At 37.3% G+C, this 288358-nt stretch overlaps 1 protein-coding gene across 1 annotated transcript; it reads left to right on the top strand.

Moving 5' to 3' along the window:
* Positions 1-81457: 81457 nt before the first annotated feature.
* Positions 81458-285807, top strand: PIK3C2G (phosphatidylinositol-4-phosphate 3-kinase catalytic subunit type 2 gamma; the record flags this gene model as incomplete). The annotated part of the gene is made up of 33 exons (XM_079544626.1): positions 81458-82114; positions 88835-88917; positions 92443-92600; positions 95293-95404; positions 103219-103321; positions 108756-108826; positions 114048-114111; positions 115794-115919; positions 121523-121550; positions 128672-128867; positions 132184-132306; positions 139513-139644; positions 145757-145871; positions 154117-154247; positions 160469-160657; positions 169186-169279; positions 170412-170506; positions 202759-202939; positions 204269-204376; positions 206645-206737; positions 210020-210149; positions 212272-212408; positions 215087-215256; positions 229727-229883; positions 233626-233735; positions 241183-241375; positions 241921-242042; positions 242269-242316; positions 247022-247130; positions 255079-255154; positions 262246-262340; positions 280257-280382; positions 285655-285807. 33 exons carry the CDS (start codon positions 81458-81460, stop codon positions 285805-285807), a joined length of 4485 nt encoding a protein of 1494 aa, XP_079400752.1.
* Positions 285808-288358: the final 2551 nt, after the last annotated feature.

Genomic DNA, 288358 nt, shown 5'->3' with positions numbered 1-288358 from the left:
GGACAACACAAAGCCTGGTGAGTATAACTCGTGGTCAGCATGGGAATGAAATCAGAGGCATCTGGACTTACAAGTTTGTAGGACCAATTGTCCATTATCCATATAAATAAACATCTTCTTAATAGCATGAAAAGTATGTTCAGAATCCTTAAAAAGCGAGTTGAGTGATTCTTGGGTAAATAGTGTACTTTGGCTTGAGGAAGTCCCAAGATGACATTATTGCATGGTAAACTGTTGAGTTGATTTTCGTTTCTTACTCTAAGTAATTAACCACATAAAACATCTATTCCTTTAACATCTGTTTTATGCAAAGTTGGGATGGAGCTTATCTTTTGAATGTATAACTTTTAAGGGACTAGTACATGATAAAGACCTCTATGTTTCACTACTGCAAATATTAAAGCACAAAAATAGTCTCTTCATATGGCTTGGACTGTCCTGTGGGAGCTTTAAAAATTTTATCTTTAATTATTGAGTAATTATGCTGTTAATGACAAGAGGCGAGGGATTTTGAATGGCATATATCATCTTTATATATGTCTTTTAACTTCCAATTTTGTCTGAATTCTGCTGTGCTTATATAAGACTTCTTCTAGAAAATAGAAATGTTTTCTGTGTATTTAAATGTTTAACTTTATTTTCATGTTAGAATCTGAGTTGCAAGAATGCTGGAATGAGGGTATTTATACCCTAAATCCCAATATAAAGATTATATATATATTTTTTATTATTTTTTAGTTCCTAAGGGAATATTATCTCAAGTTTTGCAGGTAATTGTTAAGAAAAAAAAAAATCACAAAATACATATTTAACTGTGGTATTTGCTAGACTTTAATTTCTTTAATTCACATTTAAAAATTGAAGATTATATACAGAGGAAATTACAATCTTTGAAGTAAAAATAAAATATTTTTCCAATGAAGGTAATGGAATTGGCCAGACAACTGTACTTGGTCAAGTAACTCAGAGTTTAAGCTTTTCTCCCACTTTGGGTACTGGAAGAAAAGTCTGTACTTCCAAATATCCTTTGCAAGAGTTCTAAAAATAAGACAGAATATAATCCAAGATTAACTAAATAACCTTTTAATTGAGGAGTATTTGTTTAACATTTCATAAAAATATGCTCAAATTCATATCCAGAATCAGACAGAAGGATTTTAAAATCTGTCTCTTACATTCCAGGTGATTACAGTTCTCTTTGGGGGTGTAAGCAGTTTTTATTCACTGCCATTATTGTACTTATATAAGTATACAAGATGGACTATTAAAAAAACACAACAAAAAAAACCACTTATTCTATGGAACTCTTACACCCCCACTCATGTATCTTTGCCACAAGACTGAGTGCATTATTTTTTTTTCTCACCTCGATTTTCACCTCTGATTTGAGAAGTGTTTTGATCAAAAAATGTCTGCACTTTTAAAACCATTTCTAGCTCTTAATGATTGGAATGAGAACCTAAAACAGTTGCCATTGGTTGTGCTTGCAGACTAAAGCAAAAAAGGAAGCATTTAAGGTTTGTTATTTGCATGTGGATACATATTCAACCTTGCAAATATTTCATTCAAATTCTCATTCACTGTCTAATTTACAGAAAGTCTGTCTTGCCCCTCCTAATGAGTTTGTCAAAAAGGTTATTAAAAAACACTTAGGGTGATCACTGTTAATTTTCAAAGGGCAATTCTAACAGTAAAAATCTAACCAGTGCCCTGCCTAGAATAGCATACCAGATGAGCAGCGTGTACCTTCACGATTTCTGTTTTTCTGCCAGTTCATATGCTCCCTTTAAAACAACAGCAACAGAAACAACAAATGTAGCAACACCACCATTTTGTTGTTGTTGTTCTACAAATATTTGGGATTTAGAACACATATATAACAATTTTCTGCCATTCAAGAAAAGGATGTCATATACTCACGTCCTTGCGGCAATCAAAGCTTGATCACAATCAGAAAACAAACAAAGGTAGAGAAAAAGCCAGTACTTAATTCCCATTTTTCTTTTTAATTTTATTTTTTAATTTCTTGGGGGAAAAAAAAAATGTTGTCTTGTGATGTGGCAAAGAGGATGTAACAAATTAGAGAAAGCAATTGAACTTGTGTTTTCTATTAGTTTTCCCACTGTCTAGGAGCAAAAATCTTATATCCAAAAAATGGCAGAAACTGTAACTGATATATTTTTCCCTGAAATGTGTGAAAGGAACAGAACCCTGGAAACAGACAATACCAGCATATCAGATGCAAAGTTTCCACTGACGCTAAAGTAGAAAAAACAGGCTTAAAATGAACTTGATTGGTGAGCCAGTCACATTTAAAGCTTGGGAGAAGGCACATCTTAAATCATTTCTGTTAGTGGTTTCTGGTGTTCATTCTGCCCACTTGGTGAGAATTATCCTACTGGGATTTCCCAAATGAGACACGCTGAGATAAACTAGTGTTCAAGTTTACAGTCATTTTAGTTGCTCTGCAGTAAAGCACGAATTCATATGTTCTTATCTCAAGTGACCGTGTGAGAGACGTTGATACTAAATGATAGTAAGGTCTTTCTGGATGCTACATAAGATGTTGGTGTAGAGCTATAAAGTCGTACCCTCACTCCAGGGCCCTTTAAGCTTAATGTCAAGTTTAATGCTGGCTCTATAAAAAAAAAAGAGGCTTGATGTTTCTTCCATCATTTTAGAGATGAAGGAAGACTCCAGCTGAGCATATTCTTTGTCATCTGCAATTATTTTACCTCTCAAAATCACATCTCCTTCGTTTATCATTTGTAGGTGTGTTCTACAATGTTTTTATGCCCAAACAGAAAATATGGAGCAGAAGATAGTTTTTTTTTCCCCCAATGAGTCTTATATCTCTGTAAATCCACAATTTGAGACGTCATGGAAGGTGAGAAGGAGGTTTTTAAGGTTTTGTGTGTTCAATGTCTGCTTGTGTTTTATCTGTTGTAATGTTCAGCTGCTAGTTATATGACACCTCACTAGTATCTTTTATATGGGGGATTTCTTAGGTTTACACATAAATGAGCAATTCTTAATCTCCTAGTTTCTTCCAGGCTAATGCTATGATTATTATTCTCAGGTTGAAGTTGTGCTGCATCCAACAGGTATTAGTAAAATAAATTAGAAAATAAAAAGTCAAAATTTGTTCATAAATTTTTGTGCCGTGGGAAATATTCAGTTCCCAGATACAGTGTTCTAAAGATGTCAGAATCTAACCTTTTCAGGAAATTATGCAGCTGTTTGCAGCTGTGTAGGTTGCTGTGGTTTGGATTCAGAAAAACACTCAAGAGGAGATTCCACATCCATCTTAAGCTAAAAGATGATTTTCCACCAAAAGAATAAGCTCTGCTCTTCCTGTGTTCCTTCCTGGAGATTCTTGCCACTTCCCTAGCATTAAATCTTGTGAACCTGTGGCTGAACAGATCAGCTTGCTGATTTTTTTTTTCATAAAAATAAATTTTTAAAAATTGTATTGCATTTCTTTTTATCTCAGATCAATTTACTCAATCGACTCAACACTGCACTCTTCTCAGTGTGATGCACATACTGAAATAGATAAAATTCAATTTAAATGTAAGAAAAAGTCCTTTTAATTTGAGGCTTACTAAATGCAGGCACAGATTGCCTAGAGATGCTGTAGAGGCTCCACCCTTAGAGAAACTAAAAACCCAGATGGACACATTCCCGAGCAAACTACAGTAGCTGTTGCTGCTTTGAGAGGAGATTCAGACTGGACACTTCAGAGACTCCATCCAACTTCAACTACTCTATAATTCTAAAGGATTTATTTTAAAAATAACTGTTTTAACAGACAAGAGTGACAAATGCAAAGTTCTCTGTTGATTACAGTACACTAGTTCACTTGAAATGATTAAATTTAAATGTGTTTTCAGAAATCTACTTTAGCAATGTAATGCTATCTCTGCAATGTGTAATAAAACATCTCCCTGATTTTGAAATCTAAACGGTAGAGAAATTTATAATGAACTGGCAAACAGGATGGCTAATTTAACTAATTTCATGTCATAAGATGGTACCACAGATTCTAAAGCTGCAAGGCTGTCCAGGGAGAAACTAATATTTGCATTAGTAAATATCCAGTTTTGATAAAATATTTTTTTATTTGATGTAAACTTACTTGAAGATCATTCAACTTTTCAAGTTCATTCTCATTGCAGTTATGATGGAGCCATGAAAGCCATTTTTAATATGCCTTGAAAGTTCTTCAAGGTTCTGTAATTGCAAGATTAATTTATATGAAAATGTGGTGAGCACTAGAATCTATCAGCCAGAATAGGCAAGTCATAATATAGCTATTTGATTTTGCTTGCATATTCTAATAGACTTGTGAACCTTTAAAATAGTCCCAGAGAATCTGCAAGTAAAGAATAATGATTTCTTAGTGTTTTGTAGTATGTTATTCTGGATTGAACACTCTGGTGTCTCTCAGTAGAACTGTCACTGGAAAATCTGCAATTAAAACCTTTAAGGATTTTTTTTTTTTAGTAAACCTTGTGAGTCTAAAGCCTAAAATTATGTTTAATTTGTTATGGTCTATTTTTCTGATTAAATGCAGTGTACTTACTAAATGCATAATTTTACTAAGTGTGATTTTGTTAGAGTAAGGTGCTTATAGTCTGTGATAAGGATTCAGACATAGTTCTGCTATGACTACATGTAATTATTCTTGTAATATGCTGAACATAGATAAAATCATTCTGAAGTTTTTTATGATCCAAATTACTATTACTACCCATAATGTACCTTTTGAATTTTTCTCAGTTTGGGCCATGGAAATTGTTACAGTTTAGCATGGCCAGCGTTAATTTTGAGTTCTCAATATGGGTTTGTTTTGATTAGTGCTGTAGAATGCAAGTATTTCAAGGCTAGAGTTACTAACTTAGAAGCGATCGCTTCCATTGGAATTAAAACAAAAGCCATGGAGTATTTTTCTTGGTCTGAAATTTAGAAGGAGGTTGTCTGACTCAAAATTGACTTGGTTGTGTAACACTAAAAGTTTATCTTGTTGCTAAGAACTGAAAAGGAGCCATTTTCATTAAAATTACTCACTGAGCTGTAATGTGATCAAAAATACTGCTTTTTTGGTGGGTTGTTTTTTTCTGTTTGCTCGTTTGTTTGTTTTTGTACAGAAAAGAAGGTCTTGCATCTTTTTGTCTTAGAAGTGAAAAGTGGAAAACGCAGCATGTTCCCAGAAAAATGTTTTTTTTTTCTTTTCTTCCTTGAAGGCAATGTGTAATTTATTACCAAACCACTCACTGGACCTTATTTTTCCATGAGGAGTTCTTTTACATAGACTCCCATGAGAAACTTATAAATGAGTTTATTCTTATGCATATAGTAAGAATGATAGTAGTAGAAAAGAAATAATCAAAAGTAGCAGTAGGATTGTACAACGCAGGAATAGAAAGCAGCCCCAGGTATATACCACCACAGAGCATATTGCAGAGACATTAATGGAGCTTACGTCTGTGAAGAAAAAATACATCAGGATTTAACATCTGAATCTTGAATTGCTGTCGATGCTCCAAGTGCCCACAGCTGTTGGCTTTGTAGCTGAAAGAAGCAGGAGGGAAAAAGAGTAACAGAAACACATTCATCAGCAGGTATCTGCATCATGTAAACACACAGTTACAGCCAGTTTGTTTCATACTTCATTTGTTGTCTTTTTAATTAGCTCAGTCCGGATGGTGGAGGTTTAATTAGGGTACATAAAACTGTGACTGCTCAAAACTATTGATACAGTGGTGACAGCTCAGTATATGTCGTGAGAAGCCTCTCTTTGCTCCTCATAGAGCAAAACAGTTTGAAAAAGTTGTGCTACAAGGCAGGAACCAAACAAGCCAGAGACTGTTACTGGCTAGATTTTCTAGAGCAGATAATCCAAACTGGTGAAAGGCATCCATTTTAGCATGCTGTGCTGGGAACAAATGTTTTACGGTAAAATGCTGCAGCGAAAGCCAATCTCCGACTTTTTTAGAAACTCTAACTACTGGAAGGTCTCACGAGGTCTTCTCCAGGCTGAACAAGCCCAGCTCCCTCAGCCTATCTTTACAGGAGATGTGCTCCAGCCCACTGAGCATATTCATGGCGCTCCTCTGGACCCACTATAACAGATCCATATATTTTTTTTGCTGGGGGACCCAGGTCTGAACATAGTATTACAGATGGGGCCTCACAAGCGCAGAGTAGAAGGGGACAATCACCTCCTTCAATAGCCTTAAACAAGGGGGAATGGCTTTAAACTAAAAGAAGAAATATTTAAGTTAGGAAGAAATTATTTACTAACAGGGTGTTGATACAGCCCAGAGTAGCTGTGGATGCCCCATCCCTGGAAGGCTAGGTTGGATGGGGACCTGGGCAGACTGAGCTGCTGAGTGACACCCCTGCCCATGGCAGGGGATAGTACTGGGTGGGCGTTAAAAGTCCCTCCCATTGTGTGATTCTACGAATTTTGAATTTAGAAATTGCATAAGAATCGATTACCTTTTTGTATTGTTTCCATGTTTAAGGCTTCTGGTATCAGAATTTCCATTTTCCAGTGGGCAATGCAATAGTTTTAGCAACGTTGCCTCATGATGAATTACATTATGAAATTGCTACTCCATTTAGAGGGGTCAAGAAGACATTCTCAGAGTAACTGGGGAGCAGAGTAGAGTAATCTGAGTTTGATACGAAGAGAGTTCTGTGACTCTGTCATCTGACTTGGAGTCTGATCATGAGTAGCTCCAGAGCATAGATAGTACACATCTAACGTGTTTGCAATTGATTATTTATTTTTCTTTAAGATTCCAGACAAGCCAACAGAGATGTTGCTAGAAATGATAAGTCAGAAAGAAAAACAAGATTCAGTCCCCAAACTCTTGTAATTTCTTGCTTGCTATGCATCACAACTAGAAAAAAAAAAAAAAAAAAAAAAAAAGATTTAAAATGGAAAGGGTCACAGAACATCTAGGAAACTGCTTAAATTTAGAAATAGGTAATGTACCATTACCTGCTAGACAGGAGTAGCCACTGAGTGTTCCATACACTTAACTTCTTTAAATTTCTTAGTTCTCACAAAGTATCCCAATTAAGTCCCCAGTTTTACACATCTCAATATTTTCTTAAAGGAAATAATGATAAATCACATTTTTGTTTCATATGGAAACAGCCAGCTCCCTACAGCCCTTGCATTATGGTGTTAATGATCCAGAATTCACAAGATTTCTAGTTCTCCTTTTGGAGGGCAGGTTTTGTGAGTATTGTGGAGGAAGGATATGAAAGGGGAACTCATCTCTCTGTCTTGGAACAGGCTTGGGCACAGCAGTGCTGGGAATGTACTTCTGATCCAGACTGGCCTCAGCAGTGTTTTCCACCTCCCTCTTCCCACCAAGGATTTTGATTGCCCCAAAACTGCAGGTCAGAGATATTTTATGTCTGTCTAATTCGTGTGAAGTTTTTTGTGATTATTTTTGTTTGTCGTAAGACCATAACTTACAAGACAAGTGCTATCCAGAGCCTTATCCTCTTTCTGTTAAAGTCAACATGTTATTTTGCTATTACTTTTCAACAGTAGTAGGATTGATGACTGAAACTGAGCAGCTGCTGAAAGGTTAGCTTTAAAGTAGAATTGTGGTCAAAAAATCAGTGACCTGTCAGCTTGACATGCTGGGAGCATTGCATTTATTTTTTTCTCAGTGACTTCCAGACTGAATCTGATCAGTTTACAAGTCCAAAGTTTTTTATTGATTTCCAGAATTGCAAAGTCAGCCTCAGTCTTAAAATTTCAAACTGTTACTTCTGCTTCAATCTGTAGAAGATTCTTCTGCATTTAAAACTCAGCTGACATGTCACTGTGACATGGCTGAGTCCATCCCGCCTTTCTATGTCTGTCCTAGCTCTTGAGGGAGAAAGCTGACAGATTTAAAATTTATTTCTTAGGGTAGTAAGCAGATGTGACTTGCAGAGGTAAGGAGAAAGATACACTGGGGTGGCAGGAGCCATCTTTATGTCTTTCTGTAGTTTTACCTAGACTTTAATCCTTCATTTCTGCCATGATAGAAACTTAATGTTTCCAGTTTGGTTTAATTTGGCACTACAGGCTCTAAAATGTCTTTATTGTGAACTATATTTTCCAAAATTGTTTAAATATTCTGATAAAAGTCATGAATTTCAGATCAGTTTACAGCTTCAGAAACCACACCTGAAGAAGTGGTTCCTCCTATATCATAAAAAACCTTGCTTACTCTCAAAGATTAACTGAGTCATGCAGAAGTTTGAATGGAAGAACTAACTGACTTTAATATTATTATTGAAAAATTGTTAATGTTATAAAAATCTCAGAAGGGGACACTGCAGCTGCAGGTTTATCTTATCTGTACCATTCTCTGACCACAGTGTCCTGATATGGCTTCTCAGGCAACACGTACATCATCTGATCTTAAACTGCTCTCTTGATTAATATACACTGTTCTTAAAATGCTTGCTCACAGCTAATGTTAAGCTCTTTCCTTCCATTACAAACGCAAGAAGCTTCGCTTAAAGTTTCATACTGCTTAAATTCCACAGCAGAACATCATATTTTTAACACAGGGATAAGTTTTATAATTCAAAAAGTGAAATAATTTTCACTCGTGTGTCTTGCAATGTGTGGAGGTTGTTCTTCTGGGTCTTTATTTTTTTGGAAGTTGCAAAGAAAAATAGTCATTCTAGTGGCTGAAATGTGTGTGTGTTTGCTTGTTTATAATGGAGGCTATATGGCAACTGCACATTTTTAAGGCATGTGCCAATTTCTACCATTCTTTACAGCACACATACTGGGCTGATTAAAACTCTGTGGTTTGCTGTCTGTAACAATATGTATTTTTAAGGGTGGGCAAGTGTTAAAGATTCTTCTGAAATGTGAGCACACATTAATTGAATTCCTCAGATGCTACAAAAACTTGTCAGAATTTTACTGTGACTTTGTCTAAGTAAGTTTTTTTATTCCTCAAATTACCTCCCAATGGAAGAGTTATTCCTCCCCGCCCCTCCAAAAAAGTGATTCTTTTCATCTATGGATTTCAGAACTGTTTACTTTCTCTGGCAAGAGTTCCCCAAATCTTTCACAAGAACTAATTTTCCAAAGGCAGTTGTATTCTGTTCCATAACAGAATGTTTTTGTGCTTAAGCATGTTGATTTGTGTTCTTTCACTTTGTCAAAGAAAATCAATGTATGGTTGTATATAAGTAACAACTTTAATCTTGAGGTGTGTTGTGCAAAAGTTATATATGTTTTGCATGCTGTTCTAGGAGTGGACAAGTTGTTTTACATGATCACAAAAAGTTGTTTTACGTGATTAGAAAACATGCCTTGAGTTGTCCTGAAAAAAATTCCTTCCTTTAGCAGTTTGGAATGTCTTTTCTTATAAACTGCTGTTAAACCAATTACATTTGGCAAGATGTGTTTCTACATGGGTACAGTGAGAACATTACAGGCTCGTGAATTTCCTGCCAAAATTATGTGTGTATAACCAGAGGCATTTCGCCAATTAAAATGAAGCATCATAGTTAGGAGCACGGATCATTACTCTTAAGATTTTGGTTTGGTTTGTTTTTTTTCGGTGAGAGAAGTCTAAGAAGCTGGTATTGTTTTGCTTTTCTATTGATGTCATTTCTTTCTTCCTCATAATACTTATTTACTTGATTTGTGATTGTTGGGCAGGAATGCTGATAAATGGTATTCATTTATTTGTAATGCATACTTCGTAACAGCACTTTAAGTTGAAGGAGGGAAGATTTAGGTTGGACGTTAGGGGGAAGTTCTTTACAAGGAGAGTGGTTAGGCCCTGGAACAGGCTGCCCAGGGAGGTTGTGGATGCCCCATCCTTGGACGTGTTCAAGGCCAGGTTGGACGGGGTCCTGGGCAACCTGATCTAAATGTGTATGTTTGGTGGCCCTGCTAGGCAGGGGGGTTGGAACTACATGATCCTTGAGGTCCCTTCCAACCCGGGGTGATTCTGTGATTCTGTGATTTCTTCCTACTGTACACTAAAGAGAGTTCACTCAGTTTTTAGTTCACTGCTATTTTGAATCTTGATTATCGTCCAAATTCACATACTGATCATATAATAGAATTTGAAAAAAACAGGTATGTGTGTGAATATACGAAGTCATGTCTGGTAGAGATACTTTATGATGCAACATTTTTATTTCTTTTGCTTTTATTTAATGAAATGCATTATTTAAGCTTTCAAATGTATAGTGATAGAAAATGTCCAAGAGGTGTTAGTTTGCTTAACTTTTAGCTATAATATTACAGAAGCAAAAAAATTTAAAAAAATGCCAACGGCTCATATAGTATGATGCTTTTTGTATCTAATACTTCATAACTCAGTAGGAAATATTTTCTTACTACAATGCTCTATGAAGCACAACTTGGCCAAAGTTCATGGTAGTTTTCATCTTTGCTCTTATTCTCTTATGAGTGGTTTCTGCAGCTATCAAAATCAATTGGATTTGTAGCTGTTTAGTACCGATTATATGAGAGCTTTAACAACTTCATGTCATTTAAAACTAGAAAGGGTCCTATGGTTTGTATACTTCGATCTACGTGTAATTTCTAAGTCATGCTGCAGTCCCTTCATTTTGACATTACTGTTTGTGCTGTTATGTTCCACGACTTCTGCTAACTTTTGATTTGGTCAATCAAAGCTATTTATTTCTTCCATAAAGCCTTTCAGCATTGGTTTTGACACAGACAGAAATGGACATGATCTTATATAAGTAGCTCTTTCAATTAAGTAAATCTCCTTAACAGTTTACTAATAGTTAGGCCTTCAGTTTGAAACTGAGTTCAGCTTCCAGTGAATGATTCTTCTGAGGGCTTTCAATGCATCTTTGTTAGCATGTCAATGAACATCAGGAGTGCATTTTGAAGCAAGTTTGTTTTGTTTGTTTGATCCCCCTCCCCTTCCTGTTTCTCCAGTGCTTTGTGCTGTGACTAGCATCAGAGCAGGTCCTGCAGCCTATGAGCGGATTCCTTTCCAATGAGACAGGACCAGAAGATGCATTCCAGAAGTGTGGCTAATATGCTCCAGCTGCGGAGAGGTGCTTGGGCCATGAAAGCAGGCTGTGGCTGCTCTGAGACAGTCCTTCTTCTACAAACCTGTGAAGGGTGGAATGGGGTCCCCTACACCCTCCAGAGCCTTTCCTAGTGGCCACACTGCCTGCACATGTAAACAAAGCCTTTGAGAAAAATTGCTTTAATGCACAGTAACTTCCACCTGTGAACTGTCTATATAGTATGTTGTAGCAGGATGATGCTCTTCTAGATTATCTGAAGATATTTAACTTTAACTAAAAGGTACTGCCTGTAGTTCATGGTTCTTCTGAGTAATTTAAATTATTGAAATTATTCTAATACAATAGCCTTTAAATGTCTTGTAGAAAACAGATTTTGAATATAGTTTTTTATATTTATGCTTTTTTTAGAAAGAATGTTTTTTTTTTTAAAAGTAATGGTTGCTCAACTGGAGTATCATGGGGCACTGAATCAAATGTGATATGAAAGTAAATAACATTCGATTTAAATCTGGTTGTATAAACCACAATTAAATCAGATTTGGGTTATTTTTAGGTCAGTGTGTTCTTGTTTGACAAGAACATAGCTGTTACCTATTATTTGTTTGTCGACTTCCTCCCATCATTTTTTTCAGGACTAAAATTCAGGAAAGCATGACAGGCTTTATTTAGTGTTGGATCAAGGCTATTCTTCTGGAACATATGTAGACTTTTAGCTTTGTATTCTAATTGGATGCATTACTTGTATTAGGATTGGATGTTGGTAGTCTACAGAGAAATCCATCTGCTAAGTATATTTCAAATATTGTCTGTGAGTTATACGAGTATACTAATTTTAAGAATGTTTATTTCTTGTAGATGTTTAGCATCCTCCTTAGTTACTAATGGACTGGAAAGTGCTTAATCATTCTGTTGTGATACTAACATGTCATCCTGCTTCTTTCCAAGCATAGAAGAAAAAATGTACTGAACCTTTAGCCTTTTCTACTTCATTAAAAATATTCCCATCTTCACATAGGAATTCGTGTATTGTTAGGAATTCTATTTTTTTCTCATGGAGTTTACATTTGTCAGATAAATTATAACTGCAGGAGCATAGATGTGAAGAGGCCTAATTTACAATTCACGACTCTTCAGAAGCTCCTAGCTGGCCTGAGACACTCTTGAAGGATTTTAAGTTGCTACAGACGGGAGTTTACGTACTTGTACTGAATTTTCTTCTTTTTTTTTTTTTTTTTTTCAGTCTCATTTGAAAAAAATAAATATTCTGCCATTTTCAATAAATAAAACCAGCAGTATATTGTTAAGGGGGAGTGAGAACAATGAAAGACTGTCATGACAACTTTAGTGATAAGTGATTGTGTTTAATAGAGAATACTTAACAAAATTTGAGTTTGTTGGCATTACAAGTAGGGGGATCAGCAGCCCAAGTTACTAATGGGATAACAGTAAGCTGAACACAAACTGAGTAGGCTACCTTGTTTATTTGCCTATATGTATTTGTTGTGCGCATTCTGTGTTTATGCTAATATTTATCCTAGATATCTACCTCAGTCTTAGTAGATGCTTCTGGATAATGGTACTCCAAATAATTATTCAACCAAGTTCCACTTCAGAGTAACAATGCCTTGTTATTCATTTTTTTAAATGTTGGCAAACACCCTACTCTCTCCTAAAAGCTTTAGAGGACTTCATTTTTGTCTTTTAATCTGTGCAGGTCATGTTTTTGAGGAAATGCTGCAAACTGTGAGCCTATCCTATTTACATCTGGCATTTTTTTTCTGCAATTAATAAAATTACCCATACCCCCTTTTTAAATGCAACTTGGCCACTTCCTCTGTATTGTTCTTCCACGGAGAATGTTCTTGACTCCATTGACATTCAATAATGTTGAGGTATGTTGCTAATTATTCCCAGCATGAATGCTTAAGATTTGATAGTGATTTTCTTTTGCTTTTTTTTTTTTTTTTTGGGGGGGGGGGGTTATGGGGGGGAGGTCTCATGTCTTGAGGTTTTTATTGTTTCTAAAGCTGCTGAATAACCTGCTGGTTTGAAAATAGTAGTTAACGCATACCACCTACTGGTAATAATTACATCAAAGCTTATTGCTTCTTTTAGTGTGTTAACACTGAAGAGAGTTCTATGGATTCTTTCCAAGCAAAAAGCTTAATTCTTTACTGTGTTGAACTTAAGAGGAGATTCCTACTTTCTTATATACTAAACGTGGATATATGGGTGGCATCTGATCCCAAGAAGTTCCTTGTAAAGGCATTCTCTAGCAGTGTATTACCTGTATAACTCACCTTTTACTCCTGCATAGGCAATAAAAAAACCAGGAATGTTTTTATGAAGCCAGACCACCACAAAGGAGAGGGAAAACTGACTTGCCTACCCTAAGAAATAATAATCTATGTGTATATGCATGACTATAGGCATACTATAGGAAAGAACAGAGCTTTCTTGTAGCTTAGATCAGAGTTGTGTTAGATACAGTTCAGCTTGTACCTAGATCAGTTAATTAAAACTTGCTTCTCTAAATCTCTACGCTTGCAGAGATTACTGTGAGTGCTCTCCCAGTTTTCTGATTTGGGTTGTTGTACATCTCCTCTGTTTTATATAATTCTGCTACACTAACTTTGAAAGCCCTGGGTTCTCAAATACCTCATGTTCTAATGGGGAGAGGATATGTTCTGTGCCCTGTGCAGTGAAAGTTGTGACACTGTTCTCATTACTTCAAGAAAATGCCAGTGGAAAATCCAGGTCAAGTTCTGTGTGGCGTTGGCAGGACCAGCCCAAATAAGAGGTGTTGATGCTGAGATATGTGGACATTCATGCTTGTTCCCAGCTGGCTGCCTTTGGCAAGGTCTGCAGTGCTAATGTCTGCTGTCACAGCTAGGTATAGTTTGAGTGCTATGTAATAAGGTAGATTGTACCAGGTTGAGATAATAGATATCCATGGTATGTCCTTCAACATCAAATTAAATGCTAATTTATATGAAATAAGATGGATTTCAAAACGAAATTATCAAAATCACTTCAAAAGGAGGAAAAAGTGAAAGAGAAGGCATTTGAGAAAGGCTTTATTTGTTGGTAAACTCTTAAGTAATCCTATGGTATGTTTTGAGTTTATTGTTAGCTACCAGATTCTTAATACTGTTAATTGAATTTGGGAAATAGGCTTTCAAAGGGCTTTAATTCCCATTATATTGTCTGCATTTGGCATTGCACATGAAGATTCACTGAAATGTGCAAAGCAGCAAGGCACATTAAAACAAGAAATGATGACATGAACTCAGGGTGACCAGAGAGATTCAGGAAACAATTATGAGAAGGAAAGTTATATTATTGGTATTTGTGTTCTACAACTTTGTATCTGGATAATGACTTTGAAAACAGCACCGCTAGTGCTTGTATATGAAGAACAGCTTCTCTCTCTGTTTCCAATTCTCTATTCACTGACACACACACACACACACACACACACACACAAAAAAAAAAAAAAAAAAAAGGTTTTGCAAAGAAATCTAGACATGGGACTGGGATATGAAGACCTTTGTGTTAACTTTAGATGATGTATCACTTTTGTGGAGAGAACACGTTCCTTTTTGAGAAACAGATCCGTGTGAGTGCTGGGGATACTTGGTATTTGAATCTGTAAAATGCTGAAGAAGTTCCTGCATAAAAGTCAAATGCTACTATTGGGGTGAGGACCTGTAGCAGAAATGATAAATCATGGCCTGAACCAGTGATTGAGCACCTAGTACGAAGGCAGGGCCAACCCAAGGGAGCTCAGGTGCATGCAATGTACCTGTGTGACTAGAAGGGGTGGAGCCAGGATCCATCCATTCCCAGACCTCATTTAAGGTTGTCAGTGGTGGTAAGGGTATCTTACTGGAGGCCCCTACGTACTAGAATTCTTCCAAAGGTAAGCAGTTTTTCTTCCTTTGTTTCTGCATTCCTGAATGCTGCATTTGATCTCATTCTCGTTTGCTGCAGCCTAGGATTGTGCCACCCCACTACTATTGCTGTACCTCCTATCACATTATAGCATTACAGTATCAGGAAACAGTAGATCATCTACTAGCTGCCCAATTGCTGTGTGAAGTTCCTGTTTGTGAGTTGTATCTTATATGGAGTGTAAATATACTTAAACTTTTTGAGCCTTTCTCCCCTAAGATGCAAAGTTGAAAGGCCTGGAGGAAGTGCTTAGACCTTGAATAAGGAGTATTTGAAAGGTCAGCTATGTGATATGTAGTGAGATACAGGGCTCAGCCAGGAGCTGATTCTCAAATCTCTGAGTCAAGGTATTGCCAGTGACTTTTGAAAAGATTTTTAGAGAATCATCTATTTGAGCTTGTCTGTGTTTAGAGAAAAAGTGATTTTCTTACCTATTTAAGCTATACAGTAGCATGAGATACCTTAACTTCACTTATGTTGTGAAAGCTATGAAGTGTGGGGTTCTATTCGGTGTGAACATTACAAATTATGTTAATTGTGAGTCAGCTGGAATAAGATGAGGATTTTTAACTGCAGTAAGGAGTGAGAGCTGGGGAACAACGTGCTCCTCCTGCAAGTCACTGTGCAATGCAAAGATACTGTATCCTGAGAAAATGCAGAGGTAATCCTGTACAGTGTGGTAATCCTGTGTTACAGGCCCAGTGTTCTCTTGACTACTCCTTAAGTAGAAGTCCTGACAAAGCTACTTTTCTTCTTACTTCCTTTGCATCCCAGTTGCAACTTGATTGATGGGGGGGGAAGTGAAACATAACATTAAGTGATTTATTTGGGGTCACGGGTAGCCAAAATACTTAAACAGATTTATTGTCATCTTAAAACTTCACTGCAAACAAAACTATTTTTAGACAAGTCTGTTTGCTATTTTTATGTCATTCCAGTTTGTCTAAGAAAAGAGAGCCTGTGTTTTTCCAGAAACATGAACTTAATCTTGATGTGCTGTTGGTACCTGTAGAGGCCAAATATGGACAAATGAAGCACTGTTTATGTAAAATCTCTGATCATTTTAGTACAGAATAATTCATACAGGTTGGTGAAAATGTAGTTAAAATTTTGAAATACTGTACTCAATTTTGAGGGTCCGAGGGCCAAATTCCCATTTTGTAGTTGCAGAAAAACGGTCTGTAGAATACCAACTTGCTGAAGTCCATCTGGTCCAGGAAAGATAACACCCAGATTTTTTGTTTTCATTTGAAAAGTACATTTCCATTGCCTTTTAAAGTTGTGTTGTGGATAAAATGGTAAGCATACTGTCTGTAGTTCACCATAAAGATTTCAAGACCGAATCATAGAATCACCAAGGTTGGAAAAAAACCTGTAAAATCATCCAATCTAATCATCCATATTCCTCAGTTCAACATCTGAATATTTCCTGAACACCTTTAGGGACAGTGATTGCACTACCTCCCTGAGCAGCCCGTTCCATCACCTGACCACTCCAGAAGTATTTCCCAACATCCAACTTGAATCTCCTCTGGTACAACTTGAGGCTATTCCCTCTAGTCCTGTTGCTAGTTGCATTGAAGAAGATGCCGATTCCCATCTCACCACAGCCTCCCTTCAGACAGTTTTGAAAGGCAATAAGATCACTTCTGAGCCTCCTCTTCTCCAGACTGAAGAATCCCAGCTCCTTTAGCTGTTTCTTGTAAGGCTTGTGCTCCATGCTCCTCACAGCTTTGTTCCCTTCTCTGGACATGCTCCAGGGCCTCAGTGTTGCTCTTGTAGTGAGAGGCCCAAAAGGGAACACAGCACTCAAGGCTTGGCCTTACCAGAGCTGAGTGCAGGGGGATGATCACTTCCTTTCTCCTGCTGGCAACACTATTTCTGATACAAGTCAGGATGCTATTGGCCTTCTTGGTCACCTGGGCACACTGCTGGCTTGTGTTCAGTTGACCAATATCCCCAGGTCCATTTTCTCTGCACAGTCTTCCAGACATTCTGCCGCAAGCCTGCAGCATTGCCTGGGGTTGTTGTGGCCAAAGTGCAGGACCCAGCACTTGATCTTATTGAATTTCATCCCATTGGTCCAGCTCAGCTATCTAGACTGTTCAGATCCCTCTGTAGGGTCTTCATTTCCTCAAGCAGATTGACAGTTCCTCCCAGCTTGGTTTCATATGCAAACAAGTAAAAAGAAATATGATATAAAGAAGTGGAAAGAGAAGCGAAGAGAGGGGAGCTCAATGCCCTGGACAAGGACGTCCAGGTAATCAGTAAAGATATTGAACAGGACAGGCCCCCAGTACCAACCCCTGGGGAACACCACTCATGACTGGTCACCACCTGGATGTGACTGTTTACCACAACTTTCTGGCCAGTTCTTTCATCCAGCCAGTTCTTTACCCAGCAAAGAGTGTATCTGTCCAAGCCATGGGCTGCCAGCTTCTTCAAGAGAATACTGTGGGAGAGAGTATCAAAGACTCTGTAGTCTAGGTAGTCTACATCAAGAAGTTCTTGGGGCTGTGGTTTGTTGTAATGGTATGGAATGAAATGGTAAGAGGAGGCTTTAGGTCCACTTACCAAGATGGCCATTGTTCATCATTCAGCTAGCAGCTCCAGTGCATGGAAAAGATGATGGTCCTCAGCATGAACATCCTCAGGTCAGGATAGGAAGATTATTTTAGTCAGATGTGCAAACAAGCCTAACCTTTGTCAGTTCAGGCCTACCTCCAAAAAGAGTCTCTGATGTAGGTATGTAACTGATTACCTTGGTTACAGGGAACACAAGAGAAAGAAGATGCTTGGATCAGAATGTGTGCCCCAGGAATTCCCGTAAGTTTTGCCTCTGTCTACAACTTAAGGAAGTAAAAGTCTGATTAGATCCTATCCCTACGGAGACTGCTGATCCTGGCACAGCTCTGCAGACAAGGCTGTAGGGATGATGGATATTGTTTCTTGAATTACTCGTACAGATATTGCATACAGAAACTTTTCACTTCTGTTTGGAAACATCCAATGTACATGATTTAATTTCCTTCAAACCTCATGATTTATTTTTTTTTAAAAAAAAGCAGTATCCATTCTTTCACCAAAAAATGTTCTTGAAAAAAAAAAAACAAACAAACAAAAAAAAACCATAAAAGCAACAAAACTTTTGCTGCTTCTGATGTCCTGCTGTTACTCCCTAGTGTTCATTTCTAACTTAAAGATTAATTAAAATAAATATCAAGTGCTACTGAAATAATTAATAAATTATACAATTTACATTCGATTGTAAGTGGAAAAATGTCTTATACTTCCCTTTAAAAAATCAGCATGGTTCCAGAAAGGAAGGAAGCATGCTAATTACAATGCCTACATGAGACTTTACAATTCATGGCTGAGAGTTGATCCTGATGCAAAGAAGGCAAAGCAAGCATTTTAATATTTAATACTTCAGTTGTTCTAATCCCAAAGCTAGATATTAAAATACATAATAAAACTTATTGTTTATTTCTAGCAAGTTGATATTTCCTCATCCTTTCCATTTAGAAAAGTTGGAGGTGTCAGGGTCAGCTGCTGGTTTCATGCTACATTTGCACTGATGTAACAAGTCTGGAATTGCTTTTAATTTAGATTGGTTAATCTGAGATCAGAATTGGGTGTTTAACAAAAAGACCTACTTCATCATAACACCTTAATGTACAAAGATTCAGTCTTCAACTAGTGTCTGTGTAAGTATCATAGAAACGACCTATTCCATCAGAATAATTTTTTAGGACGTATTTCTTGCCTGCACTCACTACAACTATGTTCTCCATCTTTTTTTATGTGGGTTTAAAAAAGAAAAAAAGTTTATCTTATTCTTTTAGCCATCCCACTCTTCATGGCTGTTTCTGTATCTAGCTTGGAGGCCAGGAAATAGTAGCCAAGAGACCCATGGAGGACCAGTACAAGCATAGTTGTACTTTCATATAGTTTCTTGGCCTCCAGCTTCATAATTCCTGGACTAGGGAATGTACACTTAATCTTTGCCCTGCAATTTTCTTGCTTCCATTATTTAGTGTTGTAACATGCCTGCAACTACTTAAAGTCCACCTCCTTCCATGATACCACTGCATCAGTAGCAGGAGTACTCATTGTTCATTGTTCTTCCCCCACTAAATGATGGAGAGCCAACTGCAGTAGAAACTCAGTTTTGTTTTTGGCTGAGGTATGTTTATTACTTCATGGGTTCAGCCTGTGCTTCAAATGAGAATAGATATAAGGGCTTAGGGAAATGTTTAGTTTTGTCAGATCTGTAAGGAGTATCATGGGAACTATAGAAATCCCACATATCTGATGTTAAGTCTTTTGCTGTTTCAGCCTTCAAATTCCTGTTTCATTGTGTGGACGTTTACAGCCCTACCAATAAAATCAATGAATAGCATTTATTTTGTTCATTGTTGCTCATCTTATTTGAAACAGGGGGGCTGGCAACTACTTGGAAATATGAACCAAAATGTAATGTCTTGGTAAGTTTTGCAAGTACTTACGTCAGGGTTATTCAAGTGGAAATTTGGGACCTATGCTGTTGAAGTAGTGCTTCCTCTTCAGACTTCTAGAGAAGCCTAGGTGAAAAGTTTCAAAGCTTTCAGGCTTTCTGTTATATTCTATGTCATACTTCAGTGGCAGTGTTTCATCACTACTGTGATTAGTTCTAATGCTTAGCAGGGGTTCAGGGGTTCGTTTACATTCCTTCAGGGGAGGAAGGGTACTTGGCATGGTCTGTACAGTTTGTAATACATTCTGTTATAAAATCATAGTGTTCTAGTAGAAGCAGCCGTATTTTATGGGGTATGGATTAAGCTTATCATCCTTGAAGTTTTATAGAAAGCTCTTCCTGGAAAAAATGTGTTTCCTTGTCACTGTGGTCTAAGTAAGAACTGGGATCAGTATTGTTACTTAGGACTTCCTGATCTCTTCAACAAATCTTGTCCTTCCCATTTTCCCTAGGATGTTATTTCTCACACTGGAATGGTATGATGCAACTCAAAATAGTTATGTTGGCAATGCAGGCATCTAGCAAATGATCTCAGAGAATATCAGCAATTACAGAAGGATGTCTGCTAACTTTGATAGTAATTAGTATCTTTATTGCCCTAAATCATGAGCTTCTATATTTTACTAAATTTCAGGCATATGGACATAAGTATTCAAATCACATTCAGTGCATTTTTGTGTCACCCACCTCTCTTCCAGTTGCTAGTGTTACATTATACAGAGGACTGTGGCCTTTGTGTATAATATTGATAACATTGATGCTAGGGGGGAAAAAAAAAGTCTTTAAAATATTTGATTTTTTTTTTTTTTAAAAAAAAAAAAAAAACACTAGGGGAAAATGAGAACACAACAAAAAGAATAACTATTTAATTGGATGATGCTGACTTCTTTTGACTTTTGACCAAAAGTGTAATTAACCTTTGTTCTGAAAATCTAACCAAAATAATTCAAGATTTATATTGGGAGTGGGAGAGGAAAGGATGTGAATTTTTGAACTCTGGTGGAATATTACTGGCTCTGCATTTAGAACAGACTTGACCTTTCTCAGGCTTAGGTCCTGGGCTCAGTGTTCACAGGACTTTCTCAATGTTGTTTTTTTTTTCTTTTTCTTCTTCATTCTTCTCAAAAACGAGGGAAGTCAATATGCATCTGAGCTGAGAATGGTTTTTAACGCAATGCTAATTCCTTCAGAAAACAAGCTGTTTTTGAGGTGAATGTCATGGAAAGAAAACGTTCTGCTCCTTAGATGATGTCTTGCTTGTATTATGTGGAAAAGATGGATGGTACTGATGCATGTGAGACTTCTTTGAAATGATATAAATATATTACTGCACTATTGCACTGTGAAGACAGATGGAATAACAAGATTAGATTAGATAAGGGGAAATATTTATCTTCTGTCAATTTATACTAACGTAGGTCATTTTTGAAGCCGATAGTGACACAGCTTAACGCTTATTCAGTTACATTAAGAACAAAAATGAACATTATACCCATATAATACGCCATACAATTAAGTAAATTTGCTACAAGACATAGTATTTTGTCTTAGCATTTTATATTCTGTAGGTACTGTTTTAAATATGGTACGAAAAGTTAGTTAGTGCCTATTTCTGTAATGAGAACTAGCAAGGAATTTTTTAAAAATGAGGGCAGCATAGGTTTTCTAACAAAGTTTGAATCAAAAATCAATTCTCCTGTAATCCCTAAGGGACAAAAGTTATGAAAAGTTATGTTCTCTTTAGAGGACAGTCAGTTACAAAAAGGAGGGATGCGTTTCTGGTGTTTGAATACTGTTCTTTGCACTGTTGAGGAGAAGTTTAGGGATTATGGAATTATCAGAAGTATACATTCTTGCTTATTTTTTTTTTTTTCCCTACAATTTTGTATAATTATTTGCAAGTTTTTTTGTTGTTGTTTTTTGTTTTTTGTTTTTTTGTTTTGTTTTGTTTTTTAATGGAAAAGAAAGCACCAGACACTGTTTATCTGAGTAATAATTTTTTTATCAATTGTCTTGCCACTTGCCATCATTTAAAAAAAAAGAAGTTCTGGACCATTCTTCCTACAAGTGAACATCTGACTAGATACAGCAGAGTTGAAAATGAATGAGCCCATACATCTTTCCACTGAAATTTGAAGAAACGTGGTGGAATGTGACTCTTCGTCTGAACCTCTTTGGATGTTTCAACCCTATTGAAAACCTACTGGGTATTTACCCAGTGATTGTTTTTTCTCTCTAGGATGGGATATGAGAATTCTTTCAAACTGTAAATAATTGAAGTGTGTTGTTTCCATTAACTAAAGAAATAGTGTGTGATTGCAGGTCTGAAAGCACACAGCTGGGATATTGCAAAGACCGTGTATCTTTTACTCTTTATGCTATGTATCTTTGTTAATGCTGTTTTGAAATCTACAGGTTAAAAAGACTTATGGCAGTGGAAATGAATTATTATTTGGTTTGTCCTAATGCAGCTGAGACTTCAGCAATGATGGGACCATTCAAATGTTTCACTGAAATGCATATCAAAGGAGTAGTTCTGTTCTTCTTCCCTACAGTGTACCTTTCTGGCTTTTTCTAACTGCATTGATGTGAGTTTCTGCCAAGCACTCAGATGCTTACTTAGTCCTACGATTTCTCTTATTGTTCAGAGCATGAGTAAAATTCATCAGCAGCATAATTTTCTAGTTTAATTCCAATAGAAATGTTTCACCCATAAAGAATTAAACTCCATAAATCCATGAAAAAAATAATTGAAATTCATTATAAATTCAACAAGAGAAGAGCTTCCCACTGAAAACAATAATTATTTTTTTTATTAGAGCAATTTTGAACTACAGAGTTGATGTTGTTCTCCAGTGGAGCAGACTGACAACAGTGTAACTTCACAAGCTTCAGTCTTGCTGCTTTATTGCAAGAGATTCAGTTTTGCTGTAGATAAGCTACAGTTTTAATGTGCTAGTTACTTTTTTTTTTTTTTTTTCCCCAAAGGAAATTTAAATTTAGTTGTTCTTCATTGAAAATACAGATCTGTATCCATACTAACAACAACAACAAAGGATGTATTGATACAATCAGAAAACAGAGACCAGGCTTAGTTTCCTCTTTGAAGCTTGGATAAATGATGCAATTGCACTGTGTGGTGAATGTGAGCACGCCAAGCATCATCCAGAATCCAACTGAGATAATGTATGCTATTACATGTTTTCTCTAGGCTCTATTGGAAAGTTTCTATTTTTCTTCTAGGAATTTGGCACTAAAGGACAGTGTTTACTTGTCAGTTGACTACCGTTGTAATATCTGTAAGCAGATTCTAGGTGATCAGTCTTACTCTTCATCAAAGAAGTCACATTCCAAGTCTTTGAACTCACTTGCTCATTAGTATAAGATCTTCATGAGCCGTGAATACCAGTGTTTACCTTTTTACATTTTTTTACATTTACAATATCCAGCTTTCCTTTGTCGTCAGAGAAAGCAAGGCATGAGCTTGCTATGGTAAGTGCTTTCCTTATATTTCTAGCTGTGTACTAAGCTGGACATGATTCAGTATACATAGTCACCATCAAATTCCTGAAGGAAAGCATAAAATTCTCCTTTTGGCTTAGGAACTGCTCTATTTCAGAATGTATTGAATATGTGTCGGGAAACAATTGCCATGTGGATTAGTAAGACTGCTCTTCTCAAGAGACAAATTATTAATTCCTAGCTCAGATGCATTAAAGTACAAGGAGAATACTGTCTCCATACGTATGTGGGTGAAATGCCTTTGTTTTCCCAGAGTAATGGATAAAGTGCACTTCTTAAACTTTCTTGAAAAACTTTCATTAGTTCAACTGATTTGATAGATATTTTTTGTGAATGAAGTTTTTTTCATGAAGAATCTATTTCCAATGCAGTAAATCACAGAAGGCACTGATGAAGAGTGAGGGGAAATTCTTTAATATGTACATCTGTACTGTATTCACCAGCTGAAGAAATGGTGGCCTTGAAACCAGGGGATATTACATCAGAAGCAACAAACTGGTGACACTAAACTGTGCATTTTTACAGAAAAGAACTTCAGAAAGCAAAGCTTTGTCCATTCTAGTACAAAGTACCCAGATCCTATTGGCATACAGAATAAATGCAATCTATATTAATTAGATTATTACAGACTTATTTCAAAGACCTACTGGAAGGAGTGTATTAATTTTTTGGAAAATAAGCATTTTATAACTGTATGTTTTAGTTTTTAGTATAGCCTTATACAGTTTCAGCCCAGATCTAGAGAGATCTTTGATGTAATTGCTTTGGAAAACATGGATCCTTGGTATATTGCTATTGCACAACCTCTGCATATTAAATTCACCATTCAGAATGGTTTATCTTATTAATAGTTTCTCCTATTCTAATGTGTTTCTAATTGTTCCTCCTCATGGATTTCTATTTCTGACAACAGCTGGTTTGTTTGTTTCTTGAAAATAATGTGCTTATTGGCAACTTTATGATGATGTTCTTGGCTAATATAAGACATTACATAAATCTCTCAGAAACTAATACTTTCTATTTATTCACGGGGAAGTCAGAACAAAAAGTACAATAGCACTACTTGATAGAGCAAATTCTCAGCTACAAAATGCTCTTTTTCATCATTGGTACCACCATTAGCTATGCATTTTTGCCAGTGATGAACAAGAGCCTTCACGTCACTCTCATAAAAATCTGCACTGATGAGGATGACTCACTACTGCCACTGCTAAAACACACCACCTACTGCCTCACTGTGCTCACATCCACTGTTTGGTCTCCATAAACATTCAGCAAGTGTCAATGAATGCCAATGGGTACCATTTTTTCTGTGTGAAGGAATTCAATGACAAACCTTCACTTCATATATATGCTCATGTTAGATGTCATGCTGTCAGACTGACTTTCTGCTGCCATTAGTCACACAGCAAAAAAACGTGATGAAATACTGGCGCAAAGGTTCAAACCCTACTGCCATACCACCAGCATCTGCCTCTGATATTGCGGGCCAACAAAATATAGTAGGAAACATAACTTCCAGAGCAGCCCTCACACATTTTATCAAGGTCTTGGCACATTTTCTCAGTTGCTATTTCGGTAAACAGAAAACACATCTCTGGAGTACATCAGACTTCTGAAACAGTCATAGCTCTGTACAAGAGTACAAATGCCAAACTAAATTTTCTTGTAAGTATTTTTCTGCATGTGCAGAGTGGGGAAAGGCAAAGTATCTTGTCTCAACTGCGTTTACCTGCTCCTCAGCTCTGGTGTAGAATCCCAAAGAGGTAATTTTGTGTGGTTTTGTTTGTTTTTGTTTTTTGTTTTTTTTTTTCCTTAAGACATGATTGTTTGTTTGTTTTCTGGTGCAATTTTGCCTTCATTTTCTTGTTCTGTTTTTTTTGTTTGGTTGGTTGGTTGGTTTTTGGTTTTTTTTGAGACATGATCTTTTAGTCTGTATCTCCCATTAGAATAAACTGCCCCTATATAAGTTTTTCATTTAAAATTAATAAGTAAAAGCCATTATGGCCTTTATCTCACTGCTAAATTTTTTTAAATATTTGTCCCAAGATTTTAAATAAAACTTAAACACTTCATAAGCACATCTTTATTAAAATGGTTTAATAATTTTGTACCCAGAGTAGGCAACAACTTAAAGTGAGGTGGGGTTTTTAACGAGTCTCTTACTGAATGTGCATAAGCAGTACCATATTTCTCTGAAAAAAACAATGTTCTGGAATTTGTAGATACACATGTAACCTGAAAAGCAAGTGATGTATCATACAAATTCTAGCAGAAGCGTTGTGTATGTGCTCTCCATCAAGGTGTACAAACTAAGCATGAAGTAGAAAATAAGAAGGCTAGTTAATTTTGAGAAGGACGCAACAGTGTTCATTTATATAAATAGCTGCTACAAAGGGAGAGAAGATTTTCTGTACCTTGGCATTTCTATGAGGTTAATTAACTGTAGCTTCAAAGAATAGACTAGATTATTTTCCCTTTAAGGTCTTTTTAAGACTCTTTTTTTTGTTGTTGGTTGTTTTTGTTTTTATTTTATTCTTGTTTTTTTTATAAAACATAGATTTAAATAGTGACATAAGAGTTCGGAACAGAAGAGCTAACGTTGAGGGAAAAAAAATCAAATATCACCTATGTGGTACAAGGAATTTGTTTTGTTGTATGTTTTCAACATTTGACTTCCATGAACGTGTGAAAGAGTGACTTTTAATTGGATAAAGTATTCACAGGAAATAAAATTTATTTTAGTGCAGAGGTCTTCAGAAACAAAATTTTCAGTTTGAATGCACACAAACTGTACATTCTGTACACAAATAGAATAGATACTAAGGTCTTAAAAGGCCAATATTTTTAATAATCAGGAAGAAGCCAGATTAATCAGATAAAATGGTTCATTCTGCTATATAGTATCAATCTAGTATTTAAGAGAAGTTATTTTTGTTTGGGAAGTTAATTTCCACTAAATATTGAAGACTAGCAAAAAATGTGGTTACAAATAGGATATAAAAAACAGCGGAAAGCAAAGCTGGTCAAAAACATTGATGGAAGAAGTTATAGTGTTCTCAAGCCTGGTATACCCTGTTTCTTTCTGCAAGAATTCAGGCTAATATATGAGAGGTGACTATTTGACTAATAATTAATTTGCAGCATCCAGATTTTTCTCCTGTTTTCCCTAGCAGTCCATCTAAAGACAGATGTGCGGAGCTGGTTCCATAAAGATGGCAGCTGGTAAAGACTGAAATTGCCATGTAAACGGCTCTTAAGTTATAGATGTCAAGTTAGTACTTTGCTTACTTGCACATCTCTGCAATATGTGAACTTCTCATGCCTTCTTACAAATAATTTATGCTGTTTAATATATTAAGCTCCTTTCTGCATAGGCTGGCTTGTACGTCATTATAAATAGTAAGTAGCAAATGGCTGGAGGGTTTTTAATTATTCCAATGATGTAACAGATTTCCTTATTTTCAGGTTATCTCTGCACTTTTTTCTACTTTTCTAATTTTTTTTTTTTTTTTTTTAACTTGCTGTCAAAACAGTAAATTTCTTTGTACTGGAAATAATTAATCAACATCTGAAGAAGCCCAGTGTTTTGGATGAAGTCCATGCATTATTGCACTACAGCAAAGCTTGACTAAGGAATGTATAAAACTTACCTCTTCAACAATACTTTCATAAGTAGCAGGTCTCATTCCACTGTCCAAGTCTTGTCTAACATATCAGCATGGTCTGCAGTTTTACTTTTGAAAAAAATTCTTACTAATGAGGCTGCATAAAGCTTCTTTCTCCAGCCAAAGAGAACAACTGACAGATATCAGTATGTGTTCAATTTAGTTATTCTTTTTAAAATGGCTATGCAAGGATAAAAGATGCTCAGGTCATCTTTAGTTAACTCATGTTGTGGACTTGCACGTCTTCCCAAGAACTGTAAGAAAGCAGTATAGTTATTTCTTAGCACAGTATCGTGGTTCTGGCCCAGTTTTATAACTGATGGGGCAGAGGTTCCCATGGACCCATGCCCTGGGAAAGAGGGAAGATTGGGAGATGGGCCCAGAGGAGACAAACAGCAGCAATGAGCTTAGGGAGAAAACTAATTCATTTAATATGATAGTAGAATGCAAGGTAGCACAATGTAATACAATATAATTGAAATCAAAGCTAATCAATCAAATAAATGACAGAGAGAGTATCCAAAACCAAAAGCCTTACTCTAATGCAAGACAGCTAGGGAGCACACGCAGCCGAGATGAGCGGAAAGAGAGACATCCTATGATTCCTAGGTACTTTTATCTTTCACTCTGAATGGAAAAGGGAAAAATGGAAAACAGAAACAAAATAATGAAGTCTTCTGGGAGCTGTAGTTCATTCTTCTCTTCTGGGCCTAGGTACCCAGAACTATCAGCAATCCATGGAACTGCAGCATTAACTTTTTAAATCCCAATGCACTACATGATGTTATGATGTGGAATACTGATAACAAAAATCATAAAACCACAACACATGGTTAACATCCATGAACACAGCAGTTATATCTGCGATGATGGGTCTGGAACCTTCTTAAAACAAATATGGCTCATTGTTGCTTAGAAGGAATTGGACAGAGTATTATGTACTGCTTCTGAGAATTCTGTCCTTGGCAACGACTTCACTGCTACCATTTGCATATTGCTGTAACTTAAAATCATTGCTTTCTTTCGAAGTTGGTACAGCATCACTTTAATGAAATGATGGCAGCTCTGTGACTCTAAATCAAGCTGAGATTCTTACATCTGTATTCTGAGGTATTTGCAAACTTTGTAATTTGGATTTAGATTTGAGAAAATAGTAATTTTTTTTTCTGCTATGTTAAGATACCAGCAGCTGATATCTTCTATGCCGTTAAATTACACAATGGTATCAACTATATAAGTAAAAAATCTGATTCATCAGCCTTGTGGATGAGTAATTTGTGTTGGTTTGTTTCTCCATGAGGAAAACAAGTGGTTCTGTCTCTCAAGCCATGCTTTGATGCAGAAAGCTTGATGTAATGCTTGCTGAACTGCAGCTGCTGTCATGATTATTATATTAGATATACTGTATTAGCAAGACTGTATTTGATATATGTGGTTACCTGTGTTTAGCTAGCATATATTATAATGAGATAGTATACGGTGGAAATGTAGGGTTATATAGTTTCTTGGGAATACTGTTGTTTTGCTGTTGTATAAATCAAGTTTTTACTACTTCGCCCCAGCAGGTAATGCTTTTTTCTCCCATGACAGCCTTTTTTACTAGACTCCATCCATTGGTCTTGTGGCTTTTACTAGTTTGGATTTAAGTTCTACGCTCCCAATGCTTAGCCAGATCTTCCCTCCGGGCATTTCCAAAGGAGTCTCTGTTGCTGGCTACTCTTAGGATAGCTTCACCATAACTTTGTCTTCTCCCTACTGCATGCCATCAAAGAGATCAGACTTATGTATATGTGGTTCTTTAAATACAACAGTTCCCTTCTGGTTTTTTCCTGGCTTGTATACAACACTCCTACCACTATAACAGAAGTCAAGTGTAAGAGAGAGATCTACTGCCTTTCAGCATACATAGTAATCTTCCTGTAGCAACAGCACATAGCAATGGATTATAGCTATCTAAACAGCATAAAAAAAGAGTGGGAAGCTTTATACCAGACAGTACCAAGAATAAAAGATCATCACTGCATGAGAAAGCAGCACTGTGCTTTTCTGAGTCTATAGTTCCATGATTAATGTTGAGCAGTAATATATTTTAGCTGCTTTTTAATATTTGGAGATTGTAGCTAGTTAGCTGAAGTCTGCCACCAGCATCCTTACACTACTGTTCTTTGATATTTCTTGAGCTTATCTTTGAAATATGTTTGAGGCAATTAAAGGAGCCAGAACATAGGCCATCAATGATAGATCTCCAGTTTTTTTCAAATGTGGAATCTGAATTTAAAAAAAAAACAAAAAAAAAACAAAAAAAAACAAAAAAAAAAAACAACAACAAAAAAAACAACTTGAGAAGCAGCATACATGTGTCTGCCCTACATCAGTCTCTGGAAGTTATCCATGTGTGATGCTTTGTGGCCTAGCACTGCAGTGCTTAAAAGGTCTGCCAAGGTCACTGTCTCACAGAAGTCTGTGAAGCAGTATCTCCACTAGTTCCTCTGGACTTGTTATAACATCCCAGACAGCACTGTGTTTTAGAATCAGGGTTACTACTGCATGCAACATTAGGACCTTACCACCAGAAGAGAACTGGAAAGACCAGATGTATCAATAATTGATATGTTCTGGGATTCTAGTGCCTGTCTCCTGTATCCTCTTCCTGCTCCTCTATAGCTATAGGCACAACTAAGCATCAAGGTGATTAACATATGTCTCAAAACTTGGTTCTTCACTATTGCCCATTTTCCTTCATGTTTTCCAGAGATTTACTGTATCTTTTTTGACACTTGTTTAGCTGTTTAGTCCTGTTTAGCTTTCTAATTTTAGCAGAGGCTTGTGATTGTTTCTAAGCGATGATCGGTATCTGATCAAAAAGTTTTGAAAACATGCTGCTCTCCAGATGCTGCCTGCCCTTACTTAACTAACCAATGGAAACACATTATCTAACAATCTATTTAGATAATCACTTCTTCCTGAACTGCTGGCTTGGAGTGATGTGTCTGAGTCAAAATTCACAAAAAAGTATCTATTCTTCAGCTCTACTCTGTTGCGTATTCAAGCAAACTGTATTGCTCTACCAAGAGAAAATTTGCTGCTAAGACTGTACTTCACTTGTACCAAGACCAGCTCCATTGGTATCACTGAAAACTAGAAGAGAGGACATGGTCATCAACAGATAAAGGATTCAGATTCTATATGCATTTCTCCACTCTTTTCACTTCTCCTCATACCTTGCCATTTTGTTTACTGAAGCCATTTGAACTCTACTGGAAGTCACTCAGTTTAGAAAAGTAAAAATAAGTAACTTTTTTTTGGCGGCGTCTTGGGAGGACTTTTACAGAAAGAGGCAATATAAGCACTAGTTCTTAAGGTAGAAGGAAATCAAGAAGGTAGTTGGTAACAATGTTATATGTCCTTGTCTGTACTGAATGAAAAATTAAAGCCACTATGAATTCATTGCTTTTCTAAATCAAGAGTTGGGACTGTTGATTCCATGGATTTTCATGCTAAAAAGTATCCATATAAGCAGCTGCATAGAACAAGCTCATTAAAAATATAGAAGCAAGGAGGGAGAGGGAAAGGGAAAAAACACTCAGAAGCCAAGCAAGCTGCTCTAAATTGTTTTGTGATTTCCTGTGACTGAGTCACATCACCTCTAGGTTATCAGGCAGCTGCTGCTTCTGCTGTTGTTGGCTTTTTGACCTATGTACGTCAGACTTCTCATAAAACTGCTCAATGATTCCGTGTGCTGCCAATCTCACTCCTTTAGCTAAAATAAGCAGGAAACACAAAATGCCCTCCTACTTGGTGGAAAGTATTGGACCTGGTATCTGTAAGGATGCTTGCCTGCTCCAAAGGCAATGTGCGCTCTCCTAGGTGGTAACAATAGATCTTGAAGCTTCTCTCATTCTCTGTCTTCCATCTGCTGTTAAACAGTACTCAGCATTTTTATCATTATTTGATAGCCTGCTGTATTTTTCTGACAGCTAAGGAATCACTGTGCACAGAAGCTTAAGTTTTTCACTCAAGATATAGAAGAGGTTACTCTGTAATGGGGAAAGTGATCTAAGAGATTCCTTGGAGAGTTGACATGGCTGGTATACCTGCCCTAGCATGGATAAGCAGAGTCATAGGCTAGTATATTTAATTAAAACTCATCAAGTTATATTTTGGTAAGACCTACTAAAACAATTATTCCGTCATGTGACTAGTCAGACCTGCAGTATTTCACTTAGTTGTTAACTAGAGAATTTACTCTGAGTGTGGAAGGGATGAAGACAGATAAGTAGTATAAATAAAGGGAAGGGATAAAGACAGATAAGTACTATGAATAATATTAGTATTAATTACAATTTGGTTGTGGATTGTGAGCTTGTAGCACAAATGTGCATTTTAAGCTTTTAATAACTGACTTGTGTCAAAATATCAGTGTTCTAAAGAGTTATGTGGAGAAGTGGTGATTTGTTCCTGTATTTTCTTGGAGTCTCTTCTGGGCCTTTAAAATGTGTTTATCTTAAATAACAAGAAATTCTAAAACAGAAACGTACACATTTGTCTTCCCATAGCAAGAAGCTGAAGAAAAACATGAGGTAGCAGTGGTCTTAAGATATGATACAAGTGTCTAGGGATCTATATCTACTTTTCAGTATTTTAAAAGCAAGACAGATGCTGTATATGTCTTCAGCAAAAATATGTTCACCTTTGTTTCTGTGCAGTCTCTGTAAAAGCAGTAGTTAGATATTACTGCTAGTAGAGTATTGTTGTTCTCATGAACTCTGTCTTCCTTAAAGTATGCAAGAAAATGAAATTTAGGGGCAAGGAGAAAATAGGAAACAAGCTTGAAATCTTACAGGTCTGATAAGTAGGCTGATTCTGGATAGAATTAATGCTAAAAAGGGAGTGTGTTTGTATTAATATACACCATAAACTTTCTTGCTTCAGTACCAGAGACACTAAACATTTGAATATGAGATGTATGAGACGTTCTGGAAGAAAACTAGACTTTTTATTCCAAGTTCTAGTTAGTATGTGTTTCTTGTTTTTTAAATCATAAACTGAAGAATGCTTCTGGTTGCTTGTGAGTAACATGCTGAAATGGCGTAATGAATAACCATGCAGGAATTATGCTGGATGTGAGTGTCCAACAGAATGTAGATGAAAAGACATTGAGAAGAAGGGCATGAAATACTTATGTAGATGTTTTCCAAGTCTAGATCAAGTTGTGCTTCTGATTATTCAGACTAATCATAGAATCATAGAATGTCATGGGTTGAAAACGATCATAACAATCATCTAGTTTCAACCCCCCTGCCACGGGGTTGAAATCACCAAAACAGGCTGCCCAGAGCCACATTCAACATTGCCTTGAATGCCTCCAAAGATGGGGCATCCACAACCTTCTTGAGCAGCCTGTTCCAGTGCATCACCACCCTCTGTGTGAAAAACTTCCTCTTCATATCCAACCTAAACCTCTTTGTTGCTCCTTATCCTTTTCCTTTCCACCCTCTTTACTTTCTCTGTGCACGTAAGTATTCTGGGTCATCCTGTGCCTGCACTGGCTGTTGATTCAGTACGCAGATATTCCTTATTTCTCTTCAGTACCTGTAGTTAAAAAGAAATTTAGGCACTGAAGTGAAATTTTAGGTGTGTTCCAGTAAACCCAACAAAATAATGCTAACTCTGGAAGAGGATGGTTTGAACTGTGGAGTCCTGAAGTGACTTCCAACTTTCTAAACATTAAAGCTTTATTGGTTGATACTGCCAGGACAACTATAAGTAACAGTAATAACAATCATTTTATTTATTGGCCACCCTTCCATCGTTAATGTCCCGTTAGATGCCTCACAAAAGATATAATCTGCTGCTAATGTCCTACTAGGAGCCTCATAAAAGAAATAAAATATAAAGGCAGTTATATGCTTAATGGTTTATGCTCTTTCTTTCATGTTGATGTAGAAGATTACAGTAAAAGCCCAATCTTGCATCTTCATTGAAATTAATGGAGTTTCAACCACTTATCCAAGATCTGAAACAGGTCTAAAATATGTTAGTGCTTATTTTTCAGGCTTTGCCAGCTGATGTTGGAACATTCCCGACTGTTTTGCAAGGTACCCCAACTGGATTAATTAGAAGAGAAAAATACTGTTTTCCCCTCTCTAAATTCTGCTTACTGCAAAATCCAGTTGCTATAAAATATCATGTTAGGGAGGCCCCTTTTCCCTATTTTCTGTCTAAATTGCCTTTTCTTGTGCTCATTCTTTTCATCTTTTATGTTGTTCATTAAAAATGTTACATTTTATGCCCAGTATTGTTCACACTCTACAAGGTTTTTATCACTTAGATAAAAGCAATCTACTTGATGCGCACCTGGTCTCCAGCGTGATCTGATTGCTTTTGTGATAGGCCTTAGACACCTAATGCTGTGCAGAACATTTCTGAGCTTTTTCAAATAACTGAATTAAATTACTTGCAGATGATCTTGTTTTATAACATATTTGAAAAAAGATTTCAAGATTTATGGACAGTATCTGCTACACTTTTTAACATTTACTAGCATCATGATCTTTGAATGATCCCATTGATTTCTTGAGGAATTAGGTGTGACTCTATGTAATCAGTTCCTTGATTCTCCTCTCCTAGAGGAGGGAAGAAATAAGGAAGGCCTTTTACTTCTGGAGGAGAATCACAGCTGTAAATCCTAAGCAGAATTATGCCTTCCTGTTAGTAGTAGAAGTAGACTTAGACACCTATTTACTTACAAAATCTCAAAGTTGATGTTTAGCCTCCACGTTTGCTGTTAGAAAGCCCTCTCCACATCTTTGAATCTTCTCAAGTTCCTGATGTACTGCTTGTCTTTGAGGGACTGTCTGCATCAGACCAGTTAGGATTTTAGTGGATAATGAAACACCTCACCATTAGGTATTGGAGTACCATTTTTCTTCACTGGCTTAGCTTTAAAAAATGAGACTTGGGGCATTACACTTCTCTTTAGTGTGATTCTGATTTCATTGTACATCATTTCCTTGCTTCCAAAACAAAGTTCTTAGTGTAAAATATTACTGTTTTTGTCTTATATCCTAAGAAAATTTTATATAGTCCATGTTTATAATAAGGCAAGCTGGAGATTTTTAAACCTCTCATGTTGTTTAGCACAGATACTGAGTAGAAATATTTATCAATATTTCTACTTCTTATTGAAGGTTTTGTTTGTTTGTTTGTTTTTAAGGCTGCCAACCTGCTTTCAGCTGACAGCATACTTGGGTGGTAACAGTCAACTGGTACCATATATACTTTCATTCACACTTTCCTAGAAATATATTGCATGGCAAGCTGGTCCCAAACTGATCAAATAGTTTAAAATTCTAGGCTATTAGCAATCATCAAATTATGGTTTAAGTTGGCCTTGGTCACCCTGTGGCCAAAATAAAATCATTAGGCTTTTTTTGTGGTGGGGTATGTAATTCCTATTAAAATTTAATTATATTTTTCTAAACTCTTTCAAAACCTATTTATTAAAGTGTCATTCTCTAGGTGAAACTATGGGTTTGGAAAGGTTTGCAATTTTTTCTGTTGTTCCTTAAGTACTGTCTGGCTTTGTGCTTCATCAAAGACGTGGCTCAAAAGGATTAGGATAACTCAAACCCGGTACTTCACTCCCAGTGGAAATTAAGCTCTTGAAAAGAAAGCTGTGCAGGTTTATTTCTTAAACTGCCTGTAGCTCTGTCATTACTTTATGGAATGTTTCAGGACCCCAGGCAAGGCATATTAAAATACTTGATTATGTTTCTCCTGGATGCAGTAATTACATTAGCCCAATTATTGTATCTTTGGGCTTCCTGAAGCTTTTCTGTAGTAGAAATGTCTTTTGCTCTAGATATTGTTCCAGCTTTATCAAATCTGAAGATTCTAACATTTTTCATCACTGTGCATGGAACAGAAAAAACTTCCTTTCCAAGTACCTGTATTTGGCCACTTTAAGAACTATTTCTTCTGAGTGATGAAGGTTCATCTAGCCCAGAGACTGGTGTGGTTTCCTCTTCAGTTACTTTCTCTCTCTCTCTCTTTCAGAAAGAAATATTTAAAAAAAAAATATTTATAGTTCTTTAATAACATACAATTTTCAAAGTAGAAATGCTTCACCCAGTGAATTTTCACAATCTATCATGGTTTTCTGTATCTTAATGTGGCCACAGATATAGATTTAAAGAGATGAGAGAGAAGTATCATGTGCTCAGCAGCAGATAGTCCTCAAATCAGTGACTTAGCAGCAGAGTGTTCCTGTTGTATAAATGCATGGCCAGCAATGGTCCTAGTACCATTATAGTTCAAACTGGAGTGGCCTGTGCTCTTTGTGTCAAAGAACAGTTGACTGAGCAGCAGCAGGCAACATGCTGACACTTGGTAACTCATCTGTTTTTATGCCCTGTAGAATTCTACATTTCTGATTTTGAAATAAGATTCTGTGCTAGTCAGAAGAAAAAAAAAAACACTTGACAATTCCCTCTGTAATCATACTCTAAACAACCAAGGGTCTTCCTTTAGAGGAGAAGCCTGAAATAATATGTTATGCAGCACTATACAAAGAAGTAATCAAAGTAATTGAAATATATTCCAGTTTTGCAATTTATGTCTTATTTGGAAAACAAATCTATTTCAGAATGTCCTGGTTGTGCAATCACCTATTTCTGAGAATTCCCAGAACTGAAAGTTACTAGTAGAGATACGGGATAGGGATGCTGAGTATTTGGAAACAGGGACCTTTATTTTTGGTCTTGGTAATGATGCCATTTTACAAACATATGCAATACAGAAAGTAAAAAGGTGAGCTCAATAAATATTGAAATTAGACCTGAAATTCTGCTACAAGGCAGTAAAACTGTGGGAGTTTTTCTTGTAAGACCTCACTGAGAACCATGAAATGTGAGTGTGGAAGTGAAAATCTGCTCATGATTTTCATGCCAAACAAGACTTATATGTGGAAGCAGATAAGGTTGTTTTTATTCCCTAGCTGGAAATTATTAGGGTCATTTATGACTCATGAAATAAGGCCTATAGTAATGTGCTAGCATTTGCAGAGTGTTTACTGTTTTTCATGCAAGCCCTCTATTTTTTGGTAAAACTACTTGCGCTTTTCAGATAGTATTTATATCTTATCATGCATATTTGTGTACACACATACGAACCTTTTTCCTTATCTTAGAGGACCTGTCCAAAACTTTTCAAATGAATTTATGGTAACTGAATTCTGCACTGCTTCAGACACCACCATTTAGGAGATGTCATTATTTGTTCAGTTTATATGTAGATTTTCTTGTGATTTTTTTCTCATGGTATTTTTTTGTTTTCTTGTTTTTAATCCACCAAGAGAAATTTTAGGGCATGTGATTAGGAAGGGTGGTGTGCAGCACCCTTCTCTCTCCTGTCCCCCCATTTAGAAAATACATGCTGTTAAAAAATAAAAACGTTTGCAGTCAACAGTATTTTCATTAAGGATTGTTAACAGCCCTATAACTGTTCAGCTGTTGCCAATAGCATTTTCATATTGCACCTTCTGGGGGTTACTATCTTGCTATTTAAAAATAAATAGACTGATAAATAGGCAGACGCACCAAAAAGAGGTACTATTACTGACAAATCCACTATAACTTTCAGCCTGTTAACATAAAACTCCACCACTAAATCTCTCAGGGTAAACTATGCAGAGATAGAAAAGCCCCAAGGTATTAAGAGTGATTTTGATATAAATTCCAATTTTATTTTATGACCATTTTACAGCTGCTTCTAGATATCGTAAACTACAAGGTACAAGGCAAATGTTACCTCTTTTTTTTTTTTTTTTTTCCTCTGCAGGGTTTCAGGCAGTTGGTTTATTGTGACATGTTAGCAGCATTTTCTCTGCACTTCACATTCATAAAAATGAATTTTAATGAGACTAAGCTAGCAGAAGACCCATAAAGAAGATGCGATTATGTTTTAAGTATTCATAAAAAAGTTATATTAAATTTACACATTTTGACTTTGTCTGTGACAGTCAAAAGAAATAGACTGAGAGCATATAAGGCCATATAAGTGCATAGAATTGAAATTATTTCATTGTATGGGCTACGTATTCAGAAAATGCTTCTTGTATTTTGCCCTGGGGGGTCAAAATGGAGAAAAATGCTGGAAGTCAGAGTACTAACTCATATTAGTATCACTGAATGACATTCATGCATACAAGGTTGTTGGATAAAAACTATTTGGTCACTGAACAGGGATAACAGATAGTAAACAGGAAGGTATTACTTAAAAAAATCCCTCACAACGAAAGTTTAACTCAGTAAAAGAGTGGCTGCTTTAGCAGTGTTTGGGATGCTACTCTGAAATTTGGGGTGGTTCCCATCACAGCTGGGGTATTCATCTGGAAGTGAGGTGATGCTTTCATACATTGTCAACAAGCTGTGTGTTTGAATATGAAAAACGAAATAAAGTTCATAAGAAGGATGAATCATAGTGAAGGAAATGTTACATTCTATATGAATTAAATAGAATGAATTGTACTTTCTTTAAACTATGTTTTATTCCTACAAGCGGCAGTTTAAATTACCTCCTTCTTTCTTTCTTTCCTGTTGGAAATTGAAAATTGATTAAAATTGAAAGCTTGATCAGACTCTGATTATTGTGTTGGAACTTAGCTGAAGAGTTTAAACTCTTTTAATCTGTGTTAGCAATGGTGCCATTCTTTGCCTAGGTTTTTTCCAGAATGTATTCTTATGGCAAAATTATATCTGTCAAAGTAGGGGAAAAAATTGTTGCATAAAACAAATATGAAATAATTCTTTAAAGTTAAGAGACTCTTCAAAAAATGCTCTCTTTGAGATGAGGTTGTGAATGATGGAATATTTTTTATCACCGTGATGTAGTTCCAGTAAGTATCAGCAGATGACTTTTTTTCTTCAGTTGAAGGCATAATTAATTCACCTCTTCAGAACTCTATGAAAGCAGGATAGTAAATATTAAAAATAAGTTACTTGATGTTGTGTACAAACTCCATAAGGAGAGCAGTGTACACAGTTATTCTTAGATTCCAGGCTTACGTCCAGGGCCCTTGATGTTCAGACAGAGTGTACTTACAATTGTACTAATGTAAGTCAGTCATGCCTATCCAATCGCTATTATCTCCTGTTCTAACCAATACCTTTCCCTAGTAGGATGTTTAAAACATCTGTGAGTTAAATTTTTCCCCTGCTCAACAACTCTGAAAATTGTTTGATTTTAATTCAACTTCTTGAGCATTTTGAAATGCAGAGTTATCTCAAATGTAAGCATCAGTTTTAGAAAATTGGATATTCCATTTTGAAAACACTTAGTTCATGTTTAAATGAAGGGCATTCTTGATGATGCTGACATCCTTTGACTTAGTAGTTCCATAACAACTAGACTTAATTTTGTTTTAATATAACAATTCACAATTTTTGACTGAAAATCACACTCTGAAAACAGGTTTTGTAGAGGCAGTGATAGAAATTGTTTTCCACAGCAAGCAAGTGAATTATATAGTGATTGTATCTCAGGTGTCCAAATTGTTTGGAGAAACTATTATAAAGTGTTGCATTCCCAGCTTTCACAGTTTCTGTGAAATACCTAACATCATAGTAAATGATTAGTGATGTGTAGATCATTAATTTTTACAAGAAAAGCAATTGAGCAGTATTCATTATCATTACAATAAACCAGACAGAACAAGGTATTTCCTTATGTGCTTTATCCTAAGTAACAGAAGCATATAGAAAGGTAAAAATATTCAGTGAAGAGGGGAGTGCTTAGTGCTTTGGCCCCAGGCTTGCACACCACTGATAGTATTTAAATAAATTGATGTTGTTACACAGAACAAAGTGCTGGGGGGACTCTGACTTTGGTTTATAGAGTGATTTATTTTGGTTATAGCTTTTTCTTTTTATAGTCAACTTAAGAGAAGGTGAAATCTACAATTTGTGAACTGGAGAATGTTGGCTATACTAGAAGTTCTTTCCATTGGTTTCACCAAAAGGATTTATAATCTCAGCTGAATATTCAGCTGGTGCATGTAGTTGACAAGAAAAACAAATACTATGCCTAAGGTTCAGTTTGATATGGCTGATTTCCATTCTTTCTTGTTTATCTTTCTGAGATACTCAGGAAATAAGTAGGTCTTTTCTTGCTGTAATTTTCTTGGATTCTTTCTAGTGCTGTTCTTTAGAGAGATGCTGTAACTCACAACAGAATTTAAGGAAGGCTCACCACTGTGTAGCCAGAAATACCTCCTGAGCAAGAGGCAGCAAACTGTTTTGGTGATGGTGGCTTTTTTTTGTTTGTTTGGTTGGTTGGTTTGGTTTTTGTTTGGTTGGTTGGTTGGTTTTTATTTTACTTTTCATTTCATTTTCATTTTTAACAGATAAGAAGGCATTCCAAGTACAGTGCTGAGTCTCATCTTCCTCTGTGTGTGTTGTTAGAGCTTACACCTGTAGTTCACTTAAATGCTTATGCTTTCCTGTTCAATATTAGGCTGGTTTTAGTGAGGCTTATTATCAACAACTGAACAGAGCCCTGTTAATTCTGATTTGCAATCTTTTTATATAGAGGACTGAGACTGGCCTTTCTCTGAAAGCTGTTGGTTTATCAGCAATTTGCTATGTGGAACAGGACATGGTTAAGCTTTCTTATTTTGAGTTTTTTACTTAAATTGAAGCTTTACAAGGCATTGCTTTAATTTGGGCCTTCAGTGAGCCTTAAGTGCTATTTAGTCAACAGCTGGTGTCTTGAGACCATTAAATGTGTTTTTTTTTCTCCTTCCCTTGGCTTTTGATATTTTCAATATCTAAGTTTATATCAGCTGTGGCTTAAGAGAAAGAAAAAAAAAAAGGAAACAAAAGTCCCCATAGATGAATGAAACACCATGAAACATTAATGCAGCATTTCCATATTTTACCCTGTGCATTGTGCTGACTTCAGCTAATGCATGCTGGGGAGGACAAAGCTGCAATGAAGGAGCAATCTCTTTCTTGGGTCTGTAGAAAGCGGGACAGTAGTACAAACTTGTCATCTGTGCAGTAACATTATGTGCCTCCCGTTCTGGGAGCCTGAGCATCACATGCAACTTGCTGGTTCAGCAGCAACATGAGTCTCTTGCAGTCATAGAATCATAACTTATCCCAATGGTTATTGAGTCCAGCTCCTGACGCCGCACAGGACCACCTAAAAATCAGATCCTGTGTGTGAGGGTGTAGTCCAGATGCAGTCCTTCTCTTTGGAGCCAGGCTGTCCATGTGGAGTGATCTCCTTCCTCACCTTCAGACAGCAACAGATACTGCCCTCCTGTCACTTCACTCCATTACTCTGTGAGAAACTTTATGTGCAAGCTACATTTAGCATGATGTACTTGCAAGAGAGCTTTCCTTACCTGGACAATCTATCATTATGGTACCTGAATGACCATTGTCCCTTCCCATGTTAACTTCATTTTGATCAAGAAAAGCATTCTGTGTTACATTACCTGAATAACTTCCTGTGGGAAGACTGCTATTTATCTTGTTGCAGTTGTGTGGTGAATGAATGAAGGTTTTGTTTCAACCACGGTAAATTGCATGCATATCCAAAGCATTTAGTTATATATCTGTTCTTCTGCAAAATAAAATCTTAAGTATTGAACAGGAAATTTTTACATTAGCAGTTATGATACAGTTTAATTTTTCAGTTTTCTGGCAGTTTTGTTCAGTTTTCATGAAGAAAATATTTACAGCAACTAAACAAAGTTTTGATGTAGATGCAAGATTTTTTGCAGTAGATTATGTTTAGTTTTTTGTGCTTTTTCATAAGAATTTGGAATTAAAAAAGAAGGATTAAGAAGAATTCTATGGTAAATGCATATGAAGGTTATATAATGTCTGCAATAAATAGTTTTATAAACACAGTACTATGTTTCTCTTACCACTATTATTTATGAAAAGTGGTTATAAGAAATATTTTTTCCTTCTTTTTTCTTTTTTCTTTTATCTAATGAGGTCATTTTTATTTAGTCAGCCCCACTGCAACCTCAATCAACTGACGTCTGTTTCTGAATAACTGGAAATGCAGATGGTTTGTGTGGTATCTAACAATAGAACAATCTAGTAGTTAATAGTTAAAAAGTAGTTTTTAACTGATAATTTGAGGGTGAGGGAGGGAGCAGAAAGGTTTTCTGACTAAATCAGAAGTAGAGAGGCTGATAATAAAGGTTTATCCAAAATATTCAGAAAATTGTCAAAAATATCTTATACTGTATTGGCCAAAGTGTCAATACAAATCTTGTCCCTGCAACTGAGTACACCTTCTTAATTTATTTTCTGAAGGCTTCCATGTTAATGCATACAATATTTTCACCTTTGGCATTATGCAGTACTATTTTTTTCATATTATGATACAGAATTATTGGGATGCCTGTCTATGTGTGGGCATGTTTTTATGTAAGGATCTGTATGCTGAGTAGAGGAAAGAAATTTTAATCAACACCACAGTTTTAAAATTATGGCAACTAACATTTGCCTTTAATTACACAGAAAAAAGGTATTTTGATGCAAATTTTTAATATTATTATTATTTGTATTTATTTTTAAAGCTCCATCCTAGTTACTTAAAGATCAGCCTTGATCCCTGACTTGAGAGTGAATGGGGTATGAGTAGCAGTGACATGTAAACTTGACTGTCAAATTAATGTTTACTGAAGGTCACGTGGAGAATATTTTTAATAATGCTCAGTCCAAACATGCAATATGAATTCTGCGGAGCTCTGTCAATGGTGGCTGTTAGAATAGTATCCTGGTTTTGATCCTAGATGCAAATTTAGAATCTGTTTCTCTATTTGTGTTTTCAATAGTTTCTCATTCAATATTCTGTAGAAATGTAATCAAGCTTTTTTAGGAAATAGTGGAAAAAGCAATATTCAGTAGTCTGTGATTTTGTTCTGGCAGTCAAGTCAATGAGAGAAAATTTATGTCTTTAGTTAATCTTCTGTTTTTAAATTTTGCATAGCAATAAGTTTTACTTTACAGAACAACTGCACTTAACATGCAGTTCTTCAGTCACTCATGTTACAAATAATTTAAAAATTATTAATGTTATAATTGAAAAAAAGTCCTTCCTTATGAATTTCTAACACTGTACTGTATAAAAACTAGTTAATGACTGCTTCACGTTAGTGGATGATAGTATATGTAAAGAAACATTACTATTGTTAACCTTCCACACATGAAATATAAGTTCATATGGGGTTTTGGGCTTAATGTTTAAATACATCACAGGAAGAATTCATGTCAAAGACTAGTAGCTATCATCTGCAAAAGTGAAATACATATATTGTACTTAATTTGACAGCAGAACTATTCCAGATTTCTAGTGTGGGTAATAAACGTTGTAGTTAAGATTAGTGAAAATTTTGAGAAGATAATTTACCTGATGAAATGAAGATATTCATTGAAGGATGGATGAAGAATCTTTTTCCTAATTATATTCATTTATAACCAAACCATTTCACATAAAATTGAAGCATTGCTTTCAGTGTCCTTATACACACCTCTGATTAGTTGATGCTGATTAAATCAAGGAGAGAAAAACTGAAGTCGTAAAGTGAATGTCACATGACAGTAGGTACTGCTTGTACAATGAAGTGGTATCTATGAATGTAATTATGCTTCTTCCATGATGACAGTGCAAAGCAGAGAACTTTGGAAAGATGCTTATGGCACCATCACTTCCTGTCCTGTGTTTTTTATAAAATATTTATTCCAATGAATTTGTGAATTCTCGAGTTCAGTGCTAACAAAAAAACCAAGCAACTACTCCTTCTCCTTCCTACTTCTATACAGAAAAATGTGGGTATAATGGTATCTGATCTTTCTTACTGTAACTAAAATGTTTACTTTTATCTTTGAGCTTTGAAGCCTGAAGGATGGTAGCAAATAATGAAATAAATTGGAGTTTTCTCTGAGCTTGGTATTAAATTAGGTAATTTACAAAGCTTTTTTTTCTTTTTTTTTTTTTTTCTTTTTTTTTTTCTGTTGAGTGAAGAGGGAAAGTACAGGAACAAGAGAAGTAGGGAGGAAAAAAAGATGAGATTATGCTCCATTGGTCTAGCATCTTGTCAAGAAAGAAATCCTTATGTTTTCACCTATTCAGGCTCAAAAATTATGGTCCTTATTTTTAAGCCCCAGTTCACGGCAGCAGAGCACCATGTACCTATTTCTAGCATCTGTTTGACATAAAAAAGGTATACCCTAAAGAGACACTTTTCATAAACACTGAACACCAGAAAAACTCTTCATATTAAATTGGACCACATGAATAATACAGAAGTCATGAATTTGAATTATTACTGGCATTTGGAGAAAATGGCAGTATTTCAGGCATTAAATAACAACTTTGCTTTATTTCTGGAAACAAAGTTATTAAGCTGTAAATAATATTGATAGTAGGGCTGAAATATATTTCTGCTTCTGCAGCCATCCAGACATATCTCAGAAGTGCTACACCACATTTATTTCCTCAGAGGTCTTTGGCCCACTTGCATGAGATGCTTGAGGTACAACCATGCTAGAATGGTAGTATTTTATGTAATCAAGTCTAGGTACTACATTTTGAAGAGCTGGAATATTTTTGAGACAGATCTAATCTGTTCGGTGTTTGATACTTCTGCAGTCTCATAAGTAGTGGTAATGAAACTAGCTATTTTAAGGTTAGTTAGGACACTAAGTACTATTGTCACAGGAAATTTTTCTCTCTGACTTTGCAATTTTGACTGTTGACATATCTTAACCAGGTAAGATTGAAGCTTTACCAGATGACAAGCAGTATGTGTAAATACCTCTGCATTCTGCAGTGCTCATGATTTCTCCTTCCTGTATTTCTCAGCTTGCTTCCTAATTAGTGGAATTAAGTAGAAGTGAGCTGAAAAAATAAGTGCTGAAACAAGTGACTGCTTGTAGATGGAGTCTCTAAGGGGTTTTTGACAGAATGCAGAGGGGAGGATAGGTTTCATTCAGTAGACTGGCACAGGAATCCAAGAGTTTCCCTTTTTTTAAGAAAGATGTTGCAAGTGACACTGGAGGAAGTGCATTTTCTTTTTCCAGAACATTATATTGTAAAATATGGCTACTGTATTTGCATAAGTGCCAAGAAATAAACGCAAGTATTAAGAAATACTTTCAGTTTGGTGAGGAGTCTCTCCAGTTCATAGTTTGTTGAAAAATAAATTGTCTATAGTGACCATAATGTTAGAAGAAAGACATCTCTGGACTTTTCATCACTTCTCTTTCTATTGCTCTGTTTCTTCAAAAGGGAAAGCTCAGCCAAATATGAAAACTGTGTTTAGTGAGGTCACCTGAAAAACTCCAAGATTTAGTTCATAGTTGTTTCACATTTCTAGCCATCAGAGACACATAAGGCATCATAAACTGGATTAATAATCATTGGAAAATGCTGATATAGAAGTGCTGTAAATTCAGTGTGACAAAAATAAGCAGCAAGAGGAAAATACCTTTGCAAATTGAAAGAGGCGCTGAGCAGGAGGCTATGTACTGGAGCTTAGGCTATGTACAGATGTAAGACTTGATAAAAGTCAGGCTGACTTAGAAAGTGTGAAAGAAGTGAAAACAAATAGGAAAAGAAGCTTCAGCTATATGCATAAAAAGACACTACAGAAAGAAGAAAAGCTTTCAGGATTGTATGATGGGACAAGGCAAAGAAAAAAAATTGAAAACTGAGCGATGTTCTTTAGCATCTGTAAGGATTATTAGAGTGAGCATTGGCTCAAAGACAGGAAGAAAAAAAAGAACAGAGGGAATGAAAGCTGAGATGTAGAATATTTTACAATATGAATTTAATGTATTTTAAGTAATAAACTGTCAATCTTTTTAATTTTTGGGGGGATGGAGGGACAGAAGGTTCAAAAGTATCCATTTCTGCTAGAAAGTTCAGATTTCTCCCATTGAGGACAGATGAAAATCACATGTGGAGTGAGCCATCATAGAACACTTCCGAGCCACAACTGTGTTGTGCTTGTGCGAGACGAAAACAGGCTCACATGAACACAACGATTTCTAGAGTCAAAATAGTTGTTACCATTATGCAAGCTGTGTTGCAGAGGACACTTGTCTCTTACACTGCGAATGTTCCTGGTCACCTCTGTGTGGTACAAAGATAATAAAGGGAGATTGCTTTGGAGAACCTGCACCAGAAGGGAAAAATAGAAGAGCTCTGTCATTTCAGTCTAGCAAATCGAAATTGGAGGGTGATTGTTTTGATAACAGGGTATTAAAATAACTTCTGGGGCAAAAATTATCTTTAATATGAAGGGTGAAACTATGGCACTGTATAGATAATGTTTGGTTTAGAAGGGAAAAAAGTGTGGAGAGGGTTAATCATAATCTCTCATTAGAAAATAAACTTACTTCCTCATGTAAAGTCATAGGAATTTTCCCCATGCAGATACTGACATCTCTAGGGCTAAGACTACCAGAGCATCACTGATCAAGCAAGTCTTTTATGCTGTGAAGCCTGTTTTTATTAAAAAAAAAAAATACAAGTATTCATTTGTAAAATCATTTGCCCATTACCCCTTTCCTTCTTTACACATACTCGAAATTCTTCTGGCTTTTGAAACATAAAGGATGAAATTAACTACTTACAACTTTACAACATCAGATTTGAGATGCATCACAGCAAAATGAAAGATAATATAGAAATATGTAATATTCTTCCTACTAATTAATCAAAGCAATAGCAAGGCAGATACTTCTCACAAAATCAAATTAAAAACAGGGTAAGGCCTCTTTCTGGTATCACATGATGTAAAATATTGCCTTAGTATTTAGCAATATCCTAGTCTATCTCCTTAGCTTTCTTGTGCCATTTTTCAATTAATTTCTCTCCTGCAGAAATAAGTGTTTTAATAATCATATACAATAACACCAATCACTGATGGTAATTACTCCATGAAATTACTATTTTTATTGTAGCAAATATAAAATGCCAATTTTAATTACGTAAAATCGCTAATGCCTTAATGATTTTAGCCCATTTTCTATGTTTGTACATGAAAGCTGGCTCCGCTCCGTATTTTTACTATTACTAAAATTATAAGGAGATATTGGGATTTAAATGTTTATTGTCATCTTAGCAAAGTGGCTTTTAGTTTTTGTTTGTTCTAAAAAGCTTGGCATAGTAGTGACAATCCACACACTAATGGCTAATCTGGGCATGAGCCAAAAGAACAGTAATAGCTACAAGCATAGAACCATCTGAAGAGTAAATGCCAAATTAATCCCTCATGTAACTATTTTGCCTTAGCAGAGTTGCATTAGAGAATAAATTCTTAAGTGTACATCCACATGTTGTGAGTGTTTCACCATTATTTTGGTATGAGTTCAGAGTAGATGTAGACATACAGTTCAGAGTGAGAGGAAATAGATGCCCATTGTAATCCTGGTTGTGAAAGGCTTGCCAAAAGAAGTTGAAGATCACTAGAAGACTTTCATTGTGATCCCTTTCTGTATGTGCTCTGGTGTGAAGTGTTTTTTGAATCTGGGCAATGATGAAGATTTTAGTTTGAGGTAGATGTAGGGACTGGAGAGAAAAAGCAAAGATTCCCCTTGTTGGTGTGGTTGTGAAAGGCTTGCTGAAGGAAATTAAAGTCCACTTAAAGTTTTCCTTTTCATATGATTCCCTTATGGGGTGACTGCTTGTCCAGGGTTTTTGTTCATGCTTGTCATAGGGATAGGGTTTGTAGAGACAACACAGACTTTCCTTGTGATTTTGATTGTGAAAGGCCTGCCAAAGTAATCTGAATGCCACTTAATGACTTTCATTGTAAGCAGTTTTTCCTATGGAGCTTAGGGTTGGTGATTGTTCTTGGTAAGAGTGGATAAGATCACTTACTTGTTATGATCTGTCTTGTAATATAGAGGACAATGTTCTGGCTTCTCCTGTAGGGTTTAAAATTTATTATCCTATAGGGTTTTAAATTTATTATGCTCCATCACAAAGAGAAAAAGGTTCAACTTCAATACAATGAGTTTGTATTTTGAAAATTATCAATAGTTACTGTCTTTTAATGATTATCCACTGAAAAAGAAAGTGGCAAGAAGCTGAGGCACCACCTCAGTAGTCTGTCATCATTAATCTTAATTTTGATTTAACTTGAACAGTGAGGCGCAGTGCCTCACTGATTGAAAGTGCACAACAGTACAAGGTTCCTTGACTTTTCTCTTGTACTTTTTCTGTGTTGAAAGTCTTAATGACTTCTCTCAACTTTCTCAGATATATTGTCAGAGTGTACTATGGGAAACTCATGGTTCTCCTGTATTCATATGTTTTTTCCCTATAGAAAACTGTTAATAATCAAATAGTTATGTCCCATTTTCTTATTATTGTTTGTGGTTATAGTGCTTCCTTGATCTTGTGTGAAGTCTGTTAGATCTCTAGCAATCTTTTTTTCCTTCTAGTCTGCTTCTGATATGCATTATCAGTAGCATTACCGGTTCTAAACAGTGGCACCAGAAGACTGTATTAACTGGCTAAATGTAAGAATATTGTCATTCTCCTCTTTTGTTTTCTTTCTGTCTCTGTTACTGATTTTCTATAAACATTATCTATCAAAAGTTTTATCCAGACATAGCCTCATCTTTAGTCCATTAAAATCCTGGTGACATTTGTGTCTGGGTTTACAGTCATACCAGTTTGATTTGGTTTTATAGGGTTATTGCTTCTGTTGCTTGAAGAATTTTTGTGATCTCTCCATCATTCATTACCAGATCATATCATGTATGTCTTCAGCGGTATATTCTGTCTGGGTTGATGAGCACTTCAGCCGATCAATGCTGTTATTTTCCCTGTGTAAGTGAATGACATTTGTTCTGAATTTAGAGCCTTCACAGTAAGTAAGATTTTCCTTGGAGATATTTGCCAATACCATTTGGTTCAAATGCCATTATAAACTCAGATTACCACAGTTGCTCTAATAATTCATCATATTTATACTTGTACCTCTTGGGGGATGAGATCACATTTATTCTCTGGAAATCTATACGTAACCCAGTGACCTTCCTGATTTGGAACTTTTAACCACAGTTATCTCTGTTGGCTATATGGCACCACTGTTTCTTGTTTAAATATGCTTCTATATTAATTTAGCTGTTTCAAAATAACAATTTACTTGCAAGACATTTACTAAAATATAGTTGAAATGGTAGTTGAATGCAACTCATTTCTCACTTCTGTAGTTCCCATGAAAATGTCCTGGATAACTTTCAATTATATTCTCTAGCTGTGCACTGCTCCCTTGATAGCAGTGATGTTTTTGTTTTCTAATCTTTCAAGATTTCTTACGTGTTTCACTGTTTAATTATGTTTGTACGTTAAATGCAGATGTTCTACAACTCTACAGCTGTACCTCCTTCACTGATGATTGTAGTCTATATAGTCTACTAAACCTGGCAGGCTTATTGTGCCTGATAGTTTCCATCTGCCTCCTTGATGCAAGCAGGAAGATGGCAGAAATTTATAATAACTCTGCATGCTCCATACTCCAAGTGTCTTACTGAGTTGTTACATTAACTCATCTGAGATGGTTCATCTACAAATCAGTTCAGTGTTGACCCAGTAAGTGACCCACAGTCCCTAGAACTTTCCAAAATTTGAGTGCTTTGTGCTGCTGTTTCTTAATGTCTTTGTCCTTGATGAAATGTTTGCCTTATCTCTCAGTTCTCCCTCTAAATGCTTAATTCAATGAATTCTTTCTACCCTCTTCCTCCATCGTCTTCCCCTGTTAACTAATAATCAATCCATAGTCCTTGCTTGTCTCTTTCCTCTCTTGGGATGGAAGAAGCCATATGTGAAAGTTCTTTCAGAACAGTCTCCATTTATGATTTCTAATTCTATCTCATTGATTTAGAAAAAGATGTTTAATTAAAAAAAAAACACGCAGACAAACAAACCTTTTTTTCTTACATGTCATTATGTACAGAGAACTAGAAAATGGTTTGAACATAATTGCTATTGGATGGGTCTCTTATTTTAAACTGCATTTTCTGTAAAGCCATAAAAATAAAGATGTCCCTAAGACTGCCTTTCTAAAAATCTGAATGTGAGAGTAGCATTCCTTCATAATCCAGGTGATATTTGAATGGGAGAATAAATGAGCGTATTACAATGGCAGATGAAGTGCAACTGGAAAATCTGAAAAATTTGAAAAAACATTGAAAAAACAATGAAACTAAGTATTTTCTTCATAATTTGAAAAAATCATCCCGGAAAAATTGTTTTGGAGTGGAAATAAGAGCTAATGCTAAGTGGCATGATTTCAAAACAAAAGAACAAGAATATTCTTTCTTTATTTTCTTATTTATTTACTTAGATACCTAGGTTGCTACAAAAGTAATGTCTCATATTTACTTTAAAACTACAAAAGATACAAAGAGCAAACACACTTCAGTGTCAGGCACCATTTTGTCAGACTGCCCCTCTGCAGCCATCGGTCACATGGCAACAATATGTAGCAAAATATTGATGGGAAGGTTCAACCTCTACTCTCATACCACCAGCATCAGCTTTTGAGATTGTGGGTCAATATAATAAAATAGGAGGCATTACTTTTGAAGCAGGCCTGACACTGCTCCAAAGCTGTTAAGTCCTCTCTTGGGTAAATTTATTCTTGCTGAGTAAAGAACCAGGTAGGTTGATGGGCCCAGAGATTAGTGATAAATGGAGTTTAATCCAGCTGGCTGGCAAATCAGTTCCCCAGGGGTTGGTACTAGGTTTTGTCTTGTTCAGTATCTTTATTGATGACCTGAAAGAAGGTATTGAGTGCACCCTCAGTAAGCTTGCAGATGACACCAAGTTGGCAGGAAGTGTGGATCTGCCTAGGGGTAGCAAGGCTCTACAGAGGGACCTGGACAGGCTGGATAGCTGGGCTGAGGCCAATGGGATGAAGTTCAACAAGACCAAATGCCGGGTCCTGTACTTTGGCCACGACAACCTAAGCAATGCTACAGGCTTGGGGGACAGTGGCTGGAAGACTGTGTAGAGGAAATGGACCTGGTGGTGTTGGTCGATGCTTGGATGAACGTAGGCCAGCAGTGTGCCCAGATGGCCAAGACAACCAACAGCGTCCTGGCTTGTATCAAAAATAGTATTGCCAGCAGGGGCAAAGAAGTGATTATACGTCTGTACTCAGTACTGATGAGGCCACACCTCAAGTACTGGGTTCAGTTTTGGGCTCCCCACTGCAAGAAAGGCATTGAGGCATTGGATTGTGTTCAGAGAAGGGTGATGAAGCTGGTGAGGGGTTTGGAAAGTACGTCTTATGAGATGCAGTTGAGGGAACTGGAATTGTTCAGTCTGAGAAGAAGAGGTTCAGGGGAGATCTTATTGCTCTTTACAACTGCCTGAGGGGAGGTTGTAGCAAGGTGGACATTGGCTTTTTCTCCTGCGTAATGAGCGATAGGACTAGAGGAAATGTTCTCAAGTTGTGCCAGGGGAGATTCAGGTTCGATGTTAGAAAAAACAGCTCTGTGAAAGAGTGGTCACATCCTGGAATGAGCTGCCCAAGGGAATGGTGGTGTCACTGTCCCTGGAGATGTTCAGTAAGTGTTTAGATGTTGAACTGAGGGACATAGTTTAGTGGGGTATAAGTGGATGATTGGACTAGATGATCTTGGAGGTCTTTTCCAACCTTGGTGATTCTATGATTCTGTGATTCCATAAACAGTTTATGTAATACTTTCCATTCAAAGTAATGCTAAGACTTCAAGTTTAACATATAGCTGAACACCAAACCCACTAATGTTCATATAATTTATCTGATTTCAGGAAGTTGTGGACCTAGTAAAAGTGTAGGATGCTGCTCTATATTACGGCCAAATCAAATCATAGTTCTTCCCTCATCTGTACAATAATGCAGGTGTATGTTTACAGGTTTATTAAACTGGTGAAACTGGAATAACTCTGGAAAGAAGAAATCTTTTTAAGACTGCAGTATCTATCACCCCAAATTCTTCATTGTCCATACAGCATATGGCTGTCCATCAACTGTCAACAATGTCAATGACTGTCAACACCTTTCCAACTTATACATACCTAGCGCTATTTGCTTTGTAAGGCTTCATAATTCAAAAGACATAAAGTCAGACTTTTTTAGTACAGTTGATCCTTATATTATTTGTTATTATGTACTTTTTTTCTAAAATTATTTTTTTTAATCATTTTATAACTCCAATCATTGGCACTGCAAAACTGTCAAGTAACTTCCATAATTCTCTACAATGTTTTCAAAAACTAGCTGTATTTGGTCCAGACCTGACAACATTTCCTATCCTTCTGTCTTTCAGTTTAAGTTGTATTTGAAAAATTGTAGATTTTTATCACTGTGTATCTTTTTTATTTTTATTTTTTATATTCTGTTAGTTATTTTTAGGCTATAGGAGTATATTAGTGCACTTGCTATTCACGGATAGTTGTTATCTCCTCTAATAGTGCTGAGGCTGAAATATAACAGCCAGCTTCCTCAATTCACTGCCTCTTCTGAGCAGTTTTGGTTTTATTCACGACTGGTGAAGTGGGGCTCACAAAGGAACTCCTTCTCTACTAGATCTTGTCAACTACTTTCAGTTTACTGATTACATATTTCTGAGCAAAAGCAACTAATCATCTTTGATCTGGTGGGCTTCCCACCTTCTTCTTTTCTTCCAGTATTGTAATAATGGATAAATCTGCATAGGTTTACTGAACTCAATCTTTGTTGGAATGATGAACACGAGAACTAGTCAATAAACATTTCTCTTTTTTACTGACATTTTTATTATTGTTGTTATCTGATAAAATGAACCATCTCTTTAATTATTATGTAATGTTGTTCTTTTCCTTGAACCATTGTTTAGTGATAAAATTCTGGTTCATGTTTTTTCAACTGGCAAAAAAAGGCTAGAAGTAAATGTATCCCTGCTCTTTTGAATTGCTTAAAACATGAATGAAATTGAAAAAAAAATTTATATATTGCTATTATCTTGGGTCATGGTAAGCATCACAGTCATTCAAAGCTCTAGCTTGGTGTTTTAGCAAATTATTGTGACCAATTCTTACTTAAATCTCATGAAGATATTCAAAACAATAATTGTGCTGTCTGTTTCTCATTGCTTCTACTTCTAGAACTCTCAGCCACAGCACTGGGATTTTTCTATTTTTTTATTTTTATTTCTCCAGTGTAAAGTGGGAGAATTCTCTTTATCTGTTTAGAAAAATACTTAGGAGAAATAAGAACGGTCTGCTGCAAAAAGGTTGGTTTCCACTCAGAATTCAATTGAAGACACCTATTTCTCCAAATATCAAAAGCCATACACACTTGGCGTTGCTCTAGATCTGGACTGGAAATAGAGTTGTAGAAGTGACCTGAGGTAGCTCACTGCATGAACAAGTTCTGAACAATTGAAGGATACTCCAAGCATGTTCGACTGCCAGATTTCTAATAAAATATGTCCTGACCTCTCTAGTGTGACTTTGAAGTCTGTAGACCTAACTAATATGAGGAAGAATTGCTACTGATCTGTAAAAATAAAATAGGCAGAGTTTAACAGGTTAGGAAAAAAAAAAAAAGAATTGAAAATTATGTTTGTTTTTCCTTTTTTATTGTTTTAATAAGCTTCTCTAGGATACATCAGTAATCCACTCCACAACTTCTCGCACCTCTTCATCCCTTCAAACTCATATATTCCACACTGACTGTTATAACATATGAAAAATGATGCTACAAAGAGACACAGAAATATGTAAAGTTCCCTGAATATGTTAAAACAGTCAATGAAAACATGGTAATCTCAACTCCCGTTCATTTGATCTAGTATTAAATTAGCTGCTCTTGGGATATCATCTTTTGAATCAGTCAAAACGCGTTTGTATGCTCATGTTTATTTATTTATTTATTTATTACTTTATGAGATTCATTAAGACTAAAGGGATTCTATTGAAATTTTAGCAGAGGTGAGAGACTTTGGATGCCTACCTGTGCGACCTGGTGTAGGGAACCTGCTTTGGCAGGGGGGTTGGACTCGATGATCTCTGGAGGTCCCTTCCAACCCCTACAATTTTGCGATTCTGTGATTCTGTGACTTCCCCTCCTTCTCCCTCCCAGGTCATCTTGACCTTCTGATATTTTGGGCATCAGAAGGATGAAACCTACTTTGCTGTTTAGAATAGGGTCACAATTGATGGTCATCTCTATAATATAAGGAAGAAAACTCCATCACTTCCTAAAAATTCAAAAAAATGCATAAATTAGATTAATTCTATTCTGAGGACAATTCTATTAGAGAAAAAGGGGAGGAGTGAGGTGGTGGGAGGAGAAAAGTAGCAGTGATGCATATGTAGCTGGCAGTGTTTCTTTTGACTTGACTACATTTTATACCTTTATAAAATATACGGTAAATCTTATTGAACTTGTGTGAAACCCTGATAGAAGAAAAAAGACTAAAAAAGGACAAAGATCTGTACATATGGGTCACTTTGCAAATGCAGAAACATTACAATTGTTGGAGATTGTTAGTCAAGATGCTGGAGTTCTGTAATTTTATTTGTTGTGTCTTATAAAATACAAAATATATTGTGGACCTTTTTATTAACGAAAAAGAAAACCGCTAAATTTATTTTTTTTTATCTTTAAAAAAAAAAAAAGGAAAAAGCCTCTTGAGTCCATTAACTTCATTGCATGCAATTCTAAAAGAAATAGCTTTGGATTAGCTAGCAATTGAAAATCCCAGAGGAATGGGTTAGTTCATGTACATGCTACTCAAGAGAAAACAAAATTGTCACATATTTTGCTTAAGGTGTGGGAGGAAGAATCAAATCAAATAGCATTTTACAAGTGCACGTAATAACTTGAATTTAAAACAAGATATGTATTATTCAAGTAATTCTAAGCACGAGATGGTAAATTTTTCATGAAGGTTAAGAAAAAAACTGACAGAAATATCATTTAAACTGAGTGTTTTTGATGCTGAACTTGAAAGTGGGGGATTTAATAGAACTTTTTTTAATATGACAAGACTCAGATAACATCATATTTGGCAAAGTGCTTTATTGGTTTTTGGATTAGAGTTTTTTCATAAATTTTTCTCTTCAAACTAATAAAATTCATGTAGCTGTCAGTTTGGATTTGATCCCTATTTTGTTTTGCCTCAACAGTGTAATCTCAATCAGTCTAACTTATTTTTATGCTGCGTTTACAGGGTATAAAGATGACAAATCACTCATGTCTCAATGCTGGTATTTTATCAAAAGTTGGAATGAATATCGAGGCTGAGGACAACAGAGAAAGATGAGGCTCAGAACAACAGCAGTTGTGTGACAGCACAGGCCGGACGGATTCTTCTGCCTTTACACCACTGCTTATCACTCTATTATGTTCAGTCCCATACAAATCAGCTTTGAATTGGATAGTACAGCTTTGTTCATTCTGAGCAAAAGTGGCAGAATCCACAAGGAGGTTTGATGATGGAGTATTGTTTATGGGACTGTGAGATCTCTGTTTTAACCCGAGTCTTCTTTGCTCCTTATCGACTATCATTTCTGATGCAATCTCTGCACTTTCTTTAGTGTTGGTTTGCCTCGTTGCAAACTGGCAAAAGAGACAGAATGGAAAAAAAGGCTTGACATGCATTAGAAATGACCTCCACTATATTGCCTAAATTAATAGCAGGAAAACTCTATATAAATACATTATTGTACAGTTTTATATAGACTTTGAAGGCTTAAGGGGCTGTTTTTTCACCATGTTTTCATGCAGCATATGGCATAGTGATGTCCATATATCAGATGAGACATCTACACTCCACTGTAGAATGCTATAGTAAGAATTAGACTCTGGTAGCTTGAGACGTGAGCTTACTTAGGAATTTCTAAGCTTTTTTCTTTGTTTCCTAGTTGTTTAGTTGTTTGGGGTTTTTTTGTTGGTTTATGTTGTTGTTTTGTTGTTGTTTTTTTGCTTTTTGTATTTAAGTAGGCTTTACCTCAACTTTCTTATTCAGTAGTCCTTTATTTTGGATGTGTAAGATGATATTGAGAAGATAAATCCCCTGAGTATCATTTGTTGGCCAGGAAAAAATTTCAGAGGAAGAAGTTGCAGAGAAGCATTTTTCAATTACAGTTTCTTAGTCCCTAACTTGTGATGACTCACAAGCAGGCAGGAATGTTAGCAGTGAATTTATCCTCTGAGGGTCTGCCTCAGATGGCATTTGAGATGATTAGAGAATTAGGAGGAAGGATTAGCGTGAAATATCAGGCACAGGAACATCTTGTGCCAAAGTTGGAGGATCAAATATCAACCTTTGGAAAGGAATTGCGAGCTCAGAATGAGAATTATAATAGTCTAAATGAGAAGGCAGGGAGGGCTGGGCATTTATCTGTAGCTTTGGTAATGGAGACCCTGGGTCTTCACAAGAAAATGGAAGTGACAGTGAATCAAATTAAAATGTAGAACGCGAGGTTGTTTGGCATGAAAATGAAAGGCAGGGTATAATTGAAACTAGGGCTGTGGTGTAAGAGTTACTTGAACTTTGTGTTTCATCTGCTGTTAATGAGGCATAAGGCTTTACTGTTTTCCTCAAAATTTCTTATACTACTAACAGGCATATATTTGACAATGATTTTGGTTTGATTTCAATTTTTTGCAACTCCTGTGTTATTTCTTTAGAAGAATTACTAATACAAGTAAAAAGTAATATCAGCATCTCAAGAGTAGAAGAATTTTTCACTAGTCCAGAGTTCTTGGTGTTTTAGTTGTTAGATCCTCTTCCCAAACCAGACCCTTTGTCAGTGTAGTCTTATGTATTATATCTTGCCAGAGACAGTGCAGATCTGTTTTGCTGTTTATTTGTTTTCCCCAAATGTGTGTATCTAATATTCATTAAAGTATCGGTCTAATGATTCCTTATAAGCACTACTCACTATAGGTACACTTTACCAAACAGTCTTTTTATTGTTTAGGATAAATAGAAGCTTATTGTAATTTTGTTAATTAACACAATATATTTTTCTGTTAATTATACACATGGCTATGCCTGAAACCTAAGCAGAAACATAATTGTAATTTTTGGATGTGTGTAATTCTGGAGTTCCACTAATACATATTCTATGCAAACATGTTCTGATACATCTTTTTTTTCATCTAGCAATCAGAGTATAGGAGATTATGGATGCTAATGCACCATTTATGCAATGTTTTCTTTAAGACCATGAATGTTTTAACCTAAACTTCATCATCATTTTTTTATACCACCTGTTTCACTTGTCTGGGTGTGCAGATTTGTCCAGTAAGTGAGGAGAGAAAAGGAAAAACCTAAAAGCACCACTGCCAAATTTATCTGAAGAAGGTGAATAGGAACCAAAATAATTGTAAATGATAAATAACAAAGAACACAAGTGATAGGAGATCTACCTCCAGATGTTCTTCTGGGGTATGTCTAATGGAAAATTGGCAAGTACATATAAGATAATAGTATTTAAATAAGTACAAAACAATGTCTGCATTTCAGTTCTTTGATATTATAAATAAACAACGACCAATATTGAATACATGATCCAGTATTTGGGCTCATCTCTTAAAAATCTGCACTCCTGTCTAGTGAAATATCTTCAGTGTTTCTTCACCAGGAGAAAGTGGTGTTGCATCAAAACAATTTCATTTTTCCTCTGTCACATATTACTAAGGAGCTTGGCCTGAATGTTCTACACCCTGAAGTGTCCCTCCCTCTCTGGTTTTTCTCCCTTTGCTTTCACCCTCTGCCCTGTGTATGTGTATTGTTCTAATTTTAAATGTTTACAATATCAGCAGTCTCCAGGGATAAGCAAATGGATGAATTGAAGCACAGAGATTTGCACTCAGAGCATTTCCAATAGTCGAGCTTCCATCTCTTGAAGCTTTGTCCAGTCTCTATATGTCCGACTTAGATGACAATTCTTAGATGAAGTTTAGGTTTTCACACTTTGATTCTTATATACTGGAAATAATATAGTACTTCAATGGCAGGAGGTATTTCTTTGGGCTGAGTGTTATAGTTCAGTAGTCAGTAGTCTTGGATCTTTTCATACTGTCTGATGACAAAGTATGGTATGGTATTTCAAGTAAAGAGATGGCAAAGACTGTAAGGATAGTAAAGACAACTACCAACTACTGTCTTTCCAAAAAGAGAGTCTCTCTAGCACTGGGATGAATTGTATTGTCAATACTGATGTTACACTGATATGTAGTCAGTAGTATGGATATATTATCTGTACTTAGCTTCTTTTATGAGTTGAAAACACTTCAGCTCTTGTCTTGTCAGCCTGGCTCCTTTTTATAATCTCTGAAATTCAGATAAATAAAAAGCATTATGAACAACTTTATAGTAGCTTTTTATTATTTAGCATGAAAAAGAATTCGCTTGAAATAATCTACTCTCTTCCTAAAATGTTATGGTTTTTTTTTTTGAGACCAAGGCCAATTTTTCTCTTGCTACCTGTGAAAACCTAAAATCTCTTTCTAGCTATACTGAAGACGTTATTGTGCTGCTGACAGTACAGTTAATATTTGTTAGTTTTTAGTAAGTTGCTTTCTCTATATTAGAGAACTAATTAGTGAGGCATCATAACAAAGAACATTTCTGTTGACTGAACTTCAAAGTTTTCATGCTGACTATTTGCAGGAGAGTGTGCACGCTACAATCATCACTGTGCTTGTCTATTGATTTTAATAGTGTCAGCAGTAACATAAGATATGCGCTGATCTCCTTAATAGAAGCTGGAGGTGTTGAGATCCTGATGTTAGTAATAGGTATTCAAAACCTGCCTGAAGCATATACAGAACTTAACTGTAACACAGGTATGGTCAAATTTAATTTTATTTTTAAAATATCGTCATGAAAACTAGTTCTAAAGGTGTATTACAAAGGAGAATCACAGCAAAGACTTTTTAGTTTATCGAGGCTGTGGCTTCCTAATAAGGATTCAACAAGGTAATGTTCTAAGAAGAATCTCTGTGTTTTAGTGTAAAATTAGTTGCTGCTTTTAATTATCTCTCATCGTGTTTTTCTCTCATGAATCTGATTTTCTAGATCATTCTTGTATGTGCAAAGGACTTTAACTCCCACACTATACACATAGAAGTCCTTGCTTTCATTCATATGGTAGCATCCATTTTCCTAGTGTGTGTCCATATGTAACGTTCCAGATGGAAGACAGATTAGACTTGTGAGTCAGTGAGTAACAAATAGGAGGGTAAGAGGTAACTGAGAAGTAGATGTCAAAGTCCCTATGCTGTCTTACATCCAGCTGTGATTTCAGTCACATTAGGTGAAGGACTGAGAATCTCTAAGAGCCTCTCAGAAAGTTTGTTTTCCTCCAGAAGTAAAAACTAAGGCTGAATTCCTTGCCATTATTTTTCCCCTATTAAGTGCATGATTTCATGCTTTTAAATTGAAGATACAGCCTTATTTACAAGTTGAAAACTTATTCTTTGCCCATTTGATCAATTTCTTTAGGTTCTTCTGAGTACTGCAAATTTTCCTTGGAGATATTTGCAACGTTTTCCAATACAGTGTTGGTTGCAACTTAAATTAATTTGACATTTATTTTCCTTTCTGCTATTTGATTTGAATTTTAATATATTTAGCATTAATAAGAGTTTCTGCCTTAAGGAGTTTACAATAAAAATGGGGATACATACAATATGTGACTAAGAATATTTTGTTTACTTGCCTCTTGCAGTTATTGTGAAAGCACTTTGTTGTAGAACGGGACTTGAGTGGAAGGCAGTTAATAGCTTGGCTTTATCACAGTTTCTTCCTTATCATGCTAGTCAACGTCTTCAGAAAAATATTGTTGACAATGGCAACGACTACTCAAATTTTACAAAAACTGTGAAACAAATAATACTTAAGTAAGTCTTTTCTTCCCCATATTTTTTCCATATACCATTTATTTTTCCTCTGCTTAAATTGGTTCTCTGATGAATGAATAGATGTACACAGAGCACTGATCCTTATCTTATTAGCCCCCTGGATCTGATTTTATCTCACTTAGAGACAGAATTTGGCTGCAGCTCAACACTTGCTCCTGTCATGCATGTTACTGGGCATACTAAGAGCTATTTTGTCTCTGTAATGGATTGCTGGACTGGGGACCAGCTCATCTCTATTCAGCAAAGTGCTGAGAAATGTGCATCCTTTTAGGAAAGTGTCCAAACTGTTGACCTTAGTATTCATTTCAGGGATGAGTGTGTTCTGATTTGCCTTCTTTAACTTTGTGCCCTGTTTGTTTATTAAACATTGATGAATATTTCTACCTTTGCAAGTCTATTTCTGGGAGTGGTTTCCTTCTATGGAAATGATCTGTAACCATTTCTTCTTACAACCCAGCAGAATTCTTTTCCAAGGGCTTAAAATGCTGCTAGGAAGAATCTTCACTTTCCAGATGCTTTTTTTTTTTTTTTTTTTTTTTTTTAACCAGGACTTAGACAATCTATTCTAAATCTAATCTATAAGTAGTTTAAATGTGTAAGCACACTTATTATTGCAGATCAGAAAGACTTATGTACAAAACATAATTGCACTAGCACTTTCACTTTTTTCTGCTGATAATGACAAAAATACATTTAATACATTTAAAATAGGTTATATCTATGTAATCTATACTGAGAAGTTACTCCTATTCATTTTATGTAGAAGTCAGACTATATAGACATAATAGATAAAGGCTACAAACCGTCTTGTTCACTTATACTTACAGTTTGCTAGTCCTAGTGTTTGAGACTCTTCTCAGCTTAAAGTTAGATGATTTCTTTTTTTCTTTTCTTTCTTTTTTTTTTTTAAGCAGTGATTGGTTTTCATGCTTGGCAGTTTCCTTTGTCCATTCCTTTGATGGTTCACTGGTATGTGATAAGTAGAAAACTGTAATATTTTTGAAGCTTACATTTTAAGAAGCATTAGCTCAGAGGCTATGTGTGGGTCAGCTAGACAGCTTCAGCAGCATAAGCAGAAATCAGTACAAGTGGTGCTGCACACCCATTTTCTTTGTGGGAAAAACTGGTCACTGAATCATCCTTATCAGACAATTTGAGCAGCTCTTTTCTTGGACTTTCAGTTGTGAGACTTACTTTGTGTCCAGCTGTCAGAATATTTTACGGATCATGCTTGTAATTTTTCACTTGTCTGAGTTTTCTCCTGTTTAACCCTCAGCTCAGAGATGAGGGCTGCAATCCTTTTCTGGTTAGTAGTGAACCCAAGCAGAAAATGCTTGCTTCATGTGAAAATGTTCGAAAAAATTTTTAAGTTGAAATATGTTTGTAGGGCTTTGGTTTTGGCTGCCTTTTTGTTAGTTTGTTTTGTTTCCATTTTGTGTTGTGTTACTATTTTGGTTTCTTTTATCACTCTTTGTTTTTCATGTTTGCTTTCTGAAGTCCTCTAGAATGAAACTACAGTGTTGGTTCCCACTCTGGCTCAGTGATCACCATCTGGAGTTCTTTCTCTAGTTTTGATCAGAAAACTTGCCATAGAGTTTAGAAACTTTCCTAGTGGAAAAGTATTAAAGCATATTTTATATTCTCACAAAAGGTTTTGATTTTGAAAGATTAAGCACCTGAAATTAACAAATATTGATTTTAAAAATCTGTGATTATCTCCAGTGAGGGGCATTCACCATGAGAACCGTGCAAGTTCATGTACATTCCGAATCTTTCCTAGCCTTTCTGCACTTACAGAGCTTGGCCTGGGGAGTGATGCAGCATTTATCTTATTTATAAGCTGTTTTCATATTGATTTTATTTGCATGAATGTGTAACAGATGTCACTGAAACAGGGAGGTTCACCAAAATTGTGTGGTGTCCCAGCATGAGCCACCACAATCAGTGTTTTATACAAGGAGGAAAATAAGTCTTAATTAGTTACTCTCCAGCCCTTTATATTTACCTTATTGTATATTAAATAGAGGGTGATAGATAAAACTACATTATTACAGCACACCAATTGGTATAGCACTGCTTATAGTTCAAAGTCCCAAACTGCAAGTGTCATGGTCTTGTTGCTCTTTTCAGCAAGAAGGCTGCTAATCAGGAGATCTAATGAATAACATCTGACAGCATCACATTCGCATGCATACCATTAATTCCTGAAGTGTTTCATTAGTGCTCCAAGTCTGCTTTGCTTTCCTCTCTTCACAGCAAAGAATGGAGTGGGAAGGGCTCACTAACAAGCTTCCTTTGTAAGAACTTACTGCTGAAAATTTGGAAGAATAAATTGAAGTATCACAAAAAGCTGCAGTTCAAATTTTGTGATGTGTTGGAACAGTAGAATCAAATCCACTTTCAAAAGCACTGGTGTTATGGCTGTGAGGCTTTTATTTTCTGGCCAAGTATTTCAACACTGAAATGAAACTCAGTTTGGCAGAACTGGTGATGAAGAAAGATAATGGACTTTGGAGGGGCTAAAAGAGCATATATGAGCCAGAGCAGAACTATTGAAAAATAGTTGTTTAAAAACAGAAAAAATAAAATAATCCATCAAAATCAACTTCGGTTGAGGTTACGAGGGCTATTCATTTACATACTTTACCGTGTAAGATTTTTAACATTATTTTCCTCTTAGCAACTTATAGTACTTTAACATGTAGACAAGGATGTTTAAAGTTGCCTTTGAAGTATCCATATTTGGCAGTGTGAAAGACAAAACAGTGAACAGCACCGCCTTCTTGTTTCTTCTTGACAGATCTTCCTTCTTTACAATTGTTCTATTGTTTTTGTGGATACACTGTCATCTTTCAGTCTTTTTCTTGTGGCTGAAAAGAGCAGTAGTTACAGTTGCCCTTTTAAGTCAAGGTGAAGAATAGAAAGGGAAAAAGCATAAAGGGAGAAAGATGCAGGAGACAGCTGGAGAGATAAAGTAAGGTTGGCAGAAACGTTGAAACAGACAGACAAGAGAAACTGAGCTAGTCCAGTGAAAGCCTAAACACACTGAAAGTCAGCTTGTAATTGTGTTGCCCAGAATCTGTGCTAGTCTACAGATTTTGTTTAATTCCCCAGGAATTTGGTCCACTAAATGTAGGTCCCAAGCCACCTACTGATTGGAGTTGAATGTATTCCTAGAGGTGAACTGGTCCCTTTTATTATTCTGTTTCTCTGCTTCAACAACTTCGCTTTCCCTTTTCTTCAGCTCCTCTGTATCTCATTTCCATAATTTATCAGTTTTCTCTCTACAACTTTGTTTTCTTCCTGTGACATCTCTGCTCTGTTTAGATATTTTCTGCCTCCACTGCACTTCTGATTTAGATTTCCCTTCCTTTCTTGGCTTATTTCTTTTTCCATCCTCTAATACCCTCTCTGATGACTGTCTCTTTTGTTCCCCTCTGTATTTGCTGTTCTTTCCTCTGCTCCTGATTTTTTGATCCATTGCCATGCTGCCTTTCCTGTCATCTTTGTCATTTTTCTTTCTCAATTTCCTTTCTTCCTTACATCTGATGGTATTAAGATGGTCTATATCCTAATGTGTTTTCAGACCACTAAGATCAAGGTAAAATATTCAGACCACTGAAATTATATGCAAGTTGGAATTAAAGGCAGATTTTTTTTCTATGTTTCTCTTCATTTTACTCTCTGAGGGTAAGACTGAGGATCAAAAAACCTCTTTAATATCAGAAGTGGTTTTCTCTCTATCGAAATGAGTTGTAGCAGTTGATAATTCCTTACTAAGTGGCCAAATGTGCTTCCACTAAATTTTTAATTGACCTCAAGCTACATACATTTTAGATAGTTTCTTTTCATGTGTTACGTTAATGCTTTAAAATCAGCAGTGAAGTTGGAGACCACCAGTGTATGTGAATTTTTTAAAACAAATCCCTAAAAAAGAGGCAAGAAAGGCAAGAAACAGAGTAAGCAGTATCTCTGAAGACAAGATTTCAGAGATTTTTAGAGACAAATGTTTAGTGAAAATCCTCTCCAGATAGGAAAAAGGGAGGCAAGCCAACAAGAATACAAGATAGATATAGACTTTATTCCAAATCTCACAGGAACTCCATCCGTGGAAAAGAAAACAAGCATGCCGAGAGCGTTAGTCTCCAGCACCAGTGGCTTTTTGTTCATTCGACTGTAGGAGGTCTTAGTGACATGACTTCCCAATTATGTTATGAAACTTTCTCTTCTTCTATGGTGCTATGCCTCTGCTGAGGAAAACAGCGTGCTTAGAATGTAAAAAACAAGCTGTCAGCTTGCATTTCTCAGTTGTCTTCCCCCTTAAAAGGAACATAAAAGTTGTAGTTTATTAGAAATCTTATTTTTTCTTCTCCATAATAGGTTTAACTCCTTCAAAGTCTTGATATCCTCAGAGTAGCAATTTTTAGAAAGTCTTCATTTCTTTCAATCTAGTAGTGGAATAATTCTAACACCACACTCCCATGCAATGCTTTTCTTCCATACCTTTCAAAGAGTTTTGAAGGCAGAGTCAGTATCATTACACACATTTTACTGCCAAACTCAGGCTTACAATGATAAAGGTTTAAATATTGTATAACACTTTTCGGCTTTGCTCCCTAAAGCAGAGTTGAAATCTTAGCCTACCTGAAGTCAGTGGCAAAAAGCCCCATTAACCTGCACAGGGGCTACAATTCCATCCTCAGTGCCTGTCATCTATTTTACTTTCTCAGTTCTTAATACCTTGGAAAATTGAATTCGCTGAAGCAACATCCACTTCAGGCCAAGCTCCAGAGAATTCTAGCTGAAATTCAGCCTTCAGAGATCTGGATGGATCATAAGCTTTTGCTTTCTGGCAAGGGGCCCTTAAGCACCCTCATCCCCTCTCCCCAGCCCTTTTTCTTTTTTTTTTTTTTTCCTGAAAACTTTATTAAAAATATCCCTGGAAGAAAAAAAAAAAAAGAAAGAAAGAAAGAAAAGAAAGGTGGATTACAACCCACAAGATATTTCTGCAAGAATCCTTGCTTTGGGTCTTGCAGTTCTTTTGGCATGCTCTATTTAGCTGCAAGAGGCTCTCTCTCACCTTCACCAAATGTTTTATCTATACAACAGAAGTGTTGAACCATTGGCTTGAGAAAGACAGTAATTGAATTTTAGCAGTTCAATATTGACTAATGTCCCCACTTTACTGGGGATAAATGTACTGAACGTGAGCCTGGGTGGCCAAGAAGACCAATGGTATTCTGGCTTGTATCAGAAATAGTGTAGTCAGCAGGGCAAGGAAGGTGATTTTTTCTCTGTATGGTGAGGCCTCATCTTGAGGACTGTGTTCAGTTTTGGACCCCTCACCAAAAGAAAGACATTGAGGCCCCGGAGCCTGTTTAGAGGAGGGCATTGAAGATGGCGAGAGTCTGGAACAAGACTTATGAGAAGCAGTGGAGAAAACTGGAATTGTTCGGTCTGGAGAAGAGATTCAGTGGAGATCTTACTGCCCTCTAGAACTCCTGAAAAGAGGTTGTGGCAAGGTACAGGTTGGCTTTTTCTTCCGGGTAGCAGTAATAGGGCAAGAGGTAGTGGCTTTAAGTTGTGCCAGGGGATGCTCAGGCTGCATATTAGGAAAAAACGTCTTCTCTGAAACAGTGGTGAGGCATTGGAACAGGCTGCCCAGGGTCATTTTTCCTGGAGGTGCTCAAGAAACATGGAGATGTGGCACTGAGGGACATGTTTAGTGGGCATGGTGGTAATGGATTGATGATTGTACTAGATGATCTTAGTGGTCTTTTCTAGCATTAATGAGTAGATCATTCTGTGACTGGAGCTTATAGTTTGGCATGAGGTAAGGAGTAGTAGTAGTAATAATAATAATTAATTAATTAATAATAATAAAAACTTAAATTAAAAAAATGCAATGTAAGTCAGTTTTTTCCAGTGTCTGGTACCTTCACAAACTTATCAACATCAGGGTGGCTTAAGTATCATTCTTGTTAATTAAAACAGGCACCATCTGGGATTACGTTTCTTCATTTGGTATATACATTTTAACAAAGTAAAGTAAAAAAAAGTAAAGACATGGAGATTTTGGAAAGGGTCCAGAGGAGGGCGACTAAGATGATCAGGGGGCTAGAGCACCTCCCCTATGAGGACAGGCTGAGGGAGTTGGGCTTGTTCAGCCTGGAGAAGAGAAGGCTGCGGGGCGACCTCATTGCAGCCTATCAATACCTGAAGGGAACCTACACCCAGGAGGGGAGTAAACTCTTCATAAGGGCTGACAATAGCAGGACTAGGGGAAATGGATCCAAGTTGAAGGAGGGAAGATTTAGGTTGGATGTTAGGGGGAAGTTCTTTACGAGGAGAGTGGTTAGGCCCTGGAACGGGCTGCCCAGGGAGGTTGTGGATGCCCCGTCCCTGGACGTGTTCAAGGCCAGGTTGGACGGGGTCCTGGGCAACCTGATCTAAATGTGTATGTTTGGTGGCCCTGCTAGGCAGGGGGGTTGGAACTACATGATCCTTGAGGTCCCTTCCAACCCGGGTGATTCTGTGATTCTGTGATTCTGTGAAAGTATGCTCAACTGTAGTCCATTCACAGTCTTTTGGCTGGAAAAGGCAAAGTAGTGTTTTGTGCAAGGAAAATGAAGGCTTGATGGTTAACCCTGAACATCTTAATATTTTAATTACTTGAACTTCTACATATCACTGAGGATGGAGCAGATAAATGATCAAAAACACAGAATTTCTTAATCCTTTCTTGTCATAACTTGATATCATAGCCCTTCCATGATTTTCCCAGCTTAAAGCTTTTTGGGATTCAAAAGGAGTGGCTATAATGGCCCTTACAACTAATCAGAACTTAGGAGACATGGATTTCTCTGACTTTCCCAATTGTTTCCACTGTGTTACCGATCCTTTGTGTAATTTTTGTATATGCAGAAATCTGGGATGGCAAACATCAGCACGTGGCTCCAGAGTGCACCCAATTTTCTTGTAGCCAGCCTAAACCCTTCTGAATGTAATGCAGTAAATGTTACATTTTTACTGTCTTCTTAGCCTTCTGAATCTAATTCATTGAATCTATCTTAATCAAATACTTCTAAATAGTTATTTTATGTCTAATAGCTGCTAAGAGAATACTACTGAATAACTTTTTTTTCTTAAAAATTGCACATTGAATTAAAGTGAAGCCCCAGCTGACCCCAAGAAATCTGATTTAATCTTTGAATTTTGGGAGCACAGAGATTTGCTGGCTATGTAAAAGTACAGCACAGGCTTTGATTTTCTTTAATTTTCACAAATTTCTAGTAGTGAGCTTGAACCAAAGTCACGTAGATATATTCTTCAATTGCCCAGACAATTTGGATGGATAACTGTTCAAACCACCAAACTAATATCAGGCATAGTACATGCTTTTCAACTTCAAGGAATAAAGAGTTCAGTCTTTGATTATAGCCTGTAGACTTGTGTTCATGTAGCCTATGAACATTTGTTCATATTGCCCAGCTGCTTGATGAAGATTCACTAGAAAGACAGTTTTATCACAATTAAATTTATTGGGCCTCATTGTGCAAGGCTTTCTATCCTTATCCAATCACATCCAAAGCAGAAATACAAGAATTAATCCAGAAAGGGAATCTGGTCAGAATATTATTCCCTTCTAAAGCACACATTTGGGACAGTCAGAACAGCAAGATTTTCTCATACTCAGTGATTGAGTTAGAAAAATAACAGGAGTTTTACTTGTGAGGGAAAGTACATAAGCAAAATAAACTGGTATGGAGAACTGACAAAAGAAGAGGGGTGGGAAGAGGAGCCCTTCTGCGGCTTCTGTCTCTCAATTTAAACTTGTGAGGATATCACTTCTCATCATAAGGGTTCAAAGGGTTAATGGAAAGAGGGATTTTCATTGCATTGTGCACAGTACCTATGATAGCCTCAGTTTAAACTTTAAAGGACAGGTGAAAAGAGAGAGAAAGCTGAATGGCTGCCTTATATATTGGAGAAATTGTTCATTCGTGTGAAATGCTGACCTCTGTCATCCTGCCAAGCTGACTGAGCCCTAGGGTGAGCGGCTGCTCGAGTGCTGGTTGCAAAAGTTAACACTGCCTGGGGAGTATTTTAAAAGGACAATGTCAAGGTTGATGTACCCAAAATCTGACCTATCTTTTTTTTTTCCCCTCCCTCTTACATCTATTTGAAAAGTTCATGTCTTTTTTTGTTGTTGGTTTTTCTTTCTTTCTCTTTTTTTTTTTAAAAAAAAACCTCTCCTCCTGAAACAAAATGTTTCGATTGCTATTGAAACCCAGTGTTCAGGAAGAGAAGCTGTGAAAATTCAGCGTGGCAGTGAAGGAGGAAGAAAAAATGTTGACATAAAGCACATGTGGGGACTGTCATTGAATGAGGTGATAATGAAGAACGGGGAATATAGTTTGAAATATGTAAGAGGTCAGTGAAAACGAGCAAGGCTTATTTTTACTAATGAAATTATTAGTGCAGATCTAAACATAGTTTTATAGGAAATTAATTTAAAACCTCTATTTGTTTTTGTTCTAACAGATTTTTTGTTTTGTACGTATGTGCTAATTCTTACTTGGTAATATTAATTAAATACTATTCCTGTCATAACTGAAATATAACCTTCCCTCTAATTTACGTATTTTGTTTTTTTGATGGCCTAATTAAAAACACATTATGTCAACACTGCTGTCTTCAACATAGTACCCCAAGGTCCTCACCACTGTTATAATCTCAGTGTGTTGCTTGCTGTAAAATCTCTCACGGAAATACTGTACCTAATCAGGTAACTTCTAGTTTAACTGGGAAATAAATAAAACAACTAAATATGCAGTTGATAAAAGGAAAATACAAGAGGAAGTAATAGAATTAAAATAAAATATGCACTTAGATCTTTCCCGGGGGCAAAAAGTTTAAAATATGAACTCAGCATTGCAGGTCACCACTTCTTTATCCTAAAAATTTCAGAGAGCCCCGAAATAAGATGATCATCGTGCAGTTCCTCGCATGATCACAAGAGGGCGATTCTATGAGATGTATGCGTTTAATTTCAACTTCAGCTTTCCGACCTTGTGAGAGTCTATTCTGTTGTTTTAATTTAAAAGTTTTCCAACGAATTGCAAAGTTCATTTCTGATTTCCCACTCAGTTTTGAAAAACATGCAGCTACTAAGAAACACAGCTTGCCCATCTTACCATCTCTTTATGTTAGATTGGCTTTTTTTTTAAATCCTGGGAAGTAAATCACTTTGCCCTGCAGTGTGAGATAGGGCAGCTTTAGTGCATGCCTAGAGAGACCTTGCAGTTGCTGGTCCAGTGTTACAGTAGTGGTCACAGAGAACATGGAGCCTGAGAGGTATAGGTTCCTTTGACCCTTCCCAATGCCAAAGTCTTACAGTTCAGCCTGTACCTAGTGAATATCCCATTTGCAATCTTTGAAGAATATACCAAATACCTGTACTTGATAACAAAGGCATTGTTTTATCAACCCCTGCACCCTCCAGTCTGTACTTTTTCCCAAACTTCTATAATAATTTCTAAACTTTATTTGTCTATGTAGCTAAGATTTCGCATGTTCTCTAAAGCAAAGTCCCAGGCAGCAGTAAAGAAGCTGTCTTGGTTAAAAGACACTCTACCTCCTGCCAACAAGGCTACTTAGTGTTTATCTCTATTACATCCATCGGTAGCTAATTGTATAGTTATGGTAATAGTGCCCTCCAGAGGAATTTTGAAGGAATTATAATACTCTGAGCTAATACAAAAGACGTTTTAAAATTGAATGCCACAGGAAAATGGAATAATATTAAAATGATAAAATACTTGAACCTCGGGGGAAAAAAATCTCAATATCAAAGCTCTTTCTATTTTGCATGTGCATTTACATCTAAGAAAACCATATCCTACTTACAATAGGCTTCTTCATAGCCTGATAGCAAACACGAAGTTTGCATAACTGCATTTAAATCAAGGATATAAAAGTAGATCAACCAAGCGAAGAATGAGATAGTTTTTTTCTAGTTTGCAGCAGTAAAGGATATGTACGATGTATTAGGAGTGGGCTCCAGCCCTGGTATAAGCTATCTGGATTTTTTTTCTAGATTTGCTGCTGTGAAATAGGCATGGCACAGTTAATTGAAACAGTCAAAAGCATAGATGTTCAAGGGGTTTTATGGATGAGGTTTATTTTAATACCAAGATAAACCTTGCATATGTTCTCAAATTCCAGTATCAAGTTCTTTTCCTGGCTGATTGTAACACACTGTGATGCCAGGTCTCAAAGGAAGGGCATGTTATATGGTACAAGATAGTACCTTATATTAGGATGTGTTTTCAAGACCTGTGGTACAGTCTTCTGAGATGATACCACAGCACCTGACCATCAGATTTATTCAAATTTCCTTGTTTTTCTTCTTACCCTCCCAAGCTATGGAGCTGACTTGCTCTAGTTTACATTCTGAGACTCTCACTCTCTTCCTGCAAAAAACCCCAGGCCTTAATGAAAAGCCCAGTGACAATGAGTTCTGTTTTCATTTGCTTTTAGGCACACCCCAGGCTCATGTTTGGTCTGAACACTACAGATTTCCAGTCAGGTGTCCCAGCTCAGATCTTTGCATCAGAACAGCTCCCACATTGACTCCACCAGAACAGGAATGACTGGTCTGGTGTTCCCATGCCTGGGACAAGATTGATCTGGTAAATTCAGTGACACATCACTTTGGAAGAGGGCCACCACCCTCAGCTATTAAAGGCTGATGTATCCTCTGGGTATTTTGTGCTCTGATCTGGAAGTCTGGGACTCTGCTCAGAATATACCCCCAGCAATTCCGGTGGAGACAGTCAGAGAGCTCCTCTTCCATCTGGACTGTCACAAGTCCATGGGACCAGATGGGCTACACCCTCTGAGGGTGTAGCTGAGGGAGCTGGCAGGGCTGATTGCTGAGCCCCTCTCGGCCATCTATCAGCGCTCCTGGTTAACTGGAGAGGTCCCAGAGGATTGCTGATGTGACTCGCATCTCAAAGAAGGGCCATAAAGAGGATCCAGGGAACTATAGGCCTGTTAGCCTGACCTCAGTACCAGGGGAAGTTATGGAGCAAATCATCTTGGGCGAGATCATATGACATGTGCGTGGTGTCCAGGGGATCAGGCCCAGCTAGCATGGGTTCATGAAAGGCAGGTCGTGCTTGACCAACCTCATCTCCTTCTACCACTGGGTGACCAGTCTGGTAGATGAGGGAAGGGCTGTTGATGTAGTCTACCTAGACTCCAGCAAAGCCCTTGACACGGTTCCTCACAGGCTTCTTCTGAGGAAACTGGCTGCCCGTGGTCTGAACAGATATACACTTCTTTGGGTAAGGAACTGGCTAGAGGGCCATGCCCAGAGGGTAATGGTGAATGGAGTGAAGTCCAGCTGGCGACCCATTTCAAGTGGTGTCCCCCAGGGGTCGGTACTGGAGCCCATCTTGTTTGATATCTTTACTGATGACCTAGATGAGGGGATTGAGTAAGTTTGCAGATAACACCGCGTTGAGAAGGGGTGTCAATCTGCCTGAGGGTAGGGAGGCCCTTCAGAGGGATCTAGATAAGCTGGACCACTGGGCTGAGGTGAATGGGATGAGGTTCAACAAGGCCAAGTGTCGGGTCCCGCACTTTGGGCACAACAACCCCATGCAGTGTTATAGGCTTGGGGATGAGTGGCTGGATGAGTGTGAAGAAGAGAAGGACCTGGGAGTGTTGGTTGATGCTTGGCTGAACATGAGCAGACAGTGTGCCCAGGTGGCCAAGAGGGCCAATGGCATCCTGGCCTGCATTAGAAATAGTGTGGCCAGCAGGAGCAGGGAGGTGATCATCCCCCTCTACTCAGCACTGGTGAGGCCGCACCTCGAGTACTGTGTTCAGTTTTGGGCTCCTCACTACAGGAAAGATGTTGAGGTCCTAGAGCGTGTCCAGAGAAGGGCAACAAAACTGGTGAGGGGTCTGGAGCACAAGTCTTATGAGGAGTGGCTGAGGGAGCTGGGATTGTTCAGTCTAGAGAAGAGGAGGCTCAGGGGAGACCTCATTGCACTCTACAACCTCCTGAAGGGAGGTGGTGCTGAAGAGGGATTTGGCTTCTTCTCCCAGGCAACGAGCAGGACACGGGGCAATGGCCACAAGTTGTATCAGAGGAGGTTTAGATTAGACATAAGGAAGAACTATTTCTCTCAGAGAGTGGTCAGGCACTGGAATGGCTGCCCAGAGAGGTGGTGGAGTTGCCGTCCCTGGCAGTGTTCAGGAGACGTCTGGATGACGTGCTGCATGATACGGTTTAGTGCTTGTGGTGGCAATGGTGATGAGGAGACGGTTGGACTAGATGATCTTATAGGTTGTTTCCAACCTTGTGATTGTATGATTCTATGATAACTGGTCTGGCTATTAAAGGCAGATGTAAAGAAGGCATTGAGGACCTCAGCCTTCTCCTTATCCTCAGTGGCCACATTCCCTGCTGCATCAAGTATAGGATGAAAAGTATCCTTGGTTCTTCTTTTGCCGCTGATATATTTATAACAGGATTTTTTATTGTCTTTTACTGCAGTGGCCAATCTGAGTTCAAGCTGGGCTTTTGCCTTCCTAGCGTCCCTGCATACCTTAGCTACTTCCTTGTAATCTCCCCAAATAGACTGTTTCTTCTTCCAGAGGATGTAGACTCTCTTTTTCTCCCTGAGTCTCAACAGTAGTTCCCGGCTCATCCACACTGGTCGTCTACCCCTACGGCTCGCCTTATGGTACTCAGGGACAGCCTGTTCTTGCGCCTTTAAGATTTCCATCTTGAGGAGCATCCAGGCTTCCTGGACCTCTTTATCCTTAAGGAGTGACTCCCAAGGGGTGAGTACCTTTGGTGTCATCAAGTAAGGTGCAAGTTTATAGCTGCAGAGTTTCTGCAGTGTAAATTTGGCACCGAGCCCCAGTGGACACACCTGACCTGCTCAATTATACAGGTCCCCTGCTTCATAAATACAGTAGCAGCATTAGCAAAAGTATGAACAGGCTATGAACCTGACATAGCAGGCAGCAGCTGCTTTGTAAAATAATCTGCCCGGGTAACGTTGATGAGGAAGGTACTTTGCTGTGATAGGTGAAAGAAGCTGGATTATCTGCACTGAGAATATATCTGTGCCAGCCACTAATTTAAGGGCCTCCCCACTTGTGGTGGAGGGCTGCTGTGAGCTTAATTTCACATAGCACTTTGCCAAAATATGTATTATTGCAGGTAAGCAGAACTTTTGCATTATTTATGCAGAAACTCAAGTAAATTATTGTTGGTTTCCATGCTGCAGGTAAAGTTTTAATGAAAACAATAATGAATGCTTTGTTGGCATGCATAGGCAACCTAAGTATGCAGCCAAATTAGCTATCTAAGCAGATGCTTTATATCTCGAATTGCATATAAGGAATGCTGTTCAATTGGTTTAAAAACTATGTATATAGCCTCTGACAATTTTTTTGTGAAAACCATATGTTTTGTTTGTGGGTTTTTTTTTTTCAAAGCAAGCGTTTCAGTCATACTGTGAGCAATTATGAAAGTAAAATTAAAATAGAAAGAAAAATGCAAGAAGCTACCCCTGTGTAAGAAGTCTAATGAAAATTCAGAAATACTACATTATTTAAGATACACATAGGACTGCAATGTGTGCACTGTTGCTAACAGAGATATGTGGACCCTCTACAGAAGGAAACTGGAGACCTGGTCACAAAGGTCACAGAGAAAACTGAAGTACTCGGTGACTCCTTGTCATAGTCTTCATTGGAAAGGGCTCTAGCTGCACCGCCCAAGCTGCAGAAAGCAAAGGTAAGAACTGGGAGAAGGAAGATCTGTCCACTGTAAGTGAAGATCAAGTTCAAGACCATCTAAAGAACCTGAAGTGCAAAAGTCTGTAGGTTCTGATGAGATCCACCCATGGGTTCTGAGGGAACTGGTGGATGATAGGTCATATGATATGACCTATCATATTTGAAAGGTCATGGCAGGCTGGTGAAGTCTCCACTGATCAGAAAAGGGGAAACATAATCCTCATTTTCAAGAAAGGAAAATAACTACAGGCCAGTCAGTCTCATCTCTGTGTCTGGCAAGATCATGGAGCAGATCCTCCTGAAGGCCCTACTAAGGCACATGGAAAATAAAGATGAGGTGATTGGTGGTAACCAACATGCCTTCACCAAGGCAAATTGTGCCTGACAAATTTGGTGCCCTTTATGGTGGAGTTACAGAATCAGTGGATAAAGGAAGAGCAACTGGTGGCATCTGCCTGGACTTGTGCAATGTTTTTGACACAGATGGCAGTCTGGTCACCAAATTAGAGATAAATGAATTTGATGAATAGATCACTCCCTGTATAAGGAATTGGCTGGGCGGTTGTATTCAGAGAGTTGTGGTTAATGGCTCAATGTCCAAGTGGAGACTGGTGATGAATGGCATTCCTCAGGATCAGTGCTGGGACCGCTATTATTTAACATCTTTGTAGGTGACATGGACAGTGGGATTGAGTGCACCCTCAGGAAGTTTGCAGATGATGCCAACCTGTGTGGTGTAGTTGACATACTAGAGGCAAGGGATGACATCCAGAGACCTGGACATACTTGAGAAGTGGGCCCATGCCAACCTTATGAAGTTCAACAAGGCCAAGTGCAAAGTCCTGTGCTTGGGTCGGGGCAATTCCAAGCACAGATTAGAGGCTGGGCAGAGAATGGCTTGAAAGCAGCTCTGAGGAGAAGGATTTGGGGTGTCATTTGATGAAAGACTCAACAAGAGCTGGCAGTGTGCACCTGCAGCCTAGAAGGCCGGCCATGTCCTGTGTTGCATCAAGAGAAACGTGACCAGCAAGTTGAGGGAGGTGATTCTGCCCTTCTACTCTGCTCTCATGCGACCCCACCTGGAATACTGCATCCAGTTCTGGGAGTCCCAACAAAAGAAGTACATCGAGATGTTGGAGTGGGTCCAGAGGAGGGCCTCAAAGATGATCAGAGGGCAGGACTACCTCCCTTACGAGGACAGGCTGAGAGAGTTGAGGCTCTTCAGACTGGAGAAGAAAAGGCTCCAGGGGGACCTTATAGCAGCCTTCCAGTACCCAAGGAGGACATACAGAAAAGCTGGGGAGGGATGTTTTATGAGAACATGTAGCAACAGGACAAGGGGAAATTGTTTTAAACTGGAAGAGAGCAGATTTAGACTAAATATTAAGAAGAAATTCTGTGCTGTGAGGGTGGTGAGACATTGGAATAGGTTGCCTAGTGAGGTCGTGGGTGACCTCTCCTTGGAGGAGCCAGGCTGGTTGGGGCTTCGAAGAACCTGGTCTAGTGGGAGGTGTCCCTGTCTATAGCAGAGGTATTGGAACTAGATGATCTCAAAGGTCTCTTCCAACCCAAACCATTCTAGGATTCTAAAAGCATCCTCTCAGAAATGCAAATTGAAACAAGGTTAATACTGTGTAGGTAAGATATTGTTTTGATCTTAGATATGTGTAGTTTTATATTTAAACAATTACTTGTTTTCTTTGACAAAGACTATAGAGCATGTAACCTTTAGCTGTTATACTAGCTTTTTCTGTGTATACTAGCTTATAACATACTGGTTTATAGTACTATGTTTTATAATTTCACTGGTTGACCTGAAGATACTTTTGACATCATGAATAGAAGGGGTACAAATGGGTCTTTATTACCAGTTCCTCATCCCTATTTTCATAGAATCATAGAATCACTGAATGGCTTCAATTGGAAGGGACCTCAAATATCATCTAGTTCCAACCCCCATGCCACAGGCAAGGTTGCCAACCACTAAATCAGGCACTAGATTAGGCTGCCCAGGGCCCAATCCAACCTGGCCTTGAACACTTCCAGGGACAGGGCACCCACAGCTTCCCTGGGCAGCCTATATCAGCACCTCAGCACCTTCTCAGTGAAAAACTTCCCCCTCACATCTCACGAGATGAATTTAAAGTCATGCTTGATTTACATTCTCTTCAAGGCAGTCATAATACTTTTCCCTGAGGCCATGTAGGATCATTCTGCCAGGCTACAATAGCAAAGTCACCCTGGCTCTGTCACCCTGGCTCTGTCACCCTGGCTCACATTCACCAGAGTGGCTGAGCTCTGTGCTTTGGAGCTGATCTCTGTTCTCTCTGGGGTTCTTCTGCTCCAGAAATCCCCCAGATGCCCATGCACTGTGGATTGCAATGAGAGAGGGAATCTTAGAAAAGGTTTTGAACCAACTTGCTAAATTTTCCATAGGAGAAAGCCTTCTGTAGAATGTAGGGAGCTTGCTTTAACAGCATGCTAGTATCACAAGACTCTGTTTTTATATTTGTACAGTGTATGATATGAACAATTTCTGGAAGGTCAACCAACTTTGTTGAGTAAATTGGAATGACAAAGCTGAGTTTAACAGAAAGCCATTGAGCAGGCACGCTGGACTGGGAAGGCAAAAAGAAGAGCAGTGGAAAAATCAAAGAAGGTAAGGGAAATGGAAGCAAAATTTTAAAAGTAGTATGAAAGAAGGCTTTGGCTTTAGGAATTCAACTTCGGGAAGTTTGGCTCTCTCACCTGAAACTCTTGGCTTTCCTTGTCCTTTGAAACATTTTAGCTGGGTTATTTAGTGTTTATTACACTCTTTTATGTACGTATGCACTATATACAAACGCCTAATATATATCTATATCTGTGTAAGCACATATATAATATATATATGCTTACACATATTTTTATATATGCATGCATGCATACATAAATGTATATGTATACAGTGTGTATGCGTGTATGCATAGATGTAGGATATATAAAAATCTGCCTACGTGTCTTATTTTAGCTGTATTCTAAGATAGCTGAGATGAGATTGATCTCCATTTCAGCACTCAATTTTTTCAGCAATTTGATTTTTGAAGCTGGAGTCACTGTTGCTCCCAGAAATAACTCTGGTAAAATGTGCTGTTCCTTTTACAGGATCAAAGCACAGAAGATGTTCACATGAAAGGAGAGATTAAAATCCATAGTCTACATTTAGTTATGGTTAGCTTTGCATTCCATATATTCAGACTGGGGAGGTAGGTCTTTCACAATAGGGTATTTCAAGTGGTGGCAGGGTGTTGGTAACCTAGTAACTTTGTATATTACATGTAAGAGTCAGCAGAGCTTTAAAAATGTATTCTGTATAAAAAATATATGTATAACATAATCTATCTCTTTCTCACGGAAAAGTGAAACTTTGCTTCCTTATCTCTCTTACTCTGTCAGCTGCCTTGATTCATTCTGTGTGAATAAATAGAGGATGAGGAGTGTTTTCCAAATTGGCAAGTCCTTTTTGCCCTTTATAACATAAGTTCTCTTAATAGATGAGTCATATCAAAATGATTCAAACACTGTCATGTTTGTTCAGACATTTATTCTTCTTGCCCAGCAGCATCTACTCTGCTGGGTTTTACTAGCTGTGTGATGTACAGTACTCACTGTGCAAATCTTGAAAGTAAGAAAAAAAATAAGGGCAGGTAGTGCAGCAAACCAGATCTTAACCACATCTTTTTGTTACTAGAATTCTTTCTCCTCTGCTGCTTAAACAAAATAAAATCTCAGCATTGTTTACTTTGTTGTTCTTGTTATTGTTGTCACTAACGTGTGGAAAAACTCTATGCAGTTTTGTTGATCTGTTGTCATCACTTTGATTGCAGCAGGAAAACTGATCTAAGAGAAGTAGCATCGCATCATCTGCAGGCAGGGTCTCAAGAACCATGAATCTTCCTCATATAGGGCAGCTTTCTGACAGGGGTAATATTTATCAGAGACAATGATAGACATGATGACATCCCCTGCAGCCAGACATAAAGCTTAATTGTCACTTGCTTGACACGATGATTTCTGTTCCTTGCTCCACAGTTCTGGGAAGATGACAGTAGGTGGCACTGGAGAATAGTAACAGGGGCGGTTGGATCTGTGAGGAAATGGAACAGTGTCCTCACTGGTTGGATGTTTAGCCAGGCTTCTGGTCCCAGATTGCTGAAACACTTTGCTGCATTTTCTTTACAAGCCTGCTAAATGCAAAGCCTCAAGGTTTCAAATGCAAGGGTGTGGTTTTGGAAAGCTCCAAACTCAGGATGAAGCAAGACTTAAAGCAACGACCTGCTGACGATGCTGTACATCTTGGGGTGTGTAAGAGCAACTACTTCACCAGCTCTTTACTTGCAGCTTTTTATCAGACAAAAATCATACATGTAAGCTCATATATGGCTAAATAAAACATGTTTTGTCTTTAATTTTAGTGAGGTGTGGGTTCCTGCCAGTTGGTGGAGCAGCAAGAGTGTCTAACAGAACAGAAGGCAGCATCCCAGTGAGTTTCCACTTTTCTTTGTCTATACAGATTTTCCCACATGCCAGCAAAAGGGGAGGAGATGATTCTCCATAGTTCTAGGAGTAGAAAGTGACTCAGCAGTTTCCCACCTATTAGTTTGTTGGGAAACAGAAAGTAAATAATTGTGAAAAAGTTCAGGGTTTCCCAAGAAAAATCTTCATAACTCTCTCATGGAAATCACTGTAGGGAGAGGACATGTCCCAGCTCAGTTCATGTTGCACGTACAGCTTTCTGTGTTTGCTTGGGAACACAGGCTCTTCCCATGCATGTTTCTTCTGTTTTCTGTATCCTCCTCCTTTTAGAACATTCAGTCTCTGCGAGATGAAGCAATATCACACAGTCATGATGCCATATATTAAGAAATAGCATCCCCTAAAATTGGCGTGATCCTCTCTCAGGATCACTTCACAGAAATCATCGTAATGTCTACAGTGCAGTATAAATGCCACCAAACGGCCCGTGGGCAAGTTAGCATTTTTAAAGGGTTGGAGTATATATGAGAAGGAAAACATCACCTTTCACCAACTGAAATAACTTAATAACTTTTGTCCTTGACGAACTGCTTTTAAATCACAGTGACGCCACTGACAGCTTTCACGGTGCTTTGAAGTGCAGTTTTCCCAGTAATACTTTATCACATTATTATTCATTCAATTTATCAGATATAAGATATCCCTAATTAATTATTAACTTTAAATGCTTTATTCTGTTCTGTTCAGTCTTACTGTACAGCCTTTTATAACTGAAAAAGTTTTGTTTTTACTGACTATCTTGCCTTCTTTAAGGATATTTCTCTGCTTTTAATAACCTTGGAGTAGACTAGGATTGGGATTTGGGGTGAATTCTGAGTAGCCACCTTGGTTGGTTAACTTATTCCTTTTTAAGTGATGGTACGAAGTTTGGAAGCAGATGGGCCCAGAGGGATTTCCTTCCATGTTGTGTCTGGAGCTGCCTCTGCTGCTCCCTTTTATGGGAGAGACCTGGCAAACTTGAGGTCTAGGAATAAGTTAGCAACTGGTGTTGTATTTCAGTTCTTCAGTTCTTCAGTTGTATTCCAGTTCTTCAGGCCCTTTTCAAAGGTGCAGAGGCTTTATTGATCCTTGAAAAATACCTCAGTGTAAGAAAGGTTCTTCCCGCTTAAGACTGCCCCAACTCTGCAGACTGAGGAGCCAAAGGCAGAGGAACTCTCTGCCAAGCAATATTTCTACCTTCCATTTCTCCTGTGAGCAAAGAGTTCCTTTCAGAGTTCCCACCACCAGTGGCAGAAAGAAGCTGCATGAAGATGGTGTGGAGTAAAAGTTCTAAATCCTGGTGTAATTGCAGTCTTTCCCATGGAGAAGTTGTCTTTTTATTTCAAGCATGTTTGATACATGCTCTGCAAGTGTGAGATCATCTACCACAGTGTTTAAAGAAGGAAAAAAAAAAAAAGAAAACAAAAAAGTATGGTTCTTAAGTAATGAAAGAAACAACAGATAAGGTGTTTGCTACCTTTTATTATTGCTACTCTTCGAAATTTCCCTGAAGGAAACCATGGGAAAGAATCATTACCTCAGTAAACCGGTTAAACGGGAAGGGAAGCGTCTGACAAATAAGTTACACCCCCTTGGTGCTGAAAGCACATAGGTCATCTGAAAGTGTCTGTGAACAGGAAGAAATAGGAGGCTGTATATTCTTCTACAAACTGTGTTTCAGGTAAGAGGTTGCAACATATATTCTTACTGCTTAGCAACTGAACCAGCATTGCACTTCTGGGTTCCGGAAAAAAAAAAAAAAAAAAAAAGAGAGAAAATAGAGCCTACAGTGCACAAACCTTTTATAGTAGAATGCATGTGCATGCAGAAATAAGGGAAGTATTCCGATATGGTAAGATGGCTGACAGTGTTGAAAGCATTGTGTCATGCTGTTGGCTCCCTTGGTTTGTAGTGAATATTTTACATAATTTGTTGGGATTTGTCTTTAAAGCCCCAAATCCCAGAAGTATGCAATTATGTGAAAATATGAATTGTCATTTCAAAGAAAAGGAAGTCTTCATACTGCACAGAAAAATTGTGAAACTCTCCAAAATGCAATTTCAGAAACCATAGAGGAAAGAAAATGAGCCCTGAAACATAACATTTTTTAAAAAACAAACAAACAAACAAAAAGCTTGCATTATGCATTTTCATTTTGTTAGTGATTTCTGAAAATTCAGCGTTGTCAGTGCACTTCACATAATTCAGATGCAGTAATAGTGGCTGGCAAAAAGCCAAACCCTTCCCTGAACGTGGGTGTTGCTTTGAAAAGGATCAGGAGTTGGTCTAAGTACAGAGCCCAGCCATAAAAACTGAGCAGGTGCGACTTAAAACATGAGATTTACAGCATGACATGATGAGTTTCCAGTCTAAATTTTTCACTTTAATCATGTGCCAGTGTAAAAGAGATGTGGTGCTATACACAGTGCTGCATGCGACTGCTCCCTTTGCCGTGCACTGTGCAGAGTCTCATTTCTCATGTGGACTCCTCAGCCCAGTGAGAACAACGTGGGAACAAATCATACAAAACATTCTCCTTCCAGCCTTTGACATTGTATCTATCCAGCCTGCTTTTAAAGTCAGGTAGCAATACTGTCAGGAGTAAAGTCAGGAGAAGCAATACTTCTGCACTATGGAGAATGCAGGAGATAAGCAGTTGCATACAGATGGGTGGTGGTGAGATATGTGTCTTTTTATCTGCCTGAGAAACATAGGACACTAATTAAGGAAAGTAGAGCAGGAGAGAGGGATTCTCCAGTCTTTTATTTTTCCTAAAATATTCCAATTTTTATAATAATAATAATAAAAATAGAATAAAAGAAGTTATCTCAGTTGATTTAATGGATGCACTTTTTTCTTTCTTATGTTTCTTTTATTCATCTACAAGTGTCCTTCAGGATATACTATGGGAGAAATTTGCAGGGACTGAGCTGGTAATTGAAGTTCATGATGGTATTCAAAGTGATATGCATTATTTTAGTTCCCTGCCAACATCATAAATATCTTTTTTTCTTTTTTTTCTTCAACACAGTTAAGGCCTACCAATATACACAGCACATGGAATTACTAAGTTGAATGCTTAAAAGAGTCATTCGGCCTCTAATGTGGAGATGTCATTTCAGCCTATTTAACTTCACATTTCTCTTCTCATTCCTGACTCTGGGTGATAGAAGTCTGTGTCGTCTAGAGTTTGACTTCAAATAAAACAAAAATAAATAAAACAGTGATGAATACCTTCTGTTGTAGTATAAGTTTTCATTGCAAGGCAGTATTATCAAAGCTAATATACTATACATGTTGGGGACATATTGGAAAAACAATTTGTGGTGTTAAGCTTTAACAATATTGAGTGAGTGTACTTTTCATCTCAATAGTGTCGTTTTTTTTCTGCTAGGTAATATATATTTTCATTGAATTATTAAATCAGATTTTTCCATTTATTCTGTGTGATAAAAGTACCCAGCAAAACTACGTACTTGGTGGTATTACTATTTCATGCCATTTGTGTTTCTTCGTCTATACTAAGAAGTGCAACAGGCCAAGTTGTTAAGAGCAAGTGGAATACATCAGATTTGAGTTGCTAGATATTTTTGAATTTCGTTACAAAATAGGATTAGGAAATTTGCTGATAAGTTTGAATGACGGTGAACTACTGCAGAAGCTTATGTCCTGTCCTACTAATTTCATAACAGAGATATTATCTCAGGCTTTTCAGATGTTGTTTTTTTTAAAAAACAAACTAACAAAAGGCTGAAATTTATTTATAATTATTTATATATGTCACGTACAAGTTTTTTTTGCTGTAGTGCTTATAATAGAAATTGGAGATCCAAGTCTTCTATATTTTGTCCTTGTTCTTTCACTTGCTTAACCTGTGTAGGATAAAAAAATGATATCATATCAAGTAATTTAAGAGATGCAAAATAAAGAGTATATGAATGGAACTGTCATTAATATAAAACTTTCCTACTCTCTTCTTTTGCATTTCTGCCTTATGTGTGCTATACAAATGTAAAATACTGGAAATTATGTGGACATTTTCTTTAGTTTTTATCAGAATTAGTATTTTAGATCAGTTGTTTTAGACGTTGTTTTGATATTATTCATGAAACCAGGAAATAAATAAGAATAATTTTAAGGGCACCTGGAAATAAGGATCAGGCAAAGGACATTCAAGCTCCAGATGAAGAAAATCTTTACATCTCATGGAGAAAGCTCTTACCCAAGTAGACCAAAATATGGCTTTCACTACACCAGATTTTTGTTTGTTTAACTCTTATTCTGTGCTTTCTTGCAGTGGGGTTGTATAGCTCCAGTTCTGAACATCACTTTTTTGACCTTGAAACTATTGTAAGACTTCCTTGAAGATTAACAAGACTGAAGAGAAAATAAGAAATGGCATATTTTGGAAGGGTGCCTTTGTCAGGCGATGAATTTCTTGAAGGACATACTGGAGATCAAGCATCTTACCTGGCATATCATTCTGGTTCTTATGGAAAGGTCTATCTAGGCTTTGATCAAATAGTTGATGAAATCAACAATGAATTTTTCTTTTATGGTTCATCACACTTACATCATCATGAAGAACATTTTTTCACATCAGATATCTTTAGTCTGAATGTGCCAGAACAACAACTCTGTAGTCATCCTTCAATTGCTTGTGGTGAAGTTCACTCTGAAAATTTTGTACCTCACTGGCAACAAGGCACAGCATCACCAGAGATAGGTTTCAGGTCATCCTTACTGTCTGATGATGGAAACTTCTCTCTAGTGGATTCTTACCCATACAATCAAGAGAGAGAAATCTACAGAAGGAATAGTACAACTGCAGTCACAAATGTGTTTAATTCAAATGTGGAGAGAGGCTATACATACTGGAATTTTCAGATAGCTTTTGATAATGTAGATACTCAATATTCTGTTTTTGTGGACAACTATCCATTTGGACAAAGGAGAGATGAAAGTGGAAATGGGGAAGCCTGTTTAACCAATACTTCCAGACGATTCAGCATAGGACCTACCTGGCCAAACAGCTCTGGACATGACAGAGAGGTATTTACATTTTCTGATATTAAGCGTTTTGTAGCAGAAATGCTAAGTCATGGCTTGAACCAGTGATTGAGCCCCTGGTGAAAAGGCAGGGCCAACCCAGAGGAGCTCAGGTGCAAGCAATGCACCTGAGTGACCAGAAGGGAGGGAGCCAGGATCTACCCCTTCCTAGTCCTCATTTAAGGGTTGGAAGTGGAGGCAAGGATATCTTACTGGAGGTCCCTATTATGCCTGAGGCCTTCTGAAGGTAAGCAGCTTCTTTCCATTTCTATGCACACTGTCGTATTTGAGCAAACCCTCACTTGCTGTAGTCTAGGACCTTGTTGCTTTGCTGTCATTGATGTGCTTTCCATCACATTACACGTTTAAAGTTCTTGATGCTTATTGCCCGTGTCCTTACACTTTGTGTATGCAGTCGTACCTATGTGATGTGGATTAGAAGCACTTTATTTTAAGACCTGATGAAAAAGAAAATGTTTATGTTTTGGGGGGAGGGAAAGCTTTTAGTTCTGTAGAGTTTTGTCAGTTGGCCAAAGGCAAATATGAGACTTCTTATTTGCTCTTTACAACTTCCTAAAACAGAGATGTATGGAAGCAGCAGGTGTATTTTTCAATAATTATGTAACTTCTGATTTCTTGGCAGTCAGAATTTCCCACAGTGTTTTCATATATTTACAGAAGGCATGCCCTCAAACAATCAGTACATGATTAGTTAAGAGCGTGAAAACATTCAAGCATCCTCTTCCTTTGATTCTAATATCAGAAGAGAACCCAGCAGACCATAAAAAATAACTTCTGAAGGGAAGATGCCTACTCTGTCTAGCTAATCAGAATTTTACAAAGACATAATCTGTGTCCCATCTGCTTCATGTTTTACCTGATTTGTAATTAGTGTCAACATATTTCTTTAATCTACTAATTGAAAAAATATATATATATATAATATATATATATATATAATTTTAAAATAATAATGCAAGTTTTACACCTAGTATAAAATGAAATATTTCCATTGGCTCTAATGGAAATTTGCATTTTTAAATCAAAGAGACCCTAGATTATGGTCTAGAAGTCATCAGTGGCTCAGAATATGGTTTGTGCCATTATAATTATTTGGCTTATAAAACTGCAACAGAGGGATGAGTAAGAAAAGTGGAATAAGGTGTGTTTGAAATAGATAACAAATTGATTGGATTGGATATGTAACCTGAGATTCAAAACAACACTGCATTATGATGAATGTGTTTTTCTGTTAAGCCAGATATTTTGTGTCTAACTTGACTGATATATCCTTATTCTGAGAAATGAAATATACAATGTCCTGAATTCACGATGTGCTGCATATGCTTATGTGTGTGTGTATATAATTCTATTCTAAATAAATACACCTACTGTGGCTTTGAAAGATCATGCCTGTGACATTCAGCCTTTAGCTGTCTTGCTGAAGCAAATATGTGGGTTTTTTTCCTTCTTCTATCAGGTGTTCATAACTTTGTTTGTGGCTTTGCTGTTTTTAGTAATGATGTCTTCTAGAATTCCCATGGCTCTCTCTGATGTTGTATCCATTCATTTTTGTTTTTTTCAAAATTCTGTCATAGAGAAGGAAAAAGAAAACGATAAATCTTCCCTTTCCCCTAGTCCTTGTTAGCATTCTGAATCATTACAGGAAATCTGAAATAGCCTACAGGATACCCCAGCACCAGCAATATTAAAAGACAGTTTAGGTACATCTTCTGCTTTTATCTCTGAGTGATCACAGTATCATAAAGCAAAGGGAAAGAGACATTTGATTGACTTGTTTCTCTGTCTGTGAATAGAGAGAACTACAGAAGTAAAGATATGCAGATCCAGAGGGGGAGTGTGTTTGGAGGGAAATTAATCTGAGGATGGGAAATCTTAAAATTAATCCAAGACAACAGATTTAGGAAGTTCAGTGATTAATACAAGAAGAGGAGATTAACAAGTGGAGAGACAAAAGGCTGTTGTTCATTCTTTTTGAAATTTTTTGTTTGTTTTTAACTTACAAGAGGAAAACTAAAGCATACTGATATCTTGATGAAAAGAACAAGACTTCTCAGGAGTAAAGTAGAAAACAATGGGATTCAAACAAGCAGGAGATTAAATTGTTGTATGGGATGAAGACGTGCTAGAGGAAGCAGGAATATAATAAAAGGTACAAATGCTTCTGATGGAGGAAGAGAGAATTATAGAGGAGGGAAGAGGAGAAGAGTGAGTCAAGGGCAACTACAACTGAAAGTGTGGGAGGATTTGATTAAGTCAGGGAAGTGTTTGAGCAGTTTAGCTAGAAGAAAAAGAAATGGGAAAAAGGAAAGAATTTGTAGCAGAAAAAATCAGTGAGGTAAAATTCCTTCAGGGAGAAGCAACTATATCAGGATAGAAAGCGAAACAAGTCAAGGGATTGGCAACTGAGCCTTGAGATGGCAAGAGAAGGAAAATAAGTGAAAGAAAATTTGGGACAAAAAAAAAAATCTGGGAAGAGGTAAATCATTGTTGTGGGGCTGGAGTCTTTTGAGAAGATTACAAGGGCAGAAAAATAGCACTGATGCTGAATAAGACTGTCAGAATGGCTAGCAAAGTGAAACACCACAGCAGAAGAAAGAATGAGCACAGTTGGGATTTGTGAAGTCCAAGACATATGAATGATGCATTTTGAGCAGGAGGAGTTGAGAACTAGGGCTACAGATAGAATGAAATGGGAAAGGATGCTGAAACATGCAGCTTAGCACTGAGATAGGTCATAAATGCACAAGCTGAAATATTCACATTACTGAAATTACACTGTCATTTCGATCCTGAGCTCTTGGATGCAATTGTACGGCCCTAGGCTTTGTTTAATGCATGCTATTTGAAATAAGTCCTTTGTAATAAAACAAACATTAATTTTCTGTGGCCTTGTCACCACCAAGTCAGATATTCAAAAAACACTGTAGAAACAATCTTTGTAACATCTGTGACAAGTAATTTTATTTTATCCGCATGAGAAAGAATGCTACAATGCAACCTATAAAGTATCCAGTAGACTTTTCCACTTAATTTAGGATGTTTAGGATCAAATTTTTTCAGAATAACTAGCAATGCTCACTTCCCATAAATCCAGGCATTATTTCAGCTTACAGACTTCAGAAATGAGGAATACGCAAATATTATTTGTATTTTAGGACAGTTCACGTGAGCCAACCAACATGAAAAGTCTGTGGATGGGTAGAAGATTCCTGGGATGCACTGTTATTTATCCCTGTTGTTGTCAGTTCTTTTTATATCCAGTTCTGTCTTGTTCACTGCACTCTTGCAGATCTTTGCAATGGTGATAATCAGAGACCCATTAAAAAAAAAGTATGATCATGTAACTAATATTTTATCATTATATGCAATGGCAAGAAGTTTAAGTTTCTGGACACCTGAAAACAGAAACAACAGAGTTGAGAGAAGAACAGGGAGACCACTTACCATCACTCAATTACCATCATAGGCAAAAACATTCCATGTTGAGAGTAATGCAATTTTTACTGCATACTAGTAACAGACTAAAGCAAGGAGAACTACAAGCAAACCAAAGCCACTTTCCTCCCCCCAAGCAGTGCAGGGGAACAGGGAATGGAGGCTACAGTCAGTCCACAATACTTCATCTCTGCCACTTCTTTGTGGCTGGTTTGCCCCACTTCCATGTGGGGGCCCTCCCACGGGATGCCATCCTTCCCCATCTGATCCTATGAGGGCTTCCCACAAGCTGCAGTGCTCAGATCATGGGCTCACCCTTTGAGATCTGCTCCAGAACGGATTCCCACAGGCAGCACCTCCTGCCTGGGGCTGTTCCTGCTGGGGTACCCATGGGCTGTGGCTCCTTCAGGCCCCATCCTCTGCTGCACCGCAGTTTCCTCAGCGTCTGCACGAGGAGATCTGCTCCATGTGGTACCCATGGGCTGCAGGGAACTGCTGCTCAGCACCTTGAGCACCTCTTGCCCTCCTTGGTCCTTGAAAGGCTGCTTCTCTGTTTCTCACTCCTCTCTCCCCGCTGCTGTTGCACAGTTGTTCCCTTCCTTAACTCTTCTCTCCTAGAGCCCGCCCCGTGTGGCTTATGGCTCTGTTCTGTGACAGTGCCAAGTTTTTTTTGGAGCAGATGGAGCTGGATGTGGTCTGACACAGGGCAGTGATGGGATCTGCTCACAGAGGCCATTCCTGCAGCCTCCTGCTACCAAAACCTTGTCTCATTAGCCCAATACAAAACTGTATCTACTGTATAGCTGTCTGCTTCCAGAACAGGCTTGAGTCAGTTTGCAATGTTACAGTAATTCCCTCTCTGCAGACTACTGCTAGTCTACACAGAATTTCAGTCAGAAAAACTGCCAGCAAAAGCTCAGAGATCCTGTTCTCATTTCAATCTCCTGCAGGAGAGGGTCAGGATCCCTTCTTTGTCAAGCTCCTTTTTTGCTACTTTTTAGTAGTTAATCACATCCTCCAAGCCATGAACTTGGGGATCCACATCCTCATGGCTGATCAGCCTTTCCTGGATATGATGCTTTCCTTGGTTAATTCCAAGATCATAGAATCATAGAATGGTTTGGATAGGAAGGGACCCTTAAGATCATCTAGTTCCAACCCCCTGCTATAGGCAGAAGCACCTCCCTCTAGACCAGGTTGCTCAAGGCCCCATCCAGCCTGGACTTAAACGCTTCCAGGGAGGGGGCATTCACAGCCTCACTGGGCAACATGTTCCAAATGTTCCTCCTTTCTCAATTCCCAGCTGCTGTTTTGCTTTTTATACATTTAGCCCCATTCAATATCCTGTCCATGTCATCTTTTTTCACCTGTGGCCCAGTTTTCTTAACTTTCCATTTATTAGCTCTCTTCTTTCATGCATTTTTTTCCCTGGGCTCTATAATGGCAGAATTTCAAGAAAAGAAGGAAGTTTTGTGCTTCTGGAAGTGCATTTCCAGACTTCTCTCCCATGGGATTCTCCATTCAGTGCTTCTGTCATGGTAGTCTCAGCTTGTCCTTTCTTTTCAACTTAAGGCTGGCGTGGTCCTTACCTCTTCAGAGCTTTCATCCATTGGCTGCTCACCTGCAAGAGTTTGGTTTGCTTGAGTTTTGATAACTATCTAATGTTGGGAGCCCATTCCAGTTGCCAAGTCATCTGAATATTGAGCCTCTACCAAAAATTTTTAATAATGCCCATTGAGGTAGAAAACTAATCACAGAAGGGAAAAAGTGAAGCAACAGAGTTGTGGTTAGCAGTGAATTGATGGAACTCCTGCAGCCATTCAGCACCTTTCTTAATACCAGAGCATGATGGCCTTCTGCTTTGTATTGCTAAATTTAATTTCATTCTGTAATTTCAACCTGTGTCTCATCCATTGTTTTTTCCTACAGATACTCCTTTTTATTTTTTCCCTTGCTATTAATGATGCCCCTTTATTATCTTTAAATTTCATTAACGTTCTTCTAATGCTTGTGCTATTGTGGTTAATGAAAATATTAGATACAATGACTCTCAAGACTGGTAGGATTTATTATGGGTTTGTATAACTTCCAAACCACTGCCACTGTGGTTTCCTCACTGGTCAGCTTCTATCAGATCTCTCATATTTCATTTTATACTAATCCTATCTTTTGAACTGCATTTAAAATTTCCCAGTCAGCAAGTCTTCAGGAACATTGCACTTCTTTTGTCCAGAAGAAGGAGGAAAAAAAAAAATTGTATAACTTTACATAATTTTATTTCATTTTATGTCATTTACTTATAAGTAAATTCTTAAAATGAGCACTGGAATAAGCTCCCCATGGAGGTGGTTGAGTCACCATCCCTGGATATATTTAAAAACCGTTTGGATGTGATGCTCACGGACATAATTTAGCAAAGGGTTGCTAGAGTTAGGGTAGTTTGATTAGGTTGTGGTTGGACTTGATGATTTTCAAGGTCTTTTCCAACCTGAGAAATTCTATGATTCTATAAGAAAATAATTTTTTAACAAGTATTTCCACTTTGGCTGCTTTTTCTTGTGAAAGGGTTTAAAATTTGGTGTCTTTGCTCAGCGTTGAGACCATATGTCTGTATGTACAATTGTAAAATTGGCTTGCGGGTGTAATATAATAGTACACTATTCCTGGAGGTAGCATTTTAACTGATGGGGGCTACACCAAATAGAGGTCTAAATGCTTTGATCCAAAACAGCAGCTTAGACAAATTTCAGAATGTATCTGATGATTTTTCATGTTCAGACTGGATACACTGGATTCCTGTTATCTTTCTTGAGGAGCTACCTGAAAGGCTTATGGATTTTGAAGCAATCTTTAAAGGGCAGAAAAAAGAGAAAATAAGAATTAAAATTTCCTTCAGCATAATTTTTTTTTTTTTTTTTTTTTTTTTTTTTTTTTTGCACGTATTCATCTGTACTCTGACAGTAGGTGATTTTTTGAAGCTTTGGAAGTATTTATTTTCTGCAAGAAAGAAAAAAAAATTAAACTCTAGGCAGTGGATGACTTGTGACTTTCCATTTTATCTCTGAGAGCATTAAGAGTGCATTCAAAATGGTGTTGTTTGTTCCTTCTTGGAGCTCTGCTGAGTCAGAGTAGGATGATAAGATACCAACCTTTGTTCTCATGGAACAAAATGCAACTTTAGTCTCATGTTCCCTCTGTTTATGTCTAAATATTGTCTAAATAACTGAGATCTATTTCATTTTTTTTTAATTTATGTGTTTTTAGGTTACAAGTTGGTCTATCCAGTTGGTTAAGGCAAATCAAGGAAGTAACGAAAATGCAGTTTGTTTTTGCAATACAGTGGAGAAGTAAGTAATAAAAAAACATTACTCAGCAGTGACATTTCACTTATTTATATTGATTGTGTGGGTTATCCCTGAACTCCTGAAGAGTGCCATAATTTCAATATCTGGTTAAATGCAGAAATACGCCTAATTTTGGTTTGAAGATTAAAATAATAAATAATAACAATAATAAAAAATTTAAAAATGTTAATTCCAAACATGTTTTCTTACTTATCTGTCATGTTTTTCACTGATAAATACATTTAACTTTTCGGTGAATATAGTTTGTGAAATAAGTCTTATTTTCTTCCATTTACTCGAACAATATTAATGCCTGTGCAGGTCAAAGCAGAAGGAAGTACTGGAGGAACCAACTGACTGACAGCAGAATATCTTGATGAAATGCTGAATTTAGCAAGCCAGAAAAATACTTTTAATTATTGTTTACAGTTACAAGTTAATAGTGTGTCTTAATGGGATAGAGCACTTTTTTTTTTTTTTTATTCAATCTTTATTAGAATAAGAAACTCTTTAAAAACAGCAGCAGTAAGAAATGTATGTTTTTCAGACCATCTGTGCAGTTTCATTCTCCATTGTAGATATTCACTGATAATACAATCAAGTTGTTAGCACAAATGCATGTTTGGGGTTCCTTTTCCCCAGAAAATTAGCTGGAAAATATAATGCCTTTTCAAAAATCAGTTTTTAATTAATTGATTGTATTTAAGGGCAACCAGCCCGTTTCTCTTAAAAGAAAGAAAAATTGTACCTTATGATGCTCTCAAGTTAATAGTGAATGTATTTTAGGTTCATAGAGTGGGTGGTTGGCCTCAAAACGTATTCAATCACATAGAATTATTGAATGGTTTGGGTTGGAAGGGTCCTTGAAGATCATCTAGTTCCAACTCCCCTGCTATAGGGGAGCTGACACGTATCTCAGGTTATGTTTCTTTTCCACAGTTCCTCAGTCTGAACCCTGTTCTTGACTGTGTCCACCCGACAGCCTTTCCTCTCAAGCATTAGATTTTATGTCCAAACATTATACATTTAACTTTGCAATCTGATTATTAAAAAAGTTTCCTTTTTTTTTTTTTCTCAATAAATGAGTTTATTTCTAAGGTTAAAAAGATGAATAGAATTAAGCCATTCCCGTTCTGCAATATCTTGTTTAACATGTACCACTAGCAAGTACTCTTTTAATAGCAAAATAGGAATAGTCTTTGCTTTCTTGTGTCACACAAGAAGGTATTCTCAGGAGAAAATGTCACAACAAAAAAAAAAGACCAAAAGTATTCATCAGTTCACAAATAACTAATATTTTCTGTCTTAGCAGATGAGCATACTTCCATTCCCCAAAGAATCTCAATAGCTGTCAGTTCTATAAATCAGAAGTGATTCAAACTCTGTTGTGTGAACTTTCAGCTCCAGCACGTAGCTCAAATAGAAACTCATCATGTTTTCCTCTAGGTAATATTTGTACAGACAGTAGTCTATAATTGAAACATTTCATTGTACATATACGAACTTTAAAAGAGTTTTCTAAATCTATTTATCAGGTTTCTTTTACAATTATGGACATAACCATAGTGAACGTTCATCCACAAATGCTTTCAGAATGCATCTTTAAGTGTTTGATTCCAGAAGATGCCAGGCTGAGAAGCCAAGTGCTCAGTGGTGCAAATAGAGTTTTTTCAGCTCCTTTTGTCTTCAAAGATATGCTCTGCACTACAGAGAAATACTTGTGTTTTGCAATAGCAAATCCCTATAAATATCACTTGTTTCTGTAAATGTTGATTTCCTACAGCGCAGAAAGTGGCGTGGGATTTCACACAATACTTCTACAGCACTTCAGTTATGCTTTGGAAGGTCAAGTATTTCGGAATTCTGGGATGAACATGTTTTGCCCTCCAGTCCAGACCCAAAGGAAGCTCTTAATCAATTAAAGACAATACATAGCCATAAAAGCTTTCTGGAACTGAATGTGTTTTTATCTAAAAGGCATAAAATGCAAATTTCTGATGCCATATTATCTTAAAAAATAGACCAACTGCAGGTAGGGAAAGAGGTGAGGTTCGCTTTGCTTTGAAATGCCTGCTAGCAAGTTGAGAGGGTGATGCATGCTTTGCAGGTCTACATAACCCATTAGTTTGATGCTGGAGAATAAGTAGTGAAGTTTTCTCTCTTATTCAGTCCTTGGCCTTCTTGGAGAAACAGGTAAAAAGAGGGAATTCAGTGCTAGGGGAAAGCTTTATGTGTACGTTTCTCAGAAAAGAAATAGACTGACATCACATACAGAGGTCAGCAAAGCAGCTTCTGTAATATAATGACTTTTTACTATGAGTATAAATCTATCTTACATACTAAAAGTATTGTCAAGCCTCATTTCCTCTTACTCCACTGAAACATCATGGCCTCTGACTTCTCATTATAAGAAATAGGCTGCTACACTGGATTATTAATTATGGAAGCCTAGGCTTTGTCTTCTTCCTCTTTATTTTTTTATTTTTTTTGTTTTCCTTATTCTATAGAAATACATGGCATAAAAGAACAGTTCATACTGTTGAGAATTGCGCAGCAGCTCCAAGGCAAGGGGGCATAATAATGAAGAACTTTCTGTGAGAGAATCATAGCTCAAAATACGCTGTAATGAGAAAGTGTATTAAGTGCTGCCAGCTCAGTCACTACAAAATGCTGCTGAAGCTAACAAACAAAGAACATGAGATGCTTAGTACAGGATGTTTGAGTTTAGCTACTAAAATATTCAGGCCAATTAGTGAAATGTAAAGCTTCAGCTGGTACAATGTGTACCCTTACCTGCAGCTGCAAAGTGTATTTGCTTAAAAAGCAAGTTTAATCTCAGCTGACAACCATAATACCTGTGACTAGTGTTCATTAGGAAGTGGCACCTCTGGAGAAATTAATTTCTGCAAGTCTTTGGTAATTGAAAGGAGGAGGGGCAATTTATTTTATAGGTAATGGTATATAAGATCAGAAGGACTTAGAGACTCTACTAGATACTGCGCTTTAAATACATTTACATAAATACCCAGGGTTTTAGTAATGAAGATTTCAGATTGGATCCTGGAGCAGAAGGAAAAGAGAGACTTCTTAAGATTTTGCATAGAAAGCATGTTCCTGTATTCATTTTGACCAGCTGTCCTATTCACAGCTGTCTGTGCACGTGTTCTTGGTTAGCTTTATATTAAAACTCTGATATTAAAGCACATATTTCAGTACCCTCATTTCTACTGTTCTAAAATTCACATCACCATACACTGAAGTTTGTGCTTAAACTCCTTATGGATTCACTGAGGTTAGGCTCAGCAGTGGTCTTGTGAAGTTCTGTGAAGATTTGTACGGAAGGTTTTCATATTAAGTAAAGGGATATACAGTTATTTCACTAATGTACAAAAACATTTTCCTCTCTGCACATAATTTAATTCCTGTCACTTTTCTAAATACTGTTATTGTTGGAATCTTGTAGAATTTTTGTTTTTCTTTTTTTGTTTTTATTCCTTTTAAAGCACAATGTCATCATGTCCTTTTCAGAATAAGAAACACCTATCCTGCTTGTGATTTGAAGACAAACACTGGAAAGATCTGGAGTGTTGCAACAAAGTTCCCAGACCACGTTCTTGATAAAATAAGATTCAGAATCAGTATCTGGACAGATTCTTCACCATCTCCTCTGCTTCTTACACAGCATGGTAAATGATTGAAGTATCCATATGTTTCTGTTCCATTGAGATGATAACAAAATAAATTTGTTAACTGGAAAGATATTTAGAGAGTAAGCCTTACGTGAGTTCTGAGCACATTCATTCAATGAATTTGCCATAAAAGTAAAATCTCATAGTAAGTAAAATCTCAGCTTTGCTAATATGTAGATTCCTACTTTCTTTAATCATAATCAGGACCAATTCTGGTGGTATAAAATGGGGCCAACATTCAAGCTTTGGTTCATAAGAAAGTTAAGCTAATTTAAAATGTAAAGGTAGTCCCCATTCAGTCATGGAACTTTTCACATCATTAACTCTACTGCTAAACTGAAGACTTTAGAGTCTTTGATTGTTACGACACCTCTGCACCCATGTTCATAAAATGACACTGGAGAAATCCTAGCTGGATGTAAGAAAAAGGACCATAATTGCAAATTGGAACAGTTTGCCCGTAGAGGTCATGGAGTTTGCGTCCTTGGAGTTTTTTTAAGATCTGGCAGGAGAAAACACAGAGCAAGATGGTCCGAATTCAGTATTCACCCTCCTTCAGGCAGGAGACTAAATTAGATGGACTTCCTGAGGTTCCTCTCAACATGATTACTAGTGTTTACAGGAAGCTGCCACTGCCTCAGTGCATTCTGTACCCATAGTGAATGGGAGAAGCTTTGATTCCGTCTCTAGTAATTTTTACATCTTTATCCACATATGGATAAAAGAAAGAAATGAAGAATAAATCCCCTCTATGCTGCTCATTAAGTGATAATGTTTTGTGTATGCAAAGATTTTTTGACCATATTAATGGTCAAAATATTAATTAATACTTTAGCAAAGGATTCCACATTTATTTATACAAGCTTGGTTACTTGTATTTGTATTTGTACTTGTATTTGGAGCATCTCCACAGTTAATGGAAAGCCTGGCAAAATTTTGAATCATCTTCAATCTAAATTTTGTGAATACCATGATATTTAAGGCTAAAGGTCTTGGGCCATTTGGAACAGAATGGTTGAAGTACAGTGTTTTCTCCCATCTAACATAAAGAATGGAAAGAATTGTTCTAGAAGAACTGGCAAAGAAAGGAAAAAAAAAATAGATCTCAGAGTACAAATAAATGACGGTTGCAAGTTTCAGTTCTTTTTTCCAGAGTGATTTGATCAGTATGCATCTTATGATTTTAATTCAAGATTCTGTACCTTTCTCCTTTCTCTGGTGTGGGTAAATTTAACAAAAAAGCTTTGCAGTTCACATATCAAAGTACCTATGAGGACTTGATGAAGACAGCAAGTTTTCAAAGAGCTGGTTACTAAATACCAGTAAACCTGATAGAAATTGTGTAATCTAGGGAAGAAAACTGTCCCTGTAGATAAAATGAAAACTTCCAAAAGGGAACTTCTGAATCTGGGACACTTTTCTTTAAAAATTACCTCTGGTAATTAACTCTCTTATTTCAGTTTTTTTTTTTTTCTTTTTTTCTTCTTTTTTTTTTTTTTTTTCTTAACTTTTTAAATTGCAACTACCTTCTCTAAAAATGTTTGCAATTCTCTGATGATTTTTCAGTATCGCTTTCCCTTAAACTTCCCTGCAGAAACAATTCTGCATTTCTTGGTTTGTTTTAAAATAATCCTGTCAAAATTCTTGGCCAGGTTTGCCAGTGTGACTTTGTTGATTCAGAAAACCATTAAACTCAATGGAAAGTGATTGATTAGACAGTTTGCAACTGATGACTGAATCTGGAGCAGTGTAAAAAAGTCAACACAGAAATGTGAATTCCACATTCAATTTTTGTGGAATTTATTTAACTGTGACTACTTTCCATTTCTTACATGGAAGAGTTCACTTGAAGCTTATATTGAAAGCTCCTGGAGCCACTTATTTTGAAGAGATAAGGAAATACCAAGAATGAAAAAGAAAGGAAAATCTGCTTTGGCTTTTCTAAGTTTCTGTTGCAGACAGTGAGATTGCCTTGGAACTGTGGAACAAGTTCAGACTTTATCTTCCATTGCGAAACCACCTCGATACGAAAACTTTTCACTGAAAAGTCAGAAGTGGTTTCTGCTAAAGAGAGGTATCTCCGGTTTGGAGCATCAGTGCTGGTGGAGTACGCACTGTATGCCTATAAAGAGCAAACCTATGAGGCATACTTGAAATTTGACTGCCACATTATTGTTTGCAGTTTTTGATCAGTTCTTCTTGTAGCTTTTACATTAGTTTGCTTCTTGATTATGACTAATTAAACTTAGATACAATTACGAGAAAATTCTGGAGCCTCCCTGCAACAAAATCTCAACTTTTGCATTAGGTCATGTTCATACACAGGAAATGTACTGAGATACTCATTAGGAAAATGGCTCAGTATTTACAGATTTAAAAGATCGACTATTCACCACTTCCTTTTTTTTGGGGGGGGGTGGGGGGGGAGGCGGTGGGAAGGGGAGTCACTCGGCACTTCATTCCAGCTACCTACTAATCAGTTAGTTTCCTATAAATGGACATCGATTCTGTTAGATGTGGAGTATTTAAAGCAAAATAAATAAAATCAGATGTGGCTTGTTCTAATTCCTCTTGAAACTAGTCTCCAGCAATAGTAACCAATTAGAAATAAATTCTCATTTAGTTAAGAATGCAGCCTGAAATTCTCTAGCAAGCTACTATAAATTTTTCTTGCTATCTTTATTTAAAGCTGGATGTATCACTCATGACTTAATTGCGGAGATCCTCCGTTGCACAAATCAATACCCAGTCCATGATGAATGTCTTCTAAGTGTTTGTGGCTCTGATGAATTCTTACAAAAGTAAGTATTTAATTAAGAGGTTGTATTGATTATGTATTGCATAATATAAACTATGCATGGAATACACTCTGCTTATGTGCTTTGTAAACACAGGCATAGAGAAAGTTAAGAGTATTATGTTCTGAACATGTGTAGTTGCTTAAACACCTGGATCACACTGTACTTATGTTCTACAGAGATGATTGTGTGGTTCAGTGCAAGGATTTAAATCGTGGCTTCTTTACAGAAGCTTTGTCAAGGCTTGAATGTTTTGTATCACTCCTTTGTCTTTTTGGTTTTTCTCATCTCTTATACAAGGGTGCTTCTTATTTCTAATGTCTCAGAGACACATGAGGAGGCACGCACATCTTCAAGGGGGAAAATCACCAAAAAGGTGACAAAAGTATTAAGCACATCTGCTTAGCAGGACATTTCTCTCTATATAACCAGTGGGGCAAATAAAGACAGCATTAATGCAAAGTGATGAACAAAATACGTACAAAGAGATGTTTCTGTTTGTGGACTACAAGTTAGGAAGTAAGTGCTTTGATTCATAATTATTCAAGTAAACTTCTGTGGTGGCTAGAAACACTACTGGACTCAGCTAGTTGTTTCTTGCTCTCTGACAGCTTAAATACAAAATACAAAAGTATTTTGTGTTTTAATTAACTAAAGCGCAGGCTTTTGTTGCCAGCTATGTTACAGGGATAGTGACTTTTAGCAGAAGGGGAGAAGCTGGCAATTCTGTGTGGTAACATGGTAAGCTGGTACTGCAAGAATCACAGCTCACCTGCTGGAGAGATGAAGTGCTAGATAAAATAATATATTTTTGTAATATAAAGGGAATATTTTAGAAGCTATCTTGTTCTCAGTATAAAGATTACTTGAACTAGCCGAGAGCAAGACAGCTTGAGTAATAAAAGTAATGTAGTCTTCAGAGGAATTAAATGACACACAGCGCAACATAGCCAGTTTGTACACTTCTGCGCTTACACAGGTAAGCAAGTCAAGTGTTCAGATGTTTCCATTCAGTTATAGTTTGCTACTGAAGATGGAGACATTAACATTCCCAATCCCTCTCTTTACTTGCTCAAATCTCTGCAAAGCAGGAGCTGGAATAACAGAGCACCTCCTGAAAAGCTGCAATACTACAACCGCTGAGCAGGGAATCAGGCCATACGTAGATCTCATTATATGAGATGGCCTGGGCTGCTGGGGTTTTGGTGTGTTGTTTTTTTGTTTTAGATTGTTTAGTTTTTTTTTTTCCATGTCTCTTCTCATTTCATATTAATTTCCAAAGAAAAGGGAAATAATGAGCCTTTGTGTTGAGAGTGAGCTCAGCATTTCAGTGTAGTGTACAGCATGTTCTAAATAGTTTTATTTTCACTGTTGAGCACAACTCATCAATAGTGGACTGTTTAAATTCCTGCACTTGCAGAATCTATGCATGTCTCATTAGCAGTGACACAAGGTCAATAATGTTCTCATCTTTTTTTCCTTTGCTCCTTCACTGTCTTGCAGGCAGGACAGGGCTGCACTTCTGGCTTCAGCAGCTTGTAATTTTACTCTGCACTGTATATTCAGCTTCCTTTCTTCTGCCTCCCCATCAGAGTCCCGAATCTGAAATTTGAAACCCTAAATTAAATCATCCCACGGGTAGCTTAACAGCCTGTGGGGTTGCCTCAGGGTTAATTTTTTTCCTATGCCTCGGCTATCTGTTAAAGCAAATTGCTTTCCATACTATGTTGCTAACAGAGCAATTTGAGCAGAGTTCTTCCATAGTAGAGTACATGGAAATCATTAGGGATGAATTCCAATAGAAATTCCCAAAATTACGAGATAGCATAGAGAATTAATACTTTGCTGCTCCTGCTTTATTGTAATCTTGAAAAAAAAAAAAGTGAAGCCAAAATGGTGACATGATGAATTGTTCTTAGACCAGAGTGGTTTAGGGAGCCAGATGACATTGTGTAATCTGTCAGAAGCTTTTATCTGCTGTTATATTGGACTGTATTAATGAGCATCCCATCGTGCCTCCTGCAGAAGCACCTGAAAGACTTGATTACTTCCAGAATCCATTTAGCTTTCAGTAGGATGGGGAACAAATACTCATGAAGTGGTGACAGTTACACTTTACACTGCAAAATGTTATGATTCATTATTCTTTTACTATGGAGACAGCCTTGAGTGCACATCCAGTCTGATTCACAAGGGATTTCAAATATTTAAAAAGTCAGAAACTTGTATATAGATTGCAGTTAAGACCATAACTAATAGAGCAGTATGCGAAACTCTGATTTGGAATCTCATTGGTTTCTGATTTATTTATTTGTTTGTTTGTTTATTTATTTATCTATCTATCTCATCCCTAATGATTTCCATGCACTCTGCTATGGAAGAACTCTGCACAAATTGCTCTGTTAGCAACATAGTATGGAAAGCAATTTGCTCTAACAGATAGCCCAGTCATAGGGAAAAAAAAATATTTATTTATTTATTATTGATCAGTAATAATAGCCTTGCCTCAAACCACAGGCTTTCTTTTTCTTCCTACGCTTCTTTTTCCTGCAAGGTTTTCTTGCAGGATCTGTAGAGTGCTATCAGGAACCATCGCCACCTTCTCCCTGCACCTTTTGTCACCATAAGGTGAATGTTAATAGCTTCCCCAGCTCATTTCACACACTTATTTTTTTCACATGTTCACTGTAAATGCATCTGGATGCAGAGCACTGCCCTTGAAAGAAAAGAGGAGTAAAAATCTTTCTTATCAATTTTTACCACTGTTTGCATCCATAGCTTAGTTCTGCCTTCTGTCTCTGTGTTTCCTAACTGAGGCTGTTGTCTCCACTCCTTTACACTTGTCCTGTTCTTGATCTTCATTTCTTGGAGGGCCATTTACTATTTCTGAAAATCTTCTCTTTGTCATTCCTTGTCCCAAGTCTTATACATCTACTTTTAAATTTTGCTTTTAGTTTCCCATATCTCTTTAATTTTAGAATGTATGCCCCGAAAAATGATTTTGCGATGCCCTTTATGAAAGATGTTAAATAAAAGTAAATTATACTGTGATTAAGCAGCTAGTATCAAATAACTCGATGCCAGCAGCAAGTCAAAAAAAAGCCCTTGCCATCTGAAAGCAATGAATCAATCTTCCATTTAGACTATTTTTTGCCTTTGGAGCTGCAGACCAGAAGCTCAGGGCATCCTGAGGTGCCTAATAGAACAATGTATGTGCCTGTGTGTAAGAATTTTGGACTCTTGTTTATTGATCTGTCTGTTGTTAATGAAGAGAAGCTGCAATGCAGACCCAGCAAAGGCTGTCATCCAGGAATGTTATAAGCTTTATTTCTAAACATATATCTTTTTACTTTATTTTTGAAGGTATCAGATTTTTTAATATACCTTTTTTCCTATGTATTTTTAATGCCATCTACATTCTACCATGGTGTAACATTCACATTACCTTATTGCTTTGCAGTTCAGTCAACACAGTGAGCAGGAGTTTGGAACAGAAACAACTAATGCTTATCATTTATACTCTAATGTGACCTTACTGATGACCTTTTTTTTTTTTTTTTTTTTTTTTTTTGCCTTGCTAATTATATTCTCTGAGAACTGAGACCTAAATAAGAATTGGTTTCCAGTCAAAGTTAAGTTTAAGCTATTAATTACAGGCTGGCCGTAGTTATAATCAGGCAGATTGGGATCATTACAAGCAAGCACCTTTTGGATGAATATATTCTTAATAAAAAAAAAAAAAATCATTTTCTCTTGTCACTGTGGATTGTGTCTTATTCAGAGCTGCTTGCTACTCAGCTAAGTATTAAAAAAAAGCAGTCATCTGATGCTGGTGAAACTGCATTTGGATTAGGAGCTTGTAGCATGTGAGAGAACATTGATGAGGAGAGTCAAGATCATCAAGTGATGAGAGAATTAAAAGGGTGAGGGATTTTCCCTTTCTCTGCTTCAGATATATTGTGGGACCATAAGCAAGTCACTCTGATTTCTTCATTTCCTTGTCTCTTTAAGAGAAAGACTGTCTTTCACTTTGTCTTTTGTCATGGAGTTTTCATCAAAGCTGTATTCCCCAGAAAATATTTCAGCAAAAATAGGGGGAAAACTGGTAATAATATGGCATTGTTTTGTATTTTCTTTACAGAGCTCAGAGCTTACAATGATAATATAGCCATTTTTCGAGGATACTGCTTTTCTTTTTAGTACAGAGTAATAGATCTGCAAGAGTCCAGGCCTGGGGTATAGCTAGAAGATAGTCTGTCAATCCATGGCAAAACTTCACCACTGTTTTTGGTAGCTCACTATTTGTGTAGGACAACTTTCCATTTTATTTTACAGAGATAAATTCATTTTGTCTAGTCTGCTGTGTCACAATATCTATAAAAAATTATTTTTGCATTTGTGCAAATAAAATCCAGTCATAAAATCAACTGTAAGGCCAGTACATCTGCCTACAGCATTTCAGTCAGCATTGCTGTGTCAATAAAGGATTTGTTGATGTACAGTATCTGCCTGACACAGCAGAGCTAACACAAACCACTGTGAAGTGTAGTTATAACCGCAAAATTAAACTTTGGTGCAGTTATTTTGCCTGCAAGCATGATGAAGTGGAATAACAATACTGATCAAAGTTTTTGTATGTCTGTGGTACAAAATTATAATCAAAGAGGAATGTTCTGTTAGTTTAAATTTGTAAAGCTATTCTGATTTTTAGCATTGGCTTGGCTTAAAGTTGGGATTATAAGGGGAATCAACATGCTGGAGGAATCAGGGAAAAAGAGAGTGAGGACACAAAAGCATGTTTGTTTATAACCTTCTTGTTGCTATAGTTGTCCTGAGACAGAAGGCAGGGCAGAATGGAAAGAGCAGAAATAATGTTGGGGTAAAATAAAGGAATGATTGGGACTGTGAAGTCTGGGGGCAGCCTTGGATGCCGCAGCCATGAGATAGTGGAGTTCAGGATCTTACACGGAAGAAACAAGGTGAAAATTAGATGATTTAAACCCTGGATTTCAGGAGAGCTAGCTTTGACCTCTTCAAGGACTTACTTGAATGTATTCCATGAGTTAGAGCATTGGAAGCTAAGGGGACCCAAGATAATTGGCTGTCATTCAAGCACCACTTCTTCCAAGCTCAAGATTGGTGTATCCGTAAGAGTAAGAAATCAGGCAGAGATGGCAGGAGATTCACATGGATAAGGTGGGAATGTTGTCAGGGCCTGCAGGGATGTGACAAGAAGGACTGAGGCCCACTTGGAATTAAATCTGGTGAGGGAGGTAAAGAACATCAAGAAATCTTTAAGTATGTCAACAGCAAAGGGAATACTAGGGAAAATGTGGGCCTGCTGCTGAAAGAACTAGAAAGTAACTAAGAAGTTACTGAGTACTTTGCTTCAGTCTTCACTGCTAAGACTGCCCCTTAGGAATTCCAGAGTCTGGAGGTAAGAGAGAAAGTCTGGGGAAAGAGTCCTCCTTGTTGGAGGAGGATCTGATTAGAGATTGTCTAGGCAAACAATGCATACAAATCTATGAGCCCCAGTGTTATACATCCACAAGTACTGAGGGAGCCGGCAGAAGTGATCGCCAAACTGCACTCTACTGTCTTTGAAGGGTGTTGGAGAATGGAAGAGGTGCATAAAGATTGAAGGAAGGCCAGTTTATCTCCAGTCTTCAACAATGTCAAAAAGGAGGAAACTACAGGTCAGTCGGCCTCACCTCCATCTCTGGGAAGGTGGTGGAACAACTTATTCTGCATGTTGTCTCCAAACAAATGGAAGAGAACAAGGTTATCGGTAGTCATCAACATGGGTTCACAAAAGGGAAATTACACTTGGCAAGTCTAGTGGCCTTCTTTGATGTCATCTCTGACTGGGTAGATGCAAGGATGTTGTGGATGTTGTGTACCTTGACTTCAGCAAGGCATTTGACTCTGTTCCCCATATCATTCTCATAGGTAATCTTTGGAAGTGTGAGATAGATGAGTGGACAGGGAGTGGATTGAGAACTGGCTGACTGGCAGAGCTCAGGGGATTGTAATCAATGGTACAGAGTCTAGGTTGGAGGCCTGTAATTGATAGTGTTCTGCAGGGGTTGATACTGGATCCAGTCTTGTTTAACATCTTCATCAATTACCTGAAAAAAGAAACAGAATGCACCCTTAGCAGGTTTGCTGATGACACAAAGCTGGGAGGAGTGGCTGACGCACCAGAAGGCTGTACTGCCATTCAGCAAGTCTAGAGTGTTGGGGGTGGAGGAACCTTATGAGGTTTTACACAAGGAAATGTAGAATCTTGCACCTGGGGAGGAATAAACTCATGCATCAGTACAGGTTAAGGGCTGAACTGCTGGAAAGGAGCTCTGCAGAGAAGCACATGGATGTCCTCGCGGACGACAGGTTGGCCATGAGCAAACATTTACAAGATACATGAATTTCTTGTAATTGTACAGATGGCAATTATGTGCAGCACATTTATTTATGTTTAACCATTCATTTGTGCTGAAGTCTTCTGCTGTTGTCTCTTCCCTACTTCATTCTCTTCATTCCTTCTGTGATCTATTCATAGAGCCAGGGATGGTTTTTTGGAAGTAAATTAAGCTGTTTTTATTTAGACATTCTATCAGAAGTCCTTCATAGGTAGAAAGAAACCTTCTACATCTGAATTCTGAGTACTCTATGATACTTAAAAACAAGAGAAAGGAATCAGCTTTTTTTTCCTTCATAGCCCAGGGAGTTCTGAAACAACTTGGTTTTCTGAATCTGAATAAATACAGAATATTCCTTTTGACATTCTTGTGTCTGGATCCTTAAAAGAAGCAGCATGAAACTAATTGAACACACACTCGAGTTGTAACTGATGATGCATATTAGCTTGTTTTGGCGATGAATTTGCCTTTGCAAAAATCGATGTCACTTTTCCCAGCTACTAATCCTAAAGGATTTTTTTTAATGTAAAAATATTGTTCCCTTAACTCTGCAATTAATTTTTGCATAACTCCATCTGATTAAAACAAGAAAAGGAAGGGAGATTCTAGAAATACTTTTGTTCCAAGTAATTTTGATAGTGATAAACTAAAGTTGTATTATCTTGGCAACTTCTTCTAAGTTACAAGTGGACTAAAAGCTGCTCTGATGAGGCAAATAAGAAAAAAAGAACTTACCTGCCAATTAAAGTGTACCTGACTGGCAGAGTACACTGTAGGAACCACTCCATAACCACTCCATCTTAATGAGTAGATGTCTGTGTCTGACTTTAGCTGGCAAATGATTTGATGAGACAGAAAATTGACTTGCAGCTTCTTTTACTGTCTTTACATGAGCTGCAAAGTGCTAGAACTTAGATTTCTTTGAGAATCAGGGGACGCCTGTATTAACGTGTGTGATTTCTAAGCCTATAGTTAATATTTGATTGTCAGCTTGAGATTAAAACACTGCAAGTCATCCTACAGTGGTGCATGTATAACCAAGGTACTTTGTACAGTTGCCCTAATTTGGGATTGAAGAATACATTAATAGTCTTAAAGTTTGAGAGTACAATGCAGTTTGTTTAGAATATTCTTTCTGTTTCATTGTTGTTCTTTTATAGAAATCAATGGTTGAAGTTATAACCAAGCAATTATTCACAAAGTGTTTCACAGGAGAATAAGCCAGAACCAAACTCCATCAGTCTGCACAGATGTAGACGCCAGGCTCTGATTTTATGTCATTCAATTTGCTTTGCACTGAGAATGTATTCCACCTGTTCTTTTAGGAGAATGACAGATAAGGAAAATAATAGAAATGATAAGCAGAGATAACCATTTGTTTTTCTCCCCAAACTGTAGTAATCATAGTTTGGGCAGCCACGAGAGTCTTCGCAAGGCAACCACTGACATTCATCTTCATCTACACACCACTACAAATTTGAAGCAAAGTTTGGCTCGAATGGTAAGTCTGCTTTTTTTCATCCTCTTTCTTTCAGCATGCCTGAAGCAATAAAGTCCCACCAATCCTTTTATGTAGCAACCTGCAGTAATAATTAAAGAGATTATTTGTTTTTCTGTTTATACATATTTTATTGCCAAACTCTTGTTGAAACATACAGGGAAATCTCTCTGCTTTGCTCTTGTGTTTACATCTAATGTGTCACTGCAGAGAATGCACAGCTGAAAAAGATTAGAGGCAATCTTTTTAGAAAAAAATCATTTTTATTAGACTTTAATGATGGTAATGATTTCAGTTTGTTAAGGACACATTATTTTATATTGGTCTTTCTATGTTTTGAAATATAACAAGGGAAAAAAAGATACGGATTCTGGTCACTATCACTGAAAGCCAAAGCCTGATGAATTACAATATGTGTTTGTGCGTGTGTGAGGTGCCTTAGAATGTCTGTGTGTGTTTGTACACGTGCATATGCCCTTAGAGAAAACATCATTTTATCAGTTTAAGTTCAGAGAGATTTGTATTCAGGTTATTTGAGATTAAGTAGCCTTTGAAACAGATTGCTGAACTTTAATGACACTGATTTATGCTAATAAATGTGAATTTTATTCCCAGTGGACTGCCTTGAATTACCTCTAACGCAAAGTTTGCAGTACAGCAGAAACTTTGATGTTCTGGACAGTTTTCACTGACAGCACTGATTCTCTTCACAGATGGTTCCAATTACCTGCTTTGAATAGGTGTGCTATCACTCTGGTCTGCCAAAATATGAGTTAGGTGATGCATACCTGACCGAAAATAAAAGGGACATCCTTTTAACTTGTAAATGTCACCTAGATAAACTTCAAGTTCAAAATCATTAAGAAAGGAGTATTGTGAGGCCAAATATATATATTTTTTCTTCTTCTAGTTAACACTTCTACTATTCAATAAATAATCACAGAATAATCTAGTGCTAATTTGTAAAGCTATGGCTTAAATTATTGGCACTATTCACTGTAAACATTATTTATTTAATTATTTATTTGGAAAGACCATTGATTCTTCTAGGTAGAGCATTGCCCAAGAAGAAAGTAATATTAGGAAACACAGGAGTTTTCATCACCAGGTCACTTCTTCAAAAATGATTCAGATCAATGGATTGTCAACTTCTTGTTCTCAGACTAGAGTAAATTAGTTGATGTTTACATGTGCCTTTGGAAGGGAGTGAGGTGGTGCCCACCTTATGTGTCCTTTTTCAGCCTACCCTTATGTTACAGCAATAAAAATAACACATCTGGTGACCCTTGGAATGAGTTTTTTTCTTGAGAAGTAATGCCTTATTGTCATTTAACTGTTGTTGAAATCGAGGCAGGAATCACTATAATTTCTATTGTCTGTGTTAACCGAGTAGTAAACTTAAACAGTGGTTATAGTCCTTTCTTGGTGTTAGGTTTGTGACAGTACATCCTGTATTAAGAGGTGGGAAAAAATAATTCTTTTTTCCATATCATGCTGCCAAACAAATCTGATTAAGTATAATTACAGACACATCTAAGTCTATGCAGAGGTAGAAAGATCCTCTTTTAAATCAGCATCTCTGTGAAACAGAATAAGGCATTATGGACCCTTCTGCTGGGTAGCTGCTAGTCTCCAGTATTTTCTGTGTGAGAATAAAAGTGATATGAATTAGAAGTTTGATAGAAAGACATTTTGCTACTTACATGCATACAGGATGTACTGAAGGTATTTTGAACATAAATGCACTGAAAAGTGGAGGCTGCAAACAACTTGTCAGCTTACTCTTTTTCAGACTAACAAACCAATGATTGATTCTCTACAAGATGCTCTGTATTCAAACGAAAAAAAAAAAGCAACAAATCTCTTATTTGCTGCATATGGATCTGCTGTTAGTATAGATTCTCAGAATTATTCGTTCTGGAACCTGATGATATAAATGTACAGGATTCTCTTCTGAGGATTAAAATCTTAACTTGTGTGCAAGGAAATCAGAACTCTACACCAACAGTGCAATACTTATTAAGGCACACTTTACATTGTGAAAATCTGGATGCAGAGTTTAAAATTTCTATCTGTGTATGCAAATAAATATTTCACTATTATACTTAAAAATGATATAATCAGCTGCCTGCAAGTAATGTGCAATTAATTTTTTAAAAAATTGAGTGTTTGCAGTCTTTGGCCAGTAACTGTTTGCAATTCTTTTGTGAATTCATCTGAAAAAAATATACTTGTTAAGGTGAATATTTGCTTTCTTTCATTCTGTGGGAAGCTAACTTTCTGTGTTATGATATATTCATAAAGAGGAAATTGTTTTGAACTGAGCAGTTGCAAGCAAGAAATTTGGCCTGAAGCTTTACTTGGAATCACAGACTTTTGAGCTAGTGCATGACCTTTAATTTGAATTTGTTTGTTTGCTTTTCAGTCATAAGATTTACAGCCTTAATGCTCTTAAACAAAACTCATTTAAGACACCAAAATGCCAGATTCCTACACAATTCCAAACAGAACTTATGCAGAAGGCATAAGGTTATCTTTGTATTATATAAATATATTGAAGCTCAGTTTCATTCCATGCAGAGAGACAAAGAGCGTCTCTTGCCAGGAGTGGGAAATTCTGCGCCTTGTAGATTTTTTTCCCCACATTTTTTAGTGTACATTTATCAGCTAATGTTACATTTACTGGTGCTAATGTTTTACCAAGAGTAATGAGTTGTGTGAACACTCTGAGGAAAGTGATGTCAGTGGTCCATCGTTTTTTTTTTCCCCTTCATTTACATATTTATGTCATTTTAGAGGGACAGTGTAGTACCTTAATTAGAATGGAACAATTTTCTTGTGTTTAAGTATCCACTGATATTGTGCAACTGCAAAAATCTCTATGTCCTATTAGCAAGCTCAAAGCCTCCTTCATCTCTGTTGCAGTTTGACAGGTCTAAAAATGAGGTTTAATATACAGCAATGCATTGTGGAGGCCAGGAGCAGAGACAGAGCAGCTCCTGACATTTCACGTTTCACAAAGACTTACAATTACCACATGGAATGATTATGAACAAACAAACAAAAATAGTCTGTCAAGAATTATTTCAGACAAATAACAAACTAGGAAGACAAATTAGCAGTGTTCTGGCCATTAGAAAAAATGTACTGTCACAAAGGATTTGTGGAACTGTAATTATTAACGTACAATAGGGTTTAACCAGGAAGGGTGACATTTTAAGATATGTTCAAGTGAATTATTGATCACTCTTTTATGATATCTGACATGGCTGTGAAAGCTTCAGGCCATACAGATACTTCAGGTTACTAATAATAGCAAAGAGCATGACCAGCTCTTGAGCTGGCATAAGTAATAGACCCAAATTTTTCCTCTGGCTTCAGGGCCTGCGAGAGAGCACTTGTAATAGAAGGAAGAGATTCTGCTTGCAGGCAGGGACACCAGCAGGTCTGTCTGGTCCAGACAAAAGCCACAGTATTTATTTTTGCTCTGGACCCAGCCTCTGAATTTCTGGATGTACTGAAACCCACTCTAGCCACAGCAAACTGAAGGACCTGAGTTAGTCTACACTGAGCTCACAAATTCAATTTTGTTGCTGCTGTTCTCTGGAACTTGCATCTTCAGTGGTTGTAAAATGTATTTGAAAGTCACTGCATTAGAGGCTGTCTATGAAAAATATTTTTTTCTCATTCAGATACAAAAATATGGGGAAATAATATGGACCTTTTTAAAGAGTTCTTCGGGAACACTTTGGGAATTTTTAGATGCAATAGAGTTTTTTGTTCCATCTCAAATTGTTATGTGTATGTACAGCTACAGTTTTAAACTGTGTTTACTCTTAGAGAGAATTTGACCTGTGATCTGTAGAATCCGTCAGAATTTTCTTCTTTGGAATATGTTACTTCATAGAAATCTGTAGTAATGTTGTAGTTTAATGTCACAAAAGCATATTCATATTTTGACAGCCCTTCCATGTATTAGGTACTTAGGTACTAAATAATTCACATTACTCACCTTTTATGGTAGACTATCAGATCCCCTAAAGCTTCTGGGTTCATATCAGTCATATATCTAATTTCTGTCTAAGCACCAGGGCTCACTTCTTCATTGTATGTCATGTTTCCAAGTTCAACCCTCCCCGTCCTTTAGCCTTCCTACTGTATGAGAGCAAGGAGGAAATTTGGTGTTTCTCAGGCTTGATCTGTATCACCAGCCTTGGTACTTTTACTAAACATCTAGCTAATAATTAGCTAATCTAGCTAAAAGCAGAATTAGAGTGAATTAATTCACATTAAGCTCTTCACCAATAAGTGCCTATGGGTTGTTCTACTCTCCTGCTTCTCAGTAACCTTGTCTTGTGGATTTTAAAGATCTGGATTCAATCATGAGTCAGAAGAAGGGCAGATTTTTCAGGATGTGGTGGTGACCTAATAAACTGGTAGTATATGCCTGGCGTAGGCTCAGCTCCATCCATAGGCATTAAAGGAAGCAAATGTGTGGGGCTGGAGAAGAGACTATATCTGAAGAGAAACAGATTTGTTAAGCAGAATGCGTTAATGCAAATTCAGAGAATTGTTTAGGCTGGAAAAGGGTCTCTTGGGATGATATAGACCAGTCCCCTTGATCAAGCAGAATCCCCATCTAGCACCTGTGAACTGTACCTGGTCAGGTTCTGAATATCTCAGCAGATATTCCGACCTACTCTACAACCTGTCAGGGCAACATCTTCCAGACCCTGGCCACTCTTGCAATATTCTTTTACCTGTGTTAAGATAGCATTTCATGTGTTTTAATTTGTGTCCTGTTTTTCTTCTGCTGCTAGCAAGTGCTACTGAGAAAAGTCTGGCTCCCTTGACTTTATTTCCTCCCATCAGATATTTGTACACATTGATAAGGTCCCTCCTGAGCTTTCTGTTCTCCAGACTGAACAGAGTCCCAGCTCAGCCTCTCTTCTCTCAAGATGCTTTAGTCCAGTAATCATCTCTGTCACCCTTCAGTAAGAGAAGTCTCTTCAGAGAAGTTGCAAAGGATGGAACAGATGTTCTCCATTCTGTTCTCTCTGAAAAAAATGAGCAGCAGAGAGGTAGTTGATATAAACTAATTTCTGCTTCATTACTTGTATATAACTTGGTTGCAAAATAGTGCTTTCTGCTATCTGTAAGAGGAGTGCAGATCAGGGTTTATTGAGGCCTGACTGCAGTCTTAACTTATATGTAGATAGAAGGAACTAGTATGACAATATGGCTTGTTCTGCTATATAGCATTAGCCAGCGTAATATGACAGAGCTACCACATTAAATTTCTTGAAAGACCAATACATCTTGAAAGGAAAGGATTCCTAAAAGAGTTTGTTGAGTTTGGAAAATACTAAGAAAATCTGTCTAATGTATATTCATCCTATTGTAATTCCGTATCTCATTATATGCTTCTCTGCCACAGCACGAGGATGACCAAGGACAGTTCAGTGTGAATGAGCTGTTAGAATATACTTGTGCGTGGAGACTGACTCGGTAAGAACACTGCCATTTAGTATTATTTCTGTTTATAGTTATTGTATTGGTAGTGAGCATTCTGACCCCAGAGGGCAATTCCAAGCCCTGATGAGCATAGGAATGATACTAAAGAGAAAGCAAGCTGATACTGTGTTTTTAGAATTTTCTTTTCAGACATTACTGATTGCTGAAGAAAAGTCAACAATTGTATATAGATCTACAAAATTTTTCCCCGTTCTCCCCCTTTCATATTGTTGAGAGTTTCAATGGAGTTTTCATATTTCTCAAACTTTCATGGAATTGACAGAGAGGATTTTAAGAGTAAATACTGTGAAAATAATAGATTTATTTTCATTATCCTTGTGGTTTCACTGTTCAGTGATATTTTATTGTATTTTTTTTGTTCATGCAAGCTATAGCAAATTTTAAACTTTGTACTCATGTGCATCTGACTCTAAATCTAACCTGTCACGGATAAGCACTAAGTGAGATAGATTCCTCACTCAGCTTTCATTATAATCTGCTTTAAAAACTTAGAAAGAAGTGCTGTTTAATGCTTTTTGTAATGTTTTTCATCAATATGTCATAAAGTACTTCACCAAGGAAGTTAGGTGCCACAACTGTCATTTAACAGATGAAGGAGAAACCCAGCTGTGGGCTGTCCAAGACGAATGTTTGGTACTTATTGAATACCCATCTGGTTTCCTAGGAGCATGGCTCAAATTTCCATTCTGGTCTGTTGCTATATGGAGATCAAACTAATTATACAGTCTATATATGCACTGCTCATTTGCTGTTTTATTTCTTGTCATGTAAATTATGTGACCTTTTTTATTGCAAAGAAGGTCTTCAGAGAGGATGTGTAATAAAAGATGTTGAGCTGCAAAACAACTATGTTTCACAAGATTTCCTCTGATGCAGTAGAGTAATGAATAACTGAAAGCATGGGCAGTAAATACTCTCTTCAATCACGAGTTCATTAAATACTGAAAAAGTAGAAACATGAACTGTGTTAGATTTCTTTTCTGCTTGTCCCATAGGTTGTTGATAGTTGAGAGAAAATATTTTCCAACAGTGATGATCTAGAAAGATCTGCAGTCAGATCTAATACTGTTGACTGCATTTCTAATTTATATGAGAAAAAAAGAGTTAGTAGCTAAGTGACGAAAGTTTGCTGACCGTAATGTGCACAGAAGTTGCCTGTGGTGATTTGTAGAAGGATTTTACAATACTGAGTTCTGTGTGTGATAAAATGGCAGATGAAATTTTGAAATGATAAATGTAGATAGGAAGAAAACAATGTTAAATTCTCACAAGAAGTCATAGGCTTTTAGATGAATTTTACCACCAGGAATGAGTTATTGGGGTTAAAATTAATAGTTCTGAATGTCAGCTTGGTTCACAGCAGTTGTAAATAAAATAAAGCAAATGATGGGAATTATTATGAAAAGAATTAAAGCAAACAAACAAAAAAAGAGAACAGTATCATGCCACAGTATTGATTTATCTAGAATACCGTTGGCAGTTCTGATTCTTTCATTTTAAATGTGTTGTAATAGAACTTGAAGAAGTGGAGAAAAGAGCAGCAAGGATACACAAAGATATGAAATGCCTTTAATTTAAAGAAAAAATAAGATACAATGTTCTTCACCCTGATGAATATAAAAAACGGGTATTTTATAGATGTGAAATAAATAAAATTGAATATTGAGAATTGAGAATATGCATAGGAAAGGCTCATTTACTGTACCTTCCAATATAAGAATTAGGGAAAAGGAAGTTAAAGTACAGGCAAGAGTAGGCACTTCTTTGTATTGATTCTAATTAAGTGTTGTCTGGACACAGTTCAGGCATATCTTCAAGGATGGAGACTTCACAGCCTTCCCAGATGATCTGTGTCAGTGCTCCTTCACCCTCACAGTGAAAAAGAGTTTCTCTGTGTTTAGATGGTACACCTTCTGTTGTAGTTTGTGCCCTTTGGTTTTGTCCTCTCACAAGACACTGCTGGAAAGAGCCTACCTCTGTCTTCTTTGCACCTTCCCAATGTGTTTAAATTCATCGATCAAATCTTCTCTCATTGTTCTGTGCTCCAAGTTAAACAGTCACAGCTCTCTCAGCCTTTCTTCATAAGAGATGTGCCAGTCTCTTGAACATCTTTGAGGTCCTCTATCTGTCCAGTATGTCCACCTCTCTCTTACTGGAGTGTGCAGAACTGGACATACAACTTGTCAGTGCTGAGCACAGGGAAGGACCACCTTCTACAAGACACTGACAATATTTTTCCTGATACAGCCCAAGACACATTTAGCCTCTTTTTTGCCACAGGGGTACATAGTTGGCTCATGTTCAGCATGCTGTCCATGAGGACCCTCTAGGTCTTTTTCTGCAAAGCTGCTTTCTGATCAGTCAGCTTCCAGTATATATTGGTGCATGGATCTGTTCCCATGTTCAGGGCTTGGCAGAGAAGAAAAACTGTTTGAACTGCGTTGAGGCAATGTAAAAAAGAACAAACAAAAACCTTACTTTTTAAATTACCAGATTTGCTCTCACAGGTAAATGTGAACATATAAAACCAGCAGTGCCTGTATGTCTTAACTCACTGATTTTCATAGCTTTAAAATCTAACACAATGTAAATTGTGAGTGCGTTAACCAAACTGCAACCCACTGAAGCTGAATTTGTTCCATAAACACAGAAATTCAGGTTCCAGTAACTATAACATGATGGTCAGTCTGATGCATGCATTTAGGCAGAGCTCAGTTAGCTAGAATGGTTAAAATTGACTTTTAGATGGGAATCCAGGTGCCAAGAAATTGAAATATGAATTCTGTAAATGTATGCTATATACAACTGTCTTATGCCTCACCATATAGACCAGCCAGAGACTAAGACTGTCTCTCCGATGTTATTCTACTTTTTTTTTTGCCTTTTCTTTTCAAAACTATTGTAGTATATTATCTTGCTAAAAGATCCAAAATTTTCTTAGTGTCAAAGAAACAGCAAGTGTTTATTGATTGGTTAACATTGCCACATTAATGCACAGCTATCAAAGATGTTTAAGTATGTGGTATTACTTATAAAAATATGAGTATGATTACTCATCTAGTAGGTTCAAGATAGTATCAGTAGAAGTGTTTTGATCACTCTTGCATGTTTTTTTTTTTTAATTACTGTGTAAAATTATGGCTGCTTTATGTAGAAAATTCTCTAGAGCAGAATAGAGTAATGGAAAATATGCTTTAAAAAAAAAATAATATATATATATATATATATATTAGAACAAGCACACTAACAAACACGCTTAAATGTGTGCATCAAGACTACAGAGCAAGTTTATATGTCCAGAACTTATTCCAAGCTGGATATTGCTATAAAAATGATATTATGCCTGGAGACTTGGTCAAAGCAAAGCAACAACTTGTATTAGATATGATTTAACAGGATTACAGAAGGAATTGCCAGGCAGCTTCTCAATGCAGTAACTGCCTGGCTAGATAAGACTACTGCAGATTGCAAATAAAAAGCTGCAAGGGCAAACCATCTGTAGGAGGATGTAAACAGTAGGTATCTACAGAGAAATGCACTCTGGTATTAGTGCAGAGGAGCCCTACCTCTTTTTGTACTCTGTGTGATGATTTCAGTAGAATTTCCTCATCTTTCCTCCTCTTGCAATACACTATATGATGAAACTCAAACAACATACCGTGCTACCTACACTTTAAGGCATACTTGCAATTCTAATCTCTCATAGCTCAGTTCGGCCAACATAGATGCATAAGGACATACACAATTCTTCTACAAACTATAATCTGTTTGCTCTGAAGTAATCAAATACTTTCATGACTTTCAGACACCAGTCTGCAAAGGGTGGGAAATTCCCTCAAAGTGTTTTGATGAGAGAATCGTCATACATAAAAACAGTTGTAAGTAAAAGAGGAGAGAAAATGACAGGGAGAAAGTGGCACCTCAATATAAATAAATGATAAAGAAAGAAAATAAACCAAAGTTTCTACATTTCTGTGAATACATGCATGTGCTTGAACTGCTACACACGTACCATCGAGGCAATAAGGAGTCTATTTCCAATGAGTAGGCGAGGCAGGGCGTGGAAGTTTGAATTAAGGTTTCCCTACTATTTTCTGAAGACCTCACCCTACAGAGGAAGAGCTGGAGGTAGCTGTCAAGGAAAAAGGAAGGTGCATTCCTCAGTGTAGTAACTTTGGCCATGATGATCCCATGGACATCATTTTAAACAGCTACTACAACTGCATTTTTTAAAACACGGTGTGATTAGAAACAGAAAATGACGCAAGTGCTCCTTAGAAAGAAAAATTCTGTTTATTGTGTTTTTGTAGACAGTAGTTAGAACCGGTGGTTCTAAAACGGCAAGATTTACAGCTAACACATCAGTCCTGCAGAAAGATCTGCATTCTTATTCATACCCCAAAAGATTTTATTGAAGCTTTGCTTGAGGCCCAGCAGTCTGCTCATGCAGACTTGGTAGTAACTTCTGCAGCTTGACAGAGGCATGGGGCTACTGTGCTGCAGATGTCGCCCTACTGAACCGATGGGAGTTAAAGCAGTTTTCAGGACTGGATTGAATGACAGTGTAAAATAAATTCATAGCTGTGGTAATAGGATGGAAAATGCAGCTGGTGAAACATTTTGAGCATGTAAACTTTAGAACTGTAAGCAAATAAAGTTTAACGAATTCTGTAACTATCATGCCCTTTTTATCATACACATTTTTATGCTTCTTGCTCAGTATAGCCTTTTGAAATGTAGTGTTTCTCCAGGTGTTTTGCAGATGTTTTGTCCTGATACTCTGCAGCTTTACAGACTGAAGTGATTGAGAGACGAGGCATAATAGCATATAATTAAGTTTGTCTTTCAAAGTAACATTTAAGCAAATGCTTAACCTTGTAGAAATAAATGGAATTTAGAGTTAGGTAGACACTTAAATAGCAAATCACTCTGAGAGTTCTTTCACTATGAAACATATACCCTCTTCATAATGGAGAACTTGTACATCTATACCCTGGCCAATGTCCACCAGAACCACAGAGAACCAGGCTCAAGACTACTTGACATTTACTTAAATACTTGTCCTTATTCTGTATCAACAGGAAATCACTGTCAGTTAAGCTATTCTTGACTTTTAAAATGGAGAGTGTGGAAAAAATATTTTTTTATCCAATTGCTATTAATTTTGTGTTATTTTCTTTTTTCTAATTTCCAGACAGAACCTTGTCACAGCTCTTAGGAAATATAGAGGTCAAGTGGAGCATGTTTTGCAAAATGAGGTATTTGTTCTCAATCTGTTATACCAAAAAAGCATTACCATTCTTTGTGAAAGGTATCTAATTATTAATCTGCTCCAAATGTGATTAAAGAGGACTTTTAATAAAGGCTATTCAACCTGACTTCAGAAGAGTATAAATTCTTTTAAGAAAACTTGTTTTGAGATTAAGAAGAAAATGTTACAAATTTGAAATATCACAGGTGACTGTTTCTAAGGAATCTGTAAATGAAATGAGTATCATTTGGGTTGAAAGTATAATATTTGAAATTAGTACAGATATAATACACTGTGTATCTGCAATATTTGTCCTTGATTTTGCAAACTCCCAGGCAACTGTCTGCATCCTTGAGAGATGTATATGTATATATTGCTAGAGATTGTTTGCAAAGTTAGGTTTAGGCAGAAAAACTCATAAGAGCTTTTTTAAGAGTATTGTGGGCTGCCAATTGAATGTTATGTCCTTGAAGAAAATCTTAGCTATAATATTTCATGCAAAATTTAAACCTCAGAGGAAACCAAATACTTCCTTGATCTCAGTTTCACATGGTCGTGCCAACTGGATTTTGAGAGTTTAGACTGAAAAGAAATCAGTTTTAACTCATTATGGATATTTTTGAAAAGTATGGCAAAAAATAATATTTTGTTTCAGAAATGTCACCTATACTCAGCCAACACACCAACCTTATATTTAAAAGAATTCTGACCACTAAATATTGCAGGGTAATTTATGTAATTCATTCATACTTTAGTTCTGCTCAAGGCAGTTAAATATGGGGTTAATAACCTCAATATTTTTTTATATTTGTATTAATGACAGGTTCTAACCTTCTCATTACAGTCTGGATATAGAACTTAAGCTTGAAAACCAAATTTATATTGGTACAGCTTCCCCTTTTCAAGCATGAAATGGCTGAGTTAGAGAAATGGCTTTATCAGGACATTGACATGCTGTAGCTAACTGAAAAGAATGTTTATCAGCATGGAAACATGGAGAATATTTTATAGAAGAGCTTCTGCTTGTTTGGAGAATGTATTCCAAAATTTAAGAAAGTCATATAACTAACTGTTCAATAAACACATTAATTTTTTGTTTATTTTCGTGAACATAGGGTACTTGATACTTATTAAGATGGCATTTTCTTTTTTTTTATGATTCAGATTTGCTTCAAAAATTCCCCAATGTACTTCTGATATTATTCCTATAGGGATTTTTTTAATGTAATAATATGTAAATATCTGTATTTATTAATAATATTTAATAGTTTGATCTCTATATGTTTCACAGAAAAGCCAGTTACAGAACTGCTCAGTCCACAGGTGTCAAACTGTTCAGCTTCCCACTCAGCCACTATTTTTAGAAGGAACACTGCTGTCTCTCACAGAGACAATAATGGGAATAAAATCACAATATCATAAAAATATCTGGAAGTTTGTAAATCATTTGGGTTCACGTTTTCTTAGAAGTTTTTTTGGAATGCCTCTAAAATCATGAAGTTCAGACAAACACTCATTTTGCCTCAAGATCAGTCTTAGATACCAAATTTCTCAGTTTTCAACAAGGTACGTTTTATGGAAGATAACTGGACTTAGGGAGCTACTGATCATGACAATTTAAACATAGCTGTAGATAGCTACAGATTAATGCTGGTTTTTTTTTTCTTTCTTTCTTTTTTCTGCTATCAGCCACATAAAGTTGATTATGTGATTGAAGTAGCTAAAGCAATCTGCAGTGTCCTCTGCTTCGTGGAAACCAGAGAAATTACCAATGCAGTCAAGAAACTCCATGCAGCAGCGTTGGTGAAAACACAGGTAAAAATGAACTGAAGTCTTTCTAAGGCTGCCATGATAAGCATTTGTCCAATTTTTTTCTATAAAAGTGGAGCTTGAATAAGTGTCATGAATTTTCTGATTGACCAAGGCTGTTCTACTTTCTTGCTTCAATCTGACAAGTATTAGGAAGAGGCATTATAAACAGAGAAGATTTAACTTTGTATGACAGAGGAGCAACAGAGGATATGTCCTGTGTTCGACTGTAACTGACATGTTTCTGTGGTTGTTCTTACTTATTCCCAACAAACATATAGATATTTGCTTTGCTGTATAATCTGTACCAAATTATGGTACATAGTTGAAACTCCAGTTTCATGTAGTTAGCATTCCTTCTGTAAAATGTCTTTAAATTGTGACTTCTTTAGGTGGAAATGTCTGTACTATTTATACAGAGAAGGACCAACATAACATAGTCCTGATTCTAGCTGTAATCTTCTTTCTTAAAACACTGAAGTTTTGTCTCCTGGGGTTATTGTAGAATTATAAACTGGGGCTTTGGAGAGTAGTATCTGTTCTCAGCTTTGTCATTAGCTTCTTTAGGGTGACCCGGAAAAGTCACTGAGGACCTGATTTACAGAAAGTCTGAGTACCCAAAATTCATTTGAAGTCAGCAACTTGGAAATACAATGCTCAGCAAATTTGAAAATCAAGCCATTAATCACCTGGATTTAGTCTGGTGTAACCTTAAGTCATGTTAATTCTTTTCCACCCTAATGACATTCCTCTCCAAACATTTTTCTAACAATTTTAATAAGAAGTAAAGGGTATTTTTTTCTTTCCTACTCTGGTCTATTTCTTATCATTCTTTCTTACAGCAAATATCATTAAGAAATATATGCTCTGTTGAGCAAGATGCTTGCTTTCTCAGGCCACTGCCTTCTTACAAAGCTGTTCTTTTTCTTTATAGATTTTTATCCTATGGCTATGTGTAAAAATACCTGGAAAAGTAAACGACAGGCTAACTAGTGTTAGCTGGGTTAACTAGAGAATGTTAATTAAAGATGCTTAGCTGCATAAAACAAAGTATTTAATTATGTCTGATAGGCAGTTTGAGGTCTCAAACCTAAGTCTGGGGAAAGCTAATAATTATTTTTCTAAAATTTCTCATGTCATCGCAGTGAACACACAGCAAATTAATTATATTTTGTCATCCATATATACTTACACTCGACAGGTTCAAATCCTTATAATGCTCATCACTTTACAGGGCAAAACACTTACTGAGAGGTAAGAAGACTGCCATTTTAAGTGACTTGCGTATTGCTTATAAAATCTCTTAAATCTCTGTATTTTTAGTCTGTTTATTCCTCTTATATGTTGCAGTGGAGGTAGAGGGAGGCAGTAACTTCAGTTTCGGCCCAAGGAAATAATCTGTTGACTAAGTGTCTTGCTTTTCTTTCAAGGTTATGTTTCACTGTAAATCTTGTTTGCATAGTATCCTAAATCTTTTTATGCCTACTTCAGCATCAGTTATTAGAAATCTCTATTCTGAAGTAATTGCCAACATAAACAGGTTTATTAGAATGCACATTTTATCTGGTATGATTTAAATGGAAATTAAAGAAGAGTTCTTTTTGTGATCAAATTAGAGAAATAGATAAAAAATAACAGGGGCTTCACATGGTCTGCTTTTCAGTTAGACCTCAGGCTATCCTGCAAGACATCAAGAAGATCAGCATCTACCCCTTGAGAAAAGTATTTTGTAAACCAGAATCTTCCTTAAAAGACGGATAAAGAGCTTAGTTCTGTAAACAGAGTGACGACGACGGTCTCTTTCAGGAAGGAATCAGAGCAGAAATAAAATACTGGAAGTACTGGCACTAATTTGTTAAAAGCCTTGTTTTGGAATGAATGGAAATTGTTTTTAGGGTGTTTTCTGTTTGTGTATTTTCTCTTTGTTTATTCAGGTCAGCTCTATGAACCCAACATGTAAACTGCCTGATATGGCTGGTTTACGTTTATTGAGTATCCTTGAGTCTGCTTTCAATCCCATCCTCTCTGAGTTCCAAACAATAAATAAACAAATAAATAAATAAAATAATTTTAAAAGCATGGTTCCCAGCATGTATCTAATCTGGGAATTTCCTTCTCTGCTGCATGGACAGTCTGTACAGCAGTAATCCAGGTTCTTCTGAACCAACTTCCATATACTTCCTGTCACACAGGGATTAATATTATTTTCTTTTTCTGTCTTATCAACTTAAATTATGAGCTTTTCAGAGCAAGGAATGTTTTTCCTTATCTATATGTACAGTCTCCAGCATAGTACAGTGCAAGTCCTGCCTGAAATCTCCAGAGGATGATACTGATAAGCAGTGGTGATTATGACAATGGTTGTGTTTGCTCATCTGTAATGAGAGAAATGATACTGCTCCTGAATACCATATTTTGAATGTTAAAAACGCTGCACTGGTTGAATATTTTATTACCAGTCTTAAAATATTTTTCTATCCTAATAGCCCTATGAGGTGCTGCTTATCTTCACATTTCAAATAAGAGAATATTTCAAATGGAGAATAGACTAAATGGTTACTTTTTTTTTTTTTTTTTAAATAAGAGAAATATAGTTTTAAATTGTTGAGTTTTTTGTTCTTTTAACATTTCCTTTCAGCCTTAGCTAGCTCAACTTTTTGTCTGTCCCTTGAAACCTTTGTGTAAAGGCTGCCTATGACCTTTTCTGACACCCCTCTCTCGCTAGTCCCTTACCTGGTGAAGCAGACTTGACTAACAGCTGACTTCAAATAAATTGAGGGAGGGAGAGTCAAACTGTTCCTGAACCAGCAAACACTTGCTGCTATAAGCTTCTTATTCCTTTGAGAAATAAGTGCTAGGGCAGTCTATTAGACTTTGACAATCTGTGAAAAAGTTTAGGTTTGATTTTATGAAAATCTTCATCTCACTCAGCAGCCACTGAACTATAAATGTCATAAAAAGCAGTAAAATATATTTCTGCATGTTCTATAGCTCAAACATCACTCCAATTTATAAAATACAGATTACACTTTATATGAAACTACTTTATATATATATATGACTATGAATATATAACTATGTTACATATAGGGTAATATTTAAATATAACTAATCAGATTTTATTTATGTTTATCAATACTTATACAAAGACAATATACCAGCTCTCTTTCCGGTATCAACATATGTAGCCAGAATTAGCAGTCAGAGATTGGATACTTGATGGAATACCAGCTCCTACAGTTGCTGTTCAAGTCAACCTCAAACTGAAGTATAGGGACATTTTAAGTGAATTCTGAGTACTGGTGAAATGATTAAATTGTGCAGTATTTGCCTATCCTGTCAGTCTGCTTTGTGTTTCAATTATGCTCATTACCACAGCATCCCCAAGACTTTTTGTTAGGTTAGAAGAGTGGAAAGGTTCTTAACTATTACAAAGATCTCCCTTTTATCCAGGCAAGCAATTAACTTGTATAGCAACCACAGTGAAATTTTTCAGGCTCCCTGTCACATGTCAATGATATGTTGTTACATACTGGGTAAGAGTGAAATGCCAATAGAGAAATTCTAATTGCTTTTTCTCCATGGTGTCTTGAGAATTTAGTGTAATGTATGATGTGGATTTGTGTGGAACACCTTTTTACATTTCCACTTGGCAAGCTCCATGTACACATACGGCCTCAGGGAAGCTACTGCTCACTCCTTCCAATGTAAATTACATAGGATGCAGTACAAATTTGTGTATACTTATCTGTATATACGAGCTTGTTACTTAAAGAAAAAAAAATATTCTGTGGTTCTATTTAATTGCCATTTTATGGTAAAAACAATAGCAGAACAACAACCAAAAACCATAAACTTTCTCCATATCATCTTCTGTGCATCCTTTCTGTCTCCTCCCTACCAGTACTGTGAATTCCTTCAGTGTGGCTAGCAGATTATGAAAGCAACTGGCATCAATGATAGTTTCTTCTTGACTGATTGTGTCTCTTTATAAATGTGATTCATTCAGTCTCTAACCATCCTACCCTGGGGTTTTAGGCCTGCTGTACAATTAATGTTTTTCATTTCTTCTTTTTCTTCTTTCTTATAGCAGTTCACAAAAAGTCCTGAAATCCTGCCAGAACCAGCACTAATCCACTATGTATCAAATGGGCTACACAGTGTTGAAATTATAAGCAGTGCTCCAAAGGCTGTTTACTTTCCAAAATTTGAAAAAATTGAACAAAGGTCTCCATTCCCACTTGTCTTGCTGCATATAAAGACTGTGAAAACATTTCTCAACCTGCATGTTGCTTTTTTTTCCCTCAAGTAGGCATTTGGCTGCTCCTCATAATTGCAAGACAAATGCTGGCAACTCCAAGATTGGTACCCAAGGGAGGATGTACATCTAGCGTTGTGTTTCGTATGCCACTTCTGTGTGCACTGCCATTTTTAAGCCTCTTGCTGAATGCATGTGTACTAACATGCAGCATTCTCACCTGGTTGCAGAAGGATAAATAACTATAAAAGATAATAAATCCTACAAAGACATGTACTAAAACAGAGTGCATACTCCGGGCATACTAAAGTATTGAATTAGCTTGACAGCCTCTCTGACTAATATTCATACTTTTGTTATGTATTTCTATGTCAGCTTGGTAAATGTAAATCTGATGTAAGACACAGACAAAATGGAGCAAGTGAAGATTTCAAGCTGAAGCCAGCTTGGTACCAGGGACTGTGTGGTGATGGCAGATCTTCCTGTGTGAAGGGGAAAGAATATGCACTGCAGTGATACATAATTTTGTTTAGTGTCTGAGAAGCCCAGAGCAAAGTCTGGCTGATGTCAGTTACTGAACTTGGGGATTTAGTAGAACAACTTTTTTTAAAAAAAGAATCTTTACCCTTGTCCTTTCAGGTCAAATAACTGGCCCAACCTTTCAGAGAATATAAGCACTCAGCAGTTCCCATCAACAACACTGGGGTGCCTGAAGTGAGAATCCAGATACTGCCCAGGATGTTAGGCATCAAAAGCCATGGTTAAAAACCAGGATCCTACATGTCCCTGGATCACTCTGGCGGATATTTCCTGTTCGCTGATTCTAGTTAGCTGTTTGCTTGAAAGACTTTGTAGGCATGTCTCTTTTTACTGATTTGGTGCAGGAATGCAGGTAATACTTAGGCTGCCTGAACAGGGAGTTGGTGCTCCTCAGGTTGGAGAGATGGCTGGAGCCTTGGCTGGGTGTATACAAGTGTCATGGTTCACGTATGTGTATACAAGGTGTGCAAAGAAATTGAGCTTTTCTTATCTCTGCTATGGAAGTACAAAGGTTGAAAATGTTTCTGCATCCAAATGCTGATTAAGTACTTCTTTGTGTCTTGGCATGTTTAAATACTGCCAGAAATCAGGTTCTGATTGACTTGCCTGGGACACTAGAGGAGGCAGGTGGAAGAGCCAGAAGGTGGGTCCTGCATCCAAGTCATAACCACTCTCCTCATAGCATCCTTCCCTGTTCTCATCCAAAACAGCTTTATTTTCCACAAGTACTACTCCTAGCATAATTTTAACTGCTATCTGGTATTTTCTGAAGTAACTGATGACCTTTTCCCCTTGGGTTTTATTTTTCTAGGATTCATTGCAACGTGTGGAAGCACAAGGTAAAGGTAAAGCATTTTTAAAAAAATATGGTAATTCAAGTTATATCATAAGAAAACATGTTTTGCTGTTCATTTGTATTAATGACCTGTCTCAGTTGGCACATTGCAGATGTTTACATATTTATTTATAAGATAATTATGCTAAATAAAAAATACAGTGATATAAAAATATAAATAAACCAGCATTTCCCCAAACTAATATTGAAATTCAGATATGGAGAATGAGGTGTGATGAAAGAAGAACATATTGTAGTTATTGGTGGTCATAGTAGCAATATTAATGCTATTATTAGTACCTGTCCTTAATCCCAACGTTTTCTGTAGAGAGAAGGAAAAATAAGGAACTTCCTGAAAGCCTGAAAAAAATATTTTTGTGTAGTTTTTATCCTCAACTCCAATAATTTTCCTTTCACTGTCTTTTCTTGTGTAAGCAGTGTGTAGTTAGGAATTATATACTGTTGTAAGAAGAGTAGACTAATTAGTAATGGACAAAATCATAGACTCTCCTGTATTTAATCCCTCAGATAAAATCAGCTTAACATCTCTGGCTTGGTCCTGTTAGCATTACTGCACAGCACCACCCAGGCTGAGGGACAAGCAGGAGTCTGTTCTGTCGTGGGTGTCTGTCACATTTCTTGGGCTGATAGCCACCTATAGGGCTCAGGTCCTTCTCTACCTCTCTGTGGCTTGCAACTTGTACTCACAGAAGTATGCCAATGCTCTCAAAGGAGCTGCCCTCCAAATTTTGGGGTGAGCCATCACACACTGTTATGGAGGCCTGTCTATTTTGATTGATGAAAAAGGTGGCCATTTGAGATCTAAGTCTTGTCCCTCCCCCCCTCTTACAGCTACTCTGGTTGCACTGTGCTCAGAGAGGCAAATAGGTGAACCAACCACAAAGATTGCAGCAGCCTTTCAAACACAGATGTGATTTAAATGCAGGGCTCCAAATGCCAAGCTTGTTGTTTCACCATTATTCAATTTCATGAACGGCAAACAAAGATTATATTTGTAAGCTGCCAGGAAAAGCTAAGCAGCTAGGAGACCCAGGTGCAGAAGGGGGGAACTGGATGGTAAGGTGTTTGTAGGATTCTTCTCCCTTGGAGATAGCCATTTATTCCATTTAAACACTATTAATGGCAAAAATGTCTTGAGTACAGAAAGTAATTAATAGTTACGAATCAAAACTTGGCAATCACAAAGTGTTCAGAAAACCTCTCTGGAAAGGATTTAAAACATTCCTCTGCTTAAAGATATTTTCAGAGTTGAGCTTCACTGAATCAGCAGCTCTCTGCATCTATTTACTTATGCCAGGAAACCTTTAACTGTGAAGACTGATAATTCCATTTGTTCTTGGCACATCCAAATTTCCTAACAATTTCAGGATCCGTTTGGTAATATAATTTTAGAAAGTGCAACTTGCTGATTGCGAGTCAGAATTTTCCAGACCATTAGTAATTCTGTGGAGAAGCCTACATTCAAAGTTGTCCAGGGTGATCAAAATTCAATTACATGCACTGATATCCATTTCATGTATACATTAACACAGTATGTGTATTACATTTAGACTTACTAACTAAACTTCTAAAAGACAGCAAAATACCTAAAGCTAGGCCAACAAGTTTGAACTAAGAAGTCTATAGTAGCATAAAAGCTTGTGTTAAGTTATATCTGATTAAAACAAAATACGAGAGTATTGATCAAAAGTGATCTAGTGGAGCCTCGGTGTCACCCACAGGAAGTGAATAAAAGCGTTCTAAGCATCTGTTCATTTTGGGATTATGAGCTTTCCTCAATCCTTCACCTTCATGAGAATTCCATGGTCTCTCCAATCTAGGAAGGCTGAGCCTAAGTTGTATTTTCACACACTGAGGCTAGAAGTAAAAATCACCTGGAAGGCGAAGCGTGCGTTCCTGCTAAAACCACATCTGTGTTTCCTTGTCTACCCCATTAGCTCCCAGCCCTGCAGACATGGAAAAAATTTGCCATGATGTAAAAGTAAAGTAAAATCATTTTAGTATTTTAGTAAAAAAGTAAATTAAAATCATTTTTCCAGATCTTGGAGAAGTGTAAGAGTATGAGTTTTGCTATCTCTAGCAGCACAATTCAAAATAACATCAGCACTGACAGTTGAAGAGAGGACAGACTGCAATTCCCATTTGTGCTGTTCTTTTCTGTCTCCTTTCTGTATTTATATTTATCTTCAAGAAAAAGGTATCAAACTCAAACGTAAAAGCAGCAGTTACTCCAGTAATTCTTCCTAATTTTCCTCCTTTCCCCCCCCGAGTAAAAAGGATTAACAGAGGTTTAATGTTAGTCATTCACCATGGAATATGCAGGTCAGAGACTAATTCAAACTCTCAGTCCTTTATTTAGTGTTGCAGTAATTGACTCTGTTAACAGTGTTATCTCTATAGACCAAATTATTCCATAGCTGTGAACAGAGCAGTACTCGTCCATGTTACATCTAAGTCTGGATCATGTTCTGTTCCCTTTGCATGAAGTCCTTAGAAAAATCATAGTAATATTTCAGCACTCCGTGTGTTATTTTTTTCTTTCTCCTTAAATTTGAGAAAAGATAAGCATTTTTAGAAATTTTCACCTTTCTGCAGCATGAAATTTTCCCAAAAGATAAATGAATCTATTCCAGTTAATAAAGATTTAGCATTCTGGCTTGTTACAGTCTAGAATATGAAAAAAGCAGGCTACAGACTGGTGCAGAACTACAGTCAGTGTGCCTTTCTGAAAAGTTGATGAATGAACATTTGTACAATATCTACAGCCTTGTGACTTCAGGCAGGGATTTTAGAGATCAGACACAATAAGCAGCTTTTGGAACTTGATCCATAGTTCTCTGGGACCCATCTCAGAAAGTCCAGTACGCACCATGAGCTGATGATGTTGAATCAGCAGCTTTTCCTGTCTGAACAGGATGGAGTTTTTATCTTTTTGAGAGAATGCAGAAAATAGATACCTTGATGAAAATACATCTAAAGAAATTAAACTGTCGTTACATTTAAGAGTGTAAAGGTTCACTGATGGTACTTTGGATTTGATAGTTTCTTCTAGACCTAGTCATAGAAGTATTTACTACAGAAAGTTTCAAAAAATAAAAAATAAAAATAAAAGGAGGAAGGAGGAAATGGGAGGTTTTGGTGGAATTTTCCTAGAAAAAAAAATGAAAATACATCTTTCTTTCCCTGGGACAGAGCTGTTCTATATTTGTTTTTGTTTGGAAAAATCACCTTTTATTTCAGAATACAGAAAAACATCAAGAGTTTTTTAAATTGTATTTCCTCTTTATAAGTCTCTTTTGTGTTTTTTTGTTTTTCGTTTTTTTTTTTTTTTTAATTTGAGCATGGCTCTTTACCTCTAAGTTGTTGCTGTGTTACATCTTTATATGTTTTTCTGAGAGTCAAGATGTTATTTACTCAGGTTTATTTAATTAAGATCAATTTTCATATAACTAAATCCCCCAGTCCTCCAAAATATATATATATATATTGATCCAAGTTAACAAGGCTTTATAAAAGATCTAGTTTTAGAAACGTTTTGGTTACAAGGATAGCAGAAATTCTGTAAATTTATTTCAAGAGATAATTCAGAGGATTATTCAGCTGATAGGAGGAAACAAAAGCAAATATATTGGTGCTTGGAAACTGCATCTGATCAGTTTCTGCTTTACAGCCCTTTCATGTTTTGCTTTTTACTTATTATGGTGATTGTCTAATTAACATTGCTTTGCACCTCACCTGAATCTTGAGGATGTATTGGTTTTTCCAAGGCAGTGGGGTAGGAGGGAGAGAGAGGGAGACCAAAGTAGAATTTATGGTCTTAATATTTTTCCTATCTCTAAAAATAAGTAAGAAAGAATAATATCAAGTTCATGTTTTCCAAAATAGCTTTAAGATGCCACAGGAATCTTAAGACTTCCATCTGAGTTATTTTCAACCATGTTTTACCTTGAGAAAATGTGTGTATGGAATCAGAAAGACCATGTTTGATATGTATTAAATTGATGTCGTCTGCTAGCAAAGTGCTTACTCTGTTCAAAGATTTCATACTGAAATAATATGTGAATTGTAATACTGGAATGAGAAGAAATTATGTGGTTTTCTGTAAGGAATGAGCAGGTTTCCTCCTTACAGTCTCTAGAATTTACATGCAAGCATATTCATTAATGCTGTCAAAGATGGTGTGGGTGGTTCTTTTTCTCAAGGGAGAAATTCATTCCTTCAGACTTCACGTACAAGGAGCATATGTCATAAGCAAACATACCTGGCAACTGTGGTTAAAGTTTGTTTAACACCAGTTTCCACATAACTAAACCCACCTAATCCTCCAAAAAAATAGATACTGGCTAAGAATGCCACACAAAGGATACAGTTGTAGAAACATTTTAGATACTCAGACTGCAGGAAAATTTAGATTTCTTGTGAAAAGAGCATGTCAGAAATAAACATATCTGTCAGCTGTGGATAAAAGTCACTTCTTGTGTTCTCATCTCATTTCCTCAGTGGAGAAAATGAGAGAGAAATCACCACAGAGAAGTTGATGACAAATAATTCTAAACCAGAAATAAGTTGAGACTTGAGTTGTTGAGATTATAAATCTCAGTCACAGTTCACTTTAGGATGTGTTGTATTCATCATTCTCCTAGGTACTATGTGTGGGATACTTCCTAGAAAATAAACTCTGGCATAGCTAAAGCTGTGATCTACTATGGGAAGTCTATGGCCTTTGCAAGGTGTATCAGTGAAACACCATAGATCCTTCTCGTCTAAAATTTATTAATCATAAAAGCAGTTAAGTTCTTTGACTTCAGTTCTTTGCAGTGAAAAGCTGCTGACCATCTCTTCTGCGAAATGGACACCTACAGACTCACTAAGGTGTTTGTCTCTAATTTGCTTAATTGCCACCAGGCTTAATGAGTGAAGAGTGATGGGGGAGGGGAGAGGGGTGACTGTGGCAAAGAAGCCACAGAAGACACACGTAGGAAAAAGTACAGTAGCTGCAGACTAGGTCATACTTGATCATTTGCTTATGCCTCATGGAGCTTTATTTGTGAGAAGAATCATGCTAGGTCTCCTATAAATTAGATAAATAATGCTGAAATTTCATGAATTGAAAGAGAGAGAGGAGAAAACAGGAGAAAGAAAGAAAATAAATTTCCCAGTTTACTTCATAAGGAGTCTCATAGACAAACTGCCTGTAGCTGACTGAAGGCTCTCTGTCTCATCTAGCCATGTAGATATTTTAGGGTGGGCGGGTCTTTGATACCCAGGGAATCTTTTCACCTTACCACTGACATGAATAAATTATGTTACAAATAATCGAGAAAAAATATATATTTTTTTATTACTATTTTTTTTTCTCCTCCAGTTTTGGGGCAGTCTGCTGACATTCTTTTCTGGACCTCTTAAGAATTCTTAAGAATGTTTCATATGTGTGACTATCAATAATTCATTGGAATGTAAAACAATTCAGTGCAGGTTAAACATTTAATTTGGAAGGTGCTCACTCACTGCACATCCGAGAGATCTGGGTGTAAGAATAAAATGCTATCCAAGGGAAAATGCATTTGAGCTGAAGATTTATTCAGAACCCTTATAGAAAAAGGTGGTGAATGGAGAAAATAGTAAAGAGAGGAAATAAAAGGACAGTAAAAAAGATATACCAGCCACAGAAGTACATACTGAGTAAATAAACTAAGTTTTCTTAATCGATCTTAATTGATTAATCTTTAAAATTGTTCTGCTCACATGTGTGGAGCACCACCTCCCTGGGCAGCCTGTGCCAGTACATTACCACTCTTTCAGATATATAATAATTCCTTTGCAGAGTGTTCCATGTGTTTTGTGACTCAGTAATTCTAAATATTTGCTAGTTTAAAGGTGTGAAAAAAGTTCCAGACAAGGAATACGTTTGAAGTCACTTTTAGTGACAAACTGAGCTAAGTCCAAGAATCATAGTGTCTGTATCTGCTGTTGGACAGGATGCTTTCAGTTATCCCCAGTGTTAAAAGTGTATGCAAGCTAGTCTCAGACTTTCTGTTCTTTGGAAAAAATTTTAATAGATACATGGCTCATAAATGGTTATTGAGTGCTGTAGCCAAACGTACATTGGGAACTTAATGTAATGTTCTGAAGAGGACCAGAAAAGAATGGCATAAGGTGATGAGAGTATGTCCTTGATCACATAGAAAGCTGGGAGATATAGGGAGGGGAAAAGGAGAATTTTGGATATTTCTTTTGGAAGACAAATCACCTTGATCCTGGAATGGTATAAAGTTCTCTGGCACTTTCTTCTTCAAACTGTCCCTTGCCTGAGAAATAAGAGTGCTTGTACCAGCTCTCTTCACTCGATGGAGGCTGCCAGGGCTGGGGATTTTAATTTACAATGGCAATCAGATAGTCCCTAGCTGCTCCAAAAATGCAGAGAGGGAAGATGGATAAAAGCCAGTAACTGCAGAAAAAGAGCACCGCAGACTCATGCCAAAGGAAATAGCATAAATAAAATTGAAATATAAATGAGAGTACAGCCTGCATTTGATGTATCTGTGTAGATACATCTTTCAGTGTCTATCACTGTGGAATGTTTTGACCAATACATGACCATCTGAATGCTATATCTGATTGTGGCTGTCATTATATATATTTTTATGAGTTGTTTATCTGTGTTTGCAATAGCTTTATAGTCTTAAAAGCTAACCAGTGCCTTTGCTCCTTTCTACTGCAACATTGCCATTTCCCTTGGACTAAGTAGCTATGTAGCTGCAGAAATTTCAAGATGCTTACAGAATATAAATCTTTCTAGTGCAAAAATTAACAGACTAAAATGATTTATCTGAAGCACACACTAACTTGCTGTAGTTTAAAAGGCTTACTCTGAAAATGCCTTAATTTGAAGGCACTGTAATGAAAGACTGCTAATGATACACCAGAAATGAGTTAAGGCTGGTTTCAGAAGCACAGATGGCTAATTGGCTTCAGTTGGTAGGTTATGTCATTTAAATTAAATTTTATTAGGAAGCATTTCAAAGCCATAACTGATGGTTTAAGATAAACATGCTTTATCACAAGTGACCTATTTCTAACCTTTCTTTCTTTCTCTCCTCTTAGCATTAATGGAAGCTGCTGTGACAGAGCTCTCCATGGCCATCTCTCATCTCATCCACGTATACAGCAGCAGCTTTGATGTGGATTTCCAGGTTGCCAACATACCTAGAAGCCCTCCCCGTGCAGACATCAGTCTTGATTCCCAGCTCAGCTTCACTGTTTATGCAGCTCATAACATTCCTGAAGCCTGGGTGAACAGGTGGGAGAAATTCCAGCAACAGTTCACAAGAAGGGTGGTGCCTCATCTCTCCTAATCACATGTTTTTCATAGGTGCTAGCTAACATCTGTTGCTTTGGCAGTACTTCAGTATGAATGTTAGAGGCTGAGTGAGTGCATCTCCACCATTTTTATAGCATAAAGAGCACTTACATAATCTGATCAGAAGTCTCCCATGTTTCATTCAGGAGAATCAAAGAGGTCTTAGCTGGTTACCCCAACCAATATGGACGTATGGTAACAAGCAAGGTCATGGTGATGAACTTGATGGGTATGTGAACAAACATCTGTGTCTCTGACTTGCTCAGAGAGGCAGAGAAAAGTGTTTGCACTTCATGCCAAGAGTTTGGATTGGAGCTTTCTATAGCCTTCACAGTACAAATGAGTGGAAGTGTTACTAAGCTAATCAGAGGGATGCTTTCTTGTACCCAATCTGAATGAGACTTTATCAGTAATTTTTGTTCCTTGTATATTCAAACAACATAACTTGGCTAAGCATATGCACTGACGAGCCCTATTGTGATAAAAATCAGCAGAGTTTATGGGTCAAAGTATACCATGTATTTTCATCTAGCAGAGGAAAGAAAAAAAAAGAGACAACTTTCACAAAAAGCTGATTGAAATATTTTCTTCTGCACTTTTTTGTTTTGTTTGTTTTGTTCAAATAAGTTGTCTCTTCAAATAGATGCTTTTCCACTGTAAAACTAGTGTTCTCCTTTTGCCATTCCAGTGCAGTCTGGTATTATTATTTTTATGAGTGAAAATGCTATTCTACAAGTGTTTTGTTATTACTTTCCCTTTCCTCCCACTCCACCCTGATTTCCAAATGACCGATTAAAAAGCAATGGGATCATTTGCATTAGACTGTGAACAAGAAAATATACTATATCACATTAAATGTAATTAGCAATTAAATAAAAATCTGAGAGATTTACATTAGTTGAGGTAATAAATGGAAAACTATAATCACTATCCTGATATTGCAGATGGTTATACCATTCCCACTGCATTTTGTTTTACCAGTGAAATGTGAAATTGCATATGGCCTAAAATGCCACTCATGACTTGAACACTATGTTCAAGCATGTGAAAATGAGGATCTCTCTTCCTTCTTAATCTCCTCCTCCAATCTTTCTAATACTTGTAACATGAGTTTCTTAACATAGACTGCAGTCCATTTCGCCTGCTTTCCTCAGATACTTTTACTAACTTCATTCATAGCGCATTCCTCCTCCTTATTTTCCACGTTGCATGATTGTATGCTGGCTTTGTCCCAGCACTTCATTTTCCATTTACATATATAGAGAGAGAGAGTATGAATTTAAGTGCTCCAAAAATAATGCTTACTACTTTATTATGTTAGTCTGCAACATCAGAGATAGATGTTGGTGGTATGGCAGTATAGGCTGAACTTTCTCACCAGTATTCTGCTACATTTTGTTGCTGTATATCAGATGGCAGCAGAGGGGCAGTCAGACATGGGAGTATGTATGATGCAATGGTGTGTCACTGAATTCCTCCATGTGGACAAAAATAGTACCCACTGACTTTATTGATACTTGCTGAATGTTTGCGGAAACCAAATAGTTGATACGAGTGCAGTGTGGTGATGGGTATATGTCTCTTGTTCATTGCTCACAAAAATGCATAGCTAATGGTGGTGATTATGTTGAAAAATCATTTTTTGTAACTGAGGAAGTGCCCCATCAAGTAGCTTTATTGTGCTCTTTGAACCTGTTGTTGTTTCCATGGAAATAAATAGGTGCATTATATTTGGAGCAAGCTAGTATGTTAGAATTCTGACATCTCTTACAACTTGTCTCATTGTTTATCCAGACATACAAATTTGTGATAAATGATCTTTTTTTCTAATCATTTTGGATAAGAGGGAGGGTCTTGTGTTTTACATAATCATTTTAGTGTCTCACCAAATCCCTCTGGAGCTCCTTTTTGTAGATCGGTACTTTATCAATTTTTATATTCATGCTTACAATTTCTCACTTCAATCTTACTTCTTTAAAAAGGTAGTTGGAGACCTTATAAATTGTAAAACCAATTGCCTTTCTGTACTGTATTTTTGTTCCTAGTTTCTTTTTTATCAGTTTTTTGTTTTGGTTCATATAGATCCCAATCAGATATTTACTATTTGATGCCAATGACATAATGTTTTGCTGCGTTTGTTTCTACACCCTTCAAATTCATATTGCTATCTATATCAGGATGATATGAAGTTATCTTTGGGACAAGACTAGATTTCCTTGCATTTGAATTCATAGGGAGGGAGGATACCTAGGCACAATATTGTATGAAGAAATATAATGTGTTGAAATGTGAATACTCTGAACTTAACATTGTGTAAGCGTTAATCTTTTTAGGATTAGTGTTTATGGCATATAAACCAGGGATGTATCAGGGATTAAGCAATCCTTAATCACTTTATTGTATTAAAATTTATTATTTCCTTCACTATACTCCAATTGTTGGTAGTGTTTGGACTCTAGAGGGAAGATGCCATATTTAAGAGCTCAAGCATTTCCTGCACTTGTGAGGTAATTTTTCTTTTCTTTGCATAAATACCTCAAAAGAACTACAGATTGTTAAAGAAAAAGAAGAAAGAGAAAAGGCACATCTGCTACAATAATTATAACAATTATTACAATGTTCTGGAAAAGATCAGCAATGATGCTTGTAAATAAAGCTAAGCCAGGCACTGTTAATCTGCAAATGCTTTAAGCTTGCTTTCATCATTCCTGTACAGAACATGGTCTACAGCTCAGCATGGCAACTTTCCATAGGAAGATCTGGAAGTTACAAGATGAATTAAGGACACAGAACTAACAGATAGTTGGAGACCTGGATTACACTATTCAGACAAATATGTGACAAATGCCAACACAGATGTCTTTAACGCATCTGCTATAATGAATGTATAGATTCCCTGAAGTATTATCCTGCGGGTTTTTTTGTTTTCTTTTCTTTATAGTTTTCTTACAGATTGGGAAAAGTATAAGTGAAGTTCCACTAACGACTGAACTTATATGATGAGAAAGTTGCAGCACCTCACACCTTTTGCCTAAACTTCCATTGACTGCCATAAGGAAAAATAAATAAGGATTACATGTCTTAAGCACTTTCTTGAACTCTATTTTTTTTAAATTAAACGTTAAATCTGATTTGTCATTTTAATTCTATTTGCATGTAAGAATGGATCTTCATAAGTTTCTGAACAGTTAACCCTGAATTTACTGTGCTGGAAATTACATTGTAATTATTTTTTTTCCCCTTTTTTCCTTTATAGATACAAACTTTTTTCTTTTTCCTGTTTACTAACATATGCTGGGAAGACAATATGTCAAGTGAAGATTTGCAAAAATATACCTGTTAGAAAATCCTTCTTTTTCCTGACAGACTGGAATGAGAAGTAAGTTTTTATCTATGCTTTTCTGAAGATTTTATAAACTTAATATCAATTTGAAACAAACAAACAAACAAGCAAAGTCACGTCTTTATTATTGATCTTCTGTGCAAATTAAATCCATAGAATTCAGAGAAATTTAGAGAGGTGGGAGCAGGAAAGGAATGTGATAGCCAGAGAGAGAAGTAGTGCTAGACTAAGGTTAGTCTAAGAATAAACTAAAATACACAGGCCTGAGAATAGATTTTGTTCAGCTATTCACTGGGAGAATGCTGAAGCTGAAAGGAGATACAAAAGGCCTTATTTCAGTTTTCGTGAAGACTTTGCACTTTGGATTCACTTCTAGTAGATATGAAATCCAGCTTGAGAACCTGTTGTAAAATTTTTTTGATTCTTTATTTAGAAGGAACCTGATTGTGTTGATTTTCATATAAAAGGATCTGTAGACTAGGTTTTAAATTGAAGTCCTTTAGTTTGAGTCTAGAATTCTTAAGTAGAGGCTGCCAGCTGCCTGTCTTGTGCCTGTCTGCTTTGAGGAAATTAACTCCATTTAAAAGCAGGACACACACTTAAATAACTTAAGGCACTGAACTGACAATGAACTGACATAAAAGTCATACTTGCAGTAGATGGAAGAGAGAAGTAGATGGGTTTGTGGGTTTTGTTTTTACGTCCCTGCGAATGATGTTTTTATTTATAGTCTTTCAATTTTTTTTTTTTTATGTTTTACATTACCATTTACTTTATTCTAAATCTGAAAGAAGCTTTATTACATTGTAATTGAATAAAGACTAAGATTCAAGACTAAGACCCGAAAGGGGTTTTGTTACCTTATAATTGAATACAAAGTGTTCAATTCATAAGTGTTGATTACCTCACTCTAAGACATATAACAGCTCGAAACTGGTAAAATGAAACAAATTTCATCTCAAACCCACTGCACTTCTATCTTAATGGAAGTTTGTGCAGGCTTTTTACTCGATGCTTCTAAACAGATGTGGGATATTTAATATGTATGCCCTATAGTTAAGAAACAAAATGGGTGCATTTCTGCTACTAATATAATTAGTTCTTTTAGGACCTAACATCTTTGCTGATAACTCAGTTGAGTCCAGAGAGTTTGTGATGAACCGTCAGTCCTTTGAAGGAATGGTTCTCTTTGTGTTGAAGATGTTGGATCATTCTCATTTGCACTGTAGGAATTTTCACATTGTGCAGGTTATGATACATATGGGCAGATACAAAACTAAATTGTAGGGGAACTACGTTCTTTATGAGTATTTTTGGCTTCCAAAAGGTGGCTGACTTATTTCTAGGATGCGTCTTGTAGAACCTCTCTATAAAACAAGATATAAAATGATAGCAAAGAAATAAGTTCTTCACCCATGATTGAAACTTCACCTTTCTTCAATTTCTATGAAAATATGCAGAAATCATATGGAAGCTTCAGCGTTTCTGTTCAAACCTCCCTTTCTTCAAAGTCTGTATGAAATTCAGTCAAAGAATGTCTTGGAAAAACAGTTAACTACACATACCAAATACTTTCATAGGTAGTTGTGAGAAGAAGTTAACACCATAAACAAGATACAGAATTGCATGAAACTTAATAAGAGGCCTACTCCAGAAGCAATGCTTCCTGTTTTATTATGTTGGCCCACAACATCAGAGGAAGATGTTGGAGGCATGGCAGTTCAACCTTTCCATCAATTGCATTTTGTTGCTGTGTGATAGATGGCAGCAGAGGGATAGTTGGTCAAAATGGTATCTAATATGAAGTGTCTTTGAAGGAAAGATGTATAACTGAATTCTTCCCTGTGGGAAACATGACACCCATTGACTTTCATTGACATATGCTGAATGTCTATGGAGACCAAACAGTGGATGTGAGCACAATGAAGTTGTGGGTGGTGTGTTTAAGTAGTGGTGACAGCAATGTGGAAGACAAGCTACATTCAAAAACGGCCATATATAGCTGTCACACCATGAGATGAAGAGTATCTTAATCAACTCATCTGTGCAAATTGGTTTATTATGGCCAGGGAACTGTGTACAAAGCTAAATATTGGTTTAAATGTGTTGGAAATGATGGTGGTAACGTTGAAATGTTGCAGAGTTTGTGCCAGGTGGGTCCCATGAATGCTCACGCAGGAACAGAATGAAAATTGTATGCAAGTATGTCAGGATCTCTTGAGCCAGTATGGGGTGGAAGGTGATATTTGAATTGCATAATTACTGGTGATGAGATGAGGTGTCACTGCTATGATTCTAAGTTGCAGTCTGTGGAGTGGTAACTTGAAATTTTCCCATTAAAGAAAAAGTTCAAGACACAGCCATCAGCCGGGAAAGTGATGTTCACCATGTTTTGGAGTTGAAAAGGGTGATCCTTCTGATTTTTTGCAACCTGGGCAAACCTTCCACTGATCACTACAGCATAATGCTGTCTAAGCTGAAGTCTCACATTTTGAAAGTCAATTAAGTGAAGATCACCTTTCTCTTACAACATACTAACACCAGGCCCCATACTAGTTTGAAGACTGTGGAGCACATTGCCAACCTTGGCTGGACTGTCCTACCACACTCACTGTGTAGTCTGGATTTGGTGCCTTCTGACATCTATCTGCTTGCACTGATGAAAGATGAATTGTATAAGCAATATTTTCCTACCAATTATGCTGCCATTGCAGCTGTGAAACAGTGGGTCATTTCCACTGGTTCTGACTTTTGTGAGCATGGCATGCAGGCTCTTGTTCATCAATAATGAAGTCTATGGACTTTTTTTATAGTTCCTTGAATTTCAAAAATCATTTTCAAAATTTGAATCAATTCATTCAATCAAATCAAATTAATTACAAATTACAAAATCAAATACGTCTAGCAGGCTTTTCTGTGTTTCCTTCAATCATGAACATGTATACCACCTGTTTGGCCCATATTTGTGTAAGCCTTAAATCATGAGGGCAAAGTTCTTGGACTGAATGAGATCCAGAAGCAAAGGCTGAGAGTCTAGGCAGACAGAAGTGACATTATTTTAGTATGCTTTATTTCGTATCTGGAACTGGTTTTTGCAAACAACAGTTATTTTTTAATCAGAATGCAAAGGTCAGATGGGATATTTTAAACCAGCTAATAGTGTTACAGCTAGATTTTTCCCTCCTGTCTTTGAGTCACTAGAATATTCCTTGCTTACCAGGGTAGATTTTATTCAGAATTAGATGCTTATTTAGCACATATTCCTTCTCTGTATCTAACAAAACACTTCAATCAAATGTTTTCACATAAAGAAAAGTGCTGACTTCTTTACTCAGTTGTACTTAACACAGTATGATTTTGATATTTTTTATGAATGTTAGTGAGGATATGATGCCAGCAGGTGTTTTCATTATGATGATATATAAAAGGAGGGAATTGGGTTTTTTTCCATCTGTTTTTTGTTTTTAAATGTGAAATACTTGTCATAATGGGAAATTCTTTTGTTTGGGTTTTGTTGGCTTTTTTTTTTTTTTTTTGGTTATTGGTGCTGATAACCCTCTAATAAAGAAGGAACTAACAGCGCCAAACTTGACAAAATAATCATTATATTCAGTTTTCTGAAACGTAGAGAGAGAAGGAACAGTAAATGTGGTATTGCGTTGTTATTGAAGGTGTTATGTACCTAACTAGCAGAAGTTTAAAGCATACTCAAGAACAGGCTGGTTTGTCTTTCATACAATAATACATGCATAGAAACACTCATTAGCACTTTTTTGTAAGATACAGGCTGGAACAGATTAAAAATAGTGTATTTTAATGAAATAAGTATTACCACAGTTGTTCATATATGTCATGAATTGGCCCCAGTTTATTATTGTAGAAAGTCTGCATCACTAAAAACTGTCACCCATCTGTGTTTACTCTTGGTTATATTTTAGCTGTAAAGTCACTTTCTGAAAGAGAAGGGAATATGTTCACATAAAAATTTAAGAGAAGACAAGATTTCTTTTTTTGGAAGATGTTTTGTCCTGAGTTGTAAAGTGCTACTTTCATTGAAACCCATATGCTATTTCCAACTGAAATGAAAATGCAGATGGTAGAAGGCCATCAGGAAGAGGCTCCATTAAAATAGGAAGTCAGCTATTCACTATAGAGTTAGAGATCAATCAGGACAAAAAATGAATCTACTTAATTGAAAACTGATTTTTCCTAAACAAGACAGAGAAATGGAGAGTGGTGCTTTGATGATTAGGAGCCCAGGGAGATTGTTTTAACAAACAAACAAACAAAAAAAGATATAAGATTTGCTATATTTGTTGGTATTCATTTATTTAGTTTGTGTTTTACACTGCTTTATCCAATTGGTGTTTGAACTTGGTAGGTTTGTGTTTAAATATGATCTTCTGGTGAAGTCGTTTATCATCTCCAATGGAATGTCCTCAGATTGAAATTGTTTGATTTCTAAGAAGGTTGCCTCACATAGCATTTTTGTTGTTGCTGTTTGTCCTTTTTTAGGATTCTGTTCTTTGTTTTGTAATCTGTGTGTTTGAAAAATGAGTATCACTTCGGTGCAAAATTTGAACAGGCTGATACTGTCTAGCGCATAATGAACAAAGTCCCAAATTTCCCCATTTCTGTTCACATCAGCTTCATTTTTAAATGCGTGAAGCCTCTCCAGAATTTCCTTCCTTTTTTTCCTTTGCTGGCTGCTCTTCATGTCTTCATTCTACCACCTCCTCTCTTTTTCCATCCTCCATAATTTATGTTAAACCTATAGACATAAAATGTGGAATTAGCATTAAGCCTACCATTCATCACCTCAGATATTTTCTTGGCTTTGGATTTCTTTTTCCCCATATTGTGTTTGGCTTGTATGTTTAGTTTATACTCTCCCTGGGCAAAGCCCTGGTTGCCTCAGAGCTTTCAGTGTTGTGTGCTTTTATGATGTTAGGGCCTTAGCCTTTGAAACCAGCTGTATAACATTACTTAACATCTGTAAACAGCACTTTCTCAGTTAGTAGCTTCTTTGTTCTTCTCAACTACTGCTGAAATTGATCATCCACAAAGTGTCTTGTTTCTGGCCACCTTTCCATTTCCTCTTTCCTCTTAGTAATCTCTTTGTATCGGCCTCATGCAGTCAGAAATTATAATGCCAACTGAGTAAGTTTAGGCATCATTAAAACTAGTATAAATATTCCCTTTCCCTGTATATCATATATCACTGAAGGAAAATTTTTGGCTTTGTTTAAGTCTTGGGATGCCTAACTCTTACTTCAATCTCCAAGTTTTTTTCTTCATCTGCGTACATCTGGTAGTGCTATATCTTGTGTCCTAGGGAATCTCTGACAAGTGTTTGCTTTCTGCAAGGAAAAGGGTATTGAGAAGTTTATTTCATTTCTTCACATTCGCAAATAGTGCTAACAAATTTCTGTATTAGAAAACACGTGGCTTTTCTTTTTCCTTCCACAGAAAATATTAATCATGCTGTGAAGCTATAAATAGAGACATGTGGGAAGATAGTTGAGAACTGCTTCTCAAACCTATTTGTGTTAATTACAAATGATGGGAAATTGCTGTCTTGCTTTTTTACTCAGATGGACATATGCAAATTTGGATAATTTCCAAAATATTTTAGATTCATCTGAAATCTTGACACTAATGCTAATTTAGAGTACTTAAGAGTTTTAGCAAAAACATCTTCTTTGTTACAGTAACTCCTCAGTGCATTCAAGCAAACTTTCCTGGAATCAATAGAATTTTGACAGATTTTGAGTGAAATGAGTAGGATCAAAATCTTGTTTAAATTGAACATTACACTCTTATCTTGTCTCATTTCTGCTGCTCACAATCCTTATTTTTTCAGGCTACTATATTTTTAATACTGATTTCTACATTTATTTACTGTATCATTTTTTAAAAATGCTGAAAGTTGAATTGTTTCTCCTTTTAGATTGAATATGGAAATCACAGAATCATAGAATGGCCTGGGTTGAAAAGGACCACAATTATCATCTAGTTTCAACCCCCTGCTATGTGCAGGGTCACCAACCAGCAGACCAGGCTGCCCAGAGCCACATCCAGCCTGGCCTTGAATGCCTCCAGGGATGGGGCATCCACAACCTCCTTGGGCAACCTGTTCCAGTGTGTCACCACCCTCTCTGTGGAAAAACTTCCTCCTAATATCTAACCTAAACCTCCCCTGTCTCAGTTTAGAACCATTCCCCCTTGCCTTATCACTATCCACCCTCGTAAACACTCTTTCCCTCTCCTGTTTATATGCCCCTTTCATGAATTGGAAGACCACACACAATATTAAATAATATTATATCAATTTTTATTCTGGTTTGTTTTAACTCGAGTTTATGCAGACATTTTGTTTTCTTGACATTTTTGCTGTCAACATAAAAATAATTCTTTTAGCCCTTAGCTCCTTGATTTTGTTTATATCAAAAAAAGAAAAAAAAAAAAAAGTAACAAATCTCATTTTATGCTTGAGAAGTTTAAATTTTTAACTTAAAAACCATCTACCACAGGTATTCTCTTCAGGAAAAAGGAAATAAAATTTTGCACATGTCTGATTAATATCATATGTGATTCTACCATATAGCATGAAAGTATCTCGTTTATTACAGTTGCTCTAATTTATGTTTGTAAATTGGTCATATAATCATATATATATTCAAATTGAATGACCAATCAAGTTTATTAGTGATCAATACGAAGTTGAGAAGAACACTCATGCACTAGAATTTTCTCACTAAAAATCATGAATTACTCATTTCTTTTACAACAAAATCTGCTTTTAAATTGTGCCTGAGAAATGCCACTCCACAGAAGTACACGTAAAGAAGAATGATTATCATACTTTACTTACAAAACATCTCATAGTTCTTAGTAGTAGTGTTTACTTCTGAAGACGCAAGCCAGCAAATCATTTGTTTACAATTCACGCTCAGGGAATGCTAGCACTGAAATAGCCCTCCACTGATAAATTAATACTATGCAAGATTTTAACTAGGATTCTATGCTTCTTAAGTACTATCATGCAAGTTAGTGGCTGACAATACTTTACATGTGTGGCTGGTGTATTGAAGGGACCTATCAGTTACATTTTCCTTCACAGCTGCCCTCCTGTAATTTATAGTTTGATATATGTGTTTAGGAATCCAGAGAAATGTGAAAAGATGTTACTTGTTGTAACAAAACTAGATTTCTTCTTCTTTTTCCATTATTTTATTTTAGAATCAACTTTCCTCTACGGATAAAGGCTCTTCCAAGAGAAACGATGCTGACAATAAAACTACTTGGACTAAACAGTGCTTCTAAAACCACAGAGGTGCTTGGCTGGACATGTTGCCCATTGTATCAAAAAGAGTAAGTTCGTTTTCATATGATGGTTTGTGAAAAGACCATTCCTGAATAGTGTTACACTCAGCTTGGGAAGAATACAAAAAGAAAGAAACACTAATTTCAAAACCTGGCTGACGCTTACAGTAAAATGCTCTTGATGTGCCTGTAAGAGCTCCACCCATAAGCTTTTCTTTCTTTTCAATACTTTGTTTTTGAATCTGGCTTGTGTAACTGTTTAATACAGTAGAATTCCTTTGGCCTGCTGAAAATCCATACTGAAATCTATTTTGTAGCTTTTCATAATCTTTCCCACCATAACTTCCTGTTCACAATTGTGTGGGGTTTTTTCAGTTTGCTTTCCCTTCTCACTCCCATTCATTCTGCTTGGAGTTGGACAGGCAGTAATGACTACAATGATCCCCTTTTAATCTACAGACATTTAAGAAGCTTTCTTTTCTTTTTTAACCTCTTCATTCTACACATAGCATACTGTGATTTAACGATGCTTGTAGGCTTGAGTGTAGTGATGCATAAACCATCATCTAAGATAAATTTTCTGCCTTACCATAAATATATTTTAATAGCACTGAGAAATCCAAGTTTAGATCAATCCATTATGATGATACTTAATTTTTATTTAGATTCATTGAGATATCTGAGTTTAGATCTATTACAATAAGTAATTTTTATTTGTCCCTTAGTCCTGCATGCCATAAGGTAAGATACACAACAGCAGACTAACTAAATGCATAGCTGCTCAAGTTGAGCAATAGATGAATATGTTCAAGACCCACAAGCTTCTAAGTAAGCATCTGTCTCTTATAGCTCTATAGCTATAGCTCTTTCCTCAACTTGAAATATCTTTATCTACTTTCACATGTTGTGGTAGCTGCCATTAAAAACAAAACCAACCAAACAAAAAACCACAACTGATTGCATTTAGGCATTTACTATGTTAGGAAGGACCTTGGGTTCTATTGAACTTCTAGGCCAAGAGGCTTAAAACAGTAGACAGTAATTTAGACTTGGCTAGAGGTTTTTTCATATTTTCAGGAAAAAATTCAAGATTGCTGCATAAAAGAAAGGAGATCATTCTTTGACTGAATGATTAGAGTTCTTAGCTTGAATGAAGGCTTTCTATATGGTTCTTTCCATGAATCAAATCTCTTCTGCAAGGATTTCTTAGGCATTTTATTCAGTGTTTTTTATTGGTCTTTCATTAGGCTACTTGCAAGAAAAGCACATCACTCACCGTCACTGTGTGTGCCTTTGAACTTGTTTTGCATATCTCTGCTATTCTGATGCTTACAGGGTGCTATCTTAGTTGATAAACTACCCGAAGATAAAGTGCTAACATGCCCTGAGCCCCAGCAAGCTAATGTGTGCTTGGTACACAGAAACAGAACATTAGCATGGTCACTTAACTGGGATTATTATTTTTTTTTTTAACCACTTTTCAGCATTTAAGTTCCAAATTAATGATATTTGAAAGTCCCCATTTCCCTGTATTATGTATGTTGTAATGCCTACCTTCAGAGCAAGCATATCGATTTTCATTAGATAGATCTCCAAATCACCCAGGCAATTTCAAAACTCACCGGAAAATGGCTCCATTGTTTCAAAGTACACACAGTCAGCACAATGAAGGGGATACAGGGTTAGTTTCTTTTAATCTGCTGCATAATTGTACAGGTCATTGCTGAAATGACCCTTCAAAGCAGAAATAAAAGTTGAGTTGTTGGGTTTGGAATAATTTAGGAATAGATTGTTCAGTCAGTTTGCTGTGTCACTTATAGCAATAATTAACATAAAGAAGCCTAAGTAATTTTTTCTCTTTTAGCCAATCACAACTCCATTCTCTATTATTTGAATTTATATACTGATTTAAAAATAAATGGAGTACTGAAACTCCTGAAATGTGAAACTTGAAATTCAGCCTGCTTTTCCTTTTTCTTGGAAGAGATGAATTTTTTTTTTTCTTTTTTTTTTTTTGTAAACTAGCTCTCAAGGTTAATGACTTAGAGAGCGGCAAGATTAAAATTATTAGATGATTCTTAATAATTAATGCTATTAATTAACTAGACTCTGTTCCCTCATGCTTGAAATGCAAGTAGATTTTGATTCATTTCAGCAAGATACTTCTGAACATGAAAGTATATACCAAGAAAATGTTTGCACCTGTAGTTCCATACTAATGTGTTAAGAGTATCTTGTATTATTGTGAAGATTATGGTATTAGGATCAATAAATGAACAAATTCTGTAGATACACATAAAAAGATTAAATGAATCTAACCAGGAAATCTCTAACAAAACTTTCCTGACTTGGAAAATACCACTTCCTCAAACAAATACTTTTCTTAGAGATGAATTTAAGTTTTTGAAAAAATCTTAACAGATACTCAGGTCTAGGATTAATAAGGGAAAGGACACAAATGAGCTCTTTGAAGAAGCTGGTAGCTGATATTTACCTGGGTCATCACACATCCTTCTTTAAGTCCTTGTCCCAGTTTGTCACAGAGGCATTCTTTTCAGGACCAAAAAAGGTTAGAAAAGACCATTCTCTGTTCTTTTCAAGCACTTTTAAAATGTTTATTTGTTTTTGATAAACACTGGGGAAGGAAAATAAATTTCAATTCTTTTAAAAATACATTTCCTGATTTCTGTCCCATTATAATCTATTCTGGTTAAAAACAAAGGAATCCTGTTCAAGTTGTCTGTAGATTATGTTAAAAAGAACAGGAAAAAAGAATTGTGATCACTTTGGGATAATTCCCCAATATTTAATCTGCACAAGTTCATCTTCTTCTAGAAGCATGGAGAACTTCTCATGCTTTTGGGTAGGACCATGTTGATGTACCTTTACAGATGAAGAAGCTATAGCTGTTCTCTGTGATTTTAGCACTCCATTTCTATAAGGAAAACACTAAGTAGAAAGTATGAGAAAAATATAGTTAAAGCTACAAACATATAGTTGGGGATAATTAAATTATTTTTACACTGTATTTGGTCCTCTTTTTTCTTGGTATATCCGGTCTAAACAGTAACTCCACTCTAATTTTACAGTTATTTGAGAATGAAATCAGTAATAACACCTTGTTCAGCTAGGTGATCTTCTGCATCCACATTTCTTATCTTTAGTAGGTAGTCAGTGTTAGTATCAGTAGGTCAGTGTCAGTAAGGTCATTGATATCAAGAAATCTCAGGCTAAGGAGGCAGCTGAGAAAATGTTTCCAAACCGGAGTGCTACATTTCCATTCCTTCATGTCATAAAAATGTTTTGTCTCTTAGACTGAATAATTTGGTGATCCAGAGCTAGTTTGCAAATCAGGAATCTGATATGTGGGGAAATATGAGAGTTTTAGTGTCTCCTTGGTGCCCATTGCCCTGAGTTCACTGATTCTAACAGCACTATTTATTTTGCATTGGTATTTCCGAATCAGATAGAACAAGCAACAAAATTTTCCTCTTGGTGGGTGTGGTGAATGAGGTCTCCACCAATGTGAGTTCAGGACATGAGGTTGATTTTGTAAGGTAGAGTAATAACTGGTGCTGTCCTTACATCTCAGTGTTCTCTTCTGCTGAAATAAGATTGGAGGTTTATTTTTGCTACTGTCATAGAGAAAAACTGGGAATTTTTATAATTCCAGAGCTTTCATCTGCTTTGGTTTTGTATGAGGACTTAAACAAACAGTGGCAGACACAGGGAAGCTTTTTCTATTGACCTTCTGATGTACTTTATGCTGAAGAGAACTTTTGTTCTTCTTTTTTGCATGGAAGCCATCATCTATAACTTTAATTGTCTTTGACTTTGCACTGTCTTCACTTTATAGATGAGAAAACTATATTGAGTCACCTATCTGAGCTCACCAGCAGGCAAAGATAGCAGAGATAAAACTCTGTTCAGTAAAGGTTCTGAGGATCCTGAACACTGTCCTTCCTTTATCTTTTCCTCCTTCTAAAAATAATTATATTCTTTGTAACTGTTTCACCAACAGAGTTCTTAGTTATTGTTTGATTTTTATGTCCAAAAGTGGAATATTATCTGCAGAGTACGTGGAGTTTCCTGAAGATTACTGTCTCTCAAAATATACCATCTTTCAGTTGTTGATGCCTATTCACATGTTTTTAAAATACTCCCTGTTTTTAACAAATAGCCTTAGTTTAAAGTATGTTTCACTGTGTAATATACTCACTTACACATAGAAAATTAGCATACTTTGTATGCATGCTATAAATATCTGTTCCTAAACTAGTTCATTTTTTCTTAGGAGCTGTTAAGCTAAATAGTATGGAGGTGAGGTCCTTGGTTTTACTCATAGTCCTCTCATCTGCTTTAATGCATAAACAGTTTTAGACAATCAAGGATACAGTACTTTCTTTGGTTCTTCTCCTGTTGAGAAATGGAGAAGTACATCTGCAGATTCTTCTTTACCTTCCAGGACAGTCTTTAGACACATACACACTGTGTGCAAATGAGCTGAAATAATGAGCTCAGGAAACATCTCAGTTAGGCACATAGAAATTATCCTTGATTGTATTTACCTACACGGACTTCAAAGTTTCCCAATAAAAGAATACACTGTATGGATTCTTTAAAATCTTTCATAATTTCAGAGAACAATATAAGTGATTAGCAGAAAAGAGAACTCAAATGATAATTTGGTCTTCATGTTCATTCACTTCTCATCTACTCTCTCTAACTAGGTCAGTTAGTTCAAATTATGTTGTAAATACCTGTCCACAAGGGAATGGGCAAAGGGCTATTCATTTAACATAGGTCATCTAAGCAAGCATCACAGGAAAAATAGCTTTGAACTTCCTTTGATCACTTCCACATTTACCTCAGTGAAAGACTTCACAGCACAAACTCTTTTTCCCCAAGTAATATCACATCAGAGTTCCTTTTTCTGCCACCCTTCCTCCACACATTAAACCTTCAGCTGCAAAAGAAACTTTAGAAAATGATTTTGTCTTTAATCCTCCTGAGTGATGTTCTCACAATAAGTCAAAATGTTTGCACTTACAGCATCACTAGCTTCAGAAGTGAAAAACAAAAATTAGTTCTAACCTGTGTTTGCACTGAGTGTTGTCTTAAATAAATGACTTTGCAGGAGTTTTCTGCTCCTTCTTTAGATGTCTTTGCAGAAATTTATTTCAATCCTCAATTCAGAAAAGTACTTCTTTTCCAGCAATGCTGCAAACTAATTCTGGGACCAGAAAGTCCATCTGGGCTCTCATATGGCTCTGATACTCTCATGTTTGGTAAAAGCTGTTTACTCAAAACTCATTTGCCTGTCTGGGTGTTTCTGTTAGAGTTGACAGAAGAGAATCTAGTCCATTCTCTTATGGTTTTACTGGCTGGGCAGTCTGTGGTATAAAAGTGGTAAAAATTTTCAGTAGAAAAATAAATGTTAAACATAATCATATTTATGAATGTATCCTAATTGTTAAGATGTAGACGGATTAGAGGGTACATCCAATGTACTACACTTTATTCAGGTGCTGCATTCTTTATTTGAGTGGATTAGTCATGATTAGAATTTACACCTGAATTTTCTCATTTTATTCAAGTTTTCTAGAATGAAAATCGTTCTGGTTTTCTTATCTACCGACTACATGTATGCCTCTTTCTGGTAGGGCTTTATTGTGCATGTAGGGCTCAAATAGGTTATAATATATATTTTATAATATTTTAATAATATATTTTATCTGTCCAAAAAACAAGTGCAGTAGGTGTAATACAAATGATCTCACTCAAATCCTTACAGCTTTTTGGAGACTAACATCATACCCCCTTTTCTCCACCATCTATATATCAGCAGGTTTGGTGGTGGTTGCAGTAGGTGGTCACAGGATTCTTCTTCCTCTAGAATAAGTGTACACTGCCTTCCACTTTTTCCACTTCATTTGCAGCATAATCCCTCCAACTAAACAGATACCACTATGGCACTGAGACCCTCCATACACAACCACTACCTTGGTTATATCTGTATTAGTTGCATAATGTAAAGGTTTGTTCTCCTTTCTCTTGTCCTTTAAGCTATCCAGGTCCATGTTTTTCGATGTAATTTCAGTAAACCCAGTTCACCTTACATCCGGTAATGAGGCAGTATTTCTGTTTGTGTCCATTGCAGGCAGCTCATTCATGGAACTGTGCTACTTAGCATGAAGTTGTACAGTATGCTTCCAGCAGCAATGATTACCCCAGGCGTCTGTAGTGTTGATGCACCAACATCAGTAACGTTGCAGGTAAGAAAATGAAAAAGCCAATGAATAGTGTTTTTTTCCAGCAAAGTGCAAAAAATAGGATTTTTCCCACAGCTCATCGGGACATCAAAAATTGAAAATGCTATTTCCATTATAGCTGCTCAGAGAGAGCATGTTAATCTTTATGGATAGAAAAATATAATGCTGTATAGTGTATGCTAATTTTTACATCACATACCACCTTTGAGGACCACAGAAGGTTTTCATAGAATTTTTTATTCATAAAATTTTCGTTCCAAAAATACTTTGACAAAAATTGCTGACTTCTTACCTGACTTGCAGCTGCCTTTTCAGGTCTGAACTTTTGTTCCATGTACTATTGAACTGCATGCCATTATAAGTGTAACATACAACTTGCAATAAGCATGAAGGACTTATAAAGGAAGTAGCTACAAGGAAATTGTCAGTAAGCATCAGTAAAACTCTATCTCCATGACTACATGCTGACAATCCACCAACTCCAAGCAGAATAGTGCTTCCAATACTGAAAATGCAGTAAGTCTGCCTGGATGTTTCGTCATATTTCAAAGCTGAACAAAGCAATTGGATACCTCAAAAGAAAATAAAATTGTTTTCTGTATTAAAAAGCTGAAACAACTGTTAGCAAATGGTTTGTAATAGTAGCTAATATGGATAAATGAGGCTGGCCTAAAAATTTCCTGGTTTTAATGGACAGGGGATTTTCTTATCTGAAGAATTCAGTCCAAGAAAGTGCCTTAGAATAGCTCTCTCTATTAATAATAAAGGAAGTCAAGATAATAAATGAATGCTCATTTATAATTTGTCTCTGCTAAAAGAAGCTGGACAGGAGGGTCTCCCATTTTTTCCCTTTCATTATCGGTTCTCATGTAAGTGACAGTATCATGATTTTGAACATAACGTAAATACTGCCATAAGGATTGCTTTTCTGATATGGCCAAGATGAGATTTACATTTTCTAGGGCATAACTTTGCTAGCATTTGACGAACAATGCATATTAAATACATACATATATATGAAATAGATAGATAAAAAATGATGATGTGAGTTAGCAAGCCAAAATGTGATGTGCAAATTTAGCTGGATTTTAAGGAGCTACCTGAATTTTCAGCTGACTGCATTCAGATCACCAAATACCACAAACTTCTTAATTTTGGTAGAATGTTTTCTTTCTCTGCATCTTAAAAACATTCTAAATTTCTAATGTCTATATGGAAGTGCAAAGAATGAAAAAAATTGTAGATGCTTGTCATGGTTCTATGTTTTTTTTGTTTTTGTTTTTTGTTTTTTGTTTTTGGGTTTCAGTATTCCACATCAAAACATCATGTAGTGTACGGGGCATTAAAGTGTCACTGCCCCAGTTCCAAGTACCTATCCCTGTACATTACAGCAGTCACGGGATCTGGCCCTTCCGGGTGGGGGGGGCGCTCTCTTGCTGCCTGGCAGTGGGTGCTGGAGGGTGCTTTCCTAGCCGTTCCAAGCTTTTTCAGGTTTGAATCGGTCCCGGGAACTCTCTCTCTCTTATCTTGTCTGATTTATTAATCTCGATTTCAATTAAATTGTATATATTGTGTTATTTTGTATTCCGATATTATAGTAAAATAAGTTTTCCTCCATAGATTGTTGCCGCTGTTCTTTTCCTCCCTTCCTTCCTTCCCATTTTTGTGGGACTGGGGTGGGGGGGGGAGGGCAGAGGCCTGTCGCCCCTGTCACGGACATAGATTGATCTGGTCAACTCCGTGACAGATTTTTGGCGCCCAACGTGGGGCACTGCTTTTTAGCTTTTTGAACGAATCTTTTTTTCTCTCTGCTCTTAGAGAGCTTCGTTAGGGAGCATTATCAGTAGTTCAGGTTTCTGTGCTGGAAAACCTGACCTTGAAAGATTAGGCGTACTGCCAGTGTTCTGGGATATTTGTAAACTTTGAGCACTACTTAGTCTGAGTAGTGCCTTTTTTCTTTCTTTTTTCCCTCCTCTTGTTAGCTTCAATTCATTAACCCTTTTTTAGCAAGCACCAGCGATGAACCTACTCGTTATCGTGGGGGTGCTGGGTAAAGGATTAAAAGCAATGGTGTTAGTCACAACCTACTGGCCAATAATCCATCTCACACTTGTGTGTTTTGGAATTGCATCCGTATATAACTATCTAAGGGCACTGATGGAGACACCTATGTTTTACCTATTTGCAATGTGGTATGATTTGAACTTTGACATCTACATCCCAGAAGGAATGGCTAATTTCACAAACAACTACATCCCAAATGGAGTAGCTAATTTCACAAACAGCTACATCCCAAATGGAATAGCTAATTTTACAAACAACACGATGTTCAGACCAGTATCCGGGTTTTCTTTTCGGTTTGTCAAACGTTTTTCGAATCTTGAATTAATACTCATGTTGGTGAGTGTGTCATCAATACTCATGTTGGTGTGCATGTCGTTAATGTTCCTGAATGTACTCCAACGCATCCGTAATAAGGAGTCTCCTCCTTATGGATGACTGGCAGGGAATATGGAGAGGTTTAGGAAAGGTCTTAGAAGCATGGGGACCTGCAGTGTCATGGGATTTTACTCTTGAACACCTGTGGGATCCTGAGAAACTAAGCCAGTATTTGAGTCAGGGACTATGCGGCTTGCATAAATCTAAGGAGGTACAACTTATTTGGGGTTTGGCTTGTGCTTACCGTGCCCTATATAATACCATTCTGGAGAGAGAGAGTTTTCGAGCTGAGGTTCAAGCCAAAGGGGAAAATCCCCAAGTCAAATCTAATCAATCACAGGAGACACCAGTAACAATACCAGTTGCTCCTGTGGAGGGCAAGAAATGGAAACGAGTGTCTTCGCGTCTTGAACGAAAAAGAGAAGAAGAGGAGGAGGAGGAGGAAGATCCAGGCGAGGGGCCCTCCTCAGAACCACCACCATCGCGAAAGGCAAAAGGGAAAACTAAGAGACATGCAGAAGAGAGTGATGAAGAGGAAGTCTCTATTACTACTCGCCGGCCTCTAAAGATGACTGAAATCCAAGGTTCAAGAAAGGAGTTTACACGGCGCCCGAATGAAACTCTTGTTTCCTGGTTGGTTCGCTGTTGGGACAGTGGGGCCCATAGCTTGTCTCTGGATGGTAATGAAGCTCGCCAACTAGGTGCCATTGCCAGAGATCCAGCTATTGATAGAGGAATTAGTCGATGTTCGGATGAGGCTGCCTCCCTCTGGGAACGAGTGTTAATAGCCGTGAAGGAAAAGTATCCCTTCAAAAATGGCTTGAAGATTGCGATGAAGAAATGGGATACAGTTGAAAAGGGTATCCAGTATTTGAGGGAAATAGGCGTGGTGGAAATGCTGTATGACCCTAACTTTGTTCCTAACCACCCACAACAAAACCGCGACCCTGAAAAAGTGAGGACAACGCCTGAGATATGGCAGAAAATCGTGACAACAGCACCGGACAAATATGCCGCTACACTAACATCAGCATGTGACAGATACCAAGAACAACAGAGAACGCCCTTAGTTTATGAATTAATTGTTACGCTCCAAAACTACGAACAATTGCTGTCCCCAATTCATGCTGCCGTTGCTGCTATATCAAAAATGACGGAGCAAGTGTCTCAACTGATTAACCGTGACAAACCTGTAGCGGTATCAGAGATGCTTGATGAAGATCAGGATAATCAAATGAGTCTAGCGAAGGAGGTGAAGGAGATGATGAAATTTTGGCGAGCCCACCTAACTAAAGACGATGAACCTTCCTTCTTACGTGCACCATCAAAAATCTCAGCTGTCAGAGGCAAACGCTCTCCGGCTCAAGTAAGGGATAATACACCACGAATTGCCTTATGGTATTACCTACGTGACCATGGAGAAGACATGAGGAAGTGGCACGGTCAACCTACTCCTGTACTACGAGCCCGGGTGAAAGAATTACAAGGCAGATCAACCACCAGTGCAGTTGCTCCAGTTACCACAGGTAATGAATAGGGGGGCCCTGCCCTCAGTCAGGGGGGGGAAAGGGATAATAGAGTATATTGGACTGTGTGGATTCGATGGCCTGGCACATCAGAACCACTGAAATATAAGGCCCTGGTGGACACTGGTGCACAGTGCACTCTGATGCCCTCGAGTCATGAAGGGACAGAATCAATCCATATTTCTGGAGTGACCGGGGGCTCTCAAGAATTGACTGTGTTGGAGGCTGAGATAAGCTTCACTGGTAAGGACTGGCAAAAACATCCTATTGTGACGGGCCCAGGGGCTCCATGTATACTAGGTATTGATTATCTCAGGAGGGGGCATTTCAAGGATCCTAAGGGGTATCGATGGGCCTTTGGAATAGCTGCTGTGGACACAGACAACATTAAGCAGCTGTCTGTTTTGCCTGGCCTGTCAGAAGATCCGTCTGTTGTGGGGCTGCTGCGAGTAAAAGAGCAACAGGTACCGATTGCCACAAAAACGGTGCACAGGCGGCAGTACCGCACCAACAGGGATTCTTTGCTCCCCATTCATAAGTTAATTCGTCAACTAGAGAGCCAGGGAGTGATCAGCAAAACTCACTCGCCTTTTAACAGCCCCATATGGCCAGTGCGTAAAGCCAGTGGAGAATGGAGGCTGACGGTGGACTACCGTGGCCTGAATGAAGTCACACCCCCACTGAGTGCTGCTGTGCCGGACATGTTAGAACTCCAGTATGAGCTGGAGTCAAAAGCAGCCAAATGGTATGCCACCATTGACATTGCTAATGCCTTCTTTTCCATCCCTTTGGCCAAAGAATGTAAGCCACAGTTTGCTTTCACATGGAGGGGCGTTCAGTATACCTGGAACCGTTTGCCCCAGGGGTGGAAACACAGCCCGACCATTTGCCATGGGTTGATCCAAACTGTATTGGAACAGGGCAGTGCTCCTGAGCACCTGCAGTACATTGATGACATCATTGTGTGGGGCGATACAGCAGAAGAAGTCTTCACGAAAGGAGAGCAAATAATCCAAATTCTTCTGAGTGCTGGTTTTGCTATTAAGCGAAGCAAAGTGAAAGGACCTGCCCAGGAGATTCAATTCCTAGGTATAAAGTGGCAAGACGGCCGTCGTCACATCCCGACAGATGTGATCGACAAAATCACTGCTATGTCTCCACCCACTAGCAAAAGAGAGACACAATCTTTTCTGGGTGCAGTGGGCTTTTGGAGAATGCATGTTCCAAACTACAGCCTCATTGTAAGTCCCCTTTATTATGTGACGCGAATGAGAAATGAGTTTACATGGGGCCCTGAGCAGCAGCAGGCTTTTGAGCAGATTAAACAGGAGATAGCCCGTGCCGTGGCCCTAGGGCCAGTACGGACGGGACAGGGTATAAAGAACATCCTCTATACCGCTGCTGGAGAGAACGGTCCCACTTGGAGTTTGTGGCAAAGAGCCTCAGGAGAGACCCGAGGCCGACCCCTGGGATTCTGGAGTCGAGCCTACAGGGGGTCGGAAGAGGGCTACACTCCAACTGAAAAGGAGATCTTAGCCGCGTATGAGGGGGTTCGGGCTGCTTCTGAAGTAGTCGGTACTGACACACAGCTCCTTTTGGCACCTCGACTGCCAGTGCTGAACTGGATGTTTAAAGGAAAGGTTCCCTTCACCCATCATGCTACTGATGCCACTTGGAGCAAGTGGATTGCACTGATTACACAACGAGCACGGATGGGGAACCTCAGCCGTCCAGGAATCCTAGAGGTCATCATGGACTGGCCTGAAGGTAAAAAGTTTGGAACACCACCAGGAGAAGAAGTAGCTCGTGCTAAAGAGGCCCCACCATACAATGAACTACCAGAGAATGAAAAGAAATATGCCCTGTTCACAGATGGATCGTGTCGTATTGTGGGAAAGCATCGCAGATGGAAATCTGCTGTGTGGAGCCCCACACGACAAGTTGCAGAGGCCACTGAAGGGAAAGGCGAATCAAGCCAATTTGCAGAGGTAAAGGCTGTCCAACTGGCCTTAGATGTCGCTGAACGGGAGAGGTGGCCAATGCTCTATCTCTACACTGACTCATGGATGGTAGCAAATGCCTTATGGGGGTGGTTACAGCAGTGGGAGCAAAATAACTGGCAAAGAAGGGGTAAACCTATTTGGGCTGCTGAACTGTGGAAAGACATTGCTGCCCGAACAAAGACTATAGTTGTAAAGGTGTGCCATGTAGATGCTCATGTGCCCAAGAGTCGGGCTACTGAAGAGCAACAAAACAACCATCAGGTAGACCGAGCTGCCAGAATTGAGGTGGCTCAAATAGACCTGGACTGGCAGAACAAGGGTGAATTATTTCTAGCTCGATGGGCCCATGAGACCTCAGGTCATCAAGGGAGAGATGCAACATACAAATGGGCCAGAGACCGAGGGGTGGACTTAACTATGGATGCCATTGCACAGGTTATTCATAACTGTGAAACATGTGCCATCATCAAACAAGCCAAGAGGATGAAACCTCTCTGGGAGGAAGGGCGATGGCAAAAGTATAAATATGGGGAGGCATGGCAGGTTGATTATATCACCTTGCCACGATCTCGCAATGGTAAGCATTATGTGCTTACTATGGTGGAGGCAACCACTGGGTGGCTCGAAACATATGCAGTACCCCATGCTACCGCCCGAAACACCATATTGGGCCTCGAGAAACAAGTCCTGTGGCGACATGGCACCCCAGAAAGGATTGAGTCAGATAATGGGACTCATTTCAAAAATTCTCTTGTAAATACTTGGGCCAAAGATCATGGCATTGAGTGGATTTACCATATTCCCTACCATGCACCAGCCTCTGGTAAAATTGAACGATACAATGGATTGTTAAAAACTATGCTAAAAGCACTGGGTGGCGGAACATTTAAGCACTGGGAGAAGCATTTGGCAGAAGCTACCTGGTTAGTCAATACCAGAGGATCTATCAATCGTGATGGTCCTAACCAATCCAGTTCCCTACATACCGTAGAGGGAGATAAAGTCCCTGTTGTACATGTAAAAAACATGTTAGGAAAGGCAGTTTGGGTTCTTCCAGCTTCTGGAAAGGGCAAACCTCTCCGTGGTACAGTTTTTGCCCAGGGACCAGGATCCACTTGGTGGATAATGCAGAAGAATGGGGATGTCCATTGTGTACCACAAGGAAACTTGATACCGGGGGAGTGCAGTCAGTAATTCTATGTATACATATATATATATAGCCATGTGTGACTAATGCATTTTAATCATATTTTTGTTTGTATATATGTATATATATTTTAAGTATGATGTAACGATGTAGAATAAGGGATGGAATGTCATGGTTCTATGTTTTTTTGTTTTTGTTTTTTGTTTTTGGGTTTCAGTATTCCACATCAAAACATCATGTAGTGTACGGGGCATTAAAGTGTCACTGCCCCAGTTCCAAGTACCTATCCCTGTACATTACAGCAGTCACGGGATCTGGCCCTTCCGGGTGGGGGGGGCGCTCTCTTGCTGCCTGGCAGTGGGTGCTGGAGGGTGCTTTCCTAGCCGTTCCAAGCTTTTTCAGGTTTGAATCGGTCCCGGGAACTCTCTCTCTCTTATCTTGTCTGATTTATTAATCTCAATTTCAATTAAATTGTATATATTGTGTTATTTTGTATTCCGATATTATAGTAAAATAAGTTTTCCTCCATAGATTGTTGCCGCTGTTCTTTTCCTCCCTTCCTTCCTTCCCATTTTTGTGGGACTGGGGTGGGGGGGGGAGGGCAGAGGCCTGTCGCCCCTGTCACGGACATAGATTGATCTGGTCAACTCCGTGACAGTGCTGTACAATGTATAAGTAGTTGATCATAAGGAACTGACATGAGGAACCTGATTCTTCTATCTTACACTGGAAAGTGCATGTCAGAATTACCCCTATATTTATGGAAAAATAAATCTGTAATAATAGAAACTTTTCATTTAAGACCCACCTAATTAAAAAACAAGAGAGGAGGAAAGAAAGTAAAAACAACTTCAGCCTTCTGAACATAGTGAAATAGACTAGATGAAATTTTCCCAGGAAAGTCAGAGACAAAGATGCCACTGATTCTTGTGGGCTGACTTTATCACTAACATATTTAGGTAATATGCTGCATGCAGAAAGCATCCTCTTTTCTCTCTCATATTTTGTATGCTTCCTGTACAAATCAACTATGACATTTATTAACTGTTCTAGGAGAATACATATCGCTAATAAGAGTTCAGATTTTCTCTCTCTTTCTCTCTCTCACTTTTTTTTTTTTTTTTTTAATAAAGATTGAATTTCCTGAAACTGATTTGGAGTTCATTAACCCTGAACCTGAAGAGAGAAGAGATGATCTTGAAGAGCCAACTGAAGAGTGCCTGAAGCATATTGCAAGACTATCACAGGCACATTCTCTCCTGCTGTAAGTTGTACCTGACTAGTCCTGCTGACTCTTATATATCTATTGATCACAATTAAATGTATCCAATACTTCAGAAACAAAATTTTTCTCTGAAGGAGCCTAGCACGATTGATTTCAGGAACAGCACCTCTAAATGTGAGAATAGATCAGCAAAGCCTAAATAAGCTCCTGGAGATGGCAGTGTGTTTTACTAGTTTAGAAAACTGTTGTTTTTACCTTTCTCTTTTTACGTCTTTTCAACTCATTGAGGGAAGTAATTAATTTTTTATTCAAAAGATAAGATCTTCAGGTGATACAGTATGTCTATATTAGTATTATTAAGCAAACCTTTAATTTGTTGAAAATCATCATCCTTTATTAACACTATACTATAGAGGTTAAATAGCATGTAACCATTAAAAATGTGTACAGAGTTCTTTCTAAGCAAAGGAGTAAATATACAAAGTTCAGCATTAAACAGAAGGCACATGGAAACAAAACCAATTATAGTGTATATAGTGAAGAAGATAAGTATGTTCAGATATACGTAGGTTACATAATAAGTTAAGATTATGTACTATATAATTTTATATATAATCCATGTGAAATTAGGAGCAGAAATACTTATAGAAAGGCATTATGCCAGTCACAGTTAATTATGTGAATCAAATGTCAAAAGATGCATTAGTTTTACAGTGACTAAATAACTTCCCTCCCAGTCTGATATAATGCATCTGTTAAAAAACTTTTCAATTCTGATTTCCTTTTTCTTTCTTCCTTTTATTTTAATCAAGCAATATATTTAATGAACCATAAAACCACAGAATATTCAAACTAGGGATTTTCAGTGACAGAAGTAGATCAACTATCAATAAATGGAAGAGAATACTTCTTTAAGGAGACAGTGGTGAATCCCTGCTTCTGTGGAGCTGTGGAGGTAGACAATGCCATTAGATCCATAAAGGCTATCCAAAGGTTCATGGCTAATGTGTTCGTAAATGACTATTATACAAGACCAGGCAAACATAGAGCCTATTATATCCTTAGTGCAACAATTTTGTATTCTGTGGGTGCATGAAGGGAGGAAACCACTGCAAATGGCCAGGCTGGCATTGTCTGTGTAAGTTGCATCTCTAGCTGCCACTGTTGGGGCAAAACACTGAGTGAGAAATAGACCGATGACCTGATCTGAGATGACATGTCTTAAATTTTAAAGGAAGAAAATGAGATCATGGTCATTTATGATGATTCACAGAACTAATAGTGTCATTCTGAAGTGGCTTTTTTTTTTTTTCTGGCTTTATCATATTTACATTACCCTCTGTGGCTTTCTTCACTCCCATCCCTTTCCAGGAGTTACTCTTACAGAATGTTATGCTGTAACATACAGTATACTTTACTATTCATTGAATTATTTAAGAAGTTCATTACAGGTTGTGTAGTACTTGCAGGAGGTACAAATTCTTTTTCCATCTTGGAATTTTGCAAATCGTTGGCACAAGTGGCTGCTGCTAAGGCTATGATAAGTTCAATAACATTCTTGGAGGATGAGGAATGGTAGTCCTTGTTTTTTTTTTCACAACTTGTTTTCATCTCATGAACAAACTGGTCTACCAAATAAATTGTCAAGTTGAAGAGTTGCTTATTTGGGGGTTTTAATGAAGGAAGTTCATCTTTATTAAGTGATTTCTGATCAAGAAAAATCTGAGAGCCAGAATTTTTTGTTATATCAATATCAGAGGGATTCTTTTTACCTCCCTCAGTAAAGATGGAGTTTGATTAAAATTTGTAAAACTGTTTGTTGCCACAAAATCTCAAGTTGTCTTTCTTCCTTGTTTTCATAGTTCAAGTAAAGTTGGTAAATCTAGGTAACCTTTCAGGGGCAAAATGTATGATGATGCTCCAGGCCTACAAGTTTCAGATATGATTCTGAAATAAAAAGTTATCTGTGGATGGAACACACAAGAAACCACCCTCAGCCTGCCAAGATCCCTCTAGTCATTCTTCTGAAAGCAGATAAGAGAGTGGACAGAAAATGTTCTAAACCCTGTGGCAGAAAAAGGAGAAACAATGGCTAAAACCACACAACTACTTGGCTGTCGTTGTTTCAAACTGTCAAATTCAGTACCATCATGGATGCAGCCTGGCTGTGGCTCTGTGTCCTCATGTTCAGCCATTAGAGACTTGTAGTGCATATTCCTGCCAGGCACACATACTACAGAAGGATGTCCAGCCACATACATCAACACAGACAGAAAGCAGTGCCTTACTAGCACATGTGGAAATGCATAGCACTCCCACAAAAGCAGGCAACCTGATTCTGTTCGTTCTCTGCCTGATTAGGATCAAATTCTGCCATTGGAATATATACATACCCTTATCTCTATATATTTAAGTCTGTAGCATTAAAATATTAATTACGCTAGTAGTTGTGCTCAGTTCATCTGCTAGCTAGCTCCTGATCTTCCTCCTTTCCTCAACTGCTGACACCCAGATATACAAACCCCCAAGTTCACAACCATACTGTGGTTACTGGTTTTAGATCTCTTCATGTTATGCAGACATCAGTCTCCCCAGTAACTGATCCAGACACGTGGTTCTTCACAGCAGCTGACTCTCAGACCCTTGTCTCTGGAAGCTGAGATCACTGGTCCTGTTACCAGCATCTCATGGATGCTGACTAGTGATGGGTTACTAGAGCAGATCAGTGGGTCTGAAAATAATGAACTTCAGCGTATGGCACTTGTACTCCTCACAGGTCCACATAGTGTGCAATTTTGTGATCTTTGGAGTCATCATGAAGCCAGATGAGAGAGAGGAAACTACGTGAGTTCATTAGTTGATGCCTGATACCTTGACCGACTTCTGACAGCAGTTGAGATGTGAACCTTTGATGCCTTTTAGGATTACTATGCTTGAAACACAAAACCCCATAGCCATCTGAGACAATGGCTTCTTTTTGAACATAGCTTGTTTGCCCACAGTGGCTCCCAGTGAAGAAAGGATCAGGGACTGATTTGAAGTCAGGAAAATGACAATCTTTTTTGCCATCTTTCTTTCCAGCATACATGATTTCTTTCTACATTTTCTCACTGTTTCCACTTCCTCCACTTCCTTTTTTTTTTTTTTTTTTTTTTTTTGTCACTTAATGACTAAGAATCTAGTTTGCCTACCAAACATCACTAGACTGCCTTTGCTGTGAATTGTGATTAGAAAGACTTCTTAGAGCCTGGTAGATAGCAGAACATGCCTAAAAAAGGGCATTGATCTGCACCTTTCATGAACTGTAGGGGCTGGAAGAGACCTTTAGAGATCATTGAGTCCAACCCCTCACTAAAGCAGGTTCCTTACAGGTCTTCCTGGTGGATGTTGAGGTGGGTCTTGAATATCTCCAGAGAAGGAGACTTCACAATGTCTCTGGGCAGATTTTGCTAATCTGTCCACAGGAGAGAAACCTGCAAGTGAGAATCAGAGCCAGGGGGCCAAAATTTGCAACCTCTAGCTTTGCTTTGCTTTCCTGACTCTTTTTTTGTTTGCCTCTTTGTTTTGCTATTTTGTCTTGTTCAGTCTTATGGCTGAATATGAACAAGCATATAAACTCATTTTTACCATTTCCCCACAAAAGTAAATGAAAATTAAGACCAATTTCCACTGAAACAATTTCCATCATTTAGTGAAAGATATTGAGGGAAATTATCAAAAGGAAAACTAATGAATTATTTAGATTTTAAGTAAGATTTTCTTTCTTCTGTATTTTTCTTTGTGTTGAGAAGGCTAGAAGACAATATATTTTGATATAATTGATACAGGGAGGGAAACTTAGACGTAATAACTTAAAGAACTGCATTTTTATCAATACATAGAATTTATTAGCATCTTATCACTTCTGTGTTGAAGAAATAGCTTTATTAGCATAGCAATCTTCAGATGCTAAACTTATGCAAAACAGTTTTATCACATATTTTATATGTTCTATTGTACGTGTATGTAAACTTTTATTACAACTAGGAATAAAAGTAATACCTCCCTCCCCAGAAAGTAAAATACTACCAAACAAAAGTCTAACCCAACCTTTAATTTAATTTTGAATCTTTAAAATATGTTAGTCTAGTTTCTTACAGAAACATGGAAAGAGAAAATGCAATTGCCTCTAAAGCAAAGTGTGAAATCTGTTATTTAGAAACTTGATACAAGGATTGTTTTCTTATCTCATTTTTTAAGTTCAGTGAAGGCTTCAGCTGCTTTAATTTGAATGAAATTTAGCTGCTTTAATTTGAACAAATTGAATAGTTTGGATCATGCTGTTTGAAAGCTTCAATATCTGCTTAAAGTGAACATATAAAAGGGGTGCTTCACAGAATCACAGAATGGCCAGGATCGTTGGATTCAACGATCTTGAATCTCCAAACCCCTTGCCACATGCAGGGCCACCAACCTCCCCATTTAATACTAGACCAGGCTGCCCAGGGCCCTATTCAGTCGGGTCTTGCACACCTCTAGAGATGACCACAACCTCTGTGACAGCCTGTTCCAGCACCTCACCACTCTCTCTGAAAGAACTTCCCCCTGACATCCAACCTAAATCTTCCTTCTCTCAACTTAAAACCATTTACCCTTTGTCCTGCAGAATACCATCTGAATGTAAAAGAAAACAAGATGGAAATAAAGTCTTAGGCCTACTTTAATCTCTTTTTCTGTGTGACTTCTCCTTCACCGAGAGAAACATATATGTGTTGTTAAAATAGATATGCTGTGAATTCTGACACAGTCTTTTAAGATGATTGCTAAAATTATATTTTTCTTGAAACGATTACTAAAAGTCATGACTGAATTTGGATCCTGGGTAGATTTTTCTTCTACCTACATTTATGAGCTTATTCTCCTAACAGAGAGGAATAAACATTCTTGTGACATTTAAAAAAAGAGCAAATACAACAGCAAAACTACCTCTCTTCTAAACGTCCAGTGATATGAACTGTGGCAATCTTGAGAATTTGGGAAGGGCTAAGTTCCTTATTTTGGCTAAAAATGCTCTAGATCATTGTAAGTAGAAGGAAGACGGCTCCCTTCCAACTTGGGATATTCTATTCTAAGATGCTGGATTTTAAGCCCAGCTTATGCATCCAGATAATGAAATATTTGACTGGAAATAGACTATTTACATACTGCCTTCTACAAGGTTTCTTACACCTTGAAATATTTAGATGAGTTTTACGTCACAATTAAATTATCTTACTAAGTAGATGGATCACCAATGTGTTCAGCTGCTATGATGAAGATAGCCAGTGTTCATCTTGGCTTCAGTAATGACATGTGTCAACTGGAGATCACTTTGCACTCTCAAGGCTTTGATATCAAATGGAAGAGTTTGAGCTTTGACAGATGATTTCTTCTAATGTTTTCTAATAATACCAAACTCTAGGATTTTAATATAGATGAGGCAAAAACACCTGAATTGGTAATAAATTGAAAATATAAGTAAAAAAATTATTTTGAGGCACTTATAGTGCTGAAATGTGGTGTGATGTCCTTCTATTTTATCAATATGTCATTCAACCACCTAATATCTCTATGAGGAATTTGGTATTGCATCCTTTGTTTTCATAGCATACTTACAAACAGGTCTTATAAACAGACAGAGATTGATGGGAGCTTTTCTTCCCTTTTATAAGCTGAGGCAAATGCCATGACTCTGTATGGGCACACATGCTCATGTGTGCATGGATTTACCTAAACCCCAATTTTAATGCAAATGTGCTAGAAATAAACATGCCTGTATTAGTCATAGCAAGAACATGAATAAAAACTATGGCTAGTGGTGTCGTATGTCTGGTTGTTACAGAACTTAGATGATCCTTAGCAGATGGAAGTAACAATAAATTCCCCAGTGAAAACCGAATCTTCTTTGTCTCTGTCAGAAAATCTCAGTGAAAACAAACAAACAAACACCAACAACAGTGGAGAAGAAAAATGAGAGTGCTTGGGAAGTGAAATAACCATATATGTGTGTCTTTTGACACTTCATTTTTATATGACCCAAAGCTGACAGATCCAGAGTATAAGTATCACTTTTCTTATGAAAGCTGGTCTGCAGAAAATGATATCCTACACCAAGGAAAACATGTACGTAGCTGAAAAGGAGTGTACTGTATGACTTGGCCCCACAGTACAATAACGTTTGGTGCTACACAAAGCTCCAGGTGGTTTTAATTTCAAACTGAATTTCTAATCTTCTTTTCCAGACTCTCAGAGCAACAGAGAAGAATCTTATGGTTTTATCGTTACTACTGCAATAAGCAAAATTGCTCCCTTCCTCTGGTACTGGGCAGTGCACCCAGTTGGGATCAAACAACTGTGTCAGAAATGTATTCTGTCATGAGGAAATGGAGATTTTCTAACCCTGTGGAGGCACTTGGGCTTCTAACTTTCAGGTAAGGGACAATTAGTTTAGTAGGAAATTAACAAGAAGAGGAATGATGATTATGTGCTGCTGATTAATTCAGTGTTTCACTTACGCTCAACAAAGTATGCTACTTTGTTGTTTTTGGTTCTGTCCCTCTGTCAAAGAATAGTTATACCGCAACTCCTGTGATGTCCTTAAGTTGAATGCACCAGCCCTGTTTTTGGCTGAGAAGGTTTCCTATTTTTCAGAATAATGAGAAGAGTATTTCATTCCGTACAGCAGGTTCAGTCACTTTCTGGTAGCAGGTGATCAGTCAAATTCTTAGCACTTGCATAGCATTCCATATCTTCAAACTACTGTGCTAAGGGGAACTAAGGGGAGATATGGAAGACTGAACTATGCTTCCAGTTAGAGATTATGTGTAAGTATGTGCAGGCTCACCTGTAGCCCATCTTTCTGAAGCAGAATTTTGAAAAATTGAGCAAGTTCTGGGTGATTTCTTCCGCACAACTTCTTACACTGGGAGATGATTTTCAGGAATGTTTGAGATGGTCTAACCTCTGGAGGAATGGCAGATATCAAGGGATAGGATCTGCCTCAGCAGTTATGCTTCCTCTAAAACCTTACTACATATTTTCTGCTAAGTATTCTATCCGTGAAAGCATTAACCCTATGGATGAAATGACTGAGAAATTTGATCTATCAAGTACTAGTCTGGATAAGCATGAGACTGCATCTGCTTTGCAATATCAGTTCCATATTTTACACGTGACCTTTAGAAACAAAATACTTCACGTAGAGCTTTACTTGAGGAGAAAGAACTGTATTTACGCAGCCCCACAATATTCAACAATAGTTGTTTTAAAATGCAAAGCAATTTCCTAAGAATTGCCGTGTCTCAACTATAAGGAGTTTCACATGTTTGCATATATGTATTTCTGATGTTTAGTGGGAGTGATGGAAGCAAATTCTCTGAAAGATGGAGCATATTATTGGCATTTTGTTTATCATTAATAAATGATTAGAATGTATGAAAGACTCAATGAAGAAAGGAATACACAGGCAACATGTTTTCTTTCACACTCAAGTAACAAGAGAGTTTGAGCTGGTTTGTCAGAGCAATTTCAGTTCAGACCTTATGTCAAATTTCGATTCTGTGTGTGAGGGACATTTCTGGAGATGAAGAGCTTTACTGTTCCTTGAAGGTGCAGCTCTGCATTAGGTTGTGGAAGAATATTAGCTCTTGCCAGGTGCTTCTCAGGGTATTTGAATTATATATCACAAAGCTTCTCAGTGTGAAGTGAATGCAGTGTACACGATGCTTATTCTTGCAGACATTGCTGGGATGGAAAGACAGGATGATGTCATCACTTTGTGTCTCCCAGTGCCACTGTTGTATGTGGCTGGTGCCTCCAGTGATGCCAAAGGGCTATTTATTAAGAACTTAGTTGGTTTGTCTCTACAGTTTCTTTCTCAACAAAGACAACACCGATCTATTTTCTTTACTATGAGAAGGAGTTCTGGATCACAGTACCAATCTTTAAAAAAGATTTTGTCGTTCACGTATTTCAGTATTGTACAGGTACATGAACAAGTGGGAAGCTAACATTCTGAAAGAGAGGGATTACATTTCATTTAAGATTTCTAATTTCAAAGATGTCTAGGTCTCATTATTTAACTACTGAGAGACATGTAAATGCAGATTGAGAGAGTGGGCTGAAGGAGCTAAGTACTTTCTGTATAAAAAAGTTTTCTGAGGTTTCTTCTCATTGTTATCTTTTCCTCAGATTTCAGTCATATTGAAAAATAAAATAGCATTGAGTAAAATCCAACTTCCCTTCACTATTACCTTCCCTGACTTTTGGATTGTAAGCTCCATAACTGAGCTGTTTTTGAAGGTTCATTCATCTCTATCCTGTATTATGCTTGGCTCTGACAATTCATCAACTCAGTTCCTGACTTCTATCATCAACAAAACAGCTCTCTGAATTCTTGTGATTACTGAGACACAGCTGAAAGGTCCATGTTTGTATAAAACATGAGCAGAATATAAAAGAAATACTCTTTATGGATTCATGTCCATTTTAAGGACTTGTGTTACCATCTCTATCTTATCCTAGGTAAGTAAAATAAATTGGGCATATGTTTTGTTAACATAGTTCAACTGTGGAGAAGCAGCTGGACCAAATGAGAACAAATGTCAGTCTAGTGCATCCTGTCCAACAACAGACATCTAGGGAAGGCAACTAAAATAGGTTAATCATAATAATGTTGCCTTACTCTCCCAGCTTCCAGTAATTTAAGCTCAGAGAGGTTTTTTAGAGTTAATAGCCCTTTTATAGTTTTATTTTCATTTTTCTTAATAAAAATGAATTTAGTGTTTATAACTGAACTTAAAAGACGTTCTGGAGCAAGGAGATCCATACTTGAGCTCTATATTGTAAACTATGACACATACAAATTATACCATATTGTAAGGAGCGTCATAAAAGATCAAGATGTTCCAATCACTCAGAATATTGCTTCATTTTTAGGAATTTCACTTTGCAGTATCCAACAGAAAAGCTGAATTTCTGCAAGAATATGCTACCTCTTTATATGGTTTAGGGAAGGTACTCAAAATCACTAATCTTTTGCAAATCTTAGGCTGGGGACCCTAATTTACCATTCTTTTCACAGCAGAGAAGAGGCATCCGTCGTGATTCAGCCCAAGCTCACATTTGCAAGGATAAAAAAATCAAATCATTGGAGGTGCTAACTCATTGTATGAGTTACAAGGCAGCATTGGAGTGCTTAGGGAAAGCTATCATGACCCATCAAATTAAGCCCTGTTATCCTGCATCTGAGTTAGAACTGTCTTTGCAGCTTTCTGAAACTTCTAAATTGTCCACAGTGTACACAATGTACAGCTAAATATACAGTTTAATAGATGTTTCTTGTTCTTTGGGCACATCTCTCCTGCTTTTGCTCTTCATCTTTTCAAGCACATATGAGGGCAGCCAAATGATACCATAGTCATTTATTCTGTGGAAAGGAAGTACATTCATAAATTGGAAGCTCAATAATGGTATATTTCACAGATATATTTAGCAGCAGTCTTGAATCCAGTACTTGGAGCAAGTGCATTGATTCTTAAAGCCCCAGAAGCCAACACTTTAAAAAATAATAATAGTAAAAAGATTGTTTCTTTAATCAATAAATATGGGATGAGACAGCTGTCAAGGAAAAGTGAAAAATAGGATTTTATACTTCTAATTTTACTTCTAATTTCAGGGATGGGTGATTGAAGGGATTGCCTGAAAAATATATATTTCTTCTTCCTAAAGCAAAAGTATAAGGATGGTCCCTTCTACCATTGCTTATTGGTGCCCTATGAGTTTTACTATAGACTTCACCTATTGGTCATGGCAAAAAAAAGCCAAAATTCAGTGAAATTTGGTCTAGTCCACTATTATATGGGGAGATTGATGGCCCTGCATGTAGCAGGGGGTTGAAGATTCATGATTCTTGAGGTCCCTTCCAACCCTGGCGATTCTGTGATTCTGTGAAATTAGAGCTTTCTCTGACCATATCTACTTTTCGTGACAGACTGGGGAAATGACACCAGAATACTTTTTTATTCAAAGAATTTTCTTCTTAACTGAGAGACACCAAAGACAGTGTTAGAAATGCTACCTCATATGGTGTATCGCTAGTATGCCAATGTTCTGTGTATGTATAAAGCAATCATACTTGCAAATTTTTGTCAGGTTATTTTGATTTCAAATGATCTAAAAGGAAAGCCAAAATGAATTCATTAACCCAAATAGCAGAAATTAGGCTCTTTCATACTCCTCCATGGACAGAGATAATATGCTTATGGTTATAGTATCCCTCAGCCTTTGACTTTCAAAACATTACTGTTGATTTTCACATTATTTAGCAGAATTTCTGTGTAGCTATAGAGGTTAAGGTATATATAAATATATGTAAAACTCACTTTCTAAACAGTAATTATAATAAAATGGGATAGCTTGAAACTAGCCTGTTCATAAACCTTTGAAAGCCAAATTGATTTGAGACACCTTGAATCAGATAGCCATTGTTTTAACCTGCAAGTCTGCAATGAGCATTTAATAGTTATCAAACAGATGCAGCTAAAGCATATCTGGCCTCTCTGCAACTTATTTGATTAAAAAGGTCCTAACTGTATATCAACGTGGAAGGCAACCATGGGTTTATGCAAAGAAATAAAGTTAGAAAAAACAATAATCTATAATTAGTTTTGTGCTTTGTTTTAACATGTTCTAGAGCTGCAGAATTTTGTGGTGTGGATGGCTCATGAAAGGCCATTTCATTCTTTACAGAAGTACTCAAACACTAGAACATGCAGTAAAATGACATATCAGTTTATCTGACAAATATCTTCAAGCATGGGGGTATTTGAAACATTGCAATAAGAAAAATGAAACGCACATCTATTTCTCATTTACAATCAAGTCACTGGCAAATGCCAAAATCTCAAGAGAATATCACAAATCCACAGGATACCTCAGCAGCACTTAGTTTTCTGTTTGAATCTGATTTAGCTGAAAGGTAAAGCCAGACAAGATGCTCCGTACTGGCTATCTGTATGAGAATAATAAAAGACTGGATGTTGCTCTTATTTCTAAAGGAAATTGTAGTCTGTTCTCATTCAGCTCAATATTCAGCTTTTTCAAAAACCGTCGTAAAATCTCATGGGAAACCTAACAATTTTAAACTACTCAGACATAAGTTACAAAATAGATGGCTGTCAATCACTGGCATCATGCAGGGATAAAAGAACAAAACAGCAAAAGGTTACTTGAGGTTAAATATCAAAGGAAATCAGTTTAATAACTTAAGGAGTATGCAGGCTTCAAGACCAGCTGTGAAGGGAAAATTTGAAGTCCATCATAATGTTAACTGTTGTGGACTAGACCTGACAACCATTGTTTACGTATTGTTTTTTTCTTCAGTAGTGTCCTTGAGAATATAAATGTGGGACAAACTTATGAGACACAGTCCCAGTTGTGGAATATCCATTACCTGAATGGATGGCAAACATATAATTATTTGAAAGAAGAAAGATACTGTGTGTTGCAATTCAGGAAAATGAATGAGGATCACAATAGTTCTATCCACTTACTTATTTATTGACCTTGTTTGTTGAGGGGGAAAAAATAGAAGAAAGGGAACAGAAAGTAAAGGAAGAGGAAGACCATAGCTAGAAGTAATTGGAAACCTGAATGAAAATGTCCAGTTTCAATCACATTTAGAATCTGTGCAATGAAAAAAATCAAACATTTTTAAGTGTTTTATTTTAAGTTGCAATTTTTTTCTTGCTAAATTTTTGGATACGGTCTTAAAACAGCCAGGGAGAGGGGTGCCCAAATCTCTGCTTTCACAAACAGTTGTCAAAGATCACACATCAAGAACCTGATAGTCATGGCTCAAATTCTTTCCAAAACTGATCAGATATATGCACTTGAGATCAGCTCTTGCTCCTTAGGAGCCCAAAAGGTTGTAGTATTGACTCTGTTGTGATATGGTCATCTCATCTTATTCTTGAGTTCTCATTGTGTATATAAAAGTTACATATTCTTTGTAGCAAGCCTTGGAAATCACCTATGCCCCAGTATATAAACAGCGACCATGTTTTGTTAGACCTAAAGTGATTTCTCGCAGTGAGTTACAGAGCCATCTGTTGAATGAGGCCACCAAGAGCTGGGTCCTGTGCTTTGGCCACAACAACCCCAGGCAGTGTTACAGGCTTGGGGCAAAGTTCCTGGAAGACTGTATAGAAGAAAGGGATGGCTAAACATAAATCAGTAGTGTAGGCACCCTAACTTGTATCGGAAATAGCGTAGTCGACAGGAGCAGGGAAGTGGTATTTTCCCTGTACTCAGCTCTGGTGAGGCCAAACCTTGAGTCAGATGCTGTACTAAAGGACATGGTGTAGTGGGAGAATGTCAGTGGTAGGTGGACAGTTGGACTGGATGATCTTGGAAGTGTTTTCCAACATTGGTGGAAGATTCTGTGTCTATATGGAACATATTTCATTGTTCAGAAACCTGCTGAATTAGGGGAGAAGGGAAAGAATTTGACTAATTTCCATATTATCAGCACATGCTTGGCACACAAACCTTTGGAGCAATTGCGAAATTAGATGATAGAATGATATGGAAAGAATTAATTTTTTTAATATGTGATCCTCCTTGAAGTATCTTTTGTTCTAAATAGCCATATGAATATTAAAGTAACAACTTCATGTTCCTAATAGGTTGCCTGTAAAAAAATAAGTAAAAAAATAAATAGTACTTGCAAAGTGGGCTAATTTGGGACAAACATGATAATTTATTTACAAAGTATTCTGTCTGTCCCCATCAAGGCTCTCCCAGCATCATGCAAGTGTTTATTAACTGTACTATAAACATCATCAAATATGTACCATAACAGAAAAATATAATATTAAAATATTAAATGAGCTACATTAACAGGGAGTTTGAAAGTATTACAGCTGGTATCAGTACAAAAAACCGGACATCTCAAGTAGGTCTGACTCTTAGCTATTTGTTCTCTAAATGTCCACTTTTATTAGAAGAAATGTAGTTAATTTGGTGATCAAAGCATACATAGGTCTGTTTATTATTTTACTTCAGTTTATTTTATTAAATTTAAAAGCTCAACTTTTGAGCTGCAAGGGCCATTATACTTCAGAGCACTTACCTTTACAATTTCTTTTCTTGTGATAGCAATCAGCAAGTCAGTGCTGCAAATGTGGCACTGCCTCTTGTGTTTTACTTCTGATTTATTTTTTAGTGGATATAGAGTTTACAAAAGGTGCTGGATAAAAAGCTGGGAGAAGACCAGTCTGTTTCTCTGCTGAGCATATAAAACAGTAATATTGATGGCCCCCTTAGACCTTCTGCAATAGGTGACAGTTCTGATTTCAAAGGAATTCCTCCAGGGCAAATTGCAACATAATCTGTGGTCTTTATTCATCATTTTTACGTATGGCATGGAGTGACAAATCAGTGAGACACTGGACTGCAGTGCATGAAAGAGTCTAATGGCTGTATTTGTTCAGAAGTTGAGGGATATATTGCTTCTTGTGGGGCAGATGCTTGCCCTTAGAGAACTGAACTGCAGCCCAGTAGCCCTTTTTAAACAATATCTAATTGACTGTGGTGCATCTGAAGACATTTCTGCCCCTTTGGCACAGATGATAACTCTTACAGTTCTGATGAGGGAAAGGTTTGTATGAACATTCCCAGTTTGCTTCAGAAGACAGAAGAGACTCTTGGGATTGTAATGGACAAATGTCAAGTACTGATAAATAGTTAAGCATGTTGACGCGTAACAGATATGCAGATGACCACATCTATTCTTTTCCTCATAAAAGCAGGACCATGGCAGAATGCTTAAGTGTAAAGCAACTTAGGCAACTTTTTTGTTCTTGGAATTCTCTGTTAGCATCAAAAGGGCAGCATATCAAAATCTAGATTTTTTTTTTTGCTTCTTTTTTTCTTTTCTGAAATGTCAGCTTTTGAATATTAGAAGAAACACTGTATTCTTTGTCTTTTTCTAAGAGAAACTTTTAACAGGCAGTTTTGATCAGTCAAGATTACATCAACATTTCATTCTCTTTATTTGAAAGAAAAAAAAAAATTGAGTGGATATATTATTTGTCCTCCCTTCCCTATTTTTATCATTGCTGCCACAGCATCTTATCTTCTTTTATCAGTTACAGTTACAGTTTCATCACAAAGTCTGTATTAGGACACAGTCATACTGATTTCAACTAGATTGTTTTTGAGAATGCAGCTTATTTTAAACACTCATTGAACATTTCCTGCCAGGATTTATTGAGGGTATAGCTTCTGACGAGCACTGATTGAGCATTTTCCCATCAGAGAAGCATTTTTCACAGACTTGGAGACCTTCTGAGGGAATGCCTTGATTTTTTTTACTAAATTTTCTTTCAGGAGAACTAAAGTGAAAAACTGCTTTCCACTTCCAAATTACTTCTGTTTAAAAATATTTAAAATTTTGTTATGTTATGAACCAGGAGCACTGACATTGCAACAATTTTTCTAACATGAAGCCTCATTGTACGGAAATTTTCAAGTTTTCATGCTGTTACTCAAAACAAATGCTTTCAAGTGACTGTTAAGTGTTTCCATTGCACAGAAATTTCCTATTACAGCTAAAAACAGCAAGGGAGGATGCACAATTGCCTTCATATTTCAATAAATATAAAGGAAATTATAATGCTTGATAATTCAAAATAAAAAAAGGCATTTGAAGATCAGTGTTCCAGGGTACTGGGTTTATGATTTTCTTGTACAGTGCTATAGCAGTCAATCCAATTAAGCGATCTACTCTCTATTTCTTGACTCTTGCTGTAGTGAAGGAAATGAAATTATTTTTTCTATTCCATTTGGAGAAGAAAACTGTTTTTCTAGCATTTCGCATCAGTAAGAGCTCAAGAGAGTTGCAGTGCATAAACAGTGTCTTGGTACCTCTTAGTAATATCTGTTTGTTTTGCTTTAGTTTTCCAGATAAAGATATTCGCCGAACAGCAGTCCAGCAAATAGAAAATCTATCAAATGATGAATTGTTAGAATATCTCCCACAGCTGGTTCAGGTACGAAAAAAATTTTTAGCCAATGGTGTCTTTTGTCCAGATCAATAAGTTCATTAAACACTTTCGGTTCTTTCAGTTTTATATATTGTAAGAGCAATAAGTAAGAAAGACTGACCAGCTGATGAAATGTTTGAATTAACAGGACAGACATATAGATATTCTCACTTGAGAGAATGCAATTGTTTTGGTAATGTCATTGATCTTTTCCATGTACCACAAAGTGACCTTTCTACAGAAAGGAAGAAAAGAAAAAAAAAGGAAGAAGAAAAAGCATCTGTATAAAACAAATGCTGCTATGACTGCCAGGCCAGGGCCTGGGCTATGTTGGTCAAAAAGAGGTTTCTTTGCAATGAATCACATTTCTCTAGTGTCACATACGCAGTGAAAATCATTGTCAGCACACAGTAACTACATCAAGTTGGTTATAGAATAGTTCCTTCAGAGATGTACACTGCTTTTCAGTGGAAACTAATGTTTTACGTATTACAGGCCTGTTGCAAAATAATAACTTTGTGTTGAATCAGTCCTGTTCTTTAGTTGAGGAGGAGCTAGTCTTATCCACTTATTTTGTAATTCCAACCACATGGTTTTCTTAGAGTTCTTCATTTCAGAGTTCCTCAGGGTTTTATTTGTGGGTTTTTTTTTTCAATATGTTTATATTTATATGCACACATATCCATGCACATATGCATATTTGTATGTAGATACATAAGTACACATGAATGCACATATCTATGTAGTCCTTTACTGTGAAGAAGTGGAACCATCACACCTTTACAACATTCAGCACATTTGAATGCTTATGGAAGATTTCACCTTTCACAGCTCCTGTTTCAAAATAAATTTTTGGATAGAATTTATTTTCCAAATGAAAATGGCAAAAATGTAAATATAGCAAAGACTGTATATTTGCATGTATATTTATGTCCGAAATCCAGATGATATCCTGTTGTCTTGCGGGGGATAGTATCTACTTGTGTCGTGAAGTTTCATTTCATGGGCATTCTCCATAAATTGGATTGTTTCATGCAAGCTAATCACTGGAGATACTATCCTTTCCAATTAATTTTATTTATGTAAGTGAAAGATAGCAAGACCAGCATTCAGGTGATTTTTCTTTTTATCTGTTAAGGTGCTTAAGTTTGAGTGGAGTCTGGAAGGCCCTCTAGTGAAACTCCTGCTGAATCGCTCTCTTCAGAGCATCCAAGTAGCCCATCAACTTTACTGGTAAGACTGTTTTTTTATTATTAATTCATCCATTTTCCATTACAGTGAATATTATCCATCACTTCATCAGTGACAAACTCTGTTTAAAATAAACAGTAGTTTTTTTCACTCATCATTATCCTTTTAGTAGTGGATATGAGTAAAAGTTCTGCTTATCTCTGACTTCATCCTGTCCCTAGAGAAAAAATTGAAGGTCAGCTCTCTTAATTAAGGTACCATTTGTATTTTTTTCCTTATCTGGTTTGAACATAAAGTAGTCTTACTCAGAACTTGCAAGATGTCCAAGCAGCATTGACTTACTGATAAAAGGTCCTGTTTTTGAGATTTCTCTGACCTCTTCTGAAGATTTCAGACTTCTCATGTCTATTCAAGTAAGTCTCCTGAAGCATCTACAAATCATTCTAACTTGTGATAGCAGTGTTCCCATTCCTTTTAGTAGTCATAAAGATGTAACAGTTCTGATAGTAACCACCATTCACTGTCTAGCTATACAGTGAAGGGATATCTGTAATCATATTATTTGCATGCAGTGATTACTGTTTGCAATGCCATCACTTCAAGGCTGTCGGAAAAGGAATGTATCTTCTGTCATCTGTGCTGCTCTGTGATCTGAAAATCTAGCCTTTTTTTTTTTTTTCATGTTTAGTAATGATGGATGAAATGAACTTTCATTTACAGTTCAACTGGTTCAGATCTCTGAAAGCAAAAGCTTTCCTCCCTGCGAAGCAAAGACAACAGCTTGAAATGTAATCATTTTGTTGATGAAGTGTGGGGTCAGAGAGAGCATAGATCTTATTTTTATATCTGCATGATCTCTGGAAATGTTAGGACAAAACAGAATTTTGGCTGTGTTCATTTCACTGAAACAAATAGGATAATAGTAATATGTCTAATCAGTGTATTTGTTAAAGAGGCACCACATTTAGCATGTGTAAACTTCTTCCACTTTACTTTGCAACATAGACCTGTGTAGATCCATCCTTTTTCTTTTTTTCCTAATTTTGTTTGACTTATGTGATGGTACAACCTTGGGAAATACATAGAAGAAATTGTATCTTGAGCAATTGATATCCTTATCTGGCATCATATAATTTAATGTGGTAATGGGCTTATATTTTATATATATCTTAATCATAGAATCACAGAATGGCTTGGGTTGGAAGGAACCTCAAGGATCATCAAGCTCCAATCCCCCTGCTACAGGGGCAGGGCCACCACCCTCCCCATTTAATACTAGACCAGGCTGCCCAGGGCCCCATCCAACCTGGCTTTGAACACCTCCAGGGACGGGGCATCCACAATCTCTCTGGGCAGTCTGTTCCAGCACCTCACCACTCTCTTGGTAAAGAACTTTCCCCTCATATCCAATCTAAATCTTCTTCAACTTAAAACCATTTCCTCTTGTCCTGTTGTTATCTACCCTTTCAAAGAGTTAGCTCCCCTCTTATTTATAGGCTCCCTTTAAGTTCTGGAAGGCTACAATGAGGTCACCCTGCAGCCTTAATATATAATATTAGTGAACACACTTATATCTAGTAGAATATTTCTAAATGTTCACTGTATTCTGCGCCTTTTAGCTGGTAGCACGTGTTGATGTCATCCAACCCTGGGTTATTTTACAAGCACTTTTTATCCCTGAGTGCATCAGGAAGTGGAGATATCATCAGCTACTGTGTGTTTATTAAATATTTTGATTACCCTCTTATGCTTTGGTTGCAGATGGAAACTACTAATTTACTAAATATCTTTCTGGAATATCCCATGGATACTTCCCTTAATAGTATTTCCAAATTGTATAAATAGTAATTTGCTATTTATCCCCAAATAAACAAGTGTAAAGAAGGTATATTTTACCTGAAATGTAAACATTAGTTTCTTAGACGGGTAACTTTTGATTAAATGTTAAAATTAGTATATGTTCCTGTGTATAGATATGTAAATATAAATACAAATACACATTTATATGTATGTATAAATGCATGTATAAATATAATGCATACATAAATTCAAATATATATTCAAATGTATATTTTTTCAAATATATATTTTTTTATTTTCTGGATTTTCAGTACCTTATCTAGCAGACGTTCTTGGCAGAAATTTGATGGATTCATTTATTCATTCATTCAAAATTGGGACAGGGTTTTTTATTAACAAGTATCTACCCAGTGCCTGGACAGGAATCTGCCGGACCACTGCACAACACTGTCATGTGTCGTGTTTTCCCATGTGATAGCTGTGTTTCTGTAATAAGAAACCAATACATACCAATAGATGATGTGTTTCTGAGAACAAATTCTCTTAATGCACTTTACTTAGAATATGGGAAAGCCTGGGTGAGTGGAGCAACGTGAGAAAATACTATAATACAGAAATAGCAGCAGCCACCTCTAAAGTAGCCATCCTTGAAAGTATAGTAGTATAATAGTAGTATAACTATGTGCACCCAGAATACACAGAGCAGTCATTAGTTTTAGGAGGAGAGATGTCTTCTCAAGGCATGCCTGCTTGGCTACTCCCAAAAACTGATAATTTTTTAAAAGCCTGACTGGACTCGAGTGTTTAATATATATGTTTAGCTGCACAAAGTGATCATGAAAGTATCCAGTCATACCTCTTTTATTTAGTCTTTTTCTTCAAGCATTTCAATATGAATTGGAGAGTTTAAATATAGCACACACCTATAGCGTTCATCAGACTCTACACTTTTCTTCTTTATCTACTCTGCTCCACCATGTTCTCCAGAAGTAAGCTGTTTTCCACCAAGCATTTAAATGTATGCAATTATTAATATTTCTGTTCCAGAACTTTTAAATCCAGTTTCCCAAGTAATAAATTCTATTTAGAAAGTTTAGCAGTAATTTCATAGTTCGTATTAATAAAGGCTTTCATTTACTCTGCAAACTGGATTTGTCTTTATAAAAGCAATGGAAAACTGAGTTTTGTCCAGTTACCTCTAAAGAGATTTTCAAAAAAAGCTCATTAAGTTAATAATACAGGCAACATACGTGTGCAAGCATGCTCCCAAATCTTTTTTAAGAAGTGCAGTTAGATAGCGTTTTATTCTCTGAAGCATTTAATTCTGTTTCTTAACAAGATTGGCAAACAAACCCAGTCTTAGAAGGAAGAATTGGTTAAAACAAGCAGTAGAAATTATATTATGTCAATTTTTTAATTTTAATAAGTGACATTAATGTTCCACTATTAAAAAAAAATCAGTGTATGCACCATGTTTCTACCCAAAATAGAACTTGGAGCAGAAGATGTAAAATCTAATATAATTCAGTAAACTAGTGATACATTTTCATAATCACAAAGGAAACATCAGCTGAGTTAAACTTCCATGTTTTTCAACAATATTGTAAACCAAGACAATAGTTACTAGAATTGGTGGTGACTGGCAATGCTAACTCACTTGAATGACAAACATCATTTTAATAGTAGCTCACTTATTTAAAATTGACACAATTTCCCTGCACACAAGAAATAATCTGCTGCCTTTAATGATGTACCAGCTCATCACCTTTTTAATAGTGATGTTGGACAGTAAGTAGTTGAAGCTCTTGCCATGAAGCAGTGATAAGTTTATCAGAAAATTTTATTTAAAAAATAAAATAAAAATTGAGCAGTGATTGGCAAAGGTGAACTGAATATTCATTTTAAGATTCTTGGGACACATCTTCATGTGTTGTACATCAGGAAAGCTTTGATGAAACCAAGTATTTGATTGTACCAGCTGTGGATTTATCCCATTAATTTTTATATTTAGAGCGACTAGGTCATTTGATTTTTCATCCTTTTTTTTTTTTCCTTACTGTGCATGACTTTTCTACTCTCTAGCTTTTCATAAATTTAGGCCGTCTGTATCTCAGTAGTCCTTTCGAGTGTACTCCCCTTCACCAGGAGACTAAAAATTACCCATGCATACAGTGCCAGCACAGGACTGTGTACTACTTAAATCCCATTTCAGCTTTATTGCAAAGTAAGTTCCTCATGTACATGAGACATAGGGAACATTTACCCTTCTCAACTACCTTCTAGAAATTTACTCTGATTCTGGCCTTTTCATAGCTCAATTTGTAGGATAGGAGAAAGCTGGAGTGAATTTTCCCATTCCCTGCAGCTAAATTGAGTAGGAAAGCTTTCTTAAAGATTTCTTCTAGCAAAGCAGATGAGTTGCTTGAGGGGAAAGAAACCTGCTGAGACCCTTCAGGACATTTCATCTGCTGTAAGTCTCCATTTATTTCCTTGCTACCACATTTCACAGACAGTTTCAGTCAGCTTTCTTCCTTGAGTTTTAATCGACCCCTCTGTCTCTGGCAACCTGCCGATCCATTTCCCATTTGCTTGGAGCATTTTTTGCTTCCAGCTAGTTCCATAGGTGGCAGCTGCAATGTACAATTGAAACAGCTGGCTGGGGCAGCAGGTGGCTAGGAATATGTCTCACAGATGGTTGCCTTTCACAGGAAGATTGAATAATGGGGAGAAGGGTAGTGTCCTTTAAGATTGGTGGCAGCTGCTTGAAGGTGGTGCTACAAACAGGTTTCATTTTTGGGAATGAGTATGAGTGTATGTAAATTTTGGCAGATCACGAGCATTTTATATGCTTAGCTCAAGAAACCAAAAAGATAAGTGAAACCTTTGTTGAAGGCAAAATGTTCTTTTGCAACTTGCTCTTTCAAAGTTCTCTTTAAATTGCAAAAAGCCTTATAGATTTCTTTTTTAATTTATAACATTTTTCAACTGCATTCATTCTGATAACCAAGAGAAAGGGGGCTGTCTTCTATTTTACAACTGCATATCTCATAAATAATGTGAGCTAACTCTTGATGAAATCCAGCACACTAAAAGCAAACTGAATTAGACTATTGATTTCAAGAATAGAGCATCATATTTTATTTGTATTTCATTTTCTACATGAAGAGAGCAGTAGGAAGCAAAACCAACATAAGAAATGTATAAAAGCTTTAAAAGACATCACTAAATTCTCTACCATTGAGAGGTTTGTCTCTCAATACTGTTTTCCAGAATTGTTTCTACTTAGGTTAATTCAGAGCTCCATGCTTTGAATTTCAGGATTACTGCTTCATATTTGCTAAAAGGGAATGTATTTTTTTGCTATTAAAACTAATCTACACTGACTGTATTTTACTTGAAGACTTCAAAAGAAGGAATATACCAAACAGGCACTCATCTGTCCAACATCCTTAATTACCTGAATGCTAAATAGGCAGCCATGCTTCAGCTCTTCTCACAATATGGTGTCTCTCTATAACAGTCAGAAACTGTCAAGTCTGCTAATAATTAATGAACTTCCTAAATAACTGTGTAGAGAAAGCTGAAAAGCCCAACCCAATTAAATGACGTCAACTTAAATCCACAATCATCAATTTTCTTTTGTGTTTATTTCATTCTCCTTACTGATTTGAATCAAAAGAACACTTAATCACGTATGTATCTCGAAACCTGTGAGCAGCCAGTCCTAGCATATGTTTGATTGGTTCTTTTGTTACTCTGAATTAAAATTTGAGTTCAGTTCTAGAGTTGCTCATTCCTGCAACCCTCTGAGGTAAGGTGTCATTCATCCAAGTAATAATTATAAGGTTAACTTGAATTAGGAGTACTTGATATGATCATAATTATGTTTTGGACTGTAAAGAACCTAAAATGTAGATTAATATCTAGGGATTTTCATTCTGAACTTGTAATGCCTACTTCTGAAATGCCAATAATTTACAGGGTTTTTTTACTGTAGCTACATGTCGGTACTATTTAATACCTTTGGACCATTATTTTTCTGAGATAGGAGTTCAGCTGTCTACTGTGCTGAGTGTTTTGTTGTTAGCCTAAGTGGAATTTAGATTATTTCCTTGGAAAACAGAAATATAGTTACAAAAATATATTGTAACTTTCCCTAGCTAGTCTGTGTTGGTCAATACTGCTCAATAACAGTGGATTAAGGGGCAAGATCAATTGTTTGACCTGTGGTCAGCTATACCTCATAACTGCTGCCTTCCACTTTGGCTCTACTGACTGCTTTTTCCAGTACAGTAGTGGAGCAATGTTGGAAATAGTTCATATCAGGAACCCCCTCCAAAAGGCAGGATGAAGAAACTTGCCCAACATGTGCTCTGCCTCCAACACTGCCTTGCCCACATTTGAATGCACATGTGAACCATCTGAGGCAGATACCACTGGCCTTCAGCCTCTTTTATTCTCTCTGCTCTTTGTGGACTATAATATAACCCTCAAAGTATTTCTGATGCTAGGGGCTCTAACAATGACACAGAATTGAGTCTTATTGCTGCAGGGTAGCACACACAGAACCAGGGAGGCCCAGATCCCAGTGGCATGTAGTGCTGATGCAGTCTGTATGCTGCAGAGGGAACTGGCCCCATTATGTCTGTGTCATTTCAACCCAGCTCCAATAAGTTCTCCATGTCTCCCCCTTTTATTCTTGAAAATGTACCCTAATGTTCATCACAGACTGAGATTGACCGAGAGATTCCAAAGGCTAGATGATCTGGTTCCCATGCTGAAAATGATACTTTCAGGCAAAGTTAAAGGCAGGTTGGCAAGTTTTCTAGCATTTTAGGAAGACTATCTATAAATTTGCTGTCTGTATTCTTCCACATACACAAGAGAGAAGTTTGAATACATAAATAACTCTTCCTAGTTTGTGATGCTTTCCGCTGACTTTAGCAGCCTTTTAGTCAGGCAATTTATCTCTGGAAGTGAGTGTGACAACATTTTTCTAGAACTAAGTTCACTTTTATAATGTAAAGGGTTTTGCACATATAGTATTTATTTGCGAAGACCAAAGAAGTTGCAGGTGCTGTGATTTCTCTTTATATATTGAAATCCTAATTAAAAGAATAAACATTTTTCACTTCTAAATTTCTAATTAGAAGGAAATAAAAACTAAGTTCCAAATAATAAAAAACAAATTGCAAACACTATCGTGAAAGGTGAACAAAGAACCTGAACATAGCATTTTGCCATTTTGAATACAGAGGAGATTAGTTTTAACCACTCTGTTAAAAATTACAACTTTTAAAGAAAGGAACCAAATAAACATAGTTTTAATTGCTTAATTAAAACTATAACTCCTTTGATAATTTGATGGATATGATATAATCTTGTTAATTCTTAAAAAAAAAAAAAAAAAAAAGAACATAGTTCTGCATGGGTCTTGTTTTGATGATTTGACATTGTTAGTAGAACAGATTTGTTGAATGTTTAGAATGAACTGAATGAAAGTGTGAAAAAAGAAGAGGTAAGGCACCTTTGTGACCATGTAGCAAGGTGAGAATGGAGTGAAGTATGGCTATTCCTGTCATTGATTACATTTGTACAGGCAAGTATTTGGCTGCAGCTAAATTAGTAATTGAACATAGAGATAATTGTTCCCACTTTTAGAACAAAGGAAATTCTAAATGCCAAAAATCGTATTTGAGAAGGATTAATATTGCCAAGCTCAATATAAAAAAAGCCTTCAAGGGCTGAAGTTATCAGTATGTGTTACTGTAATGATAAAATACACTACTGTATTCGTGGGCAAGCAAACAGAGTTGAAGTTGAAAACATGGACTAAAAGATGTGAGAGCACTCTGAAAAAAATATATATATATTGAGCAATTGGCCTTAACACTGTTAGCTGCTTCATGATTAATAAGGTAGCACTAAGGAAAATGTTTGTTTGGTACATTGTTTTTCAAAACACTGCTAGTCTGATTTATTTCATTTTCACTCTTTTTACATTTAAAAATATTTATGCTAGCAAATCCATTTTTTCATTTAAAGAAAAACTCCCTATTAGGTTAAAGTTGTATCTATCATAACTACCTCTCCAAGAATGTAACTGAGCATGGTGTTGTCTGTTGAATATTCTCTGTGGAATGGATTAAATGTACCATTTTGGTGGTCTGTTACTATGTCTCTGATGCATGGATGTTGATGGACTAAACGACCAGCTTGTGGGGTGGAACAGAGCTGAAAGCTCCCATCCTCCAGCAGTTGGCACAGGAGAAAGATGTCCTCTGCATAGGCCATAGGGGTGCATTTGGCTGAGGAAATGGAGCTGGTGTTGCTGCGATGGGGATTCAGAGCAGGGCTCTGTGCAACTGTCATGCTGGGCTTTAATCTGCTCCTCTCATCTTTCTTCCATAAAAAATGTTTTATTGTTGCTTCCTTCAAAAACAAAACAGCCAAAATCTTGCCTGATGGATACCTCATATCTCTCTGCTTGTCCCAAGGGAACATTTGGGAAGTAAATCAAAGTAGTAGTAAATCAGGAAAGCTTTTGAGAAAACATTCATTTAGTCCTGTCACTTCAAATGGATAATTTGCAGCCATGAATTTGATTGATGTGAATGATTTGGTTTGTGTTTTTATACTGTGAAAGACTGCTGGAAGGAGATGACTGAACATAATCTATACAGCTCTGTCGTTCCACTGAAATATTCTGTATTTATTCATTGAGCTAGGCCAATAAATGAAGAGCGGCCAACTTAATAATCTGAAATGTAAAAATAATAACAGTAGCTGCAATGTAAACGTGATTCAGAATTTCCAGATCAGGCCGTAATGATTGTGGAGAGTTAAATCCTCTGCTGGAAAGCAAACAGCATGGCGAATCTCCTGCAATTCTCAGCTGAGCAGCAGCAGTTGTGTTTGACCAGTGAAATGTTGCACTCAGCAGCTGAGAGCAGCCCTGCAGTTGAGAATGATCCCTCAGCAGAATGCTTCTCTGCTACACAGTTGCGGTCATACCCAGCAAGTTATTGATGGAAACTATTTCATTATGATCCCCTGTGTTTAAGGATTTCTTTCTAGAAAGGGCAGTTATTGCAAAGTTAATCTGCTGATGTTTCAAAGTTGCATCATAAGATGTGAAAAAAACTTTGCTATGTTATGTGTCTTTTACTCACTCAGGCTCAGCAAGCTATTATGTTTTAACTATAGCTGTTTGAATCAGTTATTGGGAAAATTAGGCTGGACTACCCTGGAGAGTTCTTTTCAATCCATTTTTCACTGAATATGTTTTACAAAGTTTTTACTTTGTAAAATAAATACAAGTTGCAAAAACGCAGTTCAGGCTGTGAGTTTTGGGGTTTTTTTGATTAATATGTTGGGAGTCCTCATTTATAGCTATCATGTGACTAATCAAAACCTTAGTTTAGTAAATCACTCCTATTTCTGAACATTACCAGTAACATCATTAGGGAGAAGTATGAGTAAAAAGAAAAAGGCTGAAACTGGATACAGGTCATTCAGTGTAATGAGTGACTTGGTCGTTTTGACATCACAGTCAGCTGTGTGCTTCTGTGTTTAATATTTCTAAGTGAAATTATTCTTCTTCAGAATGAAACCTGGGCCTCAGTCATTATGAATCAGGCTTTGTTGAATATGTGGCATCAGTACATGATTTGACAGAAAATTACTTTGTGACAAATGAGAATTTGTCTAAGAACTTCTGAATGTAAAACTAAATATAATTATTAACATGGTTTATAATAAAAACTTCAAAAACTATAATGAAAGGTGATATTCCTACAGAGGTTAGAGTTGAGGATTGATAAAATGCCCTGCACTGACAAGTGTGCAAAACTATTATGATTCAGTATTTTTAGGTATTTGCATATGATAAGTATTTAAGGATTATATTCATAAAACTCCTGCTATTTGAAAATACTTCCTTAAGCGTTAATTGCTTTTTGAATGCCTCACCCATGCTAAATGGTATACTACTCTATAACCATAAAGTTGTCATTTGGCAGAAAACCAAATTAGAAATGAGCTTGTAGAAGAAAAGAAGAACAGTCTGATGAGTTCCATTTGCATTATGTGTTTTTGCTCAAACAATACTGTGAACAGGCTGTCATAACCTCTTAAGCAAGAGAATTTCGCTACAGACCATGGCCTTCATCATCTCATTTGGTGTTTTCTTGGCAAAGAGCCCACTTGGTTAAAACTGATATTCATTTCAGACTTGAAAGTGATTGGTGGCCTCTGAAGGAATTAAGTTGAATTAAGATTCCCTCCAAATCTATATCCTGTAAAACTCTAACAAGTGTTTCAAAGAACTAGAAGAAATCTCAGTCAGAAGAAAGACAACTGGACTGTTCTTTAGCTGTGTCTACCAAATAACACAGAACACTGTTCAGGAAATTCATTACATTACTTTGTTGATTTGGAAGGAAAATCAGACCACAAGAATTGTCTTTCACCTTTTAAAAGTCATTATTCTTGTATAAATATGTTCCAAGATTTGTTATCTCAGTGTTATATAAACAGTGGTGTTTTTACTAGATAGTTCTTATGTGACTCATGGGTGAAGGATTAATGTGGAATTAGTAAGGAATTTTTCACTGAGATGTTTTTAAGGAAAAATATTCAGAAAAAATCAAGATTTTTTTCACAGAAATATTCAACTGAGATGCAAACATGTATATGGTATCAGAAGTACAGGATGAAGCTGAGGAAAATGTCTGGATACTTAACACTAATCATTGGAGATATGAAAGTAGAGACTTATGGCTGAGGTAACCCAGTAAGTGTCACACTAATCTGCTTTTACTAGTTTATCATTTTTTTTAGATGTTCTTTAAAAAAATCTTTTTCCAAAGCCACCAGCATTTTTTCAGCTCAATCTCGGTGTGGTGAAAGTCATAAAGTCATATTTTAAGACAGTCCCTAGTGTAAAGGTTGTTATAAAAGGTACATCTCCTCCTTTCGGTGGTTGTCTGAATTGCTGATTACTAAATCATTAAGAGATAGTTGCAGTTTGCTTCAAAACAGACTTTTTAAATTTAGTTATCTGTGAAATATCATTTGTATCTCAGTTGTGCAGTATGTGAGTGCTGTTCCTTGATGGCAGTTTTTTGAGTGAAAATCCAATGGAATATGCTGGAAAAAAATTAAAAATTAAAAAATAAAATAAAACAACAACAATAACAAAAAACAACCACTGTTATGTGGAGGATGACATTTATAACAGGCTATAGTGTAAATTCCTGGCAGTATGTACACAGGAAATTATTTGGAAATTTGATCAAAGCTTCAGTGCTGGTGTAGCTTTGTTTTTCATCTCACTTTCTTTAAAAGAGCTAATACAAATCATCTGCACTTGAAATTTTCAAAGGTGAATATGAACTTGTTTCTAGTTGTTTCTATTCAGCTCAGGATTTTAGTAAACCATGGCAAAATTACATGCTGGGTGTTGGTTTCATCAGAAAAAAGAGGACTTCTGCTGTTCTTGTTTCCCTTATATGAACCTAGATATACTGTAGTGAACAAGCAAGTGAAAAAAACCATTTTGTTAGTAAAACTGTGAATAGTAAAGCCTTTCTCATTAAAGAGGGAGGGAGGTAATATAACACAGTAACAAAAACTTTCTAGTCAGTTGAATAAAGAAGCAATAATGTGTACACAAGTGAATGATCTTTTCACTCGCACACTAATATATTTCCTTTCTTTACTCATCCGATAAATGTCCTGGAGAGTTCAAATCCTTAGAGATAAAAGGTGATTCTAAGTATTTTTGGTAAAAACAACAAATGTGCCTTCAACCATCTCTCTCAATAAAATTCTGTTTTATGCTTCTTATTCTTTAATTTTCTAGTTTGTGCAGCAGGGCTTATATCCAAGCAGATTTAAAAACAAACAAACAAAAACAACTGGCTTTGTCTTACATAAATGCTCAGATTTTCATGTTCAGCTTCCTCCAGCAATTGTTCACAGTCTGTCATCCAGTGAAATTAAAATAACAGCTCCCCAAGGCTGCCTCCTGTTCCAGTGCTTTCTCAAATGTACGCTTTGCTGTTTATTTACAGATTTGCATACACTGGTGTATATATTCTCATGCAAGCAATCTTTATCACCGTATCTGTGGTGTTTCATATTTAGAAACTGAATGCTTTCTTCAAGATTCACTAGGAAGTGAGTAAAGGATGTAGTGTGAAAAGCAACGTGCTTCTGACAGTTGGAAAGGTTCTAACTGGGTTTTCCCTCTACCCTGATGTGCACACATTCCTGTCTCTCCTACTTCGAGATCCCAATTCTTCTCCAAGACAAAGAAGTTGAAGAATTCCTTGTTAGCTTGAGATCAGAGGGAGTTGCTACAGTATTCCTGATGGAATCAGATTTGAAATGGAGAAGAAGAAACTTCAGACAGGAAAATGATAAAAAGAAGCTTCGTAGTTGTAGAGGGAGCCAGAAAGGAGAGCAAAACAAAATATCTGCCTAGGAGGCAAGATGCAGGAAAGTGATAAAAAGGGAGCAGAGATAAAGTAGCGCATTAAGTAATACAGTTCTACTGTGTTCTCTAAGAAAAAGAACTGATTTCTTCCAGCTGTGAAGATTAGATTCAGATGAAGACTTCAGAAAACTGTGAGACCTAGAACCATTTCCATACAAAAAGAAGTATCATTTCCAAGTATAACCTGTGGTGTTTCTGTCCCCTTCCTGTGTAGTGCAATATTAATTTGATTACCTATATTGCTGTGTGCTCCTCTGGAGACCCTACACATGTAACCACTCTTCTATCTCAGTCCGTGTTATTCATTCTAGAAATGAGCAGACATCAATTTCCTTTCAACGGGGCCACTGGAGTGTTACATTTAATCATTTCACACTCATACACTCTTATGATCCTGACTCTTATACAACTGTCCTCCAATACCTTTTTTAAATACCAGGAAGACTGTAGCCCAAACGGTGCTAAGTATGTATGCAGCTGTTCATTCATGTACAGGTATTTTTTGTGTTTTGTTTCGTTTTAAATTCTTATTACATTGTATCTGTGCAAGAGAATGTTGTCTAAGCCCTATCCTGGGCAAAATCCAAGTCTCTTCTGTTACGTACCCAAGGATAGTTCTGGCTGATGTGATTTAGACCATGTAAACAATGATATGGATTCTCAGTTCTTATACTAAAAGGAATCTGTCTCACATACATTTGAAAATATTTGCTGTGACATGTGCCCCAGCCAAAAGAGCTTGCAAGAGATTACTATTCAGTTGAAATATAAGATAACTGCTCCAAAAGTAATGCCTTCAATTTTATTAAGTTGACCCACAACATCAGAGGCAGATGTTGGTGATATGACAGTAGAGACTGAACCTTCCAGCCAATATTCTATTACATTTTGTTGCCATGTGACAGATGACAGCAAAGGGGCAGCCAGACAGAGTGGGTATCTGACATGGAAGTGCATATGAAGCAGAGGTGTGTCACTGAATTTCTCCATGTGGAAAAAATGTCATCTGTTGACATTCATGGTTACTTGCTAAACATTTATGGAGACCAAACGGTGGATGTGAACACAGTGAGGAGGTTGGTGATGTGTTTTAGTGGTGGCAGGCAGCATTGATGTGAAACACAAGCCATGTTCCAGATGGCCATGCACAGCTGTTTCACCAGAAAATGAAGAGCATCTCAATCAGCTCATCTGTACAAAATAGCTAATAGTAGTGTTGGTGGTGGAAAACATTTTGTAGCTGTGAATTTGCTCTATCAAATACTGTTATTGTACTCTTTGTATCTGTTGTTGTTTGCATGAAAATAAATAGGAGGCATTAATTTCATAGCAACTTACGTAATTAATGGAACTGAAGGCAGACCAGATCACAGTGATATTCATATCTTAGAAATGCAGATGTTTGCCTGCTTATTCATGCTTCTACTTCCAAAAAAAAATCTGTAATGGCCACCAAAGATATAATGGTCTTCCTAAGATTGATCACTGAATCCCTGAAGTCCTGCCTATCATTTGGTCATATCCTTTGAAACCACCCCAGTGTTCTGAGGACTCGGAGTTGTATGGTTCAAGTACAGCTCAGTTCGTTCCTGTCTCAGAAATTCTCAGCCTACTTCTGAGATCAAGTCCTTTGAACTACTTAGTCCAACATCAGAGCTATCTCTGCTTTGAACATGAGGTCTGACCAAATGCCCTCCTGGGGTTCCTCTCAGTGTCATACATGATTCTGTAAGTTACAAATGAATCCCATAACCGTATTTGCTTATGTACTGATTCAATTTCCACCTTCCTTTAATTTTTGATCCTTTAGGGTCATCATTTGCACCCTTTCCCCAGTCTTTATCTTCCATTTTAAGGATTGTTATATGGACCCTTTCACTGGTAATTTTCTGTAGAGTTCCACTCAGAAAATGGCTAGAAGATAGTACAATGATGAAAATCAGACAGTAGAGACAGATGAACTGGAATGGTCAAATACTGTGTTCAGCCCCAAGGAATTCCGCTGGCCATAAGCGAAGACAGTGTCAGGCCCCTGTAAACACTCCACCAAGAAAATATTAGTAGTATCTTCCACTCAGAAGTGTAATGAAGTATGCTTTTACCTCTTCTAGATTCCTTAATTTATAAATAACATTCATTTGTAGCCATTGACGGATTTTATGTTATATATTAGAATCACAGCAGAGGTCGGCACTGCTTTTCGCAACGTCTGATGAAAAGGAATCTGAAGACAAGCTAAACATACCCCAAATTATTTAGTTAAAAATAAATAAATAAGTAGAGGGACCATGTTCAACAGTGTTTAAATGAAGAGTAGCTTCTTATATTTTTATTCATTTGTTTTAGTCAGAAATTCTTCAAACGGAAAATAAGAGGAGAAAACCTTTAAGATAAATTCCCTAAATGTTTTATTTTTCTCACATTGCATATTTGCGTTTAAAGTTCTGCAAGTAGAAGAAAATATACAATTTGATGACTATACTGTACAAAAAGCTATAAGTGACAGCTAATAGTCTTTGGAATAAGAAACCAGTAGTTTTCAATTAGTATTAAATGTGAAAATTTTATGTCAGCTGATATTAAATGGATATAAATGTCTGAATTAGTAAAAAATTTTATTTTACTGAACTGACATTAATCAAGCTAATAGTTTCAGCATGGCAGCTGCCATTTTGGCTAATGCAGAAGAGATTGAAGAGGAAATTTCAGAGCAAAGTCCATGGACATGAATAAACTTAAAGAAGAGTCTTTAAGAGTCATAAAAGCTGTAACTCATTATAGTTTTTTACTTATGTAAGGTCCTGTTTTTACATCACCAAGGGAAATAGGATTCTGTCCTGCAAATAAAATATTGCTATCTGTAATAATTATCCTGTGGGCACCAAGCGCAATGGAGATCAGACAGCAACCAAGATTTCAACACTGCTTAGGGCTTGACTTGACTTGACAGTAGCTGATAAAAGCTGATAAAACTCTGCTTACGTTATTTGGTTAATTTCTGCTTTGACCTGTAGCATTTTCTTTGTTGAGTCTGAGCTGTCTTTGTGATTGGTGTTAAAATTTGGTGTTTATTCTTCTACTTAACTTTCTTGAAAATACCGTTTTGTGATGTGTGATAATTTCTCTCCGGAGAAGCATTTTTATTAATTGAACTTTTCTTTTTAGCATAGGTATTGCTTAGCTAGCTTCTAGATTACTTGAATAACCCACAGATATCATGCATGTGTTTCTGTTGATAGTGCAGTTTGTTGAATTGAGTTTAAGCAACCATCATGAAAAATATTCTTGCAGTTGTCAGTGCTTTGTGCTGTGCGTCTCTCAGAAGTATATTTCTTGGTCATGGTATGAAAATGAAAAGCCAGTTGAGTAAAAGCCCGTTTTAATATCAATTTTAGCATTAGTTTAAAGCTGACACAAGCAAAGTCTTCAGTTGTTGCCCTGCTTTGTTGTCAGATTGTTTTAATAGAAATTTGCAGGAGGTTTAAACTGTAATTTGCCAGGCCCTGGTTTGCTTGCCCATGAGTACTGACACTGCTTTGCTAGTAGAGATAATATGACGCTTATCCATATCAGTTTTTGTCACACAGACTTTTCCCACTTAGCAGAAAATGATTATAAGGAGAAATGTGGACGATTTGGGATATTTGTCCACAAATAATGGGAGTGAGTACGAGTCTTTTGAGGGAGGGAAGGAAAGTTATGTTTTCTGCCACTTGTCCAGCTGTACCCTTAAATGGACTGAGCACAAGGGCAGCATCTGATGCAAGAAAGATAATGGTAGCAGATGCAATGAGTTTCAAAGTCCCAGTAGCATTTTTTCTTGAATCTCTGATCTATATTTATTCAGCCAGTGCAGGGGCAGCCCCTGGGATCATGTTCCACTCTTTACCTGCTCAGGACATGTGGAAAAATAACACCTGCTTACTGCAGCAGTACATCCAGAAATGGGATTGTGACTCTTGGAACTAGAGCTCAGCTTTTCATCACAGCAGCTAATCTGCATTCTGCTTTTCTCATGAGTGAAAAAAAGCCCAAGGTTGCTATTTTCTCCCAGATGATTGGAAGATGCTGGTTATATGAATACCACACAGGGAGGATGTGGCAATGTTATTAATCAGAGCTATTTGCCATAGAATTTACCTCTATGACATAAGAGCAGCTTGCAAAGAAACACTGCATTCTCTGGAGAAGGTAGATAATCCTTTGAAAAGGAAAACAAAAGCAAACAAATAAAACATAGGAAATAATTTTGCTACAGTCTCCCAGCAAGTAAAAACAGAAACTCAAAACAGAAAAAAAAATATTTTATCTTCCTTAAACTTTAACCTTAAGACTATAGAATGTGCTCTCAAGAGAGTCATGTAATATTTCCTTGATAAAAGCTCAAGAAGTAATGCCTTCTTGGCTGGGGTTCATTAGAAGGGAATTCAGATGATTCAAATATTTATTCAAGTTCAGACCCTTGGCTGAACATGTTTCAGTAGAGCTAAGATGGGTTTGTAAACCCAGATGAAACTCAACATCTACAACCCATCAATGAAAGGGCAACAGGCTATCTGAAATGCAAGAAAAATTTCAGCAAGCCTCTGACTAAGCCAACCTAATTTCATATAGGTCTATTCCTCTCTTCCCTACTGTGCTTGCCCTCCAGCTCTTCTATTTTCCTTGGTAACTAGGCCAGCTGTTGACTAGGAATATACCCTTGGGCCAATTAAAGGAAGGTTTTCTCTTGCTAATATTTTACAGCAAGTTTTCCCTGAAATATCAGCTTAATTTCAAATTCCCACTTCTCATTTTACAAAGCCAATATTTGGTGGAAATAAAGTGGCAAAATTGAAGAAAGATGAGAGCTGGATCAGTATTTTAAAAAGAAATCTGAAGACATTTGTCTAGCCTGCTCTTCTTTCCTACTCTTGCAATAGAAGCTTGAAGCTTGATATATAGAGGAGGGGTAGAGAGGGGAGGGGAGAAAAGCATAGATAGCAAGGAAAGAGGATGAAAAAGAAAAGCAGAGAGGAAGAAACTGAAATAGAAAGAAGGGGCATGACGAACAGAAATACTGTTCTTTACAGTGCAAATTCTTGTTCTTTTGTCCTGCCACTGACAGAAATGAGCTGACAAGGAATGGTTTTAATTAAACAAAAACATGGTACATATAGTCTTGTTTGAGGAAGACTGCAGAATAGCCTTATGCATCAAGAGAACTGCAGTTTGAAGAGATCTCTCCCTTAGAAGAGCCATAATCATTAAAAGATTAACAAGTGTTACTGGGACTCTAGAGACTCGCCTACTGAAAAGTCTGATTCTCTGTCTTCAGTTCCCTGCAAACAAATGAGTTTTCCTTGTTATTTTTGAAGTGTTAAGGACCATGTGTCTTCATGATATCATTTTATTTGAGGTATGGAGGTTCTCTGAGTTATTCTTTTGACAAAGTGATGCGCACACATGCACAGAGGTAGCAAGTTGCTGTGATCTGATGATCTGATCCATGCGTCCTTTGTTGTCATGCAGCATTAATCCAACTGCTGAAGCTGTGCTCTTCGGCAGATTTCTCTAATGAGATACCACATGGCAAATTTCCAGAAATAGAAGACTTGACATCTTACAGAAAGCGCACTACATACGATATGAGAGGAATGCTTAAAACAAATTTCTGCAATCCCATAATTGTATTAAGGTGCCTTCATTACTAAAACACATACAGTGACATCTGCTGAAGGCTCATTATACCTTCTTATTGCTGTGTAAGCAGTGATCTGGAAAAAAAGTCCTTTGTTAGATACTAGCAAAAGAGTAAGTGGGACACCAGCTATAGTGGAGATGTCTAGATGATAGCAAAGATCCAGGAGAGAGTGACAAATCAGGAAACAATGTGGGATTGCGTTCTAGTTCTTGCACCCACATGAACTGCACTTAAAACACAATAGATCTATACAGCTTCTTCAAGAGAAGTGATGTTGCCTTATGTTAACTCCTAATGTTTTGTATCAAATGTTATCCATTTTTCCTTTGCTACTGACAGTTGAGTATTGTGTCTTTAAAAAATCCGAGAGAAACTCTACATGAAACAATTTAGACATTGTTAAACAAAGCAAATTCTTGCGAGTGCAGAGAAAATAGAAAAATTAACAGCCCATCTCAAGACTGACTGCCCTGCAGAATAAATTCTTTTGAATGACATATATTTTCTAAAATAATGTCACTCTTTTTCCTATCCACCTCTGCTCTCTCCTTTCCCCACCTACCAAAAATACCTGTTCCTCCATGCACAGAGTGAGTCATAAGAACAGTAATTTGAAAGCCCTAAGATTATAAACTACGGATCTGGCTCACAAAGTATGAATAAAACTGTTACTCTTCCTTACATGAGCAGCCAAAGGCCATATTGGCCTTGTAGAAAGACAATTTTATTTTTCTCCCTGAAGCTACATCTGTACTGGTATGTAAAAAGAAGAATGGGGAAAAAAGCGTGTGCAGCATTTATAAGAGAATTTAACCAAAACGCTTCAGTGTAGCTCAGGTTTAATTCTGCACTTTGCTGTATATTTCATTTGCCCAGTGCATGTAGAGCCACACAGAATTACTTCTGTGTCATATTTTGTTTCATAGTGTCACAGGGTTTTTTTTGCTCCTGCTGTGAATCTAATAGGAAGTTACAGAAGCTATTCAAGGCCATTCTGGACGACATGAACTACCCAAACAATAGGAAGAAGAAGAAAAACATTTGTCATGTTCTCCTTAGTATATTGTTGTAATAACTGTGGCCCAAATTCAGATATAGTACAAAGCTTTGAAACTCTATGACCCCATTGGCTCAACTGAGCCCTCTTGAACATGGATTAATTTTGTATTTTGTTTATATGATTTGAAAGCAGAGTAGCCTACTCACTTCCTGTATGCAATTAATTGCTGGCATATTTGGATATCATCCCATTAAAGCCATTGGGTCTGCTTATTTTAATGGTGATTATCCCTTCTAATCCCACTCACTGAAAGCTTCCAGTGCAGTTACCCACTGGGAAGAATACAGTTTCTGTTGTGACTGGAATGAATGGCTTGCTTCAGTTTCTGTGCTGCAAGTTTACTCCAAACCATTACAAAGATACGTCATTTACAACTCTTAAGCTTTCTGATTCTGGTATAATTGAGGTACTGTATGACATGCTGACTATAACATGACATTTGTTCAGAGGAGAAAATCTGCAGTTTTTAAATGTGCCCAGGCAGAGACATACATAAACACACCTAGAAAGTACTGGTAAAGATGGAACCATACCTCTCAAATGTACTGCCTGTCTTGAAAGCTGTGTTTCACAAAATCACAGAATCACAGAATTGTAGGGGTTGGAAGGGACCTCCAGAGATCATCGAGTCCAACCCCCCTGCCAAAGCAGGTTCCCTACACCAGGTCGCACAGGTAGGCATCCAGGCAGGTCTTGAACATCTCCAGAGAAGGAGACTCCACCACCTCCCTGGGCAGCCTGTTCCAGTGCTCCGTCACCCTCACTGTAAAGAAGTTCTTGCGCACATTTGTGTGGAACTTCCTATGCTGCGGTTTCCGGCCGTTTCCCCTTGTCCTGTCTCCACTCACCACTGAAAAGAGTCCGGCCTCGCCATTCTGCCCCCCACACCTTAGATATTTATCGACCTGGATCAGGTCCCCTCTCAGTCTTCTTTTCTCAAGGCTGAACAGACCCAGTTCACTCAGCCTTTCTTTGTAGGAGAGATGCTCCAGGCCCTTCACCATCTTTGTGGCCCTCCGCTGGACTCTTTCCAGGAGATCCCTGTCTTTTTTGTACTGGGGAGCGCAGAACTGGACGCAGTACTCCAGATGAGGTCTCACCAGGGCAGAGTAGAGGGGGAGGATCACCTCCCTCGACCTGCTGGCCATGCTTTTTAATGTACCCCAGTATGCCATTGGCCCTCTTGGCCACAAGGGCACACTGCTGGCTCATGGCCAACCTGTCATCCACCAGGACACCCAGGTCCCTCTCCGCAGAGCTCCTCTCCAGCAGCTCATCCCCCAGCCTGTACTGGTGCATGGAATTATTCCTCCCCAAATGCAAGACTCTACACTTGTTTTTGTTAAACCTCATCCGGTTTTTTTTTGCCCAGCTCTCCAGCCTTTCCAGGTCTTCCTGAATGGCAGCACAGCCTTCAGGCATGTCAGCCAATCCTCCCAACTTCGTATCATCAGCAAACTTGCTGAGGGTGGCCACTATCCCCTCATCAAGGTCATTGATGAAGATGTTGAACAAGACCGGACCCAGCACCGACCCCTGAGGAACACCGCTAGTTACAGGCCTCCAACCGGACTCTGCACCGCCAACAATGACCCTCTGCACTCTGCCAGTCAGCCAGTTTTCAACCCACCTCACTGTCCACTCATGTATCCCACACTTCCTCAGCTTTGTTATAAGGATGTCATGGGGCACAGTATCAAATGCCTTGCTGAAATCAAGGTAGACTACATCCACTGCTCTCCCCCCATCCACCCAGCCAGAGACAACATCATAGAAGGCTACCAGGTTGGTCAAGCATGACCTCCCCCTGGTGAACCTGTGCTGACTACTCCTGATAACCTCCTTTTCTTCCAGTTGTCTGGAGATGACATCCAGCACACGCTGTTCCATCACCTTTCCAGGGACAGAGGTGAGGCTGACTGGCCTATAATTGCCTGGGTCTTCCTTCTTGCCTTTTTTGAAGACCGGAGTGACATTGGCTATCTTCCAGTCTTCAGGCACCTCCCCTGTCCTCCAAGACCTCTCAAAGATGACAGAAAGCGGTTCAGCAATCACCTCTGCCAGCTCCCTCAGCACCCGTGGATGAATCCCATCGGGTCCCATGGATTTGTGAACATTGGTGATGCCTAGGCGCTCCCGGACCACCTCTTCCCTAAGTGAAGGGAGGTCTTCCATTCCCCAGATCCTCTCACTAACCTCCAGGGTCTCAGATTCCCGAGGGGGAGCTTTTTCACTGAAAACAGAAGCAAAGAAGGCATTCAGTATCTCCACCTTCTCAGCATCCCCCATTACCAGAACACCCCCGTCACTTAGCAGGGAAGCCACATTCTCCCTAGTCTTCCTTTTACTGTTAATGTACTTGAAAAAACCTTTTTTATTATCCTTTATCCCCTTTGCCAGATTTAATTCCAGGTGGGCTTTAGCCTTCCTCGTCGCATCCCTGCAGACCCTGACAACATTCCTGTATTCTTCCCAAGTAGTCAGACCCTTTTTCCACATTTCATGGGCCTTCTTCTTTCCTTTGAGTTTGTGCACGAGCTCCTTGCTCATCCACACAGGTCTCCTGCCACCCTTTCCCGATTTCTTCCTCACAGGGACACACCAATCCTGGGCTTGGAAGAAGAGCTGCTTAAATGTCAACCAGCTCTCACAGGCCCCCTTGCCTTCCAACACCCTAGCCCATGAGATAGCTCCAAGTAGGTCCCGGAAGAGATCGAAGTTGGCTCTCCTGAAGTCCAGGTTGCAATCCTACTTTTTGCTTTACTTCTTCCACTCAGGATCTTGAACTCCACCATCTCGTGGTCACTACAACCCAAGCTGCCCCCGACCTTTACTTCCCTGACAAGCCCTTCTCTATTAGTGAGAATAAGGTCCAGCAGTACCCCTCTCCTCGTCGATTCCTCAACCACCTGCATCAGGAAGTTGTCTTCAACACATTGCAGGAACCGTCTGGACCACGCATGCCTGGCCACATTGCTTTTCCAGCAAATATATGGATAACTGAAGTCCCCCATAAGCACCAGCGCCTTGGATCGTGACGCTGCTTCCAATTGTTTGTGGAAGGCCTCATCAACCTCCTCCTCCTGATCAGGGGGCCTGTAGCACACACCCACAACAGTGTCAGCCATACCAGCCCGCCCCTTGATTCTTACCCACAAGCTCTCCACTGCTACACCGCTCTCCCCCGGGTGGAGTTCAATACATTCAAACTGCTCTTTTACATAAAGAGCAAATGTAAGAGCAAATATGTATTTCTTACTACATGCACAACAATATTACCCCATTGCTAATCTTCATGCAGATATTAAATATAATTTTTATTTTTATTCTGATCACAGTTTTCAGAGGGTGAGTTTAATCATTCTCTTTGTTTCTATTCACTGTGATAGCAGTACTCTCTCTGTTGAGAGCAGTTGTAATACATGTAGTTGCACTTCTGAGCTTAAGTATGTCACTCTTGGTGTTAAGGACACTCCAGTGTGAAGGAGTTCTCATTTCCGGTGCTTCTTCAGATTGACATTTTATATACAGAAAATATTGGAAACAGCCACTAACTCTGTTGTGGTATTCTTCTGCAGGTAATTTTTATGTTCATGAAATGATAAAATATGGTTTTCTGCTGCTTGCAGATCCCAATCAAAGCAGAGGAGAATGCTAGAAAGAAAATTATTTTAACAAAAATTCTCTTTTTTATAAAAAAAAAAACACCCTGAAACAGAAGGACGTAAACTGCTTAAACTTTGTTCTACTAGACAGTTCTTATATCATTTATATTGATATTAGTATGTCCATTCAACCAATTGCAGAAGACATCTTCTACGTATGATTATTTCTTGCTTAGACAGTAGGTGGCATCTGCATTGTGATAGTGATAAGTAGTGCCTGTGTGCCATTATGCTATTTTATTAATTCTTTATACAGCTCATTTTCAAGGCATATGTTCTTTCTACTTCAAGCACAACTGCTTTTATCTGGAGTTTATTTTCTCAATACAACTAACTATATTATGTATCAGTAAAGGCATTGCTCTGCTAGGCAACTTTAGCAGGTATTTGCAATCCACTCACAGGAAATAGGTCTTTGTTTTCTGCTAAGTTTTGTTCAGTCAGCAAGACATGTGTGCCACAAGGAAGGCATTCAACCAGTGTAGGGGGAATGTGGTCAACCGAATTTACTGGATCAAGTGATTTGTCTGGATGCAAATTCTGTTGCTTAGTTCATAAGATCTTCAGGAGATCAGCAAATAAAGACAGCTAGTCCCTGGGCACCCATAGAAATGTTGTTTCTCAAGCCTAAGCAGCATATATTATAATGTCTGCCACATTTTTTTTTGTCTAAGGGAGACTGATATGTTAGACATCTGTTCTAAGTTACAATAGAAAAAACGATTCAGAAAAACAAATCAAAATGTATCTTATGACTTTTTAAAATAAAATTTTACTTTAAACAAAAGTGCTTTTCATTCCAGGGTAATGCTTTGAAAAATTAGTCCATAAGAGCAGTTCTGTTGAATGAGAAGTGGCAGGTGCGAGTGATTTGTAAGTTTCTTGTGTGAGAGCTTTGAAGAACCAAAAGTGGACTGGTGCTGCAAGATTCCAAACAGAGGCTACACCTCCATCCTGGAGGATTACTTGGTTGGAAGTATTCAGATAAAATAATGCTTCATTGAATCTCCTGAAGAAATGTAAACTGTCATTCTCTTCTTTTTCTAAAATAAAAACAAATGAGAGAAGAAAGATCAGCAGAGGCACTAGTGATCTGCCAGCTCTCTTGTGATTCTTCTTTTTTTCTGGCTCTGTACTTATTCAAAGGACAGGAAAGTGAATGTGAGTTCAGTCTTGGTCTTTCCAGTAGAGTGGATGGCTTTTCATTATCTTTCTGTAATTCCATGGAAAACGCCTGGTTCCGCAATCATCAGAGAGCACTGCTATTCTCTTCCTGGTTGTATGTTAACTCTTCTGCCCACTTGACTTTGCTCCCTATCCTGCCTTGCAGAAACCGTGTTGTTCTCAGTGCATTATACCTTTTCTTGTTTATTTGTTTGTTTGGGGATTTTTTCTTGTTCGTTTGCTTTTACATCTGCTGCTTTGCTGATTTCTGATTTCCACAATAAGTGTAATCAAGCCCTTTTAAAATTTGAGGTTAGTTTGAAAAGGCAATTATTATTCTGTATCTATTTTCTAGAGTACATTGACTGTGAGAACAGAGCCACCTTAAAGCTTTCCAACAAGTTAAATGAAATTAAATTTTGATGTCTAATGAAGGAGTATTTACCTCACAGGTCCTATGAAGGAGGCTGGGAACAGAGTTTGCATTGAAATAAGTGCAAGCATTCTTTTCTGTTCTCTGAAGCAAAAGCTGCCGTCCTACAGACAGATTCTTGGGCGCATCATCAAGTTCAGTCATCTGTCCTAGGCACTGGCAAAGTCATCAGAAAAGCCGCAGTCATATTTGCCAGCTTGGCACCCTGCTGCCTTAGAATTTGTCTGTTTCTAAATAAGCCATGCCTGAGAGGACCAGTTCGTAAATGAAAAAGATGAATTCTGTACACTTGGCTGTACCCTGCACAGGAGTAGGGCAGCTGTGGGAAAGGAGATGGAGGACAATTCTTGGAATTCTTTGAAGTGTCTGTGTAGTATTTGTTATGTTGCTATCTCTATCAAAGGAATTATTAGTGTCATCAATGGTAGGAGAGTAAAAACTTGCACAATGTAACCTTGGGGAGATAAAAGAGAAGACTAAGAAATGTCTTATTTGCAACCAGGTAATTAATAGCAGCAATTGCCTACTCATCCTTACGACCCTTCACAGGCTACATGGAAGTACTAATTTTCAACTGCTGATTTTTCTCTTCTCTCTTGTACTTGTTTCTGTGAGTAATTTGCAGTGGGATTTAAGAATCTGCAAAGCCCAAGCTCAACCCCTCTGGCAAATTACCTGTTATTTACCCTCTTAAGTGTAAACAGTAAGATGTTTTCTTCAACGATATGGAAATTAAATCCCTGGTATGCTCTGGGTATGTTCCATTGCTCCATGGCAATATAAAGCAGTAATGAGACCTTAAGAATGCTGCAGGATGTCTAATGAAAATCAGGTTGGATGGCAACCTTAGACATGGAAGTTGTGCAGCAGTAAAGAACTGCATTTTGTGTGCTAATCTTTGATATGAAAAGCTGCAGAGAAACATTTTAAATTAACTGTTACTATAATTAGCAGTAGTCTTATATTCACGCTCTCTCCTTCTGTGAGTAGTCCTGTCTCCAGCTAAGACAAACAGAAAACAAGCATATAGAATACCTCCATGACAAAGTGTATTGACTTCCATGCTCACGTTCTGCCAGAAGCTGATCCTGACAGTAAGAACCTCAGCACAACCCTGAAATCACAAAGAACTTCATTTTCATGGTGTGTCTCTGAATTTGAAACACCTTGAGCAAAGCATACACAGTGTGCTAGCAGGGCCAGCTTTTGTGTAAGAAATATCAGATATCACTTGTAATAGGGTCTACACTGATCACACCACATCTTAGGTGTCTTTTTCTACAATGTAGTCTAATAGGCTGTCTGCAAGCTAATCTGTCCTATCATTACCTTATGATTTACAGTGTTCCAGTTTCTGAAGGATATGAGGAGCAGATGTTCAAGCAGGAAAGTTGACTGAGCAGCCTACTTCTTCCACCTGCCTGCCAGCTCCCAACCCAGAGAGCAGACGGTGCCTGCTGCAAAGCCATTTGGGTACCAGCTTTCTCCTCTCCCCACACTGTACCAATAGAATGTGAACACGTCACCTGTTTTGATAACAAGATGCATCTCATCTCATTCCTTTCCTTCGTTATAGTATTTTCTTTTTCATTTCCCGTTTTTTCCAGAGCTGCTCATTTTAGCACTGCTTTTCCTTCTCTGACACAAGAGATAACTCAGCTGGATTCTGTCCCATCTTCCCTTCTGCCCTGTGGCCAAAATCTCTGGCTGGAGAGGGCTGGCTCTTGATTTTCTGTCCCTGGAAAATACAAATACACACTTCTGCTGCTGCAGGAGCCAGAAAAAGGAGACTTGAGCTGCACTGCAGGTGTGGAGTTATTGAATATAAAAAGGAAGAAAAACAGTTGTTTGCAGAAGGATGTTAGAAGCATGTCTCAGAGCACCCTAGTATATGTCTGATTGCTGCTGAACAGAGGAAGTCTAGTTGACTTCACTGCTAACTCTCAGGTCAGAACCTTTCTGTTTCCAGCCCCATTATGCTATATCCTAGAAAGTGACTTCTGGACAGTGCATCTGAATTCCCCTGCACTTGTTGAGGGCAACGGCATTTGTCCCAAGTCAGAATCTTGAAGAGTGAGGAAATCTCTCTTGTTACTGACAGCAAGATCTTCTAGCTAGATCAAGCAAGTTTTTATGTTGAGTTCTATCTCGCAGATACTGTGAAAATTGTCAGAAAAAAAAAAAATAAATAAATCTTCATATATTTCTTTATTGTCAGCCCTGAGTTTTAAATCATTCCAATGTAGTCTTCCTCTGTCACAGCTAGGTGTCCAGTCCTATCTTGAAAATTTCATCAGTATTTTGAGTATTTCTCCATCCTGTGACCTCAGAAGTTGTATTTTCCAATCTCTGCCAAGCTCTTGCAATGGCAGACTGAAGATGTGTGGGCCAGGAAAGTGGAAAGACAGAATTACAACTACATATTTGTTCAGTCATTGAGTAAACATTTTAGCAAAGCCTACAATGAGTCATCACATTAAAAGCTGGCCTTTGTATCCTCCTTGGGACTTGCTTTTATGAAATGAACATAGAAGTCAGACCGAGTTAATCCAAATTGTTTCGAAACTGAGGTCTACAGGATTTTAAAAGCACGCTTATCCCAGTGGGCAGGCAGAAGAGAGTTGCGCTGCCTCTGCTGCTTTCGCTGGGCATATTTTGAGAGCAGAGCCCTGAAGTGAAGACCCTCCTGGGGCTGCAGGGTAGCACATGGACTGTCAAAAGCTGCTGTGTGGATTCAAACTGTGGAGTGTGTGCTGGGCTGCAGCTGGCAGGAAATGGATTTTAACAGTGAGACATGATGACTGCTTCAACTTCATCACAGCCTGGATCACAAAAGCATGTCTCAGAGAATTCAGGCTCTATCCATCCTCTGTCCTCATGTACACCTTATGTACAAACTATCTGAATCTGACCCATAATCTTTTCATGGGTTGAAACAAAATATTTATTAAGCATGTGTTTGCATTAAGATTTATCTAAGCTTATTCTATGTGAACAGTTAACCATAAAAGTAATCAAAACATGGGTCTGCTCAGCTGATCCACCTTCTGTGGAGTGTAACTGTTCAAAATAAGGAAAACATTTTTCTTGTGTTATTTTGCTTCCTCTCTGAATCCTAAGCCTTCCATTTTAGGAAAATTAAAGTTGTTTTAATGTTCTGTGTCTGGGAGAATAAGAGGGATATCCCAACATGAAAAAGTAGTGTTTCTGGTTTCTATAAATATTTACTATGAAAAATAGACTAGGTGAATGAATATTCACTTGGAGCACAAGCCTTATGAGGAGTGGCTGAGAGAACTCTACCACTACCTGAAGGCAGGTTGTGGTGAGGTGGGGGTTGGCTTCTTCTCCCATATTAATAGCAATAGGACTAAAGGGAGCGGCCTCAAGTTTCACAAGGGAAGGTTCAAGTTGGATGTTAGGAAGAACTTCTCCGAAAGAGTGGTCAGGTGCTAGAACAGGCTGCCCAGATAGGTGGTGGAGTCACCAACCCTGGATGTTTTCAAGAAATGTTTACATGTTGTACTGAGGGACATGGTTTAGTGGGAAATATTGGTGATAGACAGGTGGATGGTAGGACTGGGTGATCTTAGAGATATTTTCCAACTATGATGATTCTGTGATTCTGTGAATATGTTTTAAACAATTGGGATTTGATTTCAATGCAAGTGCAAGTGTGTACAGAAGATTCTGCACTGGTGTAATCTGGCACGTTCAAACTATAGATCATGGTGATGTAGTCTTTTCATAAATGCACCTGCACTTGTCTTTGTGGGGCAGAAATGAACAAGTTCACAGAATCACGGAATCACAGAATAGCAGGGATTGGAAGGAACCTTGAAAGATCATCTAGTCCAATCCCCCTGCCAGAGCAGGAACACCTAGATTAGGTCACACAGGAATGCATCCAGAAGGGTTTTGAATGTCTCCAGAGAAGGAGACAACCTCTCTGAGCAGCCTGTTCCAGTGTTCTGTTACCCTCACCGAGAAGTTTTTTCTAGTATTTATGTGGAACCTGCTATGTTACAACTTCTACCTGTTGCCCCTTATCCTATCATTAGACGTCACTGAGGACTTCTGACTGTCACCCAGGCAGGGGCCATCACTAATTTAAACCAAAATGTTTTCCTTTAGTTCTGTGTTTGTCCTGACAAATGCCAATTCTTGCTTTCAATTCAAACATCTCTGTTAATTAACCAGTTAGTTGTTGAGGGGAAGTGAAATGCTGTGAGTTTTGTGATTCTATAGTTCTGTGTTCAAAATGGGCTTTTTCCTATGTTCGTGATGTGAAATATCCCCGCCACATAGCAGAGTGTTGAGGCAGGGCAAGGGGACAGCTGTGGTGTGTGCAGTGTAGTGGTTGGTCCTTGCGATGGAAATGAGGGCAGCGTGTCCTGCTGTGGGGTACGTGCTTGTGTGTCAAAGGCAAGAAGGAGATGCAGGAACCTACAAGCAAACTCTAAGGTTCCTAAAGCAGAGAGACAATTATTATTTTTCTTTTAAAAAAGAAAATGTGTTTATTTTGTTTTGCGGTTTTTCATTATTTTGTGTCGTTTTAAACTGCTGATTGCCCAGTCTTGAAAGAAAAGTCCAAACAAAGCATCCGGACTGGACCTTCTTGCTGAAGTTCAGTACTTCTTTCCATCCAAACCAACGTCTAGTCCTCCACAGCTGCCTCTGCCTCTTCTTTTACTTCTTCTCCCACCCTGAGCTGGGATGAGGGAGAGGGACAGGAAGGATGGGCTCATGGGAGCCTTAGCTGTCACAAGAAGAATTATCAGGAAATGAAGGCTCCATGTGAGCCTGTAGGCTGGTGCTGAGTTCAGGCTCTCCTGGCTAACAGTAAACTTACAGGATCCATGCCCCCCCTGCGATGTTCGAGGCCCCCAGTGTTGAGGTCCCTCTGTTGGATTCCTCCCTCTGGCCTGGCACAGCAGCTCGAAGGATGGCTGTCCCTGCCCTGCCCTCTTCCTCAGGACTTGGTGAAGAAGAGACGAGAGGTCTTGGGAAGGGGCAAGGAAAGGAGACGAGAAGGAAGGGCTCATAGGAGCCTTGGCTGCGGAAAGGTGAATGACCAGGAAATGGAGGCTCCACGTGAGCCCACAGGATAGCCACAATGATCTTGGGGCTCTCCTGGGTAAGACCAAACTTACAGGATAAGAGGATCACTGCCAGCGTCGAGGCGGCCATTTCAAGGGAGGTAGACGGATCCTGGTGCCCCTGTGATGTGCTCTGGGGCGCGACCTCTTTCTGATCAGCCTGGCAACAACAGAGTGATGTCCACTCTGCCCCAATGAAGGTGGATCCACCTCCATCAGGTTGTCTTCTGGGGGTAGATCCACCTCCATGGGCTGTGCACTGCTTCCAGGCGGGTCCACCTCCATGGGCTTGATGTCATCACCCATTTCCAGCAGCCGCCTCTTCTTAGTGGGTGGCTGCTCCATCTTATCCTTAGAAATAATGAGTATCTCTTTCCGAGACTCAGAGTCCAGCAGCCTCTAGCTGAGTCAGCTCAGGGACTGCCGTTGGGGGCAGCTCAGTGGCCATGGCAACAGGATTCTGAGTGCCCCATGCTGGCCCAAATGCAGTGGCTGGCAGTTGCATTGGACAGCCTGTGAGGCTCTTCAGGCCTGGTGCTGGGATTTTCCACCCGGAGAATGGGAAGACTGATTAGGGATTGCTGTCCTCAGCCAGTTCTCTCCTTGGCCACAGAACGGGTGGTTGAAGGTGAGGTAACCTTAGTAACAAAATTAATGCATCTAAGCAAGGAAACTATTATTTTGAAATGAAAACATGATAAAGAGCAACAAAAACATAGAACTAGTGGGATACGTGACCTTGTTTTTGTGATACTGATATGTCAGTCTGGTTCGATGGCAGTGGCTGCAATTCTCATTGAGTTCCTGAGGTGTTCATCAGACGTTTCTTACATACTTTACTCTTTCTGTACTTCCTGCTTGGAAAGAGTTGCTCACAAATGTATGTACAGCCGAAAAGCAATGACACAAATAAGACACAATTGTGAATTGAGAGGTATTTCTTTCTGGTCAGATAGGGAACAAGTTCATTCTACCTGTGTTCCAAGGGAAATGCAAACTGTTTAGCTGCACTGAGGCTAAGCTGGGCTCTGCTTCATTAAACTAAAATTCTTGCCTATATGATAGTTCAGACAGAACTAGTAATGCTTGCCTTTAATAAAGCAATCACCAAGTATGTTCCTGACTTGCTGTTGCAAGTGATTTTATTTTAAATCATCTCATTTGCCTGTAGCTGAGCTAGGAAGGCCACGGTGGGATTCAGTAGCCTAAACTCAGGCTATTTTACACAGCACAGTGTGACTGAAGACAACTGCTCGGGTTTGGCACGTAGCAGATATTGCCTCTAGTAAGCCCATGTCCTTCCAAGGCAGCAGCTGGAGGCCAAATGGGAATTTCTAGGACATCTAAAATGGCACAAGGTATCTACATTCAAGTAAAATAATTACATCTCATTGAAACTTGGAGTTAACTGGAGTGAAATCTGAAAGAATTGGTTTATCAACCACCATATATGCTTGTGCTTGCAGCCATCTTCAGTCTGTGCAAAAACTATTTGTATTTCTTTCCAGTCCATAAAGTAATTATTTATGTTTATCAAACTACAGGAAGAAATGTTCTTTCAATCTCCTTCAGAGAGTTTGATAAACTTCTCATGTACCTTCCCTTTCATGTCTAGATATTTCAGATAGAAACACTGCACAGTTTTCAAGGATTTTCAGTACTTATAAACCTTTAGATGTTCAGAGTTTTTGTGTAACCAGGAAGGCTTTTCAGAATCTAGTAGGTGATCTTATTCGGCTCTGACCTTTAAAGGAAAAGAGGATCTAGAAAGTGATTGCCTTATGAAAGGTGAAGGAATACTTCATTACCAAAAAATGCATGTACTTTAGTAGCAGTGTTGTAGCACCTTATATATGATTTGAAGGAGTCAGAGTCTAATGGCATTACAATTTTTTATCTGTAGATAGAAGTGCTTGATAAGTCTTGTGCTTGCTTTAGGTTATGTGACATACTCAGGTGTGCTGAGTTTACACAGTCAACTTCTCCGATTTCTGTCCTGTTAAAACTAGCATTATCTGTTAGGTTTGAGTAACCTCATGAAATATTGAGTAACCTCATGAAATAAGAGAAATTGCATTATGATCCAGACGTTTATAAGGAATTTGAGGTTTGGGATGTTCTTAAAACTGAAGGGACAGTTGTTAAGGGCAAAAAAGCAAAATAGCAGTCCATTTCAGTGAAAAGGAAATCCCAGGTAATGGGTGGGATGTTAGTGGCAATATAAATTAGCTCATGATTCTGTTTGCGCTTACAAAAATAAATCAAAGTTGTACAAAAACTCTGGCTCTCATCAAGGAAAAGATCCACAGTTATCCATTCAATTAACCACAAAAACATAAAGCCCACACAGCTTTACTAACACAAATGAGCTTGTAATTAGAGAAAGCTACATGATATACCTGTGAAAAATGCTCGGGTTTCATTTTACATCTGACTTTTATGTAGAGAATAACTCCACTTCCAAAGCTTTTACAAACTTCAGTAGAACTGAAAGTTGAATTTTTGCTTAAGACAAATACCAATGAGTAAAAAACAAACAAAGTGGGCTCATGTTTTTTTTAGCAATAGTGCCAATTTCATTAACGTCTCCTCGACTCAGGTTAGTGAAGGCTTCTGGAACTAAAATGGTCTTTAAATGTACCTCCTAGCTGATATATGTTTGACTGTGTAAGTGCACTGATAGAAGAAAAAAGATAGATTTAGAATCTCATTAGTTATAAATGGGAATTCAGTATCACCAACAAATAAACATTTTTTTTTTCGTTCTATGTTGCTAAGATGCCTATAGTCACCAAGTACAAATTAGTCTGGAGTACATTCATTGCTTCTTCTGGAAGTGTTATAGAATAAAAATCAGTTTTAAATACACTGATTTTTTCCCCTCTTCAGGCTGTTGAAAAATGCACAGAATGAAGTTCATTTCAAAATCTGGTATCGGAAACTACTGGCTGCTCTCCAATTCACTGCTGGGAAAACCTTGAACAATGAATTTTCTAAGGAGGAGAAACTTATCAGAATTTTGGAAGACATTGCTGAAAAAGTAAAAGCTGCCAGTGACATGAAAAGAAAGGTTTGTTAAAAAATATTTCCCCTTCCATCTAAGCTTATCCAGGTAATTTTACTTTTTCCAAAGTGTCTTTTCTTACCTCAGTACCCTTTATGTAAATAAACCCAATATTTGAATGAAATTTTCAATACATATATTTTTGCTGGGCCGTTTGGAGCCCATTATTTTCTTACCATTATTGCTCTTGAGATCAGTGTATCTTTCAACCCGCTTAAATTCCTCATTCCATGGTTTCTTAAATTTGGTGGTGGTCAGAAACAGTGAGGTGAGTAACAATTGAAAGGAACACATTCTACATCTCTTTCCAAAATATGTCTCCTGTAGAGGTGCCATTTTCCTTGAAAACTTTGCTGAAAGTTGTCACTAACATGCTGAACATTCTCATTTCTTAACAAAGCCAATCAAAATGTTCAGTACTTCACATCTCATATATAGCAGTCAGTAATTAATACTGCAAGTGTAACTGCAGAGATGCATTCTTGGCAGTAGAAAGCTTACAGTTATCTCCAGCAGGTGCAGTTTTTATGTTGCATGGGTATGTTTCCAATTCAAATATTAATTTTCCAAGACATCTTACATTACTTACCTAAAGTGTAGAACAATTTCTTGACAAGATCTCAGTGAAGCAAGCCAAAAAGACAGATAAAAATATACCTGCCACTGCTAGTTATCATGAAAGTTACCACGAATTCTTTTTGCCTTGTTAAGGATTCAAAGATTTTCATAGTATTTTTCAGAATACTCTGTGTTGCCACTGAAAGCAGCAAAGCAAAGGTGGAAGTAAAAATAAAAAATATATTTGCAAAAAGAAAAATCCATGTAAATGAAAAGAAATAGTAGTGATGCATTATAAATGACTTGCATATTTCATCTCTTTGAGATTAATCTCCAGGCTGTAGTTACCGTGGTACTGAGGAACTTCCAAACCTTGCAGTTAACACACCAACTGTTAGGTGAGGGAGATCACAGTGTTGAGGCAACAAATCGTAAAGCTATCCAGAAAGGCAAAAAAGACATGAGATGCAGCAGAGGAGGTGCGAGACTAATCGGCCACTAATGAAGGGTGTCAAAAATGAACCTACATGACAGCATAAACAGGGAGAGAACCTAAATAGTAAAAACATCAATACAGAGTAAAATCACAGGTTGTTTTGTTTTGTTTTGTTTTTTAATAACTGTACCTCAGTGTGACCTCATTAACTGTTAAATGTTTACATTGATGCTATTAGTGCCAGAAATTTGACTATTTGATTCTAATGTAGCAAGACAGTCAATGACTTAAGAACTGCTATTATATTCTTTCATGTTGCCATAATGATGTGCTTGTTGCAGGAGGTGTTAAAGATGGAACTCAATAGACTTCAGCAGTTCTTCCAGGAAGTAAAAGTTTGCCGACTTCCCCTAAACCCTGCACTTGTTGTGCAAGGCATAGAGGCAGATGTAAGTCTAGATCATGCAATGAATTACATTTTTTGTTTGTTCGTATTTTAATATGAAGAGGAGGAGAGATTGAATGGCTGTACTGGCTGGGAAATCATCCTACTGGTATTAAGGATAAGTTATCTGGTAAACTGTCATCCAGACTAATCCCCTTGAAACTCAGGGCCTTTGTTGAAGGCAGAGGTGAAGGGGATTACTGGGCTAGGTATTGCCTATCCGTCTTACCTTGTGCAGCAGCAGCACATATTTCAAACTCTCAGCAGTTTTCTCTTAGTTCAGCTCTCCTGCTGTGGTGTTGAGCTTGGCAAAGGCACCTGGATTTCATAAAAATGACTCTTGTTTTCCATTCTATCCACGTAGCACTTAATGGCAGTTTTTTCCCATCCAAGACTGTCCTCTGTCACAGATGGGGGCAGCTAAATATCTAGACCTACTCTATTTTCGCATACAGGAGACAAGGCACTGGCTGAGAATTAAATATTAAAATTAAATATTCACAGTAAGTCAACTATGTCTACAACTCATATTAAAAGTGATTTGTAAATAAAGGAAACAGTTAATGCTGTTTAGAGTTGCTTAATTTGACTTTGACCACAATACTAAGACTCAGTTATTCGTTGTTTAGAATGTTTTCATAATCAATATTATGCCAGAAATAGGCTGTTCTAAGTCCACAAAAGGAAAAGGTATCCAGCAGCAAGGAAAAATAAATCTGAAGACCTGTATATATTATTGGTTATAGTTATCTAATTACAGCAATTTGTGCTCTATTTTTGTTCTCTGGCTCATTATCCACAGTGGACCTTATTCTGAGAGGTGCTGATCCCTTCAATTGTCTTTGACCTGTGATTCTCCAAGTAATTGCTATTCAGTCTTGATCTCTCAGAGAACAGAGGTCTTCCAGCACCCTGCAGGTTTGGGCCAATTGTGGATGATATAAGTTGGAAAAATTTGAAGCCTTCTGCTTCTCACTACTTTCAGGCTTTTTGGAAATAATGACTAATAGGGAAGTATTTCACCATACAATCATGCTATTTATACTGCACCAGCTTGGCTGGAGAGATACAAAATGTGTAAATGTAAGTATCTGAAGAGATTTTTTTCACTTTTCTCATATCATTATAGGCTCTTATAATACTATAAATATCTGCAGCTTTTTTCCTTATTTGTTTGATAATATAATCATGCAAACTAGCATTTTTAAATGCTCATAACACCCTCAAATTTAATTAATTTTGCTATCATCCATCAATTTTACTAGTAGCAAGCACTGATGGCAGCTCTATCACTAATGCATTGTAGGCAGTAACCTTTCAAATACTTATTCAGACATTTCAATTGTCAAAATTCCATAGGGGGTCAAGATTTCTTCTTCAGTCGTAGCTATTGAATGTTGCAGAGAAATGGTGTGGCTAAGACAATATTTGAATTTGTGCTTTGAGATTTTTAGATGAAAAGCATGAGACAGCTCTGACTAGAAGTGGTTTTGTACAAATTAGCCTCCATTACACTCCACCAAGTAAGCACAGCAGTAGCTGCAGTGAGGTGCTCATTATTTCTAGAAACCAAGGCATTAATTTACCATTGTCTTTGGTTATGTTGTTGGGTTCCCCCCCCCCTTTTTTATAGTGATGATAATAATACCAACCTAACTCACACAGGATTTGGTATGCTTGGCTAATTAATGCTTTTTGAAGCCTGTTGAGATCTTCAAGTGGAAGGAGCTACGGCGCATGAGAGGTCATTAAACAAAAACTCTCATATTTAATTAAGACAAATTCCACATAAAATCAATTGTGTTTTTCAGAATTTTCTGTATCCTTAGTCAGCATGAGGTGACCAGCGAGATTAACAACTTCTTTGCTTTCATAAAGACTATACCATCTGTAATTTTTTTGCAGAATTAAAAATGGGACTGAAGACATTTCATTGCTTTGCAGATTCCCATTCGATTAAGCTATATTTTTTTGACTACTAAATCCCAGACAAAGTTTAGCATTAGAAAACTGAGTGAAAGTGAAAAAGAATTAGTATGTAAAATATTATCTGTTCATATAATCTGATTACTGAGTGGAACAATTGTCAGTGGAAAAAGAGTTTCTCATTTTCCTGATCCAATTAAACAGCCAGTAATATCAATAATTATTTGTTTTTGTTATCTGAGATTTTGAGCGGTGTGAAAGATGTTACCTTTTTTGGCATTATTGTACTAACCTGTTGTTTTATGTATGTGTTACTGCTGTCGTCTTGCTTTCTTTTTCCCTGAAGTCATGTTCATATTTTACATCGAATGCTTTTCCATTAAAAATCTCCTTCATCAATGCAAATGCTCCAATTGGAAATATCAATATTATTTTTAAGGTGAGTTACTCTTCTAATATTTACTTCCTTTTGTATGCAAAAGGCTGATTTTAACTTCACCTGATTCATGTTTTAAATGTAGAGCCTGAAAATGTTTGATTTGGCTCTGTTCTTCACTTTTCACAGTTATTTTTGTTACTAGAACTTTCATTGGAATATGCAGAGAAAATACTCTGATGTACTCAACTTATTGATTGAGAATCAAATTATTTCTTTCATCCCTTTTTCCTTAGTGGAGAAAACCAGGCTCAAATATAAAGCTTATTTTCTAAAACTGGTTTGTTAACCACACAAAATCAGAGGGCACATCGTAAGAAGAGATTGTTCAGTATGACTGACTCCTGTAACCATATCCATATGTCTCTCACAAATCAAGATGCTACAGTGTCAAAGACTATTTGCTGGAGAGAGTTTAATTCCAGCCCTACTAGCCAGTGTGGGGGAATGGTGACTGCAGAGGAGCTCTGTCTCAGTAGAGTTAGTTGGAGGAACTGACTAGTATTCTAGTTTATTTTCCATTAAGCTTTGTAGTTGGGACAGTGCTATGTCCATCAGAAAAAGATAATGCTTGTAATCTAGAATAGTTTCTCTTTCAAAAGTGTATGTCTTCCATAACAACGGATGCTGGTTTTGAAAGAACACCGAAGGTCATAAAATGGCTGATGCATACAAAGCAGTTGATGTTGCCAAAGAAAACTTATTCCTTGATTTCTGGCAACGTCATGTTCCAATCCTAAAGCATAACAATTGATATAAATAGATCATAGAATCATAGAATCACAAGGCTGGAAAGGACCTGAAAGATCATCTAGTCCAACCGTCCTCCCATTACCACTGCTACCACAAGCACTAACTCATATCTCACAGCTCCTCATCCAGACAACTCTTGAACACTGCCAGAGACGGCAACTCCACCACCTCCCTGGGCAGCCATTCCAGTGCCTGACCACTCTCTGAGAGAAAATCTTCTTCCTTATGTCTAATCTAAACCTCTTCTGATACAACTTGAGACCATTTCCTCAGGTCCTGTTTGCTGCCTGGGAGAAGAGGCCAAACCCCTCCTCACCACAACCTCCCTTCAGGAAGTTGTAGAGTGCAATGAGGTCTCCCCTGAGCATCCTCTTCTCCAGACTAAACTATCCCAGCTCCCTCAGCTGTTCCTCATAAGACTTGTGCTCCAGATCCCTTCTCTGGACACGTTCCAGGGCCTCAATGTCTTTCCTGTACTGAGGGGCCCAAAACTGAACACAATACTCGAGGTGCAGCCTCACCAGTGCTGAGTACAGGGTCATGATTACCGCCCTTTCCTGCTGGCCATGCTATTTCTAATGCAGGCCAGGATGCTGTTGGCCCTCTTAGCCACCTAGGCACACTGTCGGCTCATGTTCAGCTGAGCATCAACCAACACCCCCAGGTTCATTTCCTCTTCACAGTCATCCAGCCACTCATCCCCAAGCCTATAGAGCTGCTTAGGGTTGGTGTGGCCAAAGTGCAGGACCCAGCACTTGGACTTGTTGAACTTCATCCCATTCACCTCAGCCCAGCGATCCAGCTTGTCTAAATTCCTCTGAAGGGCCACCCTAACCTCAGGCAGATCAACACCACCTCCCAACTTGGTGTCATCCTCAGACTTACTGAGGGTACACTCAATCCCCTCATCTAGGTCATCAATAAAGATATCAAACAAGATGGGCCCCAGTACAGACCCCTGGGGGACACCACTTGTAACGGGTCTCCAGCTTAACCAGCTTAACCAGTCTCCGTTAACCACTGTTTGTTGGGCATGGCCCTCTAGCCAGTTTCTTATCCAAAGAAGGGTATATTTGTCCAAGCCATGGGCAGCCAATTTCCCCGGGAGAATACTGTGAGAGATCGTGTCAAAGGCTTTGCTGAAGTTTAGGTAGATTACAGCAAGAGCTTTTCCCTCATCTACCAGTCTGGGTGCAGTCATAGAAGGAGATGAGGTTGCTCAAGAACAACCTGCCTTTCATCAGCCCGCGTTGGCTGGGCCTGATAAATAAATAATACAGAGTGTAATTCTCAGGAACAGAAATATGCTCTCCAGGCATCTAGGGGAGGCTAGCAATATTTTGTTTTCTGAATATTTAGAAAGCTTCTTCTTAGGGTATTTCACATGTGAATCTATGTGAGATACAAAACTTACTGATTTCTTGTGCAAATGCTTTGCCATAAGGCATTTAAACATTTGAGCTAGTTCCACCTACACAGAAATTCCCCTGCCTGGTAATGTTCAAGAACCACTAATTTTCTAGCTGCTGTATGAGTATGATCATAGACATAACTTTTTCCAGTCAGCAACCCCTTGTATAAAGGTATTGTTTATTTTTACTGTCATTCAAGTGTTCATTCATGATATACAATGCATACATGAAATAATAAGCACTGATATTGTACTTAAGTAAGTGGAAAGAATATGTTTCTCAGGCCTAGGTAATATATATAGAATTAATTGGAGTCAAGATTACCTTGAAGTGAAGGAAAGATAGATTTGGATTTTTTATTTTAAAAAATAAAGTTGTCTTCTCCAGTACTCATTTAATGGCTGTAAATGTCTGTAGATTGGAATGCATTTGTAAAAAGAACAGAAAAAAAGAGCAAAACATTTAACAATATCAGCAAAAATCACATGTATTTTAGATGGGATTGGGGGTAGGGGTAGATAGAAATAAAAGCAGGCCTTTTATTTTCACAGGCTATTTATCCAGCTATCCAGCAATGGTTGAAGATAATCTCTTCATTACATCTGTGGCCACAATTACAACCCCATTTCACTAAGATTGTTGTTTAACAGACTCCATGGGGAGAGCAGGCACCACTGAATATGAATTATGTCATGGATAAAATGTAAATTGATCATAAATTTCCTCTCAGCCTGCTGCAAACTGCAAGTTGTGAAGCTTAACATTAGGTCAAATGCTGTCATTTTTGAAAAGGGATCTAGCATTAGGTAGACTTTAAAATGTAGCTAAATTAGGATCCTACCTCTGGATTAAATTTTCAAACTTTAATAACTGCATAGGAATAATAAGCAGAAAGATTGTTAATCAGAGAGCATTTGCTACCATTTCTATGGCTGCCTACTTGTGCCATCTATTCTGTTCTATTTCTGACACTGAAAGTTAACTAGCAAATTTGAAGAAAAACAAGAGGGGGTTACTGTAAAATAAATGTAGCAATTTTAGCATAGGAAAGAGTCCAAATTAATTATGAAACTGTGTGGAAATGAAGGAGAAACTTGAACTTTTTGTGCTATTTTAACAGATAGGCGATGATCTACGTCAGGATATGCTGGTTCTGCAAATTATTCGAGTGATTGACAACATATGGCTCCAAGAAGGTCTGGATATGCAAATGATAATTTATAGATGTTTATCTACAGGAAATGGCCAAGGTCAGTTTCAGTTTACAAAGATTACTCCTATCACATTATTCATATCTCATGTAAACAATGGTACAGAAATATCTCAACTTTTATTTTCACGAGTGTCCTGCTTATCTTTCCTTGTTAAAAAAAAAAAAAAAAAAAAGTTCAGAACTTCATTTATTCAAGCCCTAAATCAAATGCCTGTGTAATCCTGAATGTTCATTGCTTTCCAGCAGTACAACCAAATTCATTTAACTTTATAGCAACCTAGGCTAGAAGTTTGCAAAAGCTTCAGTACCATCGGCTTTCACTATATTCTTAAAAGTAACTTCACATATCAAAAAGAGGGCCTTGGAGAAAATTTGCTATAGCTACTAAAGTTTTAATCCAGTGTGATCCCACAAAGATGCTTAAATGAACCCAGAAGCTTGTGGCTACAGAAGGTACCTGTCGACAAGTGATGACAGCTTTCCTATGTTGAATTTCATATATAACTCTTGTGATTTATGCTGCTTAGGGCAGGCCTGACTCATCTGAAAGCCTTATTTCTCTCTTTTATGGTTATAGTAGACCTGTAGCAGAGGTGCCAATTGCCTGCTACAAAAAATTACTGATAGCAAAAAGCTTACTATTTTTCACTGACTCTAAATATTTTACTGAAAATATTCCTTTTACAACAGAAGACTGATGTATTCGGATTATCTTCTGTAGAAAATCTACCAAATAAATAAATAAATAAATAAATAATATAAAGGTACTCCTTTTTTTCTGTGAGCCACAAAGAGAAAATGAGAGAGGATGAAAGATCATGAAGGGACTATGAGGAAGTACATATAACTTCACACACATGGCAGGTGGTTAAGGTGAACAGAAAGAGACTACTGCCTTCTTTGCAGAGGTTGTTTTCAAAGCCTAAAGACTTCCACTTTAAAGGCAAATAACATAAAGAATATTACTTCTGAAGATAGTATTACAGTCTCTCTTACACATTAACACTTAATTTGCTTTTTGCCAAGAAAGATGTAGATAACATCTTGAAATAGTATTGTCTGAACATTCTCTTCCTTTCAGTACCATTGTAGCAGAAAACCTCTCAACATCTCAGATTTTCTCCACAGTGTCATTCCTTAAGAATATGTTAATGTTAATATAACTGATTTATAGTTGATAATCAAGGATAAAAGGACCAAGTGACATGCCTGTGGTCGGGGAGAACATGTACAAAACTACACTGGTTTACTCAGATCCTCCAAGTCCTGAGCTAATGTCTTGCTTTGTGGACCAGCTTTTCCACTCAAGGGACATTGGAGATGATCACTATGTAGTCAAGGGAACACAAGAATCACTTAAAACTCAAGCAAACACAGATAAATATAAAGCAGATAAAGCACTCTGAGGGTATGACTTTCCAGGTATGGCATTGTAGAGAAGCCAGTCACCAACTGAATTCATTTAAAAGTCCTTCCTGTAATGCAGAGCTGCAGAGTGAGGTGCCAGGGGACCACATACAGGAACAGTGGCAGAAGGCTGGTGAGCCAGCTCTCAGTTCCAAAGAAGAAATTAAGTACAAGCAGTAGGGACATAAGATTCGAGTGAAGCATTGCAAAATGTTTAGCTTCTTTTGCATTTTGAAGACCCAGTATATGTCACCTTGGATCAGAGTAATCTCTGCACTATCAGGTAGTATACCGTCTCCAGCTGTGATCAGTATCATATACTGAAAAAAATGTCTGTAGTATTCTTGAAATAAATGCATGTGAAAGAACTATCTATTCCATAGTAAATACCTGATTCAAAAAAAAAAAAAAAAAAACAGATTTTTGTTTGCACATACCTTATACCCACTTTGAATGTTGTTGGCCTTGTTGGTACCTTGAAACACTTATGCATGCACAATTGTTACTGGTGATTTTATTTCTTCATGGAACTGCCATTTTTCACTATCTTCTTTTGTTTTATTGTCTCTTAAGACAAAGAAAAAAGTAAATCTTTGTCTATCTTCTTGATTTAATCCATTGTTTTGTAAGTTTCTAAGTGTGTATTTTTTATGCATGGAATGATCCAAAAATATGCAAATGCATTGGCCGTCTTCACGTTTTTTTAAACTTGTGGGCTTATCTCTCATGTGACCTCTTTTGTATCTGATTAGGACTTGTACAGATGGTGCCAGATGCTACCACACTAGCCAAGATCCACAGGGAATCTGGACTGATAGGACCATTGAAAGAAAACACAATTAAAAAATGGTTCCGTCATCACCATCGTCTGGAATCCAGTTACCAAGAGGTAACATCATAATGAACCTTATTATATATTTAATCCTATATCATGCGAAACAAGAAAGCATAATGACAGTATGCAGCAATAAACAGATGACTCACACTCGAGGCAAACAAGTAACAGGCATAGAAGCCAGGGAATTGATTTAAATTACCATTCTCTTTCCAAAGAGATACTGCTCTGGATCAGCTGCTTTGTAATGCTTTGCCTATAAAAACACATCATAGAGATGTTTTGAAATAGAAACAGTGAAGTGAAGAGAATCTGAAGTATTACATTCTGAGCTCCAAAATATTTTTTTAGGTCCAGCTCTTGAAATAATTGATTTTATATAAGCAGTGCAAAATCTTAGTGGGTTTTCTGTATTTGAAACTAGCCACAGCGATACCAAGTTTTGTAAAGCTGTGTTATAGAAACTGCCTAGTCATATAATACATAAGATCAAGCTTTTCACTTCACATTGTGGGATCCCATGTAATGCATCTGTTTACATGAAACCAAGCATTATGAGTGCACCAAGAAAACCAAAGTTTTATTTATAGAAGCAGAGATTTCCTCTTGAAAGGAACTTCTATTCATTTTGATGGTTGAGCATATTCTAAGGTCCATTAAAAAGTTTTCACTACTTGTGTTGCTAGGACAATTTTTGATTCCTTCTTCATGCCAGCAGTAGATTAGTAGCCAACATTTTAAATGAATTTTAAAGGGAAGCCTTGAGTGTTGTCATTTTGTAAATGAACTGCTTTTTTGAAAGTTCATTAGTAGGCAGATATATAGCAGAAATGTGTTTGATAATCTTTAGTGTTTTATAGTTATTCAATAGGGTTTTGTTCATCCATATTTTTATATCAAGAAGAACATTGGAATTCCTAGTATATGATGTATATTCAGTTAAACAGGATCAAGCCATTCAGAAATAAAAACAAAAAATTGTGTTTACAGTATTATGATAGATGTGCAGCCAACATTTTTGATTGAAAAGTTAGTTATTGACTGAAAACCTGTTTTCTTACACCTGCTGCTCTTTGTAAAAAAAGTGCCATTAACGTGAAATTTTATAAAACCAATTTCTACCGATTTTCTTTTGATTTTTTTTAAACATATAAAATGCAGTCCACTCTGATTTTGCATAGGGCATGCACAAAATTGCTGCTGTATATTCACCTTGCACTTGCTGGTGAATTAACCTTTCTCTTTTACTTAGTAATTTTTTACTCATTCAATATTGTATTTAGGGCACTCAAAATGCTTATGCAGAATAAGCTTTAATATCCTCATTTTATGGTTGAGTGAACAGAATCACAGGAAGCTTAGGTGTTTTATCCAAGGTCATCTAAGTGAGTAAGTAGTACAGTGAGACATAAAATTCACCAGTCTTGTGCTGTGGCCTAAGTCTTCCACAGCGTTGTCATCCAGCGTATCAGCCATTGCCGATGTCACCCTCAATCTACATGGAAATCCTGAATGCCTGAATAATGATTTACCTTGTCTCACGTAGGTTTTGTCCAAAAATGTGATGATCACAAAATACCCATGAGATTAAGACTTTTGAATAAGAATTGCATTTACAGTTCTTAAACTACTATTGATAAAATTAATAAATAAATAAATAAATAAAAAACAAACAAAAAAAAAAAAAAAAAAAAAAAACCAACCAGATGAGAACTATTCCTTTTGCTTTGGGGTAGAAAACTGATCATGATTTTAATCAGAAATAACTCTCCCCACAGGGAAGATGCTGAATGTTGTGACAGTGATTGGGTAGATTCTGCTAATAGAAGTCTGCAGTTGTTACTTGCTTATCACAGAACTTAGTAGAAAATAGAACCCATCTAAGGGTGTCTGGTAAGCAGATCAGCAGCTTGCACTTTTTCCTATGTCAGTAGACACGTTTTTTGCAAAAAGCAATGCTACAATGTAGTACTGTAAAGATTGATAGGATGGATCTGAATGAGTAGAATAACTGGGAAAGTACACATCTCCACATGTACAAGTGCTCATCAGTGAAGTAGGTTATATCAAACAGGAAAGCTAGACTGATTTGCAGTTTAATTGTTCTTTTGGTTTTCTCTACATGACACTTGGCTTGATCTCATAGTCTATTTGGATTTGCAGATGATATGCACAGAAAATGATATAGCCTTTGTTACTTCAGCTTATTTCTGTAAAATGTAGATAGTATGAGACTTGATTCATTGTAATTTAATGCAGCTGAAATGTGGAGAGAAAAGCCCTATATAGGTACAGAACAATTGTATAAATAACCCACTTCTTTAAAGCACAGTTTGTAAAATTAATAGATTTCCATCTTCTAAATGATTTCTTTTACAATAGAGATGCAGACTATTGCACAGAAAATCTGAGCTTCCTGACATCTATCTTGTTTTTCTTAGATACCTTTCGGCTTGTAAGTTTTCCACAGAATTCCAAGAATCTATAAACCACAAGTTGAAAACTTCATGCATAAAATTATTGTTGCATTGTAACTTTGAAATTTCTGTATTAATTGTTCTTTAAACTATCCTAAGAACACTTGTGTTAAAATTTTAGCAACATTTGTAGAACCACATTTATTTGCTTTTAGCATTAAAAAAAAAAAAAAAAAAAAAAAGGAAAAAGAAAAAAGAAAAAAGAAAAAAATGTGTCTCTATATTTCTAATAAGTGCTTTTGTTTAATTAACTAGGCAGTAAGGAATTTCTTCCATTCCTGTGCTGGCTGGTGTGTTGTCACCTTCATTTTGGGAGTTTGTGATCGACACAATGACAACATAATGTTGACGACTGCTGGACACATGTTTCACATTGATTTTGGAAGATTTTTAGGTCACGCACAGACATTTGGAAGTATAAGAAGGTTAGTATATATAGTAATACATACAATAAATAGACTTTAAAAAGAAGTTCTGAATACCCATTAAAAAAAGTACAAACAAGGTCATGCTTTTTTTCTTTCAGTTTTTTACAAAACATAAAAAAAAATGTAGGAATGACTAGAAAGGTAGTTAAAATGAGATGTTGGAGATCCCCTTTCAGTCTTAAAACACAAACAAACTAGCAAAAAGCCTTAAATCCTTATCTGGTCAGAAATTTGGATTAGACTAACTTGGGTAGTGAACAGAACAGTAGACTATGTCAAACAGATTCTGCTTTCCATAACAGTGTTTCTATAATGAATGCCAAACCATAGGTGTGTCTAATTGACACCTTTTCCATACTGAGAGAATAACCCAAATTTTCCAATTGGACATGAAAAGAGATTGCATTAAGCCTCTGTGGGTGAAGCTGCAATCTTTACATCATCTTTCAAAGATAGTGAAGGTCAGGTCTTATTTTGCTGTTATCTTGTTTTACTTAAACAAGAATGCGACTTTTCTGTTTCTATCTATCTCTGATGCCTACATGATGATAACTATAAATAAAATAGTGTGATCATGTTTTCTAGTTCCTGCTGTGGACATGCTATAGGAGGATTAATAAAATAATAAATAATATTAATAAAAATAGGTGTGATCATTCTCGTGTGTATAGCACATGAAGAAACTGTTAAATAGGAAATGGATGAATGATACTTAATAATGACAAGATAAGTGGGGAGAATGACTTTTTCCATGTTTCCTAATAGTTTCCAGAACTAGTATTAGAATTAAGATTTTGAGTTAATTATTCCTTTCTTTTCTTTTGTTTTCTTTCTTCTTTTTTTTTTTTTTTAAGCTCGCCTTTGACTGTTTTACACTATCTCCATGTACGAGACAGAAATTACTGTGGGAATATTGATATGAAGGAAGCTGATGAGGCTAATAAGTACTCCCTGAGCTTGACAGTTAAAAGATTTAGCTGCAGTGTTCAGAATTATCATCAGTCATTCAAGATATGTTCTTTTAATCCTACTTACTTGCTAGAGAAATAATAAAGCAGAACAGAGCCATAAGAAAATACTCAGGCACACTCGGTTAAATGTTGCATCTTTCACTCCAGCAAACCTTCTTTTAGAGCCCCGCAGAATTTTTCTTGAGTAGAGTTTTCTCCCATGAGCAGAGAATTATTTAGTGGGAGTGAAAGGTAGGACCAACAAAATATAAGGACATACACAGCAATATAATTTAAGCAGAAATTATGTAATAGCAATAATAAAAGTAGATTTTGATTTTATTGTTTTACAATTCAGTCTTACTACACTGTGTAAATAAGACTATAAAAATGACTTACATTGTAGTAACATCCATAAACAGTAGCCATTTTTTTTCCTCTTTCTCCATGCAGTATATTGCTTTTATAACATAAAATAAAATGATAATTGACATTTTAGGGCCTCTACTTAATTCCCTCGTGGTTCCTCAGCAAAACAAAGACTCATACTTTCTGTAGGTTGTGAACATCATGAGCCTTCCCTGAACCTGCGTGCAACTGAGCAGGTATGAGATTAATGACTATGGCTCTCATGAGCTGAATGCAACTACAAGAAATGTGACATATTATTTGTAGCACAGAAACACAGGCATATGACATTTCTACTTCCCATAAAGTTCAGACTCACTCAATTTAAAATGCTCAGTGCTATTTGTATCCATCCATTCCCACAAGGCAAATCCTGAGGTAGTTTTAGTCTCTACTTTTAACATTTCTTTATATTAAATTTTTATTTGAGTTCTTATTAGATTTTTATTTGAATTTTTTTCACTATCAAATGATTTTATGCTCCTAAAATAACATTGATAAAACAGCAACAAAATAATTTCAGATTTTGGAGTTATTTGTTCTGGCCGTTGGGTTTTGTTTTTGTTTTTGTTTTTGTTTTTTATACAGTAGATGCTATGTACATACTTGTGAAGTTCTGTAGGTAGCTTTAAAGAATGAAGTGCCTAATGCAAATCTCTAAACAAATAACAACAACAAAAAAAGCTATGCAAATGAATAAATTTGTGTAGCTTAATATCTGAAATTATAAAAAATGGACACTCCTTTGAAAATTTAGGAAGATATCTTTCTTGAAACAGCTATCCAATCTGCTTTTAGAGAGTTCTTTTTAACAGTAACAAAATATTATTCCTCATAAACTTTCCTGAGAATAGGTCTTCTCCAGCATTCTGAATATGGAGCATTAACTCTGATGTAAATAAAGATATACAGAGTGCTTTGAGAATCCCATTCTGTCATGCATGGACCATGGTTCTTTCTATGAAATCCAATGTGAGCCTACAGAGTATCCTTTGAAGATTATATAATTCATGCAGTCATGCTCATTTTTGCATTCATGATTGCATAACACTCTTGCAAGGCCTTAGTGAATTTTTCAATTTCCTCCCCTCATTACTAAAAGGTGTGCAATAAACCTGCTTAGATTTGAATGCAAGGCAGAAGACAGTGGTTCAGCACTTTATCTGTTCAGAGGGAAGACTAATCAGGAATATTCTTTTTTTTCTAGTTCCCTTCACATAAGCAAATATCTTAAATACTAATAATAACCTATCTTTGCATGGGTCTGGGAACTAATGTTTTGGAAGAGTATTGAAGGGAGACATATCTAAAAAGTATCATGAAAGAGCTTTCCTTTCGAAAATAAGACTTTTTTTTTTTTTTTTAATCATACTAATTATACATTTTGTTAGTGCTAATAAAATTCCACTTCTTTCATTTTCTAATTCAGCCACTGCATTTGACCCTATATTACCCTGAAGTACTTAATTGTTCAGGTGCACTCCAAACTACATGAAGAAACTTCTATCGTTTAATTTAACTCTCCTATTCTTTCACTGCTGACTATTCCATGGCAATCACTTTCTAAGACCCACTCTGAGTGAAACAGGTGTACTATTATTCAGGTAATGAAATTGGAGTAAGGCAGCCATCAAATGGCATGGAAAAAGGTGTCGGGCTCATGGCTGTACTTGCTGTACTTTCTTTGATTTTTTTTTCTTCTTTTCAGTGCTGATCAGTTCTTTTTAAACATTTTTTAATTGGTGAATTAGGCAGTAAGATATTTATTTAAGTCCTGTACTAACTGAACCAGTCCAGTCTTTACCAGTCTCATTCTTTCCTCTACCAGTCACTTGCAGAACTACTATTTTTTTTAGTCAATGATATGTGGTTTGAAAGCTGATGGCAAGATAGTAGTACAGCTCATGGCATGCTATACATTCACATTGTGATAACTTGTGTATATTATTTTTTTTAAATAATTAATCACAGATTTTTGTTTTCCCTGATCCAAATCACAGAGACACCCATCTTTTTGCCAAACTAATCCTGCATGTTGGCGGAGTTTTCCCAGAAGTTACATCTGCTAAGATGGTTTTCTTCTGCAAAGTTAATTACTGAGGCAGTCTAACTATTCCACTGGGTTTTTGGAAGGAAGTTTCAAAAACATGGGAAAATGATGTTTCCCACACTTTCTTCTTACATCAGTAAATTTCCTATGCTGAAAAACACTTAAGAAAGTCTGAGCATATAAAATATTATCACTTTTTATTTAATAAGTAACACATTTCATTTTAATGGTTAATAAAATTGATTTTAGTTTTCCTGGAAGAGATTATTTGAAAAAATGCATTTTTTTAGTCATTTCTTCCTAAAATGTCAAAGTTGGAATCCATTCAGAGAAAAAAAAAAGCTCTATCTACACAATTACTTTTCCTAGTTTTAGGAAAATAATGGAAGAAGGAAGATAAGCATTTGAAATGAAATTTGAATTTTGAATTTTTTTTTTTTTTTTGAGGGGGGAGGAGAGGGGTACTCCTTAAAGGAAAAGCCTAGAATGTGAAAGTTGACAAATAGGTTGATATATAAACAGTTTCTTTGGACTGACCAAAAAAAGAAACATTATAAATGTTTCAGTGTGCCTGTTTAATAGTTTATTTTCTGCAGGTTAAATTTATTATTCCAGTATGATCAATCTGGAGTTAGTTTATGTGAAGTATAAAAGCCAGTATCCAGTTTCAGCACTTCCTCTATGCTGCCCTTCAAAAAATCTCTGACTGAAATCCTGGAAAGATTTAATTTCATGACTTAAAACATTAGTATCACCAGTGGTCTTATTAAGATTATACAGGTGTTTAAAGTCGGTCATACAAATCAGTCTTTGCATAAAGACCAAAAGGTGAAATATGCATAAAAGGCATAAAGGTGAAACGGTATCACCTGAAAGGTGAAAAGGCCTAAAGAGGCTTGGATTTATGAGGCAAGAGGTCCATCACTTCTGATGTTAGGCACCTCTAATTGCCATAAGTTAAACACCAACAGCACAAATCAAGACCGAGCAGTACAGTTTGAGTTTCGGATGCATTTATGTTCTCTTTGTCTACTTTGAACAGTGGAATTTATTGTTACTGTTTTGCTGCTTTCTCTAATTATCAATCCTGAATAATAGTTTGTGCTTTTCTAGCGGGTGTTTATTTTCATTAACAGCCTCTTGTAGAGAGCATCCACTTAAACCTTTATGAGTAAATTATATTCACTGTCCACTTGGTATTCTTGATTTAATTTGTTATCTTTTTCAAAGTACCAAGACTTTGAAAAGACATTTAGGAGGGCATGTTTTGGGTTTTTTTCCCATATAATCCCTGTATTGATTTGATTCTGTCTAGTTCTGTTCATCTGAGTGCGTTCTTCTGCTCTGTTGAGTCCCGTGGAACTCAGTTCCCATCTGTCATGATTCCCAGTTCCCGTCCCATCTTTTCATTCTGCTGAGTCATGGTATTAGCTACTTTCCAATCTTTAGGAAATGCTGCTTTCCTGAAAAAGTCATCATGTCTTCTTGGCAACAGTTATTCGGGCTAGATAAACTATTTGATGCCTTCAGAGGCACCAGTGGAATTTCTTCTGCTTTTCAAGATTTATCACACAAGTCATTTCAGTGATTCTCTATCACCTTCCTATTTTAGAGATTTCATTCTTCTCTCTCTCCTTCTCTTTTTTTCTCATCTACTCCATGAATTTCTTTAAATCATGACTCTACAAACAGGAATTTTAACAATAAAACAGAAATAAAAGAGAAAAAGATATGATGTTCACTTTGATTATATAATTTTATTTGTTGTTCTTTCCAAAGTATAACTCTTTACAGAGACATTTCCTCTTTCCTCCTCCCTCAGAAACATTTTATTGTAGCATTTGTTTCTCCAGAAGCATTCTGCATACCTATTTATATTCAGGGAAAGCTGCTCTCACACACAGTCTGTGTATATCAAGCACTTTTAAATTAATCTCTGTAGCTTGATTGTGATATCTATTTCTGCTTGTTCCGCATATTACCTCTTTGTCCTTCATCCTTAAGTGGAAAGCATACTGACATATTTAATTCATGTAGGATTTCATCCCCTGCTCTAAGAAATTTCAGCTTCTTCATCAGTGATTTATTCTTCTCTTTTTGGAATACAAAACTCCATCAGACATCTACTACTATCTTTTCCAAATAGTCATCTCATACAGAAAAGACCTGTTAGCAGATTAATTAGTCAGTGTGAGATATAAACCCTGTTGTTTTAAGATATCTTTCAGGTCTTGAGATTTAAAATCCTTCTCCCCCCTTATTTTTTTCACTGGTGAGAGGCAATCACAACACAAGAATTAGTTGGTCAGCAATCTCCATTAACCAGAGGAATTGTTACAAACTCCTTGTGAATTAACTCTCAACTACTCTATCCATATATTTAGTAATAAATTCCTAACAAATCTGGAAAATGTGGTACTCATAGAAAATGATATGAGGCATCAGGAAAGCTGTACTAAACACTTTCCAATACTGACACTGAATTTAAAGTGTATAAAGGACTTAAATACACCTTAAAATTGCTATGCACTCTGGTTGGTAGTGACTTGAAGTAGAAGCTGCTTTGTATGTGTCTGTCAAGATAACGACACAGAGTTGAAGCCCCAGAATTTCCCTGGACACAGTAGTCTTGGACACAGTAGTGCTTTTAAATTAGTCCTTAAGAGATGCAGGGTTGCAGCCAGGACATGTATGTTCTTTGAGTACATCTTGTAGGGAGAATCTATTTTGGGATTCTACCCAAGTATCTGAAGTACAAAGTGGTTGAAATTCTGATGTGCATGAATAAATTCTGTGGTCAAATTTCAGAATAACTAGTGATCACAAGGGAGACTGGGAAAATGCAGCCAGTGTGAAAACCAGCAACAGATGACCAAAACTAATTTCTGCTTTCCCATCATGAGTCTATTGCCAGTTTTCTTGTCACAAGGTAAGGTTCTAAATGAGTCCCTGGTGGCAATACACACTGCAAATGTTAGGTCTATATTGAGAACTGTGACCAATTCTAACCTTAGCTGTACATATTTGTCATACCTATACAGTCACTTTGCATAGTAATCCTATGAGAACAGATGCACTCAAATTTCCATTTCAATAACTTCATTTGGCCCACTGTAAAAGACATTTTAGTTAAGTGAAATTCTTTGCACTTTGGACAAACAAAGGGGCACAGACAGTTACCATGTGTCAGTATAAATGGGGAAATGGATGTTAACAGTGATAAATCAGAGCCCTTACTTTTAGCAAGGATTACAGCTTGTTTTCCACTGCATCAGTTAAGCATGATTAAATCTCCATGTAACCAATTCAATTACTTACAGACACAGATAAATCTTCTAGAATAGGCCAATTCAGTGTGTGAAATCTTACATTTACTACTGATCAAAATAGTAGATATGTCTAATACAGTGATTTTACTGACAAGCTCACATTTAGATTCTAATAATCAAAAGCAAAAATAATAGCAAAGTTGATATTAAGAAGAAGAAATGTAGTGAATAAATAAGGTCATAGTGGTTTAAGAACTGTCCTCAATTGACTAAGAATTGTACATTGATGTTTCTGCCTCTAAAAATAGATAATCATATAAAAATGAGATGAGTGAAACTATACTCAAAAGGGTGGTTTCAAATTTGCAGGTAGAACTTTTAATCCAGTAGATATCTCGAAAACTAGTAGAAATAGCAGAAAATAGAGTTAAAACTTTCTTGTCATTATAGATTTTTAGTGATTTGGTTGAACAATGTAGGTCAAAAATCACAGAATCAGAATGGCCCAGGTTGGAAGGAACATCAAGAATCATGAATCTCCAATCCCCCTGGGCAGGGCCACCAACCTCCCCATTTAAGACCAGGCTGCCCAGGGCCCCATCCAACCTGGCCTTGAACACCTCCAGGGACCGGGGCATCCACAGCCCTCTGGGCAGCCTGTTCCAGCACCTCACCACTTTCTTGGTAAAGAACTTCCCCCTGAAATCCAACCTAAATCTCCCCTCCCTCAACTTAAAACCATTTCCCCTTGTCCTGCACTTATCAGCTCTTCCAAAGAGTTGATTCCCCTCCTGTTTGTAGGCTCGCTTTAGGTATTAAAAGGCTGCAATGAGGTCACCCCGCAGCCTTCTTTTCTCCAGGCTGAACGAGCACAGCTTCCCCAGTCCGTCTTCATAAGAAGTTGTTCCAGCCCCCTGATCATTTCTGTGGCTCTCCTCTGGACTCTCTCCCTGTCTTTCTTGTACTGGGGCTCCAGACCTGGACACAGTACTCCAGATAGGGCCTCACAAGAGCAGAGTAGAGAGGGACAATCACCTCCCTGTCTCTGATGGCCACCCCTCTTCTGATGGAACTAAGCCCAGGAGTTAAGAATGCTCAGACACTGAATTCAGTCCTATTTACCTACAGTCTTATCCAGTTGAATCCTAAAAACTCCCACGACAATCTCTCCAGGCAACCTGTTTCAATATTTAATTATCCTCATAGTGAGGAGTTCTTTTTTTCCATTATTGTCAGTCAGAACCTTAGCTGTTTCAATTTAAGACCTTTGTCCCTCATTCTTGCCTGACTCCATTCTTTTCATAGCCTCCTACAGACATTAAAATATTGCTATTTGCTCTCCTGAAAACCTTCTCTTTCCCTAGGTAAACAAGCTTACTTCCCTCAGCCTGTTCATTATTTTGCTACTGACGTATCAGTTTTTCTTCTTTCCCTTCACGTTCACTTTCAGTTTTAATTCTACTTGAGCTTTAGTTTTCCAAACACCATTTCTGCATGCCCAGGTAGAGATTCTGTATTTCTGTCCTTGCTTCCACCCCCTATATAAGTATTTTGCCTTGAAGCTTAGTCATGAGTTCCCGTTGAGCCAAGTGAGTCTCTGTGTGTTACTGGAAATAAAATCTATCAAAAACAAAATTCAGGGTAAATCTCTCAGGAAAAATACATTCTGTTTTATGGTTTTGTGGTGAGTTTTGTTTTTGCTTTTTTTTTTCTGTGGTGGTGATGTGTTGGGGTTGTTTTTTTTTTGAGGGGACAGGGTATGGAACTGTTTAAAACATGCTAATTCACTTATCTCTTCTATTCCATTCTAAAGTATTGTATTTACTTTGGCAATTAAAATTTAGACTGTCATTTTGTTTAGACATGGATGTTATAAGTCAGTTTTTGATGATCTGAGAAATAAAGTCTCAGCAAGAGCTTTTTTTTTTTACTCTTTTCAGGAGCAGACACCTGTCTGTGGAACAGATTGCAGTATTTCTTCAGTAAAATAAATAGAAACTAGAAGAGTTTTCTAAACAAATCTGAATATAGATTTGCAAAACAAGCCAGTGATACTGTAAGTGGTAGCAACCATAACTGAAGTCGATGGGAAAACTGCTGTCATGCTCCGCAATGGAAGTATATGTTTTATTAGAAGTGCAGAACTGTTTTAAAAGCCAGTCATGGAAACTATCTGCCTGGGTTTCATATTCAAGATGAAAGGTTACACCAAGTAAAATACCAAAATACACCACATACACTAAGTAAGATACCATCTACTGTATCCAGGCCTGGAGCCCCCACCTCAAGAAAGACAGACAGTTCTTGGAATGAGTCCAGAGGAGGGCCACTAAGATGATCAGAGGGCTCCTCTCCTATGAAGAAAAGTTGAGGGAACTGGGCTTGGTTAGCTTAGAGAAGAGAAGGCTTCAGAGAGACTTCATTGTGGCCTTCCGATATTGTTTATGAGGGTGGATAGTGATAGAATATGGGGGAAAGGTTTTAGACTGAGACAGGGGAGGTTTAGGTTAGATATCAGGAGGAAGTTTTTCACTCAGAGGGTAGTGACACACTGGAACAGGTTGCCCAAGGAGGTTGTGGATGCCCCATCCCTGGAGGCACTCAAAGCCAAGGTGGATGTGGCTCTGGGCAGCCTGGTCTGGTGGTTGGCGAGCCTGCCTGTGGCAGAGGGGTTGAAACTAGATGATAATTGTGGTCCTTTTCAACCCAGGCCATTCTATGATTCTATGATTCTGTAAAGTTTGTGAGGTGATTGACATCTTGCAGTATTTTCTTTACTAACTAGTATGCTGGGATAGAAAATAAGGTTGTTGACTGTTTAGGAGATACCTATATAAGATCTCTTGACCATGCTGAAAGTTGGAGTTAGCAGCGATAGATAGTTTTTCAGAAATGTGTCTTAGAGTTATGCAAAGTCAAATAAGAGTTGATGATAGAATACTGAATTGTAAAGCATGAAATGTGAAGTAACTATATTGCTTCATGTGACACTGGTAAAACCGGAATACTTTCAACTCTTTACTTTCAAAAAGATATGGTCCAATTACAAGGAGTCCAGACAAATGTAATTAAAATGATCAGACAACTGAAAAACAAAACATATGAGAAAAGGATGAAACAATTCTCTACAGAAGACTGAAGACAGACATAATAAAAATCTGTGAATACATTAGAGGCTGCTGTTAAGAAAACAAGAACTTCATGTTCCCTTAGGAAAGAGCAAGAATTAATGGGATTAAAGTGCAGCAAGGTTAGACTAGGCATTAAGAGAAAAATTCTGTGAGGAACAGAAATCTGATAGGGAGATTGTAGAACTCTGTCTTTGAGAATAAGATAAACAAGCGTCTCAGAAGCATGTTTATGGTTGATCTTGTCCTGGTGAGCAGGAAATCAAGTATCTCTTATGGTCACCCTTCCAGGCATATTTTTTATGACTCTCTGTATGCTTGCTGAAGCTTGCTGAGGATAAATTGTGCTGTGCAGTTGCTTACTTTTTCATTCTGTAATATAAACAAGGGACAATTTTACTCTTGTTTTTTCCATGTTTACAAATATATATATATATACATGTATGTATGTGTACAACTACTGTGATTAGGTATCTTCATTTAGCTTAGAGAAATAAGCAATCTTATTCATTGTGTGTGTATGTTTTCTTTCACAAGTTTTCAGCTTTTGCTGCAGAGCAGAAGATGTCAGGGATCATTCTCTAAAAGCTCCTCTTATTCTAATGGATACATCAAAATTCCACATAGTTGTGCTTAATGCTATAAATCTCTCTTGATTCAGCCTATGAAGTTTTAAAGTAGACAGAGAATATATGTGGTATATGCTACTGAGCAGCTGATTTTTAAGCTGCAAACATTTGTGTATGGTTTCTCATACTGTTTGTGTAGTCTGTGTAATGACAATGTGAATGTGACATCTGAAGAACTCATCTGTTTTGATCTCATTGTTTTACTGTGTTTTAAACAACAATAACGACACTAATAGAAAGTTTGGATTGGATTGGAGCATAGGTCATTTGTTGTTGGTTATCTCATATGTTTTTGCTACTTAATATTAAATGAAGTCAATGTATCTTTCTTAAATGTCATACACCATAAGATTCATAATAGGGAGGCCATTGTTTATCCTATGAGCTTCATTAATTGGGTTACATCTACTGTTTCGTAATAAATCCTGATGATCTTGCTGATCTTCTAAGAATACAACATATTTCTAGCCTATAGTGAAGTCGCAGTAAGTTTTCCCATCACCCCAAACTAAGTTTGTTTTTTCACAGTGATCTCTTCTGTTACTTGAGGTTTCCTTTCTTTTCTCTCTCTCATGACATATTATCCAAACATTCTTCATCTCCAGAGGAACCATAAAGCACATTCCCATGAAAATCTTAAATCTCTGAAAGCAGTACATAAGGGGAAAAAAAAAAGAAAAACAATCAAGCAAAACATAAAACTAACCTTACTTTTCCCTGAATGACTTGCGTAAACTCTTTAGTCATAGCTGTAGTAAATTAAAGCTCTTTAATGTCTAGACCTGCTAGACCTACAATCTGGCTCTGTTATAAATTGAGATGTTGCTTCTTTTGACTGATTTATCATGTAAAGCCAAAGGGCTCATTTATCTTGTTTAGGTCTTTAGCGGAGGGAGGGGGAGAAAAGAGAGAAAGATATGACTGATCAAATCATCTTGAAGGTATTATACACTGTACATCTGAAGTATACCTCAAATCATACTAATTCTCTCTGGAAGGCTTTTTTTTTTTTTTTTTTTTTTTTTTTTTTTTGTTAAACTTAACCCAACCCTTTCATTACTTTCACAGAAATAAAAATTGTATTAGATACAAATTTTAGGCCAAAGGGCTATTGTCCCATTGGCTGTAATACGGAGTCATTGTTTCTGAGCACCCTGTGGATGTAAGGTGTTATAGGGGTTAGTTGTGATCTGGAGTATGTTTTGGGTATAAAGTATTTCATGTTTAGATCTTTTAGGTAATTTCATATGAACAAATTATTTAGTAGGTATATGTCCAAATGAGTGATTACTTTCATAGTTATTATTATCAAACTTTCGGTTGCTTTGTGAATCTTCTCAATAAGTGCCACCTGCAATACCATCTAAACTATAAACCATAAAGAAGAATGTTGGTTAGAGATGGGTTAAACATAGAAACACAGACTGTACAGCAGGATGAGGTTCATCTGCATGTGTATCTGTGATAAATTAGACTAGTCATGCAAAAACAGGGCAGCCATTGCTTTTTTTTATGGAAGGTAAAGCAGCCTCTACTGTTTGCTGATGTAAATTTTCCTATGCAAAATGGATAGAATGGATAGTGACTTGTACTGTTTGCAATTTTTCTGGAGTAATTTTTAGAGTACTCCTTTTCATAATTTTATATTCCAGAGGAGTCTGTGAAAACAGCAAAGAACATTCTGCCTCTTTACACAGACATTCAGCCTGTTGATTGTATTTTCATAATTGTTAATGTTCAGTGAGTAAACATCTCTTCCCACTGCAACTTTGCTTTTAAATATTATCATGAGAAATGACTGTTTTGTTCCTTCTAGTGGATCTTGTCTCCAATACTAAACTGTTTTTATGGTTTTAATTTCAATTGCAAAGTGCTGCCTATCTGAGCAGACAACTTACTTAGAGACATGCAGGCACTGAGCTTCAGTGTCTGACTTATTGCAGGGGTTACCTTATGGGAGAGGCTCTTATATCACAAGGCCTTGAGAAAAATCAGGCTTAATTTCTCTAATATGGAAAGCAAATTTCTGTATCATATTTTGCAGGTTAATATAGGAGGACAGGCCTATCACCTTAGAAGCAGATGTCTTAATACTAAAGAAATTTATAGCATTGTAAAACGTTTAAAATGATCTCACAAGTAAAATTAATCTGTAAATAATATAAATACTAACATATCAGTTATGTGTTCAAATAGATCTTTTAGTAATAATGCAAAGGAAATTGACTAATGTTGCAGTCATTGCATTATTGGGAAGTTGGCCCACAGCCCAACCCAACAATGTTAAAGACCATATTTCTTCCAGTAATTTCTGATTGCACTGTCTCTTTTCAGCTTGAGTAGATTAATGCAGGATACTTGGACTAGCTCAGAAAGGGCTATGACTTCATAGTATAATTGTGTCTCTTGATGCAGTTGGACAGCAAGAATCACATATGAATTCTGAACATGATTATTGAACATTTCACAGAATCACAGAATCACAGAATTGATTTAGAGCAGCAGTTTTGGTTTGGGATACTTTAGCCCAAAGACTATAAATAAGAAACTGAGATTTGTTTTCAAAACATCTGGGAAAATGTGGGGTTCTGGGAAAATCATGCTTTCTAAAATCAGTAATAGAATAAATTTTGTAATTCTTTGAGAGCTACAGAACAAAATCACACAAAACAGTCTTACAGAGTATAACTGTCACACTATGAACTCACCTCTTACAGTATTCATAAATGTGGGCAAGTAAGAATGAAAATAATGGATCTTTGTGTTTCTTAATACTAATGAACTGAAATGGAGTAATATTCAAATGATGAGCTAGACTGCTTTGCGATGGAAAGCACTTTTAGGAGGTCTGTTTTCAAAGTTGTCTTATATGTAAACAACTGAAAAAAAATCCAGAAATAAGAAAGGGAAGGTCACCTGAGCATTTCTTCTAACTGACTCTTCTAGCTGCAGCCTAGAATCTCATGCACCCGAACTTTCTACAATAACACAAAGCAAACATTTTTGTAGGAAAATGAGGAAATTTAGGAAAGATTCTTTATCTCTATTAGGAACAAACCATCAAGCAGAATAGACTCAGCTCATAGTTTAGCAAGAAACAAACATTTTGAACTCTGTTTATGTATTCAAATTCCAATATTTCCTTAACTCAAGTTTATTTTGATTTAAAGACAAGTTCATTGCATGTATTCCCTTGGGATATAGACCTCTAATCTGTTTTCATACATCTATATGCACAGTTGTGGTGAGCAAATCGCTGCAGTAGTTTTTATCTGTGCTAGGATGCAGTATATCAGTCTTTTCTGAAACTATAATATGATAGGATTGTTAGCAGAAGCCTGGCTAATAGGCTTTTTACTTCAATAGTATGCCATAGTCACAAACATTGCTAGTGGTAAGAAAAAAGGCAAGACAGTTTCAGATTCCACACCTCATTTACTCTAGGGTGAATATAGAGTAAATGTACAAAAAAAAAGAGAATGCATTTGAGTTTGTTCTGCTGTAACTCAAGTCCCTTCAGAATGGTGTGTATTTAAAGATAGCATCATATGTTATATATTTTTGTTGGTTTTGGATTTTGGCTTTGTATCTTTTTTTTTTTAAATACACTTCTTGCCAAGTAGGGAATTGATATTTATATCCCATCCTGTTTGAGAACAACCTTTAAGAATTTCAACACTTGGAGAGAACATGTTTCCAGAGTCACTTTCAGACAGTAGTCAAGAAAGTGAAGCAATGAGACTTAAAAATATGTAAATAAATGAATAAATTAAAAAAAAACAAAAGAAGCACCTAAGAAAAAATAAGTATGCTCCAAACTTTTAAGTTGTTGTCTTTCTTACTAGGAAGCTCTTGCTGTCTCTGCCCTAATTAGACAGGGATACCAGAGAGAGCAATAGATCTGTCTACACCTGAAGAAAGAGGAGGTGAAATAGTGAGGGAGTAATACTGGAAAAACAAGAGTGAATAAAGAGTTACAAGTATGATTAGCTGTTTTAAGTGAAATTTCCTATGTAATTGTTCTCTTTTCAAGGGACCGAGCTCCCTTCATCTTCACATCAGAGATGGAGTATTTCATCACAGAAGGTGGAAAAAACCCACAACGTTTTCAAGAGTTCGTGGAGCTTTGTTGTCGAGCATATAATATAGTCAGGAAACACAGCCAGTTACTCTTGAACCTGCTGGAGATGGTAAGAAGTTTGAGGATGAAACAAAAATTCAGTTTCCTCTGGTGTCTTCTTCCCTTTTAATACTTCTCTGCTGCCTCCTGTAGCACCATGAGCTGAAGCAGTATCAGCTGCTCTCAGAAAATGTTAGTGCTGGCATTTCCTAAGAAAAGAAATTATGTGATTTCATGTGCTAATTTCTGAGAAAAGAAAAGCTAAACTTCCTGGCTTTCTTTCCCTTCTCCTACTTTCCTTCTTCTAATGCATTCCTTTTTACAAAATACTAGAAAACTCTGAAAGAACCTGAGATTTAAGATTCAGAAATATCAGTCTTTTTTTTTTTTTGAGGTTTTCAGGCAATTGTTTAATAATCTTGTTCATGGTTACAATGAGACAAAATACAGTAAATGTTTTACTAACTGGCTGATGTAAGAATATCTAGCAGAACTGAAGCTAACAGTGATGCCACTGAGATAGTTTTATGCACAGTTCCATACTCCCTTCTTAGGATGGCAAATACAAGAAGGAAAGAGAATAACCCATACTAAAACAGATATTAAAATCTTTTTGTATAGATATTTAAGATCTTTATGTATTTTTTTTTCCTTAAGAATTCCTATTGATTAACATGCTGTATCAGATTCCATAACTTCTTTATGTTGCCATTTACTTGTGTATGAAAGGTTAATCATTTTCCCCTCTCACGGGTAGAATTAAAATATTGAATTAATTAATATTTGTTTAGATGCTTACTGAGAATATTAATCCAGAAGTTATGACTAGGCTCTAATGCAAAACCTAGGTAACTGGCTTGTGCATGAGGAATTCTATTCAAGGTTATAAATGGAATCCTTAGTGAGGCTGGGGCATAGCTGAGATTTTGCTCTCCTAACACAGTTCTATCATCTCCAATTTCTGCAACAGAGTGGGGAGAAACAGCAGGAATTTCATCATTGCTCTGCTTTGTTCATGGATTCTCATGCAGTACTTGTGTGATTGCCCTCTACCGAGTAGGAGAGATTGCCCCAAAACGCTTAACCCTCCTTCTTCCCAAATATCTAGCAACCACATTAGCTGCAAGCACTGTAGAAAGCAGATCTGGAAAATACTGTGTAAGTCAGAGTGAAAGAGTGTAGGGAAAACTCAGGAGCACCCATTCCCTCTCATCCACAACGTTTGCATTTCTGGGCAGATTGCCTAAGACTGCAGTCTGCAAATACAACTACGTGATCTGCCCACCTCCTGGTCTTCAATGCAGTCAGTCCCTTCTGCAGTCTGCAGAGATGTTGCTGTTAGATTACTCTGGGATAATAGAAAGAAAATGTTCCCAGCAGGAGCTCTGAAATAACTAGCTAACTTTCCCTGAAGAAAACTTAGGTTTCTCTGTAGTCAGGGCATGTTGCATCTTCTTTAGTCTCTCCTGATCTCTGAGGAGAAGTAAAAGTCATAGAATCAGATTCATAGAATTATAGAATTGTTTGAGATGGAATGGACCTTTAAAAGTCATTTGTCCAACCCCCATCCAGTGTGCAGGGACTCCCATAGCTAGATCAGGTTGCTCAGAGCTCCAAGGACAGGGCATCAGCATGTCTGGGCAACCTGTTCCAGAGCCTCACCACCCTTATCAGTATAGAATTATTAAAAGAGGCTTAGAGGTGACACTAGACATTGAGTAATTGATCCACTTGCTGGATCTAGAAATAGATAAAGCTAATACCGTCATACAGGAGACAGTGCGTAGACAGAGCAGAACTAGGTCTTGAGACTCCTGTCTCCAAACAAGACATTGCAGTTTCATACAATTCAGAAATATCGTTTGGGAAGAGAAGATCAGGAAACGTCCTTGTATTGGAGATCTGCTTATGGGAAGTGTGTACCAAGGCTATTCATTTTTAATGGGATGGTCAGCTAAGATTCACACATCAGCTCTGAATTCAGGCCCAAACAAAGCATAGGCAGCTCCTCTCAGTGGCTATGAAGGCCTGAGAAGATCAAGCATATATATCAGGTGAAGATATATATGTGACCAAGTGAGGGGGATCATTGCACACACTTAAACTTAGGCATCTGGTGACATTTTAGTTTCCCTAAGCAACCTGTAGTTGTTTTCTGAACAGTTATTCTATACCTTGTCTAATTAGCGTCTAGTATCACTAGCCAGTTTTCAGAAGTCTCTTCCAATAAGGGACTGGAAACAAGATATGTCATGTGGAGCAAGGACAAAGCAGCCAGTAAAACACTATGTAGATACTGTCCAGCTGAAGACATTTCTTGCTTTAGCAGATGGCTAAAGATCATTCTGATTATATTCTTATCTGGAATTATTCCCCTTTCTAATGCAATGCAAGAAGCTTAATTTGTCTATGCAACAACTCTTAATTTTAAAAGCAGACAGAAGTTATCTTTTATAAGTGAGCTGGAGGTCATGTTTCCCTAAATGCCGAATGTTGCTATTGTCCCTGTTCTTAATTCACTTACCAAGTTTTACCTAGTCAAGAAAATAAGCTGATTATGTTTACTTCATTGAGCATTCTGCTCCTTGCTGATCAGTGAGACAGTAAGCTAGGTGTCAAGTGATATTATTGGCTGGACCTGATAGAAAGCAAGATTTTTCTCATAATGGCAAAAAAAGAATATGTACAGAGTATTGAAATTTGATTTTAAAATTTGAGAAGGTTAGAAGGAATAAGGAAAAGGACCCCAAAAATCCTTTTTCTCTTTCCTCTATTTGTCTCCACCAAACCTTAAAATAAAAGCAATGTTCCCTTTTGTCTTTGCTGTTAGCCAAAAAACTCAGTGGGATTTTCTACCCACATCAGACATAAATATCAAGAATGCACAGCACAGACTGCAAATTCACATACATTTCCTTCTGTGCAATGTGAAGAAGTGATTTTTTTTTCTCTACCACACAAAAAAACCATCATTCTCTACTTACTGCAATCGTTGAGAAAAATAAGTTGGTTTTGAATTGAGTCAAAATGATTTTAGTTGTTGACATTTTACAATGCATGGAGAGAGATGTGTGGGCAATTGAATGCACTCAGTTGTCTACACTACTGATTGTGTTGTAACTTTGCAAGGGAAATATTTGGATTATTTGTCTTCTGAACCAAACCTGGCCAACTAACTAGAACAACTTCATTCATCATGCACAGGGAATGATGAGCTTCTTCAGAGGGCAGTTCTGAATACCAAGGTCAAGGCTCCTATTATGAGTCAATGTTTAAGAAAACCTTTCTCCTCCCTTGACTTGAAAGGTCATCTATGGAATATACAATTCTTTTACAGGAGGAGTCTACATTCGTGATAATGGAAGCAGTAATTATAGATGAGAAGGTGATGTTGCACTAAATTGTGCTAGGATTCGGATAATATTGTGAGCATATGTGGTTTCTATTCAGGTGGCTGGTTTTGCTCACCATTTTGTTGCCTTCCCTTTAACATCATTAAAAGGCTATGAAGGAAGATTACCAATGCATGTATTGAGATTATCCTATCTGAAGAGAAAATAAATTGCTAAAATAGACTGGTGATTTTGATCAGTGACTCCTTCCGGTATCTCAGTGTGAAGATTTACAATGCAATTTATTCACCTTAGTGATCCAGGCATTCCTGTAGCTTCAAAACAACTTTAAAGATCAGCAAAACCTTGTGTTTTAGAAGTCCTTCCTATGTAAATCCTTCCTTTTCTTAGTTAGCCTCATTTAATTTAAATTTATTTTATGCAGTACAACAGAGTAATGGTACTTTTTTTCTTGTAAAGATGCTACATGCAGGATTGCCTGAGCTGAACAGGATTCAGGATCTGAAATATGTGTATGATAACCTCCGTCCTCAGGATTCAGACCTCCAAGCTACAAGCTACTTTACCAGGTAAAGACAGTGAAAGTTTATTTCCTTCAGGCCTAAAGCAGAGCTGTTATGTTAAGAGGTTGTAATCAGTGAAATTACACAAAAGGATACTTGGTCTTCACATGATTACTTTTGAAAAGTCTACTCCTTATTCATTTTAAAACAAGCCTCCTCAAGTCTCTCACACAGTTGTGCACTTGTGATACACATATAGGAAGTTTTTTTTTACAGTTTTTATTCATCTGGCATGATAAAACCACCCTGGCTTATTTGCAAACAACTTTCCTCTCTGCTTTTAGGTGTACTTACTCCATGCAACACTGTTTGGACTGCAGACACTTTGAATGAATAAATCGTATATATGAACATGAATAAATGTATAATGTTTGCTGAATGTTTAGTAAAATTTCCCCATAAAAGTATTTTACTTGAGTGAGGATTTAGAATTCCTGCATTATATTTCTTTTCTGATCTTCTTCTGACGTTCTGTTTTGCTTCAGGCAAGTTATTTTCCCTGGTAGCTAGTTTCTCCATCTGTAAAAATGTAACGATTCTTCCTTCTAAGCACTTAGCAGATCTATAATAAAAAAGCATTGTGTGTTAGTATAGGTATATTTAATGCTTCATTTGTATTAGGGTAATGAAACCTTTTACTTGCTTGTGTTAATAGCAGGGAATTATTGATGAGGAGCTGCAGATGACCTATATATAATCAGTTTGAAGCCTGCAGTTGTGATCTACTGGAACAGTTCTCTGCATTACATATAATTCCAACAGTTTATGTGATGATACTCTAGATGAAGCCAATGGAGATTGAATGGATTTAAAAACTCACTTTCCCATGCTAGGCACAGTATGAGAAAGAAAGTCTTTCTCTATCAGAGCTTATCCTATACAGCACCATGGTTTCCAAAAGACAGTATGAATGCACAGCATCCTGGACACTGCATACACGTGCACAGCAAGTCCTACACTTCTGACCTCTTCCCAGGATGTGTCAAGTTCACAGCACTGGGCTCCAAGTCCCTTCAAAGACAGGACACACTCATAAAACAGCACAGCTCTCTGTGCTGCACAAACTGCCTGGAGACAAGAGCAATCACTCTACCCTTCATTACAGTCACACAGCACATTGCAATGAATAAATAGGATGAAAGCTTCAGCTGGAGCAGCTGAGCCACTCTCATTACCATTACAGATGCTCCTATGAAGATTTTGGCCAATCTGAATCGTACTGTTTATATGTGTGCTTTATATCTATTGGAATCCAAAACTGTGGCTGCAGGTTTGGAGAAGGCTGAAGCAGAGACCTCCTGAGTTTAGAGAAGACCCTTTGAATAGAAAGAAGGATGCTTCCCAAACCCGTCATTCCATTACTTTACACACAGCAGAACACTGAAATTTTTCTCCTTTAACTCTTTTTTTTTTTTTTTTTCTCCAGATGCTTTCTCTCTTGCACCTTAACAAGATTGTTTTATTTTAAAATTTAATTACAGCTTCACATTTACTGGCAACTCCTACCTTATCCTTTCCTTCAAAATTTCACTTTTTCCAAATTACAGACTTACATTTCTACTTCAAATAGGAAACATTCAGCTTCTAATTAAAACGTAAAAGTCTTGATTCTGCCGTAATCTGGGTAGCTGTTTTTGTCTCTCACGGCTAGAAATACTTTGTCTCTTAATTAGAGAAAAAGGACTAGGTTGTACTTAACCAAATGTGAGTCTTCAGAGTGAAAATTGCATCAGTGTCTCTCAGAGCCAGTGCCCAGCACTCTTTTGGAAGTAGAAAGGATCAGCATACTTTTCAGTCTGGTAGGGATAAGGTTATGGTTAGGATTAAACTCACTGCAGTGTTTCTTAGCTAGAAGATAAACGATGAGGGCTGGGTTCAGGACAAGGCTGTATCTCCACACACTTTCTTCGAAGTGAGTGAGGTGGTGTGGTGTTTTGAGGATGGAGGAAGTAAAGGATTTCAGAGTTGTACCTGACACTCAAGATCTGCTTACCAGTGAAACTGGCACCTTGCTGCAGATCCGTACAGTGCTGTTGATTCAGATCTTATTTGAAATTGCATTTTCTGCTAAAATCCTTTCAGTGAACACACTAAGGCTGTTGTTCCAGTTTCTTTCAATTTGTTACTGGCCAAAGAGAACATTATATCATGTAGAAAATTCAGATATTGCTATGTTTCGTATTTTCTTCTTTAATTCTCTTACTGTATGTTTGTATTATATATGCTCATTTGCGAGTACAAAGTCTCTTTTCATCAGCTCATGAATTCTTATGGATTTCCTTTTACTTCATGTTTTTTCTTGGTTTATTCTAATTTCTATTCATTTTTGAACATTATTTGTGTTAATTCAAAGCATGCATTAACTAACATTTGTACATGTTTAAACATGGGCAAAACACCAGGTTTCATGTTGAGTTGTATTTTAATTTCTGAAAAGTATTTCCAGGCAGTCTTTGGGTTGGCTTAATACCCAGATCCATTCAAGACTTTCCCTCTGTATAAGCATTTTCTGACCTACCCCCAGGAATGCTACCATTACCTATGTTGACTTTATCCTGTACTTCACAAAAAATATGTCCTACTTTCCTTTTGTACAGAGATCCAGGTGAGAAAAAGTCCAATCTCACACTTCTCAAGGTCTCTCTGTACTTCATTCTTGAATCTATTTTTCAAGTTGTCTTTAGAAAGTAAGTGAAATTGGAAACTGTTTATTAACATAACTTCCAGTAGCCCTCAAATCCTTTCTAATTCACAGCTGCTTTTTTTCTCAATAATTACTTTCAGAACATTTTATTTCTTTGAAAAAGTTCCTTTCTAGATAAGGAGTGTGGTCATTGGAATGTTAGAAACTGCCAACAGAGAGTTACCGTGTGTTCTAAGTACCTGGTATTTATTGTAATCTTTCAGATTCTATCATATAGCATATCTATTCAAAACCACAAACTTTTGCTAGTGGAAATATGAGAAGAATATTTCTCTATTTCCATAGAAATAGGTTGCTTTTAGCAATTGCCTGAGTTTGATTTGAGCAACAATACTGACATTACCTCCATTGTTTCTTAAAAACAGCAAGATACGATGGCTGATGTCACAAATATTCCTTGCAAAACAATGTTAATTTGTTCTGTGTTCTTCACCTTTTTAGCCAATGGAATTATAATATCGGAGATTGAACTTCTATGTCCAAATCCTTTCAGAACTGTAAAATATTGTGTTTTACCAAATTCTTTTTCCCTCATTCTTGACTTAAGATATGTTCAGTAATCTTGACTTGTTTCTGTGTACTGTTCTCTTCCCACATTGAGTCAGTTCACTATTATAAGCTGATGAGCAGCAGTGTTAAACCTCACAGATTGCAGCCTTCTGGAAGGTCACACAGTCGAATCATGAATAAACAGTGCACTGATTGAGAGTAAAACAAGAGGTTCTGTGTTTGCTTGTCATTTCTGTGCACCTAGTGCCAAATGAAACATTGTTGTCTCTCCAGCATCTGCCCTGAACTCAGTTTGATCCTTGAAACTCAATTTGATCCTTTCCCCTCCCTCCTCTCCTCTTTCCCTCAAAGTCAGTTTTACCAAGGAAAAGAAAGCTATTTCACTTCTGGATATAGATTTCTTCTTTGGTTTTCTGCAGATGTCTTCAAATGTCAGCATGGTGTCATCTGCTGCCTGACATTTTTTATGTGCCTGTGAGGCAGTATGTATCATATGTATTCAAAATTATTTTTAAGGCATTAAAGTTAGCCTAACGCAATAAACAGAGCTGATTTCAATTGACTGCAATATAAAATCTAACCCAGTCACAGAAATCTACAAATAAGAGAGGCACTATAAATCTGACAGTTACCATCAAAGCACCACGGCATATCCTCAGCCACCTGATTGAAGGAAGAGTTCTGCTTGGGTCAGCTGCCATCTTTATTATTTATTTGTCATTTACTCAGTACCTGTCATTATCCAGGTCAAACATATCCACTCCAAGCTGCAAATGCCAGCCATTGCAAGACCAGACAATTCATAATAACACCTTTGAAAATATGACACTAATCTCAAATTGATCAGACATTCCCTGCTTCTGAGGTGGCTGTAGATACTCTAGCAAGAAATATTCCAAATAGCTGAAACACCAGTGACAGCTGGTGACTTCTCTAATAGGTCAAAGATGAAACAACCTCACTAAACCTTTTCATAGCTGCACTCAAGCAGTTTGTAAAGAGAACTTAATTACTGCCTATATACTATCAGGTGGGAATAAGATGTTAAACTAGTGTGTTATCACAAAACCAGAACCGAAAGATTATCAATTGTCCATTAACATCTGTTGGTAAAAATCAGAAAAAGTCTATTCCTGAAAACAGTAAGGTTCTGAAAAAGTTTGTAAAGAGCTGCTGGGGACATACTTCCTAATTTGTTTTAAAACTGAGCCTGTTAAGTTCATGGATGAAAAATTTGGATGGAAGTGAAATGCCATGTTCATTAACATCTAAGAATCCTGCAAAGATAAATTTTACTCATTGAATTCCAAGCTATGTTCGGGTCTAGACAGAAAAGAGAAGGATGCCATGGTGAGTGATTTAAAAAAATGATTATGAAGATTAGTGTGAATATTTATTATTATACCTACCAAAAATGAGATCTGGATAAGTAATCAGGAGTGTATGTAATCTTGAAAGGCTGTGAAGAAAGGCTGGTGTGTCCAAAAAGATCTAAGCATCAGATCCCAGAACACCTCTCTGATAAGAAATGACTCTCTGAAAATCACAGTATGAGCTATTACTGGATACTCTTGGAAGAGTTAGCTAAAGCTTTCATCCATTTCTGTTTTCACAAGCGACTATAGATCTTTAAGCACTAAATTAAGTTTTAAGTATTTATATATATACTTATATATATATATATAAGTATAAATATTAAGTATTCTTGCTTTGGCTACCAGAGTTCTGAAATAACTTAGAAACATACATTTTTTACAACTTTGTGAAGGCAGAGCTAGCTTTTGCTGCAGGAAAGATGGTAATCTTAAGGAACAAGAGGATACCCAGGACCTCACCAAATTCTTTACCTGTGGCTAAAGATAATGTGGCTGAAGAAAAGAGATGACATCTCAGAAAGTTCAAGAAGCAAGTTCTAGCACAGATTCTTAGAATGAACTTAAAAAGTCGTGTCAGAAAGGGAAATCAGATTACTAAAATGTAGTAAACTGAATCAGTGATCCAATCCACACCAACAAGAGCTGCTAAATTTAAAAAGATGGCATATGTGTTTGATGCATACCACTGTTCCACAAATAAGAATCAGCTTTGGGAGGCTATGGGATAATGAGTCTCCTTAGGCCAGTTCACCCTTGAAAGAAAACGCAGACAACTGTAACTGGAGTTCTCCCATGCTGTGAAGACATTGAAATGTCATCAAAATTGCAAAGAGGCTTCACTGTTCGTAACATGATGTATGGCTTGCTTCATGCTTTCTGTTATAAGAGGGAAGACTGTATACAGAGAAAGAAGAATATACAGAGGGCAAAAACCTGCATATATTTTTATTTTATTTCCATTTTTATTATCACTGAGTAAAGCTGCAGCAATAACAACAGAAGCCTCTGTTTAAGTTTAGATGAGGTAAGTTGTTAACAGTCTTGGTGTTTTCTAAAGCATTTTAGAAGCTTAGTATAATCATGGAAGGAACAACAAACCCTTAAAATACTGAACTGTTTAAACAGCAGTATTCTGATATTAGTAATAGAAGTGATTTCAGAATTGATACTAATTTGTAAGCAAATACTTTTTTGTGTGTGAATTGAAATAAACTATTTTTATTTGGAAAGTAAACTTGACTCTTACTAACGTTGCAAATTCCGTAACTGCTCTGCTACAGTATGGCCAAGTTACAAATTATTTACCTAAATCATGTCACAGTGATTTATCAAGTGTTTAAACTGTGGATTAAATTAATTGCATAAAAGTTTTTTGAAAAATAAATGTTTATCTCAGGTGCAGCTTAACTAGTCAGAACTGAATTGATTTTGTACTAATATTTTGAAATGAGATTTATTTTCTTGTTTTCCATCTGAGTGTTAATTTGTGTCATTTATTAAATAGTCTTTATGTATCTGTTTCTTAAGAATGTAGCTAATAAGGAAATTAATTAAATCAATTCAGAGATACTTTCCGTTTTATTACATTAAGAAAAATATATACATCTCATTTCCTTAATTTAGTAACCCTAATTGATGTGTGATAAATTCACAGTATTTTGATGGCATCTCTGGTTAGCTTGAAGAAACTGGGGAGCTGTTTACAGGTAGGTTTTTTTGGTATGACGGCCTATGTGAAGCTACAATCTTTAACCAAAACATCTGAGATCATGAAAATCAGGCTTATGCAATGAATTGGGTTTACTTCAATTGATTGCAGTATGCAATCTCTCCCACACACCAAAGCCCATGGATAAGAATTAAATTTTAAGTGACAGGTGAAGCTGCTCAGCTTTAAAGAGATGATGATGAAGATGGCTAAAAGTAATGTCAACTCTTGTAAGCTAGTTAGCAATAGTCCAAAGTAGGAAAAAATAAGACAAAACGCTGAAATTTTGATAGAGGTTTCCTGCTAAATGGCCTGAAACTAATGGGTTCTTTTCTGTAACACCAGAATACAGCCAGATTTTCTTCAGAGAGCTGTGGAACTAAGCAGTGAAATAGAAAAAAACAAACAAACAAACAAACAAATTTCAATAGATTTTAACTAGCAACTGAATTCAGAAAGATGTTTTCTATTGAGCACTGCATATTATTCTTCAAAGAGCAGCGATTATCTCAAAATGTTATTTCTCAAACTGAGTTCACTTTAATGTTAAAACAAGTTTACATTACATATCTAAATGTATATCTAGGAATTTTTTTATCCATTATGCCTTTTCTGATCAAAGATCTCAAAACTTTAGGCAATCAGATTTTTTTATTTTAATTTTTTTTTTAATAACATCTTACATAGCTCCTCATGTATTGATATTGATCTTTTTAGAATTGGGTACGGAATTTAGCAAGACATCTTGCACAGCTAAATTACAAATTGGACATAAAAGATGCTTAGTCTTGTGCAATCACATTTAAGTCTGTGTGAGATTAGTTCGGTGAAGAACTAAATGCTAAGAGCAGGTGTTGTTCTACCCTGGAATCCCTCAAAACACATAAGACTGTCTCTGTTGCATGGTGCTTATGAAAAGTAACTACCTCAAGGTGAGTCATGAGAGAGGCTACAGAAGAAATGGTCTTCTAAGTAGTGACGCTGCACATGTATTGCTGCAAACAGTGGTGAGTTTGTATGTATATGGGTAAATATTCATGTGAGGCAGGTTTTAGTATTTAGATATTGGGTTTTTTGGTACTTGTATATATAAAACCAAGGATCAATAGGAGCCAAACAGATATATAAATACAGTGTCTTCTGTTTGTTCTTCAGGAAAATAAAGGAAAGTTTGGAGTGCTTTCCTGTCAAGCTCAATAACTTGATCCACACGCTTGCACACATGTCACTGACAAGCTCTGCAAAGCTTCCATCTCAAGAGACTGTCCCTCAAGAATGGATGATGCTGAATATAGAGAAGTCAATTGCAAGAGCCACCATTTTGGGGTTCAGCAAAAAGTCTGACTACGTATGTGTCATATTCTTTACTTATCTTTAATGATTCTGTGAGGTTATGCACTCTCCCTCCTCTTTTATAGAAGATCTGCCTGTGCCACATTGAAAAGATCACAGGAGTGCCATAAGCAATGAGGTAGCAGAGAGAAAGAACACCAGGCAGACAGCTATTAGCAGGGAGCCATTAAGGAGAAAGGTTCCTGCCCAATAGTGAAAAATAAATCAAGAGCTAATTAAAGTATCCAGAAGGAAAGCATGGCACGAAATTAGGAAGCCTAATAGAAATTGCAGACTGTTATATGATGCTTTAATGGTGCATTATTAGTTTTCATGCACTGCAGTGATCTTTCAGTGTTTGAGCTGTATGCTATCCAGGCAAGTTTCTCCTTCTTTGTAACAAAGACCATAAATTACAAACTGAATTCTCTGGCTCCTGGCACTACATTAAAGAAATTTTTTTCTTTGTAAAAATCACCCTCTATTTTCTCTCGTACAATATTTTTTAATGTGCCTCTCTGATCATTTGTCTTTTCTGCCTCTCCTTTTTTCCCAATGCAGCTGTATCTTGTCCAGGTGGTGCAAACATGCAGTGTGGTCACTTTTGTGGAGAAAACATTTGGCCAGTTCTCAGAACTTCACAGCAATCTCCAGAAGCAGTTTCCATCACATGCACTTCCAGAGTAAGGCAGCATATTTGTGAATGTTATTCTGCTGTTAAATGATTCTCTCTGTGCACAGATAAAAATGTAAGAAAATGTATGGCAAGCATATTTTTAGAATCACAAAAGCAATGAGACATATTCTGTCAAGTCTTCTATTCAGCCTAGGAGAAACTGAATCACAGAATATTGTGGCAGCTGAATTTTATATATCTTGTCATTTTGGGGTTTCTTTTAATGGAAGGAGAAGAGGGGAGCAGTTTGCTCTTAACACAGGTATTTCTGAAATAAAAAGGCAAGTGGTATTTACTAAATTAAAGATGTGATTAGGCATTTAATAATTCTTATTTTCTTCATGATGCTGGTCAAAATTCCTAGAAAAATCAGTATGCTAAACCAGTGTAGGAATGTCCACACAGGCACAGACCAGAAACGTGCTGATTTCTGATCCTGACAGGAATTACAAACTTTTTTACAAAAATATGTGCATGCGCCCCAGCTGAGAAATATGCAATAACCTTATTTGCTCTCCCAGACCCTCAAAACAATACTTTATGCTTTACGTCACTCCATAATGACAGTTTAACATTTCTTGAAAAATAAACTGTCATTAATTTCAGTAATTATGATTATTCCTTTTTATCCATGTGTATGTTTATTCTCAGTTTGAATATTCTGAAGTGTGTATCTTCACAGCTTCATATTTCTATCTTACATAAAAAATCTCTTCCTTATAAAACAATTTTCTGCTGCTTTGGTAAAATGTTTTCTACAACTATCGTATGTATTATTATACTGTATAAACCATTGAGAACAAAGTAGTCTTCTAGACAGTCGTGCTGGCTTGCCTAATACAAGATCTACTTCAACCTCAATCTATGATAAAACGAAAGACTGACTAATAAGATGCACAGTTTACCTGTGCCAAGCTGGGATTCCAATGATACACCTGAAAAAAAGAGGTCTTTGATGCTCGACTTGAAGTAAATATCCACAATCAAAATATTTTGACTTTAAAAATAAATTCAATGAATTTTAGATTCAAATTTGGTATTCCCATGAGTTTGTGAGAGTCATTCAGTTAAATGGCTTTAAACTGGTTAATTCTGGAACATCTTTTCCCTACATGAGGGAGTTTTGCTCATTACGACTGCCTATCAGCCTATTAACTGGCTGAAGCAGTTGGTGAAACTGAAATTTCACTGCATTCCAAAAGTGCTTGATTCGCAGTCTTGATTTAGAGCCATGTGCATGCTAATTATTAGTTTGTGAGATAAAATATTTAACAAGTATGTTTGGCTTTTTCCTTCCTTCCTTCCTTCCTTCCTTCCTTCCTTCCTTCCTTCCTTCCTTCCTTCCTTCCTTCCTTCCTTCCTTCCTTCCTTCCTTCCTTCCTTCCTTCCTTCCTTCCTTCCTTCCTTCCTTCCTTCCTTCCTTCCTTCCTTCCTTCCTTCCTTCCTTCCTTCCTTTCTTTTTTAAAGTGAGCATATCTCTTTGAAGGAAAATATATTTTTTTTTAGAAATGTGTAGATTTAAGAAACCTTGTAGTGAGTTTCAAAAACAGTACTAGTTATTTTTCACATACATGTACCTTTATTAAAATCACTTCTATTTTCAATGCAAATGTGAGTTCCCAAACCCAGAGAAAATTAATCTGAGTACACTGAGGCTGTGTCTAAGACCTAAAGAACTTTATTTCCAAAATTCAGTCTCAGCAGTAAACTGTCACTCAGTGATCTTTCCCCAAGACTGTGTTAAAGTGCTACATTTTATGATGTTTCTTTGTATGAATGTTCTTTAATGTTAATGCTTTGATTTGTTTTTTAGTGTATCTTTGTTGGTTGGAGACTTCTAATGTACTTCAGATTTTATTGTTATAATTAAAATTAAGCTGCTTCTTTATAGGAAGTTACTATTTGAACTGGCATAAGGCTATTAATTTGTGTGCACTGGCCAATGCCAGAGGCTTCAATGCAAGGCAAAAGCCTTGTTTCATAATGTAGCCACAAAGGCAGTTTGAAAATGTATGATTGAAAAACAAAATGTCTGATATTACCAAATAATTGGAATTGCTAGCAGAAGGGATTCGGTTACTGCTTTCATGAAATTGTATATGTTTATGTTTCATTAAGAGGAAATATCACAATATGAGTCTGCCTCATAGAGGTTCTAAATACTGGCTATGTCTCAATAAACTAATGGCAAAAGCTCAGAGTTGTCAGCATCTGAAATCCTGCTATTGCATATAAACATTCATCCTGTATTTATAATCCAAAGCACAGCTGCCCCAAACAAATGCTTGTACTCTAGCACCATCTCTCTTATTTGGTTTTAGACAGAATATTAGTGGTGTTGTTGTGGAGCTTTTTTTAAGGCCAAATTTTTTTTCACTCAGCAAAGCATTTAAATGACATAATTTATACACAGAAATGTTCTGCAGGCTTCCTTCTTTCAGTAAGATGTGGGATCTGGTACCCAAGATGTCTCAAAATGGCAGAAGTTTATATTTTTCTGATCTCCTTAAAGTAGATGCAAAACTGAAAACCAACATGGAACATACTTATCAAATACAAGTATGTTCACAAATACAAGATCAGTTTCAGCCGCAGGCACAATTCAGCGAAAGCATGAAGGAGCTTTAAAGAAATGTTCAGTTCTGCTACAAGGTTCATATTGCCCTTCACTGCAGCAGAGAGTTATGGGTGCCATCAATCAACAGTGTCTCTGAAGTTACAGATAATGCATGCATCTGTCCTCAGTTTGGCCACTGTTCTTAGGCTGTATCTACTGAGGGCCAACATTATACAGCCAGAGTCATCTCTTTGTTCATACAGCCTAATTTATTTTATGCTGCTTCTTAACAGATCTTCACTACCATCTCTTGAAAGAAATCCTTTCTGTACCACAGAGGAGCCCAGAACATTCACAGGCTATCTATGTGTGTCAAATGACCTGTGTTCTATTTTTATCTGTACAGTTCACATACATGAGGGTCTTGGGTCACGGCACATTGCCTGCCCCATTGTATCCTATCACTGTAATTTATTGAGCCAAGAATTGACTCTCATTATTCATTTGTACAGTACCTAACTAAGCCCTGAACTTTACATGCTACAGGAAAAAAATAATGAAAAGCCCATACATACAATATGCTGCTATCATCCTGGCCCTTTGCCATTTTAATTACAGACTACGTTATGGCAGCACTGAGTTCTTCCTCAGGAGTATTACACAAGATGTGTGAAGATCTGTCCTCTCTTAAAAGAGTTACAGTATCTTTTAATCAGTGTTCTCTTCAGAAAAGGCCTTCTGTTACAAAACAAGCAGGAAAAAAAGACCAAAACAACCCAACAGGTCTAATTACAATTCATGCAATCTAATTACATCGAATCTCTTGGTAAGAAAAATGTGTAGGTTAATCATCTTTGGTCATTTTATCTTCAGTAGGTGAGGCTGCTGTGCCATTTTTACAGCTGGGTGGTTTGCAATTGCTGGTCAATGTTCCTCTTTGGGGATGGGAATCCACTGCTCCATGTGTTACTATTTGGCTCGCTTTTGAAAAGCTGATGACATCTTATCAGTGAGCTGTGGAATTGTGTAAAACTCGTTCAAAGTAGGAGCTGACCAGCTGTCTTTCAAAAGGCCGGCCAAGTGTCTCTTTGCAGCATATTTTGCTGCTAGTTGCCTCTTTAGTCATTTGTCTGAAGCCTTCAGATATTTCTTGAGATCTGCTGGATAAATCAGGTTGTACCAGGAAAAAGATGCTTGTAAGCAATACACTGTTAAGTATTTACAGTGGCAATGAAATATGACCAGATCAAAGCTTCTACTATTCTGTATCATAGATTAGTAGGCATAAAGCAGAATATTAGTTTAACAATTCCAGTATTAATAATCTATATCATAAAACCCATTACATGCAATTTAGTGCAGACCGCTTTTCAAATGCTTCTTCAACCTGAGAGAAATAGTCCTTGTCAGGGCAAGGTTAATGTAAATTGATAAGTGTACTGTTGTTCAGAGAACCTGTGGATGCCCCATCCCTGGAGGTACTCAAGGCCAGGTTGGATGGAGCACTGGGCAGCCTGATCGGCTGGTGGCAGCCCTGCCCATGGCAGCGGATTGGAACTGCCTGATCCCTTCCAACACCAGCTGTTCTGTGATCTATGACTGCTAAAAATCTAACCTTTTGAATGATCTAACATATGTTTTTTTCTAAAACACAAAGATGATTTAAGTGAAAGAAGTGTTGGATTTTGACATTTTCACTCATAACATTTGAAAATTGACCTAAGACCACTCTGGGCTTACATACTTTATTTAGAAAATTGAAATGAAATTCATCTTAATAAAAATTCTATGGAACATGGCTATTATTACTGTTATTGCTTTTGTTGGGATTGATTTTGTTATTGTAATGATAATTTCAATAATTTCATGTATTACCTTTATTGTGGTCATGCCTGAAACTGCATGGGGGATCAGGTACCTGCTCTGAAAAACTTCAACACTCAATATACTAAAATAAAAAAAAAAAAAACAAGCAGTAATATAAAATGTCATATTGTTGCTGTAAGGTTTAGGCATTTGGTATTGTAATGCAAGGCTTCGAATAGCATGAGCCTTGAGCTGAGATCACAGATCTGTTATGCTATGCGCTATGCAAAAAATGTTTTCCTGGCATCATAAAAAAGAGACTTTTAGAAGTACTTAGATACAATAATACACAAGTAATTGCATTACAGTGTTTTTTAACGTACATATTTAGAATAAACTTATTTAGACAGAAAAAGATCACAGTATGAAAAAGAATATCATCAAATTATCATCAGAAAAGAATGAGAATCAGAGGGTAAACCAACCTGTGGGAACTGTACTCATTCCTTCACCTACCTGAAAAATATCTTGGAAAGATTTAACATTGTTCTGTTAAATAGAGCTGGAAATATTTTCAGGAAATAGAGTACAAGGGTAATAAATAAAATATTCTTCTCTTGCAGGTTTCCCCACTCATGGCATATAGCGTTTATAGATCTTGAACATAAGAGAGTGAAGGATTTGAACCTCTACCTGAAGCAGCTATTAAGTGGATCTAGAAAACTGGCAAATGTGAGCATTTCCAATACTTGTTTTATTTGCATGTGACTTTCGGTAGCATTCTACGAAAAGAATCAGGAAGCTTTCCATTGCCTCATTTGAAAAAAATAAATGCCATAAATGACACTTTTAATGCAGTCATTTTGAGATGAAGCCATTGTAACATTCGTCAGAGCTTAAGACAAAACGAGTGACTGAAAAATAGTTTTATTTTTCAGGCAGGATATTTTTCAAAATAACTTCTCTTCCTTTGCTGCCATCCAAAAGTAATGACTCACTGTATTTTTACAGTAAGGAGTAGGTTCTGAGGAATATAATGTCTAAAAGAGGAGTACATTTTGAAATATTGAAGAAGTCCAATTTTGACAGTTTTAAAATAAGAAGTTTCATTCTTTCAGACTATAAACACTCTTCATTTCAAAATTTAAGCAACATACATAAGATATAGTTTTACAAACAAATGGAAATCAGGATATGTCATTATTATTGAAATGATACATTACGTCCATTAAAATTGTCAGGTTTTTATTTATTCTTGCTTCCTGAGACTTCATGTTTTCCTCCTGTTTCAAAATGGAAAGTCGCAATAGTGACAAAAAATGACTCTTCATTGTCTTCTATGTGCACCTCAACATTGTGAAAGCCAGGACCTAGAGCATCTCAGAGGTCTCTTGTACATCAGCACAGTGTTAAATAATTTTGTTGCATCACTTCAGAAGTTGAGTTGCCAATTACTGACAGCAACACAGGAGTCTGAGAGAAGAGTGTATCTTCCTTTGACCAGCAGTAGTCAGGAAAACAATTGGGTGGAGAGGAAAAAGCAGTGATTTTTTGTTAGACCCTAGGGTTACATAGAGGGTAGTAAATTAATGGAGCCAGGGCATGATCTCCCTGCTATTTCACTGTTAACATGTTCTCTAGTAGAGCTTGGGACTCTGCCAGATGGGCCTTGTCATCTCCCATGGCCTCAGGGCTACAGCACAAACTCGGTCTGGTTTGGTTTAATAGCATCAATAGTCTAGAATGCCAAAAGGGGGGTATTTTTTCTTCAAATTTTCAAGCATCTTGTAGTAGGGGAAAAATGTTTACTGCCTACCTATTACTATTACCTATTTACTGCCTTCCCAGATGTGTCTATGTAGTGGGGATTAAAAAGGAAATTGTCCATATGTAAAGCAAACATGAGTTTTATTAGTATTAATAAAAATTCTGTGCCGAGTTGAAATTGAGAAGATTTTCCAGTGATAGGTCTTATGTGTTTCACAGAGTTGCACCTAATTTAACACGGACAGCTGACTTGGGTGTTTGACTCCCGTAACTGACTTTGCTAAATAAACTGCACAGATTGAGTTTAATTGTTGCATAATTTCTGTCAGTCAAGGTAGACTCATGGGCTTGTTTTACATTAGCACCTTTTGGTCACAGCTGAGGAAAAACAGATATAAGCCAGTGACCTAGAAATAAACAGCTCTATCTTCTGCTGTGCTCTGGGCTGCTGTAAGGTACATGAATTTTCAATTTGGACCCAGCATTGCTGTCTTAAAGCCTGATCTGTGGTTGAAAAATTAAACTGTTTAAAGCCTTGGGATAGTAATAAAAACATTTCCCAGTCATGCCCAGATGCTCTCCTCTCCCTCCTGCTCCATGGTCTGTGAATTCTAATAATCAGTTAGAGCATGCTGCCTTGCAACGGGCTTCCTAATTCCTCATCTCCTCCCTTTATGATTGCAGAGCTAGGTGAATTTTTCCAGTGTTGCTGCTGAAACACTAGGACACAACCATGAAAATGGTATTTGTAGGGAAGTATGAGCAGATCTGTTTGAGAACAAACGCTGGTGTGGCTCTAAACTGGTCCAGTGGAGCTATATAGACATGCTGGACTGTTCAGCAGCTGAAAGCCATTCAAGTCTGGCACAGCCTATAAACCATGAGGAAAATAAAACAATTATGTGCCTAAGAAGACTGTATAGCTGCCCTTTTCAGCCTTTGAAGGGGGCATGATAATAAATGGAATAATAAGCAGATTGTTTTGGACTGTGAAGTGCTGTTGGATGCTGGAAATCAGCTTGCTAACCACATACATCCAGCCTGCAGTTCTAGATGGTAACTGTTAGAATTATTGATACTCTATAAGCATTGAATCATCATTTTTACTTCAATATGCTTCTCCTGCTGGTAGATGTGAGAAATTTAGAAAAAAACTGATGTATTCTGACCCACATAGAAAAAAAGAGACCAGTCAGTTGGTTATTTCCTTTGTACTTCCAGCTGAAGGCTTCTTTCTCACTTCTCCCTTTGGTACTACTTTTTAAAATGTGTGGCTGTGTCTTCTTCATTTTACTCTGAGCAAAAAGCCAAGCTAGGAGTCTTTCTTGACAAAAATAAGCACAATTGTTTTGTCTCTCCTCATGTCTAGGACCACTTTATATTTAAACTTGTCCTTTTTCTCAGATTACTAGAGAGCCTGACCAAAATCATTTAGGGAGATGTCTGTTCTCAAGTATTACCAAACTGTCATTCCTATGAAAGAGTAAAACTGTGTAGGAATTAATAATTAATTCAGAAATTGTAGAAGAAATCTTGTAAGATTAGATGCCCATAGAACAAAGTTTCCTGTACTTTCTCAACAGTCATTTCTTTCTGCTGTACTTTAGCTCTATAGTATCCTAAAGTATTGTCTGGGATAGTACTAAGCCAGAAAGGGAAGAGTTGCCATTTCATTATTAAATAGCCTTCCTATCACTGTGTCACAGTAAACACATTACTCTGACTGGACACCAGTGACCAACTTTTTTCAGAACTGAAGAGTTTAGTCAAGTCTGCACAGGACCGACTGCACACTTGGTTCTGCCAATTAAGTAATTAAAAATCCTAGAAATAAAGAAGAATTGGATTCTATTCAAATTCATTCCTCAGCCATTCCTTAAGTGCATGCTTTTCAGTCCAGTCTAAGTTTTGATTATGAAAATTGGGTTATGATTGAAAGTAGATTAGACTGACACCTTTTCTGCTAAATGGATTGAACAAAGGAGGATATGTAGGAAACAGCTGCCTTTTCATTTGTACTGTAGCTCAAATGGAATTAAATGTTTCTTCAAACTCCTCTTTAAAGAACAAAAGCGCCAAGCCACAGTTCTTTGTCCCTGAATGATGGCGTTAAATACAATTAGTGCCGAAACATCAGCTGGCAAAGATATTTGGTGGTAGGTTAGTTCAAATGTGTAAACATGTGCCCATGTCTGTCTGAATAATTTTATCAAGTGTCTGGTCTATTTTGATTATAAACCTCATTCACTGATTTCTTCTTAGGCATTTGTTGAAGAGTTACCTAGAATAGGAGTGCTTCTTTAAAATTCGGGTTAACAGTTATAAATAACTGTACCACCAGACTATGTACATGAACAAGAAGCTATATTCATAACAGCAGCCACTAAAATGCAAAAGTCAATTTTCATATTGAGTCATTTGGGGCAGGATCAAAAATGTGTTTCAGCATCTTTTTATCTTTCCTTCTACTCCCCTCAAATCAATGGCAATATATATTCTGAAATATCAGAATATTTCGTTTTGTAGTAGCTGCACTGTTGCTGGCTGTCTGAACCAGCTGAAATGTTTGGTCTTTTGGATCAGGATAAGCAAGGCTACATATTCAGCACTGTTTAGACTCTCAGAGTTTTACTTCATTAAATGGCAAAACAACCAAGTTGTGCCACAAAAAATAGGTGAAACATCAAGGAAAAATAAACTGAAGGTAAGTAATGTACAGGATGACAGAAATACATATTAAAAATATAAGAAAAGTCTATTGCAAAAGTCAGCTGCTCTGTTTGTTTACATTTTTCTCTATTTCACTCTTAACTCCAATTGAGTGATGGGCTGAGTGGAGGTTGCAGCCCAAACCTCAACATACATAAATTTGGGCTGCCCTAGTGGCTTGTCATTTTTATACAATATAGTGGAGGTTGCCTGCTCACTATGGACACAAAAGCGAGATAAGTCTCCATTAATTAAGTCTGCTCTTGGCTCTAAGTGTCAAGAAGCAGCATGTTAGATATTGACTAAGCTGAATGTTTTCTTGCTTATCTTTAAAGGACAACTTGCACCTGGATTGGGATTTAAAAAAAGAAATATAAAACTGAATCTAAAGCAATGTTCAATGCAGCAATGCTGCGTATTTGGTACTACCAGCCAGCTAGTAATTTTCTGTGGATAATTTCCCCATCTCTCATTATTTAAAAGAAGTGGCATTTAATTTGTGGATATTGTTATTGATAGCACAGCTCAGACACTAGAAGATATACTGCTCTTACAAAGCTTCATAGCCTTAAATGAGCATATTCTATTTGTTCTGTATTTTTCACGTTGTGAAAAATGCTGTGTGTGTGAATGTGATGGAGGGATGTTTGAGGGGGGCTATTTATCACAGTGGGTATTGGTGGTGGCAAAAAAAAATGTAGCAAGTGTGGGTGCATAGGAAGTTAATTGGTACAAAGAGATGAGGCATGTTGGATTTTGCCCCTATAAAAATTTTTTGTTTCAGTATGCAATCATGTATAAAATTTGGGCCAGAGATAAACCAGTGCAAGAAGGTAAGCAGTAACAGTGTATCAGGTATGAATAGATTCTATAGAAGTATTATGGAGAGTTGAATGCTATGTGAGAGGGCATGTAGTAGATGTAAATGGAAATGGTTGTAGATTACATTCACTTATTTTCAAACATATACTGAAAACCAGGCACGTGGTCTGGTTCTGGAGTGAGTAACATTTTAACAGCTGCAATAAAAGTAACAAAGTTTGATAAGAGCTTCCCATATTTCACTTGCGTTTCATTCACTGGAGCTACTTGAGATGTACAGAGCTGAGAAAACAGCTGCAGCAGTGCCCCTATGGAATTATATAACATGGTGATACAAAGTGCACCTAAGGTTTGTCGGTCCCTTACACTCCCTCTGCTCCTTTGTTCCTGCAGGCAGATATCAAGCAGAGTCAAAATGGGGAGGGTTTAAAGTCTCCTCTTTTCCCCTGTCCTCTCCTGAAGTAATAATAGCTGCCACAAGGTCAGCTTTTCCTGGTTTCTTTCTTTCCTGCTGCTCTTCCATCCTGTTAAAGTATAACAGGTGCATGGGTGTTCTCTGACCCCAAATCTACTCTAACACAGCTGAAAATAAAGCTAAAAGCAGAGAGACTGCTCTTCTTAACGAAATTAAATCTGGCTTGAAATCTGGCTGTGTTTCACTAACGGCAGAGTGCTTTTCTTGTTAGGCTCTAATGGAGAGCAGTGACAGATTCTACTGTGCTACTGTGGTGCAAGCTCCCCTGATGCCATTTAAATTGCTTATTTCAGCTGTATCCTAGTGTAAGTGGAGGCAGAATTTGTCCCTTTTAAGCTAATGGCTGAATAAAGGTCATAACCAGACCAGCACTGATGCACCTATATATACTTGGCTGCTCCCCAAAAAATTAATATTTTGGGTGATCTGGAAAAATATCAACATTATCTTTTACATAATTATCTTACAAGGTAAGAATGGCTAGACAACTGATAGGAGGCTTTCCTAAAAAATCCCCAGATGATTGGCATCTTAGGGAATTTTCATTTGTTGATGTCAATCTAATAATTCCAGGGGAAAAAGAGAAAGGTAGATGAGTTCTTGTGGTCTTCTTGTCACATGGTCTCTTAAGATTCCCATCTATGGTCATATGCCTTTGTAACAACAGTTGTTTGTTCAGAAGCAGACTGTGTCTGCCTAAATATGGTGTGCACTTAAACACACGTGTTCAGCGCTCTGATGGATCCTGTCTTGCTTAGCACTGTAATCAGATGTATACTTAACTCCAAGCATGTGCTTCAGTCTTGGACTGGAGTCTAGTTGATTGACGTACCATAGACTTCAGCAGGATTTAGGAATCACCTGGAAGTTCAGCAGCTTTCCTTTTCTTTTGCCAGCATTAACCTTGCTTCTTCTCCACATGCTTCAGTGCCCATTGAGTTAAGATGGACACTCAGAATGGGAATGCTTTGAACTTAGTGCTGTGGCACTGCAATGTATGTGCCCATCATGTTCATGCTCGATGTATGATCTGCACCAATTCCACTTACTTTTCTAAACCAAATGTCATTTGTTTCAGAGAGTTCTTTCCTTTAGGAATGAAAATTTGAAACTCTCACCTGAAACAATCTTCCCACCTCCTGTTTACAAATCACTATTTAATATATGCTCACTTATTGCTGAAAGAGTAAGTGAAGAGGATGAAGAACACCAGGCTGCTCACTGTGGAACTTTTTTATTTCTCTTTCAAGTCAGTGTATCCTTCCTTCCACCTCCTGCCCACTTCTCTCAAAATCTTTCAGCTCAAAGGGCTGCTTAAGTTTCCCTACTTATTTTCATGCTGTCAAATAAAGACTGACCTGCCAAAAGTATGCTCTTTCAACCCTTGAGATTTCCTGCCCTTGGGACTCATGCTGAAAGAGCAAGTGGAGGTCTCACAAGGAATAACTTGTCTGTTTAGAGCTGTTAAAAGCTGAAGCAGGTGCACGGACTTTCTGCTATAAGCTATACTCATGAGATGAGAGAATAATTACTCATGCTTAGAACAGACAGGTACATTGGCAGCCTACTGCTAATATCTTAGCGATTTGTCTTTCAGTTCAAGGAAAATAATTCTGTCAGCTCATCTTTTTTTTTTTTTTTAATTTTCAAGAAAAAAAATCAGTGTGGAAGGAAAAATTCCGAACACTGAAATTAAAAATAAAAGACAACTGCTAAAATAAATCCAAGATTCCTAATTTTATCTCCGTGCTGCATGTACACTTCTTGTTTTTCTGTCTGCCGACCCCACATGTTAACTCCTCACTATCTGCATTTGTCACTAAACTCTTCCTTTTTTTATTTTCCGTGCACAAATTGTGCCACATCTTGTCAAACTGAAACAAGACAAATGCTACATGAAATACATCTTGTCGATAAGAGACACATTTTCCATGGCCGGGAAAAAAGCAATGGTGACATTTTAATGCTAGAATCTGGGAAGTCTCTTGTTCAGCCCATTTGTTAGTGTCAGTCCAAGTCGCATCAGCATGAATGTAGCAATTGTAACAGACTGAAGGAATGGCCATTCTGAAATACGGTTTATAAACAAGGTAATAAAATGTAATTACTGTCCACCTTTGATTCAGAATCCTTACAGTTCGTATTAGAATTCACGTTTTTTATTGCCTTGCACAATACTCAAGCCTGGAAATTTGGTTTATTGTTTTAATTCTCTAAAGCTGAATGTAACTACCTGTTATATATGTTCGCTAACACAGTACAGGGCAGGACATAAAAATGGAAGTTGTAGTGCAGTACATAAGGTGGATTATTCTTTGAAACAAGTTGATGAAATATGAGCATGCTTTCTGAGCATGCTTTCCAATCCGCTTTGGTTTCTGGTAGGAATTAACTCTGTATGGGCCTTTTCATTGTGAGTGTCCATTAAGTCTCCAAATGAGGTATGCACAATATCCAAAGTAGGCACAGGTTAGGTCAGGTGCTTGGGGCTCATTGTGTGTGAAGGACAAGTTTCACACTGACTACGCAATATTTAGAAAAGATGTTCTACTGCGTTTGTTTTGCAGATGGGGTACTATAAATGTAATTGCAGCTGCTAACACATATATGGAGACATGGAAGATCAAGTAAGAATGCAAATATATGGCCTACATTGCACGTATCTTTTTGGAAGCATGTTGATAGAAAGGGGTGAGATAGGGACCAAAACAGCCTAGTATTATCTTCCCAATGCCTGTGCAGAAATCATTCCCTGGGGCTCCTGCCTGTGATCAGAGGTGAAAGACTGCCCTTCATTGCTGATTTCAATATATACTTTAAAAGCCTACCAGCAATCTGCTCTGAGAGAACAAATTCAGGGAACAGAGTACAAACAATATTCCCCAAAATACTTCTATTGTCTTTCAGAATGAGCTTGTACTCAGCTTCTTCCTGAATTGGTCCAAACATACATTGGCAGAAAAAGCATCATCTGTGACATCAGGTATGTGGATTACCAGTCTTATCTGTTTTCTAAGAATGAATTCATGAGTAATATTGAATGCAGTAATGCAGAGGTGAGTAAAGTGTTTAATGTCACAATATTTTTTTAAGATGTACAGATAATCAACAAATATTTCCTGACTTCTCGAAGTCTCTGAAAATGTTTTAGTGATATGACCTGTAGCTTGCTTTCTCTTTGGCACATTCTGCTCAGCCTCGCTTCAATTCTTTTTGAATAAACATGCCTAAATGCAAAGTAAACATTTATTTAGACAGACTGTGGCAGGCTTCTTGTTTTACAAAAGTTGCAGAGAAGGTTCTGAAGGAAAGGATTTGAGTTATGACAAAGCACAGTGTGTACTTGGACAGGAAAAGAAAATTAATGGTGACTTCAAAAGTCATTTTTAGAATGAGAGGAGCAGGTGAGTAACAAAACATTATGTTAATGCCTAGGCATACATTATTAATGATTGTGATAATTCACTTCTTACTAAGTGACATTCTGCATTGTTCCCATAATGCTTAACCTATTTCTCTCTTCTATGCAACACCTAATTTAATCTAATCTCTGGCAGTACAGCATTAAGAGCCAAAGCATAGGCCATATAGAGTAAACTATGAATGTTTGTTCTCTTACACTGCACTAGTTCTGCACTGAAAATAGACTTCAGCAATCAATTTTCAGGCAAAATAAAATCTCGCGGTTCAGCTGCTTTGTGCTCCAAGTGACAGAAAGTTTCCAAGGATGACCAGTTACCCACTTTTCAGAAAGTAGCTCCGCATATTTACATGTTAATTTATTCTCTGTGAAGACAGGGGCTTTATTAACTCCTTTGCTGTGACCTTTTTTTTTTTTTTAATTCATCAGAACAAAATAATCTCCATCCTATCTTTTCAGCCTTTGGAAGACTTCCCCTGTTTAGAGTTCAGTTGATCAGGATATGCCATTATCATATTAAATCCATTATGAGTACTGGAAATTACTAATGATTGTTCTAGCTTGTACAAAAGAATGAGAGGATAATGCAAAGATGGCCTATGTATTAGGAATATACAGAGATGAATCTCATCATTTAATCTTATCTTGGATCAGAAAATCCAAGCCAGAATTCAAATGTAACATGAGATCTGAGTCTATAGGCTACCATTCTCTACAGACTCTTTAACCAGAGTTGTAGGCACGTAGGAGTGAACTGAAGCATAAAGGAGTTTAAGTCTGAGATCTTTTGAGGGATTTTGACATTTCAGTAAGATTTAGTTCCTAATTACTACAGAGAACCTGGGTGTAAGTATCTTGTGCAAAAAGCATGAACTGAGTCTTCAATAAAGTTGCAAAATAAATAAGTCTCATACATCTTAACAGCGGTGTCCTGAGATAATATAGTCAAACAGGTGGGCCCTTTTTTTGGTTATCAATGGCATCAAAATCAGAGAACAGAATAAAGAAACAAAGGTAAGAATGTGATTAATGAGTGTTTGATGAAAGCTGCATGACAGATAACCCAAATCTGCTGATTCACTATGAACTCAGTGGCCCTGTTAGGTAAAGGTCAGTACACGGTCAGAAGAGATTAATGTAGTGTAGCTACAGAGGTGCTTTATTCCTGCTCGGAAACTCTGCCTTTTAAAGTTTGGACTCATTCATTCTAAGTTCAGGACAAAAGCATTGTTTAACAGAAAAAAAACTCCCTTTGTACTATGAATAGATTGCTGACATTTATTAATAGAACGCCAGTAGTATACAAAGTCCAAAACCAGGGCCAATCAGTTTAAATTCTTTAGAAACAAATATCAAGAATTTGGGGCTGAGTTGCTTTGGGTATGGCACCACTTCTGGTCAGAAAGGAAGGGAATGCACTCAGTGCAGAGCTGAGTACAACTGGCATGAACTGGAGTGAACTGTGGAAAGGGCTGAGCTCAGCTCAGTGTATGAGTTAGGTCAGCAATGAGACCACCAGCCATGCACTGCTAATTAGCCATTTGAAATCATTTCACACATGTTACTCTACGCTTTGCCCCTTGTTCTTGGAGTTAGATTGCTGCATTACCCCAGCTAACTAGATGACTTAGGTCTATATTGCGTGACACTCAACACACTATTACAGTCCATCCTTTGAGTAAGAGACGACATGAGTCCATCTAAGGCAGGAGCTTGGTGATCAAGCCAAGCTGCCATATACCATACAAGGAGTTGCTGAGAAGGACACAGTTGCCCCTAGAGGCTCTTGTTTGCTGAGATTACCCTGGAACACTTGATTTGAAATAGTGTTGTTGAGCTGGAGTGGGAAATAATTTCACTGAGCCTTCAGGAAAAAGGTAGTCTACATGAAAACAGTGCATCCTTCACCCAGAGATTTTGTTGTTTTGTGATCTTATAAGCACCTTTATTTTTACCTATTTTGAAGAATAATTCAGGTTTAATATGGAATTAGTAAAGGCTGCAGCTTTCCATGAGCCTGCTGATTTCTCTCTCAACCTTTACACAGGCAAATGATTAGTCTTTTAGTTAAGATCAATGTAAAACAAAGCCAATGCCCAGTAGAAGCAGGTTATGAATTTTGATCAAGATAGCATCCTTCTTTTATACAGCTTTAATTTACAAATGTTGTAGGTAATTACACTTACTAAAGTAAAATAAAAATTAAAATTTATGAATTTTTACTGTGCTCCTAGCAATGAAGAGATTAAAAATCAGTGCTAAATTTACTGTGACATGAATACTGATTCAGTATTCCCAGTGGAGTAGAATCTGAATTGCACTGAATATTGTCAGCATTTCATTATACCAAGTACACTGCATGGGAGTGAGAGCAGATATCAGGAATGACTTCACAGACATATATTTTTAATATGTCCCTTTGAAAAAAAGGAAAAGAAAGAAACAAAATCTATCAATTTTTTTTTTATGTCAAACTATGTTTCTTATTTTTCTTCTCTAGAATATTTATCTCCTGACAATATGGGTAATTGAGATTGTTTTGTCAAAGTTATGAAATTAAGAAGTTTTTCCTATTGGTTGTAACAGTTCACAACCCCGGTCCAGTTCTGGTAGGTACAGTCAGTATTGCGTGTACGTCAGTGGGTTTCTGTCCACCTAAGTGCAGTGGAGAAAGGCTTTGTATCCTTCCAAAGCAAGATCCAAGCTTTTAAAAAATCAAAATATACCATATGGCTCTCCATGCACATTCCTAGTTCTTGTGAATTCTCTCTCAGGAGAGTAGCCTATTATGTTCATCCTATACAGTTTTCTAATCTGCTGCAGTTGCTCATTCTCAGCATAAAGCTTTTGCCACAAGTTTCATTCCTATTTTAGTTGGATATAGGCTGGTTTACTGGCCACAAGCACCCTTTGTTGGCTAAGAGGACGAAAGCTGTGACATTTTGTTAATTAGCATTGCCATTTTCTTTGCAGTCCACAATTGAAACGCAATGTATTAAATTATTGTTTCACTATTGATTTCATCAGTTTTCCATGTAACATCTTCCTCACTGCTATTTCTCATACAGTGTGCAAAGCCTAATGCAGATCTTGTTTTAAAATGCTTCTAATGGAAACACTGCACAGAATATTTAGAGCAAGTTCTCCACTGTTCTAGAAAAAATTGCTTAGATGAAGAACTACATAACTGATTATTCTGAAGGTCATTCCACTTTCCATGGAAATGAAATTTGAACACTAATTTCCTTAATTTTTTCATTCAAAAAGAATAATAATCCCACAGTTTTCCAGAGTTTATGTTCTGTGATGAAAGACATTATAAACTGGCACAGTGTTTGAGTTTCTCTGCAGTGGGGATTGGCAGCTAGCACTTGTGAGTGCTGGGTCATGCAGACACCAGTGATATAAAAAAAATGTTACAAACCCAGTTCTGTTGGCACTCCAACTTCACGGTCCTCGTTTGATATGTGACAAGTTTTCCACTGACACCTGTGAGTGAAGTATCAGTCTCTGGGAGGAAAATCTTGCTTCAGCTGAAGTCAGTGAAGCTTTATCCCGTATCTACAGCAGACTGGCATTTGGTCCTTGCATATAATGGAGTGCAAGTAGAGCATGACGGTTCCTAAAAATGCAAGTCTCAGCTCAAGTCCATCTGCCGAAGCTGGACAGACTGGAAGTAATTATTGTATGTGCATTTTATTATCATTTAAAGCTAAAACCACCTGGACTTCAAAAAGGTTATGACTTAGCACTGGAAGTATGAAAACATAAACTAATACATCTGAGTCCCGCAAATAGAAACTGTCTATTATGAAACACAAGCTGTAGATATTTCTTGAGTGTTTATCAGTTTTCTTGCAGTTTTTTTTTTTTTTTTCCCACCCATTTTCTTCGCTGTAGAGCTGACAGGTTTGGGTTTTTATTTTTATTAGTGCTCAAATTATTACACAGCAAGAAGGAATATTTTGGTAATACCCATAACCATACTGTCTGTTTTACACAGTCAACTAGAGTTGCATTTTCATTGTCCGTGATTTTCATTATTTTCAGCTTGGTTAAAAATTATTTATATTTGTTTTTGCCTAAATGAAACTGCCAGCCCCCACAGAAGAGATCCTTTGCCAGGTATGAATACTCAGCTGTGGTTGCACTGGTAGAAGAGAAAAGGCAAAATGTACCATTGAATTCAAATGACGTAATTTAGCCTCTGAGCTCTGTTGCTCTTGCTAAACTGCTCAGGATGACCCATAGCAATTCACGAAAGTAACAGAGTCCTTCAAGAGAATTGTACCCTTAGATTAAAGTACAACTTCCTGGCATTGCAGTCTTTATTGCTCTAAGATTCTAAGTTTCCTGTTGCAGCTTAATGGTAGAAGTCCACAGAATTTCTTTTAAAAATACACAACATAGAATGGCAGGGGCTGAGGGTGGGGAATGATCTTTCTGTGGGCTTTTTGTTACCCTGGGGAAAAAAAAAAAAAAAAGAAAAAAAAAAAAAGAAAAAAAAAAAAAGAAAAAGGCATCATTTTCTGTTTCGAGCAGTTTTCCTCACTTTCCTTATCCCTCACTGTCCTGCTTTGCATACAACAAATGAAATAAGGTGCAGTGTAGTTAAGTGATTTGTCACAGCTCATAGGGGAGAATAACAAATGAAGGTCTGCACCTCAGTCTTCTAAGTCCTGGCTCAGTGATTTCTTCATAACGTTTCAATTCTTCAAAAGTCTGTTGCAGGCCCTCCTCTAATTAGGATGTGATTAAAAATGCATTTTTTAGTCTCCAAAGGGAAGAAGCTGGAGATGGTTTTTTATTCTAAAATTCCAGTTGAAGCATCAGAAACTCAGAAACATTGATATCCAGACTGCCTGGAAAAAAATATACTGTGGCAATTGTATGTTCCCACTGTTATTTTTAATTAATTTGAATTCCTTTCCTTAGGATAAATAGCAGTTGCACTTGCTCCCTGGCTGTCAATAGTATGTTACAGCACTGTAATTCTATCTGCTTAGCAGTTATTTTAGCCTCTGCTCACTCCAGAGGTTACACATTTAGTTTATTCTCAACGTGGCTTATTTTTCACAACTTCCCCTCTGCTGCTTCCTTTGCTGAACAACAGAGTGAAGGCTGAGAAAAGAGGTTTTGATTTCTTGCCCTCACGACCCCAACTGTAACAGCTCTGCTGCACATGTGGAAAAGAGAGACAGAGAGTGCAAAGGAGTGCACAGGTGTCTGCTGAGACTGAAAGGCAGATATGAGAATCCTGTCTGCTACTGAGGATGAACAGTCCTGATGCTCTCTAAAACACCTTTTTTGCTGGTGCATAACCATAGTGTGTGATGACAGTACTTTCATTCTCACCCTTCTTTCTCATTCCCTTCTCTTTTAGTAAGATAAGAATTAATTGCTGCTGATTTTTTTGTCTTATTATCTTACCCTGTGATGAGTTTAACGCTGGTGCTTCATTGGCTGATCCCCAGACACGTACAGGGAAGCAGCACTTTATGTTTGAGGTCTTCAGGTCAGGTACATTTTTAATAGGGAGGAAGGCAGAACAGAGCCCAGCTCCTTCAAGATCACTGTAAAGTTAGCAGGATTAAGCTATTATTTTTCCATCTAAAGTAAATATAAAATACTGAATGCAACACAGACATGGTCTAATTATATGAATCCCTGTTTCTGCAAGTAGAAACAGGCCAGTTCATACAGGCCATGTCTGGCCTGCCAGTGTGGGGAGAGCCCTGGGCTTTAGAGCAAGTGCTACAAACTGGCTCACATCCCCCATGTGCTCAGAGTTAGCACTGCAGGATAAGATGCAACAAGCAGCTACTGTGTTCACTGTTATCTAGTTTACTGTGGTGAAAACCATCTTTATTTTTTGCTTTGTCTCTGTGGGGTGGGTAAGCAACATTCCCCAGTTTAAGAACACACCTTTTTGGCAGTGAAGATAGGTGGCTTAATGCTTCCAACAGAAAGAATGAACAGGATATGCTTAATCATTTGTTAATTATGAGCCTGATCCTTCTTGCTTAGAAGCTGGAAAATGCTCTTCTCAGTGGAAATTGAGTCAAACTCCATAAATTAATTTTAGTAGAAATTCTACGAAAGAGTGGATTACTTGAAAAACAGCCTGGAACAGGAGAAAAAAGAAGGAAGGTAGAATTCAAATCTGTGAGACACAAAAGTTGTTATTGTAAATCTGCAAACGTTTTGACACTGGTCTGGAAACTTGCATTTGTGGGGGTTGGTGGGTTTTTTTGTTTGTTTGTTTGTTTGTTTTGTTTGTTTTATTTTGTTTTGTTTTCTGCTGGGAACAGGAAAAAAAAAGATGGAAAAATTGCAACAATACAGATTAGTATAATAACAATTTTAAAAAAATCCAGAATTAATTTTAAAACAAAAATAAATTAACCACTGAAATTCAGATTGATGGCTGTCAGAAAACAAAAATCCCACTGTTGGTGTATAAACAAGCAAGGTGATGAGCACTGCATGTCAGACCATTCTCTTCATCCCACTCCCTGACAGTGTTTTCTAATTTCAGTGCTAATTTAAGAAGGCAGTGGTTTGTTGTATGTATTAGTTCATGAATTCTGTCATATGTTAAACATCTGCTTCCACTAAACTGTTTACTTAAAAATCAAACTGTTTGGTTTTAGGTCCTCAGTCAAATGATGGTACACCTGGAGTACAGTTAGTCATATCCTATGAGGGCACTCGTCTGACAGTGATGTTGAAACACATGAGGAACATTGTAAGTATTTTCATCATAATCTGTACCCCTTTGACTTTTCCACAGTACTTTGAAAACATTAATCCTCAAACACAATTTCTGATATAAATAATTTTAACTCATAATTATGATGATATTTCTTTATCATTGTTTAACACAGTCTTCCTTAGATCTTGCTCAGTATTGTTGTAAGTATGGGACCTGTATCGAAATCATGTTTGCCTACTGGCCAGCAATGACCTTTTCCAGGCCATATACAAAATCAATTCAGATGCCTGTTGGCCCTTCCAGCTGACACATTTTGATATGAGTTAGGTATGTGACAGCATCACAGTGCTTTGTAGGACATCATCTTGGTGCTGTTGATTGTCCATACACTTCTTTCAAGCCCCAAAGAACTGGACTACAAGTGGGGAACAGGTCAGCAGAAGAAGCAGTGGAGTACTTTAATAAGCAATGTCTCCCGATGCTGTGATGCTCATCTCTATAACACGCTGTCTTGATGTTAAGTGGGAAATACTGCACATTCTTGGAGCCAGGGTATGCAAGGATAAAGCTGGCAGAGCTCCCTCAACACAAGGTAGGTGAAACTGTTTGATGAGACTATCATGGGAGATCTAGCTGGATCTCTCAGCTGAGGCAATGTGTCTGCTATTTTGTCATGAGTTCAGGAACCTGGATGCTCTGGAATTCCTGGTTGCTCAAGTTTCAAGTAATGGCAATGGCAAAGAGATCATTTACTACCTTTGTCTAGCTGGAAGATTTAAGTTCTGAATTGTTGCAGGCTCTTACTGCACACATTTATGCTGCCTCTGTCTCAAACTGGATTGCAATTGCTTTTCTTAAATGAGGCCAAACTAAGAATCATAGAATCATAGAATCATAGAATCACTAAGGTTGGAAAAGACCTAAAAGATCATCCAGTCCAACCGTTCACCTATTCCCAATAACTCCCACTAAACCATGTCCCTCAACACAACATCCAGCCTTTCCTTGAACACCCCCAGGGTCGGTGACTCCACCACCTCCCTGGGCAGTCCATTCCAGTGCCTGACCACCCTTTCTGAAAAGTAATACTTCCTAATGTTCAGCCTGAATCTCCTCCGCCATAGCTTGAAACCATTCCCTCTGGTCCTATCACTAATGACACGAGAGAAGAGGCCAACCCCCAGCTCACTACAACCTCCCTTCAGGAAGTCATAGAGAGCAATGAGGTTTCCCCTGAGCCTCCTCTTCTCCAGGCTGAACATTCCCAGCTCCTTCAGCCTCTCCTCATAAGCCCTGTGTTCCAGACCCCTCACCAGCTTTGTCGCCCTCCTTTGAACACGTTCCAGGGCCTCAATATCTTGCAGTGAGGGGCCCAAAACTGGACACAGTACTCGAGGTGCAGCCTCACCAGTGCTAAGTACAGCACTGTCATACAGTACATAGAGTACAATCACCTCTCTGCTCCTGCTTGCAACATGTGTGTGGGACCAGATTATAATAAAATAGGGCTGAATATTTAATTGGTTATATATCACAGAATGACAGAATTGTAGGAGTTGGAAGATCATCTAGTCCAACCCCTCTGCTAAAGTAATTTCCCCATAGTACTTACACAAGAAGCATCCAGGAGGGTCTTGAATATCTCCAGAGAAGGAATCTCTCTGGGCAGCTTGTGCCAGTGCTCTGTTACAGTAAACAAATTTTTCCTCACATTCATGTGGAACTTCCTTTGTACCAGCCTATGCCCATTGCCCCTTGTCCTGTCGCTGGGCACCCCTGAAAAGAAGCTGGCCTCATCCATGTCGTTCCTACTAATTATCTGTAAGCCTTCAAAAGATATCCTCTGAGTCCTCTCCAGGCTGAACAGCCCCAGGTCTCTCAGCCCTCCCTGTATGGGAGATGCTCCAGGCCTCTCATTATCATTTTGGCCATCCACTGGACTCTCTGAGAAGTTGCCTCCCTTTCTTGAACTGCGGAGCTCAGAACTGGGCACAGTACTCCAGATGTGGCTTCGCCAAGGCAGAGTATAGAGGAAGGATCACTTCCCTTGGCCTGCTGGCCATGCTCTTTTTAATGCACCCCAGAATACCATTGGCCTTCTTGGCCACCAAGACACACTGCTGGCTCACGGCCAAACTATTATCCACAGGGACACCCAGGTCCTTCTCTGCAGAGCTCCTTTCCAGCAGGTCAGCCCCCAACCTGTACTGATGCATGCAGTCACATGAGGCTTATGTAGCTTCAACTATTCTCCATTTGCCCCTCCAGCTTCTGATTTGCAATTCAAGCATATTCATTTTGGTCTGTAACACATGCAAGTAAATTTTCAATCTTGAAACATATTTTTGTTTCCCATGTGCCACCTTGACAGGTGAGATCAGCTTCTGCTGGTCCAGTTTCATATGAGCTTTACCTTTTGGATATAGCTTAAAGCCTCCTTTATTTTTTTCTTTTTCACTTTCAAACACTAAATAACAGTGATAGGCTTCTAGTCTGTGGAAGGAGAATATTGAAATGATTGTTGTGTCCATGTTGTTACCATGAGTTCAGGCGGGTAATGTGGAGATGTATGCAAGCAGAGCTACAGATGTTGGAAGCAGTCATTCTGCTTGTTTCTGGCTCCTGTGTTCTTTAACTTCGAAAGTTTCCAGTCATTTAATTAAATTAGAATAAATTATAGTGTAGATGGCTGTGCATGGCAAAACTGAAATCCAAGGTTCGGGCCACTGTAGTGAAAGGGACAATACAAATTTAAATTGGCTTCTGGCTTTTGGAGGTAGTTGATGTGAATTAAATCCTTTTCAGTGAGTTTGCAGAGAACTGGTAGGAGTCCAGTTCAGTAAGACCAGAAATGATTCATGGCTTGAAAACAAGGTGACCGTTGTACAGCCTAACTTAGACAATCATGTTTTTAAATCCTGAGCTTCTGATTCCTTCCTTCCATACAGCCATCTGCTGTGGTGCTTTGGGGTATTGTGATACTGGACTGCCTTCAAACTATTAAGGAAAGGTTATTAGATTCTTTATCCCATTAGTTATCCTCACAGCGTTCTAGTTGTATAGATCAATTTCTCTGACATGCTCACTTTTCTTTTTCCTTAATTTCCCCCCCCCCCTTTTTTTTTTTTCCTAACTGATCAAGGATTTTATAAGTATGCCAAGATCATGTCTTATTCAAGACATGTTAAAGTTATTTCAGGTACATTCAATCTTTTGCAGACTCTCATTACTTTTTTTTTAGTGGTTCATCTTTGCAATCTTGTTTTGTTTTGGAATTTATAGTAAATAATTTGAGTGTCTCTTCTTCATTTGCTTACCACTTTATAGAGATTTTATGATGTGTTCAGATGTGAAAATTATCGTAATGGGCCAAATTAATCCCAAATATAGCTTAATAGAACTGACAAGGAGTTGTGATGCAGAATTCTGATCCATGTAAATGCATTTCATTTGTTATTTATGGGTGGATAGCTCTACAGATTTTAATAGCTATAGATCCTGTTGTGCAAATTTTATATTAGCATATGATGCACAAGATAATCCCTAAGGAGCTGGTGTTGTTTATAGCCATTTTCAAGTGTCACATAGGTTCTTTAAAGAAGGAAGTCAAAAGGGTGCTTTGCAGGATTTTTCGTGAAGCTATCCCCATTCATGTGGGAAAGAAAATATCATAGCACTTGAGAGAGCATTGATCTGGTGCAGACAAGCCTGGGGATAGTCTAATGTAGGTGCATATGTGTATTCCATACAGCAGGCACTTTCAGTCTGCATCCACATGTGCTGGATCTGCTGCATATCTACAAGTTATCCACCCCTAGGTCTGCTTCCAAGCATCATCTTCTGACTCACACCAACATTACAGTAATATGTTATGAAAGACAGTCCTTGAAGAAAACCCGTTTAAAAATACTTTGAAGACCAATAATGAGTAGAATAGCCACAGTTTTCAAATACAGAAAAGCCATGATAATACAATAATATAATTTTCCAAACATGTTTATTACATAATTTTAATTCAGCCTCTTGGACCATTGCTTGCATGCATGAAATGCAGACCATGCAATACTGTACTTTATGTATAGGCCATGGAGGCAATATTGTTTCAATAAAATCAAGCTGAGTTGGAAGGAAACAGTGGTGTACCAATGACCTGGAGACATTATATGGAGATACTGGGAGATTTTGCCTCTGAGCCTCAGAGGATGTGACAGCAGAAGTGGATGAAACAAGGTTAGCTTCTTACACAAACACAATAATACAGTACCTTGCACAATGCTCTAAGTAGTCTAAGGGAGAAGATACAGGATCCAGGGTGAGGTTTGTCTGCTAGGAGTGAGAACAATCCAACTTTGGCAGGCCCATAACCAAAGAGTGGCAGCAGTCAAGACAGGAGCACTGGGAGGGTACTAGGAAGAATGCTTATGAGGCAAGATGAAAGGCATAACCTCCCACATCTGCAAAGAAGCTGTGGAAGTGGATTTATGAAAACTGAAGATACACAGGTGTTGATCCTGAACCATCCACTTCCATTTATGTACATTATCCAGAACAGAAAATGGAGAATATCAAGATTATAACAGAACTTAGAGACAGAGCAGAGTATGGGCTAGCTTAGTACTGCCTAAGCCAGAAACAGCCAGGCTAACTGCAGCTATGCTGATGGACTTCTTTGTCTATTCAAAAAAGGACATCAGAGGAAAAGAAGTAGCACTTTCTGAAATTCAGAGAAGGGTTGTTTAATATATTTCTTTTTGTACTTCATAGAAATCCAGAAGGGAACAGTGGTTGAGCATTGGCTCATAAGGAAGTGTGTATTGTCTGTTGATTTCATTGCCATGACTTCAGGCATGCCCGGTTTTTCCAGATAAGCAGCTAAACTTTCAGTCCTCAGTGCTAAACATTTTTGCCCAGCACTTCTTGTGGACAGAAAAACTCCTCAGGGGTAGTGGGGAGGAGAAACAAAGCCAACATATCATGAACTTCATGCCAGTAAGTGTAAAATGCTACCAGAATTTAGGAAAGCATGTATGGATGATGAATTCAGAACCAATATTATGGAGAGAACATTTTCTGAAATTAAAATAAATTCCTACAGTACTTTCCAAAACTACTTCCAGCATTCCCTCTTTAGAAGTTCTAAGGCTGTCATGAACTGCTCCTGGTGATTAATGATTCTGCAATAGCTGATATATGGGTGATGAATTAGTAATCAGTTTTAAGCTTTAACAGACATCCAGCCTCTTTCCATTTTGTATCCTATGCTATCCAAGTGCAAATTGCTTCCAAAAACATTTCTGAAATGTGATAGTGGAAGTGCTATGAGAAGAAATGTGAGAGCCAAGCTTTACCTAAATGAGAGGAGTGAAATCGATTTCTGAACCTGCAGGTGTAGAGCTATAGGGAAGTTCCCAAAGACAAGTAGATACTTCACTCTCTTCACTGGGCTTTGGCATCATCTTTTGCTGAGTAAGGAACGGGAATTCTTTTTCCGTCAGTTTTGGTTCCCATAATTCCTCTTGTGGGTCCACTAATATTTACAGATTATGAGCAAGTTTGCTGATGGTACTAAACTGGGAGGAGCTAGACAAATTAGAGAGCTGAGTAATTGCCAGTCACATGAAGTTGAACAAGAGCAAGTGCCAAATTCTGCAGCTGGGAAGGGGCAACCCTGGCTATAGGTACAGACTGGGGAATGAGACATTTGTCTTGCTGCTGTGTTTGTCCCCTCAAAAGTAATGCCTCCTATTTATTTCCATGGAAACTACAACAGATACAAAGAGAACAATAACACTATTTGACAGAGCAAATTCTCAGCTACAAAACGCATTTTTTCAATTCACTACCATTAGCTATGCATTTTTTGCCACGCTTGTAAAAATCTGCATCAGTGGATGTGACCCACAATTTCACAGCTGCTATGATGGCATCATTGTTAGGAAAATGTTGCCCACATAGACCATCTATCACTGGCCCAAGCAGATGAAAGTTAGAAGGTGATAAATCTGGACTATATGGTGGGTGTCATAGGACAGTCCAACTAAGATTGGCAATGTACTTCACGATCTTCAAACTTGTATAGGGACCTGACATAATCATCTTGCAAGAAAAAGGTTGTCTTCCTCTCTGGCCTGACTCTAGAAGTTCAAGCCTTCATCTTTGTCAGTGTTCTGATGTGGTGATCAGAGTTGATGGTTTGTCCATATTCTAGGAAATCCAGAAGGATCACCTCTATCCTATTCCAAAAGACAGTGCACATCACTTCACCCACTGAGAAATGTATCTTGAACTTTTTATTCAATATGGAATTCTCATGTAACCACACCACAGACTGCTGCTTTGATTCCGGCTCATAGTGCTGACATCACGTCTCATCACCAGTAATGATGCAACCCAGGAAATTGTCACCTTCAGCCTTGTATTGGTTCAATAGGTCCTGAGAAATTTGCATTCTTTCTGTTCTTGTGTGAGAATTCATGGGATCCACCTGGCACAAAAATCTGTGATATTCCAACATTGCCAACTTCATTTCCGATGCACTGAAAACAATATTTAGCTATCCCTAACATGGCTTGTCTTTCACATCCCTGTCAACACTGACAAAATGCATCACCCACTGCCTCGCTGTGCTCACATCCAATTCTTTGTCGCCATGTTCAGGAAGCATCAGTGGGTGTCATTTTTTCCATAAGGAGAAATTCAATGGCACACCTTTACTTCTTACACATTTCCATGTCAGATGTCATTTTGTCAGACTGCCATATGCATTTTGTCTGCTGCTATCTATTGCACAGTAACAAAATGTAGTGGGATACTGGTGGGAAGGTTCAATCTCTACTGCCATACCACCAACATCCACCTCTGATGTTGTCAGTCAGCATAATACAACAAGAGGCATTACTTTTAGAGCAGCCCTTGTAGATTTAAATGGAGAATATATCACATACCAGCAATGCAGTGCCTGCCAATTACATAAAAAGCAACATTACATACACCTTTAACAATATTATGAATATTTCCTGCTTTCTTTACCAAGGCCCACTGATAAGCCAGCAGGGATAGGGAATATGTTTCATGGGTAAGCAAAGCCTGACCAGTCATCCACCAGTGGAAAACAAGTGGAAAAAAAATCCCTCTGAGATGAACGAAAGTTATTCAGAAAATATTGGTAAGAGAATGAAATCAGAAATTTGGCAGATGTGGGAAAGTAAGACATACATATGGTGCTCTCCAGTGATTTTTGCAGGAAAACAAAAGAGCCGTGAAAAGAAAGTTCTTGTTCTAACTTCAGCTTATAAAGTAATTGGATTTAATTTTGTATTCATAGAAAGTACTTTAAAAATGAATACAAATTAGTTTAGGCAAACATGTTCTCTTTTGGACTGAAAATTAGCAGAGTATCTATAAACAAAGGCTATTACTCAGCAGTAGTTGAGATAGGGAAGAGTTGAGATATGATTTTGTGGTGCAGAAATCACTTTTGGATTCCGACATATTTGTTATAGAAGGTTTTTGACAAATATGTTGTATGGAAAGTTATGTCCATAATCATTTATTGTTAAACCCTTTCATCTGTCACAGACACTGCACTGCCTTAACTCTAAATTCCGATTTCTAGTTTTTCAGTAATTCCCTATACAGCTAATCTGTTTTGAATCAAATAAAAAGAATGAGTTTTGTTTAACAATTTGAGTGACCCAAGAGATGAAGGCAAACGTAAATTAAATTTGCCATTGGGTGCAAATGAAGAAAACATTGCAAATAATAGTGGAGATGGAGTAAGATCAAATGAATAAAAGTAATTTACAGAGCACCACAAGTAGCTTGGGCAAATGAAAACTATTTCTTCAGGGAGATACGGATCTATTTCCTGTAATAATGTGAAATAAAACAAGCAAATGGTGGGACATGAGGTTGCTAGGAGAGATGCCAATGACAAAGGTCAGATCCTGGCGTTATGATGCAGAAATTAAGTATTTTATCTTTATAAGGTATTGATGCTAGAATATTGCTCTCAGGAACCTTTTTAATAACTAGAATTCAAGTTCAAAAACAGTTCTCAGTAGGATTGCTTGGAAATGATTTATACTCCAGGAGTGATGTACTGTTACTAAAACTTAGTTGAGAACTAACTAACAAGGACACAACTCAATTGTACAAATATTTAATCGAGAATACAGCAAGGTTCAAGAGGAATTATTTAGGATGTTGAGCAAGATTTTAAGTAGAGGTATTGAGAAGTAACTAAGGAGCAGAAATTGCACACATCATGTAACAAAATGGTTTCTTACAGAAGGAGGGTGCAAGCTGTAGAATAATTTCCCACCGAAAAGTGGAGGGGGCTCTGTACAGTCTCAAAAATTAAAAGTAGTCTGGTTCAGGCACTTAATGCAGTTGTAGGCACATAATGCAGTTGCCATTTCTTTATGCATTTTACATTCATCTCTGCCTAGACCAGGAGAGAAAATAATATGAATATGACAAAGAGAAACTGAACAACAGCGTTTATGTGGTTTCTTTTCTGAAAGGCTAATTTCTTTTATACTCTCTATGAGCCAACAGTTAAGAAATTCTGGGATCTGTATTTCTAAGGGTCCAATGTAGATCACTACATCTCAGCCAATCCTATAAACTCTTTAACTGAATATTAATTGGGAAATTAGTTATTCCAAATTCAACAATAATACAGGGTGCAAAGAGGAAAATGCAAAGAAGGAATGCAATCTAGCAGTTCTAGAACAAAAGCTTCAGAGAGAGATCTTTCCATGAAACCTATTCTCTGCATTCTACATCCTGCATCAACATTGCTTGTACATGAATAATATAATCTTAAGACATGACTGAACTTTGATATATTTGTTCATCTATGTGGAAAAAAAAAGACCTTAAATGAGCTGAAGATAGCAGTACAGCATGGGGTTCGGGAATCTAGAACATATCACTTCTTTCTTTTAGAAAAAGAAGAAAACCCAACAACACAAAACCTTTTTAGTGATTATTGCTCATATCTGTTACTGTGAGTAAATGTACCTAATACATTTGCACTGCAGGTTATACAGTCACATTTATTTATTTACTTACCTACTTATTTATTGCAGTATTTGCAAGTTTTTGATAACCACATGGTCCTAGTGACCATCCAGTAATCTAGTGCTGAGCATTGGTGCAGTATTACAGGACTCAGGAGCCAGACTTACACTTTGAGTAAGATGGATAGAGACACTCATCATTTTCTTTTCTGTTAATTCAGAAACAGTGTAAATGCAAACAAAGCTGTATCATGACTTACTGAAGATATCTTCTAGCTCTACTTCTCTGCTACTGGCTGCAGACAGTAACAGACACTAGCCCATTTTACCTCACAATCACAGTTGTATGTCCACACTGACTCTTTCCCATTTCGTTTGGAATTACATCTATCCTAATATACAGCTCTTTTCGGATTATCAAGAAGTCATTATTTTCAAACTGAACGGCAGCTACATCCCTGTTCTTTTCCTCATCTTTCTGAAATATTTTGGTTCTGGTTTCTGAGCTTTCTAAAGTAATAAAGGCTTAGAAGCCCAGGATACCCTTGTGACCTTCTGGATATCACAGTTTTCTTTTCTTAATTTTAAGTACAGTTAGATGAGTTTTCCTCTCAAATGACTGAAGCAGATCAGAAGCATTTTACGTAGATCTTATGAAGCTTTGAATCTTTTGGGAATCAGCCTGATTCTCTGAATCTGTCTTTCTCCTTGCAAGAAAAGAACTCTTTCTGTTAAATGTTTAACAAATACTTCTTCCTTTTAAAAAATACCACTGCCTGTGTACCAATTGGGATTCGGATTCAGTTTGAAATTAAGACACATACATATGAGGGAGTTCAGTTCTCTGACTGTGGATACTGTGAACACCGTGAAGTATCTTCCTTGTCCTCCAGTGTCTGCTCCAGAAGAGTGCCAGTTTTCCACGAAGCCTCTGTCACATATCCTCCTCCATATATACCTTCTGGCATCTGAGGTGACACAAGGCATGGGTATTTTAGAAACTAATCTAGATGAAAACCTATACTTCCATCTTGCTCTTTGAACATTTAATGTGCAGTTCATTTTCCCGAACATACAGGAGCTGACGTATCAAGTGCCATCAGGCTCCCAGCTAACATTGTGAATGAGGAGGGCCTCACATGAGGCTTCTGTCATGTCTGCTCATTTGTGCAGATATCTAAAACATCTTCCTTTTCTCAAATGCAGTCATACATCAAAGTGTAGGTGATTTAACCAAGCCAGCCTGAAAAAGATTGGTCTGCTTCTTGCCTACCTCCTTGACAGCATTACAAAAAGCTATGTAGCCTTTACTGAGTACTTACAATCATAGCTCACATATACATTAGGGTATGTCAACATTTCAACTTCTTTGCCCAGAAATGGTATCTTCATTTCAGAGCTGTAGCTGTGAACCTCTCCTTCTGCCTCAGTGACTGAGGGTTATTTTTTTCCCATTTGATAGCCAGGAGACCTCGGAGAGTGCTGGCTGGATGGCTGGTTCATTCTTCAGAGAATTTGTGACTCACTACAGCTCTAGACCCTATTTTTGCTAGAATGGCTGTAGGTCTCCCTCTTAGAAATACAGCACATCATCTTTTATTAAGAGCTGGGCTGCATGTGTCCATTTCCCTTCTACTCTACTACAATCAAAGCTGAACTGGAAAAACTGCACTTTTTTTTCACCAAAATACCTTATATCACTTGAGGGAGAGAGGGCTGGAACAAACCACAGTAAGAAAACCACTGCTTTTTCTTCAACTAACGGCAGTTGCATTAGGCATAGTTTATCCACTTGGTGCTCTGACAGGCTGCATGCAGAACAGGCAGGTTGAGGGGGATGCTGAGGGTATTGAGCTGCACAGTGTGCTCAGGATATATTTGGAGATTCAAATCAGAGACACGGGTATAGCACCTTTGCATTTTTATCACAGTAAATGACAAAGCCATCTGGAGGCTTGCTTCACTGACACTACTAGAAGATTTCTGACAAGCAGAAAATACCTGCTCAATAAATGTCTTCCAGAATTCCCCTGAAACAACACTTATGTTCATCTGAAACGATGCAAAGATATGCTAAACTGAGATAAATTTCATTTCTTTTTGTTGTTGTTGTTGCTTTGTCAGTGACCTCTATTCCAATGTCGTCTGTCACAGTGTCTCCTCTGTTTATGCACATACCTGCGTATCTGCATGAGATAAGAGTTAAGTCAGGAATAGGAATGAGATTCCTTACAGAGAGGTGGGCAAGAAATTTTGGCACCAGAAAATATAATAAAATAAAACTTACGTTGCAGAGCAGCAATTAAATATTTTGAAATTTGGGGTGAAAAAAAAAAGAGAGGACTGTGAAAAAATACCCTATCTGTGTAGTTACTTTGTCTGATTGATTTTCTGTTTTGTTTTGCCAATTGTAGAGCATGTAGGGTGCACCATAGCAATATAGTGGATTGTCTTCTTTTGTATTTATTTGTTAGTTATCAAAAATATGGTTTTTGTTTTAGTATTCTTTGAAATAATGTATAAATATTTTGTGTCGGGAAAATGAGAAGTGTAGTAGCAGAGTAGATTACAGCTGTTCAGTGTTTTGAGATATGAAAGTCTCAAAGGAAAAGGAAGAAAGGGTCTTCACTTCCATGTTAAAATTTATGAAGTAAAAACAGAACCTCTCATTCATGTAGTTAGTCCTCAAGGTGTATATAGCACTGTTCTTGTACAAAGCAAGGAACTTCTTGCTTTGTAATAGCATTATTTTAGTGCTGATTATTTTCTCAGATCTTTAAATTCGGAGATAGCCAAAGGGCATGTTATGTTTTTTTTGTAAAGCAGAGGCAGTAGTTGCTACTAAAGCTGCAGCTTGCAAACACTTAGCTTTTCCTTGGAAAGTTACATATGGACTTCGCTCTGTCACTCAGAGGAAGACAGTGCAGCAATCCTTAGGCTCTTCTGCATTTCTTACTAGTTTTAATCTAGTCAACTCCTGTTTCATACAAGTTGCTGCGGTACAAGACTAATTCTTTTGCAGTTTTTCTATTTAGTAATCCTCCCTGATTGCAAAATAATCAAGTGTATCTTATGTCTACATTTAATATATAAATATTTTGCTTTAGAGTTCCGAGGGCTTTTTTCTAACCATTTGCCATGGTAACATGGTTTCATTTAAGATATAAGGATATCTTCACGTTAAATGTTAAGGAATATTCTGAGTACTTTCTTCACCTTATAGTAGATAAATTCTGATGGTGATGTGTGTAAGAGAAAAACAACACATGAAGGTAATAGATAGGAAAACTGAGAAAACTGAGTTGGAACTACTGGATGAAAGGGAAGGATTTGTTTCCTTTCTTTTCATTTTGGGGGAGAAGCTGAGATGGGAACATTTCTAAAGCCTGAATTATTTCTTTTTTTTTTTTTTTTTTTTCATCAAAGAAGAGGAAAAGAGCAATTGAGATTTGAAAATGTCCAGGAAATTAATTTCAGAGGAAGAAAGGAAGTTATTTATAGAGGTGGAAAGGTGGCATTAGTTAATGCAAGTTACCTTTGATCATTTCTTTTTGTCAAGATAGTTGAAGGTGAAAAATGAAAAAAGAGAACAGCAGCTGAAGCTATCAAATCTTCAGGAGCCATCACTCTGTTTCACTCTGGGACTAAAGGTGGAAGAAAATATCTGCAAGTCTAACACTAAGAGAAACAGATGAAGTAATGTAAATTTGAGGCAGTAGTCACTGAAAAACTAAATTTGAAGTCACTTAGGAAGAGATGGTTTAAAAAAAAAAAATGACAATGGATTATCCCCAAAGTCAATTATTTTAACATCATAAAATTTTCTTTAAAATTCATATAAGTGAATCCCAGTATTCATGTTGTCATGCTAAATTGCATAGTTTAAATATGGTAAATTTTGAAGTAGATGGCCCTTTTGTAATGTTAACAAAGAATCCATTGTGAAGAAGAGTTGGGGATGGTTAGTAATGACTAAGGGAGAGAAGTCATTAAGATAATGTGATTCTCATGGAAAAATTAATTGAATTTCATCTATTATTTCCCAGCTACAGCTAGCATATTTAAAATTAAATTACACGAGACATAACCTATCTATGTGGGTTTCTGTAAGTAAATATCAATACCTTTTCAGTTTCAGAAAATAAAATTGGAGTGAAAAATGGAACACAGACATAACAGAGACATGTCTGTATTAGTTTTTCAGTATTGAATTACAGATGTGGAGAGAAGTAGATTCAGATCATTATTTCTTTTCTTTCTGTCCTCCTTTCTTTTCAATATTTTCATTACTTTCTTTGAGACTTTAGTAGAAAATAGCATCTTAAAAATAAACGGATTTTTTAAAACCATATACAGAGTGTTATAGCTGAGTTCCTCCTTTAGTCATTAATAGGGTCAAGTAAACAGGTCAGTTGCTGAGAAAATTATACAGCAGAGCCTTGTTTGTATATGGAGAAATTACTGGGAGTCTGCCTAGAAATTCAACTCATTTGTTTTATTGGCAGATGAAAACCACTGTTGGGTTGTGGATTGTATTTGTTTGTTAGGGTTTTTTTGTCCATACACATGGTAAGAAGAGTTATGGCATTTCTGTTGTGAACTTGCTTTTAAACCTTTGCAGCCTTACAGATTTTTACTGCTGGAATTTGTTTACAAGAATACGCAGTCAAAAAAGTAAGATCATAATTAAAATTGGAAGTAACTTTGTTTAAAGGAAGTAAATTTACATTACGTTTGAGTTAATGAAAATATTAGAGGATTAAACATAAATGGAATTCAATATTAAGCTGGTTTTGTTTTTGTTTTTTTTTCTCTGCTTGATTACAAGTATGTACAAGCTGTAAGGGCTTTGCAAAGTAGTTAAAGTGCAAAATGGAATTCCTATGGTACTGTTTGATTTCTCCTCTGGCTTGGACTATGAACAGATGTGAGTCACGTTTGATCCACTGATAACAAAGGGGTTATTTGGCTGGATTTCAGAATTCACCCATAAAGCAGCTAGAAATCTTATTCCATGTTTATAATGGACCCATTTCAGAAAAGATACTGTTTGGAGTAAATGAGGGTGGTATTTAGGTCAGATATTCTTCATGTTTATCTAAATTTATAAATCTGCCAGTGCAGAGTGTCAGAGGTGAAAGGACAATCCAGCATGTCTGTTCACTAAGTGTGACATTCTGGAATATGATAGAAGACAATCTCTAAATAACAGTTCTTATATTTTCTCCATTTTCTCTTATTCAAACAAATATTCAACTCATATATGAAAGACTGAGAAAGATCTAGTTTTCCCAAAAGTTTTTGAGTTTTTCCTGCCATATTATTCATCTTAAAGCAATTTACTTCAAATTTCATTTATTTTAGATTTTTAAAAGATAACTCTAGCACATTAATCTCACTCTTGTTTTCAAACCATGATTCTTAAACCACCAATATCCCACTTCATTCCTGTTGGAGACGGTCTAGCATAGTACACTCCCTTCCAATAGCACCATGAGTCTTGTCTCTAGCAATCCTTTAGAGAAGGAAGTTCTTCATACAAAATGATTTTGCTGTTGTGCCAATGAGAAGAGAAGCCAACAAATTCACTGTATGCAATATCTGGAGTCTGCTCTTGTAAAGCCTTGGCTGATCATGGTCATCCTCTAAAGTTTACAGTGGTGAGTTTGCAATGGAACAAAGTCTTCTTTGGGGCAGTGAGAGAGTTTTGTAAGATGTTTTGTTTTATTTCATATTAGGATTCTGGACAGGGCAGTTGGGTAGTGGAATATATGATCTGGCTTGAACAGTGCTCAGCTGAAGCTCCTTGATTACTTGATGGCATAACAGTGCCCTGCAGAAGGAGAACTGGGACAACTGTGGAATCTGGGAGTTGTCTTCCCTCTGCCTTCTCAGCAGAGTCAGAAAAAGTGGGAAAACATCTGTGAAGTGGGAAGAAAAAAAAGGTCAAGACGACAATCGAAACTAGAATCTCTAGTTGGAATTCAGATGGCTGCCTTTTAAATTACCTCTAAGAGTTTGGCGGCTGATTGCTGCTATTCATGAAAAGTGGCTTTGTTTTTAGTTCTGAAAGATCCCTGAGCAACTGCTCTGCCCTGAGTTTTCTTCAGTGAATTGCTAAAATATTCTCTTTTGATATTCTGTCTTGACCCTCTCCTCCTACTCACCTCTTTCAACATATCTTTAGCTGCTTTCAAAGGAGTAGAGTGGAAGTAGTTTTCTCTCCATGTTTCATGAGGCACAGTGGTACTGCAAAGTGTCTTCCTTGTATTTAAACTAAAAAGAGGATTCAGATTAGATGAAAGGAGGAAATCCTTTACTCAGAAGGCAACAAGGTGCTGGCACAGGCTTTCCAGAGAAGCTGTGGGTACCCCATCCCTGGAGGCATTCAGGGCCAAGTTGGATGGGAACCTGGGCAGTCTGAACTGCTCAGTGGCAGACCTACCCACAGCAGAGGGTTGGGATTGCGTGGGCTTTCATGTCCCTTTCAACCCAAACCACTCTGTGATTCTGTGATTCTGGGAGAAGTTTACTGATGGAGGAAAGTGATTTGGCTGAAGGCTAGCTAACGAGCCAGAGAAGACAAGGAGCAACTGTAAGGCATAGACGAAATTTTATCTGACTCTATTTCAACCCACTGTGTGTGCTTATGGTACAAAGGTTCTGTTAAACCACCACACAGCAATCAGCTTCAGTTCTTTCCCTGGCAGATGACTGTCAGGCTGAGCTGCCATGATCTGTGACAGTGCTCTCCCAGGTGAGCAATGGGCACAGAGCGGACCTGTCTCAGCAGCTGAAAGAGAAATGGAACCAGGCAGAGGCATTTGTCCTCCCTGTTGCCTTTGTAGTCTCCTGCCTACCAGCTGGCCTTCTCAGCCCAGTGCCCTTTTCAGTTGCTCCTTACCTTAGCTTTCGATATTAGCTTTGACATGGCCCCTGGTTAGGCAATGCAGCACTGGTATGACTTATAAAGCCTGACATTTTACAAGACTATCCCATTTTTATAGCATTTCCATGCTTGAGAAGGTGAAGATCCTTATGCTGGGCTGCAGCAGTTGAGCTGGCAATAACTCCTTTTTTAAATGTTATTCTTTTTTGTGTCTGAAATTACCAAAATCTGTCGACCCTCAAGTTAGTTATAGTGATGCTTATCTATTCATTGAAGGAAGAGCTTTATACAGATAGGATCCAGGTTACTTGGAGTAGTACAAGGCTACATTGTTTTCTATTTCCTGATTTTTAAGAGACTGTTCAATTTACTGTTATTTGTCAATCTTGACTGAAGTTTTAATATGGTCCCAGATCAATAGAGATGGACTTTTAAATTGATAGTGTAAGTTATAAATCCTTTTTTAACAATATGGTACTGTGTCCTGGGAAAATGCCATTTAATGGCATTCTTATTTTGGTAGCTGAATCCTAGCTAACTTAATCCCAAATATATTTTACATCAGATATACTTTGCAGAGCTTACTGACAGTAACATTAATCATTCACCTAGTGCTGACACTATGTAATGATTTGAGTAGTACATCCCTTGATTCTGTATAGCAATATTAGTCTTTCCAGTTGACCACATCATCTGCCTTGAAGGATCATTTCAGATAACAAAAAACAAATTTGTTATGCAAGAACTGGTTGCTCGCACATACAAGCACTGTTTTTCTTCCTAGCAGAAAGCTATTTTTTTCAAGGACACCAGCGGTGTCTCCTATTACAGGAAGACATTGTTCACGATGTCTGTAGAAAGCCCTATATTTCTAGTCACATACTGTGAATAATCAAAATCTGAGAAACTACTTTATTCTGAGCCAGGGAAAGCTACAGTGGGAAATAAAAATGCAGTGTTTGGCTTATCCTTTGGGTTCATGTGTTTCGGATATCTTAAGGTCTCTTCTTTCATCTGCACGTTCTTTTGCATCCTGATACTGCATTGCCTGGGAGCTGTCAGGTCAGCTTGATGCCTAAAATACCAATAATACTACTGAAATTGTCGATATTTTGATAAACACCTGTGTGTTTATGACTCTGTGTTTTCTGTTTGTATACTACTATTTTACTAACACAAAGATACCTGCTAAATTATGAGCTGAGCACTAAGGCATGTACAGATACATTTTCCACAGTTCTTCATCATTATACACTTTGTATGTTCCTTTAAAGCCTCTTAAATTACCAATATATTTTCTAAGTGACAATAATGTTGCTTTAGTAATAAGATTACAGCTGTCCAGAGGTTATCCAGAAGCTGTACACCCACCAGCTATAACTTATGACTGAGCCAGTTAATGGCTCAGTTCTGATTTGGAGTAGCTCCCATAAGCTGGAGTATCTGGAATTAAGTACCATTAAGTAATTTGAACTTGAAAACTAAAGAGAGTTTGCAGCTGTGTGATGGGAGAGATCAGGCAGGCTGTTATTATAAGAATGCTGTTCTGCCCATACTGCTATAGGAAGTGCTTCTGGCTCCTCTATAGTTGTATGTGTTATGAAATGCCCTTAGAAAAAGCCAGTTCTCCTCAGTGTCAGCCCTGCTCTACTTAAGAGTTATAACCAATGAGAACATATTAGCTAAAATCCAGTTTGTATACATTACTCTAGAAAATGGAAGGCCTAGACTTTTTTCGGTGTAAATTGAGTTATAGCAGATTGAGGCTTAAGGACCAGAAAATAAAACATTAAAGATAGGTAACTTCACATTGTTCTTGTATGATTTCATTGATTTTTCCTGAATTAGCATAAAGCTGAATTCTAAGAGTATCTGTCGTTTGCTGCACTAGCACTCTGATTTAGCCAAGAGATCAGGATGTGATATGTTTCTGTATCTGCATAAAGTCCAGATTTCATTTGGTACTTCTTTATTTTTCTTTGTTTTCTTTGCTAGAACCTGGGCATTCATGTTTATGACCATTTTGTTTTTCAGCACCTCCCAGATGGCTCTGCCCCAAGTGCACATGCTGAATTTTATCTTCTGCCGGATCCTGATGAAGTCAATCAAAGGAAAACAAGAACAGTTCCCAAAACCACCAACCCTACTTACAATGAAATTGTGAGTACTTTTCACTTTCTCCCATAATTTCTTATGCATTTTATTTTTGTTATCTTCTCTTGAAATAATACAACAATGTGGCTCTAAGGGCTGTCACAAGTATGATCAAACAGAAGGAATCTATTGTAAGCTGAACCATAAATGGGAAAAATCCTTTCTATTGCTTCTTTCTCAGCAGTGAGACGGTCCTTTTGTATGTTTCTGCTTGGGAAAGTGGTTGGATTATTTACTCTGTTTGGTCTTGTATGGTAATCACTGTTACACGATAGCCAGATGAGCCCCAGTATCACTGCACTAAAACCTAGGCTGATTTTAATTCCGATTTATGTAATAGCACAAAAAGCACTAATTGAATGGGTGCTGTTGCTCAAAATCACATTCGAAAATGGACAACCAAATTGGTTGTCACCATCCCAAATAATAACACAGTAATAAATAGTCCAGTCCTTTTTATGTCGAGATGCCAGTGGTTCACAGCCGTATACAATTATTTCACTTACCACTCATGCTTATGCCTCTGGGGTATAAGGAATCATTTGGACGGAGAAATGTTTACTACAAAATGGAAAGCAGCATAAACTTTGTCCTTTTGTAGGAGGAGATGAGATTCAAACAGTAGGTAGGATTGAAGATGGTAAGTATTCCATGAAGCAAATCTCTAGATCTCCTAAGGATCTCAAGGCAATTTACAAACATACGTTGAGCAACCTTCATGGAAAGTATGGCCACTATATCCTGTTTCACAGATAAGATACAATTAAAATTAAGTTAGTTAGCTGTGACTGAGTCCTTATCTTCCAGTTCCCCCTCCTGGGATTTTTTTTTTTTTTCTTTTTCCCAATTCTAGCTGATTACAAAGCTACCTACTTATATTAATGGCTTCCAGCACTGCTGTAAGAAGGCTCCTCCACTGCTATTGCTGCTCCCTATATTATTGCCTGGGAATAAAAAGGAACTAGCTTTTATTTTTCCACTGTTTTTTCCTTTTTTTTTTTTTTTTTCAATCAAGGAGTGGAATGTGGCTAATTGGCCTAGCAAAAGCTATTTCTTTGTATTTGAAGGTTATTTAAAGAGAAGAAATAGAATTGTTTCTATATTAACATTCTTTTAAAATTTTCCAAAATGTGGTGTGGTCAAGAACCGTTTAACCATTTAGTAACACTGGTACACAGTTTTGTTTCTAATCATTGTTAGACCAATTTGAATGCCATAAAATCCAAAATTCTAGGTGCAGTCAGACAGTAGTCTGAAATGCTAGGAGGGGATTTAATTGTGGTTAAGGATCATCCTTCTGCTGTTAAGAGAAAATTCATGCACACTTAAATATCCTTTACTCAAAACTTACAGCCTTCTTCACAGATGCTCAGTCTTTTTCACCAGGAGCTGCTAATCACAGTGGGGACATATGGCTCTGCTGAACTTGGGCATTTCAAACCCAAAGCTTGTACTGTTAGCAGCTCTGCTCCTCCATATGCGATATCATTCTGTATGCATTTTCTGTCCAAGGCTGGTAGACTGAGGCAGAAGAAGCCCCAGGGAAGGAAAACAGCTAAAAATATAAGTCAGCTGTCTTTTAAGTTAGTTACTGTCCAAAATGCTGTGTACAGAAATGTACTAGCCTTTTTTATGAGTTCATAAGTTTTTATTAAAGCCAAATGGCTGGAAGGAAGCTGTAGATTAATTTCTCTCCATGTTCGAGACTGAGAAAATTCTGAAATGTGCTTCTCTTGGGTATTTTTGCTTTTAGTTTTGTACTTTTATTGCTTATGACTGCCTACAGCAAATTATCAACCTTGCAAAAGTGCATTTTATTTTTGATTTCTACTCATACGTGAGATTACAGATGCGAAGGTCCAGGAGGACCAGCAATAAAATGAACCATGCTGAATGCTTAGGAGTTGCTTTTAACAAGCACTCCTTTTCTCTTGTTCCTGTATTTGGATTTCAGTTTGTTGCACTCATATTGGTGTAACATTGAATTAAAAAATGATTATCTCAGAAAAATGGAATGCAAGGTAAGGAGAAACAGAATAATATGCCAGCTGTTAGGCTACTGGCAATAAATAGGAATCACTTGGGAGATTTCAGATTAGTTTAGTGGGAACAAAGAAAAGTTAGAAAACTGAAAATAAGTCTGAATTATTTAAGTTCAAATTCTCACTGAGAAAAGGATCAATGTGCAGAACCAATGACAGCGGGGTCTTTCTTGTGTGTCATGTTTGTTATGAGACACACTGCAAGTCCTCACACTTGCTGTCCTTTGTCTCTAAAGCACATAGAGTCACAGACTTCTAGAATGATTGAACTTCCATAGCAGGAATAGGCGTGCTTTGCCACGGGGAAGCCAGAACAAGAGGGAATTCTCTCCATCCTGCACGTGGTGTGGAAGGGCAAACATGAACAATCCCCTAGGCTACATCAGCCTAGAGTGCTGTTGCAGCTGCCTTCAGAGCAGGGAGCTGCTGAGCTGCAGCAGGACTAACAGCCCAGGCATAACAGAGGAGGAGGGGACCTGTGCCCAAAGCCACAGCAGCTAACTGCACCACTGTGCTTCAGTGCTGATTTGGACAATTAAGGGCGAATCTAGAAAGTTTGTCATGGCTACTGAAGTTCTCCCAACTTTCCCTCATCTATCATTAAAATGCCATTAGACAACGTGCTTTTCTTTTTGGAACCAAAAACACTCGAATGTGTGAACCAGTCCTAGCTGTCCCACTGATGTGGGCCACCTGTGCATTACACACCTCCATTTGATCCAACTAGGAGGCAAATATTGTTACTAAACAAGGATTTCAGGGTTTAACTGTTCTTGTTATGAAATTCTGACTGGGGGGAATATTTATTTTGCCCACATGTCTACAGGCTTTCTTCAGTCCCCACTCCCTGATTATAATCATTTTAGAAACAATTTTTGGGATCTATTGAAAGCCACCAAGATGACACTTTAAGGTCATTTTTATATTGGTGAGATATGCTATCAGAGGACAGGAAAGCTGGATTTTGTATTCATACACAGTTTGATGAAGAAGGCACTCAGTAAACATAAACTGAAGCTGTCATAAGCTGGCACCGCTGTCATGACAGCTGTCCTAAGCTATAATTTCCAAAGGTTTCCAAATTGGCACATTAGACTTACCAGACTGCAGCCTGGTAAGACCTTTCTAGTAAAAGCCAGTAAAAAAGAATGATGAGTCAGCTTTTCTATCAGCAATCCTGTGGCTGTTCACTGTTGGCACATCAACCATCCCACTACACCAGGGAGCTTGTTCTAGTGCTCAACTGTCGTGGACCAGAGTGCTCTGTGGTCTCACAAGAACAGCCCGGCCCTGTTAGGATTGCCTGGGAGAACCAGAGATCTCACACCTCCTGGATCCGCCTGTGAAGTTCACCCTCCGGCTGTCCCTTGCAAGAAGAACACTGCTGGGGCTTAGCCTTCATCTCTGACTGAAGTGTGTCACTGATTGCCACTGCTGCTCCTCACAACGCACAGTGCAGGGAGCACTCTGCAGTCCACCCCAGAGAGACCCAGGCTAGGCTGGGAAGCTCAGTCTGACTTTCCTCTTCATACTGCATCCAGATTGTGCAGTAAATCCAAGCAGGCTGCATGGCAGGCTCACTGTGGGCAGTTTCACTTTCCCATCCTCGTGAAGTGACAGTGTTACTGCATTTGCTTTTTAAGCTGCATGGTGAGATTAAAATTTTAAGCATTTTCCACTGCAACTAAAATAGCAAAAACATTGGAAACACTTCCATCCATACAAATTTTAGATTAAATGCACTTCTCTAACAAAGCTTTCCTTTGAGGCCTGGATCTAGCTGACAGCGTTCTTTCACATTCTATCAAGCTGTACGCAGTTCACTCAGCAGTTTTTGATTAATGCAGAGATTGAAACATAGGAGCCTATTCGGAATGCAGCTCATTCTTGTTAGCCTATCACTCCAGATTTATTTTTTTAATTCAGAAACCACTGCATTATCATTTCGTAATTAATCTGTGTTCTCACAGCACCAAGGTAATTTCAAAGATATTTTTTTGAAACTATAGGCTTTAATAATTTTCTAAAGAGATGCTAAGCAAGCTGTGTCATTTAATTTGAGAAGCATTAACAGCACTTCTCAACTAACAGAAACGTCCAGATTTAGTTGTTTCCACTTGCTAAACTGGGGGCCAATCTCAGGCATGTTCCACACCCACAGCATCTACTGAGTGGGCTGAGCTTTCTATCATGTTAACAACTCCATAAGTCCCTTAAAAAATGCACATGTTATAGTGGGCACATTTAGATACAGTTAACAACCAGGATCACATATACAGCTATTTTTATTGAAATAGTAAAATGTATACAAATTTCAAAGGAAAATTATTCTCTTTTTCATGATGCGGATTTCTGATCTAGAGCAGTTGTGGAATTTTGTGGAAGTCTTGGTTATAAAATTTGGGGTTTGCTTTGGTATGTTCCTTTCTAGTTTTGGTGTGTAGCATGAGATTTAATCACATAATGTATTATATTAGTATAATAACATATTAAACTAATAACAATATTCTGCAGTCCTGTGCGTTGTGTGGTATACTTTCATAAGACATGTGGAGGGAACGTAAAGCTGTTTTGAGGCACTACTAAGCAACATGTAACAAATATAATAATATATCAAGTTACAAAAAGAAAAAAAGAAAAGACATAAGAGGGTTGTTTGGTTTTTTGTTTTGTTTTGTTTTTTTCAGAACAGAAACACCATTTTTCAAAGCATTTGATGTGGACAGATACTTAAAAGTTTACATTTACACCTTTCCATAATTACCATTTCACACTTCTGTCTGTGATAAGTACTCTTCATCTTAATCTCTCCACTGGAAAACCAACAGTTGGATTCTTCCCTGGAGAGATTTGTGGAGATCTGATATATCTCCTCATTTGAGTTCAAAACTCTGCCTTAGTTCCAATTTTCACATGGCAAATCATGCATTCATATTTTTTTAATCAAGTATTGCAACACAGGTTTCAAATTTATTTACAAATGCTTGGTAATCATACTTCACAAGCCTACACTTGCAGAACGCCTCTTAGATAAACTACATCGATCAAATGTAGATCTGAGCTGAATCCACTAACTTGAATTTGGCTCATAATTAATAGCTTAGAATTCTGGAAGACAGCTTACAGTAATTATTGTAAAGTTATTGTCATCATCCAGAAGGCTGTACTGAAGTATTTTGCTTGTCAAATAAATTCACAGATTCTTATGCTTTCCTGTGCACTTTATGTTATTTCAGGTTGTGTACAACAAAGTTATGCAACTTGAAGGCCATATACTGAAGCTTGTTGTGAAAAGCAAAGGAACATTTGTGGGAGCTGTTAACATTCAACTGAGCAGAGTCCAGTTAAATGAAGAAAAATGGTATCCACTGGGAAACAGTGAAATTTAAATGTGGTCTAAGACAATTCAATTATTTATCCGCTAATGTTTCTTTATTCCATTTTCCATGGTACATTTTGTCTCAGTTGCCCTTGAGAATATGCATTCATCTGCTGATCTCAACATTTCTAATCATAAGGCTATTGTCTTAAAATTGCTACCATCTTCTTGAAACAGATTCCCGTTAGGGTGAGTTTAAGAAATTGCATTCTAACGTGTAGGAGCGTGCAGGTATTCTTATGACAGCAATCAAGACTTTTGTTCATGTGAAACAGTAGTGTAAAAACCCTGTATTTAGTACACATCAAAGTGTGGGTCAGAGCCTAATTCTTTGCCTGCTAATTCCACTGATGGTGTTGAAACAATGCTGATAAAGGTGTAATTTATCACTGTCCACTCTGACTCACTGCATGTGATGATTCAGCAGAGGGATCCATGGGAGGATTCCCTGGGTGCCAATACATTTCAGACGTCTAGCAGATTTCATGTTAAATCTTATGCAATCTGTACATTTGAAAACAAGTGTACCAACAATGAATCAAGAACTTAACAACTGCACAGAAGACATTTTGTTCAGTATAGGTTGGTGTTTATGTAATGCAACTTTATATCTAGGATCCTCATTTGTGAATAAGCTATTTCAACATTTCTTTTATTCTGACATCCAAGAGGCAGATACAACTGGTCGATTGTGAGAGGAAAGGAGGAATGTGGAGCTAATCTTCACAAATAAATAAAACATATTGAATGTGAGCTTTCAGTGTTGTATTTATTTAAGATCATATTATAATGAATCTTTGTTCACTCGTTCTACCCCGTTGCATTCCTATTCTGTATAAGGGAGTCAAGTGAATACAAGCATTGACCTTAGGGCTACATATACATGTACCCAATGAATGTGAGTTCTACCTCTGAGTTCACTGAGGCTGATCATGGGCTCTGTTCTTCAAAGCATTTTTACCTAAAGCGAAGAACCACTTAAGCACATCTTTGAACATTTAGCATGTAAGCAACTCTAATGAAATGTCCATTACTGCCAGTCTGTTATACACATGCAGAGCTGAGCATGTATATAAACCTTTCCAGAAGCAAGGGCACATTTTAAGGCACAGGAGACACGTTGATTTGTGATCTGATCTGCTGTAAAATTTTAAGGTACCATACTGAGTAGATCTGACATTTGTTCTACCAGGTAGAAAAGTGGTCAACAGAGGGATAATAACTCCAGAAGCTGAAGATAATTGCCTTCTTCTCCCAAAGGACACTCACATATCAGACTTCAGAAGGTAATGTTGTATAAAGCTCCTGAAGTGGGACTAGGAGTGCTGTTTAGGAATCTAAATAAGCTGCAGTTTTCCTCAGCGTCAAACCAATTGGCCATGTCACTTGATCAGTTTGTGTCTGAGAATAGATACACCAGATTGCCTTGTGAAATTAAATTCCTCCTCAGTAAAAGGAGCTAGGGGGGAACTCTGCTTGAATATTGAGTATTATTATTATTAGAATTCTGAAGAAAACTATAAAATATTTATCGCAGGAAAAGATATTGGCTAGCATACAGATATGATCACTACAAAGTTCAGTAAGTCTAACATTTTAGATCATAGGATTTCCTGAGTAAAGAATCAAGTGACTTGTCACTCAAGAACAGAAAACATATTGTTTCCAGCTTACAATGTTATCAAATTACGTGACCTTACAGTTCAATATTGATTTTAGATTCTTAGTCTGCTCCCTTGGTTTCCTCATTACAACTGTAATGCTATTTCCTAACAGTGTTATTTTCAGTGACATTTTCTAATCATTGATTACAGCATACTCTGATTTTCCATCTTAGAGCAACATTAAATAAAATAGTGTTAAAAAGGCTTTAAATAACAGAAGCATTAAAAATAGAATATTATTAGAACTGTCTGCAAACAGCATTAGAAATAGAATGTTATCAGAACTGTCTGCAAACATAAGCAATTCTGTTGATATTAAAGAAAGAAAACTGTCAATAAAACATACTTAAAAAAAAATGCACGTTTGAGTAACAGATCTGCAATCAGTGTAGATAAAGTCCTCTGGAAGCTCAGCAATACTTCAGTTTTCTAAGAAAGTTGGGAAAACTACGATTTATGGATGAGATTGGCACTGATAGCTCTGTTAGGCAAAAAAATGCCCTCAGAGAACTCAAATCATACAATCGACATTTACCTTCCCTAAACTTCTTCAAATCCACCTCAAAGCCTTGTGCTTCCTATTTCCCAAATTCACAGTCAGTAAGAGGTATCCTGAGCTTCCTGCTGCTATGAGGAACGTAGCCCTTTACAAATCAGCCTGTGAATTATTTGTCTTTCTTTAGCAGCAGGAGGTTCAGGATTAGGCTGAGAAAAGGTATCAATAGTAGCATCTTAAGTTTTTATCATTTTAAGAGCTGCTTTTTCTCAGAACTGTTTTTCCAGGTGGCAAAATTTCAGTAGACATTAAAGGGATATAGCTCAAGCAGAAACTGCCGTTGCTATACGTTAAAAGAGACTTTAAACTGAATATGTCACTTTTTTATGTTCCCTTGAACA

This window comes from Tetrao urogallus (genome assembly GCF_951394365.1).
Source record: "Tetrao urogallus genome assembly, chromosome: 1".
Taxonomy (NCBI): domain Eukaryota; kingdom Metazoa; phylum Chordata; class Aves; order Galliformes; family Phasianidae; genus Tetrao; species Tetrao urogallus.
This window is presented reverse-complemented; position numbering and strand designations above follow the sequence as displayed.